Here is a 288,358-nt window from a genome sequence, read left to right on the forward strand (position 1 = left end):
TTCCTGTTCAGAATGTGGGAAATGTTTTACACATAAATCAGATTTTGTTACACACCATAGAACGCACACAGGAGAGAAGCCTTTTTCATGTTCAGAATGTGGGAAATGTTTTCACAAAAAATCACTTTTTCTTATTCACCAAAGAACTCACACAGGAGAGAAGCCTTTTTCCTGTTCAGAATGTGGGAAATGTTTTAACCAGAAATGGCATCTTCTTAGTCACCAGAGAACTCACACGGGGGAGAAGCCATTTTCCTGTTCAAAATGTGGGAAATGTTTTAACCAGAAAGGGAATCTTGATATACACCAAAGAACTCACACAGGAGAGAAGCCTTTTTCCTGTTCAAAATGTGGGAAATGTTTTGCACATAAATCACTGCTTGTTACTCACCATAGAACTCACACAGGAGAGAAGCCTTTTTCCTGTTCAGATTGTGGGAAATATTTTATCCGGAAAGAGAATCTTGTTAGACATCAGAGCAGTCACACAGGGGAGAAGCCTTTTTCCTGTTCAGAATGTGGGAAATGTTTTGCACGTAAATCACTGCTTGTTACTCACCATAGAACTCACACAGGGGAGAAGCCTTTTTCCTGTTCAGATTGTGGGAAATATTTTAACCGGAAAGGGAATCTTGTTAGACATCAGAGCAGTCACACAGAGGAGAAGCCTTTTTCATTTTCTTAATGTGGGAAATATTTTACTTGGAAATCAACTGTTAATAAACATCAGAGATGTCACATAGGGGAGAAGCCTTTTTTATGTTCATAATGTTGATATAGTTTTAACGGCGAGTACTCCGGCAGCTGTGCTCTGCTTGTGAGCAATGCATTATGTCACTGCCATGTGCTGCTTACAAGCATGAACCAGTTGCTGGTATCAGAGCAGGATTCAGCAAGGGAGCGCCGGGTAGGTAAGTGTAATGCTTTTTTTTTTTAATGTTTTGTGATGGGGCCATGGATACCAGGATGGGGGCCAATTATAAGGATTGGGCTATGCATACCAGGACTGGAATGGGGGGCCAGTCATACCCGAATAGTGATGGTGCCCTGCATACTAGGAAGAGATGGGGGCCCTGCATACCAGGATAGGGATGGGGGCCATGCATACTACGATGAGATGGGGCACTGCATACCAGGAGCGGGATGGGGCCAATCATGCCACAATAGGATGGGACCCTGCATACTAGGATAAGGATGGGGCCATGCATACTACGATGAGATGGGGCACGGCATACCATGAGTGGGATGGGGCCAATCATGCCACAATAGGATGGGACCCTGCATACTAGGATAAGGATGGGGCCATGCATACTAGGATAGGGATGAGGGATCTATGTATACCAGGGTAGGGATGAGGGGGCCATGTGTATCAGAATAGGGATGAGGGGACCATATATACCAGGATAAGGGATATTAAGTACAGAATTAACCACATTTTTTGCTTCAAATTTTTTTTTCCTAATTTCCTCTAAACCTAGGTGTGTCTTATAGTCCAAAAAACACGGTTTATATATATTTTTTTCTCAGTGAACTCATTCCTTATGTTTGGCCTCATTAAAATAAAAACACTCATACTCCGCTGGCGTGCCGGCTCCAATTCAGTGGTGTTGAGACTCACTGTCCCGGGGCTTATGTGAGGTTCTCACATCACACGAGCCCTGCACCCAATCAGCGGCAGCTTCACTGCTCCTTCCTTCAGACATATTGAACATGAACAGGAGGCCAGGGCTGCGGCTGCTCTCTGACGGCTTCATGATGCTTGATTTGTCCGAAGGTGGGGACAGTGACGTCAGCGCTGATTGGGCACACTGCTCACATCACATAACAACCTCAAGACACCCAAGAAAGCAGGTACCGAAAACCTTTTTAAACATCAAAAATCCCACACAGGGAAAAGTCATTATTATACCGAGAGTGTGAGAAATGAATTACAGGAAAATCGTATTTTGTTGACCTTCAAAAATAACTCAGACGAGGAGAACCTATATATATTATTCACAAATTTTACAAAAGCATGATGCACGTGGCGTGTGTTCAAGGATGGAATATTATATGGGAGTTTTATAAGATAAATTCAAGGTGAGAATATTATATGGGAGTTTTATAGGATAAATTCAAGGTGAGAATATTATATGGGAGTTTTATAGGATAAATTCAAGGTGAGAATATTATATGGGAGTTTTATAGAATAAACCAAATACCAACAGAAAATAAACGACCCAAAACAAACATTTATCATTAAAAATAACTCCTCTTCATTAGGTAAAGTATGAAAGAATTGCTCCATATTCCGATACCCGTCGCATCTTCATTTTTCATGATCTTGGGTTGGGTGAAGGCTTATATTTTGTGGGCCGAGCTGACGTTTTTAATGATACCATTTTGGTGCAGATATGATCTTCTGATCGCCTGTTATTGTATTTTAATGCAATAGTGTGGCGACCAAAAAACTTAATTCTGGCATTGTTTTACGTTTTTTCTCATTACGCCGTTTAGTGATCACGTTAATTCTTTTTTTATGTTGATAGATCGGGTGATTCTGAATGCAGCAATACCAAATATGTATTTTTTTATTGTTTTATTTTAAATGGGGCAAAAGGGGGAATTTGAACTTTTATATTTTTTTTTATTTTTTTAATATTTTTAAAAACTTTTTTTTTACTTTTGGCATTGTGAAGACATACAGCATTGTTCCTTAATTAACCAGACGACTATTTTTTAGCAAACGAAGAATAATAGAATGTTATCTGTATGTTGGCTTTAAATTTAAGTGTTGATTTCTAGTTGGTCAAGAAAACAGACTTTTGTTTGTGTCAGCCAGTGATATTGACTTTTATTGTGCGCTTATCCTTGATCACTAGTGATGTTTGCTGATATGCTAATTATGCGTTATGTTATGGAGCCAGTTTGTTGACTTCTAAAGCAGAGAGGGAAAAACTATGCAAATAGTTTAAATAATCAAGTAATGCTACTTGTTCTCATCTCCATTCTTACCCTTAATGTAAATACTGAATGAGGGACACTTGTTAAGTGTACAAATAGGTTACAGGCCTCTGTATAAAGAGACAGAGAGAGAAACAGCTAGAGAGATTCTGCCAAGACATCTATACATCCCAAAAGGACCAGAGACAGGACGGCAGCCATTTACATCATGGCTCCATCACGAAGGTCACGGATCTTTCATTCTATAGGAAACAACCTAGGGGTTTTCAGCCTTGGTTGGAAGAATACAGATCTGCTCCATTGACCATCGCTGAACCATGGATACGTTTGGGGAAGCCAGGTTGTGATTCTCGGATCAAGTGGCTTTGCACCTTGTATGGACTCAATGGACTGTCATCTTCCTACACTTGTTGTTACCCCATCTCTGTGTGCGTGCCACAGGTGGAGTAGTTGACAGCTGACATGTGCCGGAAAAGATGTGGGCTCAGTGATGGAGCCCACATCAAAGGAAGGGAGTCCGAAATTGGAATACATTTATGCCAAATGTCGGAAAGGGATTAAAGGGGATTGTTTTTACAGAGACAGAAGTGGTAATCAATCATGTATACATACAGATAATTACAAAAATACACAGCTTCTAATGGTAAATAGCATAGAGTTAAGACAAGAAAATATAATTTGTGTAAACCATGTGTAGCTATAAAAATGCAGGCAAATGTCAAATGTTGTAACTCCACAAATAATTAAGAGTGGTGTAAGGTATGAAAGTGTGGTGTACTTAATTATTTGTACCAACTGGGGGTCTGTATGTGGGAGAGACAGGGCAAAAACTTAGAACAAGGATGAATTCTCACAACTACACAATAAGAGAAAAAAGAATAGATCTACGTGTGACAAAACATTTTTGTAGCCCTGATCACAGCACCATGGACATGAAATTACTTGTATTAAAAAGGTAACTTCAAATCTCAGAGAAACAGAAGGATCTGGGAGTATAAACTCATGACAGCCTTTGACACTCAATGCAGGAATGAATGTGTCGCAGGGATTCATGTCTTTTTATATCAATTAAGGAATTTTCTCAGACCTAGTGGGGCATCACAACACAGAACCAGACCCCTATCAGGGGACAATAAAACTTTCACACTCCTAATCTATGAACTGTTCCAATATTTATGACCACCACTGTTTATCCCTCTCCCATAATGACAGTTCTACTTCACGTCATTTGTCTTACCTATTGCATTATGTCTGTGCTATGTGATTCTTCAGATTTTGTATTATTCTATGCCTGAAGAGACCTGAGTAGTCTGGAAAGCTTGCAATGTGTTACCATCTTTTCAGTTAGCCATTAACCCCTTTACCCCAAGGGTGGTTTGCACGTTAATGCCCGGGCCAATTTTTACAATTCTGACCACTGTCCCTTTATGAGATAATAACTCTGGAACGCTTCCATGGATCCTGGTGATTCTGACATTGTTTTCTCATGACATATTTTACTTCATGTTAGTGGTAAAATTTCTTTGACATGACTTGCATTTATTTGTAAAAAAATGGAAATTTGGTGGAAAATTGTGCAATTTTCCAATTTTGAATTTTCATGCCCATTAATCACACAGATATGTCACACAAAAGACTTAATAACATTTCCCACATGTCTACTTTACATCAACACAATTTTGGAACCAAAATTTTTTTGTTAGGAAGTTATAAAAGTTAGAAGTTGACCAGCCATTTCTCATTTCTACAACACCATTTTTTTTTTTAGGGACCACATCAAATTTGAAGTCACTTTGAGGGGTCTATATGATAGAAAATACCCAAAAGTGATACCATTTTGAAAACTGCACCCCTCAAGGTGCTCAAAACCACATGTCAGAAGTTTATTAACCCTTCTGGTGCTTCACAGGAATTTTTGGAATGTTTTAAAAAAAATGAACATTTAACTTTTTTTTCATAAAAACATTACTTCAGATCCAATTATTTTTTTCCCCAAGGGTAACAGGAGAATTTGGACTGCGAAAGTTATTGTGCAATTTGTCCTGAGTACGCTGATACCTGATATGTGGGGGGAACCACTGTTTGGGCGCATGGTAGAGCTCGGAAGGGAAGGAGCGCCGTTTGACTTTTTCATAGACTCATATCGTATGAACGTTTTCGGTCCAACAACAGACCTTCATCAGCAAGGTTTTTTTGGTTTCTTTTGGTAGAAAACTGCAAAAGATATAGATAGGGTAATAGATATGCTTAGGTGGTAGCAAAGTCTATGCTGCTGGTATAATATAGAGGCTGGAGCAGGAGTCTATCTGGTTGGAGTTAGATTAATGTGACTGGATAAAGCAGGACTACAGGAATGGGTTAACAGCGCTAGGAGTGCAGGCTCTGCAAACAGATTCTGCGCTTAGTGCCCGCAGAAGGAATCCAGGGTGCCTCCTTACACGAGGTTACCTAGTGGAACAGTTTTATAGGTTGGGTCATTATGAACGTGGCAGTATCAAATATGTGTACTTTTACTGTTTAGATTGTTTTTAATTCAAATATTTATTTAATGTTAGAATAAATATTGACTTTTATTGTTATTTTTTATTTTTTTTTAATATTTTTACTATTAGTTACATGTTTTTTTTATTTCATTCTATCTTTTACACTTTGTCCCACTATGGGACAGTCATTTTTTGCAGGCTGATCGCTTCTATGGCAGGCAGATGAAACAGCATCCCCATGCTATAGAAGCTGTCAGCGCTGCACTCAGTGCCCTGACACTGAGAGACTGCCTGACTTGCACTGCGCATGACCAGGAAGTTTCTTAGCTCTGGTCGTGACAACATCAGGTTACCGTGGCAGTGATCGCGACCTCGCGTCACGTTGTGGGGTCTCCGATCCAAAGGCAGAGGGACTGTCAGCCCTCTGCCTGCTCCTGGAATGTTGTGATTGTGTTCAATTGCAGTATTTTGGGGGTTAAAATGCCGGGAGCGGTCTGTGACTGCTCCTGGCACTTAGTGCAGGGCGTCAGCTGTGAGAATCAGCTGACACCCGGCCGCGATCGGCCGCACACCACCCGTGTGCGCGGCCGATCGCCAAGACATACTATTCCGTCAATGGTCAAATTGGCTCAGGGCACATGGATGGAATAGTACGTCTGATGTCAGAAAGGGGTTAAACACAATACCACCCCTCTTATTTATTGTATTACGCTGCATTAGAAACTAAATAATTACCGCATGATGAAAATCAGCTTAAAGTTTCATGGAGCAATGTCTACCTTTCCCTCTTACCCCCCCTTAGTTCGTATGATCCCTATTTTTTGTGCTTCATTTTTCCTTGGTTTTTCCTTTTCTCTAGGATACAAGTCATATGTGATGCCCCTATCACCGACTCTATGGTCTCTGTGCTGACTGTAGGACTTGTAGCTGTTTAACATTTAATAACAATTCATTGGTTACAATAAAAGCTGTCCGGTTGAGTTATGAAACGAGCCATGTCCTCCTGATTCTCCCCTTCTGAGTTCAGATCTGACAATGACAATTTTACTTGTCCTTTGTTTCTACGATATCTACAAGTTTTCCTTTTACCGCTACATGTTATTGATACATAAATGTTTCAGGACTCGGAAACATTATTTCTGCAAATATAAAGATGCGTGATATTTTGTTAGGCCAATTGTCTGATACTTAGAGGAAGCTTAGCAGCAATTCCAATATCTAAGACATATCTAAACACTATTACAGATTACAGTCACAGAAATTGCATTATAAGCTGTGGCCCTCATTCAGTGACAGCTCTTTTTCTTGTCTCTTGTACTCCTGCACCGGGTCATCTCTTACAATGGCCCAACGTTATCTACAAGCATTGATGGATTCCATTGTCCTTGATCTCTTGTTTCCATAGGTGCAATATCTTGGTGGAATCTCTCACCGTGCTCATCGCTCACGACTTCACAGTTTGGTTGAAAAATGTCTTGATGCGAATGTAAGAAATGAATCTTTAAGGACATGTACAGCCAAGATCCTGACACAGTGCGGAAAATAAGTATTTGATACGCTGCCGATTTTACAAGTTTTCCCTCCTACAAAGAATGGAGAAGTCTGTAATATTTATCACAGGTACAATTCAACGGTGACAGAAAATCCAAAAATAAAAAAAGCAGAAAATCACATTGTATGATTTTAAAATAATGAAATTGCATGTTATTGCATGAAATAAGTATATGATCTCCGACCAACCACCAAGAATTCAGACTCTCTCAGACCTGTTAGTTTTTCTTTAAAAAGCCCTTCTACTCTGCTCTCACCTGTATTAATTGCGACCAGTTTGAACTTATCTGCATAAAAGACACCTTTCCAGATAATCAGTCACACGCCAATCTGTCCACCATGGCCAAGACCAAAGAGCTGTCTAAGGACACCAGGGACAAAATTGCAGACCTGCACAAGGCTGGGGTGGGCTGCAGCACAATAGGCAAGCAGCTTGGTGAAAAGGCAACAATTGTTGACAAAATTATTAGAAAATGGAAGAAACACAAGTTGACTGTCAGTCTTCTTCGCTCTGGGGCTACATGCAGGATCTCGTCTCGTGGGGTAAGGAAGATTCTGAGAAAGGTCAGAAAGCCCAGAACTACATGGTAAGACTGGGTCAATGACCTGAAGAAAGCTGGGATCACAGGACCGGGCCTGCTCAGGAAGTGTGCATAGCTAATCAGCTACCTAGTGTTCACTGGTGGATACAGACTGACCTGCAGGTAGCAGCCAGGTACCACTCCTGGGCAGAACCCAGTATTGCAGCTGCAGACCCCAGGGGTCAGGTTCGCTGACACTGAATAGGGATAGGTCTCTTTTCAGACTAGTAAGTTCTGGTACCTCTACAGAATGGTTACTGACACTGATTAGGGCAAGGTTAAGACACTCTGGTCGATGATACTGGAACAGGGTTTGGCCGAACACAGACCAGATGACAATGTTCAGCCACTGGCCACTCATGGACAAGCTTCAAGCACTGGTCACTCCGGGAATGAGATTCAGGCCCTGGCCTTTCTGGATCCAGGGGACTATGGATACAGGACTTGCTACACCAGAATGAGTTTCAGACACTGGCTGCTCTGGGACCAGGGGATGACGGATTCAGGACTGGCCACACTGAGGCAAGGAATACAGGTTTAGGACACTAGCCAAACCAGGACCAGGGAACCTCATAACTCACTAGTAGTACACCTTACTGACTAATGATTCTACATGTTGCATGGTGAATCCCTAAGGGAGAGGGAGTCTTTTATATAGGATGACTCCCAGCAATTAGCTGGAAGCCATCTTCCAGGTGTAGTAATTATACTAAACATCTCTGAGCAACAAGCTAAGAGTATTTAGTATATACTTGCTCTGCCCCTTTAAGAATGGGGGAGTGCGCGCATGTGTGTACTAGGTGCATCGCTTGGAGCTGCGGCGCTCACACAGCCAGGAAGCAGGAGAACGCTGAGGATTGTGCCGAGGGTCTGAGGCAGTGAGTAAGCTGGCATCCCACCATGCAGGGGTGCCAGTAATAGAGCTACAGGCACACTATGCCATCATGGATTAAAATCTTTCCGGGCACGCAAGGTCCTGCTACTCACACCAGCATATGTCAAGGCCCATTAGAAGTTTGCCAATGGCCATCTGGATGATCCAGAGGAGGCAAGGGAGAATGTCACTTGGTCAGATAAGACCAAAATAGAAATTTTTGCTATCATCACCACCCGCCATGTTTGGAGGAAGAAGAAGGATGAGTGCAAATCCAAGAACACCGTTCCAACCATGAAGCATGGTGGGGGGAAACATCATACTTTAGGGGTGTCTTTCTGCAAAACAGACAAGATGACTTCACCGTATTTAAGGGAGGATGGATGGGTCAAGGATCGAGAGATTTTAGCCAAACACCTCCTTCCCTCAGTTGGAACATTGAAAATGGGTCGTGGCTGGGTCTTCCAGCATGGCAATGACCCAAAACACACAAGAGGAACTAAGAAGCATTTCAAGGTCCTGGAGTGGCCTAGCCAGTCTCAAATCCTGAACCCAACAGAAAATCTTTGGAGGGAGCTTAAAATCAATGTTGCCCAGCGACAGCCCTGAAACCTGAAGGATTAGGAGAAGATCTGTATGGAAGTATGGGCCAAAATCCCTGCTGCAGTGTGTGCAAACTTGGTCAAGAACTACAGGAAATGTCTGACCTCTGTAATTACAAACAAAGGTTTCTGTACCAAATATTAAAATTATCCACTACCTTAATTCGTTTAATTTTGTATTCATTAATCTTACTATTATGTGCCAGTAATGGATCCATACTCTTATTATAGGAATATATACCTTTATGAGGCAGATAGCATCACTTGGTGTCTGCCAGATGCAGCTCTGATGTTTATCAATCACTTCTTGTCCCCCGGCGTACTGCGCTCTAATACTACAAGCTCCGTTATGCGTTGCAGTGGCCTGTGAGCCAGCACTTAGCACGCCTTCTCCATTTTCCACACAAACTCCTCCCTGCCTCCTCACCATCACCATATATATACACACACTGTATATATGTATACATAGACATATGCATACACATTTCCTATTCTTTGGCATGTTTGTCACACTTACATGTATCAGATCACCAAACAAATGTAAATATTAGCCAAAGATAACACAAAATGCAGTTTTTTAATGAAGATCTTTATTATAAAGGGAAAAAGAAATCCAAACCTTCAAGGCCCTGTGTGAAAAAGTGATTGCCCCTAAACCTTATAACTGGTTGGGCCACTCTTAGCAGCAACAACTGCAATCAAGCGCTTGCAATAACTGGCAGTGAGTTTCTGGAGGAATTTTGGCTACTCATCTTAGAATTTCTGAGCATGGACCGCCTTTTTAAGACACAACAGCATCTCAATTGCATAGCTCCCAACCATCCCAGATTCAGCTGGACTGTCATGTCCCCTCTCAGCTGTTCTCCCAACCTCTATATTCCTCTCTCCGACATTTTCATTGCTCCTGTAGCTCCTCCTGCTTGGAGGGATTGGCCGCTTCTCTGCTAAGTGCATAAATTAGATTATATATTCACTTCCTCTCCCTTCAGTGATTGGTCTCCCCAGGACTATGAGTTTCCATCTCAGTCTCCACAGGCTACTGCTGCTTTACCAGTGAGCCACAGCTCACAACGCTGGAGATGGGAGAATTTGGTCATATTGACCTCTATATTGCCGGCAATGAACTCAGAAGCAGAGTATACATATCCATAGCAATACATTGTGTATAAGAATGCTTTTTATGGTGCCTGTATACTGAGGGGAAGAAAAATATATATTTTTGTTCCTATAAAAGTATTTAAAATAATAAGCAATTACAAAAATGTATTTTTCTATGTTACACTCCCAGATCCTGAACCCACAGCCTCAACATTACTGACAGGCACTGTAAGCTGCTGAGCCACAAGCTCCGGTGAAGTGACTGCAGGATTGTGTGCACTTGATCTATATTCCAGGCTCTGACTACAGGCAGATTATTCTGATAGAAATACACTGCTGTGTACAATGGATGTTTCTGAATTCTAGAGGAGAATAAGAGATTTTTTCATCCTATAAAATTACTAATAATAATGAAAAACACTTGATAATGAAAAAAATGTCATTTTTAATGTGTTTTTTTAAATAATAAGCATCACAAATCAGTAAATAACCCGGACATAGTTGTGCCAATATAACTGTAATGACCTGCAGAACACAGCGATCAGATTATTTACAGGAATCGGTAAATTACGGGAGAAACAAAATTGCGTAATGCGGAGGACGTGTTCACACGTAGCGTAAATGCTGCGTTCTTTCTTCTGTAAATGTCTGACCCAGATGACGTAGTGACAATCCTCCCTGATTATTGCGCGTTTGCTGCGTTTCTTCTTTTTTGCATTTTCCCCCATATTTGATGTTTTTTGGCAGATATGAAGCCGCGTTTAACACTTGTTTAATAGTACAGAAAAGCTTTGATTCTGCGCTTATAAGGCTGTGTGCACACGCTGCGGATTAGGTGCGGATTCATCCGCGTGGATTTTGTAAAATCCGCAGTTGAAACCGCAGGTCAAAATACCTGCGGTTTTACCTGCGGATTGCTCTGCGGTTTTGCCCTGCGGTTTTTCATCTCCTCAATGGAGGAGATGGCAAACCGCAGGGGAATCCGCAGAAAGAATTGACATGTCAATTCTTTCTGCGGATTGAAAACCGCAGATAATCCGCGCGGAAAATTCCGCACCATCTGCATTGCGGTTTTTGATTCCCATAGGGAATCATGGTACTGTACACCGCAGCAAAAACTGCTGCGGGTCCGCAGCGGCCAAAACCGCTGCGGAACCGCAGCAAAATCCGCAGCGTGTGCACACAGCCTAAATGTGATGGCGATTTTCTCTTCATACATTTTTTTTCTTAATATGTTTTTTTTCAGAAGAAGCCTATAAAGGGAAAATGCATCAAAGCCCCAGAGGTCCGCAGGGTCTTCAGACCACAGAGAGCGCAGATTTCATGAGAACTGCGGCGCTATCAGACTCCAACAATCAGTATCTTCCATGGTGTAACAGTCAGGATTCCTCTAGATTCTCGTCTCTCCGCCTGGTTACAGCTGTTCTTCCTTTCTCCCCTTTTCTTTCCTCGCCTTTCCCATTCCTTCTCTTCCCCTCCCGCCTCTTAAATGTTTTATATATAAGGTATTACATGTGTCCTGTAACCCCTTTCCCGGCCTATCCTGTGCAGACCAATCTTTTTCATTTTCTTTCTATCCCTTTCATTTTTCCCTTTTCCCCATTTTCCTTAACCCCTTCACAACTGTACTAGTACGGCGCAGGTAGCTTCTCTCCCTTTGATGTCGGCTCCGGTGGTGAGCCCGCATCTTTCCCAGCACACGTCAGTACAAGTGAGGTATTCTGCTACATACAGGTGATCTGATCATCGCCTGTATGTAGCAGAGCTGATCGAGTTATGGCAGCTTCTAGTCCCCAATATATAAAAAATATAAAAGTTCAAATCCCCCCCCCCTTTCACCCCACTCAAAATAAAACAATAGAAAAACCAAACATACACAAATTAGGTATCGCTGCCTTCAGAATCGCCCGATCTATCAATAAAAAAAGGAACAACCCGATCACTAGATGGTGTAGTGAGAAAAAAAGTAAAAATGCCAGAATTAAGGTTTTTTGGTCACCGCGACATTGAATTAAAATGCAATAACGGATGTTCAAAAGATCGTATCTGCACCAACATGGGATCAATAACAACATCAGCTCAGCGCGCAAACAATAAGCCCTCACCCAACCCAAGATCATGAAAAATGGAGATGCTACAGGCCTCAGAAAATGGCACAATATTTTTTCCCCAACAAATTTTGGATTTTTTTTCACCACTTAGATAAAAAAGAACTGAGACCTGTCTGGTGTCTATGAACCTGTAATGACCTGGAGAATCATAATGGCAGGGCAGTCTTAGCATTTGGGGAATATGGTAAAAAGAAAATCCAAAAAACGTTGTGGAGTTACACTTTGTTTGCAATTTCACCACCCTTGGAATTTTTTTTCCCATCTTTGAGTACACGATATGGTGAAACCAATGATGTCGTTCATTGTAAATACACCCCTGTCCTCTGTATCTCCCCACCTCATTGCAGATTGTAAGCTCTCACCAGCAGGGGCGGCTGATTCTGCTTTAATTATTGTATTGTTAACGTTGCTACTTATGACTTGTGTTTTGAAGCTGTTAGGCTGTGTGCACACGCTGCGGATTCTGCTGCGGTGTACAGTAACATTATTCCCTATGGGAAATGGAAACCGCAGTGCAGATGCTGCGGAATTTTCCGCGCAGATTATCTGTGGTTTCTAAACCGCAGAAAGAATTGACATGTTAATTCTTTCTGTGGATTCCGCAGCGGTTTCCTATCTCCTCCATTGTGGAGATGGTAAAACCGCAGGGCAAAACCGCAGAGCAATCCGCAGGTAAAACCGCAGGTATTTTGATCAATCCGCAGCAGATTCCGCAGAGTGTGCATGTACCCTTAAACTGTAAAGTTCTGCTGAATATGTTGGTGCTATACACAGATTATTATTATTCCAAAGCACAACTTGTCCCGCAAAAAACAAGCCCTAACATGGCCATACTGACGGAAACAAAGTTATGGCTGTGGGAAGAAGGGGGGCGAAAAACAGAAACGCAAAAACGAAAAAGGGCAAGGTCTCCAAGGGGTTAACAAACCCTATTTTTCCTTCCCCATACTCCTCCTTAACCCTTTCTCCCCTTTATTCTGCCTCTTTCATGACTTTACATTTCTCTTTTTTGCTGTTGTTTGGTTCTTGTCTGTATTTCTGGGTATTTATAATCGGTCTCTCCCCTTTTTCTTTACCCCATTTATGTAAATAAATCCTTAATAAAAACTACTTTACCATAAAAGGCGCCCGCTGTGCGCCCAAGGCACGCGGCTGATCTGTGCGGATTTGGGGCTTTTTTCTCTCTAATAAAATCGCAGGTAAAAAACTGCAGAAACTTTATTAAGTGCAGAATCAAAGCTTTTCTGTCCTCTAAAAAGCGCATTAAAACCGCGGCTTCACATCTGCACCAAGAATGCATCAAATAAGGGGGAGAAGATCGTTATTGTAGATGGTGCGGATCCTGCAGAAAACAAAAAACACCGTATTTCTGCAATGTGTGAACACGGCCTTACAGGCACAAATAAGCCGGGTGTCGTATAGTGACGCTACATAAAGAGGAGAACGTTCTGGAGGCTACGACTGTGAATGACGGCACAAAAAATAATCCCCAGGTCCCACACACGCTGGACCAGAGACCCATGAATCCACCTGCTCATCTCTAGTCCCAACTGTCCCGGATACAGCGGTCAGTCCCGGATTTGGGTCTACGCCCTGCAGTCTCAGGCGTCTGCTGAATTTCCCTCACTACCAGCGTCCCTCTGACAACTCCTCCTGCAGGGGGAGAAAGCAGTGGTAAATGGCCGTGGATTAGGGTGAGGCCAAAATTTGCTGCTATGCGCGCCACATGCTCTGTGCCTCTTTCTGTTCTTCAAAAGTTGTGAGGTGTGTACAGTTACTTGGTGTAACACTGGTGGATGTGGACCCACTGCACCATTGGCCAGGCTTACTCTAGAGAGGTGTAATTGGGTGTCCACCAGGTCTTCACTAGAGCTACTGGTGGAGAGGATAGGCTGGACAGCCGGTAGACACCAGGAACTACTCCAGGGTAGTCCCCAAGACTACCTCAGCTGATTGGTGGGTCAGAGACTCGAGTGTGAGGTACAACAGGCAAAGTGAACTGCCTAGGAACCAACATCCAACAGAGAGCGGATGGTGGAGCTGCCTATTATAGGACCTGCCGACACGGGATAGGCTGGGGAACCTAATCTGTGAAGGACACGGCAGGGTTAAATCCCTGTAGAGACTGGCCAATCCCCCAAGGTTAAATGGAAGCAAAATGCTGAGAAGCTGCAGTCACCATAGTGAGTAGGGAGGCGCTGAGAGGGCATGTGAGGGACCACCATAACACCTGGTTAGGAGACCACTCAGATGTCCCTGAGCTGAACCCCGCGCTGCACCTCGGAACACATGTAATATTATCTTCACAGCAAGTGGTAAAGAAATCAGTGACGCCTGTAAGATAAAAATGCCTATTACACCCTTAGATGACTTCCCTGATGGGTACAGGGTCTGAAATGGGGTCACTTTAGGGGTTGTATGTTGTCCACAATCATCGGGGGCTTTACAATTGGCCCCACAAGGGAGGACTGCCAAATTAGTGCTCCAAAAGCAAAACAGTGACTCTCCCCATTGGAGCCCGGCCGTGTGCAGTCATTCCTGGCCTCAGGTTTATGGAGAAATTTCTGTGTAACCTGTGGCTCCATTTTACTATGTGAAATAGAAAAATTTGATTCTAAAACATTTCACCTTGTACACATGGCTCCGCTCCGTACACCTCGTACACACACGGCTCCGCTCCATACACCTCGTACACACAGGGCTCCGCTGTGTACACCTCGTACACACACGGCTCCGCTCCGTACATCTCGTACACACGCGGCTCCGCTCCGTACACCTCGTACACACACGGCTCTGCTCCATACACCTCGTACACACAAGGCTCCGCTGTGTACACCTCGTACACACACGGCTCCGCTCCGTACATCTCGTACACACACGGCTCCGCTCCGTACACCTCGTACACACACGGCTCCGCTCCGTACACCTCGTACACACACGGCTCCGCTCCGTACACCTCGTACACACACGGCTCCGCTCCGTACACCTCGTACACACACGGCTCCGCTTCGTACACCTCGTACACAAACGGCTCCGCTCCGTACACCTCGTACACACACGGCTCCGCTCCGTACATCTCGTACACACACGGCTCCGCTCCGTACACCTCGTACACACACGGCTCCGCTCCGTACACCTCTTACACACACGGCTCCGCTCCGTACACCTCGTACACACACGGCTCCCCTCCGTACACCTCGTACACACACGGCTCCGCTCCGTACACCTCGTACACACACGGCTCCGCTCCGTACACCTCATACACACACGGCTCCCCTCCGTACACCTCGTACACACACGGCTCCGCTCCGTACACCTCGTACACACAGGGCTCCGCTCCGTACACCTCGTACACACACGGCTCCGCTCCGTACACCTCGTACACACACGGCTCCCCTCCGTACACCTCGTACACACACGGCTCCGCTCTGTACACCTCGTACACACAGGGCTCCGCTCCGTACACCTCGTACACACACGGCTCCGCTCCGTACACCTCGTACACACACGGCTCCGCTCCGTACACCTCGTACACACATGGCTCCGCTCCGTACACCTCGTACACACAGGGCTCCGCTCCGTACACCTCGTACACACACGGCTCCGCTCCGTACACCTCGTACACACGCGGCTCCGCTCCGTACACCTCGTACACACGCGGCTCCGCTCCCTACACCTCGTACACACGCGGCTCCGCTCCGTACACCTCGTACACACAGGGCTCCGCTCCGTACACCTCGTACACACGCGGCTCCGCTCCGTACACCTCGTACACACGCGGCTCCGCTCCCTACACCTCGTTAACATGCGGCTCCGCTCCCTACACCTCGTACACACGCGGCTCCGCTCCGTACACCTCGTACACACACGGCTCCGCTCCGTACACCTCGTACACACACGGCTCCGCTCCGTACACCTCGTACACACGCGGCTCCGCTCCCTACACCTCGTACACACGCGGCTCCGCTCCGTACACCTCGTACACACAGGGCTCCGCTCCGTACACCTCGTACACACACGGCTCCGCTCCGTACACCTCGTACACACACGGCTCCGCTCCGTACACCTCGTACACACACGGCTCCGCTCCGTACACCTCGTACACACGCGGCTCCGCTCCGTACACCTCGTACACACACGGCTCCGCTCCCTACACCTCGTACACACACGGCTCCGCTCCGTACACCTCGTACACACAGGGCTCCGCTCCGTACACCTCGTACACACACGGCTCCGCTCCGTACACCTCGTACACACACGGCTCCGCTCCGTACACCTCGTACACACAGGGCTCCGCTCCGTACACCTCGTACACACACGGCTCCGCTCCGTACACCTCGTACACACACGGCTCCGCTCCGTACACCTCGTACACACACGGCTCCGCTCCGTACACCTCGTACACACAGGGCTCCGCTCCGTACACCTCGTACACACGCGGCTCCGCTCCGTACACCTCGTACACACACGGCTCCGCTCCGTACACCTCGTACACACACGGCTCCGCTCCGTACACCTCGTACACACACGGCTCCGCTCCGTACACCTCGTACACACACGGCTCCGCTCCGTACACCTCGTACACACGCGGCTCCGCTCCGTACACCTCGTACACACGCGGCTCCGCTCCCTACACCTCGTACACACACGGCTCCGCTCCGTACACCTCGTACACACAGGGCTCCGCTCCGTACACCTCGTACACACACGGCTCCGCTCCGTACACCTCGTACACACACGGCTCCGCTCCGTACACCTCGTACACACAGGGCTCCGCTCCGTACACCTCGTACACACACGGCTCCGCTCCGTACACCTCGTACACACACGGCTCCGCTCCGTACACCTCGTACACACACGGCTCCGCTCCGTACACCTCGTACACACAGGGCTCCGCTCCGTACACCTCGTACACACGCGGCTCCGCTCCGTACACCTCGTACACACACGGCTCCGCTCCGTACACACACGGCTCCGCTCCGTACACCTCGTACACACATGGCTCCGCTCCGTACACCTCGTACACACACGGCTCTGCTACATCCACCCTGTAAACCCCTCCTGACCCCACACAGAAACTTCCCCTCATCCAGCACCATGACAACCAGCACAGCAGAGTCCTGCACACACTGAGGCCCCTGATCATGTGACCCCTGACTCCTCCCCTCCTGTGACCTCATCACAGGTCCTGTGCACAGAGCAGCCATATATGTGGAGTGCGGCTCTGCAGGTTAGTGATGGGCAGTCCGGCTCTTCTGGCTCCTTTCCCCACTTTTCTCCCTCCTGTCCCTTCACTATAAAGCCTGGGCCTCATTATACAGCTGTACGGGGGTCTAGTGAAGGCTTTTTAGCCCTTTCCTCAGACTGTAGCTCCTGGGTACAGGCCCTCACTCCTGTCCCTTCACTATAAAGCCTGGGCCCCATTATACAGCTGTACAGGGGTCTAGCGAAGGCTTTTTAGCCCTTTCCTCAGACTGTAGCTCCTGGGTACAGGCCCTCACTCCTGTCCCTTCACTATAAAGCCTGGGCCTCATTATACAGCTGTACAGGGGTCTAGTGAAGGCTTTTTAGCCCTTTCCTCAGACTGTAGCTCCTGGGAACAGGCCCTCACTCCAGTCCCTTCACTATAAAGCCTGGGCCTCATTATACAGCTGTACGGGGGTCTAGTGAAGGCTTTTTAGCCCTTTCCTCAGACTGTAGCTCCTGGGAACAGGCCCTCACTCTTGTCCCTTCACTATAAAGCCTGGGCCTCATTATACAGCTGTACAGGGGTCTAGTGAAGCCTTTTTAGCCCTTTCCTCAGACTGTAGCTCCTGGGAACAGGCCCTCACTCTTGTCCCTTCACTATAAAGCCTGGGCCTCATTATACAGCTGTACAGGGGTCTAGTGAAGGCTTTTTAGCCCTTTCCTCAGACTGTAGCTCCTGGGCACAGGCCCTCACTCCTGTCCCTTCACTATAAAGCCTGGGCCTCATTATACAGCTGTACAGGGGTCTAGTGAAGGCTTTTTAGCCCTTTCCTCAGACTGTAGCTCCTGGGAACAGGCCCTCACTCCTGTCCCTTCACTATAAAGCCTGGGCCTCATTATACAGCTGTACAGGGGTCTAGTGAAGGCTTTTTAGCCCTTTCCTCAGACTGTAGCTCCTGGTCACCATGTGATCTCACCATAACCCTAACAAGCTAATTAAGGTGTGAAATCTTCGTCAAAATTATCTTAGTACACAAATCTCCCAGGGTGCCCAAAGTTTTGCATCGCCCCTTTCTCCTTTTTGCAATTATGAAATTGTAAAAAAGTCTATATATATTTTTTTATTATTATTTTTGCCTAAAATACAAAGGCCATGTGTGATCTTAGAGGTTCGGCCTTTTAGAGATCATTTCATCTTCATCTTACTACTGCTCACAATAACGGTCATTTTGACCCGGGGCGCCCACACTTTTACATGCCGCTGTCAATGCTTCATCCCGCTGGTGCTCAATATTTAATAGGGTCTCACTATTAAACTTAATGAAAAGTTTGGTGAATTTCTTTGAGCTGTTATTACTAGAGATGAGCGAATATCGTCGGAGAAGTTGTTATTGGCTAATATCACTTACAGAATAGCTGCATCGGGACCCCGGATCCCTGGAGCGCTCCCGATAATCAGCTGCATGTGTCGCCCTCCATGCAGGTGCTGTGACTAGCGGAGCTAGGACCGCTCGGATCACAGAGATATGGTTATTATATATCTATGTTATAGGGCTTTCGCAGGGCAGGCTCTTAAAGGTTTACTTCTAACTCCTGATTTCAAATAAAGAGTTTTTTCCCGCACTTTTTTCCTTTCAGTTGAGGCTGAGAGAAGCCAAATGGTGTAACAGCAGGGGGCCTCCTATTCCTAGTGTGAACACAGGCTGCAAAGGAGGGGGGGTGACACTGCTCTGTGTGTGTGAAGGGAGGAGGGGTGAAGCTGCAGTGCCAGCAGCCTGGATTGTCCTATAGTGCTGGATCTTTCTGGAAAGTTACAACAGAAAACATCATATTTTTGTAGGCAAAACCCCGTACCTCACAGACATTGTATATCACAAACATATCCTACACAAGGATGACCGGTTAAAAACACTATTCAAAGACCCCCCCTTGCTATGTTACAGACAACCTCCCAATCTAAGAAACATCATTATCCGAAGTTCAATGCCCTCAGATTCACCAAGAGGAACATATCCTTGCAATGGGAGAAGATGCAAAACCTGCATTCACATAGAGACCAAAGACAAAATCCGAATTCCCAACACAGCAGGACTATAAGATCCCAGGGACATTCACATGTTCCTCTTCCAATGTGGTGTATTTAATTCTATGCAATATATGTCCTGTGGGTGGCCTCTATGTTGGAGAAACAGGACAGAGACTGAGAGCAAGGATGAGGTCTCATCCTCATACAATTACAGACAAAAAAACCCATTTACCTGTGGCTAAACATTTCTGTGGTCCAGGACACAACATAGGCAATATGAAAGTTGTCATTTTAAAAGGCAATTTTAAATCACAGAAACACAGGAGAGTGTGGGAGCAGAAATTCATTAAAATCTTTGATTCTATTCACACAGGACTCAATTTGTCAGAAGGTTTTATGGCCTATTACCATATCTGAGCTACTTGCTTCAAACAGCCCTTTGATCTCACAGAATTTTCACACCTCTGATGTAATCTTACCTAATTAAGGATTTTCCCTTCAAGCTCAGTATTTGTTTATTGAGATTGTATTGTCCATTTAAATGTCCATGTATCACACCAGCATGTGCTTTAAACTGTATATAAAAAAGGTTTCTTCAAATATTTTGTTATATCAGCCTGAGGAAGGGACGTAAGCAGTCCCGAAAGCTTGCTTTGTAACAACATTCACTATTTGTTAGCCATTTAAAGGTATCATACCCACAAGATTCCTATTTTGTTTCTCTCACTGAGAGCACTTTATACAGTCATATGTAAAAGTTTGGGCACCCCTATTAATGTTAACCTTTTTTCTTAATAGCAATTTTGGTTTTTGCAACAGCTATTTCAGTTTCATATATCTAATAACTGATGGACTCAGTTATATTTCTGGATTCAAATGAGGTTTATTGTACTAACAGAAAATGTGCAATCTGCATTTAAACAAAATTTGACCAGTGCAAAAGTATGGGCACCCTTATCATTTTCTTGATTTGAACACTCCTAACTACTTTTTACTGACTTCCTGAAGCACTAAATTGGTTTTGTAACCTCATTGAGCTTTGAACTTCATAGCCAGGTGTATCAAATCATGAGAAAAGGTATTTAAAGTGGCCACTTGCAAGTAGTTCTCCTATTTGATTCTCCTATGAAGAGTGGCATCATGGGCTCCTCAAAACAACTCTCAAATGATCTGAAAACAAAGATTATTCAACATAGCTTTTCAGGGGAAGGATACAAAAAGTTGTCTCAGAGATTTAACCTGTCAGTTTCCACTGTGAGGAACATAGTAAGGAAATGGAAGAACACAGGTACAGTTCTTGTTAAGCCCAGAAGTGGCAGGCCAAGAAAAATATCAGAAAGGCAGAGAAGAAGAATGCTGAGAACAGTCAAGGACAATCCACAGACCACCTCCAAAGACCTGCAGCATCATCTTCCTGCAGATGGTGTCACTGTGCATCGGTCAACAATACAGCGCACTTTGCACAAGGAGAAGCTGTATGGGAGAGTGATGCGAAAGAAGCCGTTTCTGCAAGCACGCCACAAACAGAGTCACCTGAGGTCTGCAAAAGCACATTAGAACAAGCCAGTTACATTTTGGAAGAAGGTCCTGTGGACTGATGAAAGAAAGATTGAGTTGTTTGGTCATACAAAAAGGCGTTATGCATGCGCTGTATTGTTGACCGATGCACAGTGACACCATCTGCAGGAAGATGATGCTGCAGGTCTTTGGAGGTGGTCTGTGGATTGTCCTTGACTGTTCTCACCATTCTTCTTCTCTGCCTTTCTGATATTTTTCTTGGCCTGCCACTTCTGGGCTTAACAAGAACTGTACCTGTGTTCTTCCATTTCCTTACTATGTTCCTCACAGTGGAAACTGACAGGTTAAATCTCTGAGACAACTTTTTGTATCCTTCCCCTGAAAAGCTATGTTGAATAATCTTTGTTTTCAGATCATTTGAGAGTTGTTTTGAGGAGCCCATGATTCCACTCTTCATAGGAGAATCAAATAGGAGAACTACTTGCAAGTGGCCACTTTAAATACCTTTTCTCATGATTTGAGACACCTGGCTATGAAGTTCAAAGCTCAATGAGGTTACAAAACCAATTTAGTGCTTCAGAAAGTCAGTAAAAAGTAGTTAGGAGTGTTCAAATCAAGAAAATGATAAGGGTGCCCATACTTTTGCACCGGTCAAATTTTGGTTAAATGCAGATTGCACATTTTCTGTTAGTACAATAAACCTCATTTGAATCCAGAAATATAACTGAGTCCATCAGTTATTAGATATATGAAACTGAAATAGCTGTTGCAAAAACCAAAATTGTTATAAAGAAAAAAGGTTAACATTAATAGGGGTGCCCAAACTTTTACATATGACTGTATATTTTTTCTACTGGCTAACATGGTACCAAACCACTTTTTTCGCTTTTCAAAATAATGTACATATTTTATTAAAATTTCATACAAAACATTATTATGCCATGGATCATCCTTGGTAGCTGAGCCTGATTGGATATACAGGTAATACTGTTCACATGCCCATACACTATATTAGCATAATAGCAATCACTTATAGATGTGGGTTGGTCTTTGTCTATTAATTATTGTTGTCCATGTTATTTGGCTCTATCCATAGCACTGAGATATTTTCTCCCCTTGTGATATAATATATACAGCATAGCTCTCATGGTTGCTTTTCCAAGGGGGTGGTGTGTCCTTTAAATCAACAGCTGCATATTTTGCACATTTCTTATCCATCATTCCCTCATGTTCTTTCCCCTGTGTCTTTTTTTTAGCATAATAATGTTTTGTATGAAATTTTAAACAATAAAATATGTGCATTATTTTGAAAAAACTCTTTGGACTAGTACACTTTTTTTCGTTTTTTCTTGCAGCCACCCCACAGAGTATAATGCAGCCCCCTCATAGAGTATGATGCAATCACCGCTCATAGAATATAAATATAATACTGTCCCCCAAAGAATATAATGTAGCCCCGAATAGAATATAATACAGCCCACCTCCCCATAGAATATAATGTAGCCCCATCAACGAGTATGATGCAATCCTCCCTCATAAAATCTAATACAGCCCCCCATAGAATATAATACAGCCCACCTCCCCATAGAATATAATGTAGCCCCATCAACGAGTATGATGCAATCCTCCCTCATAAAATCTAATACAGCCCCCATAGAATATAATACAGCCCACCTCCCCATAGAATATAATGTAGCCCCATCAACGAGTATGATGCAATCCTCCCTCATAAAATCTAATACAGCCCCCATAGAATATAATGTAGCCCCCCATAGAATATAATACAGCCCTCCTCCCCATAGTATATAATGCAGCCCCCCATAGTATAAAATATACCGCCCATAGTATATAACACAGCCTCCCTCATAGAATATAATATACCCCACAATAGTATATAACCCAGCCCACATATATAACCCAGCCCACATAGTGTATGGCACAGCCCTCATAGTATATAGCACAGTCCTAAAAGTACATAGCACCGCCCGCATAGTATATAGCACAGCCCTCATAGTATATAGCACAGCCCGCATAGTTTATATAGCACAGCCCACATCTCCCCGCAAGAATGGCCTCACAGTCAAGTATTCACTTTTATAGTAAAAAAAACCCACTATCCTCACCTCTCCTCGTGCCTGCGCTGCTCCTGGCTCCTGTCTCAGCAGCTGCCTCTGCACTGCCTGCACCCGCAGTGTCAGAGGCAGGGAATGATGGGAGAGTGAGCATCAGCTGCCGCTCTCTCCCCCATCATTGCTTTGAACTGTACCGGCAGACGCTGGTATATTTCAATGTGGCGGTGGGTCAGCGCTGGTGGGCCCCCCTGCCTCACGGGCCTCAAAGCGGCTATGTGATGTGCCGCTAGCTGGGGACCCCTGGGGGAACGGGGGCCCTAGGCAGCGGCCTGGTCTGCCTGCCCCTAACGCCGGCCCTGGTTATAAGATACGTGGGGTTCCCGATCAGTTCGAAACCGCCGACCATAGACAAATGTCGGCGCAGCACAAAGCCCTGCTAGCGCTGATGTTTATCTACCGCTGGCAGTCATGAAGCGGTTAAGTTAAGGGTACCATAGTTTCTGTCCAGGCCTATTACATGAGATTAATTTTTTTTTTCATTCTGTGGAAGCATGGCTGAAAAGCCATGTCTGACATTCATTTCTTCATTTTCATAGATTTTTTGATTTATTATTACTTTTGTCAGATTCAAGTTATTTCTGTGACCATTGTGGGTTTTTCTGTCATTAAACGAGGGGTACCAACAATTTTGACCATGTGTGTAGGAGGAGTGAATAATTTGACTCCTCAGTCTCTTTCCAGAAATTAACACGCAGTGGATGTTGGAGTGAAAATTACACATTTGCCATTTTCTTACCCAGCACATAGTGCCCAGATTGTGCTCCAGGAGACACACACCGCAAATTAAGTGGATTCTTCTCACTATAATATTGCTAAATACAGGGATCCTAAATGTTGTTTGCGCACACTGCAAGACTCCGAAGTGAGAGCGGATTTTGCTGGATTGGTTTATAGAAACCTTGTTGCTTTTCAACAGCCTTTGAGCCACTAATAGTGTGGGAACCTCTGTTTTTCCACTGACAGATGATGGACCTGAGTGGGGACTTGTTTTTGTGAGATGAGAATTGGTATTATTTTCACCTACATGACATTGATTGGTTTCTTTTTATTCGATATTTGGGAGGCAGAATGAACAAACAGTTGAACACCACACACTACTGGCTCATCCAGCAAGGTTTTCTATTAGACTGTGAACTGTCATTGTCTTGGTAAATAAAGTTTTTTACATAGCTTGCCATTTTTATGGACAGTTTAAGTAGAAATGTTCAAAAATATAAAACTCAAGGATATTTTATTAAAAAATAATTTTTTCATCTTTGCAGATGACTGTACCAGGACATCAGAGGGACAGCTGACATCTTCAGCTTCTCAATCTGATGATCTTGAGATCCTACAGGATACAACTGAAGTGATTGCTGTTACTCCAGATATAGCATCAGCCATTCACAGCAAAGATCTGTCATCTGATCCTATGAAACAGGTCCCATCTTCTGATTCATTACCGACTACTAAGGAAAATGAAAGTCACAAAAGAGGCATTAAAAAACAAACTGCTCCTAAAGGAAAGAAGTCATTTTCCTGTTCAGAATGGGGGAATTGTTATGCACATAAATCACTGCTTGTTACTCACCATAGAAATCACACAGGGGAGAAGCCTTTTTCATGTTCAGAATGTGGGAAATCTTTTAATCAGAAATGGAGTCTTGTTACACACCAGAGAATTCACTCAGGGGAGAAGCTTTTTTCCTGTTTAGAATGTGGGAAATGTTTTACCAGGAAAGCGCAACTGATTAGTCACCAGAGAATTCACACAGGGGAGAAGCTTTTTTCCTGTTTAGAATGTGGGAAATGTTTTACCCGGAAAGCGCAACTGATTAGTCACCAGAGAATTCACACAGGGGAGAAGCCTTTTTCCTGTTCAGAATGTGGGAAATGTTTTAACCAGAAAGTGAATCTGATTAGTCACCAGAGAACTCACACAGGGGAGAAGCCTTTTTCATGTTTAGAATGTGGGAAATGTTTTAACAATAAATCACATTTTCTTATCCGCCAAAGAACTCACACAGGGGAGAAGCCTTTTTCATGTTTAGAATGTGGGAAATGTTTTACCCGGAAAGCGCATCTGATTAGTCACCAGAGAACTCACACAGGGGAGAAACTTTTTTCCTTTTAATGTGGGAATATTGTAACCAGAAAGTTCTTCTTGATCGCCATCAGATGAAAAGCTTTTTCATTTTCTTAATGTGGGAAATATTTTACTTGCAAATCAACTGTTAATAAACATCAGAGACGTCACATAGGGGAGAAGCCTTTTTTATGTTCATAATGTTGGAATAATTTTAGCCAAAATTGAATCTTCTTAAATGGGTTGTCTCTTATCATTCCTCATGTTTGCTGACAAAAGGATAAAACTAAACTTTATTAATTCCAAATGTAAAACTATACCTATAATTCCCCCCCTGAAGGTTAGTCAATAGGTGACTAATAGAAAATAATATGTACCCCACAGTTCAGTATTTAGGGTGAGGTGATGTATACACACTCTCCAAGCCTCTCATTTCTATGGGTTTCATCGTCCTCACCAAAGGCGACTCATCAGGAGACTCTTTAATATTGATCTATATTCAAGCGATATTAGACAAAAAAAGCTAAAATCATGTATCATTTTATCCAAAACAGTCAGAAAACTAGCCCCATATTGGCAGATCCCAGACTTCAAACTATATACAGTACATCGTAACAAGAAACGAGGAAAGGATTCGGCACACCAACCATGTAAAAATAAAAGAAAACCTTTATTGCAGCATGTGAAACTGGTTTAAAAACATTGGAAACACTTAACACGTTACAAGAGCCCTTACTCATAGGATATGAAAAAAAGAAACTGACATAAGCATTATATACAACAGAAAAGCAATCAAAATCATGTGAATAATGGCATTAATTATGCACCAGTTGTGAATCAATGAACTTGGGAATGGAAAGACACAATACAATAGTCAATGGACCCAACACTGTTCCTGTCTTAAATAACGTGAAAAACAAAAACTGATGATATAAAAATTATTAACATGATAATTGTACAGCCATGAAAAGAAAACGTAAAATAATATGGCAGGAAAATTAATAAATATAAAACAAATCGTGTCTCAAATTCATGCCTCTGGGGTGTTTAGTGTCAAGCTTTAAGATCCAATAGGCTTCACGTATAGTCAGAAGTTTGTGTTTATTGCCTCCTCTGGTCGGATTATAAACCTTCGCAAACGCATAAAAGGTAAAATTAGAACCATCTCCTCTGTGAACATTAACAAAGTGCTTGGCAGCCCCCGAATAAGCCACATTCTTATTGGGAAGATTGGTCAAGTGCTCGGCAATACGTTTGTTTTTATTTTCCGCGTATGTAATTTATCCCAAACAATGTGCATGAAATACAATAAATTACGGATTGGGGGTCACAATTGATAAATGAGGTGATGTCGTACGATTTGCCGTCTGATGATTGAAAAACCTTTTTTCTGTCTATCGCATGCGTGCAAACATTGCACCTACTACCAGCACATTTATAGAAACCAGAAATGGACGACCAAGATTTAGGAGTAGACATTGGCTTTAAAAGAGTAGGGGAAAGAGCATTAGCTAAACTGCAACCCCGTCTGGCCATGGACCGCAGCCTGTACTGATAATATGCCGCAATTTGTCGTCCTGATATTGGTAAATATTTCTTAATTATAGATATTCAATTATATTGGGGCTGTAAGGTGCAGAAAAGGTGATAATAGAGTCGGAATGAAAATGAATAACGGATGATGTTTTAGTCGGTTCTAATGCGCTGGGTTTATTGGAAGCGTTATTAAATGCACGCTTGATGTTCAGGTTACTATAACCCCTGTGAAGTAGACGTTTACTGATAATTTCACTCTCCTTATAGAACAAACACTGATCACAGCATATACGCTCCGCTCCGTTACATTCACCGTAAGGGATCGCCTTAGTTGTATGATGGGGATGAGAAGATGAAGAAAGTGACAGAGAATTACCAGAATTCTCCTTCCTATGGATAGTGGTGTGAATACAATGGAGGGTGGGATCGCCCATAAGAAAAATGTCCAAGAGGCAGATTTGGGTATTTATATTACTGACAGTAAAAGAAAGATTCAAAATATTAGAATTCAGACACTTATGAAGGGAAGACAAATCAGATGGGAACCTCGCCGAATGAGCAGTAAATCATCCACATACCTACCAGAAAAAACAAGATTTATACAAAAAGGATTGGAATCAGAAAATAAATATAATTCCTCCCACCAAGCCATATAGAGAAAGGCTAATGTTGGGGAGAATTTTGAGCCCATTGGGACACCAAGGACCTGCAACAAAAAAAATCATTGTTAAACAGGAAAAAATTATGTTTTAACAAATATGTAAGAGAATCAATGATAAATGACTTAAGACGATCAGAATCATTGCTGTAACAATCTAAATGGTGAATAATCGCACGTACAGCCAAATTGTGGGGAACAGAAGAATATAGGATAACAACGTCACATGTAAAAAATTGAAAATCCTCTTGCCAATGAAAATGCTCAAAAACCTGCAAGACCGACAAGGTATCCTGGAAATCCCCGGAATTCTGGACACAAGAACTCAAATTCTCATGTAAAGATCCAATTCTAGAAATGATAGGACGTAAAGGTGGTGGAAAGACATTTTTATGACTCTTGGGTAGACCATGAAAACCAGGAATAATCTCATGATCTGGTAATAGCCATTTGCTGACTTTAGAATTTATGATGCCGGCACGTGTGGCTTTTCCACACTACAACCCCCTTTGTCAGATTGACGTATCACAATGTTGGAGTTGCACTGTATTTCCTCAACAGCATTAGATTAATAGACAAATTATTAACATGATTTATGTCAATTTCGGCATCCAGTGCTTTCGGTTCTTTTTCAACCAATGATTGGAAAACATCAAGAGAAGGAACCCTTGATTGTAAAGGGTAACTAGATGTGTATTTCCTGAAGGAAGTACAGATAGTGGTTTGAAATCGTACCCGGCTGCCCCTTTAAGAGAGACTTGCCTGCTGCCCCTGCAAGACTTTCAACTCAGGATCCGTTTTAACTATGAGTGCCTCTCAGGGGCCACTTTGGCCTCAGGGTCTGATTTGGTGGGTGGGGCCCCAGGATCTTATTCCTTGGCCTGGGCTCCTCAGGGCTTGAATTGTTGGCTGGGATCCCTCATGCTCCGATTTGGAGGCCGGGGTCGATCAGCCTCCGATTTGGAGGCCGGGGTGGCTCAGCCTCCGATCTGGAGGCCAGGGTCGATCAGCCTTCGATTTGGAGGCCGGGGTCGATCAGCCTCCGATTTCGAAGCCGGGGTCGATCAGCCTCCGATTTGGAGGCCGGGGTGGCCCAGTCTCCGATTTGGAGGCCGGGGTGGCTCAGTCTCCGATTTGGAGGCCGGGGTGGCTCAGTCTCCGATTTGGATGCCGGGATGACCCGGGGTCGATCAGCCTCCGATTTGGAGGCCGGGGTCGATCAGCCTCCGATTTGGAGGCTGGGGTTGATCAGCCTCCGACTTGAAGGCCGGGGTGGCTCAGCCTCCGATTTGGAGCCTGGGGTCACTCAGCTTTCGATTTGGCGTGTCGGCCCTTTAAGACTGATTTCGGTGCGCCGGCCCTTTAACAATCACTTTGGCGCGTCGGCCCTTTAAGAGCTAGTTTGGCTCACTGGGCTTCTTCTAAATAAACTCTGGCGGAAATTCTCTCTCAGGGGCATGCGTCATGTGATGAAGCTAGATTTGCATTAGAGCTGTGGGTTTCGCTTTAAGAGCTGATATTATGTGGCAGAAGCTCTGTCCTCGGGGCGTCATGTGACGTTCGTAGGCGTTGGCATAGTAACTGGGTGTGCCTGCGCATATCAATGAGCTTAACTGCCATTTCAATCGCCTCTGGGCACGTTTTGCCATTTCCCATTGAAAAGCATTGGAGACAGTGCATTCCAATGACAGGAAAAAAATTTTCAAACGCAAATTGCGCAAAAACTACAAATCTGATCGACACGAAAAATACTTAGCACACCTCTCATGGACGCTGGCTTCGAAACGACACCTCAACGGAGTCTGTGCGTGTAGCGGTTCGGGCCGCATTAATTGCGGAAATCAACTGAATAATAATAACTAGATGTGTATTTCCTGAAGGAAGTACAGATAGTGGTTTGAAATGGTGCCCGGGCTGCCCCTTTAAGAGAGACTTGCCTGCTGCCCCTGCAAGACTTTAAACTCAGGATCCATTTTAACTGTATGTGCCTCTCAGGGGCCACTTTGGCCTCAGGGTGTGATTTGGTGGGTGGGGCCCCTCAGGATCTGATTCCTTGGCCTGGGCTCCTCAGGGCTTGAATTGTTGGCCGGGATCCCTCAGGCTCCTATTTTGTGGGTGTGGCCCCTCAGGGTCCGATTTTGTGGGTGTGGCCTCTCAGGGTCCGATTTTGTGGGTGGGGCCCCTCAGGGTCCGATTTTGTGGCCGGGGCCCCGCAGGGTCCGATTTTGTGGCCGGGGCCCCTCAGGGTCTGATTTTGTGGGTGGGGCCCCTCAGGGTCCAATTTTGTGGCCGGGGCCCTCAGGGTCCAATTTTGTGGGTGGGGCCCTTCAGGGCCCGATTTTGTGGCCGGGGCTCCTCAGGGTCCGATTTTGTGGTTGGGGCCCCTCAGGTTCTGATTTTGTGGGTGGGGCCACTCTGGGTCTGATTTGGTAGGCGGGGCCCCTCAGGGTCTAATTTTCTGGCCGGGGCCACTCAGGGTCCGATTTTGTGGGCTGGGCCCCTCAGGGTCCGATTTTGTGGTTGGGAGCCCTCAGGGTCCGATTTTGTGGTTGGGGCCCATCAGGGTCTGATTTTGTGGCCGAGGCCCCTCAGGGTCCGATTTTGTGGTTGGGGCCCCTCAGGTTCCGATTTTGTGGGTCGGGCCACTCTGGGTCTGATTTGGTAGGCGGGGCCCCTCAGGGTCTGATTTTCTGGCCGGGGCCACTCAGGGTCCGATTTTGTGGGTTGGGCCACTCTGGGTCTGATTTGGTGGGCAGGTCCGCTCTGAGTCCGATTTTGTGGGTGGAGCCCCTCAGGGTCTGGTTTGGTGGGCGGGACCACTCTGGGTCTGATTTGGTGGGTAGGGCCCCTCAGGGTCCGATTTGGTGGGCGGGGCCACTCTGTGTCCGATTTGGTGGGCGGGGCCACTCTAGGTCTGATTTGGTGGGCGAGGTCACTATGGGTCTGATTTGGTGGGCGGGGCCACTCTGGGTCCGATTTGGAGACCAGGGTGGTTCAGTTTCCGTTTTGTAGGCCAGGGTCGATCAGCCTCCGATTTGTAGGCCAGGGTCAATCGATTTGGAGCCTGGGGTCACTCAGCCTTTGATTTGGCGTGCCGGCCCTTTAAGACTCATTTTGGTGCGCCGGCCCTTTAAGAATCACTTAGGCGCGTCTGCCGTTTAAGAGCCAGTTTGGCGCACTGGGCTTCTAAATTCTCTTTGCCGCACATTCTCTCTCAGGGGCATGCGTCATGTGATGAAGCTAGATTTGCATTTGTGCTCTGGGTTTCGCTTTAAGAGCTGATATTATCTGCCAGAAACTCTGCCTTGGAGGGGTCATGAAAAGTTTGTAGGCGTTGGCATAGTAACTGGATGTGCCTGCGCATATCAATGAGCTTAACTGCTATTTGAATCGCCTCACGACTGCCCCATGTTTTCCCTATGGCAAAATTTTCCATTTGAAATGCATTGAGACAGTGCATTCCAATGACAGGAAAATGTTTTTTCAAGCGCAAATTGCACAAAAACTATAAATCTGATCGACACGAAAAGTACTTAGCACACCTCTCGTGAACGCTGGCTTCGAAACGACACCTCAACGGAGTCTGTGCGTGTAGCGGTTCGGGCTGCATTAATTGCGGAAATCAACTGAATAGTAATAATAATACTAGATGTGTATTTCCTGAAGGAAGTACAGATAGTGGTTTGAAATGGTGCCCGGGTTGCCCCTTTAAGAGAGACTTGCCTGCTGCCCCTGCAAGACTTTCAACTCAGGATCCGTTTTAACTGTGAGTGCATCTCAGGCGCCACTTTGGCCTCAGGGTCCGATTTTGTGGGTGGGGCCCCTCAGGGTCCGATTTAGTGGCCAGGGCCCCTCAGGGTCCGATTTGGTGGGTGGGGCCCCTCAGGGTCTGATTTAGCGGCCGGGGCCCCTCAGGGTCTGATTTGGTGGGTGGGGACCCTCAGGGTCCGATTTTGTTGCCGGGGCCCCAGAGGTTCCAATTTGGTGGTTGGAGCCCCTCAGGGTCTGACTTTGTGACCAGGGCCCCTAAGGGTCCGATTTTGTGATTGGGGACCCTCATGGTCCGATTTTGTGGCCGGGGCCCCTCAGGGTCCAATTTGGTAGGTAGGGCCCCTCAGGGTTCGATTTTGTGGGTGCGTCCCCTCAGGGTCCGATTTGGTGGATGGGGCCCCTCTGGGTCCGATTTTGTGGCCGGGGCCCCACAGGGTCCGATTTTGTGGGTTTAGCCCCTCAGGGTCCGATTTGGTGGCTGGGGCCCCTCAGGGTCCGATTTGGTGGGCGGGGACACTCAGGGTCCGATTTGGTGGGCGGGGCCCCTAACGGTCCGATTTGGTGGGCTGGGCCCCTCAGGGTCCGATTTGGTGAGCGAGGCCCCTCAGAGTTCAATTTGGTGAGCGGGGCCCCTCGGGGTCCGATTTGGTCAGCATCGCCCCATAGGATCAGATTTGGTGGGCGGGGCCCCCCAGGGTCTGATTTTGTGGTTGGGGCCCCTCAGGGTCCGATTTTGTGGGTGGAGCCCCTTAGGGTCCGATTTTGTGTCCGGGGCCCCTCAGGGTCCGATTTTGTGTCCAGGGCCCCTCAGAGTCCGATTTTGTGGTTGAGGCCTTTCAGAATCCGATTTGGTGGGCAGGGCCCCTCAGGCTCCGATTTGGTGAGCGGGGCCCCTCAGGGTTCGATTTGGTGAGCGGGGCCTCTCAGAGTTCAATTTGGTGAGCGGGGCACCTCAGGGTCCGATTTTGTGGTTGGGGCCTTTCAGAATCCGATTTGGTGGGTGGAGCCGCTCAGGGTCCGATTTGGTGAGCGGGGCCCCTCAGAGTTCAATTTGGTGAGCGGGGCCCCTCAGGGTCCGATTTGGTGGGCGGGGCCCATCAGGGTCCGATTTGGTTTGTGGGGACCCTCAGGGTCCGATTTGGTGGGCAGGGCCCCTCAGGGTCTGATTTGCTGGGCGGGGTCCCTCAGGGTCCTATTTGGTGGGCGTGGCCCCTCAGAGTCCGATTTGGTGGGCGGGGCCACTCAGGGTCTGATTTGGTGGGCGGGGCCACTCAGGGTCCGATTTGGTGGGCGGGATCTCTCAGAGTCCGATTTGGTGGGCGGGGCCCCTCAGGGTCCGATTTGGTGGGCAGGGCCCCTCAGGGTCTGATTTGCTGGGCGGGGTCCCTCAGGGTCCTATTTGGTGGGCGTGGCCCCTCAGAGTCCGATTTGGTGGGCGGGGCCACTCAGGGTCTGATTTGGTGGGCGGGGCCACTCAGGGTCCGATTTGGTGGGCGGGATCTCTCAGAGTCCGATTTGGTGGGCGGGGCCCCTCAGGGTCCGATTTGGTGGGCGGGGCCCCTCAGGGTCCGATTTGGTGGGCGGGGCCCCTCAGGGTCCGATTTGGTGGGCGGGGCCCCTCAGGGTCCGATTTGGTGAGCGGGGCCCCTCAGAGTTCAATTTGGTGAGCGGGGCCCCTCATGGTCCGATTTGGTGAGCGGGGCCCCTCTGTGTCCGATTTGGTGGGCGGGGCCCCTCAGGGTCTGATTTGGTGGGTGGGGCCCCTCAGGGTCCGATTTGGTGGGCGGGGGCACACTTTGCCGCACATTCTCTCTCAGGGGCATGCGTCATGTGATGAAGCTAGATTTGCATTTGTGCTGTGGGTTTCGCTTTAAGAGCTGATATGTGGCAGAAGCTCTGTCCTGGGGGCGTCATGTGACGTTCGTAGGCGTTGGCATAGTAACTGGGTGTTCCTGCGCATATCAATGAGCTTAACTGCCATTTCAATCGCCTCAGGGCACGTTTTGCCATTTCCCATTCAAATGCATTGAGACAGTGCATTCCAATGACGGGAAAAAAAATTTCAAATGCAAAATTGCGCAAAAACTACAAATCCGATCGACACGAAAAATACTTAGCACACCACTCGTGGACGCTGGCTTCAAAACAACACCTCAACGGAGTCTGTGCGTATAGCGGTTAAGGCTGCATTAATTGCGGAAATCAACTGAATAGTAATAATAATACTAGATGTGTATTTCCTGAAGGAAGTACAGATAGTGGTTTGAAATGGTGCCCGGGCTGCCCCTTTAAGAGAGACTTGCCTGCTTCCCCTGCAAGACTTTCAACTCAGGATACAATTTAACTGTGGGTGCCTCTCAGGGGCCACTTTGGCCTCAGGGTCTGATTTTGTGGGTGGGGCCCCTCAGGGCCTGATTTTGTGGGTGGGGCCCCTCAGGGTCCGAATTTGTGGGTGGGGCCCCTCAGGGTCCGATTTTGTGGCCGGGGCCACTCAGGGTCCGATTTGGTGGCCGGGTCCCCTCTGGGTCCGATTTGGTGGCCGGGGCCCCTCAGGGTCTGATTTGGTGGGTGGGGCCCCTCAAGGTCCGATTTTGTGGCTGGGGCCCTTCAGGGTCCGATTTTGTGGCCGGGGCCACTCAGGATCCGACTTTTGTGGCCGGAACCCCTCAGGGTCCAATTTTGTGGGTGGGGCCCCTCAGGGTCCGATTTTGTGGCCGGGGCCCGTCAGGGTCCGATTTTGTGGGTGGGGCCCTCAGGGTCCGATTTGGTGGGTGGGGCCCCTCAGGGTCCGATTTTGTGGCCGGGGCCCGTCAGGGTCCGATTTTGTGGGTGGGGCCCTCAGGGTCCGATTTGGTGGGTGGGGCCCCTCAGGGTCCAATTTGGTGGGCGGGGCCCCTCAGAGTCCAATTTGGTGGGCAGGGCCCCTCAGGGTCAGATTTTGTGGCCGGGGCCCCTCAGGGTCCGATTTTGTGTCAGGGGCCCCTCAGGGTCCGATTTTGTGGTTGGGGCCCCTCAGGGTCCGATTTTGTGGCCGCGGCCCCTCAGGGTCTGATTTTGTGGCCGCGGCCCCTCAGGGTCTGATTTTGTGGCAGGGGCCCCTCTGGGTCCGATTTTGTGGGTGGGGCCCCTCAGGGTCTGATTTGGTGGGTGGGGCCCCTCAAGGTCCGATTTTGTGGCTGGGGCCCTTCAGGGTCCGATTTTGTGGCCGGGGCCACTCAGGATCCGACTTTTGTGGCCGGAACCCCTCAGGGTCCAATTTTGTGGGTGGGGCCCCTCAGGGTCCGATTTTGTGGCCGGGGCCCGTCAGGGTCCGATTTTGTGGGTGGGGCCCTCAGGGTCCGATTTGGTGGGTGGGGCCCCTCAGGGTCCAATTTGGTGGGCGGGGCCCCTCAGGGTCCAATTTGGTGGGCAGGGCCCCTCAGGGTCCGATTTTGTGGCCGGGGCCCCTCAGGGTCCGATTTTGTGTCAGGGGCCCCTCAGGGTCCGATTTTGTGGTTGGGGCCCCTCAGGGTCCGATTTTGTGGCCGCGGCCCCTCAGGGTCTGATTTTGTGGCCGCGGCCCCTCAGGGTCTGATTTTGTGGCAGGGGCCCCTTTGGGTCCGATTTTGTGGGTGGGGCCCCTCTGGGTCCAATTTGGTGGGCGGGACCACTCTGGGTCCAATTTGGTGGGCGGGGCCTCTCAGGGTCCGATTTTGTGGTTGGGTCCCCACAGGGTCCGATTTTGTGGTTGGGGCCTCTCAGAGTCCGATTTTGTGGCCGGGGCCTATCAGGGTCCAATTTTGTGACTGGGGCCCATCATCCGATTTTGTGGCCGCGGCCCCTCAGGGTCTGATTTTGTGGCAGGGGCCCCTCTGGGTCTGATTTTGTGGGCGGAGCCCCTCTGGGTCCAATTTGGTGGGCGGGACCACTCTGGGTCCAATTTGGTGGGCGGGACCACTCTGGGTCCAATTTAGTGGGCGGGGCCTCTCAGGGTCCGATTTGGTGGGCAGGGCCCCACAGGGTCCGATTTGGTTGGCGGGGCCCCTCAGGGTCCGATTTGGTGGGCAGGGCCTCTCTGGGTCTTATTTGGTGGGTGGGGCCACTCTGGGTAAGATTTGGAGGCTGGGGTTGCTCAGCCTCCAATTTGGAGACCGGGGTCGTTGAGCTTCCTTTTTGGAGGCCGAGGTCAAAGAGCCTCCGATTTGGAGGCCGGGGCCGATGAGCTTCCGATTTGGAGGCCGGGGTCGATGAGCCTCCGATTTGGAGGCCAGGGTGGCTCAGCCTCCGATTTGGAGGCCGGGGTGGCTCATCCTCCGATTTGGAGGCCGGGGTGGCTCAGCCTCCGATTTGGAGGCCGGGGTGGCTCAGCCTCCGATTTGGTGGCCGGGGTGGCTCAGCCTCCGATTTGGAGGCCAGGGTGGCTCAGCCTCCGATTTGGAGGCCGTGGTGGCTCAGCCTCCGATTTGGAGGCCGGGGTGGCTCAGCCTCCGATTTGGAGGCCGGGGTGGCTCTGCCTCCGATTTGGAGGCCGGGGTGGCTCAGCCTCCGATTTGGAGGCCGGGGTGGCTCAGCCTCCGATTTGGAGGCCGGGGTGGCTCAGCCTCCGATTTGGAGGCCGGGGTGGCTCAGCCTCCGATTTGGAGGCCGGGGTGGCTCAGCCTCCGATTTGGAGGCCGGGGTGGCTCAGCCTCCGATTTGGAGGCCGGGGTGGCTCAGCCTCCGATTTGGAGGCCGGGGTGGCTCAGCCTCCGATTTGGAAGCCGGGGTGGCTCAGCCTCCGATTTGGAGGCCGGGGTGGCTCAGCGTCCGATTTGGAGGCCGGGGTGGCTCAGCCTCCGATTTGGAGGCCGGGGTGGCTCAGCCTCCGATTTGGAGGCCGGGGTGGCTCAGCCTCCGATTTGGAAGCCGGGGTGGCTCAGCCTCCGATTTGGAGGCCGGGGTGGCTCAGCCTCCGATTTGGAGGCCGGGGTGCTCAGCCTCCGATTTGGAGGCCGGGGTGGCTCAGCCTCCGATTTGGAGGCCGGGGTGGCTCAGCCTCTGATTTGGAAGTCTGGGTCGATCAGCCTCCGATTTGGAGGCCGAGGTGGATCAGGCTCCGATTTGGAGGCCGGGGTGGATCAGGCTCCGATTTGGAGGCCGGGGTGGATCAGGCTCCGATTTGGAGGCCGGGGTGGATCAGCCTCCGATTTGGAGGCCGGGGTGGATCAGCCTCCGATTTGGAGGCCGGGGTGGCTCAGCCTCCGATTTGGAGGCCGGGGTGGCTCAGCGTCCGATTTGGAGGCCGGGGTGGCTCAGCCTCCGATTTGGAGGCCGGGGTGGCTCAGCCTCCGATTTGGAGGCCGGGGTGGCTCAGTCTCCGATTTGGTGTGTCGGCCCTTTAAGACTCATTTGGGTGCGCTGGCCCTTTAACAATCACTTTGGCGCGTTGGCCCTTTAAGAGCTAGTTTGGCTGACTGGGCTTCTTTTAAATCCACTTTGGCGCACACATTCTCTCTCAGGGGCATGTGTCATGTGATGAAGCTAGATTTGCATTTGTGCTGTGGGTTTCGCTTTAAGAGCTGATATTATGTGGCAGAGGCTCTGTGCTGGGGTTCAAGTGAAGTTCGTAGGCGTTGGCATAGTAACTGGGTCTGCCTGCGCATATCAATGAGCTCAACTGTCATTTCAATCGCCTCAGGGCACGTTTTGCCACTTCCTATTGAAAAGCATTGGAGACAGTGCATTCCAATGACGGGAAAAAAAAATTTCAAACGCAAATTGCGCAAAAACTACAAATCCGATCGACACGAAAAATACTTAGCACACCTCTCAAGGACGCTGGCTTCGAAACGACACCTCAACGGAGTCTGTGCGTGTAGCGGTTCGGGCCGCATTAATTGCGGAAATCAACTTAATAATAATAATAAGAAGAAGAATAAGTTAGCAGCGTTCGGATTACAATATAGTGGTTTTTTCAAACCACTATAACTAGATGTGTATTTCCTGAAGGAAGTACAGATAGTGGTTTGAAATGGTGCCCGGGCTGCCCCTTTAAGAGAGACTTGCCTGCTGCCCCTGCAAGACTTTCAACTCAGGATACGATTTAACTGTGGGTGCCTCTCAGGGGCCACTTTGGCCTCATGGTCTGATTTTGTGGGTGGGGCCCCTCAGGGCCTGATTTTGTGGGTGGGGCCCCTCAGGGTCCGATTTTTTTGGGTGGGGCCTCTCAGGGTCCGATTTTGTGGCCGGGGCCACTCAGGGTCCGATTTGGTGGCCGGGGCCCCTCAGAGTCCGATTTGGTGGCCGGGGCCCCTCAGGGTCTGATTTGGTGGGTGGGGCCCCTCAAGGTCCGATTTTGTGGCTGGGGCCCCTCAGGGTCCGATTTTGTGGCCGGGGCCAATCAGGATCCGATTTTTGTGGCCGGAACCCCTCAGGGTCCAATTTTGCAGGTGGGACCCCTCAGGGTCCGATTTTGTGGCCGGGGCCCGTCAGGGTCCGGTTTTGTGGGTGGGACCTCTCAGGGTCCGATTTGGTGGGCGGGGCCCCTCAGGGTCCAATTTGGTGTGCAGGTCCCCTCAGGGTCCGATTTTGTGGGTTGGGCCCCTCAGGGTCCGATTTTGTGGCCGGGGGCCCCTCAGGGTCCGATTTTGTGTCAGGGGCCCCTCAGGGTCCGATTTTGTGGTTGGGTCACATCAGGGTCCGATTTTGTGGCCGCGGCTCCTCAGGGTCTGATTTTGTGGCCACGGCCCCTCAGGGTCCGATTTTGTGGCAGGGGCCCCTCTGGGTCCGATTTTGTGGGTGGGGCCCCTCTGGGTCCAATTTGGTGGGCGGGACCACTCTGGGTCCAATTTGGTGGGCGGGGCCTCTCAGGGTCCGATTTTGTGGTTGGGTCCCCTCAGGGTCCGATTTTGTGGTTGGGGCCCCTCAGGGTCGGATTTTGTGGCCGGGGCCTATCAGGGTCCAATTTTGTGACTGGGGCCCATCAGGGTCGGATTTTGTGGCCGCGGCCCCTCAGGGTCTGATTTTGTGGCAGGGGCCCCTCTGGGTCTGATTTTGTGGGCGGAGCCCCTCTGGGTCCAATTTGGTGGGCGGGACCACTCTGGGTCCAATTTGGTGGGCGGGACCACTCTGGGTCCGATTTGGTGGGCGGGGCCCCACAGGGTCCGATTTGGTGGGCGGGGCCACTCTGGGTAAGATTTGGAGGCTGGGGTCGCTCAGCCTCCAATTTGGAGGCCGTGGTCGTTGAGTTTCCGATTTGGAGGCCGAGGTCAAAAAGCCTCTGATTTGGAGGCCGGGGTCGATGAGACTCCGATTTGGAGGCCGGGGTGGCTCAGCCTCCGATTTGGTGGCCGGGGTGGCTCAGCCTCCGATTTGGAGGCCGGGGTGGCTCAGCCTCCGATTTGGAGGCCGGGGTGGCTCAGCCTCCGATTTGGAGGCCGGGGTGGCTCGGCCTCCGATTTGGAGGCCGGGGTGGCTCAGCCTCCGATTTGGAGGCCGGGGTGGCTCAGCCTCCGATTTGGAGGCCGGGGTGGCTCAGCCTCCTATTTGGAGGCCGGGGTGGCTCAGCCTCCGATTTGGAGGCCGGGGTGGCTCCGCCTCCTATTTGGAGGCCGGGGTGGCTCGGCCTCCGATTTGGAGGCCGGGGTGGATCGGCCTCCGATTTGGAGGCCGGGGTGGATCGGCCTCCGATTTGGAGGCCGGGGTGGCTCGGCCTCCGATTTGGAGGCCGGGGTGGCTCGGCCTCCGATTTGGAGGCCGGGGTGGCTCGGCCTCCGATTTGGAGGCCGGGGTGGCTCAGCCTCCGATTTGGAGGCCGGGGTGGCTCAGCCTCCGATTTGGAGGCCGGGGTGGCTCAGCCTCCGATTTGGAGGCCGGGGTGGCTCAGCCTCTGATTTGGAGGCCGGGGTGGCTCAGCCTCCGATTTGGAGGCCGGGGTGGCTCAGCCTCCTATTTGGAGGCCGGGGTGGCTCAGCCTCCGATTTGGAGGCCGGGGTGGCTCCGCCTCCTATTTGGAGGCCGGGGTGGCTCAGCCTCCGAATTGGAGGCCGGGGTGGATCGGCCTCCGATTTGGAGGCCGGGGTGGATCGGCCTCCGATTTGGAGGCCGGGGTGGCTCGGCCTCCGATTTGGAGGCCGGGGTGGCTCAGCCTCCGATTTGGAGGCCGGGGTGGCTCAGCCTCCGATTTGGAGGCCGGGGTGGCTCAGCCTCGGATTTGGAGGCCGGGGTGGCTCAGCCTCGGATTTGGAGGCCGGGGTGGCTCATTGTCCGATTTGGAGGCCGGGGTGGCTCATTGTCCGATTTGGAGGCCGGGGTGGCTCAGCCTCCGATTTGGAGGCCGGGGTGGCTCAGCCTCCGATTTGGAGGCCGGGGTGGATCAGCCTCCGATTTGGAGGCCGGGGTGGCTCAGCCTCCTATTTGGAGGCCGGGGTGGCTCAGCCTCCGATTTGGAGGCCGGGGTGGCTCAGCCTCCGATTTGGAGGCCGGGGTGGATCAGCCTCCGATTTGGAGGCCGGGGTGGCTCAGCCTCCTATTTGGAGGCCGGGGTGGCTCAGCCTCCGATTTGGAGGCCGGGGTGGCTCAGCCTCCGATTTGGAGGCCGGGGTGGCTCAGCCTCCGATTTGGAGGCCGGCGTGGCTCATTGTCCGATTTGGAGGCCGGGGTGGCTCAGCCTCCGATTTGGAGGCCGGGGTGGCTCAGCCTCCGATTTGGAGGCCGGTGTGGATCAGCCTCCGATTTGGAGGCCGGGGTGGATCAGCCTCCGATTTGGAGGCCGGGGTGGCTCAGCCTCCGATTTGGAGGCCGGGGTGGATCAGCCTCCGATTTGGAGGCCGGGGTGGCTCAGCCTCCGATTTGGAGGCCGGGGTCGATCAGCCTCCGATTTGGAGGCCGGGGTGGCTCAGCCTCCTATTTGGAGGCTGGGGTGGATCAGCCTCCGATTTGGAGGCCGGGGTGGCTCAGCCTCTGATTTGGAGGCCTGGGTCGATCAGCCTCCGATTTGGAGGCCGGGGTGGATCAGGCTCCGATTTGAAGGCCGGGGTGGATCAGGCTCCGATTTGGAGGCCGGGGTGGCTCATTGTCTGATTTGGAGGCCGGGGTGGCTCAGCCTCTGATTTGGAGGCCGGGGTGGCTCAGTCTCCGATTTGGTGTGTCGGCCCTTTAAGACTCATTTGGGTGCGCTGGCCCTTTAACAATCACTTTGGCGCGTTGGCCCTTTAAGAGCTAGTTTGGCTGACTGGGCTTCTTTTAAATCCACTTTGGCGCACACATTCTCTCTCAGGGGCATGTGTCATGTGATGAAGCTAGATTTGCATTTGTGCTGTGGGTTTCGCTTTAAGAGCTGATATTATGTGGCATAGGCTCTGTGCTGGGGTTCAAGTGACGTTCGTAGGCGTTGGCATAGTAACTGGGTGTGCCTGCGCATATCAATGAGCTCAACTGCCATTTCAATCGCCTCAGGGCACGTTTTGCCATTTCCTATTGAAAAGCATTGGAGACAGTGCATTCCAATGACGGGAAAAAAAAATTTCAAACGCAAATTGCGCAAAAACTACAAATCCGATCGACACGAAAAATACTTAGCACACCTCTCATGGACGCTGGCTTCGAAACGACACCTCAACGGCGTCTGTGCGTGTAGCGGTTCGGGCCGCATTAATTGCGGAAATCAACTTAATAATAATAAGAAGAAGAAGAGTAAGTTAGCAGCGTTCGGATTACAATATAGTGGTTTTTTCAAACCACTATAACTAGATGTGTATTTCCTGAAGGAAGTACAGATAGTGGTTTGAAATGGTGCCCGGGCTGCCCCTTTAAGAGAGACTTGCCTGCTGCCCCTGCAAGACTTTCAACTCAGGATACGATTTAACTGTGGGTGCCTCTCAGGGGCCACTTTGGCCTCAGGGTCTGATTTTGTGGGTGGGGCCCCTCAGGGCCTGATTTTGTGGCCGGGGCCCGTCAGGGTCCGATTTTGTGGGTGGGGCCTCTCAGGGTCCGATTTGGTGGGCGGGGCCCCTCAGGGTCCAATTTGGTGGGCAGGGCCCCTCAGGGTCCGATTTTGTGGGTTGGGCCCCTCAGGGTCCGATTTTGTGGCCGGGGCCCCTCAGGGTCCGATTTTGTGTCAGGGGCCCCTCAGGGTCTGATTTTGTGGTTGGGTCCCCTCAGGGTCCGATTTTGTGGTTGGGGCCCCTCAGGGTCCGATTTTGTGGCCGCGGCCCCTCAGGGTCTGATTTTGTGACCACGGCCCCTCAGGGTCCGATTTTGTGGTTGGGGCCCCTCAGGGTCCGATTTTGTGGCCGCGGCCCCTCAGGGTCTGATTTTGTGGCCACGGCCCCTCAGGGTCCGATTTTGTGGCAGGGGCCCCTCTGGGTCCGATTTTGTGGGTGGGGCCCCTCTGGGTCCAATTTGGTGGGCGGGACCACTCTGGGTCCAATTTGGTGGGCGGGGCCTCTCAGGGTCCGATTTTGTGGTTGGGGCCCCTCAGGGTCCGATTTTGTGGCCGAGGCCCATCAGGGTCCAATTTTGTGACTGGGGCCCATCAGGGTCCGATTTTGTGGCCGTGGCCCCTCAGGGTCTGATTTTGTGGCAGGGGCCCCTCAGGGTCTGATTTTGTGGCAGGGGCCCCTCTGGGTCTGATTTTGTGGGCGGAGCCCCTCTGGGTCCAATTTGGTGGGCGGGACCACTCTGGGTCCAATATGGTGGGCGGGGCCTCTCAGGGTCCGATTTGGTGGGCGGGGCCCCACAGGGTCCGATATGGTGGGCGGGGCCCCTCAGGGTCCGATTTGGTGGGCAGGGCCTCTCTGGGTCTGATTTGGTGGGTGGGGCCACTCTGGGTAAGATTTGGAGGCTGGGGTCGCTCAGCCTCCAATTTGGAGGCCGGGGTCGTTGAGCTTCCGATTTGGAGGCCGAGGTCAAAGAGCCTCCGATTTGGAGACCGGGGTCGATGAGCTTCCGATTTGTAGGCCGGGGTCAATGAGCCTCCGATTTGGAGGCCGGGGTGGCTCAGCCTCCGATTTGGAGGCCGAGGTGGCTCAGCCTCCGATTTGGAGGCCGGGGTGGCTCAGCCTCCGATTTGGAGGCCGGGGTGGCTCAGCCTCCGATTTGGAGGCCGGGGTGCCTCAGCCTCTGATTTGGAGGCCGGGGTGGCTCAGCCTCCGATTTGGAGGCCGGGGTGGCTCAGCCTCCGATTTGGAGGCCGGGGTGGCTCAGCCTCCGATTTGGAGGCCGGGGTGGCTCAGCCTCCAATTTGGAGGCCAGGGTGGCTCAGCCTCTGATTTGGAGGCCGGGGTGGCTCAGCCTCCGATTTGGAGGCCGGGGTGGCTCAGCCTCCTATTTGGAGGCCGGGGTGGCTCAGCCTCTGATTTGGAGGCCGGGGTCGATCAGCCTCCGATTTGGAGGCCGGGGTCGATCAGCCTCCGATTTGGAGGCCGGGGTCGATCAGCCTCCGATTTGGAGGCCGGGGTGGATCAGCCTCCGATTTGGAGGCCGGGGTGGCTCAGTCTCTGATTTGGTGTGTCGGCCCTTTAAGACTCATTTGGGTGCGCTGGCCCTTTAACAATCACTTTGGCGTGTTGGCCCTTTAAGAGCTAGTTTGGCTCACTGGGCTTCTTTTAAATCCACTTTGGCGCACACATTCTCTCTCAGGGGCATGTGTCATGTGATGAAGCTAGATTTGCATTTGTGCTGTGAGTTTCGCTTTAAGAGCTGATATTATGTGGCAGAGGCTCTGTGCTGGGGTTCAAGTGAAGTTCGTAGGCGTTGGCATAGTAACTGGGTCTGCCTGCGCATATCAATGAGCTCAACTGTCATTTCAATCGCCTCAGGGCACGTTTTGCCATTTCCCATTGAAAAGCATTGGAGACAGTGCATTCCAATGACGGGAAAAAAAAATTTCAAACGCAAATTGCGCAAAAACTACAAATCCGATAGACACGAAAAATACTTAGCACACCTCTCGTGGACGCTGGCTTCGAAACAACACCTCAACGGCGTCTGTGCGTGTAGCGGTTCGGGCTGTATTAATTGCGGAAATCAACTTAATAATAATAAGAAGAAGAATAAGTTAGCAGCGTTCGGATTACAATATTGTGGTTTTTTCAAACCACTATAACTAGATGTGTATTTCCTGAAGGAAGTACAGATAGTGGTTTGAAATGGTGCCTGGGCTGCCCCTTTAAGAGAGACTTGCCTGCTGCCCCTGCAAGATTTTCAACTCAGGATCCGTTTTAACTGTGCGTGCTTCTCAGGGGCCACTTTGGCCTCGGGGTCTGATTTGGTGGGTGGGGCGCCTCAGGATCCGATTCGGTGGCCTGGGCTCCTCAGGATTTGAATTAGTGGCTGGGATTCCTCAGGGTCTGATTTTGTGGGTGTGGCCCCTCAGGGTCCGATTTTATGGGTGGGGCCCCTCAGGGTCCGATTTTGTGGGTGGGGCCCCTCATGGTCTGATTTTGTGGGTGGGGCCCCTCAGGGTACGATTTTGTGGCCGTGGCCCCTCAGGGTCTGATTTTGTGGGTGGGGCCCCTCAGGGTCTGATTTTGTGGCCGGGGCCCCTCAGGGTCCGATTTTGTGGCCGAGTCCCCTCAGGGTCCAATTTTGTGGCCAGGGCCCCTCAGGGTCCGATTTTGAGGGCGGGGCCCCTCAGGGTCCGATTTGGTGGGCGGGGCCCCTCAGGGTCCGATTTGATGGGCGGGGCCCCTCAGGGTCCGATTTGGTGGGCGGGGCCCCTCAGGGTCCAATTTTGTGGGTGGGGCCCCTCTGGGTTCGATTTTGTGGCCGGGGTCTCTCAGGGTCCGATTTTGAGGCCGGGGCCCCTCAGGGTCCGATTTTGTGGCCGGGGCCCCTCAGGGTCCGATTTTGTGGTTGGGGCCCCTCAGGGTCTGATTTTGTGGTTTGGGCCCCTCAGGGTCCGATTTTGTGGCCGGGGCCCCTCAGGGTCCGATTTTGTGGTTGAGGCCCCTCAGGGTCTGATTTTGTGGCCGGGGCCCCTCAGGGTCCGATTTTGTGGCCGGGGCCCCTCAGGGTCCGATTTTGTGGCCGGGGCCCCTCAGGTTCCGATTTTGTGGCCGGGTCCACTCAGGGTCCGATTTTGTGGGTGGGGCCCCTTAGGGTCTGATTTTGTGGGTGGAGCCCCCTGGGTCCATTTTGGTGGGTGGGGCCACTCTGGGTCCGATTTGGTGGGCGGGGACCCTCAGGGTCTGATTTGGTGAGCGGGGCCCCTCGGGGTCTGATTTGGTGGGCGGGGCTCCTCGGGGTCCGATTTGGTGGGCGTGGCCTCTCGGTCCGATTTAGTGGGCAGTGCCCCTCAGGGTCCGATTTGGTGGGTGGGGCCCCTCAGGGTCCGATTTGGTGGGCGGGGCCGCTCAGGGTCCGATTTGGTGGGCAGGGGCCACTCTGAGTCTGATTTGGTGGGCGGGGCCCCTCAGTGTCCGATTTGGTGGGCTGTGCCACTCTGGGTCCGTTTTTGGTGGGCGGGGCCACTCTGGGTCCGATTTGGAGGCCAGGGTGGCTCAGCCTCCGATTTGGAGGCCGGGGTGGCTCAGCCTCCGATTTGGAGCCTGGGGTCACTCAGCTTTCGATTTGGCGCGTCGGCCCTTTAAGACTCATTTCGGTGCGCCGGCCCTTTAAGAATCACTTTGGCGCTTCGGCCCTTTAAGAGCCAGTTTGGCTCACTGGGCTTCTAAATACACTTTGGTGCACATTCTCTCTCAGGGGCATGCGTCATATGATGAAGCTAGATTTGCATTTGTGCTGTGGGTTTCGCTTTAAGAGCTGATATTATGTGGCAGAAGCTGTGTCCTTGGGGCGTCATGTGACGTTCGTAGGCGTTGGCATAGTAACTGGGTCTGCCTGTGCATATCAATGAGCTCAACTGCCATTTCAATCGCCTCAGGGCACGTTTTGCCATTTCCCATTCAAATGCATTGGAGACAGTGCATTCCAATGACGGGAAAAAAAATTTTCAAACGCAAATTGCGCAAAAACTACAAATCCGATCGACACGAAAAATACTTAGCACACCTCTCGTGGACGCTGGCTTCGAAACGACACCTCAACGGAGTCTGTGCGTGTAGCGGTTCGGGCCGCATTAATTGCGGAAATCAACTGGAAAATAAGAAGAATAAGAAGAAGATGAAGAATAAGTTAGCAGCGTTCGGATTACAATATAGTGGTTTTTTCAAACCACTATAACTAGATGTGTATTTCCTGAAGGAAGTACAGATAGTGGTTTGAAATGGTGCCCGGGCTGCCCCTTTAAGAGAGACTTGCCTGCTGCCCCTGCAAGACTTTCAACTCAGGATCCATTTTAACTGTGAGTGCCTCTCAGGGGCCACTTTGGCCTCAGGGTCTGATTTGGTGGGTGGGGCCCCTCAGGATCTGATTCCTTGGACTGGGCTCCTCAGGGCTTGAATTGTTGGCCGGGATCCCTTAGGCTCCTCTTTTGAGGGTGTGGCCCCTCAGGGTCCGATTTTGAGGGTGTGGCCCCTCAGTGTCCGATTTTGTGGGTGGGGCCCCTCAGGGTCCGATTTTGTGGCCGGGGCCCCTCAGGGTCCGATTTTGTGGGCGGGGCCCTTCAGGGCCCGATTTTGTAGCCGGGGCTCATCAGGGTCCGATTTTGTGGTTGAGGCCCCTCAGGGTCCGATTTTGTGGGTGGGGCCACTCTGGGTCCGATTTGGTGGGTGGGGCCACTCTGGGTCTGTTTTGGTGGGTGGGGCTCCTCAGGGTCCGATTTGGTGGGCGGGGCCCCTCAGGGTTCAATTTGGTGGGTGGGGCCCCTCAGGGTCTGATTTGGTGGGCGGGGCCACTCTGGGTCCGATTTGGTGGGTGGGGTCACTCTGGGTCTGTTTTGGTGGGCGGGGCCCCTCAGGGTCCGATTTGGTGGGCGGGGCCCCTCAGGGTTCAATTTGGTGGGCGGGGCCCCTCAGGGTCTGATTTGGTTGGCGGGGCCCCTCAGGGTCCGATTTTTTGGCCGGGGCCCCTCAGGGTCCGATTTTGTGGGTTGGGCCCCTCAGGGTCCAATTTTGTGGCCGGGGCCCCTCAGGGTCCGATTTTGTGTCAGGGGCCCCTCAGGGTCCGATTTTGTGGTTGGGACCCCTCAGGGTCCGATTTTGTGGTTGGGGCCCCTCAGGGTCCGATTTTGTGGCCAGGGCCCATCAGGGTCCGATTTTGTGACTGAGGCCCATCAGGGTCTGATTTTGTGGCTGAGGCCCCTCAGGGTCCGATTTTATTGGGGCCCCTCAGGGTCTGATTTTGTGGCAGGGGCCCCTCAGGGTCCGATTTTGTGGGTGGGGCACCTTAGGGTCTGATTTTGTGGGCGGAGCTCCTCTGGGTCCAATTTGGTGGGCAGGACCACTCTGGGTCCGATTTGGTGGGCGGGACCACTCTCGGTCCAATTTGGTGGGCGGGGCCTCTCAGGGTCCGATTTGGTGGGCGTGGCCACTCTGGGTCCGATTTTGTGGGCGTGGCCCCACAGGGTACGATTTGGTGGGCGGGGCCCCTCAGGGTCCAGTTTGGTGGGCAGGGCCTCTCTGGCTCCGATTTGGTGGGTGGGGCCACTCTGGGTAAGATTTGGAGGCTGGGGTCGCTCAGCCTCCTATTTGGAGGCCGGGGTCGTTGAGCTTCTGATTTGGAGGCCGGGGTCGTTGAGCTTCCGATTTGGAGGCCGAGGTCAAAGAGCCTCCGATTTGGAGGCCGGGGTCGATGAGCTTCCGATTTGGAGGCCGGGGTCGATGAGCCTCCGATATAGAGGCCGGGGTCATTGAGCCTCCGATTTGGAGGCCGGGGTCGTTGAGCCTCCGATTTGGAGGACGGGGTAGTTAAGCCTCCGATTTGGAGGCCGGGATAGTTAAGCCTCCGATTTGGAGGCCGGGGTCGATGAGCCTCCGATTTGGAGGCCGGGGTCGCTCAGCCTCCGATTTGGACCCCAGGGTCGATCAGCCTCCGATTTGAAGGCTGGGGTCGCTCAGCCTCTGATTCGGAGGCTGGGGTCGCTCAGCCTCCGATTTGGAGGCCCTGGTGGCTCAGCCTCCGATTTGCAAGCCGGGGTGGCTCAGCCTCCGATTTGGAGGCTGGGTGGCTCAGCCTCCGACTTGGAGGCAGGGGTGGCTCAGCCTTCGATTTGGAGGCCGGGGTGGCTCAGCCTCCGATTTGGAGGCCGGGGTGGCTCAGCCTCCGAATTGGAGGCCGGGGTGGCTCAGCCTTTGATCTGGAGGCCGGGGTGGCTCAGCCTCCTATTTGGAGGCCGGAGTGGCTCAGCCTCCTATTTGGAGGCAGGGGTGGCTCAGCCTCCATTTTAGAGGCCGGGGTCGATCAGCCTCCGATTTGGAGGCCGGAGTGACTCAGCCTCCGATTTGGAGGCCGGGGTGGCTCAGCCTCCGATTTGGAGACCGCGGTGGCTCAGCCTCCGATTTGGAGGCCGTGGTGGATCTGCCTCCGATTTGGAGGCCGGGGTGGATCAGCCTCCGATTTGGAGGTCGGGGACGATCAGCCTCCGATTTGGAGGCCGGGGTGGCTCAGCCTCCGATTTGGAGCCTGGGGTCACTCAGCTTTCAATTTGATGTGTCGGCCCTTTAAGACTCATTTCCGTGCGCCGGCCCTTTAACAATCACATTGGCGCGTTGGCCCTTTAAGAGCTATTTTGGCTCACTGGGCTTCTTCTAAATCAACTTTGGCGCACATTCTCTCTCAGGGGCATGTGTCATGTGATGAAGCTAGATTTGCATTTGTGCTGTGGGTTTCGCTTTAAGAGCTGATATTATGTGGCAGAAGCTCTGTCCTGGGGGCGTCATGTGATGTTCGTAGGCGTTGGCATAGTAACTGGGTCTGCCTGCGCATATCAATGAAAAAATGAGGATGAGTGACCTCATGGAGATCAACATCCAACACTGCGGAGACACCATCACATGTTTCTCAATGCAAGCAATGACTAGCCAGGTCTTTCATCGGGAAGGAACAACCACGGGAAGGGCAGTCTCCAATGAAGGAAACCACCTATGCCAAAACATAGTATCCATCCACAGACAGCTGTTTCGGGGTATCGTTGGCATAGTAACTGGGTGTGCCTGCGCATATCAATGAGCTTAACTGCCATTTCAATCGCCTCAGGGCACGTTTTGCTATTTCCCATTGAAAAGCATTGGAGACAGTGCATTCCAATGACAGGAAAAAAAATTTTCAAACGCAAATTGCGCAAAAACTACAAATCCGATCAACACGAAAAATACTTAGCACACCTCACATGGACGCTGGCTTCGAAACGACACCTCAACGGAGTCTGTGCGTGTAGCGGTTCGAGCCGCATTAATTGCGGAAATCAACTGGAAAATAATAATAATAAGAAGAAGAAGTTAGCAGCGTTCGGATTACAGTATAGTGGTTTTTTCAAACCACTATAATAAGTCAAATTCTGAGTAGAAACAAAAATGTCATTGTCTTGAACAGAACATGGATTGCATTTTGGATCCTGAAGAGATGATAATGTACAAATGGCTTTCTGTTCCTCAAGTGAAAATAATGCGGTAGTCAAAGGTGATGAAGCGGGTTCAAATGTTGGTCAATTACATTGCCGATCCACAGAGAAAAAGTGTCTTTTGACGGTTAACAACCTCGTAAGTTTATTAACATCTTTGATGGTCTGGAATAAGTTGAACTTTTTGCTCGGTACAGAATTCAGTCCTTTTGATAAAACTTCCATTTGTGCTTGAGATAAAACCACAGGGGCCAGAATCAGGACATAAGAAAAACTATCAATGGCTTTTACTAAGTTGTTTTCCTGTGCCTCGTAGGATAGCGTCTCCATGGACGGTTTTCTCTGTCTCCGTCCTCCTCTCCTACGCAAATTGCGTTTTTTGTTGCAACAGTGGAAAAATTACGAGGGTCACGTGTATCCACAGCCCTCCTACGTGAGGAATGGCCAGTGTCCTAATCCGAGCTATTGTATTCAGATGAAGAAAAATAGACCGTTTTATTGTGTTTATAACCAGGTTTGGAAGCGTTCACATTATTTCTCAAGATGGATTTTTTAGAGGAACCATGAAAAGAAGATTTATTCCAACTATATACTTTGTTGTTTTTATAGTTCATAGTGTCTCTGGAAAACGTAGATTTTTTATGTCAGGATCCTGACAGCGCCGGCATGCAGCCTCCGCTGAGCAGGGACTCACCCACACTGTAGGGGGCCCGGGGTCAGGTACAGCTGGAAAGTACAGATGCACAGGACCTGTGGATGCTGAAGTTTGCAAGCATTCACAGGACCTATGGTCATGTGACTGCAAGGGGGCGGGGCTTAGCATCCTGATTTCAGAGATGGCAGGACATTATCCAAAAACTCAGAGTCAGTCAAAACGAAGGTCATACACAGTACGGGCAAGCGAGGTACAGGAGGGATATTCAGGAGGGAGGTCAGACAAAGCCAAGGGTCATACACAGCACAGGCAAAGCAGGTACAGAGTCAGCAAACCAGAGACATAAACCATAACAGAGCAGGGTCAGAATACCAGGCAGACGGACAATGATTGACAATGAGTGACGCACGGACAAAGCAGGGTCGGGCACACTCACATAGGAGTATAAGTGACAGGGGATGGCTCTCCCCTGAAGCTATAAAAACCCTCCCCAGATCCACAGAGAGGCTCTCAGAGTTAACTCCTTCACCACCTACCCAAAACACACCATGACATTTTAGTCTTGATTATATTGTCTTCCAATGAATTTATATTATCAGTGATTTTTTTCATGAAAATGTCAAATCAGGTCGTGAGTTAAATTTCTTTACCGTATATACTCGTGTATAAGCTGAGATTTTCAACCCATTTTTTAGGCTGAAAGTGCTCCTCTCAGCTTATTCTCGAGTCATTGTCTCAGGAGGTAGGCGTTGGAGGGGGAGCACAGGAGTCGGCAGCTGTCAGATCATACTCACCCCTTCCTGGCACGGTCTCTGCACTTCCCTGCTTCTCAGATGGTTTCCGGTGCCGCAGATCTTCCTGTGTTCAGCTGTCACGTGGTACAGCAAGATTAAGTGGCGCGTGGAGGTGAAACAGGGACAGGTGAATATCACAGGTGTCGGGGCCCTGAGCAAGCGGCGACACTGGCACCTGGCCCCCATAGCGTGTCAGTATCCGCACCTGCTCATGACACCGTCACCTGGCCAACAGCGGCGAGAGGTGAGTATGTCATTTTTTTTTAAATCACAGCAGCATATGGTGCATATATATATCTATGGAGCATCTTATGGGGCCATCAACATTTATGCAGCATTATATGGGGCATATATATCTATAGAGCATCTTATGGGGCCATCAACCTTTATGGAGCAGCATATGGAGCAGCATATGGGGCATAATATTCTATGGAGCATCTATTGGGGCCATCAACCTTTATGGAGCAGCATATGGGGCATATTATTCTATGGAGCATCTTATGGGGCCATCAGCCTTTATGGAGCAGCTCTCCTCAACCACGACTATAAACTCTTGGTGAGGATCCTGGCGAACTGACTGCAGATGCTGCTACATGGCCTCCTATGTGAGGCTAAGACAGGATTTAATCAGGGATGCAGCAGCGTGGCAAATATTCGCATTTCAAACCTTTCAAACCTTTGCGGGCATTAAGGTTCCCGTGTCAATTTACTAATGGCTCACTGAAATGCTTGGGAATACAGGTGACAAAACACCCAGCTAAATTATAGAAAACTAATATTGATACATATCTTAAAAACTTAGAATCTACCTTAGTGAAATGGAAAGATTTTAACTTGTCATATCTAGGCAGAGCCAACTTAATTTAGATGACGGAATTCCCACGTCTCCTCTACCTCTTCCATACTATCCCAATTAACTATCTGTATCGCTCATTCATCTGGGAGGGAAAAATGCCCCGTATAGCCTTCAAAATACTCCAATGATTGCGGTGAAACGGGGGGATAAATTTCCCTGACATTTGACACTATACCTTAGCATCCCTGTACCGGGTGGTGGTGGACTGGCTGAGAGGAATGTCTTATTATGCCCAATATGACCTGGAGCGGTCTTACCCCGGCACTGGCTCTCCCTACCCTTCTACATCTCCCTTATACGGAATTGCTGACTGAAGTATAAGGGAGGGACAGGACTGTAGTCGTGACCTGTATTCCGGTGACAGCTGTGTCCAGTCCTTTCCCTACATGAAACAATACTATTCTCGGCATACCTGCATCTCCAGATTCAGGTTCACCCAGGCACTTCCCAGGCCATAGCAGTCTCTCTTCTAGGCGACCCCCATCAATGGAGACACAGTCCGAGACAACTTTAACACTTTCTCTACTTAGAATTTTGCACGTTACATTCACAGTTGGTACATCATAACATTTTCTTGCTTCCTGATCTTTCCTTTGCTTGTTGTCACTTCTGTGCAGTAAACGCCCGGACTGGACCGTACTAGACTGCTTCCCAGTTCCTTCCAGGCCTGACCTCACTATAATGACATTTCCTTCAGCCTGTTTCACCCCAGACATGAATTCATCAATCACTATGTTTGGTGGCCCCTAGTGAAGCATCCGGCCCGTCTGTACTGATCTTGTCGAAGCTCCAACTCCTTTCATCTCCTTAGTCCAGCCAACTTATGCCCTAAAAGCATTGGCCCAGGCGGTAAAATGCCACATCTTCCTTTTCCGATTCTGACCCACTGCTTAGGCATGCAGTGGCCGTGGGTAACGTGGACAATAACGACTTAATTTTATGTGACTGCCGAGCTGTCCGGCCCTATAGCCCATGTGGACACTTGGGCACCCTGGCCCCATCTGACTAAACCACTCTTCATCACTAACCTTAACTCTCAGCAGCCCCTCCTACAAATAACCCTCTAAGAACCTCCTATCAGGCCCCACTAGTATACCCCCTCTAGTGGTCCGCAACATAATTACAACTACCTGGTCTATAGGGGAAACTATATAGTAAGAGTGTCCTTCTCTAATATCCCAAGAAGGATACACTACCTATCCCTGACTGTACATATACAAAGAACACATAATATGTAAGCATTATAATACAGGAATGCAAGTCAATATATACAGTTTTCTATACAATGGTAACACATTCAAGTGGCAATACCATAAGCAATGAGCAGTAATACATAGTTATACATGTAGCAGTATCGCAGGCAATTATCATAAAACACGTCTGTAAACATTTAGAACTGGAAGACAATCAGAGGGAAGGGGAGCATGAAAGACATCATATCTTACACTCGTGAGAGCTAACCCACTTTTAATGTCCACATGGAGGGTATGGCGGAAACTACGTTGACATTTCCAGCTCTTTGCCTGGATGTCTCTTCTTCTTCCACTTATTGGTAACCCCCACTTTCAGGACGGGCACTCTCACCCTGTCTTCTACCAGTGGTACTCCCAAGGTATAACATCTATTAAGCACTTAGTCCACCCCGAGGAACGACGGATTTACTCAATAGAGGAGTTGAAATGTAAATATCCCACTGCCATATTCCCTCCCTTCCAATACTTGCAAGGTAAAAGCTATGGAACAAAAGTATTAGCACATCTTTCTGAATATGAATGGAGACCATCCGTGCTTAGATGGCTCACGAAATATAATTCTCCATCTGTCCAAATAGCCACTAATTACAAATTCATCCATATAGCTCTGGATTATGCACAATTCCAATTTCCAGTAACAAAATGGCAGACTGAAGACCCCAGCATGTCCTGTGACACTATTCTGAAAGCTCTAGACCCAGCCTACAAATTCCTCCCCTCAGCCCGTTTCCTAGAAATGAGATTGAAAATCTGTCACGGCTCTTACCTGACTCTGCGAAAAGGTCATAGAATGGGGTTGTACACAACTTCTAAATGTTTTATATGCCATTCCCTAGAAGCCAACCTGTTTCATTGCTTGTGGGCATGCCCGGTCATTAGACTATTTTGGGAAAGAGTACGGCAATACACTGCCACACATCTGACAAACTTTGTTCCTGGTGAACCCTTATGGGCCATATTTGGATACCTAAAACCAGATAATTACACCTGTTCTCCAGGGGCCCATAAACTACTGCATTTGGTGGCGGCTGCCAGTACTAAGGCCATTTTACAGACATGGATCCACGACCATGCCCCTCCTTTCAATATCTTTCTAGAGAAGCTGTCGCTCTTGCTTCAAATGGACTGGGTTGAGGCCTCTTTACATAAAGAGGGAAGGGTGCAGGCCTTTTTCAAAACTTGGGAAAGCTTCATCTCTCTGCTCCCACAGCACATCCAGAGCGATATTAAGATCTGTTTTCAGCCAACAGTCTGGTACCAGGAGCAACTACTACTGGGGGAGACACCTGTCCATTGATGTCTCTGGGTGAACCGCTGCAGAGAGACACTTCGGGGTGTTTGGGGTGTACTTTAGTGTCAGTGGGTCCTGAACTTAAGATTAGACACATGTGCTGGGTGTCTGATGGGTAAACATTATGCTTGTTTTTGACATGCCCCCCGCTTCCTTCTCCCTTTTTTCCCATCCCCGGTTTTTCAGGTTTGTCTTGATCTATTGTTCTGTGTACCGATGCGATCTCTAATGAGGTTTCATTACATATGCCTCAAACATTATCTGCATGGATATATGTAGGAAAGATTTTTTTTCAATAAAAACAAAGTTAAAAAGACACAGCTGGATCCCAATGAAGGAGTAGAACCATCTCAAGGAGGATCACAGGGAAATGGACAGCATGAAACTTACATATGAGTGTCTGAGCAAAGGGTCTGAATACTTATGACCATGTGATAGTTCAGTTTTTCTTTTTTAATACATTAATAAAAATTTCTACATTTCAGTCAAGATGAGGTGCAGAGTGTACATTAATGAGAAAATTATGAAATTTTTTGAAATTGCCAAATGGCTGCAATGAAACAAAGAGTGAAAAATGTAAAGGGGTCTGAATACTTTCCGTACCACTATATATGTAGGGTGTATTTAGGTCATTGAGTGTAAACCGGCAGTGAGTGGGGCCGCCATATCGCAATCTTAGGGTGCCAACCTCGGCGGCAAGGCGGGCTGAGTGATAGGCCGTAATATGGCTAGATAACTTCTCCTCACTGTACCTCTGATATGATAAGCCCCCCTTTTTAAAGTATTAAAATTGTTGTAAGTAGTAGGAGGGTCTCTTTTTAGCTATTTTTTCATCTTCCCACTCTTCCATTATCATGGCTCTTATGTGTTTGTTAGCTGGAAAGACTCTGTTTCTCTGGGTTCACAGCCCCTAAACATTTCATCCTGTATTGAGTGAGCCATTTGTGCTTCCTCAGTTTTCATTGTACTCGTTCTGTATCGTCGGATGAAAAATAATCTTTATTCCTTTCCTCTGGGAGAACCTGAGGCATTTCCTCTCCACCCTCCAGATATTGGTACCGATCATAAGAACCTTCATCTTTCTCTGATGATACTTCCATTTCCCACCTTTCTCTCTTATGATGGGACATGACCTGTACTGTCTGAGGGGGAACTGGACTGGAAACTGTGCTTAGCGCGTCTTCCCTAATTATAGACCTCATGTCAGCCATGAATGAGGTCTGCTCCTTCTTTAGGATCTTTGTAATACATTCAGCACACAGCTGGTTCTTATGTGTCACAAGTAACTTAGCCAAGACACCTAACTACTTTGGCACGAAGGGTAATAAATGGTGATTTTTTCTCCTTGTCGTTAATGTATAGCTTGCCCAAATATGGAGGTGAGATTGACATTTAGCTTGAGAAATGGAAGTGTCAAGTACAACATTATCCATCACAGAACATGTGACACAGAGTTTGTCATTTACTTTGCCACTTGTCCTTGCAAGCTAATATATAGGACTCACGTGTCATGACTCTGGACAGGATGGTTCCGCCTCCATCCTGGTCAGGTCAGGGTTAATTTTAGTCTGCCTCTCTTTGGTTTTGGGGCGGCTATTTAATCTTGGCAGTTCCTGGATTTAGTGTCGGTGATACTTCTGTATACCTTGTTTGTGGTCGCTGACCCAGGTGACTCATCGTAAAGGTATGCCTTTGTCCCCTGACTTTTGCCTCTGTATTCTGCTTTGTACTTCTCTGTCTCTCCTGTTTATCTGATCCCCTTGGCTTGTCTCCGTTTACTCTTTGTCTTGTCGCTAGGTACTGCGCGCTCATCTGGCTTTTGACCCTCGGCTCTCTTTGACCAGGTTTACTGTCTTTGTCCTGTGCTCTGCATGCTCAGTTTCTTTCCCTGCACTCACGTGTGGTGTCTCTTCCCCCTGGTCACGTGATCGCTTAGTGCTGGGTCCTGTGCTTGCTGCCCTAGCCTCAGGTCCTTGTGTGCTGCATGCCTTCTGCCTGCACTCCCCGCGCTCATTCATGTGCCCCCTGATAGCGCTCCCTAGGCAGTGCCTGTGACACCTTAGAAAACCTAGAGACCGAATAAGGTCAGCTTCTTACTGCGCTAAAGCAGTCCGTTCAACGCATAGCGTTGATGGGCTGCGTTAACACTATAGCATAACGCGATCGCGTTATGCTATACCGCTAGTGCAGATGCTTCATATGCGCTAACGGTGACGGAAGCTCAGATGCTGCAGCACGTGTCCGAGGGTCCATCACAGAATAATGGCACATCGCTAGCGCATGCTGATTATGGCATGAGTTGGCGATGCGCCCAATAATGGGGGTTAATGGCAGCGTTAACAGATTGCGTTACACTGTGTTATGCCTCGGTGTAACGCAATACGTTAAACGGATTGCCATAACGCAGTGTGACCCAGCCTAAGTGAACATGTCTTGAGCATCAACAATTCTAAAAAGATTGAAGACATGACTCAAATAAAACCCTTGCCGAGACATTTCAAGACAAAACATAACTGTGATTCCAGCTTACTACGTGTCTCTGGCATCAATAGGGTCCTGGTTACCAAAAGGGGTGGCGAATGGAAAAAGATCTGGTCACTAGGGATGGGCGAACCCAAACTGTAAAGTTCTGGACCCGTACCGAACACATAGTGCTCGGTCACAAAGTTCTGAACATGGGTTTCCATGGGATACCTGTGTTACAGTTGGGGTCCAAAGCCTGTAATAGCATAAAATTAATAATAAATATTATACTTACCTGTCCTGGGTCGCATCCTCCAATCCTGCTGTCTCCTGGCCGCATCTGCTTCTGGGGCCGCGCATTAACTGGGGTGAACCCTGACGTCACCACACGAACGCCACTGACACTGGCTGAAAATTTCCGAGCAGTGGAGTGAATAAGCCGGAAGTTAATGAGCGGCCCCGGAAGTAGATGCAGCCGGGAGACAAGGCGGGAGGACGCGTCACTGGACTAGTAAGTATAATTATAATGTTTATTATTAATTTTATGCTTTTACAGCCCCCCCACCCCATATCTGTAAAGTCCAAGCTCTGGGTTTGGACGCAAGTTCGCGTCATCTCCGGCCCCGAGCTTGAACTTTACAAAAAATCTCGGGCGAACCCAGCGATCCCGATCATCGGGGGGGGGGGGGGGGGGTTCGCCCATCACTACTGGTCACAATTAGAAACTAAATGGATCTGGCAATTACCTTATATCCCAATGGTGTAAATGAAGTTCTCAGCATCTCCCCTTTCCTATAGGGGGTTTGGTAGAATTTGTTCTCTACACTCTTTTTTAAATAAAAGTTTTATCTGATTTCCATGTGTCTTATTTGTTTTTCATTTCCCTTTTATTTAAAAGGTTTCCTCATAAAACAACAGTCACAAGATAGCCTATCTGCACTTTACTCTCCTATGGTGAAGATCCTCTAGACATCCGGTGTCACGATATCACCGCTGCCACCAATATGTCACGATCCCACTGCTGACACCGATATGTCACGGACGGGGGAATGCGACGCACTGTCGACACATGGCTATCACAGGCACAGTGGGGGCTTATCTTAGTTAACCCACCACTGGCACCATGTGACAAAAATACAGCAAGCTAGTCTTGCCCTAACAATTTATCGCAGGGGGGTTATTTTGGATGCCCCAACACTGCTAACAACCTTCCAAGAACTGCGGGGATTTATGTATATCCCACTTTCTCAGTTCCACTTTGGAACTTGCAGCTCTCCGGCGCCCCCCTTATTCTCAGGTCAGTCAGGGAACTACACCTAGGATAATTAGTCGCCGGACTGGCTGCTTGTTGTGCACAGGCGATTAGACTGCTGCAGTAAGGGGATTATCAGTGCTCTGGCCTCAGTCACCCAATCAGCATATAAGACCCTTGCGTACTGCCAGCTAGCCCAACCAACCAAACACACCACGCCACCACCAGCCCCTGGTTTCTCTGCTTAAGTTATAGACTTAATAGAGGGGTTCGAAGCCAACCCAATTCGGTAGCATAATTATCTAAAGGCACGTGTTCGTTTCTTAGAGCATGAAGACAGACTGATAATTTTATGATTTATTCCCCAAAGGCGGGCAGTGATTACATAGATAAAAAGTTGTTACAAAGTTGAAACATTAGATATGTACATTGCAAATATAAAATAACAGGGATGAAAAGCAGAAATTAAAACTTACAGTTGCTCAATTATCTTTAGGCAAATCATGTGGCTGGGAGATGGGCAGGCAGCCAGCCAGACATCTCCCAACATCTGGTGGGTCCTTTCAGCATGAAAACTCCAGCTTAACTGACTGGTTTGTTTACTGGCATGCCTTATGGCGTCTGCTGTGTGACATCACAGAAGGGGTTGCTGGAGACGTTTGGCCCCCCTTTCTCTAAGTTACAATCTAACTGTAAAATTTATACTAACTATATCTCGATGAGGCAAGCTCACATAAACACGCAGATGGCATCGTTTTTCCCCATTTATCGAATACAATAAAACAAAACCAAACATGCAGTAGTTAGGACACAACATTTGGGAGTAATCCATATCTCCGTTTATGAGAGTGCTAGAACTTCGCAAGAGCCACCGTAGCGAAGCCGGGTCCGCGCAGATCACAGAAATGTCTGTTTCATTTTTCTGTTGCGACCGGAGCCTGCGCTAGGCTTATTTTAATATCTCTCATTCATAAGCTTGCCCCGTATGGTTTAAACAAAGACTTCCTTTCCTGGCTGTGCAGGGAGGGGGGAAGAGAGAGAGAGACAGCTGCTTGCAACAGGAAATGTCTGGTGTCCTATTACTAATGCAGACACAGAGCTGTAAGTGAGTAAGGGGGGTTTTCAGCTGACAGGTAGATTTTCTCATCAGTAGAGTAGCAATGGGAGATACTAGAATGTTCCGTAAAATCATATCTACTTAGCATTACATCCGGACAGTCAGGAACATTGGATACCATCTGTGTCTACCCACTATTCTAACAATGAACGGTCTCTCCACATTCATTTACTCCTCTATACGGTTATTACTGGGAATGACACTATGATGACTTTTCTTCTGGGAGACACAGATCACATGTGACTGATATTGCAGTGTGAATATAAACTTATATTTTTTCTGTATTTTTCTGACCTTACATTGTGGGTTATGAGGTGTTTTGGGCTTGTTTTTTTGTATCCTTTATTTTTAACTTTCCAGTTGGTTAATTGGGATTCCAATATAAGCCCATATATCCTGGGAAGTGTCAGGTTCTGGGATTTAATTATATTTTTTAATAACAATTTCATTCACGATTATTCACTTAACTTATTGTTCATTACATTTTCTCAAAATAACATATTTCTCTTTTTTTACACATCCTAATACTGATTTATTTATATTTCAAAGAAAACATTTCTATGAGTGTATACACTTCACAACAAACACTTTTCCATATATTTTATTATCCATCACTGTTTCTTAAGCTGCTTTTATCGTTATAACTTTACCATATCACTTTTTATTCTCTTTTCTTATCCGTTGCACTTTCACTGGCCACTTGGTGGTGTCACATTTGGCTCTTTTCACATGCATTGTTTTGTTTCCTGACACCACTCACTGTCACCCCTAGATTGTTTCCTATAGAATTATAGATCCGTGTCCCTCGTGATGTAAAAACTGTATGAAGTATATAGTTTGAAGTCTGGGATCTGCATATATGTGGCTAGTTTTGTTTCGGATAACATGATACATGATTTTAGTTTTTTTTGTCTAGTCTCGCTTGAATATAGATCAATATTAATTAGTCTCCTGATGACGCCTTTGGTGAGGACGATGAAACCCGTAGAAATGAAAGGCTTGGAGAGTGAGTGTGTATACATCACCTCACCCTATATACTGAGATGTGGGGTACATGTTTTTTCTATTAGTCACCTACTGACTAACCTTCAGGGGGTGAATTATGGGTATAGTTTTACATTTGGAATTAATAAGGTTTATATTTATCCTTTTGTCAGCAAACATGAGGAATGACAAGAGACAACCCATTTAAGAAGATTTAATTTTGGTTAAAACTATTCCAACATTATGAACATAAAAAGTCTTCTCCCCTTTGTTATGTCTCTGATGTTTATTAACAGTTGATTTCCAAGTAAAATATTTCCCACATTAAGAAAATAAAAAAGGCTTCTCATCTGTGTGACTGCTCTGATGGCGATGAAGAAGCGCTTTCTGGTTAAAATGTTTCCCACATTCTGAACATGAAAATGGCTTCTCCCCTGTGTGAGTTCTCTGGTGCTTAACAAAATTTGATTTATTGTTAAAGCATTTCCCACATTCTGAACATGAAAAAGGCTTCTCTCCTGTGTGAGTTATTTGGTGGATAACAAAATGTGATTTATGTACAAAACATTTCCCACATTCTGAACATGAATATAGTTTCTCCCCTGTGTGAGTTCTCTGGTGCTTAACACAATGTGATTTATTGTTAAAACATTTCCCACATTCTGAACATGAAAAAGCCTTCTCCCCTGTGTGAGTTCTCTTGTGGGTAACCAATTGTGATTTCTGTGCAAAAGATTTCCCACATTCTGAACAGGAAAAAGGCTTCTCCACTGTGTGAGTTCTCTGGTGCTTAACATAATCTGATTTCTTGTTAAAACATTTCCCACATTCTGAACATGAAAATGTCTTCTTTCCTTTAGGAGCAGTTTGTTTTTTAATGCCTCTTTTGTGACTTTGATTTTCCTTAATAGTCAGTAATGAATCAGAAGATGGGACCTGTTTCATAGGATCAGATGACAGATCTTTGCTGTGAATGGATGATGATATATCTGGAGTAATAGCAATCACTTCAGTTGTATCTTGTAGGATCTCAAGATCATCAGATTTAAAAATTGAAGATGTCAGCTGTCCCTCTGATCTCCTGCTACAGTCATCTGCGAAGATAAAAAAAAAAAAAAAAATTTAATAAAATATTAAGTTTTATATTTTTGAACATTTCTACTTAAACTGTACATAAAAATGGCAACCTATGTAAAAAACTTTAATTATTTACCAAGACAATGACAGTTCACAGTCTAATAGAAAACCTTGTTGGATGAACCAGCAGTGTGTGGTGTTCAACTGTTTGTTCATTCTGCCTCCCAAATATCAAATAAAAAGAAACCAATCAATGTTATGTAGGTGAAAATAATACCAATTCTCATCTCACAAAAAACAAGTCCCCACTCAGGTCCATCATCTGTAAACACTATTAGTGGCTCAAAGGCTGTTGAAAAGCAACAAGGTTTCCATAAACCAATCCAGTTATATCCGCTTTCACTTCGGAGTCTTGCAATGTGCGCAAACAACATTTAGGATTAGAGTTGAGCGAAACGGGTCGAAAAATTTCAAAAGTCGCCGACTTTGGGCAAAGTCGGGTTTCATGAAACGAAACCCGACCCTAGGATGAGGTCGGCCACGAGGTCGGCGACTTGCGTGCCAAAGTCGCGTTTCAAAAGTTTGTTTTGCGCTCTTTTTCAGCCAATCAGGATCCACGGACACTGTGGGCAACGTGATGACCTAGGCACGGGTCACCACCATCTTTCAGAAGGGCATGCAAGTGATTGGCTTGCTTTGGTGGGCGTCACAGGGGGTATAAAAGGGCGTGCACGCCGACCGCCATCTTACTTCTGCCGATCTCAGTATAGGGAGAGGTTGCTGCTGATTCTGTAGGGAGAGTGTTAGGCAGGGAAGAAAAAAAAACTGCTTCTGCTGCTAGCGATTGTGCCTGTACAACACACCAGTCACTGTGTGTGCAGTGCAAGGGGAGGCTATATTGTGGTGTATCAGTGGTGTTGGTTGTTGGGCTGCCTTCTAAGGCTTCCTGACAGCTGGCGTTGCTGTTTACCCACTGCTCTGCAAACTGCTTTTTTAAAAGCAATCCCAATTTTTTTTTTTGTCCTGCTGAGGTACTGAGCTGCAAACTGCTTTTTTAAAAGCAATCCCAATTTGTTTTTTTTTGTCCTGCTGAGGTACTGAGCGTGCATTTTTTCACACCATACAGCGGTGTACGCTCCTCACACAGTACCGTGTAACGGCTGTTATCACAGCCACAGTGAAGCTATCTGTGTCACTCTGTGAGAATAAGTCGAGGACATGTTCCGTTCTTACAGACCTGTACTCTAGGGAGATTCCTACTCTGCCCAATTCTACATACACCTTGTAGTTTGTGATACACTAGCCAATTTCTGCCTGTGACATAGCACTCAGATATTCAGTGGGCCTCACACAATCCAAAAGTGTCCAATGTCTGCAGAAATTCAAAATCTCACTTATCCTCTAGTCACTTTGGTCACAGCTGTGCCATCGAGCCTGTGACATAGCGCTCAGATATTCAGTGGGCCTCACACAATCCAAAAGTGTCCAGTGTCCACAAGTGTCTGCAGAAATTCAAAATCTCACTTATCCTCTAGTCACTTTGGTCACAGCTGTGCCATCGAGCCTGTCACATAGCGCTCAGATATTCAGTGGGCCTCACACAATCCAAAAGTGTCCAGTGTCCACAAGTGTCTGCAGAAATTCAAAATCTCACTTATCCTCTAGTCACTTTGGTCACAGCTGTGCCATCGAGCCTGTGACATAGCGCTCAGATATTCAGTGGGCCTCACACAATCCAAAAGTGTCCAGTGTCCACAAGTGTCTGCAGAAATTCAAAATCTCACTTATCCTCTAGTCACTTTGGTCACAGCTGTGCCATCGAGCCTGTCACATAGCGCTCAGATATTCAGTGGGCCTCACACAATCCAAAAGTGTCCAGTGTCCACAAGTGTCTGCAGAAATTCAAAATCTCACTTATCCTCTAGTCACTTTGGTCACAGCTGTGCCATCGAGCCTGTGACATAGCGCTCAGATATTCAGTGGGCCTCACACAATCCAAAAGTGTCCAGTGTCCACAAGTGTCTGCAGAAATTCAAAATCTCACTTATCCTCTAGTCACTTTGGTCACAGCTGTGCCATCGAGCCTGTGACATAGCACTCAGATATTCAGTGGGCCTCACACAATCCAAAAGTGTCCAGTGTCAACAAGTGTCTGCAGAAATTCAAAATCTCATTTATCCTCTGGTCATTTGGTCACAGCTGTGCCATCGAGCCTGTCACATAGCGCTCAGATATTCAGTGGGCCTCACACAATCCAAAAGTGTCCAGTGTCCACAAGTGTCTGCAGAAATTCAAAATCTCACTTATCCTCTAGTCACTTTGGTCACAGCTGTGCCATCGAGCCTGTGACATAGCGCTCAGATATTCAGTGGGCCTCACACAATCCAAAAGTGTCCAGTGTCCACAAGTGTCTGCAGAAATTCAAAATCTCACTTATCCTCTAGTCACTTTGGTCACAGCTGTGCCATCGAGCCTGTGACATAGCACTCAGATATTCAGTGGGCCTCACACAATCCAAAAGTGTCCAGTGTCAACAAGTGTCTGCAGAAATTCAAAATCTCACTTATCCTCTGGTCATTTGGTCACAGCTGTGCCATCGAGCCTGTCACATAGCGCTCAGATATTCAGTGGGCCTCACACAATCCAAAAGTGTCCAGTGTCCACAAGTGTCTGCAGAAATTCAAAATCTCACTTATCCTCTAGTCACTTTGGTTACAGCTGTGCCATCGAGCCTGTGACATAGCGCTCAGATATTCAGTGGGCCTCACACAATCCAAAAGTGTCCAGTGTCCACAAGTGTCTGCAGAAATTCAAAATCTCACTTATCCTCTAGTCACTTTGGTCACAGCTGTGCCATCGAGCCTGTCACATAGCGCTCAGATATTCAGTGGGCCTCACACAATCCAAAAGTGTCCAGTGGACCACAAGTGTCTGCAGAAATTCAAAATCTCACTTATCCTCTAGTCACTTTGGTCACAGCTGTGCCATCGAGCCTGTCACATAGGGCTCAGATATTCAGTGGGCCTCACACAATCCAAAAGTGTCCAGTGTCCACAAGTGTCTGCAGAAATTCAAAATCTCACTTATCCTCTAGTCACTTTGGTCACAGCTGTGCCATCGAGCCTGTCACATAGCGCTCAGATATTCAGTGGGCCTCACACAATCCAAAAGTGTCCAGTGTCCACAAGTGTCTGCAGAAATTCAAAATCTCACTTATCCTCTAGTCACTTTGGTCACAGCTGTGCCATCGAGCCTGTCACATAGCGCTCAGATATTCAGTGGGCCTCACACAATCCAAAAGTGTCCAGTGTCCACAAGTGTCTGCAGAAATTCAAAATCTCACTTATCCTCTAGTCACTTTGGTCACAGCTGTGCCATCGAGCCTGTCACATAGCGCTCAGATATTCAGTGGGCCTCACACAATCCAAAAGTGTCCAGTGTCCACAAGTGTCTGCAGAAATTCAAAATCTCACTTATCCTCTAGTCACTTTGGTCACAGCTGTGCCATCGAGCCTGTCACATAGCGCTCAGATATTCAGTGGGCCTCACACAATCCAAAAGTGTCCAGTGTCCACAAGTGTCTGCAGAAATTCAAAATCTCACTTATTTTCTAGTCACTTTGGTCACAGCTGTGCCATCGAGCCTGTCACATAGCGCTCAGATATTCAGTGGGCCTCACACAATCCAAAAGTGTCCAGTGTCCACAAGTGTCTGCAGAAATTCAAAATCTCACTTATCCTCTAGTCACTTTGGTCACAGCTGTGCCATCGAGCCTGTCACATAGCGCTCAGATATTCAGTGGGCCTCACACAATCCAAAAGTGTCCAGTGTCCACTAGTGTGAGCAGAAATTCAAAATCTCCCCTGTCCTATAGACACCTTGTACCTTGTTTTACATTACTATATAGTTTGTTGGATTTTGTCTACATTTTTACCAAAAATGAGGAAGGCTGGTGGAAGAGGCCGTGGAATTGGGCGGGGGTTGGCAGCTGGTAATGATGGTGTTGGTGGTGGATCTGATGGTAGTGGCAAGAGCAAAATAGGACCAAATGCAGGTGTTGAGCCTGCGTCATTGTCTGGCTCCATAAGGCTTCGAAGGCTTAGTTTTCTAGGAGTTGGCAAACCGCTTTTAAAGCCAGAGCATCAGGAAAAAGTTTTGTCTTACATTGCTGACTCAGCCTCCAGCTCTATCGCCTCCTCTTCTTCAGTTGTAAAAAGTAAAAGCACTGAGTCGTCATTGGAGGCTCATGTTCATGAAACACACCTTTCCTTGTGTCCTTCACCCCAACCAAGATTGAAGGATGACGCAGGCCATACTACTGATTACTCCATGGAGCTGTTTTCACATACCATGCCTGGATTATCAAGTCAAATGGTGAATTACCCAGGCCAAGATGAATCTGACATGGAGTGCACTGATGCACAGCCGCTGATGGATGATTCTGCTGGTACATTCACTCAGAGCACTACATTGTCCTCGCAGTGTACAGAGCCAGATTCTGACCCTGATGAGACTCAGGTGCCCCTTCCCGCACACTATACCACCATACACGGTGACACAGAGGAAGGTGCACATGACATTGAAAAGGAGGTGATAGATGACCCAGTTGTTGACCCAGATTGGCATCCATTGGGGGAAGAGGGTGCTGCTTCCAATAGCTCAGATGAGGAGCATCCACAGCAGACATCGACATCGCAACAGCTGTTATCTGGCAGGCCCGGAGCACTCCAAAGACAGGTTCCAAAAATCAAGAGTTGCTGGACAGCTTGTCCAGAGGGTCAAAAGATCACAGCGTGCTAGGCCGCAAAATGTCTGCCAAAGTAGGAAGAGTGCAGTGTGGCACTTTTTTGAACAAAATCCTCATGATCAGGCCAAGGTTATCTGTAAGAAGTGCGCAAAGACCTTTAGCCGAGGGAAAAATCTGAAAAATTTGAATACCAGTTGCATGCTTAGACATTTAACCAGCATGCACTTGCAAGCGTGGACACAACACCAAACCTCAAGTGCCACATGTGCAACTGATCACAACGAAGGTAGTCAGCAACGCTACATTGTTTCCCCCACTGTAAGCCCACCGGTTAGCACAGCAGCAAATGTTGAGGTGTCGTTGCAAGGCCACAGCAGTCAGGGAATCCCACTGTTATATCAACGAAAGACTGATTCTAGGCCATCAGAAAGAACACCAACTCCATCACCATCATCAACCCTCTCTCAGTCCGCCCTGTCCACCGCTACTTCCACCATATGCAGCTCTCAAGTCCAGCTCACCCTCCCAGACACTATGAATAGGTCAAGAAAGTACTCAGTCTCTCATCCACGTACACTGGGTTTGAACGCCCACATTGCCAAACTAATCTCGTTTGAGATGATGCCCTTTCGGTTGGTGGAAAGCGCAGCTTTCCGCGAACTCATGGCCTATGCAGTACCACGCTATGACCTACCCAGTCGCCACTTCTTCTCTCGCAAAGCCATCCCAGCCCTCCATCATGTGAAAGACCGCATTGTCCATGCACTCAGTCAGTGAGCGGAAAGGAGCACCTCACAACTGATGCATGGTCCAGTCGGCATGGCCAGGGCCGTTACGTGTCCATCACTGCGCACTGGGTTAATGTGGTGGATGCAGGGTCCACAGGGGACAGCGGTGGTGGGACAGTGCTGCCTAGCCCACGGTATAGGAAACAGTTGGCTGTAGGCGTTCGACCCTCCTCCTCCAGAAGCGAAAACTCGTCCAGAGCGCAGTCGTACGAGCACTCCATCTGCAGCTGCCACTGTTGCACACGAGGTGTCCCCCTATCGAGCAGCTAGTGGAAAGCGTCAGCAGGCTGTGTTGCAGATGATGTGTTTGGGCGACAGACACACCGCCGAGGTGCTGGCCGAGTACTTTCAGCGACAAACTGAGTCATGGCTGGGCAGTGTACATCTTGAGGCAGGCAAGGTAGTTAGTGATAACGGCCGTAATTTTGTGGCAGCCATAGCCCTTTCAAAACTCAGCCACATACCTTGCTTGGCTCACACCTTGAACCTGGTGGTGCAGTGCTTCCTCAAAAATTATCCGGAGTTAACAGCCCTGCTCCAGAAGGTGCGAAGACTGTGCGCGCACATCCGCCGGTCGCCTGTACACTCCGTTCGTATGCAGAAGCTGCAGCGATTGCTCCACCTTCCCAACCAACGCCTCATTATCGACATTGCAACAAGGTGGAACTCCACCCTGCACATGGTGGAGCGGCTGTGCGAGCAGAGGCAGGCCATAATGCATTTGTGGGAGGATACACGGCCAGGCACTTTGAGAGCAGACATGGAGTTGACAGGTGTGCAGTGGTCGAAGCTGAAAGACCTCTGTAAAGTCCTTCAGTGTTTTGAGGAATGCACACGGCTGGTAAGCGCAGACGACGCCATCCTAAGCATGAGCATCCCACTTATGCGTCTGCTCATGCAAACTTTGACGCACCTTAAGGAGCAGGCTTCTGCAGACAATGTTGATGAGGAGGAAGAGGAGGGAATCCTTGATGACATTCAGCCATTGTCTGCTCAGGGACCTCTCCTGGACGAGGTGGAGGAAGAAGAGGAGGAGGATGATGGGGATGATTACTTAGGGGAGGAGGATGCATCTCGTGGGGCAAGTGAAAATGTTGGCGTGGCAAGGTCTGGTACAGGGTTTGTGCATGACTGGAGGGATGTGGATTTGCCAGAAAGTGCTCCTCCAACCAGCACTCGCAGTGCATCATTGACACCGGGAACATTGGCCCACATGTCAGATTATGCCTTGCAGATCCTAAAAAGGGACCCCCGCATTGCCAAAATGATGAACGATGACGACTACTGGTTGGCCAGCATCCTGGATCCACGCTATAAAGGCAAATTACAAAACATCATGCCACAGGAGAACCTTGACCTAATATTGGCTAATAAACAAGCAACTCTGGTAAATCGGTTGCTTGAGGCATTCCCAGCACACAGCAGCGGTGATGGTTCTCACACGAGCCGTACGGGCCGGGGTCAGCTTGGCAGAGGTGTTCGTGGTGCACACAGCAGAAGTGGCGTTGGAGACAGGGGTTTCATGACAATGTTGTGGACTGATTTTTCAAGTACCGCTCACACAACTGGTAATACTGCATCGATGGAAAGTGACAGGAGACAGCAGTTGTCAACTATGGTTACAAACTACTTTTCCTCCCATATCGATGTTCTCCCACACAGGTCATTCCCCTTTGACTATTGGGCTGCTAAACTGGACACCTGGCCTGAATTGGCACAATATGCCTTACAGGAGCTCGCTTGCCCAGCTGCAAGTGTGCTATCGGAAAGAGTCTTCAGTGCAGCTGGATCAATCCTGACAGAAAAAAGGACCCGTCTGTCAACCCAAAATGTGGATGATCTAACCTTCATTAAAATGAACCACGCATGGGTTTCCAAGGATTTTGTCCCACCTTCCCCTGATGACACATAGGGTGACAGAAAAATGGCTTGCTTTGGTCCACCTATTCCTGGGTCTTGACCTATTTCACCTTTTGCATCAGCTGAATGTCCAACATCAACATATGCCACTTTCTAAAACTCCCTAACTGTGCTGCCTCCCCCCCATGGCCGGGGTCACCACCTAGCGCACGACACCGTGCGAGTGCCGTTGCCCTGGACAGGTGGGTAGGCCGAATCTTGGGCGCGGGCACTGGCACAGGGTCCCTCATAGTGCAATCAAGTGTCTCTGACGGTGGTGGTGCACACCCGCCGTCAGACACACCGCCGTACTATGAGGGGCCCAGTGCCAGTACCGACGCCCACGAGTGGGCCCCCCTTGCTTGGGCGGGGCCCCAGCATTTGCAATCTTTACCTCTCCCTGCTCCTCCGCTGTGTAGTCTGGGCCGTCAAATCCATACTGGGCCTGACACCGTTTGAGCCTGCCTCCTGATGTATAGACATATTTTGAATGTGTACGCTATCCATACATGTTATCTGGGGATACGGTACCCTTTCTCACCTTTGTGCAATCACGTGCAATCCATACTGGGCCTAACACCGTCTGAGCCTGCCTCATGATGTATAGACATATATTTTGAATGTGTACGCTATCCATACATGTTATCTGGGTATACGGTACCCTTTCTCACCTTTGTGCAATCAAGTGCAATCCATACTGGGCCTAACACCGTCTGAGCCTGCCTCCTAATGTATAGACATATATTTTGAATGTGTATGCTATCCATACATGTTATCTGGGGATACGGTACCCTTTCTCACCTTTGTGCAATCCATACTGGGCCTAACACCGTCTGAGCCTGCCTCATGATGTATAGACATATATTTTGAATGTGTACGCTATCCATACATGTTATCTGAGGATACGGTACCCTTTCTAACCTTTGTGCAATCACGTGCAATCCATACTGGGCCTAACACCGTCTGAGCCTGCCTCCTGATGTATAGACATATATTTTGAATGTGTACGCTATCCATATATGTTATCTGGGGATACGGTACCCTTTCTCACCTTTGTGCAATCACGTGCAATCCATACTGGGCCTAACACCGTCTGAGCCTGCCTCCTGATGTATAGACATATATTTTGAATGTGTACGCTATCCATACATGTTATCTGAGGATACGGAACCCTTTTTCACCTTTGTGCAATCACGTGCAATCCATACTGGGCCTGACACCGTCTGAGCCTGCCTCCTGATGTATAGACATATATTTTGAATGTGTATGCTATCCATACATGTTATCTGGGGATACGGTACCCTTTCTCACCTTTGTGCAATCACGTGCAATAAATACTGGGCCTAACACCGTCTGAGCCTGCCTCCTGATGTATAGACATATATTTTGAATGTGTACGCTATCCATACATGTTATCTGGGGATACAGTACCCTTTCTCACCTTTGTGCAATCACGTGCAATCCATACTGGGCCTAACACCGTCTGAGCCTGCCTCCTGATGTATATACATATATTTTGAATGTGTACGCTATCCATACATGTTATCTGGGGATACGGTACCCTTTCTCACCTTTGTGCAATCACGTGCAATCCATACTGGGCCTAACACCGTCTGAGCCTGCCTCCTGATGTATAGACATATATTTTGAATGTGTACGCTATCCATACATGTTATCCGGGGATATGGTACCCTTTCTAACCTTTGTGCAATCACATGCAATCCATACTGGGCGTGAGAACGGCTGGCGAGCTGTTAAGCAAGCTACAGCACCTGTGGTTTGCACACGTAAGTTTTTCATTTTTTCAGGAATGACGGTTAGGCCTAATTCCGGAACTGCAGTTGACCTGCACTTACTGGGAAATCATTGTTCGCGGGTAATAATTGTAATCACAGATCCCCATCACTAACGTTGTTCAGCGGGTTATCTGCACCTGTAAGCGACAAACGCTGGCCTTTTCAGTGTAGCGCACATGCAGCCACGGACATGTAAGGGCATGACACACCAGTTATTGGCCAATCTCATGTGCCAGAGCCTCACGTGTCCCTCTAGTAAGCCGGACTTGGACCGCGGGGCATGACGGAGTCTCGTTCGTTAACGGAATTAAGCTTGCAATGTGTGCATCTGTTCTGTAGCTGGCATGGTTGAGGTTTCCCAGGTGGAGTCGAATTTAACTGTAGGCTCCACTCCTGGTGGTGCCCTTCTGGACATTCCTTTAAGGTTCAGCTTTGCAACCATACTGCCCACGTAAAACAAACACTTTGCCTTCATGAACGCTGTTTGGAGGGTCATGACTCGTGGGAATAACGCCGCCCAATCAGTTAACCTGCTAGAGAGATCGTTCGTTGCTCCCAAGCATGACATCACACTCCCTAGGAAGAAGGTAATGCCACTGTGGCGACCGTACTCCTGGGGGCGACACAAGTGCACTGATGCCCAGCCACTGCTCGATGAATCTGCTGGTACATTGACCCAGACCACTACATTCCCCTCGCACGCTACACGGCCTGAATCTGACCCTGATGAAACTCAGGTTACCCTTCCCATATACAGTTCCATCTTACACGGTGACAAAGAGGAAGCTGAAGATGAAAGTGCAGGTTCGGCCCACCCGCCATCAGACACACCACCGTACTATCGGGCTCTGTGCCAGTGCCGTCGCCAACGAGTGGGCCCCCCCTGCTTGCTCAGGATCACAGCACTTGCAAAGTTGAAATACTGTGCAGTGAGATGGAAGATGGGGATGACGAGGAGTCCAGACAAGTACAGGGATTCCCTAGCGAGGAGACTTATTTGATTGTTTTCAATGTTGGGACAGCAATTTTTGGGGAGCACTATACTCTGGAGAATGATAGATGGGGCCCACCATACACTGGAACATTCCAAAGGTGGACATCAGACACTGGAGCAGCATTTACAGGGCCCATTATACACTAGAGCATTAGAAATGGGGCCCATTATGTTTGGAGCATTATTTGGGCCCATAAGACAGTGGAGCTTCATCCATGGGGACCAACATATACTGTAGCATTATGTGGAGCTCATCATATACTGTTTCAAACATTATATGGGACCAATGATTCTGTATGGAGAAATAGATGGGCCTCGTCATGAGATGTAAAAAGTGAAGTATTTTTCATTGTACTATATACCGCTATTTCTCTGCCGTATCGGAGCATGATGAGTTGTGGTATGTGTTAAAGGGGCGCTCTTTTGCCCAGGGCACATTAAAACCTGGAGCCAGCCCTCCCCCCCAACAGTTTGTAGCCAAATAACCCCCATTTTTCAGTGCATAACTTGTATTATGAAGTTAATTAAGGTTGACAAGCTTAAGTAAGAAGAATTGATGCTTTTGGCATTCAAATGGGCACTGTTGGTGTGTTTCCTGTACTCCTCTCACTGCCGACTTTTATTCCCCATTGACTTACATTGGGTTTCGTGTTTCGGGACGACCCCGACTTTTCCCTATCATCGGACGATCTTGCTCGACCCGACTTTTGGAAAAGTCGGGTTTCACGAAACGAAACGCGACCCTAAAAAACCAAAAGTCGCTCACCTCTATTTAGGATCCCTGTATTTAGTAATATTATAGTGAGAAGAATCCACTTAATTTGCGGTGTGTGTCTCCTGGAGCACAATCTGGGCACTATGTGGTGGGTAATAAAATGGAAAATGTGTAATTTTCACTCTCCAACATCCACTGCGTGTTAATTTGCAGAAAGTGGCTGTGGAGTCAAAATATTCACTCCTCCTAAGGATTATAACCCTCAGTGAATTAATTTATAAAATAGAATCACTTTATGGGGATTTCGATTGTTCTGGTTTTCTGTCATTTAGTTATGTTAGGTCTAGTGTTGAGCATTCCGATACTGCAAATATCGGGTATCGGCTGATATTCGCTTTATCGGAGTTCCGATATTTTTACACTATCGAATACCGGAATCGGAAGTTCCCATAATACATGAGCCAGTTGTGTTAGCCATGTTAACTAATGGCATGGCTGTGATTGACTGCTGAAATTATGTCATCATGATGCGCGGTTTGTGCGGGCCTGCCGGGGGTCTGTGCGGGCCTGCCGGGGGTTGTGTGTGTGTGCAGGCATCATCCGATGGGACTGCAAGTCCCATCGGGCTATGCCTGCTACAATGACAGTGATTGACACATTAGCCAATGATGAGACAGTAGTAGTCCCATCATCCGGCTAATGTGTTGAATGTAAAAAAAAAAAAAAAAACTATACATACTACATACATACAACATGCATACATACTACATTCATACATACTATATATACTACATTCATACAACATACATACTTTCTACATATATACTACATTCATACAACATACATACATACTACATATATACACAACATTCATACAACATACATACTACATTCATACAATATACTACATATATACTACATTCATACATACTACATATATACACACAACATTCATACAACATACATACATACTACATTCATACAACATACATACTACATATATACTACATTCATACAACCATACATACTACATTCATACAACATACATACTACATAATACATACTTACTACATATATACTTCATTCATACAACATACAATACATACATATAGACATACAGTACATATAACATAGAGTACATACTCACCATCACTTGTCACTTTGATCCCCGAAGCCAGTGTCATCTGTAAAAAATATTAAAATAACAAACAACCAATATACTCTGTGATCCGCAGAAATCCACTAGTGTCCCACGACGATCTCCTGCAGTGCATCACTGAGAGGTTACTATAGTTCACTAGTCTCACTTTATGGCAAAAGCTGCGTGGGAACTTTCTCACACAGCAATGCCAAAAGTGAGACTAGGGACTATTTTTTTTACAGTGGCGGAGGAATGCCTACCTCCCGTCATTGTATTCCTGGAGCCCCTAGAGGGCAGTCGCATCAGCTGATGCTGCTGCTCTCCACGGGAGATCGTCGTGGGACACTCGTGGATTTCTGCGGACCAGGGAGTATATTGGTTGTTTGTTATTTTAATATTTTTTATAGATGACACTGGCTTCGGGGATCAAAGTGACAAGTGATGGTGAGTATGTACTCTGTTATACAGTTCACTGCGCACGGTAGACACAGGAACACTCAGGTCTTTGGAGATGGACTTGTAGCCTTGAGATTGCTCATGCTTCCTCACAATTTGGTTTCTCAAGTCCTCAGACAGTTCTTTGGTCTTCTTTCTTTTCTCCATGCTCAATGTACACACAAGGACACAGGACAGAGGTTGAGTCAACTTTAATCCATGTCAACTGGCTGCAAGTGTGATTTAGTTATTGCCAACACCTGTTAGGTGCCACAGGTAAGTTACAGGTGCTGTTAATTACACAAATTAGAGAAGCATCACATGATTTTTCGAACAGTGCCAATACTTTTGTCCACCCTCTTTTTTATGTTTGGTGTGGAATTATATCCAATTTGGCTTTAGGACAATTCTTTTTGTGTTTTTTCATTTAAGACAAATTAAATGAAGATAATAATATCAAAGAATTTGTGTTTGCAATCATTTTCAGGAAGAAACTGAGTATTATCTGACAGAATTGCAGGGGTGTCAATACTTTTGGCCACAACTGTATGTACTGTATGTCTATGTGAATGTATTGTATGAATGTATTGTATGTAGTATGTATGTTGTATGTATGTAGCATGTTGTATGAATGTAGTATATATGTAGTATGTATGCTTTTTTTTTTTTTTTTTACATTCAACACATTAGCCGGATGATGGGACTACTACTGTCCCATCATTGGCTAATGTGTCAATCACTATCATTGTAGCAGGCATCACCCGATGGGACTTGTAGTCCCATCGGACGATGCCTGCACACACACACAACCGACAGGCCCACACACACAACCTACAGGCCCGCACAGACCCCCGGCCGGCCCGTACAGACCCCCGGCAGGCCTGCACAGACCCCCGGCAGGCCCGTACAGACCCCCTACAGGCCCACACAGACCCCCGGCAGGCCCGCACAGACCTCCGGCAGGCCCGCACAGACCCCGCCTGCACACACACACACACGCACAGCCTCCGCCCACACTCTTCCCCCCTCCCGAACTGGATGTGCAAGGAAAGAAAGGGTTTATTTTCATTCCGATATTTGTGCCCCATTGACTTGCATGGGTTTCCGGTATCTGAATCGGCAATACCCGATATTTTTGGGGTATCGGTACGATCCAATCCGATCCTATATTTCCCGATATCGGAAGGTATCGCTCAACACTAGTTAGGGCTTCTGCATATGGTGTGTCCAATCTCATCTGGGATCTGTTCCTGCTGTCCAGCTGGAGTAATCTGCTCCCTACTTCAGCCAATTGGAAAGTACCACACCTTACTAAAGCGCAAAGCACATGGCCGGAATCTGCCAGATACAGCGCTGTTCTCCTCTGGTTGAGTCCTCTGTGCTCAGCTTGCGGCTTGTGTATTTGTTTCCTGCTGTGACCGTGGCCCGTTTACTGACTACTCTTGTGTCTTCTGATTCTGTATTCTGTCCTTCTGGTTCTAACCCAGCTATCTGACTATTCTTCTTGCCATCTAACAGCACAGAATAGCAGGTAACACCATGGTTCAAGCCTAGGGGTCCCAGTGTAAGTCCAGATTCATGTAATGGTATTAAAGGGCGATGAGCAAGGCAATCCTTGGGATATGGAAAGCAGAGAAGATAGAGCCAAGCATGTTCATGGTGGACTTCTTTTGAGCTGCCAGGTGACCATGAACAGTGCTCCCAATACATTGTGTCTGCAAACTATTCCAGCTAGATCTTCATTCAAATAGCTAAATGGCGCTCCTTCCCTTCTGAACACTGCCATGTGCCCAGACAGTAGTGTACAATCGTATGTAGGGTATAGTGCGAAGCTGGAAAATAATTTGTAAGATCCAGTTGTTTTCTATTATCCTTTGTGAAGAATTTATCACCACATAAAGTGACACACGTCAGATATTAACCCCTTCACCCCCAAGGGTGGTTTGCACGTTCATGACCGGGCCAATTTTTACAATTCTGACCACTGTCCCTTTATGAGGTTATAACTCTGGAACGCTTCAACGGATCTAGGCGATTCTGAGATTGTTTTCTCGTGACATTGTACTTCACTTTAGTGGTAAAAAATTTTCGCTATAACTTGCGTTTATTTATGAAAAAAACAGAAATATGGCAAAAATTTTGAAAATTTTGCAATTTTCAAACTTTGAATTTGTATGCCCTTAAAACAGAGAAATATGTGACACAAAATAGTTACTAAATAACATTTCCCACATGTCTACTTTACACCAGCACAATTTGGGAAACAACATTTTTTTTTGTTAGGAAGTTATAAGGGTTAAAATTTGACAAGCGATTTCTAATTTTTACAACAAAACTTACAAAACCATTTTTTTTAGGGACCACCTCACATTTGAAGTCACTTTGAGGGGTCTATATGGCAGAAAATACCCAAAAGTGACACCATTCTAAAAACTGCACCCCTGAAGCTACTCAAAACTACATTCAAGAAGATTATTAACCCTTCAGGTGCTTCACAGGAGCAGAAGCAACGTGGAAGGAAAAAATGAACATTTAACTTTTTAGTCACAAAAATAATATTTTAGCAACAATTTTTTTATTTTCCCAAGGGTAACAGGAGAAATTGGACCCCAAAAGTTGTTGTCAAATTTATCCTGAGTACGCTGATACCCAATATATGGGGGGGAACCACTGTTTGGGCACAAGGCAGGGCTCAGAAGGGAAGGAGCCCCGTTTGACTTTTTCAACCTAAAATTGGCTGGAATTGAGATCGGACGCCATGTCGCGTTTGACGAGTGTCTGATGTGCCTAAACAGTGGAAACCCCCCACAAGTGACCCCATTTTGGAAACTAGACCCCCTAAGGAACTTATCTAGATGTGTGGTGACCACTTTGAACCCCCAAGGGCTTCACAGAAGTTTATAACACCCAGGCGTGAAAATAAAAAATCATATTTTTTCCACAAACATGATCATTTAGTCCCCAATATTTTGTTTTCCCAAGGGTAACAGGAGAAATTGGACCCCAAAAGTTGTTGTCAAATTTGTCCTGAGTACGCTGATACCCAATATATGGGGGGAACCACTGTTTGGGCACAAGGCAGGGCTCAGAAGGGAAGGAGCCCCGTTTGACTTTTTCAACCTAAAATTGGCTGGAATTGAGATCGGACGCCATGTCGCGTTTGACAAGCGTCTGATGTGCCTAAACAGTGGAAACCCCCCCACAAGTGGCCCCCTTTTGGAAACTAGACCCCCTAAGGAACTTATCTAGATGTGTGGTGACCACTTTGAACCCCCAAGGGCTTCACAGAAGTTTATAACACCCGGGCGTGAAAATAAAAAATCATATTTTTTCCACAAACATGATCATTTAGTCCCCAATATTTTGTTTTCCCAAGGGTAACAGGAGAAATTGGACCCCAAAGGTTCTTGTCAAATTTGTCCTGAGTATGCTGATACCCAATATGTGGGGGGGAACCACTGTTTAGGCACATGGCAGGGCTCACAAGGGAAGGAGCCCCGTTTGACTTTTTCAACCTAAAATTGGCTGGAATTGAGATCGGACGCCATGTCACGTTTGACGAGCATCTGATGTGCCTAAACAGTGGAAACCCCCCACAAGTGACCCCATTTTGGAAACTAGACCACCTAAGGAACTTATCTAGATGTGTGGTGAGCACTTTGAACCCCCAAGGGCTTCACAGAAGTTTATAACACCCGGGCGTGAAAATAAAAAATCATATTTTTTCCACAAACATGATCATTTAGTCCCCAATATTTTGTTTTCCCAAGGGTAACAGGAGAAATTGGACCCCAAAGGTTGTTGTCAAATTTGTCCTGAGTACGCTGATACCCAATATGTGGGGGGGAACCACTGTTTAGGCACATGGCAGGGCTCAGAAGGGAAGGAGCCCCGTTTGACTTTTTCAACCTAAAATTGGCTGGAATTGAGATCGGACGCCATGTCACGTTTGACGAGCGTTTGATGTGCCTAAACAGTGGAAACCCCCCACAAGTGACCCCATTTTGGAAACTAGACCCCCTAAGGAACTTATCTAGATGTGTGGTGAGCACTTTGAACCCCCAAGGGCTTCACAGAAGTTTATAACACCCGGGCGTGAAAATATAAAATCCTGTTTTGTTCCCACATAAATGATCATTTAGTCCCCAATTTTTAAATTTTCCCAAGAGTAACAGGAGAAATTGGACCCCAAAAGTTGTTGTCCAATTTGTCCTGAGTACCCTGATACCCCACATGTGGGAGAAAACTACTGTTTGGGCACACGTCAGGGCTCGAAAGGGAAGTAATGACGTTTTGGAAAGCAGACTTTGATGGAATGGTCTGTGGGCGTCATGTTCCATTTGCAGAGCACTTGATGTTCCTAAACAGTAGAAACCCCCAATAAGTGACCCCATTTTGGAAATTAGACCCCCTAAGGAACTTATCTAGATGTGTGGTGAGCACTTTGAACCCCCAAGTGTTTCACTAAAGATTATAATGCCCAGGCGTGAAAATATAAAATCCTGTTTTGTTCCCACATAAATGATCATTTAGTCCCCAATTTTTAATTTTCCCAAGAGTAACAGGAGAAATTGGACCCCAAAAGTTGTTGTCCAATTTATCCTGAGTACCCTGATACCCCACATGTGGGAGAAAACTACTGTTTGGGCACACGTCAGGGCTCGAAAGGGAAGTAATGACGTTTTGGAAAGCAGACTTTGATGGAATGGTCTGCGGGCGTCATGTTCCATTTGCAGAGCCCTTGATGTTCCTAAACAGTAGAAACCCCCAATAAGTGACCCCATTTTGGAAACTAGACCCCCTAAGGAACTTATCTAGATGTGTGGTGAGCACTTTGAACCCCTAAGTGTTTCACTAAAGATTATAATGCCCAGGCGTGAAAATATAAAATCCTGTTTTGTTCCCACATAAATGATCATTTAGTCCCCAATTTTTAATTTTCCCAAGAGTAACAGGAGAATTTGGACCCCAAAAGTTGTTGTCCAATTTGTCCTGAGTACCCTGATACCCCACATGTGGGAGAAAACTACTGTTTGGGCACACGTCAGGGCTCGAAAGGGAAGTAATGACGTTTTGGAAAGCAGACTTTGATGGAATGGTCTGCGGGCGTCATGTTCCATTTGCAGAGCCCTTGATGTTCCTAAACAGTAGAAACCCCCCATAAGTGACCCCATTTTGGAAACTAGACCCCCTAAGGAACTTATCTAGATGTGTGGTGAGCACTTTGAACCCCCAAGTGTTTCACTAAAGATTATAATGCCCAGGCGTGAAAATATAAAATCCTGTTTTGTTCCCACATAAATGATCATTTAGTCCCCAATTTTTAATTTTCCCAAGAGTAACAGGAGAAATTGGACCCCAAAAGTCGTTGTCCAATTTGTCCTGGGTACTCTGGTACCCCACATGTGGGAAAAAACTGTTTAGGCACACGTTGGGGCTCGAAAGGGAAGTAGTGTTGTTTTGGAATGCAGACTTTGATGGTCTGCTGGCGTCATGTTCCATTTGCAGAGTCCCTGATGTGCCTAAACAGGAAAAAACCCCACATATGACATCATTTTGGATACTAGACCCCCAATGAACAAATCTAGATGTGCCCCCAACTAATCTAATGTAAATTAGTAGTGCATGGAGGTGTGGTACAATTTGAAGCAATCCTTCATGCACAGGCCAGGTTTTTCGGGGCAGGTGTCGCACTGGTAAGTGGTGTCCCTGCGTATTCCTTTTTTGTAACACACTCGACACCTTTTTTGCGGCTTACCTTTTCTTGGGGTTGGCGGGACCACCCCCGGAAAATGCTGACCTGGGACAATACGAGCACCTTCAGTTCCTGAAGTACTGGGGCCCGCTCCTTCCTGAGCGCCAAACATCATGGCCTTAACCACTACCTCCTGGAAATGAAGGTACGCCGTATCGCTGGGGCATGCACATTGTGACAGCAGGAATGCTTTGAGCATTGCCATTTGGACGATGTGCACGGCCAGCTTTTTGTACCACACCTTGGCCTTCCTCAATGCATTGTACGGTTGGAGGAGTTGATCGGAGAGATCAACTCCCCCCATTTTTTTGTTGTACCCCACTACACATGTCGGTTTGAGGACCTGTGTAGAGGTACCCCGTACAGTGCAGAGGGTACTGCCATCACCGTGTATGGTGGTCAAGAGATGGACATCTCTCTTGTCCTTGTACTTGACCACCAGCAGGTGGTCGCTACATTGGGCTCTGCTCTCACCTTTTCGGAGCATCTGCCCAAGTAGCGTCTTCAGGAGGCCTCTCTGATTTTTGCGGACAGTACCGCAGGCTGCGGTACGTCGCTCAGAGAGGGATTTGTAGAGTGGGATGCTGGTATAAAAGTTATCAGTGTAGAGGTGATAACCTTTATCCAGCAGTGGGTGCACCAAATCCCACACAATTTTCCCACTCACTCCCAGGAAAGGAGGACACTCAGGGGGTTCAATCCGGGTGTCCTTCCCTTCGTAAACTCTAAACTTGTGGGTGTACCCTGAGGTACTCTCACACAACTTATAGAGTTTGATTCCGTACCTGGCCCTCTTACTGGGCAGGTATTGACGGAATCGCAGCCTTCCCTTGAAGTGAACCAAGGACTCATCCACGCAGATGTCCCTTTGGGGCACGTACACTTCAGCAAACTTTTTGTTGAAGTGTTCGATGACCGGCCGAACTTTGAACAGACGGTCAAAGTTGGGGTCATCTTGTGCGGGACACGCTGCATTATCAGTATAATGCAGAAACTTGTGGATGGCCTCAAAACGCGTCCGGGCCATGACCATTCGGAACACTGGAGTGTTGTATAAAATATCAACACTCCAATATTGCCGAATTTCCGGTTTCTTCAGTATCCCCATATGGAGGACCAGGCCCCAAAACTGCGTCATTTCAACTGCGTCTACAGGAGACCAGTTTGAAAATGTTGAACGCGGGTTTTGCTCCAAAAATTGACGAGCGTACAAATTAGTTTGCTCCACCATGAGGTTAACAAAATCCTCAGAGAAAAAGACTTTGAAAAAGTCAATTTCTGTGAGGCCGGTGGTGTCAAACTTGATTCCTGATTCTGCCACAAAATCAGGAATCAGTGGCTCGTAATTTTCGGGGGGCGAGGTCCATACGGGGAGCACTGGGTCAGCTGCGGGCATGGTGGGCGCTGCCTCATCTTCTGTCCTGGAGCGTCTGCGTGGCGGTTCCGCAGGACCCGAGGAGGAAGATGAGGAGGGAGAAGAGGAAGAAGAAGAGGATGAAGAATCCGAAAAATAAAGAAAAGTCGGATCGTCATCCAAATCGCTATCAGTTTCGGAGGCAAGTAAAGCATATGCCTCCTCCACTGAATAGCGCTGTTGGGATGAATTTGATGACATTTTTGTGTAAATATGGTGCTTGGGTGTACACTTTATTGAAAACTGTATGTGTACGTGAGGGGGGGGGAGTGATTGGTGTAAACTTTCTGTAAAGAAAAAGCTGTGGAAAAAAGTATAAAACAGCAGGCCCTAGCTGATAAGTGTCACTTATCAAAACTAGGCTGCTGGATGTGCGCACGGGGTGGCGCAAGGGGGGGTGGAAAAAAAAAAAAAAGGAAAACGGCAAACTCTGATAAGTGAACTGTGTCACTTATCCAAGTTTCGCAGCTGCGGGATGTGTGTACGGAGGGGCTAAGGAAAAAAAAGCGAGCTCAAGTGTTGATCGGTGAACTGCGTCACCAATCAACGCTCGGCGGCTGCGCACGGAGGTGGCGCAAAAGTGGGGTGGAGGGGGGTAAAAATAGGGGGAAGGGGGATGGGGGGATTGGGGTGGAAGAAGAGAGATTGGGCAGGGATCAACAGTTAGGGTTGTAGTTAGGTGGCACAAAGGGGGGTGAAAAAAATGAAAAGCGGCAGGCACAAGCTTGGATAAGTGACGTGTGTCACTTATCCAACTTTTGCGGCTGCGGGATGTGTGTACGGAAGTGGCGCAAAAGGGGCTAAGGAAAAAAAAACGAGCTCAAGAGTTGATCGGTGAACCTCGTCACCAATCAACGCTCGGCAGCTGCGCACGGAGGTGGCGCAAAAGTGGGGTGGAGGGGGGTAAAAATAGGGGGAAGGGGGATGGGGGGATTGGGGTGGATGAAGATAGATTGGGCAGGGATCAACAGTTAGGGTTGTAGTTAGGTGGCACAAAGGGGGGTGAAAAAAATGAAAAACGGCAGGCACAAGCTTGGATAAGTGACGTGTGTCACTTATCCAACTTTTGCGGCTGCGGAATGTGTGAACGGAAGTGGCGCAAAGGGGGCTAAGGAAAAAAAAGCGAGCGCGAGTGTTGATCGGTGAACTGCGTCACCGATCAACGCTCGCCGGCTGCGCACGGAGGTGACGCAAAAGTGGGGTGGAGGGGGGTAAAAGGGGGGTAAGAGGGGGGGTGGAGGGGGGATGGGGGGATGAAGATAGATTGGGGGGGTGAAGATAGATTGGGCAGGGGATCAGGGATCAATTAACACTTACAATTGTAGTTTTCTTTCTTCTTCTTCTTCTTTCTTCTGCAGGGATTGTGATGCTACAAGCTGTGGCACCACAATACCCAGCACAGGAGCTCTTGCTGCGTCCGACTTCTCTGCAGGAATCCTCAGCTAGAGTGAGGACCCCTGCAGACAGGTCAGACAGGTCAGAGGCAGGTCAGGGGGCAGGTCACAGAGCGGTCACATCGCTGCTGTGACCTGTCATTGGTGGGATCGAATGATTACATCGATCCCACCAATCCCTGATCTGCCTGGTGACCATGGCAACTGCCTAGAATCGGAGCTCACAGCTCCGATTACTAGGCAGGTCATGCCCAGGTCACCAGCAGGGCACAGAGCGGTCACATGGTGACCGCAGCTGTGCCCTGTGGTTGGCGCGATCGCCGATCTAATCGATCGCGCCAGCCAACTCCTGCAGGCCCTACTGGGCCTGCATCAGGCTCCAGCATGATCGGTGCTAATATAGCACCGATCCTGGCCGGTACTGGCAGGGCACAGCGGCGATATAGCGCCGCTGTGCACTGCGATTGGCGCGATCGATCAGATCGGCGATCGCGCCAATCCGGGTGCTTTTTGCCGGTGCCTGGCGTTGCCAGGCACCGGCTCTAGGATCGAGTACATCGGTACTCGATCCCCGCCTAGGACATCATTGTTTCAGCCAAGCTGATTGGCTGAAACAATGAGAAACGCTGCGATTGGCTGTTCAGAATTGAACAGCCAATCACAGCGCTCTGGATGCCGGGGGGGCGGGATCGCAGCCCGGGATGCCGACGCCATCTTTTCTAAGGTGAGATGGCGTCGGAATTTTAATGCGATCACCGCGACTTTAGTCGCGGTATCGCATTAAAGGGCCCGACGTACTATCCCGTCCCCGGTCATACGGGCCCGGGTACCGTGGACGGGATAGTACGTCGGATGGCAGGAAGGGGTTAATAATGGGGCCTGATTAGGAACTACTGAAATGATCAAACTCCACAGTCTCCATCAGTACTAAATGAGTAACTAGTGGTGAAACCTCTCTGGTGTAATTAGAGTATGGGTCTCGGAGACTTCACAATCTATACTATCCTAAGCTCCAATATTTTCTGTCAGATGAGTTTCAAGAAGAAATATTAGGCATTTAAAGAGAACTGTGTATAAGGCCGGTTTCACACGTCCTGATATTTCCGGTACCGGAGATGTCCATGTGTGTAATACTTGTGGCACATGTGTGACAACCGTGTGCCGCCCTAGTGCAGCATCAGTACCACAAGGACGGCCGACAGGGAAGAAGCGCTACAGTAAGCGCTGTTCCCCGGCAGCGGGTGCTGAAGACGCTCACATCATTCTCCCCTGCTCTGCCGGCGGGGAGAATAATGATAGTTATATTAAAGTAAGAATGATGACTATTACTCCCATCAACCTACACCTGATGCTAAGAACAATGACAGCAGGAGCAGATGATGGGAGTATTCCTCACCCGCCGCCTGCGCTATAACTAAATAAAGGAATGAAAAAACGGCGTGCGTTCCCTTTTATTTTCTATAACCAGTCCGGAAAAACTCACAACTGGGGGCTGCAACCCTCATCTGTCAGCTTTGGCAAGGCTGGTTTTCAAGAATAGAGGGGTCCAAACAGTTTTTTTAATTAATTAAATAATTTAAAAAAACGGCGTGAGTTCCCCTCCATTTTTGACAACCAGCCTTGCTAAAGCTGACAACTGGGGGCTAGTATTCTCAGGCTTGTAAGGGGCCATAGATATTGACCCCCCAGCCTAAAAATAGCAGCCTGCAGCTGCCCAGAAAAGGAAAATCTATTAAATGCGCCTATTCTGGTGCTTTGCCCGGCTCTTCCCACTTGCCCTGTAGTGATGGCAAGTGGGCTTCATATTTGTGGGGTTGTATTGTCAGGTGACATCAAGCCCACGGCTTAGTAATGGAGAGTAAGACACCTATCCATTACTAATCCTATAGATATATGGTAAATAAATCACAGCCAGAATAAAGTCTTTTATTAGAGATAAAACAAAACACAGGGTAAGTAGGAAGAGCCGGGCAAAGTGTCGGAATTTCTGGGTTTTCTGGGCAGCTGCGGGCTGGTTATTGTTTAATCTGTATTTGTAGTTTTCAGTTAATGAGATTCTTGTGCTTCGGGGTGGGATTGTGGGAGTGGCTGTGGGTTGGGCTGTGGGCGGGGCCTTATGTGGTGTTCTGCGTACATATTCATCTGTATTGGCTTATGACACTGACCCTTCAGTGACCTGCCCCCTATTTTACATAAAAAATTACATCCAGAAAAATGTCACCGGCGATGGTGGCGCCTGCGCAGTACCATCTATAAGTAAGAGATAGATGCTACTGGCCAGGCGCCGCCAGTGTCATTTGTAATTTCTTTTTTCTAAGCCTCACAATAGCCACAATATTATAGGCATAATCACCAATAATATCAACACTATTATATGCATTATGTAATAATGTGGGCAGGTCAGTGAGGGGTCAGCGACCTGTCATAAGCCAATACAGATGCATATGTAAACAGACCATCATATAAAGCTCCGCCCACAGCCCCGCCCCAGAGCACGAGAATCTCATTAACTGAAGACTACAAATACAGATTAAACATAAACCACAAGACGGATTTCATCACCAGGTATCACTGTAATCAGTATAACGACGCTGACCTGACAGTGTCTGTAGGTTACTGTGCACAATCCGGCTGACAGGATCCCTTTAAATTTAGATCTTAGGCATTTGGAAGAGGCAATGGAGAGATTTTTTTCAAGACTATCAGGGAGTTACAGACTCACATTAGGCAGGAAGGCCGATCCCACCACAATCAAACTATCATACAGAATGAACAGGTTATAAAAAAAAGACACAGAATAAAAAAATATGTTACATCCCCAACAACGTATGTACAAGGGGAGAACACTAAACGAGTTGCACTCATTTATGGTGGACCATTGCAGCCACTATGAGTCCTGACCGGAGGAGTAGAGAAAGTATTAGCGCCCCCATTTCAGGAGAGATTGTGCAGTTATCTGAATTCCTTAGGATGGAAAACATATTGGAATTCATGACGTTTAGTAAATCTATGACACCAGGGCTGGAGCCAACACATCTCCTGCAGGCGGGAATAAATGTATATTACAGCCATCAGCCACACACAGCTTAGAGATCTATCATGGCACAGGTGGAATGTTTGTCCTGGAGATTATCACAATCCTCCTTGAAATTACTGTATTTATTGGACCATAAGACGCACCTAGGTTTTAGAGAATGAAATTAGGAAAAAAAATTGAAGCAAAAAATGTGGTCAATTCTGTACTTAATATCCCCTATCCTGGTATATATGGTCCCCTCATACCCATTCTGATACACATGGCCCACTCATCTCTATCCTGGTATGCATGGCCTCATCCCAATCCTGGTATGCAGGGTCCCCATCTTGTCCTGGTATGCATGATCCCATCCCTATCCTGGTATGCAGAGCTCCCATCTTGTCCTGGTATGCATGGTCCCATCCCTATCCTTGTATGCAGGGTCCCCATCTCGTTCTAGTATGCATGGTCCCATCCCTATCCTTGTATGCAGGGTCCCCATCTCGTTCTAGTATGCATGGTCCCATCCCAATCCTGGTATGCAGGGTCCCCATCTTGTCCTAGTAGGCATGGCCCCATCTCATCCTGGTATGCAGGGCCCCATCTCATCCTAGTATGCATGGCACCTCATCGCTATCCTGGTATGCATGGCCCCATCATCCCTATCCTGGAAAGCATGGCCCCAACCTTATCCTGGTATGCATGGACCCCATCTCGTCCTGGTATTCAGTGACTTATTTCGTCCTGGTATGTAGGGCCCCATCCTTATAAGAAGCCCCCACCCCCATTCCTATCCTGGTGTGCATGGCCCATCACAAAACATTAAAAAAAAACCAAACCATTACGCTTACCTCTGGTGCCAGCATCTGCTATTTGCTTGTAAGCAGCGCTGAGAACAGTGAGCATTCATGAATATTCATTTCTCTTAAGTAGCGGCACACGTGACCGCCGGTAGCAGCAGGAAGCCGGTGGCTGACACTGCGCGCTACTGAAGAGCAATGAATACTCACTGCCCTTTGCGTGCACGTCCCTGCCATGCGCTGCTTACAAGCATATAGCAGTTGCTGGCACCGGAGCAGGACGCTGCGAGGGAGCGCGGGGTAAGTAAGTGTAATGATTTGTTTTTTAATGTTTTCTGATGGGACCATGCATACCAGGATGGGGACGGGGGTGGGGGCCAATTATAAGGATGGGGCCATGCATACCAGGACCGGGGTTAGGGGCTAATCATCTCAAGATACTATTATTAAAGAGAAATGAATATTCATTGCCCTCCAAGCCCATGGGCGTGTAATGCAGTGAATATTCATTTCTCTTTAGCAGCGGGAACAAGATTTAGCCGCAGTCACCGGCTCCAGCCTCCTGTGACCCGCTGCTCCGCTGATGCAGTTCCCTCACCTCCACACCAAAGCCAGAGCCGGTACATCCGGACTATAAGACGCAACCCCCATTTTCCTCCACATTTTTGAAGGATAAAAGTGTGTCTTATAGTCCGAAAAATACGGTAGTTTTAATACAAATTGGAAAGTCAGGATAAAGGGAAACTCTGCTGTTATTGTACAGAAATTCACACTTGGCCTCACTGCACATTTACTGTTGTGGATCATAAAAGAGATGTTTGGCCAGAAAGACTGGACCTGGTCTTGTAGGGACCATGAGACATTCAGCAGCACAGAAGGGAGAGAAGATTCATCCGATAAGATCTCAGGGATCTAGGAAGCCAACAGCATCATTACCCTCCGCTTTCTCTTACAGGCCCAGCATAAGATTTTTCTACAAGTGATTTTCTATCTTGTCAGCACATTCTACGTACGCTGTCATTTGGATTTAGTTACAGATCTGGGCAGGGAACAGTCAGCGTCTCCTAATCCCAGGGGGTAGGTGGATCTACCAGGTTGTAAGTTCTATAGAAAAGGGATTTCAATGTCCAAAATCAATGAACAGTTTTGGGTGGAGGAGAATGTTGTGGTACTAGAGGCAAAATGGTGATCATGGTAATACGGCCGGACTACACCACCGATAAAGCAACCACAGCCGGTGACTGAGAGGAATCTGTGACTTCTCTACATTCAGTGGTTACTACTCACCTGGGTAGTCATATGTGGGAATCTCCTCTTTACACCGCTCATCATCTCTTACATATGTCTCTGTAGTATTAATATGGGTCAGATCTTCACCCTGAAACAAATATTGTAAAAGTCACCGACAGATGGAGAAGTCCCATCTATGATCAGCTCTAATCCTGCCATCTCCACCGTTCTCATTACACAGGTATAAAACATATAACACTGGTGGATAAAACAAGACTGAGCACAAGACCTTCACAGCCGTCTACACATCATAGGGGAGATCTCCTGACACCTTCTCTCCATCTACCTGATGATCCTGAGGAGCACTGGGATCCTCTTGTTTACAGTCCTGTGGAAGAAGAGGACGGGGACATCTCTCTGGTGTTGTCCTCTTACTGGATAGATCTGGAGGAAACACATACAGGGACTGAATTCATTCTCTACATACAGATAATTATAGGCCGTGTGTATTTAGTCCTGTCTATTACCTGGAGATGTGAGGCGCTGGGGAACCTCCATTATGACGTTCTTGTACAGATCGCTGTGTCCTTCTAAATACTCCCACTCCTCCATGGAGAAATAGACAGCGACCTCCTGACACCTTATAGGAACCTGACACATACAATGATACCGTCATCCCCCGATCCCTTCATAGTGTTTCTGTATAATGTCCAGGCATTCCCAGCAGTGTCACCTCTCCAGTCAGCAGCTCAAACATCTTGTAGATGAGTTCTAGGATCTTCTGGTCATTGATATCCTCACGGATTAGGGGGTGAGGTGGAGGCCCCGTGATTGGGCTCAGGGGTCTTCCAGATCCCTCAGACACAGGGTCCTGACAGCGATCACTAGAGGTCTTCTTCACCACTGTGTAATCCTGGTTATGGAGAGACACATTAATAAATCTCACTACAGACATTTCCAGAGTCCTCACCTCTCCAGTTCTGTCCATATGTTATTCCCATAGATAAGAATGATAGAATGTGACGTCATCAGAATCTCTCACCTCTCCAGTGAGACGGAAGAGGATCTCTAGGGTGAGGTGTAACATTCTCTCCGCCATCTTGTCTCTGTCCATACCCATCCTTGATGGGTAAATCAAGAATATTTTCTTTTGTAGAAGATCTTCACTGAGAGGATCCGATATTGTAGAGACCTGAATGAGAAGAAGATGATGCGATGTAACACTGTGCTTGAGAGCGGGCCCACCTGGAGCTACTGTCAGGGCTGGCGTTTGTACTTCACATGTATCAGAGTGCAGGGAGTGAGTCATGTAACCACTCTTCTGCAGTTTGTGGAGGAGAGGGGGAAGGAAGGTTACCCACCCAATCCAGGATGAGCGCGCTCTCCTTCAAAGCTCCCTGCTGCAGAGAAGTCATCAGCCCCAAAAGCCTGGACGCAGCGGGGCTTGCTCTGCCTCTGACTGTGAGCTGAGCTCACTGTCTGCACTCTTCTGCTTCTGTCTGGAAGGAGCCTGACAGCCAAGGAGGCTAGGAGCAGCACTGAGGACCAGGGACACACTGGACACAGCATGAGGACTGATGAGTGTCTTGGCACATGTCATTTACTATTTGATATGTCTAATCTGTTGGTCGAATATATACATACAGATATATAAAGCAATGAAGGTTCTTAAAGGGGTTGTCCACTACTTTAAATTAACCCCCCAATGTATCCCCCTGGCGCCCCTAATGAATTTTGTAAATACCTCATGTTGCCTATACTGCCTGTGAGCGTCGCTATCGCTGGCCGCTCACAGGCAGCACATGACCCCTGGCTGCAGCCGGCTCTTGCTTCCGCTGACGTCCCGACAAGTGCTGGCAGCAGCCGGGGGTCCATCTTCCTCCTTCCGCGCTGGCTGCCAGGCTGTGGGAGCGATTATCACCCCGCTTCACACCCGGCATCCACCAAGCGCCCATTCATTGAGAAAGCGCGCAGTGGATGCTGGGTGTGACCCCGGGGGTAACCCCGCCCACAACCCAGCAGCCACTGCGGGGACCCAGCGCTGAGTCACGCCTCACTTGTGACATCAGCGCTGGGTTACGTGCTGCCTGTGAGCGGCCAGCGATAACGCCACTCACAGGCAGTATAGGCAACATGAGGTATTTACAAAATTCATTAGGGGCCTGGGGGGATACTTTGGGGGTTAATTTAATGTAGTGGACAACCCCTTTAAACTTTTATGTCTTGTTTATCCTGCAAGCTGGACAGAGACTAAGGGTATGTGCACACGTTGCTTATTCCATTGTGGATTTTTCTGCATGGATTCTGCAGAATCCGCAGGTAAGACGACCTGTGTTTTACCTGCAGGTTCCTGCGGATTTAGTGCGGATTTGCTCTGCGTTTTTACACCTGCAGATTCCTATAATGGAATAGGTAAAGGTTTTAAATACAAGAGTTAGGACTGTCCCACAAGGGTTGCCGTGACGTGGCGGGATGGCTTCTACATTATTTTGATCAAAATTATGTTAACTAAATACCCTTATTATTACTATTATTACTACCTTCATGCAATTTTTGCAATATATTTTTTTACTTTTTTATTCCAGGATATTTGTTTTGTGTTTTGCTTTTGGTTTTCTCTGTGTAAAGGTCATGTGTTCATATGCAATTACAATTTGCATGCACATTAATTTACTTTTTCTGCTCAGACCCAGTTTCTCATTTGTTTCATTGCGCATTCTGTGCATATAAGGGTGTGACCGCCCTGCTTCTGAGTTGGAAAATCCATCCTGTCTGGCCTACACTATTACTGGTGGTTCAGTCCCTCTGTCCTTGTTCACATTTACGTCACTTGACAAGTGGAAAGGTTTTAAATACAAGAGTTAGGACTGTCCCACAAGGGTTGCCGTGACGTGGCAGGATGGCTTCTACATTATTTTGATCAAAATTATGTTAACTAAATACCCTTATTATTACTATTATTACTACCTTCATGCAATTTTTGCAATATATTTTTTTACTTTTTTATTCCAGGATATTTGTTTTGTGTTTTGCTTTTGGTTTTCTCTGTGTAAAGGTCATGTGTTCATATGCAATTACAATTTGCATGCACATTAATTTACTTTTTCTGCTCAGACCCAGTTTCTCATTTGTTTCATTGCGCATTCTGTGCATATAAGGGTGTGACCGCCCTGCTTCTGAGTTGGAAAATCCATCCTGTCTGGCCTACACTATTACTGGTGGTTCAGTCCCTCTGTCCTTGTTCACATTTACGTCACTTGACAAGTGGAAAGGTTTTAAATACAAGAGTTAGGACTGTCCCACAAGGGTTGCCGTGACGTGGCGGGATGGCTTCTACATTATTTTGATCAAAATTATGTTAACTAAATACCCTTATTATTACTATTATTACTACCTTCATGCAATTTTTGCAATATATTTTTTTACTTTTTTATTCCAGGATATTTGTTTTGTGTTTTGTTTTTGGTTTTCTCTATAATGGAATAGGTGTAAAACCGCTGCGGAATCCGCACAAAGAATTGACATGCTGTGGAAAATAAACCGCTGTGTTTCCGCGCTGAATTTTCAGCATCATGTGCACAGCGGTTTTTGTTGCTCACTATGGGCCTGATTCACCGTCTCTCCTGCCTTGATTGACATGGCTGACGTCTCCTGTGTCATCCACTGTCTGTCCAGCTCTCGCACCTGCACAGGAGGGAACAGGAGCTGCGCAGCGCAACAGACTGGATGACATAGGAGGCGTCAGCCACGTCAGTAAAGGCAGGAGGATGGCAATTGTGGGGTCAGAGGAGGTGCTAAGCAGGGACCATAGACACTCATCCGACTGGACGCTGCCGATTAGCTTACGAGAAGGAGAATGATTATTTTCTTAAGTTTGCAAGCGGCTGGAATCTTACAGGATGGCTTTTTAAATGTGGCTAAAAGATGGTGGCTACAGGTCTTACAGATTAACCCCTTCACCCCCAAGGGTGGTTTGCACGTTCATGACTGGGCCAATTTTTACAATTCTGACCACTGTCCCTTTATGAGGTCATAACTCTGGAACGCTTCCATGGATCCCGGTGATTCTGACATTGTTTTCTCGTGACATATTGTACTTCATGTTAGTGGTAAAATTTCATTCAAATAACTTGCGTTTATTTGTGAGAAAAATGGAAATTTGGCAAAAATTTTGAAAACTTCGCAATTTTCCAACTTTGAGTTTTTATGCCCTTAAATCACAGAGATACGGCACACAAAAAACTTGATAACTAATATTTCCCACATGTTTACTTTACATCAGCACAATTTTGGAACCAAAATTTTTTTTTTGTTAGGAAGTTATAAGGGTTAAAAGTTGACCAGTGATTTCTCATTTTTACAACACCATTTTATTTTTAGGACCACATCACATTTGAAGCCACTTTGAGGGGTCTATATGATAGAAAATACCCAAAAGTGACACCATTCTAAAAACTGCACCCCTTAAGGTGCTCAAAACCACATTCAAGAAGTTTATTAACCCTTTAAGTGCGTCACAGGAATTTTTTTGAATATTTAAAAAAAAATGAACATCTAACTTTTTTTCACAAAAAAAAACTTCAGGTTCAATTTTTTTTATTTTACCAAGGGTAACAGGAGAAATTGGACTGTAAAAGTTATTGTGCAATTTGTCCTGAGTGCGCTGAAACCTTATATGTGGGGGGGAACGACTGTTTCGGCGCATGGCAGAGCTCAGAATGGAAGGAGTGCCGTTTGACTTTTTCAATGCAAAATTGGCTGGAATTCAGATCGGACGCCATGTCACGTTTGGAGAGTCCCTGATGTACCTAAACAGTGGAAACCTCCTACAAGTGACCCCATTTTGGAAACTAGACCCCCAAGGAACTTATCTTGATATGCGGTGAGAACTTTGAACCCACAAGGGCTTTACAGAAGTTTATAACGTACAGCGGTGCAATTAAAAAATCATATTTTTTCCACAAAAATGATCTTTTCACCCCAATTTTTATTTTCCCAAGGGTAACAGGACCCTAAAATTTATTGTGCAATTTGTCCTGAGTACGCTGATACCCCACATGTGGGGGTAAACCACTATTTGGGCGCATGGCAGAGCTCGGAAGGGAAGCAGCGCCATTTGACGTTTTTGGCTGGAATTGAGATCGGACATTATGTCGCGATTGGAAAACCCCTGATGTACCAAAACAGTGGAAACCCCCCACAAATGAAACCATTTTGGAAACTAGACCCCCTAAGGAACTTATCTAGATGTGTGGTGAGAACTTTGAACCCCCAAGGGCTTCACAGAAGTTTATAACATACAGCCGTACAATTAAAAAATCATATTTTTTCCACAAAAATGATCTTTTCACCCTCAATTCTTATTTTTCCAAGGGTAACAGGACCCTAAAAGTTATTGTGCAATTTGTCCTGAGTACGCTGATACCCCACATGTGGGGGTAAACCACTATTTGGGCGCATGGCCGAGCTCGGAAGGGAAGCAGCGCCATTTGACGTTTTTGGCTGGAATTGAGATCGGACACCATGTCGCGATTGGAAAGCCCCTGATGTACCTAAACAGTGGAAATCCCCCACAAATGACACCATTTTGGAAACTAGACCCCCTAAGGAACTTATCTAGATGTGTGGTGAGAACTTTGAACCCCCAAGGGCTTCACAGAAGTTTATAACATAAAGCCGTACAATTAAAAAATCATATTTTTTCCACAAAAATGATCTTTTCACCTTCAATTCTTATTTTTCCAAGGGTAACAGGACCCTAAAAGTTATTGTGCAATTTGTCCTGAGTACGCTGATACCCCACATGTGGGGGGAAACCACTATTTGGGCGCATGGCAGAGCTCGAAAGGGAAGCAGCGCCATTTGATGTTTTTGGCTGGAATTGAGATCGGACACCATGTCGCGATTGGAAAACCCCTGATGTACCTAAACAGTGGAAACCCCCCACAAATGACACCATTTTGTAAACTAGACCCCCCAAGGAACTTATCTAGATGTGTGGTGAGCACTTTGAACTCCCCAGTGCTTCACAGAAGTTTATAACGCCCGGGCGTGAAAATAAAAAATTCGTATTTTTTCCACAAACATGATCTTTTAGTCACCATTTTTTTATTTTCCCAACGGTACCAGGAGAAATTGGACCCCAAAAGTTGTTGTCCTATTTGTCCTGAGTATGCTGATACCCCATATGTGGGAGAAAACTACTGTATGGACACACGTCGGGGCTCGGAAGGGAAGTAGTGACGTTTTGGAATGCAGACTTTGATGGAATGGTCTGCGGGTGTCATGTTGCCTTTGGAGAGCCCCTAATGTACCTAAACAGTGGAAACCCCCCACAAATGACCCCATTTTGAAAACTAGACCCCCTAAGGAACTTATCTAGATGTGAGGTGAGCACTTTGAACCCCCAAAGGCTTCACAGAAGTTTATAATGCCAGGGCATGAAAATAAAAAAATCGTATTTTTTCCACAAACATGATCAATTAGTCCCCAATTTTTTTATTTTCCCAAGGGTAACAGGAGAAATTGAACCCCAAAAGATGTTGTCCAATTTGTCCTGAGTACGCTGACACCCCATATGTGGGAGAAAACTACTGTATGGACACACGTCGGGGCTCGGAAGGGAAGTAGTGACGTTTTGGAATGCAGACTTTGATGGAATGGTCTGCGGGTGTCATGTTGCCTTTGGAGAGCCCCTAATGTACCTAAACAGTGGAAACCCCCACAAATGACCCCATTTTGGAAACGAGACCCCCTAAGGAACTTATCTAGATGTGAGGTGAGCACTTTGAACCCCCAAAGGCTTCACAGAAGTTTATAATGCCCGGGCATGAAAATAAAAAAAATCGTATTTTTTCCACAAGCATGATCAATTAGTCCCCAATTTTTTTTATTTTCCCAAGGGTAACAGGAGAAATTGGACCCCAAAAGTTGTTGTCCAATTTGTCATGAGTACGCTGACACCCCATATGTGGGAGAAAACTACTGTATGGACACACGTCGGGGCTCGGAAGGGAAGCAGTGACATTTTGGAATGCAGACTTTGATGGAATGGTCTGCGGGTGTCATGTGCGTTTGGAGAGCCCCTGATGTACCTAAACTATTGAAACTCCCCACAAGTGTCCCCATTTTGGACACTAGGCCCCCCACGGAACTTATCTAGATGTGTGGTGAGCACTTTGAACCCCCAAGTGCTTCACAGAAGTTTATAACGCTCGGACGTGAAAATAAAAAAATCATTTTTTTCCACAAAAATGATATTTTTGCCCCCAATTTTTTATTTTCCTAAGGGTAACAGGAGAAATTGGACCCCAAAAATTGATTTGCAATTTGACCTGAGTAGGCTGATACATGTGGGGGTAAAACACTGGGCGCATGGCAGAGCTTGGAAGGGAAGGAGCACCATTTGACTTTTTTAACTCAGAATTGGCTGGAATTGAGATCAGACGCCATGTTGCATTTGGAGAGCCCCTGATGTGCCCAAACAGTGGAAACCCCCAATTATAACTCCAACCCTAACCCCAACACACCCCTAACCCTAATCTGAGCCCTAACCCTAGCACTAACCCTAGCCCTAACCCTAACGGGAAAATGGAAATAAATACATTTTTTAATTTTATTTTTCCCTAACTAAGGGGGTGATAACGGGGGGTTTGATTTACTATTTATGGCGGTTTTTATGTTTGGCAGCTGTCACACGCTAAAAGACGCTTTTTATTGTAAAAATAGTTTTTGCATCACCACATATTGAGAGCTATAATTTTTCCGTATTTTGACCCACCGAGTCATGTGAGGTCTTATTTTTTGCGGGACGAGTTGACGTTTTTATTGGTACCATTTTCGGGCACGTGACATTTTTTGATCACTTTTTATTCCGATTTTTGGGACGCAGAATGAACAAAAACCAGCGTTTCATGAATTTCTTTTGGGGGGGTGCGTTTACACCGTTCCGCGTGCGATAAAATTGATAAAGCGTTTTTATTCTTCGTGTCAGTACGGTTACAGCGATACCTTATTTAGGTCGTTTTTTTTATGTTTTGTTGGTTTTATGCAATGAAAACTATTTTATATAAAAAATAATTATTTTTGCATCGCTTTATTCTGCGAGCTATAACTTTTTTTATTTTTTTGCTGATGATGCTGTTTGGCAGCTCGTTTTTTGCGGGACAAGATGTCGTTTTCAGCGGTACCATGGATATTTATATGCGTCTTTTTGATCGCGCGTTATTACACTTTTTGTTTGGCGGTATGATAACAAATCATTATTTTTTGCTTCGTTTTTTATTTTTATTTTTTAAGGGGTTCGCTAAAGGGGTTAACTAATGGGATAGTTTTATAGGGCGGGTCGTAACGGACGCGGCGATACCTAATATGTGTACTTTTATTGTTTTTTTTTTTTTATTTCTAAAAAATGGATTTATTTGGGGGAATATTTTTTTTTTTTTCTAATTTATTTGGCAATTTTTTTTAATTTATTTTAACATTTTTTTTAATTTTTTTTTTTACTTTATTAAATAGTCCCAGGTGGGACATCACTGTCCTGTGACAGATCGCTGATCTGTCACATCACAGATCACTGTGACAGATCAGCAATCTGTCACAGGCACTGCAGAAGGCTTCCTCATGCCTGCGCTTTGCAGGCACTGAGGAAGCCAGCTTCCTGCAGGCCCCCGAAGGCCCCCGTCGCCATCTTTGATTCGGGGGCCTGCAGGAAAGGAGCCCCCCGCAGCAGCGCTGCACATTGCGCTGCCGTGGGGGGCTCAGGGAAGCACGGAGGGAGCCCCCTCCCTGCCGATGCTTCCCTTTAACCCCCGGTACACCGTGATCATGTTTGATCGCGGTGTGCAAGGGGTTAACATGTTGGGGGCGGTCCGTGACCGCCCCTGACACATTGTGCCGGGTGTCAGCTGCGATAATCAGCTGACACCCGGCCGCGATCAGCGCCGCTCACCACGTGGGCGCCGCTGATCTCGGTAGACGTACTATCCCGTCCATGGGCATAGGGGCCCGGGTCCCATGGATGGGATAGTACGTCTCATGTCAGAAAGGGGTTAAAGTTCGGCTCACGATCGCCGAAATTGCAATATTCAACAATTTAATCATCGATTAAATCACCAAATATAGCCGAACATACCCAGCACAAAAGCCGGTGTTTCCCAACCTGTGTGACATTGTGGTAAACACGGACTAAAACTACATTATCCTATAACACAGCAAGTGAAGAGCTAAGCGGCCTATACACCAAGCACTTAACCGACCCAATTTAGAAAATAGGCATAAATGGATTAAAGCTAAAGCAGAATTTGACCTTTAGCTGGACAGACTAGAAAGAATAAGGGGGAACCAAAAAACATCTGAATTTTTTAGATACGGTAATAAGGCTGGTTCATTATTGGCTCGCTTGGCAAAAAGCCGAACACCTATGAGATTTATAGGTAGATTGAATGATCACAAAGGTTCACCACAAACAGACCCAAAAATCATAAATGACATCTGGCATAAATACTATAACACATTGTATGAACAAGAACCAGTAGATGGAGAAGAGGGGAAGACATTCCTAGATAGACTATCCCTCCCAACAGTCTCAGAAGGTGAGAAAGATTCAACTCTACAATAAGAAAGGAAGAGATAGTGGACACTATTAACTCCCTGAAAAATAGCGAGGCACCCGGACCAGATGGGCTGCCAGGGGAGTTCTGCAAAATATTAGTAGAAGAGGTTTCTTCTCCACTGGTGGCCGTTTTTATCAAATCCTAAAAGAAAAGGTATACCTGCCAACAGGAAATAGGGCCAATATTAAAGTACACTACCGTGTGACTATTCTAGCTGCAAATGTCTGGTTTGTAATGCAATATCTTCATAGGTGTAAGGAGGCCCATTTCCAACAACCATCGCTACAGTGTTCTTATGGTACTTTGATAACTGTGTAAGAAGCTAATGGATGGTTAGATTACCATTGTGCAAGTATGTTAGCACAGCTGAAAACAGTTTGGCTGATTAGAGAAGCTATAAATCTGACCTTCCTTTGAGCTAGTTGAGAATCTGGAGCATTATATTTGTTGGTTCCATTAAACTCTCAAAATGGCCAGAAAAAAGGACTTTCGTGTGAAACTTGACAGTCTATTCTTGTTCTTAGAAATGAATTATTTGTGAGACATTGCCAGAAAACTGAAGAATTCCTACCACGGTGTGTACTACTCCCTTCAGAGGAGACGACAAACAGGCTCTAACCAGAGTAGAAAGTGAAGTAGGAGGCCCCACTGCACAACTGAGTAACAAGTACATTAGAGTCTGTAGTTTGAGAAATCGACGCCTCACAGGTCCTCAACTGGCAGCTTCATTAAATACACACAAAACACCAGTATCAACACCTACAGTGAAGAGGCGACTCCGGGATGCTGGCCTACAGGGCAAAGTGGAAAAGAAAAAGCCATATCTGAGACTGGCTAATAAAAGGAAAAGATTAATATGGGCAAAAGAACACAGACATTGGACAGAGGAAGATTGGAAAAAAGTGTTAAGGACAGACGAATCCAAGTTTGAGGTGTTTGGATCACACAGAAGAACATTTGTGAGACGCAGATTAACTGAAAAGATGATGAAAGAGTGCCTGACGCCATCTGTCAAGCATGGTGGAGGTAACGTGATGGTCAGGGGTTGCTTTGGTGATGGTAAAGTGTGAGATTTGTACAAGGTAAAAGGGATTTTGAATAAGGAAGGCTATCACTCCATTTTGCAACGCCATGCCATACTGTTATGGATGAGTCACCGAAGGAGGAAAAAACAAAAATAATAGCTAAGTCCAGAAAACCAGAGAAGTTGGAAGCTATCGGATTGCAGACCCCCTGAACCTATCCACAACAACTAGCAGTAGCCGTGGGGGGTTCCTACGGTGCCCTAGACCCCTCGATCACAGCCAGAGAACTAAATTAGCCTAAAGACAGAAAGGGGAAATCTAAACTGCCCCAGAGCAGCCCCCAAAGCAATAGGCAGCCCCAACATATAATGACTGTGAAGCAAGATGAAAAACACTAACACAGATAGAAAGATAGGCTGAGCAAATGATGGGGCCCAAGCTAACTAAATAAGACAGGACAGAAAAGCTGCTGTCTGCAATCCGCAAAAACCCTATCCAAAAATGTACCAACAGACTGATAGGAGAAACAGGCCCTGAAGTCGCTAGGCTTCAAAAAGACTATATCAGCACTCAGGTAAATTCTTAAGACAGAGCCAAAGATCAACAGATCAGAGACAAAAATGGAATTCAGCTCACCCCTGGCCGGGGATGGCAGAACTCCCAAAAAACAAGGCAAACAAAACCAGAACTAAAGTGTACAAAAAGCAGAGCAAAACTTAGCTTTGAGAAGCAGAAATCAGACTGGTCTCCAAGAATGCAGCAGGAAGATCACCAGCAAGGCAGCAGGGCGTCGGCTGCCTTATATCCAGTCATCAGTTCCTGTGACCCAGTCATCATCTACCTGCTCAGCTGTTTGGTAATCAGCCTCACTACCTTCCTTCGCCAGAAGAGGGAGTTCATCAGACATCACTGGTGAAGGGAAAAATGAACTCACAACACCATACCCTGTGGACAGCGCTTGAATGGAGCCAATTTCATCCTACAACAGGACAATGACCCAAATTATGAAAGAACTATTTAGGGAAGAAGCTGGCAGCTGGTATTCTATCTGTAATGGAATGGCCAGGGCAGTCACCAGATCTCAACACCATTGAGCTGTTGTGGGAGCAGCTTGACCGTATGGCACGCAAAAAGTGCCCATCAAGACAAACCAACTTGTGGGAGAGGCTTCTGGAAGCATGGGGTGAAATTTCTCCAGATTACCTCAGCAAATTAACTGCTAGAATGCCAAAGGTTTGCAATGCTGGAATTGCAGCAAAGGGAGCATTCTCTGACAAAAGCAAAATTTGAAGGAGAAAATTATTATTTCAAATAAAAATCTTTTTTTCGAACCTTGTCAATGTCTGGACGAGATTTTAACCCCTTACAGACCGCTGACGGGATAGTACATCAGCGGTCAGTATCCTCTGCTTTGATGTGGGCTCCGGCGGTGAGCCCACTTCAAAACCTCGACATGTCAGCTGTTATAAACAGGTGACATGTGCCGGCAATAGGCGCGGGCGGAATCAAGATCTGCCCGCGCCTATTAACTAGTTAAATCCCACTGTCAAACACTGACAGCGGGCATTAAACTAGTATTTCCGGCGTCCAACCGGAAATGAGCGTATCACCAACCCCCGTCACGTGATCGGGGGGTCAGCGACGCGTTGCCATGACAATCAGAGGTCTCATAGAGACCTCTATGGTTGTTGCCGTCAGATTGCTATGAGTGCCACTCTGTTGTTGGCGCTCATAGCAATGCTGTATTACTGCTACATATGAGCGATCTGCTCATCTCCCATATGTAGCAGAGCCGATCAAGTATGGCATGCTTCTACTCTCCCGTGGAGACTATTGAAGCGTGCCAAAAATAAAAAAAAAGTGTTTAAAAATTAAAGAAAATAAAAATCATAAAAATTCAAATCACCCCCCTTTCGCCCCAATCAAAATAAACAATAAAAAAAAATCAAACCTACAGATATTTGGTATCGCCGCATTCAGAATCGCCCGATCTATCAATAAAAAAAGGATTAACCCGACTGCTAAATGGCGTAGCGAGAAAAAAAATCAAAACGCCAGAATTACGGTTTTTTGGTCGCCGTGACATTGCATTAAAATGCAATAACGGGTGATCAAAAGAATGTATCTGCACAAATATGGTATCATTAAAAACATCAGCTCGGCACGCAAAAAATAAGCCCTCACCAAGCACAAGATCACGAAAAATGGAGACGCTACGGGGCTCGAAAAATTGTGCTTATTTTTTAGCAAATTTTGGAATTTTTTTCCACCACTTGGATAAAAGAGAACCTAGACATGTTTGGAGTCTATGAACTCGTAATGAGCTGGAGAATCATGATGGCAGGGCAGTTTTAGCATTTAGTGAACTTAGCAAAAAAGCCAAACAAAAAAGTGAGGGTTTGCACTTTTTTTGCAATTTTACCGCATTTAGAATTTTTTTCCCGGTTTTGAGTACAAGACATGATAAAACGAATGGTGTCGTTCAAAAGCACAACTCATCCTGCATACAGCCATACTGACGGAGAAATAAAAAAGTTATGGCTCTGGAAATAAGGGGAGCGAAAAATGAAAAAAGCTCCGTTCATTAAAGGGAGTCTGTCACCCCATTTTAGCCCTATCAGCTGCGGCCACCGCCATCAGGGGCTTATCTACAGCATTCTGTAATGCATTCTGTAATGCTGCAGATAAGCCCCTGATGTAACCTGAAAGATAAGAAAAACACGTGAGATTATACTCACCAGGGGGCGTTGCAGTCTGGTCCAGGGCCTCCCATCTTCATACGATGACGTCCTCCTCCTAACTTCTCCCTCGGCTCCCGCGCAGGTGTGCTTTATCGGTCCTGTAGAAGGCAGAGCAGAGTACTGCAGTGCGCAGGACCTCTGTGCCCTTCCCGGCCCCTCGCACTGCAGTACTTTACTCTGCCCTCTACAGGTCAGATCAGTACGCCTGCACAGGAGCCGAGGGAGAAGTTAGGAGGAGGACGTCATCGTATGAAGATGGGAGGCACCGTACGCCGGGGTGAGTATAATCTAACGTGTTTTCCTTATCTTTCGGGTTACATCGGGGCTTATCTACAGCATTACAGAATGCATTACAGAATGCTGCAGATAAGCCCCTGATGGCGGCGGCCCCAGCTTATAGTGCTAAAATGGGGTGACAGACTCCCTTTAAGTGGTTAAATTAATTTGGCAACTCAATAGATAAATAAAAGTCGGAGTTTTCATGGAAAACACAAAATTGTCTGGGTGACCCCAAACTTTGGAGCGGTCGTGTGTTACACAAGCGATTCCCCTGAGGGTTAATAATCCTCCCTGTCCCCTAGAGGTGAAGGGGGTAACATGGGGCCACTTGTGGGGTCTCTGCTGTTCTGGTGTCAGCGCTCTTCACACGTTACACGGCGTCCGCCGTCTATCCCAGTCACAATGGCGCCCCTTCCCTCCTGAGCCTGTGGGGTATCGGCACTCAGGAGACACGGCGCACTGTGCGGCCTCAGCGCTCCTGTCACCTTTAGGACAATGATACATTGGGGGGAAAGTCACATTTCTGTGAGGAAAACAGGAAAATTGTCATTTTTTCCTTCCACATTGCTGAAATTCCCGTCACACTGTCCGAATTCAGAGATTGTCCTGTCAGAAAGGAGAAGACAGGGAGCGAAAGGGTTAATAGGACTCACAGGAGGAACCGGCCCAGAAAGCAGAAGGTCCAGGAGTGTCCACCACATATATGGCTGCTCTGTGCACACAGGACCTGTAGTGACGTCATGCCCATGTGACCAGAAGGGGCGGTGCCTCCTCCTCCATAGAGCAGACGGGAGGAAGCTGTGGCCCCGCCCACACTGTCCAGCATTCACCATAGGAGAGCAGTGTGGAGAGCGCGCAGCAGAGGAGCGGAGCTTTCAGCGGGGAAGAGCGCGGAGGAGGGAGCAGCCGACACCCCGCAGAGGACAGAAAGAAGACGGTCTGTGGAGAGAGAGTGTGGGGGGGCAGAGGCTGGGCATGGGGTAACAGGCAGAGGCTGCCAATGTGGGGTGGGGAGAGGCGGAGCTGGCGCGTGGTGGACGGGAGCGGAGCCGGAGCTGGCACGTGGTGGACGGGAGCGGAGCCGGAGCTGGCGTGTGGTGGACGGGAGCAGAGCTGGCGCGTGGTGGACGGGAGCAGAGCCGGAGCTGGAGTGTGGTGGACGGGGCGGAGCTGGCGCATGGTGGACGGGGGCGGAGCTGGCGCGTGGTGGACGGGGCGGAGCCGGAGCTGGCGCGTGGTGGACGGGAGCAGAGCCGGAGCTGGAGTGTGGTGGACGGGGGCGGAGCTGGCGCGTGGTGGACGGGAGCAGAGCCGGAGCTGGCGCGTGGTGGACGGGAGCAGAGCCGGAGCTGGCGCGTGGTGGACGGGAGCAGAGCCGGAGCTGGCGCGTGGTGGACGGGAGCAGAGCCGGAGCTGGCGCGTGGTGGACGGGAGCAGAGCCGGAGCTGGCGCGTGGTGGACGGGAGCAGAGCCGGAGCCGGCGTGTGGTGGACGGGAGCGGAGCCGGAGCTGGCGTGTGGTGGACGGAAGCGGAGGCGGAGCTGGCGCGTGGTGGACGGAAGCAGAGCCGGAGCTGGCGTGTGGTGGACGGGAGCAGAGCCGGAGCTGGCGCGTGGTGGACGGGGGCAGAGCTGGCGTGTGGTGGACGGGAGCAGAGCCGGAGCTGGCGCGTGGTGGACGGGGGCGGAGCTGGTGCGTGGTGGACGGGGGCGGAGCTGGCGCGTGGTGGACGGGAGCAGAGCCGGAGCAGGCGCGTGGTGGATGGGAGCAGAGCCGGAGCTGGTGCGTGGTGGACGGGAGCAGAGCCGGAGCTGGCGGAGCTGGCGTGTGGTGGACTGGAGCGGAGCCGGAGCTGGCACGTGGTGGACGGGAGCGGAGCCGGAGCTGGCGTGTGGTGGACGGGAGCAGAGCTGGCGCGTGGTGGACGGGAGCAGAGCCGGAGCTGGAGTGTGGTGGACGGGGCGGAGCTGGCGCATGGTGGACGGGGCGGAGCTGGCGCGTGGTGGATGGGAGCAGAGCCGGAGCTGGTGTGTGGTGGACGGGAGCAGTCGGAGCTGGCGCGTGGTGGACGGGAGCAGAGCCGGAGCTGGCGCGTGGTGGATGGGAGCAGAGCCGGAGCCGGCGTGTGGTGGACGGGAGCGGAGCCGGAGCTGGCGTGTGGTGGATGGAAGCGGAGGCGGAGGTGGCGCGTGGTGGACGGGAGCGGAGGCGGAGCTGGTGTGTGGTGGACGGGAGCAGAGCCGGAGCTGGAGTGTGGTGGACGGGGCGGAGCTGGCGCATGGTGGATGGGGGCGGAGCTGGCGCGTGGTGGACGGGGCGGAGCCGGAGCTGTCGCGTGGTGGATGGGAGCAGAGCCGGAGCTGGAGTGTGATGGACGGGGCGGAGCTGGCGCGTGGTGGACGGGAGCAGAGCCGGAGCTGGCGCGTGGTGGACGGGAGCAGAGTCGGAGCTGGCGCGTGGTGGACGGGAGCAGAGCCGGAGCTGGCGCGTGGTGGACGGGAGCAGAGCCGGAGCCGGCGCGTGGTGGACGGGAGCAGAGCCGGAGCTGGCGTGTGGTGGATGGAAGCGGAGGCGGAGCTGGCGCGTGGTGGACGGGAGCGGAGGCGGAGCTGGCGCGTGGTGGACGGGAGCGGAGCCGGAGCTGGTGCGTGGTGGACGGGAGCAGAGCTGGCGCGTGGTGGACGGGAGCAGAGCTGGAGTGTGGTGGACGGGGCGGAGCTGGCGCGTGGTGGACGGGGGCGGAGCTGGCGTGTGGTGGACGGGGCGGAGCCAAAGCTGGCGCGTGGTGGACGGGAGCAGAGCCGGAGCTGGAGTGTGGTGGACGGGGGCGGAGCTGGCGCGTGGTGGACGGGAGCAGAGCCGGAGCTGGCGTGTGGTGGATGGAAGCGGAGGCGGAGCTGGCGTGTGGTGGATGGAAGCGGAGGCGGAGCTGGCGCGTGGTGGACGGGAGCGGAGGTGGAGCTGGCGTGTGGTGGACGGGAGCAGAGCCGGAGCTGGCGTGTGGTGGACGGGAGCAGAGCCGGAGCTGGCGCGTGGTGGACGGGAGCGGAGCTGGCGCGTGGTGGACGGGAGCGGAGCCGGAGCTGGCGCGTGGTGGATGGGAGCAGAGCTGGCGCATGGTGGACGGGATCAGAGCTGGAGTGTGGTGGACGGGGCGGAGCTGGCGCGTGGTGGACGGGGGCGGAGCTGGCGTGTGGTGGACGGGGGCGGAGCCAAAGCTGGCGCGTGGTGGACGGGAGCAGAGCCGGAGCTGGAGTGTGGTGGACGGGGGCGGAGCTGGCGCGTGGTGGACGGGAGCAGAGCCGGAGCTGGCGCGTGGTGGACGGGAGCAGAGCCGGAGCTGGAGTGTGGTGGACGGGAGCAGAGCCGGAGCTGGCGTGGTGGACGGGAGCAGAGCCGGAGCTGGCGCGTGGTGGACGGGAGCAGAGCCGGAGCTGGCGCGTGGTGGACGGGGACGGAGCCGGCGCGTGGTGGACCGGAGCAGAGCCGGAGCCGGCGCGTGGTGGACGGGAGCGGAGCCGGCGCGTGGTGGACGGGAGCGGAGCCGGAGCGTGGTGGACGGGAGCGGAGGCAGAGCCGGCGTGTGGTGGACGGGAGCGGAGGCGGAGCTGGCGTGTGGTGGACGGGAGCGGAGGCGGAGCTGGCGTGTGGTGGACGGGAGCGGAGGCGGAGCTGGCGCGTGGTGGACGGGAGCAGAGCTGGAGCTGGCGCGTGGTGGACGGAGGCGGAGCTGGCGTGTGGTGGACGGGAGCAGAGCCGGAGCTGGCGTGTGGTGTACGGGGGCGGAGCTGGCGCGTGGTGGACGGGAGCAGAGCTGGCGCGTGTTGGACGGGAGCAGAGCCGGAGCTGGCGCGTGGTGTACGGGGGCGGAGCTGGCGCATGGTGGACGGGAGCGGAGGCGGAGCTGGCGTGTGGTGGACGGGAGCAGAGCCGGAGCTGGCGCGTGGTGGACGGGGGTGGAGCTGGCGCATGGTGGACGGGAGCAGAGCCGGAGCCGGCGCATGGTGGACGGGAGCAGAGCCGGAGCCGGCGCGTGGTGGACGGGAGCATAGCTGTAGCCGGCGCGTGGTGGACGGGAGCAGAGCCGGCGCGTGGTGGATGGGAGCGGAGCTGGAGCCGGCGTGTGGTGGACGGGAGCGGAGGCGGAGCTGGCGTGTGGTGGACGGGAGCGGAGATGGCGCGTGGTAGGCGGAGCTGGCGCGTGGTGGACGGGGGTGGAGCTGGCGCATGGTGGACGGGAGCAGAGCCGGAGCCGGCGCGTGGTGGACGGGAGCATAGCTGGAGCCGGCGCGTGGTGGACGGGAGCAGAGCCGGAGCCGGCGCGTGGTGGATGGGAGCAGAGCCGGAGCCGGCGTGTGGTGGATGGGAGCGGAGGCGGAGCTGGCGTGTGGTGGACGGGAGCGGAGCTGGCGCGTGGTAGGCGGAGCTGGCGCATGGTGGCCGGGAGCGGAGGCGGAGCTGGTGCGTGGTGGACGGGAGCGGAGGCGGAGCTGGCGCGTGGTGGACGGAAGCGGAGGCGGAGCTGGCGCGTGGTGGATTGGAGCAGAGCTGGAGCTGGCGCGTGGACGGGGGCGGAGCTGGCGTGTGGTGGACGGGAGCAGAGCCGGAGCTGGCGCGTGGTGGACGGGAGCAGAGCCGGAGCTGGTGCGTGGTGGACGGGAGCAGAGCCGGAGCTGGCGCGTGGTGGACGGGAGCGGAGGCGGAGCCGGCGTGTGGTGGACGGGAGCGGAGGCGGAGCCGGCGTGTGGTGGACGGGAACGGAGGCGGAGCTGGCGTGTGGTGGACGGGAGCGGAGGCGGAGCTGGCATGTGGTGGACGGGAGCGGAGGCGGAGCCGGCGTGTGGTGGACGGGGGCGGAGCTGGAGCTGGCGTGTGGTGGATGGGAGCGGAGGCGGAGTCGGCGTGTGGTGGACGAGGGCGGAGCTGGAGCTGGCGTGTGGTGGACGGGAGATAAAACATAACCTTTAGTTAGATAGTAGAATAAATACAATTTTGTGTCCCCCAGAGTGAATGAATATAAATGTTTGGGTGAAGTCACAAATAAAGGGGCGTGAGGAGCACAGCCCGATCAGGAGGAATGATTCCCACTTGAAATGGCTGAACTGCAATCAGCAAGTCCCAGAATCTCACCTTGTGGATCTGGGAGAATCCCACAGAACCCCGCAAATAACGACTGACAGATTCTGGCTGCATATAACAGGAATGACTGGAATCTGGATGACAGTTATAGAGTTACCACCCGAAATATGCCAGAGCAATAAGGAAGGAAAGGCACAAGCTCAGCAATTCATGAAGCCGGTGCGGGAGGAAAAGGAGATCCTGGGTCCAGGATGATCCATACAGGAAAAGGGGAAGAAAATGCCCTACAAGACCCCAAAGGGCTAACAGTAGTCTATCCCCAAGACTCCCCCCCCCGACCGTCCACAGCTCCCCCTGTGCTAAACAAGCCCTGCATTCCCCCATGGAAGGGCCCAACGCGTTTCTTCCAAGCTGAGTCATCAGGGGACTTCTGCTTGTGATAGGAGGTGAGGTGCCATAGTGCTGAGCTAGAGAGGAATGGATCCCTCCACTCCTTGTCTGAAGCTGTGAGGAACGGCAGGACAAAAAGGGTTAACTTTACATAGATGAGGAGAAATTAATTACCACTTCCCATTAGGAATTCCCACAGGTGTTAACACTGAACATATGGTGTGCATGCCATTATGTCTCCAATCACTAGGACGTCTTACAGACGCGTGTTACCCCAGAGAAAGGCAGGGGGAGAACATACCATGGTACTTCTGGTGGTTGAAACGCACGCCAGTGTGCTATAAAGGCGCGTGAGCCGCAAGGAAAAAATCCACCACACTCAAATGAAGGCGGGCTACTAATTGTGTCCAATGAGGTAGAGGCGTGCGCTCCACAACCTAGTGTTTCCGGTACGTGGAACACACGCCAAAATAACTTCCGGTTTCTTGAACCGCATAGAAGTAGAATATGAAACCAAGTTGGCTTGATGGCGCACGGTCCACAGCCTTGTATCTCCGGCAAGTGGAACGCACGCCAATGCCACATCCGGCAAGTGGAACGCGCGCCAATGCCACATCCGGCAAGTGGAACGCACGCCAACGCCACATCCGGCAAGTGGAACGCGCGCCAAGAATTGTTGGAGCCAATTTTCTGTAGAAACATTTTAATATCGGCTTTTTCTGGAGTTTTTCTTGTAATATAGGAAAGCCTAAGGCCAGAAATAAACCCCATAAATCACTGTACATGGAGACTTTGGGATCAGATCATTTCTGTCCGTTGTGATTGTGGAACCTAAAAATCTTTTCTAAAAGCCTCAAACTTCTGTGTGTGACTCAGAGCTGAGATCTAACGTGAGAGAAGATTCCAGTATGGGGAAGACGGGAAACCTTCATATAGACGGCCGGTGGGGATGGAGTCAGTGACCGACTCTGGCCAAATCTGTTTCTAGAGCCGCAGTAGAAGATGAAGATGTTGTCCTCATCATGAAGGAGTTATTTCTCATGTCGCGTGTAATGAATATCTCCTGCAGTATTGCTAATGCCGATTCCAGTGTCGGTAATGAGACGAGAATTAGCGTTATGGAAGATGAGTCTATGAGGAACGTGTTCAACTGCCGACTCCGAGGAGGAAACTGCTTGTTGTCTGTGGCCTAAATATATAGGTTTTATTAGTAGATGTCAGGGAAGAAAACTAAACCCTGTAAGATAATAAATCTCCTCATATGTTTCCCTTATTATCTCCAGTAATTGTATTATTACACAGGATTCTTATGGTGTTACATCGGATCATCTTCTTCTCATTCAGGTCTCTACAATATCGGATCCTCTCAGTGAAGATCTTCTACAAAAGAGAATTTTCCTGATTTACCCACCAAGGATGGATATGGACAGAGACAAGATGGCGGAGAGGATACTACACCTCACCCTAGAGATCCTCTTCCGTCTCACTGGAGAGGTGAGAGATGCTGATGACGTCACATTACATCATTCTTATCTATGGGAATAACAGATGGACAGAACTGGAGAGGTGAGGACTCTGGAAATGTCTGGAGTGAGATTTATTAATGTGTCTCTCCATAACCAGGATTACACAGTGGTGAAGAAGACCTCTAGTGATCGCTGTCAGGACCCTGTGTCTGAGGGATGTGAAAGACCCCTGAGCCCAATCACGGGGCCTCCACCTCTCCCCCTGATCCATGTGGACATCAATGACCAGAAGATCCTAGAACTCACCTACAAGATGATGGAGCTGCTGACTGGAGAGGTGACACTGCTGGGAATGCAGGGACATTATACAGTAACACTATGAAGGGATCGGGGGATGACGGTATCATTGTATGTGTCAGGTTCCTATAAGGTGTCAGGATGTCGCTGTCTATTTCTCCATGGAGGAGTGGGAGTATTTAGCAGGACACAGAGATCTGTACAAGGACGTCATAATGGAGGTTCCCCAGCCCCTCACATCTCCAGGTAATAGACAGGACTAAATACACACGGCCTATAATTATCTGTATGTAGAGAATGAATTCAGTCCCTGTATGTGTTTCCTCCAGATCTATCTAGTAAGAGGACAACACCAGAGAGATGTCCCCATCCTCTTCTTCCACAGGACTGTAACCAAGAAGATCCCAGTGCTCCTCAGGATCATCAGGTAGATGGAGAGAAGGTGTCAGGAGATCTCCCCTATGATGTGTAGACGGCTGTGAAGGTCTTATGCTCAGTCTTGTTTTATCCACCAGTATTATATGTTTTATACTTGTGTGATGAGAACGGTGGAGATGGCAGGATTAGAGCTGATCATAGATGGGACTTCTCCATCTGTCGGTGACTTTTACAATATTTGTTTCAGGGTGAAGATCTGACCCATATTAATACTACAGAGACATATGTGAGGGGTGATGAATGGTGAGTAGTAACCACTGAATCCAGAGAAGTCACAGATTCCTCTCAGTCACTGGCTTTGGCTGCTTCATCGGTGGTGTAGTCCGGCCGTATTACCATGATCACCATTTTGCCTCTAGACCACAACATTCTCCTCCACCCAAAACTGTTCAAATGACTTTGGGCATTGAAAGCCCTTTTCTATAGAACTTACAACCAATTACATTGTTTTTGATCCTAAGGAATTCAGATTACTGCACAATCTCTCCTGAAATGGGGAGCAAAACTATCTCTAATCTTCTGCTCAGGATTCATAGTAGCTCCAATGAGCCACCATAAATGAATGCAACTCTGGTTTACTGTTGTGTAATCTGTATTTGTAGTTTTCAGTTAATGAGATTCTCATGCTCTGGGCGGGGCTTTATGTGGTGCTCTGATTACATTTTTTTTTATTATTTATATAGCACCATTGATTCCATGGTGCTGTACATGAGAGGGGGTTACATACAAATTGCAGATGTCACAGTAAACAAGCTAACAATCACAGATTGATAGAGGGGAGAGAGCACCCTGCCCTTTAGGGCTTACATGCTACAGGATGGTGGGTAAGGAGACAGTAGGTTGGTGGGTCGTAGCAGTTCCGGTGTTGGTTGAGGTGATATCCCCGGTAGTGGTGAGAGAGAAGGAGGTAGCGGGGTCATTGCAGGCTGTAGGCTTTCTTGAAGAGGTGGGTTTTCAGGTTCCGTCTGAAGGATCCAAATGTGGTTGATATTTGGACTTGTTGGGGCAAAGAATTCTAGAGAATTGGGGCAGTTCGGGAGAAGTCTTGGAGGCAGTTGGGTGAGGAGCGAATAATTGTGGAGGTGAGGAGGTCTTGGGAGGACCAGAGATTACGTGAGGGAAGGTATCGGGAGATTAGTTCAGAGGCATATGGGGGAGACAGGTTATAGATGGCCTTGTAGGTCAGTATTAGTAATTTGAACTGGATACGCTGAGGGAGTGGGAGCCAGTGAAGAGATTTGCAGAGGGGAGAAGTGGAGGAGTAGCGAGGAGAGAGATTAATTAGTCGGGCAGCAGAGTTAAGGATGGACTGGAGAGGTGCGAGGGTGTTAGCAGGGAGACCACAGAAAAGAATTCTGCCGTAGTCGAGGCGGGAGATGAGGTCATGCACAAGTATTTTAGTAGGTTGAGGAAAGGACGGGTTCTTGAAATATTTTTGAGCTGGAGGCAAGAGGAGGTAGAAAGAGCTTGGATGTGAGGTTTGAAGCACAGGGCAGAGTCAAAGGTTACTCCGAGGCAGCAGACTTCTGTTACTGGGGAAAGCGTGATGTCATTAATCGTGATAGGTCAGGTAAGGAAGATCTGTGAGATGGAGGAAAGAAGACTTCAGATTTGTCCACATTGAGCTTGAGGAAGCGAGAGGAGATGGAGGAGGATATGGCTGATAGACACTCCGGGATTCTGTACAGCAGAGAGGTGACATCTGGGCCAAAATGTTGTACCCAAAATGTACCCACTCAGAGAGGTAGATCTGAGTGTCATCGGCATAAAGGTGGTACTGGAATCTGTGGGACTTTGAGTTGCCCCAGGCCAAGTGTATAGATTAAGAAGAGTAGGGGTCCTAGAACAGAGGCTTGGGGGACTCCAACAGAGAGAGAGGGTGGGATGAGGAAGGTAGTGTGGGAGTGGGAGACGCTGAATGTGCGGTTGGAAAGGTATGAGGAGATCCAGGATAGGGCGATATCTTTGATGCCAAAGGAGGAGAGGATATGTAGTAGGAGGCAGTGGTCAACTGTGTCGAATGCAGAAGACAGGTCTAGAAGCAGGAGTAGAGAGTATTGTCCATTTAATTTTGCTGTAATTAGGTTGTTAGTAATTTTGGTCAGGGCTGTCTCAGTGGAGTGATGGGGGCATAAATAAAGATTGTAGATTGTCAAAGAGCAAGTTAGATGATAGATGGGAAGAAAGTTCAGCGTGGACGTGCTGCTCCTGGAGTTTGGAAGCAAATGGGAGCAGTGATATTGGACGATAGCTGGACATTGCGGTTGGGTCGAGGGTTGGCTTTTAAAGGATAGGCGTGATTGTGGCATGTTTGAAAGCAGAAGGGAAGGTACCAGACGTTAGTGATAGGTTGAAGAGGTGGGTTAGGGATGAGATAAGTGTGGTGTTGAAGTTGGGGAGGGGATGGGATGTGGTCGAGTGCACAGGTTGTGAGGTGCGATTTGGAGAAGAGACAATTAAGCTCCCCTTCAGCGATGTTGGAGAGGGAGGTTATGGGGTTTGGGCAGTGGTCTGGTATACAAAGGGGTTGTGTTGGTTGAATGATGAAGACTTGGCTTGTTTGGTAGATCTTATTTTTGAAGTGTGTGCCAAATTCCTCGGCAGAGATAAGGGAGGTTGGAGGGGACAGTGGTGTGACCTTTGACCGCACACGGCTATCACATGTGCAGGGGGGCTTATCTTAGTTATCCCACTGCTGTCAACAATGTGATGAAAGCAGCAAGCTTGTCTTGCCCCAACAATTTACCGCAGGGGTTTATTGTAGATATCCCACTGCTGCCACAATATGTCACGAACTGCCGAGATTTATGTATATCCCACTTTCCAGTTCCACTTTGGAGCTCGCAGGCGCCCCCCCCCCCCTTACCTTCAGGTCAGTCAGAAAACTGCACCTAGGAAGTTGCCGGACGGGCTACTTGTTGTGCAATGGCTATTAGGTCCACTTGCAGTGAGGGAATTATAAATGCTTTGGCCGCAGCTACACAATCTGCCTATAAAACCCGCTCAGTCACTACCAGCTCTACCCACCTAGCCAAAACACACCGCTGCCACCAACTTCTGATTCTCTATATTAATATTTAAAATTAATGCAGGGGTTCCGAAGCCAACCCAAATAGTAGCGTAATTAGCTTATAGGCACGTGAATTCGTCACAGAACAAGGAGACGGAACTAATAAATTTTATATTTACTCCAAAAAGTAGGCACTGTTTACAGAGATATAAAAAGATCTTACAATGGGAGACAATTAAAATATGTACATGCCTATAATATTGTGGCTATTGTTGGGCTTATAAAAAAAATTACATCCAGCAAAATGTCACCGGCGATGGCGGCGCCTGCACAGTAGCATCTATATCAACTATATATATATATATATATATATATATATATATATCAGCACAATTTTGGAAACAAATTTTTTTTCCTTAGGAAGTTATAAGGGTTAAAAGCTAAACAGCGATTTCTCATTTTTACAACAAAATTTACAAAACCATTTTTTTTAGGGACCACCTCACCTTTGAAGTGAGTTTGGGGGGGTCAGTATGACAGGAAATACCCAAAAGTGACACCATTGTAAAAACTGCACCCCTAAAGGTACTCAAAATCACATTCAAGAAGTTTCTTAACCCTTCAGGTGCTTCACAGGAATGATTGGAATGTGTAAGGAAAAAATAAACATTTACTTTTCTTTCACAAAAATTTTCATGTAGACCTAATTTTTTTTTTACTTTTGCAAGGGTAACAGGAGAAAATGGATGATACGTTTTGTTTTGAAATTTCTCCTGAGCATGCTGATACCCCATATTTGGGGGAAATCTACTGTGTGTGCGCACGGCAGAGCTCAGAAGGGAAAGCGCACCATTTGACTTTTTGAATGTAAACTTTGCTGGAATAATTAGCGGTTGCCATGTCGCGTTTGGAGAGTCTGAATTCAGCTTACTGGGAGGGATCAGCAAAGGTGCATGAGTGGTCACAGACGTTCGGTGGTCAAGGCTGGTGCGGCGGCAGCGCTCTGTGCTGGTGCGGCGGCAATGCTCTGTGCTGGGGCGGCAGTGCTCTGTGCTGCGAGGGGCCTCCGCCACCATTTTGTCAAAGCCGGAGTCCCCACAGCTCCATTGCTGCGATGCGCCGCAGCATTTGTAAGTATATTCCGACTCTAAAAAATTTTTGGGAAAAAGTGCGTCTTATAGTCCGAAAAATATGGTACATTTTTACCGCTAAAATGTTGTTTTAAGCCCAGATTTTACATTGGAAAATAGGTAGATAAGTATATGGTCAACATAGGTAAAACTATGGGTGTACATAGATGTGTTGTGAACTCTCTTAATCTTACTTTTGAGGCAGGGCTCCCTCTGGTGGATACTGCTGGTAGTGGAGCTGGTCAATTTGATGTTAATCCAACAGCTGCAGAGGATGATTGGAGAAGTGGGGGTAGAGACTGGGAGTACATAAGCGAGCAGACTTCTCTCAGTGGCTGCCGGGGATACTCCTGTCTGTGCATAGTGAGGATATCTGTCTCCTGCCTGATCCTGCATTTTCCAGCTAAGTGTCATTTGCTAAATCCTTTGCATCTGATTTTGCCTTGCTGTCAGGAGTCAGCTGGCTCCCCCTGGGGCTTCTGGCTCCTGCCCTGTATTTTTGTATCTTGTGTTTGTTTGCTCAGTCACCTGCTGTATTAGCCTGTTGCTAGCCTCCATTTCACACCTGAGTGCTGATTTAGTGGGGGCGAGGTTGTGCTAACCTCAGTATTTTTGTGCTTCAGTCATGTTGGAATTTGTAGGGTTTTTGCGTGATTGCAGACAGTGCCTTTTCTGTCCTATCCTATCTAGTCAGTGTGGGCCCCATCATTTGATCAGTCTATTTTCTGTCTGTGTCTCATCTTGTCTCCCCGACAATATATGTTTGGGGGCTGTCTATTCCTTTGGGGATCTGCTCTGGGGCAGTTTAGATTTCACCTTTCTGTCTTTAGGCTTAGTTAGTCCTCCGGCTGTGACGAGGCGTCTAGGGCATCGTAGGAACGCTCCACGGCTACTGCTAGTTGTGTTGTTAAGATCAGGGGTCTGCAATCCGCTGAGTGACCAACCTTTCTGGTGTTCTGGTGGCATAGCCTTTTGCGCTTTCCTCCTCGGTGACCCATTCATAACATAGATAAATTCGAGGAAGGGTGTCATTTCCAATTCCCAGAGGGGTGTCATTTCCAAAATGGGGTCACTTCAGGGGGGATTCTGCTGTTGTTGCCCTTTGGAGAGCCTCTAAGTGCCAGAACACCAGAATTTCCCCTGAAGTGATCCTTTTTGGAAATGACACCCCTCTGGGAATTCATCTATGGATATAGTGACCATTTTCACTACATGGATGATTTCCAGAAACTCTTAGAAGAAGTTTCAGAGCAAAAATTGCAAAAATGTCATTGTAGTGCCCAATATATTGTGCCCAATTTGTGTCTCTGGAGACCTACCCCCGGAAAATGTTAAAAGGAACCTGTCACCCCTCTCAGGCATTTTTAAGTAAAAGAGCCACCTCCTGTATTTTGTCAAGCAGTGCATGGAAGTCCATAAATTAGTTCCATAAGAATTGATATATCAGCGGTCACTTGTTTGACCTTTTAGATGTGCAGCAGCTGACTACTAATCATACATGCCTGATCTCTCCTGCAATAGGTGAGTGGATTTCTTTTATATTTATTATTAACCCAGATAAGACCCTATTTGTGCTTTTTTGTTCCTATAGTGTACTATATTGAAAGCTGTCATGGAGGCATAAGGCTGGCAATGATGGGCATTGTGGGTAATAGCAAGTATCATGCCTCATTCGTCTCTTGGAACATACACAACATCTTCTCTGGGTGTTCTTTCTTGTTTCAGTTACTGAGATGAGTGCAATAAAATGTCGCTCAGTGAGTCTTCTGACATCAGATTCTAAAGGATTGGCAGGGACAACATTTTCAAAAACAAGGTTTTCAGTGATCTTTTCCTGGTAATCAAAACCATTTTTCCAGATGTCCCCAGATAAGTAGGGCATCCTGGTGGGTTTAGTTGGCTGTCTTTCCCCTCATAAATGTGAAATGCTGATGTGTATCCGGTTGAACTCTCGCACATTTTATAGAGCTTTATTCCGAACCTTGCCCTCTTAGAAGGAATAAATTGCTTGAGGTGCAGTCTTCCTTTGAATTTTACAAGGGACTCATCAATGGAAATGTTTTCTGTTGGGGTGTAGAGCTATAAGAACTTTTCTGTCAAGTATTCGATGATGGGTCTGATTTTGAATAGTCTGTCATGTTCTGGGACATCTCTGGGCAGGCATTGACTATTGACGTTAAAATGCCAAAATCTCATGAGCATTTCATAACGGGTCCTAGGAAGAATGGCAGAAAACATAGGGGTGGCTTGAACAGGGCGGTTGGACAAATAGGACTGAATGATCGTTTTTTAACAAGCCCCATAGCGAATGTAAGTCCTAAAAATGTTTTAATTTCTAGGATATTAGTTGGTACCATAAATTTGACCTAGCATAATAGGATCGTGGATTCTGGCTGATGAATTTGGACGCATATAAATTTGTAGGACAATATGCTCTTGCAAGCTATCTGTCATAAACAAATTAAAAAAATTAATTGGTCCAAAATTTTCCACCTCCACATTTATACCAGGAGTGGCATTAAAATTAGGGATGAATGGAGTAGCCGAATCCGAAGCCTCCCTTCTGAGAAATGCTACATCAAGAGGCAAAGCCCCTTGGACATTGGTGTGCGCCAATTCGCGAGCACTAGGGACAACGCTAGTACTGGGCATTGTTCCCTGAGTTGGTGACATTTCTCCAGAAGCGCTATTTGTCCTTCTTGTTGTACTGGTCCTTGTGTGTGAGGATGGACCAGAATCACTGCTCATTTCTGAGCTATCACTGTGGCTGCTAATAAAGCCCTCGCCATCCTCATCGCCATCTGACACTGCACTTTCTTCACTGTCAGAACATAAAAGTGCATAAGCCTCCTCTGCACTATAAAACTGACGGGCCATTTTATTCGTTTTTATTTTTTTTCCCGTAAGTAGAAAACTACGACGTGACTGATGTGACCTAATTATTGGGGAGACAATTGAGAAAAGCCTAATTCTTTAGCCTACCTGTTATGAACAGGTCACCGAGGAGGATGGCAGGAATAGGCTAGGCCACCAGAAAACCAGAAAGGTTGGTCACTTAGCGGATTGCAGATCCCTAGTCCTAACAACACAACTAACAGCAGCCGTGGAGCGTACCTATGATACCCTTGATGCCTTGGCACAGCCGGAGAGCTAGCAAAGCCTAAAGCAAGAAAGGTGAAATCTAAACTGCCCTGGAGTAGACCCCAAAGGAATAGATAGCCCCCAAACATATATCGTCGGTGAGACAAGATAAAACACAAACGCAGGCAGAAAATAGACTGAGCAAATAATGGGGCCCAAGCTGGCTAGAAAGGATACGAAAGGAAAGACACTGTCTGCAATCACGCAAAAAACCCTGAAAAATCCAACATGTCTGATGTACAAAAAAACACTGAGGTCTCACGACCTCGCCCCCACTATATCAGCTTTCTGATATGAACTGGAAGCAAAGCAAAAGAGACTAATATAACAGGGGATTGAACAAACTGACACAAGCTGTAACATATGGAGCGGTGGTCTCTTACAGCCCCCAGCAGGGAGCAAGCTGAACCCTCACAACAAGCAGAAAGAGACAAAACCAGATCAGATGCAAAGGATTAGCACATGAACAACTTAGCTGAACATTGCAGGATCAGGGCAGGAGACATCAGACCTCAGAATGCACAGGAAAGCAATCATCACCCGGGATTGAAGGAAGTCTGCTGACTTAAATACTCTAATCAGTAACCCCAGATCTCCAATCGTCATCATCATCAGGTGGCAGACCTCTGTCAATCCGGCCAGCTCCACTACCTCCAGTAACCACCAGAGGGAGCCCTGACCCAGAAGTAAGAGAATTCACAATACCTACCCCTAACTTTAGAATAAACCCTAACTTTAGCCCAACAGTAACCCTAACTTTAACCCTAACTATCCTATAAAGAGAGCACGGCACTCAGGAATAGTTTGGTTGTTGGTGCTCAAGTCGGATATCCAACCCATCAATCAAAAATGACAAAAATCTTGGCACTCAATATGTGAAATATTCAGACACTTTTATTTTGTGCATCCAGACAGAAAGGTTTAAACGTTTTCAGTCTTACACACAGGGCAGCCAGACCACGGACCAGGGCTTCACCAGTGCAATTCAATTCTAGAGGTTGTATAACCACTGCTATCAGTGCTGTCTTCACTCCTTATTTTAGTGACCCTAGAGGTCCTTTTTCTGAAGCCCTACGCTGTACAGCTGCCTGTTCTAATTTTGGACGGCTCAGTCCACATACGCTTTCCAGACGCCAGCCATTTAACATTTCCACTGGCCATCCAGGCGCTCTACTTTGTCCTTCTTTTGGCTACCATTGGAAGGATTTATTTATTTCAGTAAACGAGATTTTTCTGATGAAGGTCCTATGCTGGACTGAAAACGTTTAAACCTTTCTGTCTGGATGCACAAAATAAAAGTGTCTGAATATTTCACATATTGAGTGCCAAGATTTTTGTCATTTTTAACCCTAACTATAGCACTAACCCTAACCTGCCTTAGTTGTTTTTTTACTTTATAGCACAATCGCTGACTGACACAGCTGGTGCCAGCAGCACTTGTAACACTGTTTCTCCTCTAATCTCTCACTGACAGGAGATCTGAGGAGAAACAGTGTTTTTATGATGCAGATTGCCCGGGAAAGTTCGCTGCTACAACAAACTTTCCTAGTGATTTGTCTCGTTGCCTGGTGTGATGCTGACATCATAAGGACCTGAACCAACCAGGTCTCAATGAGGTCGAGGGTCACAGGATACGTTGTGCGCTGGAATCCCCTCGTTATAAGGTACATGGGGGCCTGATGAGCACAAAACCGCCGACCGTAGATAAAAGTCAGTGCTGCACAAAGCCCTGCTAGCGCCGACATTTATGTACTATTGGTGGTCACAAAGCGGTTAAGTTAAAGGCACCATAATTTCTGTCCAGGCCTAATTCATGAGTTTTATTTTTTTTAAAGTACTGTGGAAGCATGGTTGAAAAGCAATATCTGACTTTCATTTGCTTCAAGTTATTTCTGTGACCATTGTGGGTTTATCTGTCAGTAAACGAGGGGTTCCAACAATTTTGACCACGTGTGTAGGAGGAGTGAATATTTTGACTCCACAGCCTCTTTCTGGAAATTAACACGCAGTGGATGTTGGAGAGTGAAAATTACACATTTGCCATTTTCTTACCCAGCACATAGTGCCCAGATTGTGCTCCAGGAGACACACACCAAAAATTAAGTGGGTTCTTCTCACTATAATATTACTGAATACAGGGATCCTAAATGTTGTTGGCGCACACTGCAAGACTCCGAAGTGAGAGCGGATTTTGCTGGATTGGTTTATAGAAACCTTGTTGCTTTTCAACAGCCTTTGGGCCACTAATAGTGTGGGAACCTCTGTTTTTCCACTGACAGATGATGGACCTGAGTGGGGACTTGTTTTTGTGAGATGAGAATTGGTATTATTTTCGCCTACATAACATTGATTGGTTTCTTTTTATTTGATATTTGGGAGGCAGAATGAACAAACAGTTGAACACCGCACACTACTGGTTCATCCAACAAGGTTTTCTATTAGACTGTGAACTGTCATTGTCTTGGTAAATAATTAAAGTTTTTACATAGCTTGCCATTTTTATGGACAGTTTAAGTAGAAATGTTCAAAAATATAAAACTCAAGGATATTTTATTAATAAGTAATAATTGTTTTTATCTTAGCAGATGACTGTACCAGGAGATCAGAGGGACAGCTGACATATTCAACTTTTAAATCAGATGATCTTGAGATCCTACAAGCTACAACTGAAGTGATTGCTATTACTCCAGATATATCATCATCCATTCACAGCAAAGATCTGTCATCTGATCCTATGAAACAGGTCCCATCTTCTGATTCATTACTGACTACTAAGGAAAATCAAAGTAAAAAAAGAGGCAATAAAAAACAAACTGCTCCTAAAGCAAAGAAGTCATTTTCCTGTTCAGAATGTGCGAAATGTTTTGCACATAAATCACTGCTTGTTACTCACCATAGAACTCACACAGGAGAGAAGCCTTTTTCCTGTTCAGAATGTGGGAAATGTTTTAACCAGAAAGGGAATCTTGATGATCACCAAAGAACCCACACAGGAGAGAAGCCTTTTTCATGTACAGAATGTGGGAAACGTTTTAACCGGAAATCAGATTTGGTTAATCACCATAGAACTCACACAGGGGAGAAGCCTTTTTCCTGCTCAGAATGTGGGAAATGTTTTAACCATAAAGGGAATCTTGTTAAACACCAAAGAATTCACACAGGCGAAAAGCCTTTTTCATGTTCAGAATGTGGGAAATGTTTTGCACGTAAATCACATTTTGTTAGCCACCAGAGAGCTCACACAGGAGAGAAGCCATATTCATGTTCAGAATGTGGGAAATGTTCTAAACGGAAAGCTCTTCTTGTTAGACATCGGAGCAGTCACACAGAGTAGAAGCCTTTTTCATTTTCTTAATGTGGGAAATATTTTACTTGGAAATCAACTGTTAATAAATATCAGAGACGTCACATAGGGGAGAAGCCTTTTTTATGTTCATAGCAGGGTGTTATGAATGAGTCACCGTAGGAGGCAAAAACAGAAATACTAGCTAAGTCCAGAAAACCAGAGAAGTTGGCAGCTATCGGATTGCAGACCCCTGAACCTATCAACAACAACTAGCAGTAGCTGTGGGGGGTTCCTACGGTGCCCTAGACCCCTCGATCACAGCCGGAGAACTAAATAACCTAAAGACAGAAAGGGAAATCTAAACTGCCCCAGAGCAGACCCCAAAGCAATAGGCAGCCCCCAACATATAATGACGGTGAAGCAAGATGAAAAAACACTCACACAGATAGAAAGATAGGCTGAGCAAATGATGGGGCCCAAGCTAACTAAATAGGACAGGATAGAAAAGCTGCTGTCTGCAATCCACCAAAACCCTATCAAAACAAGAGCCAACAGACTGATAGGGAAAAAAGCCCTGAAGACGCTAGGCTTCAAAAGACTATATCAGTACTCAGGTATTTTCTGAAGACAGAGCAAAAAGGAATTCAGCTCACCCCAGCAGGGAATGGCAGAATTCCAGAAAAACAAGGCAAAACAAAACCAAAACACAAATGCAAAAAGCAGAGCAGAAAACTTAACTTTTGAGGAGCAGGAATCAGACTGGTCTCCTAGAATCCCTCTGAGAAATCACTAGCAAGGCAGAAGGACGTCGGCTGCCTTATATCCAGTCAGCAATTCCAGTCACCATCATCCTGCTCAGGTGCTTGGTAATCAGCCTCACTACCTTCCTTCACAGAAGAGGGAGTTCATCAGACCTCAATGGTGAAGAGGAAAATTAACTCACAACAGCAGGGCTGTTGAGTCGGTAAGCCAAACCTGCGACTCCGACTCCTCAATTTCCCTTACACCGACTCCAACTCCCACATATATTGCTTATATTTAAGTGAAAAATTTATTGTTGTACAATGTGAACAACAGACATTTAATCATTTCTATGATCCAATAATCAAGATATGTAGATAGAACATAATATCTATTTATTGGAATACAACTTTATAACACAAAAAACTAATAAATTGTAAATATGTAATACACTGTATACATGTATACGGTACAGACCAAAGTTTGGACACCTCCTCATTCAAAGAGTTTTCTTTATTTTCATGACTATGAAAATTGTAGATTCATTCTGAAGGCATCAAAACAATGAATTAACACATGTGGAATTATATAATTAAAGTGTGAAACAACAGAAAATATGTCATATTCTAGATTCTTCAAAGTAGACACTTTTTGCTTTGATTATTGCTTTGCACACTCTTGGCATTCTCTTGATGAGCTTCAAGTGGTAGTCACCAGAAATGGTCTTCCAACAGTCTTGAAGGAGTTCCCAGAGATGCTTAGCACTTGTTGGCCCTTTGGCCTTCACTCTGTGGTCCAGCTCACCCCAAACTATCTCGATTGGGTTCAGGTCTGGTGACTGTGGAGGCCAGGTCATCTGGCGTAGCACCCCATCACTCTCCTTCTTGGTCAAATAGCCCTTACACAGCCTGGAGGTGCGTTTGAGGCCATTGTCCTGTTGAAAAATAAATGATGGTCCAACTAAACACAAACCGGATGGTATAGCATGCCGCTGCAAGATGCTGTGGTAGCCATGCTGGTTCAGTATGCCTTCAATTTTGAATAAATCCCCAACAGTGTCACCAGCAAAGCACCCCCACACCATCACACCTCCTCCATGCTTCACGGTAGGAACCAGGCATGTAGAGTCCATCCGTTCACCTTTTCTGCGTCGTACAAAGACACGGTGGTTGGAACCAAAGATCTCAAATTTGGACTCATCAGACCAAAGCACAGATTTCCACTGGTCTAATGTCCATTCCTTGTGTTCTTAGCCCAAACAAGTCTCTTCTGCTTGTTGCCTGTCCTTAGCAGTGGTTTCCTAGCAGCTATTTTACCATGAAGGCCTGCTGCACAAAGTCTCCTCTTAACAGTTGTAGAGATGTGTCTGCTGCTAGAACTCTGTGTGGCATTGACCTGGTCTCTAATCTGAGCTGCTGTTAACCTGCGATTTCTGAGGCTGGTGACTCGGATGAACTTATCCTCCGCAGCAGAGGTGACTCTTGGTCTTCCTTTCCTGGGGCGGTCCTCATGTGAGCCAGTTTCTTTGTAGCGCTTGATGGTTTTTGCCAATGCACTTGGGGACACTTTCAAAGTTTTCCCAATTTTTCAGACTGACTAACCTTCATTTCTTAAAGGAATGATGGCCACTCGTTTTTCTTTACTGCTTTTTTCTTGCCATAATACAAATTCTAACAGTCTATTCAGTAGGACTATCAGCTGTGTATCCACCAGACTTCTGCACAACTGATGGTCCCAACCCCATTTATAAGGCAAGAAATCCCACTTATTAAACCTGACAGGCCACACCTGTGAAGTGAAAACCATTTCCGGTGACTACCTCTTGAAGCTCATCAAGAGTGTGCAAAGCAGTAATCAAAGCAAAAGGTGGCTACTTTGAAGAACCTAGAATATAAGACATATTTTCAGTTGTTTTATAAAAGGGGGGTTAAGAGAAGAAATAATACTCGCATGCATCTGTATTGGCTTATGACAGGTCGCTGATCCCTCACTGACCTGCCCCCATTATTACATAATGCATATAATAGCATTGATATTATTGGTGATAATTTATTGGTGATAATGCCTATAATATTGTGGTCATTGTGAGGCTTAGAAAAAAAATTACATCCAGCACAATGTCACCGGCGATGGCGGCGCCTGCACAGTAGTATCTATATCAACTATATATATATCAGCACAATTTTGGAAACAAAATTTTTTTCCTTAGGAAGTTATAAGGGTTAAAAGCTAAAGATAGGGTGCGCAGATCGCAAGCATCCATGTGCGATAGTAGGCGGTGATGACCGGATGGGGCGGGCAGGGAGTCGGCAGGGGGCGGGGCTTAGCGGCGCCGTGCGCTGCGTCGAATAAACTCTAGTGTGAAACTAGCCTTAGCCTGTTGCTAGCCGCCATTTCACACCTGAGTGCTGATTTAGTGGGGGCGAGGTTGTGCTAACCTCAGTATTTTTGTGCTTCAGTCGTGTTGGAATTTTTAGGGTTTTTGCGTGATTGCAGACAGTGCCTTTTCTGTCCTGTCCTATCTAGTCAGTGTGGGCCCCATCATTTGATCAGTCTATTTTCTGTCTGTGTCTCATCTTGTCTCCCCGACAATATATGTTTGGGGGCTGTCTATTCCTTTGGGGATCTGCTCTGGGGCAGTTTAGATTTCACCTTTCTGTCTTTAGGCTTAGTTAGTCCTCCGGCTGTGACGAAGCGTCTAGGGCATCGTAGGAACGCTCCACGGCTACTGCTAGTTGTGTTAAGATCAGGGGTCTGCAATCCGCTGAGTGACCAACCTCTCTGGTGTTCTGGTGGCATAGCCTTTTGCGCTTTCCTCCTCGGTGACCCATTCATAACATAGATGAATTCGAAGAAGGGTGTCATTTCCAATTCCCACAGGGGAGTCATTTCCAAAATGGGGTCACTTCAGGGGGGATTCTGCTGTTGTTGCACTTTGGAGAGCCGCTAAGTTCCAGAACACCAGAATTTCCCCTGAAGTGACCCTTTTTGGAAATGACACCCCTCTGGGAATTCATCTATGGATATAGTGACCATTTTCACTACATGATTTCCAGAAACTCATAGAAGTTTCAGAGCAAAAATTGCAAAAATGTCATTGTAGTGCCCAATATATTGTGCCCAATTTGTGTCTCTGGAGACCTACCCCGGAAATTGTTAAAAGGAACCTGTCACCCCCTTCAGGCGTTTTTAAGTAAAAGAGCCACCTCCTGTATTTTGTCAAGCAGTGCATGGAAGTCCATAAATTAGTTCCATAAGAATTGATATATCAGCGGTCACTTGTTTGACCTTTGGACGTGCAGCAGCTGACTACTAATCGTACGTGCCTGATCTCTCCTGCAATAGGTGAGTGGATTTCTTTTATATTTATTATTAACCCAGATAAGACCCTATTTGTGCTTTTTTGTTCCTATAGTGTACTATTTTGAAAGCTGTCATGGAGGCATAAGGCTGGCAATGATGGGCATTGTGGGTAATAATAGCGGGTATCATGCCTCATTCCTCTCTTGGAACATACACGACATCTTCTCTGGGGGTTCTTTCTTGTTTCAGTTACTGAGATGAGTGCAATAAAATGTCGCTCAGTGAGTCTTCTGACATCAGATTCTAAAGGATTGGCGGGGACAACATTTTCAAAAACAAGATTTTCAGTGATCTTTTCCTGGTAATCAAAACCATTTTTCCAGATGTCCCCAGATAAGTAGGGCATCCTGGTGGGTTTAGTTGGCTATCTTTCCCCTCATAAATGTGAAAAGCTGATGTGTATCCGGTTGAACTCTCGCACATTTTATAGAGCTTTATTCCGAACCTTGCCCTCTTAGAAGGAATAAATTGCTTGAGGTGCAGTCTTCCTTTGAATTTTACAAGGGACTCATCAATGGAAATGTTTTCTGTTGGGGTGTAGAGCTATAAGAACTTTTCTGTCAAGTCTTCGATGATGGGTCTGATTTTGAATAGTCTGTCATGTTCTGGGACATCTCTGGGCAGGCATTGACTATTGACGTTAAAATGCCAAAATCTCATGAGCATTTCATAACGGGTCCTAGGAAGAATGGCAGAAAACATAGGGGTGGCTTGAACAGGGCGGTTGGACAAATAGGACTGAATGATCGTTTTTTAACAAGCCACATAGCGAATATAAGTCCTAAAAATGCTTTCATTTCTAGGACATTAGTTGGTTCCATAAATTTGACCTAGCATAATAGGATCGTGGATTCTGGCTGATGAATTTGGACGCATATAAATTTGTAGGACAATATGCTCTTGCAAGCTGTCATAAACAAATTCAAAAAATTAATTGGTCCAAAATTTTCCACCTCCACATTTATACCAGGAGTGGCATTAAAATTAGGGATGAATGGAGTAGCCGAATCCGAAGCCTCCCTTCTGAGAAATGCTACATCAAGAGGCAAAGCCCCTTGGACATTGGTGTGCGCCAATTCGCGAGCACTAGGGACAACGCTAGTACTGAGCATTGTTCCCTGAGTTGGAGACATTTCTCCAGAAGCGCTATTTGTCCTTCTTGTTGTACTGGTCCTTGTGTGTGAGGATGGACCAGAATCACTGCTCATTTCTGAGCTATCACTGTGGCTGCTAATAAAGCCCTCGCCATCCTCATCGCCATCTGACACTGCACTTTCTTCACTGTCAGAACATAAAAGTGCATAAGCCTCCTCTGCACTATAATACTGGCGGGCCATTTTATTCGTTTTTATTTTTTTTCCGTAAATAGAAAACTACGACGTGACTGACGTGACCTAATTATTGGGGAGACAATTGAGAAAAGCCTAATTCTTTAGCCTACCTGTTATAAACAGGTCACCGAGGAGGATGGCAGGAATAGGCTAGGCCACCAGAAAACCAGAAAGGTTGGTCACTTAGCGGATTGCAGACCGCTAGTCCTAACAACACAACTAACAGCAGCCGTGGAGCGTACCTACAATACCCTTGATGCCTTGGCACAGCCGGAGAGCTAGCTAAGCCTAAAGCAAGAAACGTGAAATCTAAACTGCTCTGGAGTAGACCCCAAAGGAATAGATAGCCCCCAAACATATATTGTCGGTGAGACAAGATGAAACACAAACACAGGCAGAAAATAGACTGAGCAAATGATGGGGCCCAAGCTGACTAGATAGGATAGGAAAGGAAAGACACTGCAATCACGCAAAACCCTGAAAAATCCAACTTGTCTGATGTACAAAAAAACACTGAGGTCTCACGACCTCGCCCCAACTATATCAGCATTCTGGTATGAACTGGAAGCAAAGCAAAAGAGACTAATATAACAGGGGACTGAACAAACTGACACAAGCTGTAACATATGGAGCGGTGGTCTCTTACAGCCCCCAGCAGGGAGCAAGCTGAACCCTCACAACAAGCAGAAAGAGACAAAACCAGATCAGATGCAAAGGATTAGCATATGAACAACTTAGCTGAACATTGTAGGATCAGGGCAGGAGACGTCAGACCTCAGAATGCACAGGAAAGCAATCATCACCAGGGATTGAAGGAAGTCTGCTGACTTAAATACTCCAATCAGTAACCCCAGATCTCCAATCGTCATCATCATCAGGTGGCAGACCTCTGTCAATCCGGCCAGCTCCACTACCTCCAGTAACCACCAGAGGGAGCCCTGACCCAGAAGTAAGAGAATTCACAACACCTACCCCTAACTTTAGAATAAACCCTAACTTTAGCCCAACAGTAACCCTAACTTTAACCCTAACTATAGCACTAACCCTAACCTGCCTTAGTTGTTTTTTTACTTTATAGCACAATCGCTGACTGACACAGCTGGTGCCAGCAGCACTTGTAACACTGTTTCTCCTCTAATCTCTCACTGACAGGAGATCTGAGGAGAAACAGTGTTTTTATGATGCAGATTGCCCGGGAAAGTTCGCTGCTACAACAAACTTTCCTAGTGATTTGTCTCGTTGCCTGGTGTGATGCTGACGTCATAAGGACCTGAACCAACCAGGTCTCAATGAGGTCGAGGGTCACAGGATACGTTGTGCGCTGGAATCCCCTCGTTATAAGGTACATGGGGGCCTGATGAGCACAAAACCGCCGACCGTAGATAAACGTCAGTGCTGCACAAAGCCCTGCTAGCGCCGACATTTATGTACTATTGGTGGTCACAAAGCGGTTAAGTTAACCCCTTCACTACCAAGGGTGGCTTGCACGTTAACTCCCGGGCCAATTTTTACAATTCTGACCACTGTCCTTTTATGAGGTCATAACTCTGGAACGCTTTCATGGATCCCGGTGATTCTGACATTGTTTTCTCGTGACATATTGTACTTCATGGTAGTGGTAAAATTGCATTCAAATAACTTGCATTTATTTGTGAAAAAAACGGAAATTTGGCGAAAATTTTGAAAATTTCACAATTTTCCAACTTTGAATTTTTATGCCCTTAAATCACAGCGATACGGCACACAAAAAACTTAATACATAACATTTCCCACATGTTTACTTTACATCAGCACAATTTTGGAACCCAAATTTTTTTTTGTTAGGAAGTTATAAGGGTTAAAAATTGACCAGCGATTTCTCATTTTTGCAACACCATTTTATTTTTAGGGACCACTTCACATTTGAAGCCACTTTGAGGGGTCTATATGATAGAAAATACCCAAAAGTGACACCATTCTAAAAACTGCACCCCTTAAGGTGCTTAAAACCACATTCAAGAAGTTTATTAACTCTTTAGGTGCGTCACAGGAATTTTTTGAATATTAAAAAAAAAATGAACATTTAACTTTTTTTCACAAAAAAAATACTTCAGGTTCAATTTTCTTTATTTTACCAAGGGTAACAGGAGAAATTGGACTGCAAAAGTTATTGTGCAATTTGTCCTGAGTACGCTGATACCTGATATGTGGGGGGGAACCACTGTTTCGGCGCATGGCAGACCTCAGTAGGGAAGGAGCGCTGTTTGACTTTTTCAATGCAAAATTGGCTGGAATTCAGATCGGACGCCATGTCGCGTTTGGAGAGCCCCTGATGTACCTAAACAGTGGAAACCCCCCAAGTGACCCCATTTTGGAAACTAGACCCCCCAAGGAACTTATCTAGATATGTGGTGAGAACTTTGAACCCACAAGGGCTTCACAGAAGTTTATAACGTACAGCGGTACAATTAAAAAAATCATATTTTTTCCACAAAAATGATCTTTTCACCCCCAATTTTTATTTTTCCAAGGGTAACAGGACCCTAAAAGTTATTGTGCAATTTGTCCTGAGTACGCTGATACCCCATATGTGGGTGTAAATGACTATTTGGGCGCATAGCAGAGCTCGGAAGGGAAGCAGCGCCATTTGACGTTTTTGGCTAGAATTGAGATCGGACGCCATGTCGCGATTGGAAAACCCCTGATGTACCAAAACAGTGGCAACCCCCCACAAATGACACCATTTTGGAATCTAGACCCCCCAAGGAACTTATCTAGATGTGTGGTGAGAACTTTGAACCCCCAAGGGCTTCACAGAAGTTTATAACGTACAGCAGTACAATTAAAAAATCATATTTTTTCCACAAAAATGATCTTTTCACCCTCAATTCTTATTTTTCCAAAAGTAACAGGACCCTAAAAGATATTGTGCAATTTATCCTGAGTACGCTGATACCCCACATGTGGGTATAAACCACTATTTGGGCGCATGGCAGAGCTCGGAAGGGAAGCAGCGCCATTTGACGTTTTTGGCTGGAATTGAGATCAGACACCATGTCGCGTTAGGAAAGCCCCTGATGTACCAAAACAGTAGAAACCCCCCACAAATGACACCATTTTGGAAACTAGACCCCCCAAGGAACTTATCTAGATGTGTGGTGAGCACTTTGAACCCCCCAGTGCTTCACTGAAGTTTATAACGTCCGGGCGTGAAAATAAAAAAATCGTATTTTTTCCACAAACATGATCTTTTAGTCCCCATTTTTTTATTTTCCCAAGGGTAACAGGAGAAATTGGACCCCAAAAGTTGTTGTCCAATTTGTCCTGAGTACGCTGATACCTCATATGTGGGAGAAAACTACTGTATGGGCACACGTCGGGGCTCGGAAGGGAAGTAGTGACGTTTTGGAATGCAGACTTTGATGGATTGGTATGCGGGTGTCATGTGCGTTTGGAGAGCCCCTGATGTACCTAAACTATTGAAACTCCCCACAAGTGACCCCATTTTGGAAACTAGACCCCCCACGGAGCTTATCTAGATGTGTGGAGAGCACTTTGAACCCCCAAGTGCTTCACAGAAGTTTATAACGCCTGGGCGTGAAAATAAAAAAAACTTTTTTCCGCAAAATTATATTTTTGCCCCCAATTTTTTATTTTCCTAAGGGTAACAGGAGAAATTGGACCCCAAAAGTTGTTTTGTAATTTGTCCTGAGTAGGCTGATACCCTACATGTGGGGGTAAAACACTGTTTGTGCACATGGCAGAGCTTGGAAGGGAAGGAGCACCATTTGACTTTTTCAACGCAGAATTGGCTGGAATTGAGATCAGACGCCATGTTGCCTTTGGAGAGCACCTGATGTGCCCAAACAGTGGAAACCCCCAATTATAACTCCAACCCTAACCTCAACACACCCCTAACCCTAATCTGAGCCCTAGCCCTAACCCTAACCCTAGCCCTAACCCTAACCCTAGCCCTAACCCTAGCCCTAACCCTAACCCTACCCTAACCCTAGCGGGAAAATGGAAATAAATACATTTTCTTTTAGTTTTATTATTTTTCCCTAACTAAGGGGGTGATAACGGGGGGTTTGATTTACGATTTATGGCGGTTTTTATGTTTGGCGGCTGTCGCACGCTAAAAGACGCTTTTTATTGTAAAAATAGTTTTTGCATCACCACATATTGTGAGCTATAATTTTTCCGTATTTTGACCTACCGAGTCATGTGAGGTCTTATTTTTTGCGGGACAAGTTGACGTTTTTATTGGTACCATTTTCGGGCACGTGACATTTTTTGATCGCTTTTTAATCCGATTTTTGGGGCGCAGAATGAACAAAAACCAGCGTTTCATGAATTTCTTTTGGGGGGGTGCGTTTACACCGTTCCGCGTGCGGTAAAATTGATAACGCATTTTTATTCTCCGGGTCGGTACGGTTACAGCGATACCTCATTTAGGTCTTTTTTTATGTTTTGTCGGTTTTTTGCAATGAAAACTATTTTATATAAAAAATAATTATTTTTGTATCGCTTTATTCTGCGAGCTATAACTTTTTTATTTTTTTGTGGATGATGCTGTATGGTGGCTCGTTTTTTGCGGGACAAGATGACGTTTTCAGCGGTACCATGCATATTTATATCTGCCTTTTTGATCGCGCGTTATTGCACTTTTTGTTCAGTGGTATGATAATAAATCATTTTTTGCTTCGTTTTTTATTTTTATTTTTTAAGGGGTTCGCTAAAGGGGTTAACTAATGGGACAGTTTTATAGGGCAGGTCATTACGGACGCGGCGATACCAAATATGTGTACTTTTATTGTTTTTGTTTTTTTTTATTTTGAAAAAATGGATTTATTGGGGAATATTTTTTTTTTTTTTACTAATTTATTTAGCGATTTTTTTTTTAATTATTTTTAACACTTTTTTTTTACTTTATTACCTTGTCCCAGGTGGGACATCACTGTCCTGTGACAGATCGCTGATCTGTCACATCACAGATCACTGTGACAGATCAGCGATCTGACACAGGCACTGCTGAAGGCTTCCTCATGCCTGCGCTTTGCAGGCACTGAGGAAGCCAGCTTCCTCAGGCCCCTGAAGGCCCCCGTCGCCATCTTGGATTCGGGGGCCTGGAGGAAAGGAGCCCCCCGCAGCAGCGCTGCACATTCCGCTGCCGTGGGGGGCTCAGGGAAGCACGGAGGGAGCCCCCTCTCTGCCGATGCTTCCCTTTAACCCCCGGTACACCGCGATCGCGTTTGATCGCGGTGTGCAAGGGGTTAACGTGTCGGGGGCGGTCCGTGACCGCCCCTGACACATTGTGCCGGGTGTCAGCTATGATAATTAGCTGATACTCGGCCACGATCAGCGGCGCTCACCACGTGGGCGCCGCTGATCGCGATGACGTAATATTCCGTCCATGGTAATTAGGTCCATGGTCACATGGACGGAATATTACGTCAATTGTAGGTAAGGGGTTAAAGGCACCCTAATTTCTGTCCAGGCCTAATTCATGAGTTTTATTTTTTTAAAAGTACTGTGGAAGCATGGTTGAAAAGCAATATCTGACTTTCATTTGCTTCAAGTTATTTCTGTGACCATTGTGGGTTTATCTGTCAGTAAACGAGGGGTTCCAACAATTTTGACCACGTGTGTAGGAGGAGTGAATATTTTGACTCCACAGCCTCTTTCCGGAAATTAACACGCAGTGGATGTTGGAGAGTGAAAATTACACATTTGCCATTTTCTTACCCAGCACATAGTGCCCAGATTGTGCTCCAGGAGAGACACACCGCAAATTAAGTGGGTTCTTCTTCCTATAATATTGCAAAATACAGAGATCCTAAATGTTGTTTGCGCACACTGCAAGACTCCGACATGAGAGCGGATTTTGCTGGATTGGTTTATAGAAACTCTGTTGCTTTTCAACAGCCTTTGAGCCACTAATAGTGTGGGAACCTCTGTTTTTCCACTGACAGATGATGGACCTGAGTGAGGACTTGTTTTTTGTGAGATGAGAATTGGTATTATTTTCGCCTACATAACATTGATTGTTCATTCTGCCTCCCAAATATCAAATATAAAGAAACCAAACAGTTGAACACCACACACTACTCGTTTATCCTTCAAGGTTTTATGTTAGACTGTGAACTGTCATTGTCTTGGTAAATAATTATAGTTTTTTTTACATAGCTTGCCATTTTTATAGACAGTTTAAATAGAAATGTTCAAAAATATAAAACTCAAGGATATTTTATTAAAAAAATAATTGTTTTTATCTAAGCAGATGACTGTACCAGGAAAGCAGAGGGACAGCTGACATCTTCAGATTTTAAATCTGATGATCTTGAGATCTTACAAGATACAACTAAAGTGAATGCCATTACTCCAGATATATCATCATCCATTCACAGCAAAGATCTGTCATATAAGCCTATGAAACAGGTCCCATCTCCTGATTCATTACTGACTACTAAGGAAAATCAAAGTAAAAAAAGATTCATTAAAAAACAAACTGCTCCTAAAGCAAAGAAGCCTTTTTCCTGTTCAGAATGTGGGAAACGTTTTAACCGGAAATCAGATTTGGTTAATCACCATAGAACTCACACAGGGGAGAAGCCTTTTTCCTGCTCAGAATGTGAGAAATGTTTCAACCATAAAGGGAATCTTGTTAAACACCAAAGAACTCACACAGGGGAGAAGCCTTTTTCTTGTTCAGAATGTGGAAAATGTTTTGCATGTAAATCACATTTTGTTAGCCACCAGAGAGCTCACACAGGAGGGAAGCCATATTCATGTTCAGAATGTGGGAAATGTTCTAAACGGAAAGCTCTTCTTGTTAGACATCAGAGCAGTCACACAGAGGAGAAGCCTTTTTCATTTTCTTAATATGGGAAATATTTTACTTGGAAATCAACTGTTAATAAATATCAGAGACGTCACATAGGGGAGAAGCCTTTTTTATGTTCATAGTGTTGAAATAGTTTTAACGGAAATTGGATCTTCTTAAATGGGTTGTCTCTTGTCATTCCTCATGTTTGCTGACAAAACTAAACTTTATTAATTCCAAATCTAAAATTGTACCCATAATTCACCCCCTGCAGGTTAGTCAGTAACATAGTAACATAGCTATTAAGGTTGAAGGAAGACTTTAAGTCCATTTAGTTCAACCCATATCCTAACCTAGCATGTGTGTGTGTGGGGATCAAGCAGAGAGTAGAGTGTGTGTGGGGGGTCAGGCAGAGAGTAGAGTGCGTGTGGGGATCAAGCAGAGAGTAGAGTGTGTGTGGGGGCTAGGCAGGAAGTGTCTGAGGTCTGGTTTTTAATTTTTTCCTAATTTTTTTTCCTGACTTTTTGGAGCTGAAACTAAAGTTTTTGAATTTTTTTTGTTCAATTTTTTCTTCAAAAACTCCTTGAGATACTCATCTTAAAGAAGTGGTGAAATCTTGCTCTTATTCTTCATGGCAGATTTCCATAAATTGGTAATACTGGAAGGGCATCTGTGTATGATTTGGGAGAAAGTTTAAAAAAAATAAAGAGACATGTAAAATAAAACAGCTTGATCTCTGCTTGTTGGTGTGAACAGCTCAGATGCAGCCCTATGGTAACAGACTAGAAACAAATCTGTGTAGTCAGAGTCTTCAGGCCACATTGGTTGAGAAATTACATCTTCCAGAAATCTTTAGATGCGTGGGCTGAGCAGTTCATTACATACTTGTAGATTGTGAGCCCTCGCGGGCAGGGTCCTCTCTCCTCCTGTACCAGTTATGACTTGTATTGTTTAAGATTATGTACTTTTATTATGTATACCCCTCCTTACATGTAAAGCGCCATGGAATAAATGGCGCTATAACAATAAATAATAATAATAATAATAATAGTGGAATGTGTTGATAACAATAAAACATAATGATCAATGTAAATTACAGTATCCCACGGAGAGCTGGATTTGGAATGATGCTCAAAATCAAGGAGAAAAATCTAATTACAGGCTGGTCCAACTTCAGTGGAAAGTCCTCTAGAAAAAGAAATGATGCTCAGGAATGTGTGTGGCCTCCATCTGCCTGTATGACCACCCTACAATGCCTGGGCATTCTCCTGATGAGGCGAATGTTCTCCTCAGGGATCTCATCCCTGACCAGGATTAATGTATCAGTTAACTCCTGGACAGTCTGTGGTGCAACGTGGTGGATGGAACGAGATACAAAGTCACAGATATGCTTGATTGGATTCAGGTCTGGGGAATGGGCACGTCAGTCAATAGCATCAGTGCCTTCATCATGCAGGAACTGATGACATTTCAGCCACATGAGGCCTAGCATTGTCATGCAGCAGAAGGAACTCCGGACCCACTGCACGGGCCCATGATCTCACAATGGGTCTGAGGGTCTCATCCCGGTACTTAATGGCAGTCAGAGTACCTCTGGCTAGCACATAAAGGGATGTGTGGCCCTCCAAAATAATGCCTTCCCATATCATTACTGACCCACTGCCAAACCGGTCATGATGGAGGATGTTGCAGGCAGCAGAACTTTCTCCACAGTGTCTCCAGACTCACGTCTGTAACATGCTCAGGGTGAACCTGCTGTCATTCATGAAGAGCACAAGGCACCAATGTTGAATCTGCCAATCTTGGTGTTCTCTGGCAAATGCCAATCACCGTGCACAGTGTTGGGCTGTAAGCACAACACCCACTTGTGGACATTGGGCCCTCAAACCATCTTTATGGAGTCTGTTTCTGACAGTCTGAGCTAATTATGCAAATTGTCTCATCAGTGAGGAAGAGGACTAGAACTCTAGTGCCACCTATTGGAAGTAGCAATCCTAAAAGTCAATGTCGACCCTTTAACGAGCCTTGTTACATGACTTAGGATAAAAGCCAAGCCAGACAGTCTGAGCAGACACATGGATGTTAGTGGACTGCTGGAGGTCGTTTTGCAGGTCTCTGGCACTGCTCCTCATATTCCTCCTTGCACAAAGGAGGAGGTAGCAGTCCTGCTGCTGGATTGTGGCCCTCCTATGGCCCCCTCCATGTCTCCTGGTGTACTGGCCTGCTTCCTGGTATCTGCTCCATGCTCTGGACACTGCTGACAAACACAGCTACCGTTCTCGGCACAGCTCGCACTGATGTGCCATCCTGGAAGAGCTGCACTACCTGAGCAACTTCTATGGGTTGTAGATACTGCCTCATGCTACTGTACACGCTCTAGAGATGACAGCAATGACAAAACGCAAAAGTGACCAAAACAACAGCCAAGAAGGATGAGATCAGAGAAATGGTCTGTTGTCACCCCCTGCAGAATCCTCCTTTATAGGGTTGTCATGCTAATTGCCGATCATTTCTACCTGTTGTTTGTTCCATTTGCACAACAGCAGGAGGAACTGATTCACAATCAGTGTTGTATCATCACTGGACAGGTTATCTTACAGAAGTGATTGACTTTGAGTTACATCGTGTTGTATAAGTGTTCCCTTTATTTTTTTTGCGCAATATATTATAATATCTACTTAATAAACAGTGCCCTCATCGATATTCTACATCATAACGTATCCTTTCAATATCACATTCATTTGTTTGTCATAAATTACATTTATGTATATTCTGATTAGTGATGAGCGAACGTGCTTGCTATTCCTCGTTACTCGCCTGAGTATCACTGTACTCGGCGAGCACAGTGCATATCCGGGACTACTCGGCGGGAAATGCTCCACCCAGCATTTTTGGCGGTCTTTAGAGACCCAATCACCATGCAGGGATTGTCTGCCAGGCACTGTAATGCCGCAGCCATCTTTGTTATGGTCGTGCAGTTATTGGCTGGCCACACAGCATCATCAAGGGTATAAGAGACCGGACACCACCCTGATCGGTGCATTCAACTCTGGATTGAGATAGTGTAGGGAGAGCTGCTGCAGAGATAGGGTCAGATTTGGGGAGTTATTAGTCAGTGTGGGGTCTACCATCCTAAATACTCACATCCAGCTAAACCAACAGTCCTTCTAAGGACTAATTCCGGAGTATATAGGTTGCAGTGTTATGTGGACAGGGGAGTGTACGTCGCTCTATACATATTAGTGCAAGGCCGGCAAACACTCTATGTGTGTATATACATATCATATGCATACAAATTGTGGCAATTCTGGCCAATATTCCACTGTATTTGCTGTCAGATACCCTAGTCCTCTACACTATTTTGGGGTAAAAATACAGGCCACATATTGAACAGTGTGATATCTCGGTAAAAATACTTCTGTTTCAAGTCATTATGGCTGCTTCATGACTGTCTTAAATACTCCAACTACTACCACCATCATCTTTTGCCTAGAGGCATTCATTGCGCAGATAGAAAGTCTGAGGAGCAGAGGGTTAACGCTTGGGCGGTGTTGTACTCTGTCTCTGAATTTAAAGGCAAAATCTTCTAGATTAAATCATGACTGAAAGAGCCAGAGCAAGATCACGCGGAAGAGCAGGACTCGCAACTACTGAAGGCTGCTGTTCCTGGGCCGCAATCTGAAAATCCATTACCTACTAATACTGAACTGGTTGGATGATGACGTAAAAAAGGAGCCCCTGCACTTTCTGTAACGGAGATTTTGACATTTCGGCTGCATTTCAAGAGGTGTCAATTGGAGAGCGTGGTGGTCATAGATGTGACTTCTACACCACCACATGAGCTGCTGCCTCTCCACCAGCTGAGGCACCGCACCCTCGACCTTCTGTCTCATCCCCATTATCCTGTAGAATGTTAGTCCACAAGGACAAGGTCCTCTACTCTCTGTACCAGTCTGTCATTGTAAATTTGTTTACTGTAAACGATATCTATTACTTTGTATGTAACCTCTTCTCATGTACAGAACCATGGAATTAATGGCGCTATATAAATAAATAATTATAATAATACTATATGGGTGTTTCCACTAGACAAACCATCCAACATGTTATTGAATCAAAATCGTTTTTCTGACAACTCTGTTCAGCTGTGCACAAACTGTCAAATTGGTAGCTAGATCCCAGTGGGTCTTGGCACAGTGTCATGTTGACTACAGTCCACAGATGTTATCTAGATCACTAATCTCACCTCTACTTTACCAGCACAATGAATTAATAGGAAAAGCACGTGGTATTGATGGTGCTGTTGTTTTCTTGCCAAAGAAACTCAATAAGATCAATGAGGTGGTTAGCCGCACACGGAATGGAGAAATAGTAAAGATGACAATTCGTTTCACATTTGAGTTAAAACACACTTCACCAACTTGCTTTCACTTTTACATTAGATTCCGAAGCCTTTAAGAAAAAGATGAATATATTGTGAAGCAAATAGGTATGAATAATTATTATCACCCAAATGATGTTACATATGTCAGAACATACCCAGCCTATCAGTGGGGAAATGATTTACCACCGAAATTTTGAAGTATGAGACTAGTGTCATCTTGTGGATTGATATGAGCCACAAAGTCCTTCAAAGTGAAAGTGTTCTGGATGTAATGTACAATTTTCTCTTGAAAATTGGAAGAACATGCCTTCTATGATTTTTGCATTAAAGAACTGATTGGCCAGATATGTACGCAGTCAGGATGACCGTGCTGCGGGTACCTGTGCTGTGCCGGGTTCGGAACTGTCAAGGCTGCGTTTCCCGAGGGAAGTAATAGGGGAATGGACAGGCTCCATTACCCAGGAAGAGGGGGCATGTATAGACAGGGAACGTGGTCGGAAGCTGAGGGAAAAAAAACACAAAGCAGGAGTGAGTCCCCAGCTGTGAGCGTGTGAGCAGCAAGGGGGGTAGTGCACAATGCACTCGAAGTGCCGACGCTGCAGCGAACTGCAGCAGACAGACCCTGTGACCTAGAGGCAGGGGGCCAGCTTAAGAGAAAGGGCACGACAGCAGAGATTTTTGGTGTGGACAAGCAGCGCAGAGGAGGCTGAGCGGCGTGCTCTGTCCTTAGAGCACAGGCACCGCAAAGGACTTCCCGTCAGCTCCTGCCAATACAGTTGTGGCCAAAAGTATTGACACCCCTGCAATTCTGTCAGATAATACTCGGTTTCTTCCTGAAAATGATTGCAATCACAAATTCTTTGGTATTATCTTCATTTAATTTGTCCTAAATGAAAAAACACAAAAGAGAATGAAGCAAAAAGGAAAACATTGATCATTTCACACAAAACTCCAAAAATGGGCCAGACAAAAGTATTGGCACCCTCAGCCTAATACTTGGTTAGACAACCTTTAGCGAAAATAACTGCGACCAACCGCTTCCAGTAATCATCAATGAGTTTCTTACAATGCTCTGCTGGAATTTTAGACCATTCTTCTTTGGCAAACTGCTCCAGGTCCCTGATATTTGAAGGGTGCCTTCTCCAAACTGCCATTTTTAGATCTCTCCACAGGTGTTCCATGGGATTCAGGTCTGGACTCATTGCTGGCCACCTTAGAAGTCTCCAGTGCTTTCTCAAACCATTTTCTAGTGCTTTTTGAAGTGTGTTTTGGGTCATTGTCCTGCTGGAAGACCCATGACCTCTGAGGGAGACCCAGCTTTCTCACACTGGGCCCTACATTATGCTGTAAAATTTGTTGGTAGTCTTCAGACTTCATAATGCCATGCACACGGTCAAGCAGTACAGTGCCAGAGGCAGCAAAGCAACCCCAAAACATCAGAGAACCTTCGCCATGTTTGACTGTAGGGACCGTGTTCTTTTCTTTGAATGCCTCTTTTTTCTCCTGTAAACTCTATGTTGATGCCTTTGCCCAAAAAGCTCTACTTTTGTCTCATCTGACCAGAGAACATTCTTCCAAAACGATTTAGGCTTTTTCAGGTAAGTTTTGGCAAACTCGTCTCGGGGTAAGAAGTGGGGTCTTCCTGGGTCTCCTACCATACAGTCCCTTTTCATTCAGACGCCGATGGATAGTACGGGTTGACACTGTTGTACCCTCGGACTGCAGGGCAGCTTGAACTTGTTTGGATGTTAGTCGGGGTTCTTTATCCAACATCCGCACAATCTTGGGTTGAAATCTCTTGTCTATTTTTCTTTTCCGTCCACATCTAGGGAGGTTAGCCACAGTGCCATGGGCTTTAAACTTCTTGATGACACTGCGCACGGTAGACACAGGAACATTCAGGTCTTTAGAGATGGACTTGTAGCCTTGAGATTGCTCATGCTTACTCACAATTTGGTTTCTCAAGTCCTCAGACAGTTCTTTGGTCTTCTTTCTTTTCTCCATGCTCAATGTGGTACACACAAGGACACAGGACAGAGGTTGAGCCAACTTTAATCCATGTCAACTGGCTGCAAGTGTGATTTAGTTATTGCCAACACCTGTTAGGTGCCACAGGTAAGTTACAGGTGCTGTTAATTACACAAATTAGAGAAGCATCACATGATTTTTCGAACAGTGCCAATACTTTCGTCCACCCTCTTTTTTATGTTTGGTGTGGAATTATATCCAATTTGGCTTTAGGACAATTCTTTTTGTGTTTTTTCATTTAAGACAAATTAAATGAAGATAATAATAACAAAGAATTTGTGTTTGCAATCATTTTCAGGAAGAAACTGAGTATTTGACAGAATTGCAGGGGTGTCAATACTTTTGGCCACAACTGTAAAAGTGGTACTGCCATTTAGCGAGGTGCCGTGTGCCCAGTGACCGCCAGAGAGCGAGTCACCGTGCACTCCTTGACCATGAGTACAGCACACATGCGCAGTAGAGAGAGCCAGTTCATGCCACATGTTCAGTGTGTCTGTCTTCTAAAGCTAAGTTTTGCTCTGTTATTGTTCTATGAGATTTTGTCTGATTTGCTTAGTTTTGTGTTCAGGCAGCCCCGACTGGGGCTTTGCTGAATTTCCATTTTTGTCCCTGATCGGTTAAATCTCTTTTGCTCTGTCTTCAGAATATATCGGAGTGCTGATATAGGGATTTTGAAGTCTAGTGACTTCAGGGCCGTTTTTCCTATCAGACGTGTTGGGACATTTTTTGGTAGGGTTTTTGTGGATTGCAGCCAGCATCTTTTCTGTCCTTTCCTATCTAGTTAGTTGGGCCCCATCGTTTGCTCTGCCTTTCTTTCTGTCTGTGTTTGTGTTTTCACCGACAATACATGTTGGGGGCTGTCTATTGCTTTGGGGTCTGCTCTGGGGCAGTTTAGATTTCCCCTTTCTTTCTTTAGGCTTATTTAGTTCTTCGGCTGTGAAGAGGCGTCTAGGACCACCGTAGGAACGCTCCACGGCTACTGTTAGTTGTGAATAGGATCAGGGGTCTGCAATCCGCTAGCTACCAACCTCTCCAGTTTTCTGGACATAGCTTGCATTTTTGTTTTTTCCTCCGGTGACTCATTCATAACACATAAGTATCCATACAACCTCGGAGACCGGGCCCCGGCCTTGCGCTGAGAACCTATAGGCAGGGTTCCTCTTCCAACCCACAACTCCTCTCTGTTCTCTACTCCTTCGTTCCGTACTGTTCTTTCTCTCTCTAATGGAAGCTTAGGTTGCAGTTCTACATCTTTCTCCTTGTTCCTTTCCCATGCCAGCTGTCTCAGATCACTAAGGCAGCTGCAGCACTCCTTCTTCCTTCCCTCTTGGACCCATCCTCAGACTCTCCTGACTGACTGTCCTTCTTTTGCCTGACCTCCCGCCAGACTGACCTGTAATCCTACACTTTCCCACTCTTTTATGTATCTCAACTCCACCCACCTCCCAGCACATCTCGTGTTATAAAGCCAGGAACCACGAAAGGTGCTCTGCTACCCTCTAAGCATGAAGCCGCAATGTGGTCCTGCTGAACTATCCTGTGTGTGGGATGCAGATGTTGGAGTGAGGAAAGGAGTTCCCAACTTACCTAGGCGGTGGGGCACTACACCTTAGGAGAAGGTGCAGTACCTCTGTGGCAACAGCCTCAGGGGCGCCACACTTGCGTTCCATGGACTGGGGTGTGGACAACTGAACGCTGCGGTGGGACAAGGATGTGGACGTGCTTGTTAATGGTGCTAGTTGAGTTTTTGTGCAACTACAGATGCAGTGAAATTTAGAATTAGCCTGCACACTGTGAGAATTAAAGTGAGGGGCTGGGGTAATGGACCATATAGGCCCTAGACCAGGATAAGGCCGGGGACACACATGCAAGAAACTCATGATTCTCGTGCGAGTCTCTCGCATGAACACCGGGCACTGCCGCCGACACTCGGACCAGAGTGTGCAGTATGTATTTCTATGCAGCCGCAAGCTCTGGTCCGAATGCCAGCGGCAGTGCCGGGTGTTCATGCATAAATAGAAAAGATTTATTGGGGTTTTCACAAGGGAGCGATAATTTACAATGTGAGGAAGCAACTACAGTTGTTGATGTTTTCACCCCGCCGGGGTCTTAATCATAATGTTGCTCCATCATAATTAATTATTATTTTTATCATTCTATTTTATGTTTTGATTATTTTTTGTTTTTTTTGTATATAGCATTGCAATTTACCCCTTGGGGCTGTGGTACTACCTTATATACACCGACCCGTGTATAAGCCGACCCCCCTAATTTTGTCACAAAAAAACTTATTGACTCGCGTATAAGCCGAGGGTGCACAGTGAGTGGCCCCAGATAATGCTGCACAGTGAGTGGCCCTAGTTATGCTGCACAGTGAGTGGCCCCAGATAATGCTGCACAGTGAGTGGCCCCAGATAATGCTGCACAGTGACTGGCCCCAATTATGCTGCACAGTGAGTGGCCCCAGATAATGCTACACAGTGAGTGGCCCCAGATAATGCTGCACAGTGAGTGGCCCCAGATAATGCTGCACAGTGAGTGGCCCCAGATAATGCTACACAGTGAGCGGTCCCAGATAATGCTGCACAGTGTGTGGCCCCAGATAATGCTGCACAGTGAGTGGCCCCATATAATGCTGCACAGTGAGTGGCCCCAGTTATGCTGCATAGTGAGTGGCCCCAGATAATGCTGCACAGTGAGTGGCCCCAGATAATGCTGCACAGTGAGTGGCCCCAGATAATGATACACAGTGAGTGGCCCCAGATAATGCTGCACAGTGAGTGGACCCAGATAATGCTGCACAGTGAGAGGCCCATATAATGCTGCACAGTGAGTGGCCCCAGATAATGAGGACAGCGAGTGGCCCCAGATATTGCTACACAGTGAGTGGCCACAGATAATGCTGCACAGTGAGTGGCCCCAGATATTGCTACACAGTGAGTGGCCACAGATAATGCTGCACAGTGAGTGGCCCCAGATAATGCTGCACAGTGAGTGGCCCCAGATAATGCTGCACAGTGAGGGCCCCAGTTATGCTGCACAGTGAGTGGCCCCAGATAATGCTGAACAGTGAGTGGCCCCAGATAATGCTACACAGTGAGTGGCCCCAGATAATGCTGCACAATGAGTGGCCCCAGTTATGCTGCACAGTGAGTGACCACAGATAATGCTGCACAGTGAGTGGCCCCAGTTATCTGCACAGTGAGTGGCCCCAGTTATGCTGCACAGTGAGTGGCCCCAGATAATGCTGCACAGTGAGTGGCCCCAGATAATGCTGTACAGTGACTGGCCCCAGATAATGCTGTACAGTGACTGGCCCCAGATAATGCTGCACAGTGACTGGCCCCAGATAATGCTGCACAGTGACTGGCCCCAGAAAATGCTGCACAGTGACTGGCCCCAGATAATGCTGCACAGTGGGTGGCCCCAGATAATGCTGCACAGTGAGTGGCCACAGTTATGTTGCACAGTGAGTGGCCCCAGCTTTGCTGCACAGTGAGTGGCCCCAGTTATCTGCACAGTTAGTGGCCCCAACATGTTGCTGCTGCCGCTGCCTCCGAGACAAGAAAAAAAAACTGTATAGTCACCTACATAGTTACTACAGCCTGAGCCAAGTACTGCTGACTATCCAACAAGTTTGGGCATGTCAACTGAATGCAGGGAAAAAGAAACTAAACCAAAACTGAAACCAAGCTAGAAGTGTGGAATTAAAGGGGCAGTATGAACAAAATGTGGAGGCTATTAATAGTTTATACAATTAAGACATGCTGCTTTTAAACACCTACCTATTGCCATATAGTAAAACAAAAAAGATTTTTACTTACTTTGGGGTCCCCCCCTCACCCTGGCGTTAGATCGTTGCCCCTACTTTCGTCCGTGTAACTATGGGCGCACATGCACACTGCTCTCACTTCTCATTTTAATCGTGATTTATATTAAAAAAAAACCTTTTGATTTAAATCAGTGATTTAAATCATGATTAAAATCATGATTTAAATCGATCCGATTTAAATAGAAAAAAATCTTTTGATTTAAATCGTGATTTAAATCATGATTTAAATCGGCGTGATTTAAATCAATCCACCCTGAGCAGCACCCTTGTTCGTTGGGTGAATTGACCTTTTAAGGGAGCCCGACGTACTCACTAAATTGTCCCTATCCCTAAGTTTTTTTGGATGCAGATTGCTCTCACACGAGTGTTTTTTTGATTTGGAAAAGAAAGAAATGAGGATGGAGAATCAAAACTTTAAGGCTAAAAAATATACTCACACATATATACACCAACTGTATAGACACACATATAAATATTTATGGTGTATACATTAGGCTATAAGACCTGGAGACTGTTATTACACATGCTGCCACTAGGTTTATTTTCTTTTCTTTAAAAAAAAAACAAAAAAAAAAACTGTCGCTGTCAGGAGTGGGATTCGAACCCACGCCTCCACGTGGTGACTGCAGACGCTGAACACGCTCCCTGGTGCACAACAGCTTGCACCTCCAGGGACCAGTACTGCTGCTGTCAAGGAGTGGGATTTGAACCCACGCCTCCACATGTGGTGACTGCAGACGCTTAACACGCTCCCTGGTGCACAACAGCTTGCACCTCCAGGGACCAGTACTGCTGCTGTCAGGAGTGGGATTCGAACCCACGCCTCCACGGGAGACTGCAACCTGAACACAGTGCCTTAGACCACTAGGCCATCCTGACTGCTGACATTGACATGCTCCCTGGTGACACAAGAGTTTGCACCACCAGGGACTTCAGTACAGATCTGCTGTCCAAATCAGACATTGGGGCCCCTGGTGGGACTTCTGGCAAAGCCAGAGGGGACATTGGGATGTCATTTGAAAGCTAATTACCAGACTGAGGTGAGGGAGCAGTTCTTGGGGCTGTGTGGTGCTCTGTTGGGCATTTGTGCACCCTCAAGCCTGCACCACAAGGACCACTTTTATCCATGGACAGCCAGGCTCTGACCCCCTGAATTCAAATTCCATTTGGAGCAGGGGGACAAGTGATGTTGCTGTATGTAGGTGGCCTCCTGGATGATGTTCCTGCCAAGCTTGATTTGCCTGACCCCTTCTGCAGAGTAGTTAAGGGGATTGAGAACCCCCAAGACTGCCCCAGACTGAAAATGTCTTTTCAAATCTGCTGTCCAAATCAGACATTGGGGCCTCTGGTAAAGCCAGAGGGGACATTGGGATGTCATTTGAAAGCTAATTACCAGCTTCTTTTTCATTACTTTAGTTCTGCAGACAGATGGTAAACGCCATTGTCTGTAAAGACCCCGTTACACACTGCGATATCGCTAGCAATATTTTTGAACCCCTCTCCATAATCTTTGAAAATTCTTGGAGAACAGGAGAAGTGCCAGAAGACTGGAGAAGAGCAAATGTTGTTCCTATCTTCAAAAAGGGGAAGAAGGTGGACCCAGGCAACTATAGGCCGGTGAGTCTGACTTCTATACCAGGAAAGATCTTTGAACAAATTATTAAACAACATGTATGTCAATACCTGGATAAGAATGAAGTGATTAAACAGAGTCAGCATGGGTTTCTAACTAATAAGTCATGTCAGACTAACTTAATTTCCTTCTATGACGGTATCACTGATTGGGTGGATCAAGGAAATGCTGTAGATATAGTATATCTTGACTTCAGCAAAGCATTTGACAAAGTCTCTCATACAATCCTTATTGAAAAAATGACTAAGTATGGAATGGACAAGGCAACTGTTAGGTGGATTCATAACTGGCTTAGTGATCGGACCCAAAGAGTGGTCGTAAATGGCTGCACATCCAGTTGGAAGAATGTCTCAAGTGGGGTACCACAGGGCTCTGTCCTGGGCCCTGTATTGTTCAACATCTTTATCAACGATTTAGATGAAGGAATTGAGGGTAAACTGATTAAATTTGCTGATGACACAAAGCTAGGAGGGATAGCTAATACTAGAGAAGAGAGAGAGAGGATTCAAAAAGATTTAAATAAACTGGAGAAGTGGGCAGCAACTAACAGAATGGTTTTTAACAGGGAGAAATGCAAAGTACTACATCTGGGCAATAAAAATGAAAAAAGCATATATAGAATGGGAGGAATAGGGCTAAGTGACAGCACATGTGAAAAAGACTTGGGTATACTAATAGATCACAGACTGAATATGAGTCAACAGTGTGATGCAGCAGCAAAAAAGGCAAATGCAATTCTAGGATGTATTAACAGAAGCATACAGTCTAGATCACGTGAAGTCATTATTTCCCTCTACTCCTCTTTGGTCAGACCTCATCTGGAATATTGTGTCCAGTTTTGGGCACCACATTTTAAAAAAGACATCAACAAACTGGAGCAAGTTCAGAAAAGAGCGACCAGAATGGTGACCGGTCTGCAAACCCTGTCTTATGAGGAAAGGTTGCAGGATTTGGGAATGTTTAGTTTGCAAAAGAGAAGACTGAGAGGAGACTTAATAGCTGTCTACAAATATCTAAAGGGCTGTCACATTGTAGAAGGATCAACTTTATTCTCATTTGCACAAGGAAAGACTAGAAGCAATGGGATGAAACTGAATGGGAAGAGACACAGATTAGATATTAGAAAAAACTTTTTGACAGTTAGAGTGATCAATGAGTGGAACAGGCTGCCACGAGAAGTGGTGAGTTCTCCTTCAATGGAAGTCTTCAAACAGAGGCTGGACAGACATCTGACTGGGATGATTTAGCGAATCCTGCTTTGAGCAGGGGGTTGGACCAGATGGCCCAGGAGGTCCCTTCCAACTCTACGATTCTATGATTCTATATTGCTGTAAAGTCACCGATTTTGTGACGTTGCAGCGATATTGCTAGCGATATCCCTGCATGTGATACTTACCTCCGACCGGCTCCCCCGCTGGTTATCACTGATCGCGCGAGAAGCTCCTGGTCCATTCCTCGTCGGCCACTTCCTGCTGGGCTTCCTGTGGCGCCCAGGGCGGGAGGACGCAGGATCGCCGCGTCTGACAGGTAAGTAGCGATCCCCGTCCCCAGCAATGTCGCTGGTGAGATCTGCCTGTGTAGCAGCTCACTAGCGACCACCTAGCGATGCACCAGCGATCCTGACCGCGTCATATCGCTAGTCGGGATCGCTGGTGCATCGCTAGGTGTAACGGTACCCTAAGTGTTACAATGAGTCACTTCTAACTGGCTAGATAGAAAAGTTGCAGACTCTGTAATCTCAGGATAAATTACCGTATTTTTCGGACTATAAGATGCAACGGACCATAAGAACACCCCAATTTTCAGTAGGAAAATAGGGGGAAAAAAAATAATGTGTCAAATGGGGGTCCGTCTTACAGTCCGAATTCAGCTTACCTGGGAAGGGATCTGGCACAGGTGAAGTAGTCACAGGGGTCATTCAGTGGTCCAGGCTCGTGCGGTGGCGGCTCTGTGCTAGGGCAGGTTGGTTGTGCTGGGGCAGCTGCGCTGGGGGAGAGGCAGCTGCGCTGAGGCAGGGGCAGCAGCAGCGCTGGGGCAGGGGCAGCAGCAGCGCTGAGGCAGGGGCAGCAGCAGCGCTGAGGCAGGGGCAGCAGCAGCGCTGAGGCAGGGGCAGCAGCAGCGCTGAGGCAGGGGCAGCAGCAGCGCTGAGGCAGGGGCAGCAGCAGCGCTGAGGCAGGGGCAGCAGCAGCGCTGAGGCAGGGGCAGCTGCGCTGGGGTAGGGGCAGCTGTGCTGGGGCAGGGGCAGCTGTGCTGGGGCAGGGGCAGCTGTGCTGGGGCAGGTGGGCTCTGTGGTGGTGGCAGCGGGCGGCGCTCTGCGGTGCGGTGGTGGCAGCGGGCTGTGCTCCGGTACAGGGACGGCGGCTCCGCCGCGATTTCTTCGCAGCCCGGAGGCCCCCGCACTTCCCTTGCTGGCCGCCGCCATGTTGCAGTGGCCTCCGGGAGCATGGACGCCGGAAAGAATCTGCCGCAGACCTCAAAATTTGAAATCTCATTTTCAAAAGTGAGAGCCGGCTAATGGTGCCAAAAATGAGAGCAATAGCTTTAACAACCGGTTCCACCGAACCGGGGAGAACCCGCTGAATCCCACCCCTGGCTGCGCCCCGAGGGCTCATAGTGCTGCGCTGTGTGGAGTGGGATTCGAACCCACGCCTCCACGTGGTGACTGCAGACGCTGAACACGCTCCCTGGTGCACAACAGCTTGCACCTCCAGGGACCAGTACTGCTGCTGTCAGGAGTGGGATTCGAACCCACGCCTCTACGGGAGACTGCCCCGAGGGCTCATAGTGCTGCGCTGTGTGGTGCGGGGTGGGCAGGGTCAGCGCTGCGCCCCCAGGGCTCATAGTGCTCCGCTGTGTGGTGCGGGGTGGGTGGGGTCAGCGCTGCGCCCCCAGGGCTTATAGCGCTGCGCTGTGTGGTGCGGCGTGGGCGGGGTCAGCGCTGCACCCCCAGGGCTCATAGTGCTCCGCTGTGTGGTGCGGGGTCATCTCCCATCTCCTCCCTGGCTCTGTGCTGCTGTGTAAGATCGCTTAGTGGTGGGGGAGGGGCGGCAGTGACTGGCCGGTGGGCAGGGTCACTGTGCTATGGGAACCAAGATCCGGCCTGCATAGAAGGTGGAAGAGGGAGGAGTCGTGTGACACGCCGAGCTGCCTGTGACTCATCCCCTGGCTCGGGGGGCGGAGTCAGCGCCGTGCAGCACACAAACAGTCTCTCCCTGGCTTGCAGTACAGTGAGGCTGGGGGATGGGCGGCCGGGCTCTGTGTCACGTGGCTCCGAGCCCACCCCCTGCTTTCTCGGTCTAACTGCAGCAACAATGACGTCACCTGAGCGCCAGATTTGAACCTTGGAGCTGCCGGCCGGTAACTGTATGCCTGTATGGGGTCAGCTGTGGGGGGAGGCAGGGGGTCCCTGCAGAGTGTATGGGGTCAGCTGTGGGGGGCACTGCGGGTAGACAGGGGGTCCCTGCAGAGTGTATGGGGTCAGCTGTGGGGGGCACTGCGGGTAGACAGGGGGTCCCTGCAGAGTGTATGGGGTCAGCTGTGGGGGGCACTACGGGGGAGACAGGGGGTCCCTGCAGAGTGTATGGGGTCAGCTGTGGGGGGCACTGCGTGGGAGACAGGGGGTCCCTGCAGAGTGTTTGGGGTCAGCTGTGGGGGGCACTGCGTGGGAGACAGGTGGTCCCTGCAGGGGGAGGTGAGGACAGTGTATGGGCACAGCTGTGGTGGGCATGGCGGGGTACAGGCGTTCCCTGTGGGGTAGGGGAGGGTTAGGGGGGCTGTGTTGTCACTCTGCTGTGAACACTAATTATGAATGCAATATTTCCCTTATTAATTATTGTTTTTTTATTTCTCTGTCTCTCAGTAGGTAACACTTGGGGCAGTCGCCCGCTCTCTGTGTGTCTGCTGGCAATATACGCTCGTAGAAAAAGGGGTTAATGTACCAGTACAATTCATAGGACTTAATTTTTATTCTATGTCAAAATTCAATAATTTCCTTTTCCCTTTTTTTTCCAATAGGTAACAAGGCATCGTGGACACTAAACTGGCTCAAGAACTGGCGGGACAAGGACACCAAGTTTGCCTAATGGACGACATCGCTATGGAGGAACACAGCTCTCCGGCCACCATCATCATGTGGAGCAGCTAAGCCTCTTCATCCTCGGTTTGGGTAAGTGACAATCCATGTATGTATGGTCTAAGGAGCGGTCATGGCACATGTACATACATGTATGTGTAAACATGTATATACAGTCAGCTGTCATGGCACTCGGGAAGTCACACCAGGGGGCTGTGTGGCCCTGTAGGCCTCTACACCACCACACAGCCTCCCGCAACCCGCTCTACAGCACCACACAGCCTCCCGCAGCCCCGTCTACACCACCACACTTCCTCCTCCAGCCTCTGTCTCCCCCCTCCAGTCCCTGACGCCCCCCCCTCCAGCCTCCTTCCTAATTTAGAGCTTTTGGTTTTTTTTATCAGCATAAATTGTCATTTAAGAAACGATTGTCCATTCAAGAAGAGATTTGTGTTGGCAGATTATCCTAGGAAAGCGTGTTAGATGATAATAATCGTGCTGCCCATCTCACCCGACGAGCAAGCAGCACCAGGGTGGATAAAAATCTTGAATTTTTTAAAAAAATCAAAAAAATCAGATTTTTTTGATTTAAATCAGATTTTTTTGATTTAAATCATTTGATTGCAGTTTTCATAATGTGATTTCAAACGGCAAACAAGTCCTTGGATATCCTTTTGACAGTATTTGCACTTTGCTCTTGCACCTTTCTTTCCAAGATCTGCTGCTGGCATCTCAACAAAATGAACCCAAATAGGGTCTCTCTTACGACCTGCTGCCATGGCTCACACAGATCACTTATGAAGTTTGATTGTTACTACAGCCTGAGCCAAGCACTGCTGATGTTACTACAGCCTGAGCCAAGTACTGCTGACTATCCAACAAGTTTGGGCATGTCAACTGAATGCAGGGAAAAAGAAACTAAACCAAAACTGAAACCAAGCTAGAAGTGTGGAATTAAAGGGGCAGTATGAACAAAATGTGGAGGCTATTAATAGTTTATACAATTAAGACATGCTGCTTTTAAACACCTACCTATTGCCATATAGTAAAACAAAAAAGATTTTTACTTACTTTGGGGTCCCCCCCTCACCCTGGCGTTAGATCGTTGCCCCTACTTTCGTCCGTGTAACTATGGGCGCACATGCACACTGCTCTCACTTCTCATTTTAATCGTGATTTATATTAAAAAAAAACCTTTTGATTTAAATCAGTGATTTAAATCATGATTAAAATCATGATTTAAATCGATCCGATTTAAATAGAAAAAAATCTTTTGATTTAAATCGTGATTTAAATCATGATTTAAATCGGCGTGATTTAAATCAATCCACCCTGAGCAGCACCCTTGTTCGTTGGGTGAATTGACCTTTTAAGGGAGCCCGACGTACTCACTAAATTGTCCCTATCCCTAAGTTTTTTTGGATGCAGATTGCTCTCACACGAGTGTTTTTTTGATTTGGAAAAGAAAGAAATGAGGATGGAGAATCAAAACTTTAAGGCTAAAAAATATACTCACACATATATACACCAACTGTATAGACACACATATAAATATTTATGGTGTATACATTAGGCTATAAGACCTGGAGACTGTTATTACACATGCTGCCACTAGGTTTATTTTCTTTTCTTTAAAAAAAAACAAAAAAAAAAACTGTCGCTGTCAGGAGTGGGATTCGAACCCACGCCTCCACGTGGTGACTGCAGACGCTGAACACGCTCCCTGGTGCACAACAGCTTGCACCTCCAGGGACCAGTACTGCTGCTGTCAAGGAGTGGGATTTGAACCCACGCCTCCACATGTGGTGACTGCAGACGGTTAACACGCTCCCTGGTGCGCAACAGCTTGCACCTCCAGGGACCAGTACTGCTGCTGTCAGGAGTGGGATTCGAACCCACGCCTCCACGGGAGACTGTTATTACACATGCTGCCACTAGGTTTATTTTCTTTTCTTTAAAAAAAAACTGTCGCTGTCAGGAGTTGGATTCGAACCCACGCCTCCACGTGGTGACTGCAGACGCTGAACACGCTCCCTGGTGCACAACAGCTTGCACCTCCAGGGACCAGTACTGCTGCTGTCAAGGAGTGGGATTTGAACCCACGCCTCCACATGTGGTGACTGCAGACGCTTAACACGCTCCCTGGTGCACAACAGCTTGCACCTCCAGGGACCAGTACTGCTGCTGTCAGGAGTGGGATTCGAACCCACGCCTCCACGGGAGACTGCAACCTGAACACAGTGCCTTAGACCACTAGGCCATCCTGACTGCTGACATTGACATGCTCCCTGGTGACACAAGAGTTTGCACCACCAGGGACTTCAGTACAGATCTGCTGTCCAAATCAGACATTGGGGCCCCTGGTGGGACTTCTGGCAAAGCCAGAGGGGACATTGGGATGTCATTTGAAAGCTAATTACCAGACTGAGGTGAGGGAGCAGTTCTTGGGGCTGTGTGGTGCTCTGTTGGGCATTTGTGCACCCTCAAGCCTGCACCACAAGGACCACTTTTATCCATGGACAGCCAGGCTCTGACCCCCTGAATTCAAATTCCATTTGGAGCAGGGGGACAAGTGATGTTGCTGTATGTAGGTGGCCTCCTGGATGATGTTCCTGCCAAGCTTGATTTGCCTGACCCCTTCTGCAGAGTAGTTAAGGGGATTGAGAACCCCCAAGACTGCCCCAGACTGAAAATGTCTTTTCAAATCTGCTGTCCAAATCAGACATTGGGGCCTCTGGTAAAGCCAGAGGGGACATTGGGATGTCATTTGAAAGCTAATTACCAGCTTCTTTTTCATTACTTTAGTTCTGCAGACAGATGGTAAACGCCATTGTCTGTAAAGACCCCGTTACACACTGCGATATCGCTAGCAATATTTTTGAACCCCTCTCCATAATCTTTGAAAATTCTTGGAGAACAGGAGAAGTGCCAGAAGACTGGAGAAGAGCAAATGTTGTTCCTATCTTCAAAAAGGGGAAGAAGGTGGACCCAGGCAACTATAGGCCGGTGAGTCTGACTTCTATACCAGGAAAGATCTTTGAACAAATTATTAAACAACATGTATGTCAATACCTGGATAAGAATGAAGTGATTAAACAGAGTCAGCATGGGTTTCTAACTAATAAGTCATGTCAGACTAACTTAATTTCCTTCTATGACGGTATCACTGATTGGGTGGATCAAGGAAATGCTGTAGATATAGTATATCTTGACTTCAGCAAAGCATTTGACAAAGTCTCTCATACAATCCTTATTGAAAAAATGACTAAGTATGGAATGGACAAGGCAACTGTTAGGTGGATTCATAACTGGCTTAGTGATCGGACCCAAAGAGTGGTCGTAAATGGCTGCACATCCAGTTGGAAGAATGTCTCAAGTGGGGTACCACAGGGCTCTGTCCTGGGCCCTGTATTGTTCAACATCTTTATCAATGATTTAGATGAAGGAATTGAGGGTAAACTGATTAAATTTGCTGATGACACAAAGCTAGGAGGGATAGCTAATACTAGAGAAGAGAGAGAGAGGATTCAAAAAGATTTAAATAAACTGGAGAAGTGGGCAGCAACTAACAGAATGGTTTTTAACAGGGAGAAATGCAAAGTACTACATCTGGGCAATAAAAATGAAAAAAGCATATATAGAATGGGAGGAATAGGGCTAAGTGACAGCACATGTGAAAAAGACTTGGGTATACTAATAGATCACAGACTGAATATGAGTCAACAGTGTGATGCAGCAGCAAAAAAGGCAAATGCAATTCTAGGATGTATTAACAGAAGCATACAGTCTAGATCACGTGAAGTCATTATTTCCCTCTACTCCTCTTTGGTCAGACCTCATCTGGAATATTGTGTCCAGTTTTGGGCACCACATTTTAAAAAAGACATCAACAAACTGGAGCAAGTTCAGAAAAGAGCGACCAGAATGGTGACCGGTCTGCAAACCCTGTCTTATGAGGAAAGGTTGCAGGATTTGGGAATGTTTAGTTTGCAAAAGAGAAGACTGAGAGGAGACTTAATAGCTGTCTACAAATATCTAAAGGGCTGTCACATTGTAGAAGGATCAACTTTATTCTCATTTGCACAAGGAAAGACTAGAAGCAATGGGATGAAACTGAATGGGAAGAGACACAGATTAGATATTAGAAAAAACTTTTTGACAGTTAGAGTGATCAATGAGTGGAACAGGCTGCCACGAGAAGTGGTGAGTTCTCCTTCAATGGAAGTCTTCAAACAGAGGCTGGACAGACATCTGACTGGGATGATTTAGCGAATCCTGCTTTGAGCAGGGGGTTGGACCAGATGGCCCAGGAGGTCCCTTCCAACTCTACGATTCTATATTGCTGTAAAGTCACCGATTTTGTGACGTTGCAGCGATATTGCTAGCGATATCCCTGCATGTGATACTTACCTCCGACCGGCTCCCCCGCTGGTTATCACTGATCGCGCGAGAAGCTCCTGGTCCATTCCTCGTCGGCCACTTCCTGCTGGGCTTCCTGTGGCGCCCAGGGCGGGAGGACGCAGGATCGCCGCGTCTGACAGGTAAGTAGCGATCCCCGTCCCCAGCAATGTCGCTGGTGAGATCTGCCTGTGTAGCAGCTCACTAGCGACCACCTAGCGATGCACCAGCGATCCTGACCGCGTCATATCGCTAGTCGGGATCGCTGGTGCATCGCTAGGTGTAACGGTACCCTAAGTGTTACAATGAGTCACTTCTAACTGGCTAGATAGAAAAGTTGCAGACTCTGTAATCTCAGGATAAATTACCGTATTTTTCGGACTATAAGATGCAACGGACCATAAGAACACCCCAATTTTCAGTAGGAAAATAGGGGGAAAAAAAATAATGTGTCAAATGGGGGTCCGTCTTACAGTCCGAATTCAGCTTACCTGGGAAGGGATCTGGCACAGGTGAAGTAGTCACAGGGGTCATTCAGTGGTCCAGGCTCGTGCGGTGGCGGCTCTGTGCTAGGGCAGGTTGGTTGTGCTGGGGCAGCTGCGCTGGGGGAGAGGCAGCTGCGCTGAGGCAGGGGCAGCAGCAGCGCTGGGGCAGGGGCAGCAGCAGCGCTGGGGCAGGGGCAGCAGCAGCGCTGAGGCAGGGGCAGCAGCAGCGCTGAGGCAGGGGCAGCAGCAGCGCTGAGGCAGGGGCAGCAGCAGCGCTGAGGCAGGGGCAGCAGCAGCGCTGAGGCAGGGGCAGCAGCAGCGCTGAGGCAGGGGCAGCAGCAGCGCTGAGGCAGGGGCAGCAGCAGCGCTGAGGCAGGGGCAGCTGTGCTGGGGCAGGGGCAGCTGTGCTGGGGCAGGTGGGCTCTGTGGTGGTGGCAGCGGGCGGCGCTCTGCGGTGCGGTGGTGGCAGCGGGCTGTGCTCCGGTACAGGGACGGCGGCTCCGCCGCGATTTCTTCGCAGCCCGGAGGCCCCCGCACTTCCCTTGCTGGCCGCCGCCATGTTGCAGTGGCCTCCGGGAGCATGGACGCCGGAAAGAATCTGCCGCAGACCTCAAAATTTGAAATCTCATTTTCAAAAGTGAGAGCCGGCTAATGGTGCCAAAAATGAGAGCAATAGCTTTAACAACCGGTTCCACCGAACCGGGGAGAACCCGCTGAATCCCACCCCTGGCTGCGCCCCGAGGGCTCATAGTGCTGCGCTGTGTGGAGTGGGATTCGAACCCACGCCTCCACGTGGTGACTGCAGACGCTGAACACGCTCCCTGGTGCACAACAGCTTGCACCTCCAGGGACCAGTACTGCTGCTGTCAGGAGTGGGATTCGAACCCACGCCTCTACGGGAGACTGCCCCGAGGGCTCATAGTGCTGCGCTGTGTGGTGCGGGGTGGGCAGGGTCAGCGCTGCGCCCCCAGGGCTCATAGTGCTCCGCTGTGTGGTGCGGGGTGGGTGGGGTCAGCGCTGCGCCCCCAGGGCTTATAGCGCTGCGCTGTGTGGTGCGGCGTGGGCGGGGTCAGCGCTGCACCCCCAGGGCTCATAGTGCTCCGCTGTGTGGTGCGGGGTCATCTCCCATCTCCTCCCTGGCTCTGTGCTGCTGTGTAAGATCGCTTAGTGGTGGGGGAGGGGCGGCAGTGACTGGCCGGTGGGCAGGGTCACTGTGCTATGGGAACCAAGATCCGGCCTGCATAGAAGGTGGAAGAGGGAGGAGTCGTGTGACACGCCGAGCTGCCTGTGACTCATCCCCTGGCTCGGGGGGCGGAGTCAGCGCCGTGCAGCACACAAACAGTCTCTCCCTGGCTTGCAGTACAGTGAGGCTGGGGGATGGGCGGCCGGGCTCTGTGTCACGTGGCTCCGAGCCCACCCCCTGCTTTCTCGGTCTAACTGCAGCAACAATGACGTCACCTGAGCGCCAGATTTGAACCTTGGAGCTGCCGGCCGGTAACTGTATGCCTGTATGGGGTCAGCTGTGGGGGGAGGCAGGGGGTCCCTGCAGAGTGTATGGGGTCAGCTGTGGGGGGCACTGCGGGTAGACAGGGGGTCCCTGCAGAGTGTATGGGGTCAGCTGTGGGGGGCACTGCGGGTAGACAGGGGGTCCCTGCAGAGTGTATGGGGTCAGCTGTGGGGGGCACTACGGGGGAGACAGGGGGTCCCTGCAGAGTGTATGGGGTCAGCTGTGGGGGGCACTGCGTGGGAGACAGGGGGTCCCTGCAGAGTGTTTGGGGTCAGCTGTGGGGGGCACTGCGTGGGAGACAGGTGGTCCCTGCAGGGGGAGGTGAGGACAGTGTATGGGCACAGCTGTGGTGGGCATGGCGGGGTACAGGCGTTCCCTGTGGGGTAGGGGAGGGTTAGGGGGGCTGTGTTGTCACTCTGCTGTGAACACTAATTATGAATGCAATATTTCCCTTATTAATTATTGTTTTTTTATTTCTCTGTCTCTCAGTAGGTAACACTTGGGGCAGTCGCCCGCTCTCTGTGTGTCTGCTGGCAATATACGCTCGTAGAAAAAGGGGTTAATGTACCAGTACAATTCATAGGACTTAATTTTTATTCTATGTCAAAATTCAATAATTTCCTTTTCCCTTTTTTTTCCAATAGGTAACAAGGCATCGTGGACACTAAACTGGCTCAAGAACTGGCGGGACAAGGACACCAAGTTTGCCTAATGGACGACATCGCTATGGAGGAACACAGCTCTCCGGCCACCATCATCATGTGGAGCAGCTAAGCCTCTTCATCCTCGGTTTGGGTAAGTGACAATCCATGTATGTATGGTCTAAGGAGCGGTCATGGCACATGTACATACATGTATGTGTAAACATGTATATACAGTCAGCTGTCATGGCACTCGGGAAGTCACACCAGGGGGCTGTGTGGCCCTGTAGGCCTCTACACCACCACACAGCCTCCCGCAACCCGCTCTACAGCACCACACAGCCTCCCGCAGCCCCGTCTACACCACCACACTTCCTCCTCCAGCCTCTGTCTCCCCCCTCCAGTCCCTGACGCCCCCCCCTCCAGCCTCCTTCCTAATTTAGAGCTTTTGGTTTTTTTTATCAGCATAAATTGTCATTTAAGAAACGATTGTCCATTCAAGAAGAGATTTGTGTTGGCAGATTATCCTAGGAAAGCGTGTTAGATGATAATAATCGTGCTGCCCATCTCACCCGACGAGCAAGCAGCACCAGGGTGGATAAAAATCTTGAATTTTTTAAAAAAATCAAAAAAATCAGATTTTTTTGATTTAAATCAGATTTTTTTGATTTAAATCATTTGATTGCAGTTTTCATAATGTGATTTCAAACGGCAAACAAGTCCTTGGATATCCTTTTGACAGTATTTGCACTTTGCTCTTGCACCTTTCTTTCCAAGATCTGCTGCTGGCATCTCAACAAAATGAACCCAAATAGGGTCTCTCTTACGACCTGCTGCCATGGCTCACACAGATCACTTATGAAGTTTGATTGTTACTACAGCCTGAGCCAAGCACTGCTGATGTTACTACAGCCTGAGCCAAGTACTGCTGACTATCCAACAAGTTTGGGCATGTCAACTGAATGCAGGGAAAAAGAAACTAAACCAAAACTGAAACCAAGCTAGAAGTGTGGAATTAAAGGGGCAGTATGAACAAAATGTGGAGGCTATTAATAGTTTATACAATTAAGACATGCTGCTTTTAAACACCTACCTATTGCCATATAGTAAAACAAAAAAGATTTTTACTTACTTTGGGGTCCCCCCCTCACCCTGGCGTTAGATCGTTGCCCCTACTTTCGTCCGTGTAACTATGGGCGCACATGCACACTGCTCTCACTTCTCATTTTAATCGTGATTTATATTAAAAAAAAACCTTTTGATTTAAATCAGTGATTTAAATCATGATTAAAATCATGATTTAAATCGATCCGATTTAAATAGAAAAAAATCTTTTGATTTAAATCGTGATTTAAATCATGATTTAAATCGGCGTGATTTAAATCAATCCACCCTGAGCAGCACCCTTGTTCGTTGGGTGAATTGACCTTTTAAGGGAGCCCGACGTACTCACTAAATTGTCCCTATCCCTAAGTTTTTTTGGATGCAGATTGCTCTCACACGAGTGTTTTTTTGATTTGGAAAAGAAAGAAATGAGCATGGAGAATCAAAACTTTAAGGCTAAAAAATATACTCACACATATATACACCAACTGTATAGACACACATATAAATATTTATGGTGTATACATTAGGCTATAAGACCTGGAGACTGTTATTACACATGCTGCCACTAGGTTTATTTTCTTTTCTTTAAAAAAAAACAAAAAAAAAAACTGTCGCTGTCAGGAGTGGGATTCGAACCCACGCCTCCACGTGGTGACTGCAGACGCTGAACACGCTCCCTGGTGCACAACAGCTTGCACCTCCAGGGACCAGTACTGCTGCTGTCAAGGAGTGGGATTTGAACCCACGCCTCCACATGTGGTGACTGCAGACGGTTAACACGCTCCCTGGTGCGCAACAGCTTGCACCTCCAGGGACCAGTACTGCTGCTGTCAGGAGTGGGATTCGAACCCACGCCTCCACGGGAGACTGTTATTACACATGCTGCCACTAGGTTTATTTTCTTTTCTTTAAAAAAAAACTGTCGCTGTCAGGAGTTGGATTCGAACCCACGCCTCCACGTGGTGACTGCAGACGCTGAACACGCTCCCTGGTGCACAACAGCTTGCACCTCCAGGGACCAGTACTGCTGCTGTCAAGGAGTGGGATTTGAACCCACGCCTCCACATGTGGTGACTGCAGACGCTTAACACGCTCCCTGGTGCACAACAGCTTGCACCTCCAGGGACCAGTACTGCTGCTGTCAGGAGTGGGATTCGAACCCACGCCTCCACGGGAGACTGCAACCTGAACACAGTGCCTTAGACCACTAGGCCATCCTGACTGCTGACATTGACATGCTCCCTGGTGACACAAGAGTTTGCACCACCAGGGACTTCAGTACAGATCTGCTGTCCAAATCAGACATTGGGGCCCCTGGTGGGACTTCTGGCAAAGCCAGAGGGGACATTGGGATGTCATTTGAAAGCTAATTACCAGACTGAGGTGAGGGAGCAGTTCTTGGGGCTGTGTGGTGCTCTGTTGGGCATTTGTGCACCCTCAAGCCTGCACCACAAGGACCACTTTTATCCATGGACAGCCAGGCTCTGACCCCCTGAATTCAAATTCCATTTGGAGCAGGGGGACAAGTGATGTTGCTGTATGTAGGTGGCCTCCTGGATGATGTTCCTGCCAAGCTTGATTTGCCTGACCCCTTCTGCAGAGTAGTTAAGGGGATTGAGAACCCCCAAGACTGCCCCAGACTGAAAATGTCTTTTCAAATCTGCTGTCCAAATCAGACATTGGGGCCTCTGGTAAAGCCAGAGGGGACATTGGGATGTCATTTGAAAGCTAATTACCAGCTTCTTTTTCATTACTTTAGTTCTGCAGACAGATGGTAAACGCCATTGTCTGTAAAGACCCCGTTACACACTGCGATATCGCTAGCAATATTTTTGAACCCCTCTCCATAATCTTTGAAAATTCTTGGAGAACAGGAGAAGTGCCAGAAGACTGGAGAAGAGCAAATGTTGTTCCTATCTTCAAAAAGGGGAAGAAGGTGGACCCAGGCAACTATAGGCCGGTGAGTCTGACTTCTATACCAGGAAAGATCTTTGAACAAATTATTAAACAACATGTATGTCAATACCTGGATAAGAATGAAGTGATTAAACAGAGTCAGCATGGGTTTCTAACTAATAAGTCATGTCAGACTAACTTAATTTCCTTCTATGACGGTATCACTGATTGGGTGGATCAAGGAAATGCTGTAGATATAGTATATCTTGACTTCAGCAAAGCATTTGACAAAGTCTCTCATACAATCCTTATTGAAAAAATGACTAAGTATGGAATGGACAAGGCAACTGTTAGGTGGATTCATAACTGGCTTAGTGATCGGACCCAAAGAGTGGTCGTAAATGGCTGCACATCCAGTTGGAAGAATGTCTCAAGTGGGGTACCACAGGGCTCTGTCCTGGGCCCTGTATTGTTCAACATCTTTATCAATGATTTAGATGAAGGAATTGAGGGTAAACTGATTAAATTTGCTGATGACACAAAGCTAGGAGGGATAGCTAATACTAGAGAAGAGAGAGAGAGGATTCAAAAAGATTTAAATAAACTGGAGAAGTGGGCAGCAACTAACAGAATGGTTTTTAACAGGGAGAAATGCAAAGTACTACATCTGGGCAATAAAAATGAAAAAAGCATATATAGAATGGGAGGAATAGGGCTAAGTGACAGCACATGTGAAAAAGACTTGGGTATACTAATAGATCACAGACTGAATATGAGTCAACAGTGTGATGCAGCAGCAAAAAAGGCAAATGCAATTCTAGGATGTATTAACAGAAGCATACAGTCTAGATCACGTGAAGTCATTATTTCCCTCTACTCCTCTTTGGTCAGACCTCATCTGGAATATTGTGTCCAGTTTTGGGCACCACATTTTAAAAAAGACATCAACAAACTGGAGCAAGTTCAGAAAAGAGCGACCAGAATGGTGACCGGTCTGCAAACCCTGTCTTATGAGGAAAGGTTGCAGGATTTGGGAATGTTTAGTTTGCAAAAGAGAAGACTGAGAGGAGACTTAATAGCTGTCTACAAATATCTAAAGGGCTGTCACATTGTAGAAGGATCAACTTTATTCTCATTTGCACAAGGAAAGACTAGAAGCAATGGGATGAAACTGAATGGGAAGAGACACAGATTAGATATTAGAAAAAACTTTTTGACAGTTAGAGTGATCAATGAGTGGAACAGGCTGCCACGAGAAGTGGTGAGTTCTCCTTCAATGGAAGTCTTCAAACAGAGGCTGGACAGACATCTGACTGGGATGATTTAGCGAATCCTGCTTTGAGCAGGGGGTTGGACCAGATGGCCCAGGAGGTCCCTTCCAACTCTACGATTCTATGATTCTATATTGCTGTAAAGTCACCGATTTTGTGACGTTGCAGCGATATTGCTAGCGATATCCCTGCATGTGATACTTACCTCCGACCGGCTCCCCCGCTGGTTATCACTGATCGCGCGAGAAGCTCCTGGTCCATTCCTCGTCGGCCACTTCCTGCTGGGCTTCCTGTGGCGCCCAGGGCGGGAGGACGCAGGATCGCCGCGTCTGACAGGTAAGTAGCGATCCCCGTCCCCAGCAATGTCGCTGGTGAGATCTGCCTGTGTAGCAGCTCACTAGCGACCACCTAGCGATGCACCAGCGATCCTGACCGCGTCATATCGCTAGTCGGGATCGCTGGTGCATCGCTAGGTGTAACGGTACCCTAAGTGTTACAATGAGTCACTTCTAACTGGCTAGATAGAAAAGTTGCAGACTCTGTAATCTCAGGATAAATTACCGTATTTTTCGGACTATAAGATGCAACGGACCATAAGAACACCCCAATTTTCAGTAGGAAAATAGGGGGAAAAAAAATAATGTGTCAAATGGGGGTCCGTCTTACAGTCCGAATTCAGCTTACCTGGGAAGGGATCTGGCACAGGTGAAGTAGTCACAGGGGTCATTCAGTGGTCCAGGCTCGTGCGGTGGCGGCTCTGTGCTAGGGCAGGTTGGTTGTGCTGGGGCAGCTGCGCTGGGGGAGAGGCAGCTGCGCTGAGGCAGGGGCAGCAGCAGCGCTGGGGCAGGGGCAGCAGCAGCGCTGGGGCAGGGGCAGCAGCAGCGCTGAGGCAGGGGCAGCAGCAGCGCTGAGGCAGGGGCAGCAGCAGCGCTGAGGCAGGGGCAGCAGCAGCGCTGAGGCAGGGGCAGCAGCAGCGCTGAGGCAGGGGCAGCAGCAGCGCTGAGGCAGGGGCAGCAGCAGCGCTGAGGCAGGGGCAGCAGCAGCGCTGAGGCAGGGGCAGCAGCAGCGCTGAGGCAGGGGCAGCAGCAGCGCTGAGGCAGGGGCAGCAGCAGCGCTGAGGCAGGGGCAGCTGTGCTGGTGGCAGCGGGCGGCGCTCTGCGGTGCGGTGGTGGCAGCGGGCTGTGCTCCGGTACAGGGACGGCGGCTCCGCCGCGATTTCTTCGCAGCCCGGAGGCCCCCGCACTTCCCTTGCTGGCCGCCGCCATGTTGCAGTGGCCTCCGGGAGCATGGACGCCGGAAAGAATCTGCCGCAGACCTCAAAATTTGAAATCTCATTTTCAAAAGTGAGAGCCGGCTAATGGTGCCAAAAATGAGAGCAATAGCTTTAACAACCGGTTCCACCGAACCGGGGAGAACCCGCTGAATCCCACCCCTGGCTGCGCCCCGAGGGCTCATAGTGCTGCGCTGTGTGGAGTGGGATTCGAACCCACGCCTCCACGTGGTGACTGCAGACGCTGAACACGCTCCCTGGTGCACAACAGCTTGCACCTCCAGGGACCAGTACTGCTGCTGTCAGGAGTGGGATTCGAACCCACGCCTCTACGGGAGACTGCCCCGAGGGCTCATAGTGCTGCGCTGTGTGGTGCGGGGTGGGCAGGGTCAGCGCTGCGCCCCCAGGGCTCATAGTGCTCCGCTGTGTGGTGCGGGGTGGGTGGGGTCAGCGCTGCGCCCCCAGGGCTTATAGCGCTGCGCTGTGTGGTGCGGCGTGGGCGGGGTCAGCGCTGCACCCCCAGGGCTCATAGTGCTCCGCTGTGTGGTGCGGGGTCATCTCCCATCTCCTCCCTGGCTCTGTGCTGCTGTGTAAGATCGCTTAGTGGTGGGGGAGGGGCGGCAGTGACTGGCCGGTGGGCAGGGTCACTGTGCTATGGGAACCAAGATCCGGCCTGCATAGAAGGTGGAAGAGGGAGGAGTCGTGTGACACGCCGAGCTGCCTGTGACTCATCCCCTGGCTCGGGGGGCGGAGTCAGCGCCGTGCAGCACACAAACAGTCTCTCCCTGGCTTGCAGTACAGTGAGGCTGGGGGATGGGCGGCCGGGCTCTGTGTCACGTGGCTCCGAGCCCACCCCCTGCTTTCTCGGTCTAACTGCAGCAACAATGACGTCACCTGAGCGCCAGATTTGAACCTTGGAGCTGCCGGCGGGTAACTGTATGCCTGTATGGGGTCAGCTGTGGGGGGAGGCAGGGGGTCCCTGCAGAGTGTATGGGGTCAGCTGTGGTGGGCACTGCGGGTAGACAGGGGGTCCCTGCAGAGTGTATGGGGTCAGCTGTGGGGGGCACTGCGGGTAGACAGGGGGTCCCTGCAGAGTGTATGGGGTCAGCTGTGGGGGGCACTGCGTGGGAGACAGGGGGTCCCTGCAGAGTGTTTGGGGTCAGCTGTGGGGGGCACTGCGTGGGAGACAGGTGGTCCCTGCAGGGGGAGGTGAGGACAGTGTATGGGCACAGCTGTGGGGGGCATGGCGGGGTACAGGCGTTCCCTGTGGGGTAGGGGAGGGTTAGGGGGGCTGTGTTGTCACTCTGCTGTGAACACTAATTATGAATGCAATATTTCCCTTATTAATTATTGTTTTTTTATTTCTCTGTCTCTCAGTAGGTAACACTTGGGGCAGTCGCCCGCTCTCTGTGTGTCTGCTGGCAATATACGCTCGTAGAAAAAGGGGTTAATGTACCAGTACAATTCATAGGACTTAATTTTTATTCTATGTCAAAATTCAATAATTTCCTTTTCCCTTTTTTTTCCAATAGGTAACAAGGCATCGTGGACACTAAACTGGCTCAAGAACTGGCGGGACAAGGACACCAAGTTTGCCTAATGGACGACATCGCTATGGAGGAACACAGCTCTCCGGCCACCATCATCATGTGGAGCAGCTAAGCCTCTTCATCCTCGGTTTGGGTAAGTGACAATCCATGTATGTATGGTCTAAGGAGCGGTCATGGCACATGTACATACATGTATGTGTAAACATGTATATACAGTCAGCTGTCATGGCACTCGGGAAGTCACACCAGGGGGCTGTGTGGCCCTGTAGGCCTCTACACCACCACACAGCCTCCCGCAACCCGCTCTACAGCACCACACAGCCTCCCGCAGCCCCATCTACACCACCACACTTCCTCCTCCAGCCTCTGTCTCCCCCCTCCAGTCCCTGACGCCCCCCCCTCCAGCCTCCTTCCTAATTTAGAGCTTTTGGTTTTTTTTATCAGCATAAATTGTCATTTAAGAAACGATTGTCCATTCAAGAAGAGATTTGTGTTGGCAGATTATCCTAGGAAAGCGTGTTAGATGATAATAATCGTGCTGCCCATCTCACCCGACGAGCAAGCAGCAGTGCAGCACCCTTGTTCGTTGGGTGAATTGACCTTTTAAGGGAGCCCGACGTACTCACTAAATTGTCCCTATCCCTAAGTTTTTTTGGATGCAGATTGCTCTCACACGAGTGTTTTTTTGATTTGGAAAAGAAAGAAATGAGGATGGAGAATCAAAACTTTAAGGCTAAAAAATATACTCACACATATATACACCAACTGTATAGACACACATATAAATATTTATGGTGTATACATTAGGCTATAAGACCTGGAGACTGTTATTACACATGCTGCCACTAGGTTTATTTTCTTTTCTTTAAAAAAAAACAAAAAAAAAAAACTGTCGCTGTCAGGAGTGGGATTCGAACCCACGCCTCCACGTGGTGACTGCAGACGCTGAACACGCTCCCTGGTGCACAACAGCTTGCACCTCCAGGGACCAGTACTGCTGCTGTCAAGGAGTGGGATTTGAACCCACGCCTCCACATGTGGTGACTGCAGACGGTTAACACGCTCCCTGGTGCGCAACAGCTTGCACCTCCAGGGACCAGTACTGCTGCTGTCAGGAGTGGGATTCGAACCCACGCCTCCACGGGAGACTGTTATTACACATGCTGCCACTAGGTTTATTTTCTTTTCTTTAAAAAAAAACAAAAAAAAAAACTGTCGCTGTCAGGAGTGGGATTCGAACCCACGCCTCCACGTGGTGACTGCAGACGCTGAACACGCTCCCTGGTGCGCAACAGCTTGCACCTCCAGGGACCAGTACTGCTGCTGTCAGGAGTGGGATTCGAACCCACGCCTCCACGGGAGACTGTTATTACACATGCTGCCACTAGGTTTATTTTCTTTTCTTTAAAAAAAAACAAAAAAAAAAACTGTCGCTGTCAGGAGTGGGATTCGAACCCACGCCTCCACGTGGTGACTGCAGACGCTGAACACGCTCCCTGGTGCACAACAGCTTGCACCTCCAGGGACCAGTACTGCTGCTGTCAAGGAGTGGGATTTGAACCCACGCCTCCACATGTGGTGACTGCAGACGGTTAACACGCTCCCTGGTGCGCAACAGCTTGCACCTCCAGGGACCAGTACTGCTGCTGTCAGGAGTGGGATTCGAACCCACGCCTCCACGGGAGACTGTTATTACACATGCTGCCACTAGGTTTATTTTCTTTTCTTTAAAAAAAAAAAAAAAAAAAAAAAAAAAAAAAAAAACTGTCGCTGTCAGGAGTGGGATTCGAACCCACGCCTCCACGTGGTGACTGCAGACGCTGAACACGCTCCCTGGTGCACAACAGCTTGCACCTCCAGGGACCAGTACTGCTGCTGTCAAGGAGTGGGATTTGAACCCACGCCTCCACATGTGGTGACTGCAGACGCTTAACACGCTCCCTGGTGCACAACAGCTTGCACCTCCAGGGACCAGTACTGCTGCTGTCAGGAGTGGGATTCGAACCCACGCCTCCACGGGAGACTGCAACCTGAACACAGTGCCTTAGACCACTAGGCCATCCTGACTGCTGACATTGACATGCTCCCTGGTGACACAAGAGTTTGCACCACCAGGGACTTCAGTACAGATCTGCTGTCCAAATCAGACATTGGGGCCCCTGGTGGGACTTCTGGCAAAGCCAGAGGGGACATTGGGATGTCATTTGAAAGCTAATTACCAGACTGAGGTGAGGGAGCAGTTCTTGGGGCTGTGTGGTGCTCTGTTGGGCATTTGTGCACCCTCAAGCCTGCACCACAAGGACCACTTTTATCCATGGACAGCCAGGCTCTGACCCCCTGAATTCAAATTCCATTTGGAGCAGGGGGACAAGTGATGTTGCTGTATGTAGGTGGCCTCCTGGATGATGTTCCTGCCAAGCTTGATTTGCCTGACCCCTTCTGCAGAGTAGTTAAGGGGATTGAGAACCCCCAAGACTGCCCCAGACTGAAAATGTCTTTTCAAATCTGCTGTCCAAATCAGACATTGGGGCCTCTGGTAAAGCCAGAGGGGACATTGGGATGTCATTTGAAAGCTAATTACCAGCTTCTTTTTCATTACTTTAGTTCTGCAGACAGATGGTAAACGCCATTGTCTGTAAAGACCCCGTTACACACTGCGATTTCGCTAGCAATATTTTTGAACCCCTCTCCATAATCTTTGAAAATTCTTGGAGAACAGGAGAAGTGCCAGAAGACTGGAGAAGAGCAAATGTTGTTCCTATCTTCAAAAAGGGGAAGAAGGTGGACCCAGGCAACTATAGGCCAACTATAGGCCGGTGAGTCTGACTTCTATACCAGGAAAGATCTTTGAACAAATTATTAAACAACATGTATGTCAATACCTGGATAAGAATGAAGTGATTAAACAGAGTCAGCATGGGTTTCTAACTAATAAGTCATGTCAGACTAACTTAATTTCCTTCTATGACAGTATCACTGATTGGGTGGATCAAGGAAATGCTGTAGATATAGTATATCTTGACTTCAGCAAAGCATTTGACAAAGTCTCTCATACAATCCTTATTGAAAAAATGACTAAGTATGGAATGGACAAGGCAACTGTTAGGTGGATTCATAACTGGCTTAGTGATCGGACCCAAAGAGTGGTCGTAAATGGCTGCACATCCAGTTGGAAGAATGTCTCAAGTGGGGTACCACAGGGCTCTGTCCTGGGCCCTGTATTGTTCAACATCTTTATCAACGATTTAGATGAAGGAATTGAGGGTAAACTGATTAAATTTGCTGATGACACAAAGCTAGGAGGGATAGCTAATACTAGAGAAGAGAGAGAGAGGATTCAAAAAGATTTAAATAAACTGGAGAAGTGGGCAGCAACTAACAGAATGGTTTTTAACAGGGAGAAATGCAAAGTACTACATCTGGGCAATAAAAATGAAAAAAGCATATATAGAATGGGAGGAATAGGGCTAAGTGACAGCACATGTGAAAAAGACTTGGGTATACTAATAGATCACAGACTGAATATGAGTCAACAGTGTGATGCAGCAGCAAAAAAGGCAAATGCAATTCTAGGATGTATTAACAGAAGCATACAGTCTAGATCACGTGAAGTCATTATTTCCCTCTACTCCTCTTTGGTCAGACCTCATCTGGAATATTGTGTCCAGTTTTGGGCACCACATTTTAAAAAAGACATCAACAAACTGGAGCAAGTTCAGAAAAGAGCGACCAGAATGGTGACCGGTCTGCAAACCCTGTCTTATGAGGAAAGGTTGCAGGATTTGGGAATGTTTAGTTTGCAAAAGAGAAGACTGAGAGGAGACTTAATAGCTGTCTACAAATATCTAAAGGGCTGTCACATTGTAGAAGGATCAACTTTATTCTCATTTGCACAAGGAAAGACTAGAAGCAATGGGATGAAACTGAATGGGAAGAGACACAGATTAGATATTAGAAAAAACTTTTTGACAGTTAGAGTGATCAATGAGTGGAACAGGCTGCCACGAGAAGTGGTGAGTTCTCCTTCAATGGAAGTCTTCAAACAGAGGCTGGACAGACATCTGACTGGGATGATTTAGCGAATCCTGCTTTGAGCAGGGGGTTGGACCAGATGGCCCAGGAGGTCCCTTCCAACTCTACGATTCTATGATTCTATATTGCTGTAAAGTCACCGATTTTGTGACGTTGCAGCGATATTGCTAGCGATATCCCTGCATGTGATACTTACCTCCGACCGGCTCCCCCGCTGGTTATCACTGATCGCGCGAGAAGCTCCTGGTCCATTCCTCGTCGGCCACTTCCTGCTGGGCTTCCTGTGGCGCCCAGGGCGGGAGGACGCAGGATCGCCGCGTCTGACAGGTAAGTAGCGATCCCCGTCCCCAGCAATGTCGCTGGTGAGATCTGCCTGTGTAGCAGCTCACTAGCGACCACCTAGCGATGCACCAGCGATCCTGACCGCGTCATTTCGCTAGTCGGGATCGCTGGTGCATCGCTAGGTGTAACGGTACCCTAAGTGTTACAATGAGTCACTTCTAACTGGCTAGATAGAAAAGTTGCAGACTCTGTAATCTCAGGATAAATTACCGTATTTTTCGGACTATAAGATGCAACGGACCATAAGAACACCCCAATTTTCAGTAGGAAAATAGGGGGAAAAAAAATAATGTGTCAAATGGGGGTCCGTCTTACAGTCCGAATTCAGCTTACCTGGGAAGGGATCTGGCACAGGTGAAGTAGTCACAGGGGTCATTCAGTGGTCCAGGCTCGTGCGGTGGCGGCTCTGTGCTAGGGCAGGTTGGTTGTGCTGGGGCAGCTGCGCTGAGGCAGGGGGGGCAGCAGCTGCGCTGAGGCAGGGGGGGCAGCAGCAGCGCTGAGGCAGGGGGGGCAGCAGCAGCAGCGCTGAGGCAGGGGGGGCAGCAGCAGCAGCGCTGAGGCAGGGGGGGCAGCAGCAGCAGCGCTGAGGCAGGGGGGGCAGCAGCAGCAGCGCTGAGGCAGGGGGGGCAGCAGCAGCAGCGCTGAGGCAGGGGGGGCAGCAGCAGCAGCGCTGAGGCAGGGGGGGCAGCAGCAGCAGCGCTGAGGCAGGGGGGGCAGCAGCAGCAGCGCTGAGGCAGGGGGGGCAGCAGCGCTGAGGCAGGGGGGGCAGCAGCAGCAGCGCTGAGGCAGGGGGGGCAGCAGCGCTGAGGCAGGGGGGGCAGCAGCAGCAGCGCTGAGGCAGGGGGGGCAGCAGCGCTGAGGCAGGGGGGGCAGCAGCAGCAGCGCTGAGGCAGGGGGGGCAGCAGCAGCGCTGAGGCAGGGGGGGCAGCAGCAGCGCTGAGGCAGGGGGGGCAGCAGCAGCGCTGAGGCAGGGGGGGCAGCAGCAGCGCTGAGGCAGGGGGGGCAGCAGCAGCGCTGAGGCAGGGGGGGCAGCAGCAGCGCTGAGGCAGGGGGGGCAGCAGCAGCGCTGAGGCAGGGGGGGCAGCAGCAGCGCTGAGGCAGGGGGGGCAGCAGCAGCGCTGAGGCAGGGGGGGCAGCAGCAGCGCTGAGGCAGGGGGGGCAGCAGCAGCGCTGAGGCAGGGGGGGCAGCAGCAGCGCTGAGGCAGGGGCAGCTGTGCTGGGGCAGGGGGCGGCGCTCTGCGGTGCGGTGGTGGCAGCGGGCTGTGCTCCGGTACAGGGACGGCGGCTCCGCCGCGATTTCTTCGCAGCCCGGAGGCCCCCGCACTTCCCTTGCTGGCCGCCGCCATGTTGCAGTGGCCTCTGGGAGCATGGACGCCGGAAAGAATCTGCCGCAGACCTCAAAATTTGAAATCTCATTTTCAAAAGTGAGAGCCGGCTAATGGTGCCAAAAATGAGAGCAATAGCTTTAACAACCGGTTCCACCGAACCGGGGAGAACCCGCTGAATCCCACCCCTGGCTGCGCCCCGAGGGCTCATAGTGCTGCGCTGTGTGGAGTGGGATTCGAACCCACGCCTCCACGTGGTGACTGCAGACGCTGAACACGCTCCCTGGTGCACAACAGCTTGCACCTCCAGGGACCAGTACTGCTGCTGTCAGGAGTGGGATTCGAACCCACGCCTCTACGGGAGACTGCCCCGAGGGCTCATAGTGCTGCGCTGTGTGGTGCGGGGTGGGCAGGGTCAGCGCTGCGCCCCCAGGGCTCATAGTGCTCCGCTGTGTGGTGCGGGGTGGGTGGGGTCAGCGCTGCGCCCCCAGGGCTTATAGCGCTGCGCTGTGTGGTGCGGCGTGGGCGGGGTCAGCGCTGCACCCCCAGGGCTCATAGTGCTCCGCTGTGTGGTGCGGGGTCATCTCCCATCTCCTCCCCGACTCTGTGCTGCTGTGTAAGATCGCTTAGTGGTGGGGGAGGGGCGGCAGTGACTGGCCGGTGGGCAGGGTCACTGTGCTATGGGAACCAAGATCCGGCCTGCATAGAAGGTGGAAGAGGGAGGAGTCGTGTGACACGCCGAGCTGCCTGTGACTCATCCCCTGGCTCGGGGGGGCGGAGTCAGCGCCGTGCAGCACACAAACAGTCTCTCCCTGGCTTGCAGTACAGTGAGGCTGGGGGATGGGCGGCCGGGCTCTGTGTCACGTGGCTCCGAGCCCACCCCGCTTTCTCGGTCTAACTGCAGCAACAATGACGTCACCTGAGCGCCAGATTTGAACCTTGGAGCTGCCGGCCGGTAACTGTATGCCTGTATGGGGTCAGCTGTGGGGGGAGGCAGGGGGTCCCTGCAGAGTGTATGGGGTCAGCTGTGGGGGGCACTGCGGGTAGACAGGGGGTCCCTGCAGAGTGTATGGGGTCAGCTGTGGGGGGCACTACGGGGGAGACAGGGGGTCCCTGCAGAGTGTATGGGGTCAGCTGTGGGGGGCACTGCGTGGGAGACAGGGGGTCCCTGCAGAGTGTTTGGGGTCAGCTGTGGGGGGCACTGCGTGGGAGACAGGTGGTCCCTGCAGGGGGAGGTGAGGACAGTGTATGGGCACAGCTGTGGGGGGCTGTGTTGTCACTCTGCTGTGAACACTAATTATGAATGCAATATTTCCCTTATTAATTATTGTTTTTTTATTTCTCTGTCTCTCAGTAGGTAACACTTGGGGCAGTCGCCCGCTCTCTGTGTGTCTGCTGGCAATATACGCTCGTAGAAAAAGGGGTTAATGTACCAGTACAATTCATAGGACTTAATTTTTATTCTATGTCAAAATTCAATAATTTCCTTTTCCCTTTTTTTTCCCAATAGGTAACAAGGCATCGTGGACACTAAACTGGCTCAAGAACTGGCGGGACAAGGACACCAAGTTTGCCTAATGGACGACATCGCTATGGAGGAACACAGCTCTCCGGCCACCATCATCATGTGGAGCAGCTAAGCCTCTTCATCCTCGGTTTGGGTAAGTGACAATCCATGTATGTATGGTCTAAGGAGCGGTCATGGCACATGTACATACATGTATGTGTAAACATGTATATACAGTCAGCTGTCATGGCACTCGGGAAGTCACACCAGGGGGCTGTGTGGCCCTGTAGGCCTCTACACCACCACACAGCCTCCCGCAACCCGCTCTACAGCACCACACAGCCTCCCGCAGCCCCGTCTACACCACCACACTTCCTCCTCCAGCCTCTGTCTCCCCCCTCCAGTCCCTGACGCCCCCCCCTCCAGCCTCCTTCCTAATTTAGAGCTTTTGGTTTTTTTTATCAGCATAAATTGTCATTTAAGAAACGATTGTCCATTCAAGAAGAGATTTGTGTTGGCAGATTATCCTAGGAAAGCGTGTTAGATGATAATAATCGTGCTGCCCATCTCACCCGACGAGCAAGCAGCACCAGGGTGGATAAAAATCTTGAATTTTTTAAAAAAATCAAAAAAATCAGATTTTTTTGATTTAAATCAGATTTTTTTGATTTAAATCATTTGATTGCCGTTTTCATAATGTGATTTCAAACGGCAAACAAGTCCTTGGATATCCTTTTGACAGTATTTGCACTTTGCTCTTGCACCTTTCTTTCCAAGATCTGCTGCTGGCATCTCAACAAAATGAACCCAAATAGGGTCTCTCTTACGACCTGCTGCCATGGCTCACACAGATCACTTATGAAGTTTGATTGTTACTACAGCCTGAGCCAAGCACTGCTGATGTTACTACAGCCTGAGCCAAGTACTGCTGACTATCCAACAAGTTTGGGCATGTCAACTGAATGCAGGGAAAAAGAAACTAAACCAAATCTGAAACCAAGCTAGAAGTGTGGAATTAAAGGGGCAGTATGAACAAAATGTGGAGGCTATTAATAGTTTATACAATTAAGACATGCTGCTTTTAAACACCTACCTATTGCCATATAGTAAAACAAAAATGATTTTTACTTACTTTGGGGTCCCCCCCTCACCCTGGCGTTAGATCGTTGCCCCTAGTTTCGTCCGTGTAACTATGGGCGCACATGCACACTGCTCTCACTTCTCATTTTAATCGTGATTTATATTAAAAAAAAACCTTTTGATTTAAATCAGTGATTTAAATCATGATTAAAATCATGATTTAAATCGATCCGATTTAAATAGAAAAAAATCTTTTGATTTAAATCGTGATTTAAATCATGATTTAAATCGGCGTGATTTAAATCAATCCACCCTGAGCAGCACCCTTGTTCGTTGGGTGAATTGACCTTTTAAGGGAGCCCGACGTACTCACTAAATTGTCCCTATCCCTAAGTTTTTTTGGATGCAGATTGCTCTCACACGAGTGTTTTTTTGATTTGGAAAAGAAAGAAATGAGGATGGAGAATCAAAACTTTAAGGCTAAAAAATATACTCACACATATATACACCAACTGTATAGACACACATATAAATATTTATGGTGTATACATTAGGCTATAAGACCTGGAGACTGTTATTACACATGCTGCCACTAGGTTTATTTTCTTTTCTTTAAAAAAAAACAAAAAAAAAAAAACTGTCGCTGTCAGGAGTGGGATTCGAACCCACGCCTCCACGTGGTGACTGCAGACGCTGAACACGCTCCCTGGTGCACAACAGCTTGCACCTCCAGGGACCAGTACTGCTGCTGTCAAGGAGTGGGATTTGAACCCACGCCTCCACATGTGGTGACTGCAGACGGTTAACACGCTCCCTGGTGCGCAACAGCTTGCACCTCCAGGGACCAGTACTGCTGCTGTCAGGAGTGGGATTTGAACCCACGCCTCCACATGTGGTGACTGCAGACGCTGAACACGCTCCCTGGTGCACAACAGCTTGCACCTCCAGGGACCAGTACTGCTGCTGTCAAGGAGTGGGATTTGAACCCACGCCTCCACATGTGGTGACTGCAGACGCTTAACACGCTCCCTGGTGCACAACAGCTTGCACCTCCAGGGACCAGTACTGCTGCTGTCAGGAGTGGGATTCGAACCCACGCCTCCACGGGAGACTGCAACCTGAACACAGTGCCTTAGACCACTAGGCCATCCTGACTGCTGTCATTGACATGCTCCCTGGTGACACAAGAGTTTGCACCACCAGGGACTTCAGTACAGATCTGCTGTCCAAATCAGACATTGGGGCCCCTGGTGGGACTTCTGGCAAAGCCAGAGGGGACATTGGGATGTCATTTGAAAGCTAATTACCAGACTGAGGTGAGGGAGCAGTTCTTGGGGCTGTGTGGTGCTCTGTTGGGCATTTGTGCACCCTCAAGCCTGCACCACAAGGACCACTTTTATCCATGGACAGCCAGGCTCTGACCCCCTGAATTCAAATTCCATTTGAATTCAAATACAACACAAAAAACACAAAAAGTTGTGCATACAACTTATACCACAATGAACAGATTACTAATAAAACAATCCACCAGGAGTTAACAGTGGACATGTGGAGCTTTCATGTAGCCTCACTGTGCCCAGTAACATTGGCTGGTCACCCTACATGAGAAAAAATTGTAATATTCCAATATTCAAAACTCTGTCCATGTCTAATTTCTTTGTAACAAGACATCAGATGATCGTAGATAAAGGCATTTTATTCAACTTTTCACAAAGTTAACAGAGAGGCTGTAAAAACATCAAGAGACATTTTTTGGCTTAAAAAAAAAAAAAAAAATGTAAACTGATGAATCAGCTGGTAAGTGTTTTTGGATGTACAGTGGTCAGATGGATTTGAGAAGGACGTTCTCTCGGCAGACGGGTGCCTGTTATACCCTATAGAATATATTCAGTGTACACGTCCTGGTGTGAAAAGAACCTAATATATATATTTTTTTTTTTTACTCCAAAAACAGAAAAAAAAACAGAGTGAAGGCCATCAGTTTCCACCAGACACAAACAAACCTAAGTTTGCTTCGGCCAGAAATCACTCGAAATAAAAGGGCTTCCAGGACCTTCAGGCCCCTGAAGCTTAAAACTAGTGAAGAGACTGGGGGGGGTGAAAACTAAATTATATATATATATACACACCACCTGCCCAGACTGGACTGATGACGACCCGACCCCATGTGAGGCCTAGTCGGCCCCGGTAACTGAAAAGGCGACTACTGTTATGCTTTTAATCCTTTCCCAGTCATATAAAAGAATTTTTAAAAAAATGGCCGGAGAGTTGCTATATGGCGCAAGTTCCCCCCCAAAAAAAGTTTCTAACACATTCAGTTACAAATGTGTAATTTTCCTACATCTGAGGGGGAAAAGGCCACCATGGAGGTGTGTGTAAGGTATGGCCGCTCCCAGGGTCCTCCATCACAGACAGAGGCCTAGAGACATCACCGGCCTCACACGGCCCCGAACTACGCGCACAGACTGAAGAAGAAGGGGCTCCGCCATTACCTGAGGAGATTGTGCGCCTCCATGCTGCGGTTCTGGAGCACACCACGGCCACACGGAGCGGGGTGGACGGCATTATGGTATCAGGCCGCCGAGATCTCCCCCTCACGAAAACCTCCTGACTCGGCGGAGACACGGTGAGGAGGACCGCAGCCGCTGCTACAGATGGCGGCACTTCCGCCTGTGCTCCGCCACCACAGGAACTAAAATGGCGGCCGGGCGGGGAAGTGACGTGTGGTGAGGAGACGTGGGAGGCCGGACTGAGTCATGGAGGAGGCGACGGTGGTGTCGTAATGTTTGCTGTGGAGAGAGCGCAGCAGAGGAGCGGAGCTGTCAGCGGGGAAGAGCGCGGCACAACACAAAGCCCGGAGGAGGGAGCGGCGACACCCCGCAGAGGACAGAAGGGAGACGGTGTGTGGGGGGAGAGAGTGGGGGGAGCAGAGGCTGAGCATGGGGGGGAGCAGAGGCTGAGCATGGGGGGGGGAGCAGAGGCTGAGCATGGGGGGGGGGGGGAGCAGAGGCTGAGCATGGGGGGAGCAGAGGATGGTGCTTGGGGGGCGGAGCCGGAGCTGGAGTGTGGTGGACGGGAGATAAAACACAACCTTAGTATGTAGGGCTGTGGAGTCGGAGTCGGAGCTCATTTTGGTGGAGTCGGAGTTGGTATAAAATGGACCGATTCCGACTCCTAAAATATATAATAAATTGGGTACAGTAGTTCAATGCAGAATGTGCTGAATATTTTTTCATAGGAATTTGGGAAAGTTATGAAATGTCCTATAAATGGCTGTTCTATTCCTGATCTAAGGCTACATTCACACACAGCGTTTTTCCTGTGTTTTTTGAGGATACGTTTTTCAGTTGCAAAAGCAGATCAGCTTTTTAAAAACTGCATCACCTGAAAGGTTTTTGAGCTCATAGATAATGTTTTCAATATCAGAGCAGAGTTCTAATCTGCTTTTATTTATATATCTGTCTATCCATATCATATCTGTACCAAAAAGAATGAAAGCCGGATAGCACACAGACTAACACTCCTTTTTTTTAGCACCAGTCAGGTCCACCTCATAGCTGCCCAAAAGGACGCCCAGGACAGGCATTGCTCGTCTTCAGTAACATCAACTGATAGTTGGAATAAATATACTGCATTCACCACCACATCTTCTTAAGGTGCAGGCTTTATTTTCAAGTGTAGGGGTGTGCAGTATGAGGTTCTGCCCCCCCCCAGGTTTGATCCCGGCTACGCCCATGATGTGGATGTAGCCTGAGGATCTAGGCTTTGTCTTAGCCGAGATAAGTCATAGTGTGTGTGTGTGTATGTGTGTGTGTATATATGTGTATATATATATATATACACACACACACACACACACACACACACACTACAGACCAAAGGTTTGGACACACCTCAATCAAAGCGTATTCTTTATTTTCATGACTATGGTTTAATAAGTGGGATTTCTTGCCTTATAAATGGGGTTGGGACCATCAGTTGTGCAGAAGTCTGGTGGATACACAGCTGATAGTCCTACTGAATAGACTATTAGAATTTGTATTATGGTAAGAAAAAAGCAGCTGAGTAAAGAAAAACGAGTGGCCATTATTACTTTAAGAAATGAAGGTCAGTCAGTCCGAAAAATTGGGAAAACTTTGAAAGTGTCCCCACGTGCAGTGGCAAAAACCATCAAGCGCTACAAAGAAACTGGCTCACATGAGGACCGCTCCAGGAAAGGAAGACCAAGAGTCACCTCTGCTGCGGAGGATAAGTTCATCCGAGTCACCAGCCTCAGAAATCGCAGGTTAACAGCAGCTCAGATCAGAGACCAGGTCAATGCCACACAGAGTTCTAGCAGCAGACACATCTCTACAACAACTGCTAAGAGGAGACTTTGTGCAGCAGGCCTTCATGGTAAAATAGCTGCTAGGAAACCACTGCTAAGGACAGGCAACAAGCAGAAGAGACTTGTTTGGGCTAAAGAACTCAAGGAATGGACATTAGACCAGTGGAAATCTGTGCTTTGGTCTGATGAGTCCAAATTTGAGATCTTTGGTTCCAACCACCTTGTCTTTGTGCGACGCAGAAAAGGTGAACGGATGGACTCTACATACCTGGTTCCCACCGTGAAGCATGGAGGAGGAGGTGTGATGGTGTGGGGGTGCTTTACTGGTGACACTGTTGGGGATTTATTCAAAATTGAAGGCATACTGAACCAGCATGGCCACCACAGCATCTTGCAGCGGCATGCTATTCCATCCGGTTTGTGTTTAGCTGGACCATCATTTATTTTTCAACAGGACAATGACCTCAAACACACCTCCAGGCTGTGTAAGGGCTATTTGACCAAGAAGGAGAGTGATCGGGTGCTACGCCAGATGACCTGGCCTCCACAGTCACCAGACCTGAACCCAATCGAGATGGTTTGGGGTGAGCTGGACCGCAGAGTGAAGGCCAAAGGGCCAACAAGTGCTAAGCATCTCTGGGAACTCCTTCAAGACTGTTGGAAGTCCATTTCCAGTGACTACCTCTTGAAGCTCATCAATAGAATGCCAAGAGTGTGCAAAGCAGTAATCAAAGCAAAAGGTGGCTACTTTGAAGAACCTAGAATATAAGACACATTTTCAGTTGTTTCACACTTTTTTGTTAATTATATAATTCCACATGTGTTAATTCATAGCTTTGATGCCTTCAGAGTGAATCTACAATTTTCATAGTCATGAAAATAAAGCAAACTCTTTGAATGAGAAGGTGTGTCCAAACTTTGGTCTGTACAGCCATGGCTAAAAATTTTGAGAATGACACAAATAATAATTTTTACAAAGTCTACTGCTTCATTTTTTCTAATGGCAATTTGCATATACTCCAGAATGTTATAAAGAGTGATCAGCTTAACAGCAATTACTTGCAAAGTCAATATTTGCCTAGAAAATTAACTTTATCCCCCAAAATACATTTCAACGTCATTGCAGCCCTGCCTTAAAAGGACCAGCTAACATCGTTTCAGTGATTGCTCCATTAACACAGGTGTGGGTGTTGATGAGGACAGGGCTGGAGATCAATCTGTCATGATTAAGTAAGAATGACACCACTGGACACTTTAAAAGGAGGCTGGTGCTTGGCATCATTGTTTCTCTTCTGTTAACCATGGTTATCTCTAAAGAAACACGTGCAGTCATCATTGCACTGCACAAAAATGGCCTAACAGGGAAGAGTATCGCAGCTAGAAAGAATGCACCTCAGTCAACAATCTATCGCATCATCAAGAACTTCAAGGAGAGAGGTTCCCTTGTTGCCAAAAAGGCTCCAGGGCGCCCAAGAAAGACCAGCAAGCGCCAGGACCGTCTCTTAAAAGTGCTTCAGCTGTGGGATCGGACTACCAGCAGTGCAGAGCTTGCTCAGGAATGGCAGCAGGCAGGTGTGAGTGCTTCTGCACACGCTGTGAGGCGGAGACTCTTGGAGCAAGGCCTGGTCTCAAGGAGGACAGCAAAGAAGCCACTTCTCTCCAGAAAAAACATCATGGACAGACTGATATTCTGCAAGAGGTACAGGGAGTGGACTGCTGAGGACTGGGGTAAAGTCATTTTCTCTGATGAATCCCCTTTTCGATTGTTTGGGACATCTGGAAAACGGCTTATTCGGAGAAGACCAGGTGAGCGCTACCACCAGTCTTGTCTCATGCCAACTGTCAAGCATCCTGAAACCAGGGCCGCCATCAGGGCATGACAGGCCTTACATGTGTATGGGGCCCGGTGATTAGGGGGGCCCGACCATGCTGGCAGCCCGATCCGCGCTGGGGCCCCCCTACATTTTATACAGGCTTCTGCAGCTATATTTTAAATTCAGACTCAGCGCCTGCCGGGCCCCTCGGGCAGGCCCCCCCCCCCCGCACCATGGTCCAGCCAGCGCCGAAATCCCCCCCTGCACAATGGTCCAGCCACAGCTCCGCCCTCACCTGACGTCACACACTGCTCTGCTCCTCCACTTCCTCATTCAGTCAGTGTGCCACGTGGGAGAGGGAGGGAGCCTCGCCGCTGGAGCACAGCCAGATAACAAGGTAAGAAGAATTTTTTTTTTTTTTTTATTTTTTTTTTTTTTTTGAGAGCGGCTATCCAGGGAGCCTGGGGCAGAATGCTGGACATGGGGCATAATGCTGGACACTGGGGGCAGAATGGACATGGGGCAGAATGCTGGACGCTGGGGACAGAATGCTGGACGCTGGTGGCAGAATGCTGGATATGAGGGCAGACTGTGAGACGGGGCAGAATGCTGGACATGGGGCAGAAGAATGCTGGACGCTGGGGCAGAATTCTGGACATGGGGCAGAATGCTCGAAGCTGGGGCAGAAGAATGCTGGACGCTGGGGCAGAATTCTGGACATGGGGCAGAATGCTCGAAGCTGGGGCAGAATGCTGGAGACTGAGGCAGAATGCTGGACATGGGGGCAGGCTGTGAGCTGGGGCAGAATGTTGGATACAGATACTGCACAGTACCACTCATCCTGTATATATATACACTGCACAGTACCACTCCTGTATATGTATATACTGCACAGTACCACTCATCCTGTATATATATACACTGCACAGTACCACTCCTGTATATGTATATACTGCACAGTACCACTCCTCCTGTATATATACACTGCACAGTACCACTCCTGTATATGTATATACTGCACAGTACCACTCCTATATATACACTGCACAGTACCCCTCCTCCTGTATATATACACTGCACAGTACCCCTCCTCCTATATATACACTGCACAGTATTACTCCTCCTGTATATATACACTGCACAGTACCCCTCCTGTATATATACCCTGCACAGCACCACTCCTATATATACACTGCACAGTACCCCTCCTCCTGCATATATGCACTGCACAGTACTACTGTCCTGTATATATACACTGCACAGTACCACTCCTGTTCTGCATATATGCACTGCACAGTACCACTCCTGTCCTGTCTATATACACTGCACAGTCCCACTCCTGTCTATATACACTGCACAGTCCCACTCCTGTATATATACACTGCACAGTACCACTCCTGTATATGTATATACACAGCACAGTACCACTCCTGTCTATATACACTGCACAGTCCCACTCCTGTATATATACACTGCACAGTACCACTCCTGTCCTGCATATACACACTGCACAGTACCACTCCTGTACATATACACTGCACAGTACCACTCCTGTATATACACTGCACAGTACCACTCCTGTCCTGTATATATACACTGCACAGCAACACTCCTCCTGTCCTGTATATATACACTGCACAGTACCACTCCTGCATATACACACTGCACAGTACCACTCCTCCTGTATATATACACTGCACAGTACCACTCCTGTCCTGTATATATACACTGCACAGCACCACTCCTCCTCTCCTGTATATATGCACTGCACAGCACCACTCCTGTCCTGTATATATACATTGCACAGCACCACTCCTCCTGTCCTGTATATATACACTGCACAGCACCACTCCTCCTGTCCTGTATATATACACTGCACAGTACCACTCCTATATATACACTGCACAGTAACCCTCCTCCTGCATATATGCACTGCACAGTACCACTCCTGTCCTGTATATATACACTGCACAGTACCACTCCTCCTTTCCTGTATATATAAACTGCACAGTACCACTCCTCCTGTCCTGTATATATACCCTGCACAGCACCACTCCTGTCCTGTATATATACACTGCACAGTACCACTCCTCCTGCATATATGCACTGCACAGTACCACTCCTGTCCTGTATATATACACTGCACAGTACCACTCCTGTCCTGTATATATACACACTGCACAGTACCACTCCTGTCCTGTATATATACACACTGCACAGTACCACTCCTGTCTATATACACTGCACAGTTCCACTCCTGTATATATACAATGCACAGTACCACTCCTGTCCTGCATATACACACTGCACAGTACCACTCCTCCTGTATATATACACTGCACAGTACCACTCCTGTATATACACTGCACAGTACCACTCCTGTCCTGTATATATACACTCCACAGCACCACTCCTCCTGTCCTGTATACATACACTGCACAGCACCACTCCTCCTGTCCTGTATATATACACTGCACAGTACCACTCCTGTCCTGTATATATACACTGCACAGCACCACTCCTCCTGTCCTGTATATATGCACTGCACAGTACCACTCCTGTATATATACACTGCACAGTACCACTCCTGTCCTGCATATACACACAGCACAGTACCACTCCTCCTGTATATATACACTGCAAAGTACCACTCCTCCTGTCCTGTATATATGCACTGCACAGTACCACTCCTCCTGTATATATACACTGCACAGTACCACTCCTGTCCTGCATATACACAGCACAGTACCACTCCTCCTGTATATATACACTGCACAGTACCACTCCTCCTGTCCTGTATATATGCACTGCACAGTACCACTCCTCCTGTATATATACACTGCACAGTACCACTCCTGTCTATACACACTGCACAGTCCCACTCCTGTATATATACACTGCACAGTACCACTCCTGTCCTGTATATATACACTGCACAGTACCACTCCTGTCCTGTATATATACACTGCACAGTACCACTCCTCCTGTATATATACACTGCACAGTACCACTCCTCCTGTATATATACACTGCACAGCACCACTCCTCCTATATATACACTGCACAGTACCCCATCCTCCTGTATATATACACTGCACAGTACCACTCGTGTCCTGTATATATACACTGCACAGCGCCACTCCTCCTGTCCTGCATATATGCACTGCACTGTACCACTCATGCCCTGTATATATATACACTGCACAGTACCACTCCTGTCTATATACACTGCACAGTCCCACTCCTGTATATATACACTGCACAGTCCCACTCCTGTCCTGCATATGCACACTGCACAGTACCACTCCTGCATATATACATTGCACAGCACCACTCCTGTATATACACTGCACAGTACCACTCCTGTCCTGTATATATACACTGCACAGTACCACTCCTGTCCTGTATATATACACTGCACAGCACCATTCCTCCTGTCCTGCATATATGCACTGCACAGTACCACTCATGTCCTGTATATATACACTGCACAGTACCACTCCTGTCTATATACACTGCACAGTACCACTCCTGTATATATACACTGCACAGTACCACTCCTGTTCTGCATATATACACTGCACAGCACCACTCCTCCTGTGATGTATATATACACTGCACAGCACCACTCCTGTCCTGTATATATACACTCCACAGTACCACTCCTCCTGTATATATACACTGCACAGTACCACTCCTGTATATATACACTGCACAGTACCACTACTCCTGTCCTGTGTATATACGCTGCACAGTACCAATCCTGTATATATACACTGCACAGTACCACTCCTGTATATATACACTCCACAGTACCACTCCAGTCCTGTATATATGCACTGCACAGTACCAATCCTGTATATATACACTGCACGACATCACTCCTCCTTTCCTGTATATATACACTGCACAGTACCACTCCTATATATACACTGCACAGTACCACTCCTGTATATATACACTCCACAGTACCACTCCAGTCCTGTATATATACACTGCACAGTACCAATCCTGTATATATACACTGCACGACATCACTCCTCCTTTCCTGTATATATACACTGCACAGTACCACTCCTATATATACACTGCACAGTACCCCTCCTCCTGCATATATGCACTGCACAGTACCCCTCCTGTCCTGTATATATACACTGCACAGTACCCCTCCTGTCCTGTATATATACACTGCACAGTACCACTCCTGTCCTGCATATATGCACTGCACAGTACCACTCCTGTCCTGTATATATACACTGCACAGTACCACTCCTGTCTATATACACGGCACAGTCCCACTCCTGTATATATACACTGCACAGCACCACTCCTCCTGTCCTGTATATATACACTGCACAGTACCACTCGTGTCCTGTATATACACACTGCATAGTACCACTCCTATCCTGCATATACACACTGCACAGTACAACTCCTGTGTATATATACACTGCACAGTACCACTCCTCCTGTCCTGTATATATGCACTGCACAGTACCACTCCTCCTGTATATATACACTGCACAGTACCACTCCTCCAGTCCTGTATATATACACTGCACAGCACCACTCCTCCTGGCCTGTATATATGCACTGCACAGTACCACTCCTGTCCTGTATATTTACACTGCACAGCACCACTCCTGTCCTGTATATATACAATGCACAGTACCACTCCTGTCCTGCATATACACACTGCACAGTACCACTCCTCCTGTCCTGTATATATATGCACTGCACAGTACCACTCCTCCTGTATATATATACACTGCACAGTACCACTCCTGTATTTACACTGCACAGTACCACTCCTGTCCTGTATATATACACTCCACAGCACCACTCCTCCTGTCCTGTATATATACACTGCACAGTACCACTCCTGTCCTGTATATATACACTGCACAGCACCACTCCTCCTGTCCTGTATATATACACTGCACAGCACCACTCCTGTCCTGTATATACACACTGCACAGTACCACTCCTGTCCTGCATATACACACAGCATAGTACCACTCCTCCTGTATATATACACTGCACAGTACCACTCCTCCTGTCCTGTATATATGCACTGCACAGTACCACTCCTCCTGTATATATACACTGCACAGTACCACTCCTGTCTATACACACTGCACAGTCCCACTCCTGTATATATACACTGCACAGTACCACTCCTGTCCTGTATATATACACTGCACAGTACCACTCCTGTCCTGTATATATACACTGCACAGTACCACTCCTCCTGTATATATACACTGCACAGTACCACTCCTCCTGTATATATACACTGCACAGCACCACTCCTACTATATATACACTGCACAGTACCCCATCCTCCTGTATATATACACTGCACAGTACCACTCGTGTCCTGTATATATACACTGCACAGCGCCACTCCTCCTGTCCTGCATATATGCACTGCACTGTACCACTCATGCCCTGTATATATATACACTGCACAGTACCACTCCTTTCTATATACACTGCACAGTCCCACTCCTGTATATATACACTGCACAGTCCCACTCCTGTCCTGCATATGCACACTGCACAGTACCACTCCTGCATATATACATTGCACAGCACCACTCCTGTATATACACTGCACAGTACCACTCCTGTCCTGTATATATACACTGCACAGTACCACTCCTGTCCTGTATATATACACTGCACAGCACCATTCCTCCTGTCCTGCATATATGCACTGCACAGTACCACTCATGTCCTGTATATATACACTGCACAGTACCACTCCTGTCTATATACACTGCACAGTACCACTCCTGTATATATACACTGCACAGTACCACTCCTGTCCTGCATATATACACTGCACAGCACCACTCCTCCTGTGATGTATATATACACTGCACAGCACCACTCCTGTCCTGTATATATACACTCCACAGTACCACTCCTCCTGTATATATACACTGCACAGTACCACTCCTGTATATATACACTGCACAGCACCACTCCTGTCCTGTATATATGCACTGCACAATACCACTCCTGTCCTGTATATATACACTGCACAGTACCACTCCTGTCCTGCATATGTACACTGCACAGTACCACTCCTCCTTTATCTATACACTGCACAGCGCCACTCCTGTATATATACACTGCACAGTACCACTCCTGTCCTGTATATATGCACTGCACAGTACCTCTCCTCCTGTCCCGTATATATGCACTGCACAGTACCACTCCTATATATATACACTGCACAGTACCACTACTCCTGTCCTGTGTATATACGCTGCACAGTACCAATCCTGTATATATACACTGCACAGTACCACTCCTGTATATATACACTCCACAGTACCACTCCAGTCCTGTATATATGCACTGCACAGTACCAATCCTGTATATATACACTGCACGACATCACTCCTCCTTTCCTGTGTATATACACTGCACAGTACCACTCCTATATATACACTGCACAGTACCACTCCTGTATATATACACTGCACGACATCACTCCTCCTTTCCTGTGTATATACACTCCACAGTACCAGTCCTGTATATATACACTGCACAGTACCAATCCTGTATATATACACTGCACGACATCACTCCTCCTTTCCTGTATATATACACTGCACAGTACCACTCCTATATATACACTGCACAGTACCCCTCCTCCTGTATATATATATATACACTGCACAGTACCACTCCTCCTGTATATATATACACTGCACAGTACCACTCCTGTATATATACACTGCACAGTACCACTCCTCCTGTATATATACACTGCACAGTACCACTCCTGTATATATACACTGCACATTACCGCTCCTCCTGTATATATACACTGCACAGTACCACTCCTCCTGTATATATACTCTGCACAGTACCACTCCTGTATATACGTGTATACATTGCACAGTACCACTACTCCTGTCCTGTATATATACGCTGCACAGTACCACTCCTCCTGTCCTGTATATATACGCTGCACAGTACCACTCCAGTCCTGTATATATTCACTGCACAGTACCACTCCTCCTGTATATACACACTGCACAGTACCACTCCTCCTGTATATATATATATATATATACACTTCACAGTACCACTCCTCCTGTCCTGTATATATACACTGCACAGTTCCACTCCAGTCCTGTATATATTCACTGCACAGTACCACTCCTGTATATACACACTGCACAGTACCACTCCTCCTGTGTATATACACTGCACAGTACCACTCCTGTATATGTATATACTGCACAGTACCACTCCTCCTGTATATATACACACTGCACAGTTCCACTCCTGTATATGTATATACTGCACAGTACCACTCCTCCTGTATATATACACTGCACAGTACCACTCCTATATATGTATATACTGCACAGTACCACTCATCCTGTATATATATACACTGCACAGTACCACTCCTGTATATGTATATACTGCACAGTACCACTCCTCCTGTATATATACACTGCACAGTACCACTCCTATATATGTATATACTGCACAGTACCACTCATCCTGTATATATATATATACACTGCACAGTACCACTCCTGTATATGTATATACTGCACAGTACCACTCCTCCTGTATATATATACACTGCACAGTACCACTCCTGTATATGTATATACTGCACAGTACCTCTCCTCCTGTATGACTGTGTTGACATAGGGCTAAACAACCCCTTGGCGCATTTCCTCAGCCCCACTTAACCATACAAATCAAAACTCAGAGACCAAGTGATGGGTGAAGGTCAGTCACAGCTTTATTAAATGTTTTCTTACCAACCATTTGAAAAGGCACTTAGCTTTCTTAAAAACGTGCTCGCTGCCTAATGCCCTACTCCATATTCGCAGGCAAGTCAGCCAGCAAGCCGTAACTTATGTGCCATTACTTCTCCACCGCCACGGAGGATCCTGTTTCTCAAACAGGACTCCGACCCCCACCCATCAGTAGCAATGCCTGCTCTATGCCATCTTGGAGACCGGATAAGATATCGAGCCCGATATTGTTCAAGTGCACCCCGTCAGGTCTCAATAAAGCAGCATTATCCCCTTCCAGTTGTCTGTGTCTAACAACCAAACCTCTCACGCACCATCTTAGAAATACAGGCGTGTATGGTCCTCCTAGTGCGCTCAACGGCAATACCATCCCTAGCTCCTTGCCACACCGCCCTCGGGACAATCTCAGACCAGACTAGCACCAATTCCTGAAAAAAAAACCATGGAAACGTTCCATATCAGCCCGCATCATTGTGAGAAGCTCTGCCACCTTGTACGATCATAGATCATTCCCCCCCGCGTGCAGAATCCAAAATTATAGGACCCCTGGCTCCTCTTGCAATCGATACCACTTCCGGTAGAACTTGCGGCCATTGCAAGCCCCTGATGCCTCTCCACATGAAGGCCACGTCACGGAAACCTAGATGCCTCCCCCCAGGGCGGCACTCAGCTCGCTGTGCTGCTCAAAATATGTAGGAGTGTCCTAGTAACCAGACAGTCGGTCTAACGGCATCATAGGCTTGCCACGTAGACGAAGTCACCGACGAACGAACCAGCGACATCAAATGCTCGCGATCATCTCCTACAGATGCACCCGGGTCCGCTGATGGAGGAGGGACTCCATCCCCAGCATATTTATCGGGCAACGGGAGGCGGGTAACTGTCGGCGCAAGGGTGGACATGGACATACGCCCTACCGCGTCCGTAAGTGCCTGGACGGCAGCATCTGTGGCCTGCGCAGCTGCGAGAGACCTCTCAAGGGTAGCAAGACGAGCCTCGAGCTGACGCACAAGCTGTAACAGCTGCTTCTGATCTGCCATCTCTAGCCAGACCCTGGCGCTAGTATTATGTTACGGCGGCGGTACACACTTAAAAAAATATAAATAAACGTGTTCGCCGCCCGGGGTCCACCGTGCGCCAGGTGATATAACCGCTGCTAGAGAGGCAGAGCACTATGGCGGTAATGTGCACGGGGTTAACTGCACTCTAAGTGCACAGAAGAGAGCTCTGTTATGCTCACAGAGCTGCAGGGAAAAGAATAAAGTGACACGCTACGTCTGTTCGGGGACACAGAATAACAGCGAAACTGTCACGGTAAAAATAGTCACAGAAGTAGCCTTAGGCAGCAGGACTACTCCCTCTAGACCTACCGTGAAATCAGACAGGAGGCGTCGCAACTGCACAGTACCACTCCTGTCCTGTATATATACACTGCACAGTACCACTCCTGTCCTGCATATATGCACTGCACAGCACCACTCCTGTTCTGCATATATGCACTGCACAGTACCACTCCTGACGTAGTATGCAACCATCCGCCCCAAGTCAGTCCCCAATAAAACATCAGTGGGCAGGTTTTCAGACACTCCCACCTCCCTCAACCCGCTCCCAGCACCCCAATCGAGATAAACTCGTGCCACTGGCAAAGGACAACGGGTGCCTCCAATCCCGGTGACAGTCAGGGTTTTCCCCTCAACAAACTCTTCAGGGGCCGCCAGTCCAGGACGGATGAGGGTTCGTTCAGCCCCGGTGTCCTTGAGGCCTGTAGCAAGACGGGCCCCCACCTGAACAGGTTGAACGTTGTCGTCAGCCCTCCCAACCACACCTCCCACCAAAAGAACAGAGGCGTTGGGCCCGGGGGCCTTGGCTGGGGGGTTCTTCGGCCTGTTCGGACAGGCGTAAAAGAAGTGACCAGGCCGCTGGCAGTGGTGACACAGGCGACTGTCAGTAGCCAGCCTGTTGTTGGCAACAGGGACAGGGCCTCCGGAGGGACGGCTAGCTGGGGCATTGGGGTTGGTTGCTGGCTTACCCCCTTTCCAGCTGGTGGCGACTGGCCTCCGCGTCTCGGGCTTCCGGTTGGCCTCGTGGTTGTCGGCGATCTGCGCCGCTTTGTCCGCGTTCGTTGGTTCGCGGTCCAGGATGAACTGTCGGACCTCAGCTGGGCAGAGATGCAGGAACTGGTCTTTGATCATCAGGTCCCGTAGCTGCTCAAAGGTTTCAACGGACAGTCCATGGATCCACTGGTCAAAGTGGGTCCTGAGTCCTTGCACCACATCACTGTAGCTATCATGTGGGCCACGTTGGAGGTGTCGGAACTTCTTTCGGTATACCTCAGGTGTCAGCCGATATTTGGCGATCAGCGCCTCTTTTATGGCGCGATAGTCATCATCATGCACTTGCGGAAGAGAAGCAAACGCCTCCAGAGCTTTGCCTTTTAGCCCTGGGGTCAAGTACCTGGCCCATTGGTCTTCGGGCAGTCGGTACTGTCTGCATTCTTTCTCAAAGGCTCGCAGAAACGTGTCCAAGTCCCCGTCCTTTTCCATCACGGGAAAATGCTCTGTCCGGGGTTTAGGAGTCTGGACGCTGCTGGGCTCACTGGTTCGGGCATTCCACCCCCGCTGGAGCATCTCCAGCTCATGGGCCCTCTGAGCTTCTGCATGGCGCTCAGCTCTCTCAGCCTGGGATTGACGCTCACGTTCGGCTCTCTCAGCCTGGGCTTGACGCTCGGCCTGGGCCTCCTGCCGATATTGCCGGATCAGTGTCAGACGACCCTCACTGTCTTCGGCAGGGAGTTCGTCCAAGGCCATTTGCAGATAGGGGTCCACCCCGTTATGGTTGAATGTGGGGCCAGCGCTCATGAGTGGAGCCTCTGCTGCAGCCCCATTGTTACTTGAGCCCGCTTCTGCGTTCGCTGGGCTCTGGTCGTTTTCCCGTTGCACCAGAGCCGCGATCATTTGGGCTTTGTTTTTTGTTCGTGGTGTCGATCCGCCACACCCCGCAGAGGGCAATAAGAGATGCCTTGTTATGCTGCTTATACCACTCTGCTCCCATCGTAGCCATGGTTGCCAAATAAAAGACAGAAAAGAAAAACTGAGAAAAAGGGAGGGAATACTTGCAAGTACACACTAATGTCTCAGGACTAGTAACCACTGAGTCTGTTCTCCAAAACCTATGATGCAGGATTCCCGCAGGAACCGTGCAGGTCTTTAGTGAGAGGAATGATTGCTCAAACCAAATCACTAATGCTCTAGGATTATCCCACCGCTCTGCCACCAATATGTGACGAACAGCCCACCGCCGTTCATCCACTTACGGGCGACACTAATGGGGGTCCCGCTGCCACCAAAACGCGACGGACAGCGGACCCTGTGTCACCACTATGTCACAATCCCACCACTGACACCGGTGTATCAGCGGACGGAGGGGAGTGACACAATGCCGGCACACGGCTATCACAGGCGCAGTGGGGCTTATCTTAGTTATCCCAACACTGGCACCATGTGACCAAAAATATCCAGCAAGCTAATCTCGCTCTACAATTTGCCGCAGGGGGAGTTTAATTTGGATGCCCCACCACTGCTATCAATCTTCCAAGTACTGCGGGGATTTATGTATATCCCACTTTCTCAGTTCCACTTTTGAACTTGCAGCTCTCCGGCGCCCCCCTTACCCTCAGGTCAGTCAGGGAACTGCACCTAGGATAATTGGTCGCCGGACGGGCTGCCTGTTGTGAACCGGCAATTAGGCTTCTGCAGTAAGGGAATTATGAATGCTGGTGCCGCAGACCCTTATTCAGCTCTATAAGACCCTTCTAGACTGCCAGCAAGCCGCAATAGCCGTGCACAACGCGCTGCCACCAGTCACGGTTACTTAATTCACAGTGTTAAATTAAGAGGGTCCGTGGCAAACCCCTTGAATTAGTAGCCATTATCTATCAAAGGCGTATAGTTCGAGTCTTAGAGCATAGAGACAGATCTAAATAATTATTTCATTTATTTTCCGAAAGAGGACAGTGATTACAGATAAAAGTTGCTATAAAATTGAGACATAAAATATGTACAGTACAGGTATAAAATAAAAGTGGAGAAAACAAAGAGATTATACTCACGGTTCCATATTGTTGTTAGGCAGACCATGCGGCTAAGGTGGGTGGAGGCGGAGCTGCACTTCTCCGCTCATCTGGGTCTTTCTAGCACGACGACTTGAGCTGTTCTGCTCTGGTTTTGTCCAGGAAATGCTTTAAAGACTTGCTATGTGACATCACGGAGAGATGCATGCTGGGTTAATCCCACCTCTCTCTTTTGGATGTAGAATTACACTAGAAAACTTATACTAATCATAACTCCGTGGGGGCAGCCCGCACAGACACATATAGGGCATCATTGGTTGTGATTTGTTGAGTACAACAATTCAAGACCAAATATGCAGTAGTTCTGATACACCGTTTAGCTGGAACACATATCTCAGGTTCTGAAAGGATTACGCTTCGCCAGAACCACGGCAGCGACGCTGTGACCGCCCGGATTACAAAAATGTGATTTTCATATCTCTAGGGTATTTGGTTCTTATGGTATAGTCTCTCATAGTTTTATTCGTTTCAAACAAAGAAGTTTTTCCCGCTCTGAAGAGGAGAGAAGGAAACAAATGGTTGTAACAGCAGGGGGGTCTCCTATTCCTAGTGCGAACACAGGCTGTAGAGGAGGGGGGTTGGCACTGCTCTGTGTGTGTGTGAAGGGAGGAGGGATGAAGCTGCAGAGCTAGCAGCCTGGATTGTCATATCTGCCGGATCTTTCTGGAAAGTTACAACAGAAAACATCATATTTTGTGGACAAAACCCCATACCTCACAGACATTGTACATCACAAGTACCACTCCTGTCCTGTATATATACACTGCACAGCACCACGCCTCCTGTCCTGTATATATGCACTGCACAGTACCACTCCTGTCCTGTATATATGCACTGCACAGCAACACTCCTGTCCTGTATATATACATTGCACAGCACCACTCCTCCTGTCCTGTATATATACACTGCACAGCACCACTCCTCCTGTCCTGTATATATACACTGCACAGCACCACTCCTGTCCTGTACATATACACTGCACAGTAACACTCCTCCTGTCCTGTATATATATGCACTGCACAGTACCACTCCTCCTGTGTATATATACACTCCACAGTACCACTCCTGTCCTGTATATATACACTCCACAGTACCACTCCTCCTGTATATATACACTGCACAGTACCACTCCTGTATATATACACTGCACAGTACCACTCCTCCTGTCCTGTATATATAAACTGCACAGTACCACTCCTCCTGTATATATACACTGCACAGTACCACTCCTGTATATATACTGCACAGTACCACTCCTCCTGTCCTGTATATATACACTGCACAGTACCACTCCTCCTGTCCTGTATATATACACTGCACAGTACCACTCCTGTCCTGTATATATACACTGCACAGTACCACTCCTCCTGTCCTGTATATATACACTGCACAGTACCACTCCTGTCCTGAATATATGCACTGCACAGTACCACTCCTGTCCTGTATATATGCACTGCACAGTACCACTCCTGTCCTGTATATATACACTGCACAGTACCACTCCTGTCCTGTATATATACACTGCACAGTACCGATCCTCCTGTATATATGCACTGCACAGTACCACTCCTGTCCTGTATATATACACACTGCACAGTACCACTCCTGTCCTGTATATATACACTGCACAGTACCACTCCTGTCCTGCATATGTACACTGCACAGTACCACTCCTCCTTTATCAATACACTGCACAGCGCCACTCCTATATATACACACTGCACAGTACCACTCCTGTCCTGTATATATGCACTGCACAGTACCTCTCCTCCTGTCCCGTATATATTCACCGCACAGTACCACTCCTATATATATACACTGCACAGTACCACTACTCCTATCCTGTGTATATACGCTGCACAGTACCAATCCTGTATATATACACTGCACAGTACCACTCCTGTATATATATACACTGCACAGTACCACTCCAGTCCTGTATATATGCACTGCACAGTACCACTCCTGTATATAAACACTGCGCAATTCCAATCCTGTATATATACACTGCACGACATCACTCCTCCTTTCCTGTATATATACACTGCACAGTACCACTCCTGTCCTGTATATATACACTGCACAGTACCACTCCTATATATACACTGCACAGTACCCCTACTCCTGCATATATGAACTGCACAGTACCACTCCTGTCCTGTATATATACACTGCACAGTACCACTCCTGTCCTGCATATGTACACTGCACAGTACCACTCCTCCTTTATCAATACACTGCACAGCGCCACTCCTATATATACACACTGCACAGTACCACTCCTGTCCTGTATATATGCACTGCACAGTACCTCTCCTCCTGTCCCGTATATATTCACCACACAGTACCACTCCTATATATATACACTGCACAGTACCACTACTCCTATCCTGTGTATATACGCTGCACAGTACCAATCCTGTATATATACACTGCACAGTACCACTCCTGTATATATACACTGCACAGTACCACTCCAGTCCTGTATATATGCACTGCACAGTACCACTCCTGTATATAAACACTGCGCAATACCAATCCTGTATATATACACTGCACGACATCACTCCTCCTTTCCTGTATGTATACACTGCACAGTACCACTCCTGTCCTGTATATATACACTGCACAGTACCACTCCTATATATACACTGCACAGTACCCCTACTCCTGCATATATGAACTGCACAGTACCACTCCTGTCCTGTATATATACACTGCACAGTACCACTCCTCCTTTCCTGTATATATACACTGCACAGTACCACTCCTCCTGTCCTGTATATATACCCTGCACAGCACCACTCCTGTCCTGTATATATACACTGCACAGTACCACTCCTATATATGCACTGCACAGTACCACTCCTGTCCTGTATATATACACTGCACAGCACCACTCCTCCTGTGATGTATATATACACTGCACAGCACCACTCCTGTCCTGTATATATACACTCCACAGTACCACTCCTGTCCTGCATATATGCACTGCACAGTACCACTCCTGTCCTGCATATATGCACTGCACAGTACCACTCCTGTCCTGTATATATACACTGCACAGTACCACTCCTGTCCTGCATATATGCACTGCACAGTACCACTCCTGTCCTGTATATATACACACTGCACAATACCACTCCTGTCTATATACACTGCACAGTTCCACTCCTGTATATATACACTGCACAGTACCACTCCTGTCCTGCATATACACACTGCACAGTACCACTCCTCCTGTATATATACACTGCACAGTACCACTCCTGTCCTGTATATATACACTGCACAGCACCACTCATCCTGTCCTGTATACATACACTGCACAGCACCACTCCTCCTGTCCTGTATATATACACTGCACAGTACCACTCCTGTCCTGTATATATACACTGCACAGCACCACTCCTCCTGTCCTGTATATATACACTGCACAGCACCACTCCTGTCCTGTATATACACACTGCACAGTACCACTCCTGTCCTGCATATACACACTGCACAGTACAACTCCTCCTGTATATACACACTGCACAGTACCACTCCTCCTGTCCTGTATATATGCACTGCACAGTACCACTCCTCCTGTATATATACACTGCACAGTACCACTCCTGTCTATACACACTGCACAGTCCCACTCCTGTATATATACACTGCACAGTACCACTCCTGTCCTGTATATATACACTGCACAGTACCGCTCCTGTATATATACACTGCACAGCACCACTCCTCCTATATATACACTGCACAGTACCCCTCCTCCTGTATATATACACTGCACAGCACCACTCCTCCTGTCCTGCATATATGCACTGCACAGTACCACTCATGCCCTGTATATATACACTGCACAGTACCACTCCTGTCTATAAACACTGCACAGTCCCACTCCTGTATATATACACTGCACAGTCCCACTCCTGTCCTGCATATACACACTGCACAGTACCACTCCTGTGTATATACACTGCACAGTACCACTCCTGTCCTGTATATATACACTGCACAGCACCACTCCTGTCCTGTATATATACACTGCACAGTACCACTCCTGTATATATACACTGCACAGCACCACTCCTCCTATATATACACTGCACAGTACCACTCGTGTCTTGTATATATACACTGCACAGTACCACTCGTGTCCTGTATATATACACTGCACAGCACCACTCCTCCTGTCCTGCATATATGCACTGCACAGTACCACTCCTGTATATATACACTGCACAGTACCACTCATGTCCTGCATATATACACTGCACAGCACCACTCCTCCTGTGATGTATATATACACTGCACAGCACCACTCCTGTCCTGTATATATACACTGCACAGTACCACTCCTGTCCTGCATATACACACTGCACAGTACCACGCCTCCTGTCCTGTATATATATGCACTGCACAGTACCACTCCTCCTGTATATATACACTGCACAGTACCAAACCTGTGTATATACACTGCACAGTACCACTCCTGTCCTGTATATATACACTCCACAGTACCGCTCCTCCTGTATATATACACTGCACAGTACCACTCCTGTATATATACACTCCAAAGCACCACTCCTGTCCTGTATATATGCACTGCACAGTACCACTCCTGTCCTGTATATATACACTGCACAGTACCACTCCTGTCCTGCATATGTACACTGCACAGTACCACTCCTCCTTTATCTATACACTGCACAGCGTCACTCCTGTATATATACACTGCACAGTACCACTCCTGTCCTGTATATATGCACTGCACAGTACCTCTCCTCCTGTCCCGTATATATGCACCGCACAGTACCACTCCTATATATATACACTACACAGTACCACTACTCCTGTCCTGTGTATATACGCTGCACAGTACCAATCCTGTATATATACACTGCACAATACCACTCCTGTATATATACACTGCACAGTACCACTCCAGTCCTGTATATATGCACTGCACAGTACCAATCCTGTATATATACACTGCACGATATCACGCCTCCTTTCCTGTATATATACACTGCACAGTACCACTCCTATATATACACTGCACAGTACCCCTCCTCCTGCATATATGCACTGCACAATACCACTCCTGTCCTGTATATATGCACTGCACAGTACCACTCCTGTCCTGCATATATGCACTGCACAGTATCACTCCTGTCCTGCATATATGCACTGCACAGTACCACTCCTGTCCTGCATATATATACACTGCACAGTACCACTCCTGTCTATATACACTGCAAGTCCCACTCCTGTATATATACACTGCACAGTACCACTCCTCCTGTAAATATATACTGCACAGTACCACTCCTGTGTATATACACTGCACAGTACCACTCCTGTCCTGTATATATACATTGCACAGCACCACTCCTCCTGTCCTGTATATATACACTGCACAGCACCACTCCTCCTGTCCTGTATATATACACTGCACAGTACCACTTGTGTCCTGTATATACACACTGCATAGTACCACTCCTATCCTGCATATACACACTGCACAGTACCACTCCTCCTGTATATATACACTGCACAGTACCACTCCTCCTGTCCTGTATATATGCACTGCACAGTACCACTCCTACTGTATATATACTGCTCAGTACCACTCCTGTCCTGTATATATACACTGCACAGTACCACTCCTGTATATATACACTGCACAGTACCACTCCTCCTGTCCTGTATATATACACTCCACAGTACCACTCCTCCTGTCCTGTATATATACACTGCACAGCACCACTCCTCCTGGCCTGTATATATGCACTGCACAGTACCACTCCTGTCCTGCATATATGCACTGCACAGTACCACTCCTGTCCTGCATATATGCACTGCACAGTACCACTCCTGTCCTGCATATGTACACTGCACAGTACCACTCCTCCTTTATCTATACACTGCACAGCACCACTCCTGTATATATACACTGCACAGTACCACTCCTGTCCTGTATATATGCACTGCACAGTACCTCTCCTCCTGTCCCGTATATATGCACCGCACAGTACCACTCCTATATATACACTGCACAGTACCACTACTCCTGTCCTGTGTATATACGCTGCACAGTACCAATCCTGTATATATACACTGCACAGTACCACTCCTGTATATATACACTGCACAGTACCACTCCAGTCCTGTATATATGCACTGCACAGTACCACTCCTCCTGTATGTATACACTGCGCAATACCAATCCTGTATATATACACTGCACAACATCACTCCTCCTTTCCTGTATATATACACAGCACAGTACCACTCCTGTCCTGTATATATACACTGCACAGTACCACTCCTCCTGTATATATACACTGCACAGTACCACTCCTCCTGTCCTGTATATATACGCTGCACAGTACCACTCCTGTATTTATACACTGCACAATACCACTCCTGTATATATACACTGCACAGTACCACTCCTCCTGTATATACACACTGCACAGTACCACTCCTGTATATATACACTGCACAGTACCACTACTCCTGTCCTGTATATATACGCTGCACAGTACCACTCCTCCTGTCCTGTATATATACACTGCACAGTACCACTCCAGTCCTGTATATATTCACTGCACAGTACCACTCCTCCTGTATATATACACTGCACAGTACCACTCCTTCTGTCCTGTATATATACACTGCACAGTACAACTCCTCCTTTCCTGTATATATACTGCACAGTACCACTCCTGTATATGTATATACTGCACAGTACCACTCCTCCTTTATATAAACTCTGCACAGTACCACTCCTCCTGTATATATACACTGCACAGTACCATTCCTGTATATGTATATACTGCACAGTACCACTCCTCCTGTATATATACACACTGCACAGTACCACTCCTGTATATGTATATACTGCACAGTACCACTCCTCCTGTATATATACACTGCACAGTACCACTCCTATATATGTATATACTGCACAGTACCACTCATCCTGTATATATATATATACACTGCACAGTACCACTCCTGTATATGTATATACTGCACAGTACCACTCCTCCTGTATATATAGACTGCACAGTACCACTCCTGTATATGTATATACTGCACATTACCACTCCTGTATAAATACACTGCACAGTACCACTCCTATATATGTATATACTGCACAGTACCACTCATCCTGTGTATATATATATACACTGCATAGTACCACTCCTGTATATGTATATACTGCACAGTACCACTCCTCCTGTATATATACACTGCACAGTACCACTCCTCCTGTATATATATACTGCACAGTACCACTCCTGTATATGTATATACTGCACAGTACCACTCATCCTGTATATATATATACACTGCACAGTACCACTCCGGTATATGTATATACTGCACAGTACCTCTCCTCCTGTATGAATGTGTTGACATAGGGCTAAACAACCCCTTGGCGCATTTCCTCAGCCCCACTTAACCATACAAATCAAAACTCAGAGACCAAGTGATGGGGGAAGGTCGGTCACAGCTTTATTAAATGTTTTCTTACCAACCATTTGAAAAGGCACTTAGCTTTCTTAAAAACGCGCTCGCTGCCTAATGCCCTACTCCATATTCGCAGGCAAGTCAGCCAGCAAGCCGTAACTTATGTGCCATTACTTCTCCACCGCCACGGAGGATCCTGTTTCTCAAACAGGACTCCGACCCCCACCCATCAGTAGCAATGCCTGCTCTATGCCATCTTGGAGACCGGATAAGCTATCGAGCCCGATATCGTTCAAGTGCACCCCGTCAGGTCTCAATAAAGCAGCATTATCCCCTTCTAGTTGTCTGTGTCTAACAACCAAACCTCTCACGCACCATCTTAGAAATACAGGCGTGTATGGTCCTCCTAGTGCGCTCAACGGCAATACCATCCCTAGCTCCTTGCCACACCGCCCTCGGGACAATCTCAGACCAGACTTGCACCAATTCCTGAAAAAAAAACCATGGAAACGTTCCATATCAGCCCGCATCAGTGTGAGAAGCTCTGCCACCTTGTATGAACATAGAACATTCCCCCCCCCGCGTGCAGAATCCAAAATCATAGGACCCCTGGCTCCTCTTGCAATCGATACCACTTCCGGTAGAACTTGCGGCCATTGCAAGCCCCTGATGCCTCTCCACATGAAGGCCACGTCACGGAAACCTAGATGCCTCCCGCCAGGGCGGCACTCAGCTCGCTGCGCTGCCCAAAATATGTAGGAGTGTCCTAGTAACCAGACAGTCGGTCTAACGGCATCATAGGCTTGCCACGTAGACGAAGTCACCGACGAACGAACCAGCGACATCAACTGCTCGCGACCATCTCCTACAGATGCACCCGGGTCCGCTGATGGAGGAGGGACTCCATCCCCAGCATATTTATCGGGCAACGGGAGGCGGGTAACTGTCGGCGCAAGGGCGGACATGGACATACGCCCTACCGCGTCCATAAGTGCCTGGACGGCAGCATCTAGACCCTGGCGCTAGTATTATGTTACGGCGGCGGTACACGCTTAAAAAAATATAAATAAACGTGTTCGCCGCCCGGGGTCTACCGTGCGGCAGGTGATATAACCGCTGCTAGAGAGGCAGAGCACTATGGCGGTAATGTGCACGGGGTTAACTGCACCCTAAGTGCACAGAAGAGAGCTCTGTTATGCTCACAGAGCTGCAGGGAAAAGAATAAAGTGACACGCTACGTCTGTTCGGGGACACAGAATAACAGCGAAACTGTCACGGTAAAAATAGTCACAGAAGTAGCGTTAGGCAGCAGGACTACTCCCTCTAGACCTACCGTGAAATCAGACAGGAGGCGTCGCAACTGCAGACGCGGAAAACTGCAATCGCAGCGCGTGTGAATGGAGCCACAGAGAAGACACCGCAATCTAGCTGGCGCGATGCAGGACGCTAGCTGCTGAAAACGTATAGCTGGAGCGCGCTGGCGCTAGCGCTGCTACTGGCAGCTGCCCAATCACTCACACAATCGTAATATCAGAGGGAAGGGGTTTCAGAATAAGTCAGTCACCAGTCCAAGCATCCATCACCATACATACAGCAGCAGTATGAAAATACTAGCGCATGGCATAGCGGCCATGCGCACTTTTTATAGCGTACGGGACCTGCCAGAAATCTCCAGAGCCCTGAGCTAAGCCAATGGAATCAGGAGCAGGACCTGAGCACCTGACTCCTGAACTCCAATGGGAGGTCATTCCAGGAGCATGCTCAGAAGCTGGCTGAAAGGACTTAGCCTCTGGAGACAAATGTGAGGATCTGGATCTCTGCATAAGTATGGTAGGACACAGATTCCTAACAAAGTCCCCCTCTCGACTTATATTCGAGTCATATACAACAGGGGGTCAGAGGGAAGGGGGGGCGGGGGTGTCAGGTCATACTTGCCTGTCCTGGCACGGTCTCTGCAGCCCCCAGCTTCTCCGCGATCTCCCTTCCTTCCTTCAGCGGTCACGTGGTACCGCTCATTACACTCATGAATATGAGCATATTTATGAGTGTAATGAGCGGTACCATGTGACTGCTGAAGGCAGGAAGGGAGACCGTGGGAGAACGAGGCTGCAGAGACCGCGCCAGGATGGGTAAGTATAGCAATATTCACCTGTCCCCGTTCCATCGCTGCTTGCTGCTGTCTGAAATAAAAACACACATGTGACATGCACAATGTGAACAAGTCTGCTGGACCATGTTCACACCACATGTGTGTTTTTAATCCAGTTTTTTTCATGCTTATGCATGATTTGAGAGACCCCACCCCTCTCTTGTGTGACATGCACATAAGGAGCTGTCTTGCATCACATGCCCATACCAGAAAGCGCCTGTCTTAATCCTGCTCATTTAGACACTGTTCATATGTTCAGGTATTAAATACATTAGATAGGGACTGCTTCAATACGGGTTACCTTGACGCTGGTGAGGCAGCTTGGTATACATTTTTTTGCAAAAAAACGTATCGACTAAATACCCTGTGTTTGTTATTACCTTTTATCAGCACTTGCTGACTGTTATATGTCTTATTGCAAGGTATTTTTGCACATTTGTCATTCTGTGCTTTTTTGTTTGTGTCGCTGCTGTCTGGCACGTCATGTCAGTGATGTTCAGACAGCAGAGGGCACGGTGAAGTGGTTAGTGCGCGCCGCGCCCCCTGCAGTCTGAACGTCACTGACAGATGACGTGCCAAACAGCAGCAATCAGCGAAGGACCCTGGACAGGTGAATATCTCAGGTGACAGCAGTGACACCAGCACCTGGCCCCCAGCGACAGAGAGGTGAGTATGTCATTTTTTTTTATTTTTAAATGCAGCAGCGACAGCACATGGGGGCATAATCTATGGAGCATCTTATGGGGGCAGCATATGGGGGTAAAATCTATGGAGCATCTTATGGGGCAGCATATGGGGGTAAAATCTATGGAGCATCTTATGGGGGCAGCATATGGGGGTAAAATCTATGGAGCATCTTATGGGGGCAGCATATGGGGGTAAAATCTATGGAGCATCTTATGGGGCAGCATATGGGGGTAAAATCTATGGAGCATCTTATGGGGGCAGCATATGGGGGTAAAATCTATGGAGCATCTTATGGGGGCAGCATATGGGGGTAAAATCTATGGAGCATCTTATGGGGGCAGCATATGGGGGTAAAATCTATGGAGCATCTTATGGGGGCAGCATATGGGGGTAAAATCTATGGAGCATCTTATGGGGGCAGTATATGGGGTAAAATCTATGGAGCATCTTATGAGGGCAGCATATGGGGGTAAAATCTATGAAGCATCTTATGGGGGCAGCATATGGGGGTAAAATCTATAGAGCATCTTATGGGGGGCAGCATATGGGGGTAAAATCTATGGAGCATCTGGTGAGGATCCAGCGGTCATGGTGCACATTGGCACAATTGACAAAGTTAGAGGTAGGTGGAAGGTCCTTAAAGATGATTTCAGGGAATTAGGCTGTAAGCTTAAAGCAAGGACCTCCAAGGTGGTATTTTCGGAAATACTTCCTGTACCACGTGCCACGCCAGAGAGGCAACGGGAGATTAGGGAGGTTAATAAGTGGCTCAGGAGTTGGTAAAGGAAGGAGGGGTTTGGGTTCCTGCAGAACTGGGTACAGGTTCTACGCTAGGGACGGGCTGCACCTCAATGGGGAGGGTGCAGCTGTGCTGGGGGAGAAAATGGCTAGAAGGTTGGAGGAGTGTTTAAACTAGGGATGGGGGGAGGGTATTCCTTTTATAGGAGGGGAAGACAGTGCAGATAGAGACCTGGGCACAAATAATGAAATTGGGGTGGGGGTGGCATGGGGGGTGGGGTTAGAACAGTTAATAATTTAAGAAAGAATAGAGGTACAGAGAGATACATAAAGTGCATGTATACTAATGCCAGAAGCCTCACCAACAACATGGAGGAATTGGAGTTAATGTTGTTGGAACATGATTCTGACATGGTGGGGATATCTGAGACATGGCTGGACGAGAGCCGTGACCGGGGGATAATTTACAGGGCTATAGTCTGTTCAGAAATGACCGAACAAATAAGCGAGGGGGAGGCGTGTGTTTATATGTAAAATCATCCTTAAAACCCATCCTTCGTGATAATATATATGAATCTAATGAAAATGTAGAGTCCCTGTGGGTAGAGATAAGGGGAGGGGGAAAAATAATAAATTACTGATAGGGGTTTGTTATAAGTCTCCAAAAATAATGGAAGCAACAGAGAATATCCTCATAAAGCAAATAGATGAAGATGCGACTCAAGGAGAAGTCATTATTATGGGGGACTTCAACTACCCTGAAATACATTGGGGAACCGAAACCTGCAGTTCCAGCAAAGGTGATAGGTGTCTGACAACTATGAGAGACAATTACCTTTCACAACTGGTTCAGGACCCAACAAGAGGGGGGCACTGCTAGACCTAATATTACCCCACAGGCCAGACCGCAGATCAGATATAAGGGTTGGGGGTCACTGGGGGAATAGTCATAGAATCATAGAATCGCAGAGTTGGAAGGGACCTCCTGGGCCATCTGGTCCAACCCCCTGCTCAAAGCAGGATTCGCTAAATCATCCCAGTCAGATGTCTGTCCAGCCTCTGTTTGAAGACTTCCATTGAAGGAGAACTCACCACTTCTCGTGGCAGCTTGTTCCACTCATTGATCACTCTACCTGTCAAAAAGTTTTTTCTAATATCTAATCTGTGTCTCCTCCCATTCAGTTTCATCCCATTGCTTCTAGTCTTTCCTTGTGCAAATGAGAATAAAGTTGATCCTTCTACAATGTGACAGCCCTTTAGATATTTGTAGACAGCTATTAAGTCTCCTCTCAGTCTTCTCTTTTGCAAACTAAACATATCCAAATCCTGCAACCTTTCCTCATAAGACAGGGTTTGCAGACCGGTCACCATTCTGGTCGCTCTTTTCTGAACTTGCTCCAGTCTGTTGATGTCTTTTTTAAAATGTGGTGCCCAAAACTGGACACAATATTCCAGATGAGTTTTCATGTATCCTTTAATAAGATGTGTAGTAGAGGGGTTACAAGGACACTAAACTTCAGGAAAGCAAATTTCCAACGGAGAAGAGATGATCTTGGTGCAATTAACTGGGACGATGTCCTAAGACATAAAAATACACAAAGAAAATGGGAGACGTTTATTAGTATCCTGAATAGGACCTGTGCACAATATATACCGTATGGGAATAAACATGCGAGAAATAGGAGGAAACCACTATGGCTAAATAGAGCTGTAAGGGGCGCAATAAGAGATAAAAATGAAGCATTTAAAGAATTAAAGCAAGTAGGTAGTGATGAGGCATTAAATAAATACAGAAAATTAAATAAATTCTGTAAAGCAAATCAAGGCAGCAAAGATTGAGACAGAGAGACTCATTGCCAGAGAAAGTAATAATAATCCCAAAATATTCTTTAACTACATAAATAGTAAGAAACTAAAAAATGACAGTGTTGGTCCCCTTAAAAATAGTCTGGGTGGATGAGGATGAGGAAAAAGCCAATATGCTAAATGACTTTTTTCCAACAGTATTTACACAAGAAAATCCCATGACGGATAACATGATCAGGGATAGAAATTCTCCATTAAATGTCACCTGCTTAACCCAGCAGGAAGTACGGCGGCGTCTAAAAATCACTAAAATTGACAAATCCCCGGGCCCGGTTGGGATACACCCCCGAGTACTGCAGGAATTAAGCACAGTCATAGACCACTATTTTTAATCTTTAAAGATTCCATAATAACAGGGTCTGTACCACAGGACTGGCGTATAGCAAATGTGGTGCCAATATTCAAAAAGGGGACAAAAACTGAACTTGGAAATTATAGGCCAGTAAGTTTAACCTCGACTGTGGGTAAAATCCTGGAGGGTTTTCTAAGAGATACTATACTGGAGTATCTGGAGAAGAATAACCTCATGACCCAATATCAACATGGGTTTACAAGGGACCGTTCCTGTCAGACTAATCTGATAAGCTTTTATGAAGAGGTAAGTTCCGGACTGGACCAAGGGAATGCAGTGGACGTGGTGTATATGGACTTTTCAAAAGCTTTTGATACGGTGCCACACAAAAGGTTGATACATAAAATGAGAACAATGGGGATAGGGGAAAATATGTGTAAGTGGGTTAAGAGCTGGCTCAGGGATAGGAAACAAAGGGTGGTTATTAATGGAGCACACTCGGACTGGGTCACGGTTAGCAGTGGGGTAACATATTTATTAATGACCTTGTAGGGGGCATAGAGAGTAGAATTTCAATATTTGCAGATGACACTAAACTCTGCAGGGTAATCAATACAGAGGAGGACAATTTTATATTACAGGCGTAAACTAGAAGCTTGGGCTGATAAATGGCAAATGAGCTTTAATGGGGATAAATGTAAGGTCATGCACTTGGGTAGAACGAACAAGATGTATAATTATGTGCTTAATTGTAAAACACTGGGCAAAACAGTCACTGAAAAAGACCTGGGTGTATGGGTGAACGACAAACTCACATTTAGTGGCCAGTGTCAGGCAGCTGCTGCAAAGGCAAATAAAATAATGGGATGTATTAGATGGCCTGAGTATGTCCCTGAACTGGTAACATAGTTATTAAGGTTGAAGGGAGAGTTTAAGTCCATCTAGTTCATCCCATATCCTGTCCTAACTCGCCCTAACATGTAATAGATGCTCATGTGGAGAACATAATTTTACCTCTATATAAGTCACTAGTGCGACCACACTTAGAATACTGTGTACAGTTCTGGTCTCCGGTGTATAAGAAAGACATAGCTGAACTGGAGCGGGTGCAGAGAAGAGCGACCAAGGTTATTAGGGAACTAGGGGGTCTGCAATACCAAGACAGGTTATTACACTTGGGGTTATTTAGTTTGGAAAATCGAAGGCTTCGGGATGCTCTTATTACAATGTTTAAATAAATGCGGGGACAATACCAAGAGCTTTCTAATGATCTTTTTACTCTTAGACCTGTGAAGGGGACAAGGGGGCATCCTCTACGTCTGGAGGAAAGAAGGTTTAAGCATACTCACAGACGCGGATTCTTTACTGTAAGAGCAGTGAGACTATGGAACTCTCTGCCATATGATGTTGTAATGAGTGATTCCCTACTAAAATTTAAGAAGGGACTGGATGCCTTTCTTGAAAAGTATAATATTACAGGGTATATACACTAGTTTCCTTAATATGGCGTTGATCCAGGGAGCTAGTCTGATTGCCGTATGTGGAGTCGGGAAGGAATTTTTTCCCCAATGTGAAGCTTACTGTTTGCCACATGGGTTTGTTTTGCCTTCCTCTGGATCAACATGTTAGGGCGAGTTAGGACAGGATATGGGATGAACTAGATGGACTTAAAGTCTCCCTTCAACCTTAATAACTATGTTACCAGTTCAGGGACATACTCAGGCCAGCGGGCCTTTCGGTCGCTTCCAGGGTACGCAGAATTTGAATTAGTGTCCGATTAAATCGTTCGCGGGATCCGTTCCCCTGCGGGTGATATGGTGTAGTCCGAGACTTATCGATACCGTAGAGATGATGCAGTTCTTCCATGACTCTTCCTAGGAAGCACGTTCCCTGATCCCAATGTATTTGTTGCGGGCAGCCGTACACTTGGATGAAGTTTTTACAAATCGCATAGGCGGCCGACTCTGCAGTTTGGTCTCGGGAAAATAAGATAAAAATACTCTGGAGGTTTCAGTTAATTTTATCTCCACCTTCTCATCCAAAATAAAGAGATTAAGGATATCATTCATAAACATTGGGGGATCTTGCTAAATGACCCCATATGCAAGAAATGTTTACCCCTGACCCCATTGGCGACATTCAAGAGAGCACCTTCCTTAAAAAGTATATTGGCCCCCAGTAGACTTAGGAAAAAGAAATCGGCTATAAAGGGATTTAATACCTTCTCTAGGATAATGTCTGTGGGTTTGTATAGGTGCAATAAAAAAAACTGTTTGTAGATTAATCATAAAGCGTCCACCTTTTTTTCCCATAATGATAAAGGGACAATTTTTAACATCATGTACAGGCTAGATTGCCAGTCAAGTTTTGTACTCTACCTTGTAGAGTGTATATGCGGTAAACAGTATATAGGTAGAACTATCTAACCCCTACACAAAAGGATTAATGACACAACATTAAAATAAGTTTTTTAAAACATGGGTAATCGAGGCATGTTAGTGCTATGTATAGGGGTCATGTCGAATTGAAGGTTACCCCTATAGACCATATTCCCATTGATACTCCGAACAGGGTTCAAGCCTTGAATAAACGTGAAATTTTTTTGGATTTATAAATTAGGCACGATAAATCCTGGAGGGCTAAATGAGATTTCTGACTTGTTTTAATAAATAATTTTTTGTTTTTTCTTAATTCAACTAAATTCTTTTCTACCTCCTTGGTCCCGCCCCCCCTGGGTGGTCACCCTGGGAATAGGTCTTGGTGTGACCTTTTGGCCCTTGAACCTTGGTGTCTGTTTTGGGGTTTTCCCGCCTGTGTCGTCCCCTTTCCCTGTCACTTGCAGGTGTGTTTAGTTCGTCATCATCATGTTCTTTCAATTTCACATTTAAAAGTTTTTTTGGTTCTCCTCGTTTTCTAGGTAGGTGCCCTCTTCTTCGAACTGATCCCTTCCGTTGTTATCTTTACCTTTTTCCCCTTTTCTTTATCCTTTTCGCCGTTGGTCCTATTACTCCCTGCGCCGGTCCAGCTGGTAATGAAATTTTTCTTCATCATATGGGGGTTCTAATAGATATCACTTTTTTGGTGGTGTCAAATCAGAAGAAGTTCTGGTGGAGCCACAGGTTAGCGGTGTCATCAGTGTAGATTGGAGTGTGGGCTATCTTATATAAGTTCAACCCCCCCAATGTTCTTTAACCTAGATGATGTAATCATGGTGCTGAAGCTTTAAAGTAACCTGATAGCACACTACCAGCAGGGCAAGCGAGCTCCTGTAAGGCCCAGTAGTCAAAGGGGAATGACCTGTGAGGGAGAACATCGGTAGGGGAAGAAAGGTAATTTTGAACCATAGTTGACAACTGCTGTCTCCTGTCTGTTGCAATCGATTCAGTATTACCAGTCGTGTGAGCGGTCCTCGAGAAATCAGTCCACAACATGGTCATGAAACCCCTGTCTCCAACGCCAGATCGGCTGTGTGCACCACGAACACCTTTTCCATTTGGCCCAGTATGGCTCGTGGTAGAACCTGCACCGCTGCTGTGTGCTGGGAATGCCTCTAACAAACGGTTTACCAGAGTTGCTTGTTTGTTCGCCAATATTAGCTCTAGGTTCTCCTGTGGCATGATGTTCTGTCATTTGCCTTTATAGCGTGGATCGAGGATGCTGTCCAACCAGTAGTCGTCATCTTTCATAATTTTGGCAATGCGGGGGTCACTTTTTAGGATCTGCAATACATAATCACACATGTGGGCCAATGTTCCAGGTGTCAATGATACACTGCCAGTGGTGGGTGGAGGAGCACTTTCTGCCAAATCCACATCCCTCCAGTCACGCACAAACCCTGTACCTGACCTTGGCAAGTCAACATTTTCCTCCTCCCCAAAATAATCCTTCCCCTAATCCTCTCCTCCTCCTATTCCTCCACCTCATCCAGGACAGTTCCCTGGGCAGACAATGGCTGACTGTCATCAAGGCTTCCCTCCTCCTCCTCCTCTTTGTCCTCCGCTGCAGATGCCTGATCCTTAATGTGTGTCAAAGTTTGCATGAGCAGACACATAAGTGGGATGCTCATGCTTATGATGGCGTCGTCTGCGCTTACCAGCCGTGTGCATTCCTCAAAACACTGAAGGACTTTACAGAGGTCTTTCAGCTTGCACACCCGACAACTCCATGTCTGCCCTCAAACTGCCTGCCCGTGTATCCTCCCACAAATGCATTACAGCCTGCCTCTGTTCGCACAGCCTCTCAACCATGTGCATATCTATAACTCTCTCCCAGTATGTATTTGACCGTAATCCAAGCAGCAAATATATGGTACTGTATCAGAAACGTACAGCTGAATATGGTGTAGGGGAAAATGTAAATCTCTGTATATGTATTTCTGGAATCACACACACATGCTGTCTTAGTATGGATTTGACCGTAATCCAAACAGCAGATATACGGTACTGTATCAGAAGCAGACAGCTCTATACGGTGTATGTATGGAAAAATGTAAATCTCCGTCTATTTTTTTCCAGAGTCACACACACATAGCATGTATTTGTCCGTGATACCAGCTGGTACACAGTAGTGTGTGAGGAGCGTACACCTCTATACGGTGTGGGAAAAAATAAATGCTCGGTAACTGTGCAGAAAAAAAGAATAAAAGTAGGAGTGCTGTGTAAAAAGCAGTCTGCACAGCATTGTGCACACAGTAATGCAGCTATCAGGTAGCCTAATAAGGCAGCCTAATAACCAGCACTGCTGCACACACAAAAATCCTCTCCTGTCACTGCACACTAACTGTACAGGACAATTGCTATCAGCACAAGCACAGAATGTTTTTTCTTCCCTGCCTATCTGTTTGCTTTCCTGCCTAACACTCTCCCTATTGAGAAACAGCGGCAGCAACCTCTCCCTATGCTAAGATCGGCAGAAGTCTAATGGCGGTCTGCGGTCAGGGCTTTTATAGGCACTGTGACGCCACACAAAGCAAGCTAATCACTGCAATGCCCTTCTCTAAGATGGTGGTGGCCGCTGCCCATGTCATCGCGTTGCCCACAGTGTGCGTCCTTGCTCATTGGCAGAGAAAAGGCACCTGAAAGCATTATGGGAAACGCAACTTTGGCGTTTGGGTCGGCGACTGCATGGCCGACCTCACGCTATGGTTGGGTTTCGCTCGGCAAAACCCGACTTTGTCGAAAGTGGGCGACTTTTGAATTTGACCAACCCATTTCACTCAACTCTACTGGGGAGGTTTTTCTTCAGCAGGGGCAGGGAAACTGGTCAGAGATGATGGTAAGATGGATGGAGCTAAATACAGGACAATCCTGGTGGAAAACCTGTTACAGGCTGCAGAAGACTTGAGACTGGGGCATAGATTCACCTTCCGACAGGACAATGACCCTAAACATCCTGTCAAAGCTACAATGGATGGTTTAGATCAAAGAATATTTCAGCATCATCGGCCCAGTCACCGTCCAGACCCAAATCCCAGTGAGCATTCATGACAAGATATGAAAATTGTTCTCAGGCATCTCCATGCAATCTCACTAAGCAAGTGTGCAAAGAAGAAAAGGCACAACTGTCACATCTAGATGAGCAAAGCCATGTGTAGACACCGACCCCAAAAGACCTGCAGCAGTAATTACAATGAAATGTGGCCCTAAAAAGTATTGACTCAGGGGCTGAACACAATTGCACGCTACAATTTACAGTGGGGAAAAAAAGTATTTAGTCAGTCAGCAATAGTGCAAGTTCCACCACTTAAAAAGATGAGAGGCGTCTGTAATTTACATCATAGGTAGACCTCAACTATGGGAGACAAACTGAGAAAAAAAATCCAGAAAATCACATTGTCTGTTTTTTTTTCATTTTATTTGCATATTATGGTGGAAAATAAGTATTTGGTCATAAACAAAATTTCATCTCAATACTTTGTGATATATCCTTTGTTGGCAATGACAGAGGTCAAACATTTTCTGTAAGTCTTCACAAGGTTGCCACACACTGTTGTTGGTATGTTGGCCCATTCCTCCATGTAGATCTCCTCTAGAGCAGTGATGTTTTTGGCTTTTCGCTTGGCAACACGGACTTTCAACTCCCTCCAAAGGTTTTCTATAGGGTTGAGATCTGGAGACTGGCTAGGCCACTCCAGGACCTTGAAATGCTTCTTACGAAGCCACTCCTTCGTTGCCCTGGCGGTGTGCTTTGGATCATTGTCATGTTGAAAGACCCAGCCACGTTTCATCTTCAATGCCCTTGCTGATGGAAGGAGGTTTGCACTCAAAATCTCACGATACATGGCCCAATTCATTCTTTCATGTACCCGGATCAGTCGTCCTGGCCCCTTTGCAGAGAAACAGCCCCAAAGCATGATGTTTCCACCACCATGCTTTACAGTAGGTATGGTGTTTGATGGATGCAACTCAGTATTCTTTTTCCTCCAAACACGACAAGTTGTGTTTCTACCAAACAGTTCCAGTTTGGTTTCATCAGACCATAGGACATTCTCCCAAAACTCCTCTGGATCATCCAAATGCTCTCTAGCAAACTTCAGATGGGCCCGGACATGTACAGGCTTAAGCAGTGGGACACGTCTGGCACTGCAGGATCTGAGTCCATGGTGGCGTAGTGTGTTACTTATGGTAGGCCTTGTTACATTGGTCCCAGCTCTCTGCAGTTCATTCACTAGGTCCCCCCACGTGGTTCTGGGATTTTTGCTCACCATTCTTGTGATCATTCTGACCCCACGGGGTGGGATTTTGCGTGGAGCACCAGATCGAGGGAGATTATCAGTGGTCTTGTATGTCTTCCATTTTCTAATTATTGCTCCCACAGTTGATTTCTTCACTCCAAGCTGGTTGGCTATTGCAGATTCAGTCTTCCCAGCCTGGTGCAGGGCTACAATTTTGTTTCTGGTGTCCTTTGACAGCTCTTTGGTCTTCACCATAGTGGAGTTTGGAGTCAGACTGTTTGAGGATGTGCACAGGTGTCTTTTTATACTGAGAACAAGTTTAAACAGGTGCCATTACTACAGGTAATGAGTGGAGGAAAGAGGAGACTCTTAAAGAAGAAGTTACAGGTCTGTGAGAGCCAGAAATTTTGATTGCTTGTTTCTGACCAAATACTTATTTTCCACCATAATATGCAAATAAAATGAAAAAAAAACAGACAATGTGATTTTCTGGATTTTTTTTTTCTCAATTTGTCTCCCATAGTTGAGGTCTACCTATGATGTAAATTACAGACGCCTCTCATCTTTTTAAGTGGTGGAACTTGCACTATTGCTGACTGACTAAATACTTTTTTTCCCCACTGTATATATTTTATGATATTTAGAAAACCATGTATCATTTCCTTTTACATGTCACAAACTTGCTACTGTGTTGATTTATCACTGAAAATCCCATTAAAGAAACATTTATGTTTGTGGGTGTAATGTAAAAAAGTTTTGAGGGTATGAAGATTTTATCCAGGCGTTGTATATTACAAAGTAAACACTCCTTGATATTAAAATTGCCATTTTGGGTATCAAATTAGGCAGAAAACCGGAGTCAGGCTATAATTTAAATCCACCCTCCCTCGTTTTATCTTAACCCCGTCACCCCTGGACAATTTTCCGATTTTGCCTTTGTTCCACAACTTTTTTATTTTTCCATCAGTATGGCTTTTTTTCTTTTAAATTCGTTTATTGAACCAAAGGCAGGGTATACAGTATGCAAACTGACAGCAATGAAAATATCATGTAACACACATACATATCACAGAGCATCAATGTCAAACAGCGTGTGTACACCAACTGTGCACTGAATAAAACATACTGTCAATTGCCTTACATTAGTCTGTATTATTATTCAAATAATAAAGCCTGCCTACTTCTAAAACATTACTACTACTACAAAACAACTATTTGCAGCCTATGTCTATATGTTTAGCTCTTTATCATGCGATATCTCCGTCCTACAACCTGAGGTGAGAGGAGTTCCACCTCTCCCATATCTTCTCAAATTTACCCGGGCACCCTCTGTTTTGGTAAAGCGTACGCTCATATGGGATAATCCAGTTCACCAATTCTTTCCTGGCCCTAAGGGAGGAATCCGAACCCCCCATCCACCGCAGTGCCAACACCTTCCGTGCCATGAACAATGTCTCCCGTAAGAAAATCCCCGTATAGTGTCCCCATGTCTCATCATCCCACACCCCAAACAGACAAACCAATGGCTCAAGGGGAACAGGAATCTGTGCCAGGGAGGTTAATAATAACGTCACCTCTTTCCAGTAGTGTACTATAATCGGACATTGCCAAATCATGTGCACAAAATCTGCATCGGATGCATGGCATCTAAGACACTCCGAAGATTGGAAACGGCCCATCTTAAAAAGTCGAGTCGGATTCAAACATGATTGGTTTATGATATAAAGTTGTATCATTCTATTGTTAATTGACGGAGACTCCTTAGTTGGTGACTCCAGAATTTCCTCCCACTCCTCTCCCTGAGTATCAGGGATGAGCCTTTCCCATTTCCCCCTAACCAAGCATACGGCAGATTCCGTCCCCACCGATAGCATGTGCGTGTACAGAGAGGAGATGAGACCCTGGGGACCCTGTGATTTGAGAATGCCTATCAAGGGTAGAGACGAAATAGCATTATTCATACTGACATGTCTCATGTGCGATTGAAAGGCTGATCTTATTTGCAAATATCGGAAGAATTGTGACCTCAGGACATTGCACTTAGCTTGTAATTGTTCAAAAGATAATAGTGTACCGCATTCATATAAGTATGGCTTTTATTTGGTGGGGACGAGTTATACTTTTGAATGACACCATTCCATGTGTGGTGAAATTGCAAAAATTTGCAATTCCACTTTTTTCTACTAATAGCAAAGAGACAACTGATGCCAATATGTATTTATCAGACTAATAGAAAACACACAGCGTCTTATAGCACAGTACTAGCACAGATATGACTTATAGAGTACACACAATGGCTTTTAGCACAGTATTAGCACAGATATGGCTTACAGAGTACACACAGCAGCTTTTAGCACAGTACTAGCACAGATATGACTTACAGAGTACACACAGCAACTTATAGCACAGTACTAGCACAGATATGGCTTACAGAGTACACACAGCAGCTTTTAGCACAGTACTAGCACAGATATGACTTACAGAGTACACACAGCAACTTATAGCACAGTACTAGCACAGATATGGCTTACAGAGTACACACAGCAGCTTTTAGCACAGTACTAGCACAGATATGACTTACAGAGTACACACAGCAACTTATAGCACAGTACTAGCACAGATATGGCTTACAGAGTACACACAGCTTTGTGTTTGTAGAGTGCGCAGTTACAATCTGTCCCTCATTCCAGATGCGTCCTATCCCTACACTAACGAGAACATAATGCCGGTTATCGAAAACAGTGAGGACCCCTTGTCTTTTTTTCATATGGTGCTGTGATGGGGCTGGAAGTGCTCAGACAGAAAAAGCTTGTTGACTGGCTGCACTCCCAGACCCAAACAGTAACATGGACTTCCTTGAGAAGTCCTTGTTCGGGGTCCATGCCCACACTCTAGATGTCTGGTATGGATCCCGAACTTTAGCGTTCGGATTCGGCCATCTCTATGTACAACCCCTTCTATGCTGCTTTCTCTACCAATGAGAGAAAGGAGGCTGACAGCAGAGAAAGCCATCAGTGCTGAGTAGGATTTCTGACGGACTATAATTGTTGCAGATCAGTCAGCCAGATGAAGGGCTTACAGACAGAAGCAAAATGGTAGAATATTTCTAATGAAAAAACAGTTTAAAAAGTTGCTTCACTTTGCATTTAGCAAGAAAATAATCTATAACCTTTAAGTTTTGCATCCACTAATTGTAAGATTTTTCAGCAAGAGTGATTAAACCCACCATAGAGCTTTCTGTCGAGTGTTCTTGGAAGGTTTGTTGTGCAACAATTGCATCTAACCTCTCACCAATCTGGTCATATTTATAATAATGACCCATGATGCTAAAATGCCATTGATGTAGGCTCACAAAATAGCTTTACAGTTTTGAGTTTCTTATAATTGCCACATAAAGCCCTAAGATTTCTACCCCTTCTAATACACCCCTATGCTGCTGCCAGACCCCTTCTTAAAGGGAACCAGTCCTCTTACTCATGCTGCCCAGTCCGCAGGCAGCATGGATCATAGTAAAATCAAAAAAGGCTATGTAAGAGCCAAGGAGAGCACTAGGAATAATCTACTCTCATCCCACAAAAAGATATGTGGTGATAAGTAGATACGGTATATATCCATGTACAATCATCAATGGGATGCTAGGAGCAGGATTTTTCAGAAACACTGGCCAGTGCTCAGGACTAAGGCCACATTATCCAAACATCTCTCTCAATCGCCATTAATGACAGCCAGGGCTGCCACTAGGAATTTCGGGGCCCCATACAGGCAAAATTTTCGGGGCCCCCTTGAGACTCCACCCAGGCTCCACCCCTCAAACTGTCCACAGTCCCACTGCTCTCTCTTGGAAAAACTCGACTTCTCACCAATCACACATTAACAGTTCCCATCTCCAGATCACACACACAGCCAGCAGCTCTTGTTTTGGCTAAAAGATTTTTTTAAATTTACCACCACAACAAGGTGGACTCTTTTGGCCTGGCCCTACTGTACTCTAACCTATTAAATATTTGTTAAAATATTCAAATACAATTTTGGTATATTTATTTTTCAGTTTTTAAAATGACCAATAATATCATATCCAAACTGACAAATACCACCACACCATGTCCAGACTACATATTACCATCACACAGTGACCTATAATACCACAAACAAGGAACAAATACAGCCACACCATGACCAGACCACATATTACCACCACAGTGACAGAATAATAGCACATACAAGGGACAACTACCACCGCACCATGCCCAAACCACATATTACCACCACATGTTGACTGAATACTACAATATTGATCATTAATAAAAAAAAAATACTATCACCATAAGTGTCATTATGCACAGGAGATCTGTACTTAGTATGCAGTGTCTGTGTACAGGTAATACAGTGATCACCAGTAACATTACACACAGGAGCTTTTTATATAGTGCCAGTGTACAGGTAATACAGTGATCACCGGTGACCTTATGCACAGGACCTCTGTATATAGTGCCAGTGTACAGGTAATACAGTGATCACTGGTGACATTGTTCACAGGAACTCTGTATATAGTGTATAGTGTCAATGCACAGATAATACAGTGATCACTGGTGACATTGTACAAAGGCACTCTGTATATAGTGTATAGTGTCAGTGTACAGGTAACACACTGACTCACCAGTGATGTCTCTAGGTTAAGTCTTTCATCCAGCACAGACCGCCATCATGTCTTCCAGCCAGGACTTGTCTCTGCAGGAAATAACACAGTTATCTAGAGCTCCACTTGCAGAACACATTACTTAATTTTTTTCCCAACTTTTACACTACACCAGATCAAGAAAAAAAGGCAACATAGTGTTGCTCTGCACAGTAACAGGACCTTCCCCCATTTAAAACAGTGTCCTCAAAAAAATAAAATACATCACTGCAGTAATAATATCCCTTAATTATGCCCTATGGTAATAATATCCCCCATCCTGTCCCCCGTGTGTCTCATTCCTGGCTCCAGCGATATTTTCTCTCATCCTGCCCTCATGAGTATCCATTCTACCCCCATATGATCTCCCCATTCTGTCCCATCTGTCTACATTGTATCCATCCTGCCCCATGATCTTGCACCATGTGTCTCCCTTCATGCCATGTGTCTCGCATCCTGCCCCTTTCTGTGTCTCACATTCTGCCCCCTCCTAGAATCATAGAATCGTAGAGTTGGAAGGGACCTCCTGGGCCATCTGGTCCAACCCCCTGCTCAAAGCAGGATTCGCTAAATCATCCCAGTCAGATGTCTGTCCAGCCTCTGTTTGAAGACTTCCATTGAATGAGAACTCACCACTTCTCGTGGCAGCCTGTTCCACTCATTGATCACTCTAACTGTTAAAAAGTTTTTTCTAATATCTAATCTGTGTCTCCTCCCATTCAGTTTCATCCCATTGCTTCTAGTCTTTCCTTGTGCAAATGAGAATAAAGTTGATCCTTCTACAGTGTGACAGCCCTTTAGATATTTATAGACAGCTATTAAGTCTCCTCTCAGTCTTCTCTTTTGCAAACTAAACATTCCCAAATCCTGCAACCTTTCCTCATAAGACAGGGTTTGCAGACCGGTCACCATTCTGGTCGCTCTTTTCTGAACTTGCTCCAGTTTGTTGATGTCTTTTTTAAAATGTGGTGCCCAAAACTGGACATAATATTCCAGATGAGGTCTGACCAAAGAGGAGTAGAGGGAAATAATGACTTCACGTGATCTAGACTGTATGCTTCTGTTAATACATCCTAGAATTGCATTTGCCTTTTTTGCTGCTGCATCACACTGTTGACTCATATTCAGTCTGTGATCTATTAGTATACCCAAGTCTTTTTCACATGTGCTGTCACTTAGCCCTATTCCTCCCATTCTGTATATGCTTTTTTCATTTTTATTGCCCAGATGTAGTACTTTGCATTTCTCCCTGTTAAAAACCATTCTGTTAGTTGCTGCCCACTTCTCCAGTTTATTTATATCTTTTTGAATCCTCTCTCTTCTCTAGTGTTAGCTATCCCTCCTAGCTTTGTGTCATCAGCAAATTTAATCAGTTTACCCTCAATTCCTTCATCTAAATCGTTGATAAAGATGTTGAACAATACAGGGCCCAGGACAGAGCCCTGTGGTACCCCACTTGAGACATTCTTCCAACTGGATGTGCAGCCATTTACGACCACTCTTTGGGTCCGATCACTAAGCCAGTTATGAATCCACCTAACAGTTGCCTTGTCCATTCCATACTTAGTCATTTTTTCAATAAGGATTGTATGAGAGACTTTGTCAAATGCTTTGCTGAAGTCAATATATACTATATCTACAGCATTTCCTTGATCCACCCAATCAGTGATTCCGTCATAGAAGGAAATTAAGTTAGTCTGACATGACTTATTAGTTACAAACCCATGCTGACTCTGTTTAATCACCACATTCTTATCCAGGTACTGACATACTGTACATGTTGTTTAATAATTTGTTCAAAGATCTTTCCTGGTATAGAAGTCAGACTCACCGGCCTATAGTTGCCTGTGTCCACCTTCTTCCCCTTTTTGAAGATAGGAGCAACATTTGCTCTTCTCCAGTCTTCTGGCACTTCTCCTGTTCTCCAAGAATTTTCAAAGATTATGGAGAGGGGTTCAAAAATTTCTTCTGCTATCCCCTTCAGTACTCTGGGGTGTAATTCATCTGGACCTGGAGACTTGAATTCATTTAGGTTAGCTAAGTGTTTCCTCACTATCTTTCTGCTTATAGATATCCTGGATTCTTCTGGATTCCTGTGTCTCAATGTCACATTCTGCCTCATGCCTCACATTCTGCCCCCTCCTGTGTCTCACTGTCACATTCTGCCCCCTTGTCCATTCTGCCCCCTCCTGTGTCTCACTGTCACATTCTACCCCCTTCTGTGTCTTACTGTCACATTCTGCCCCTGTGCCTCATATTCTGCCCCCTCCTGTGTCCCACTGTCACATTCTGCCCCATGTCCATTCTGCCCCATCCTGTGTCTCACAGTCACATTCTTCCCCCGCGTCCATTCTGCCTCCTCCTTTGTCTCACTGTCACATTCTGCCCCGTATCCATTCTGCCCCCTCCTGTGTCTCACTGTCACATTCTGCCCCATGTCTCACATTCTGCCCCCATGTCTCACATTCTGCCCCCTCCTGTGTCTCACTGTCACATTCTTCCCCATGTCCATTCTGCCCCTCCTTTGTTTCAATGTCACATTCTGCCCCGTATCCATTCTGCCCCCCTCCTGTGTCTCACTGTCATAATCTGCCCCCATGTCTCACATTCTGCCCCGTGTCCATTCTGCCCCCATGTCTCACATTCTGCCCCATGTCCATTCTGCCCCCATGTCTTGCATTCTGCCCCCATGTCTCACATACTGCCCTCTTGTCTCGAATTCTGTCCCGCGTCTCACATTCTGCCCCATGTCCATTCTGCCCCTGTATCTCGCATTCTGCCCCATGTCTCACACTCTGCCCCATGTCTTGCATTCTGCCCCCATGTCTCACATTCTGCCCCATGTCTTGCATTCTGCCCCCATGTCTCACATTCTGCCCCATGTCCATTCTGCTTCCATGTCTTGCATTCTGCCCCATGTCTTGCATTCTGCCCCCGTGTCTCACATTCTGCCCCCATGTCTTGCATTCTGCCCCCATGTCTCGCATTCTGCCCCCGTGTCTCACAGTCTGCCCCGGGCCCCCCCAGATTGCCGCTTTCAATTAAAAAATAAAAAGTCCTTCTTACCTGCCCGCACTCCTGCAGCAAAGCCCCCTCCACGCAGCTGAAGCAGGCACTCACCATGCGCGCTGCGGCTGACGTCAGCTGCCAGCGTCCAATTGGCTGGCGACTGTGAACTATTGACGTGCGGGCCTGGTTTAGCCTGCCAGTAAGGCCCGGTGAACAGATGAGACGGGGCCCGATGTGGGCACCCTCTGCCTACCGGGCCCCATACGCCAGTCAGGGCAGTAATGCCCTGATGGCGGCCCTGATGACAGCTAGAAGAAATAAAACCCTGAAAGATTTTCTAGTTAATATCCATTGTGTGCTGAAATCCCATGAACTTTTTAAGGCGGGGAGAAAAAAATGTGGAGGTAACCCTTGCGGTGACTGCGACGCCTGTAAGAACGTACTGCGCGCCTCATCCTTTACACCATCAGATGGCCTTAGAGAGTACAAAATATTAATATTATTATTATTTATATAGCACCATTGATTCCACAGTGCTGTATATGAGAAGGGGTTACAGATAAAAGATTATATCACATGTCACACAACGCATGTAGTATATCATGTAAGATGGTCTATATTGGATTCACATCTCACGAACTGCGTGTCAGGACTCGAGAACATGTGAGGGACATCATGTCCACGCAAAATGCCGAGGATACAGGTACTCTAAACAATCCTCATGCACTTCAAATTGTACCATAAATGTACAATGAAGGTCAAGGGTATTGACAGAGTTTATACCAGAATAAGGGGTGGAGATATCAGTCACCAGTTGGCGCAAAGGGAATGTAGGTGGATTACAGTCCTTCAAAGGAAATGTAGGGGGATTACAGACCTTCAAAGGGAATGTAGGGGGATTACAGTCCTTCAAAGGGAATGTAGGTGGCTTACAGTCCTTCAAAGGGAACGTAGGTGGATTACAGTCTTTCATAGAATTGTAGAGTTGGAAGGGATTTCCTGAGCCATCTGGTCCAACCCCCTGCTCAAAGCAGGATTCGCTAAATCATCCCAGACAGATGTCTGTCCAGCCTCTGTTTGAAGACTTCTATTGAAGGAGAACTCACCACCTCTCGTGGCAGTCTGTTCCACTCATTGATCACTCTAACTGTCAAAAAGTTTTTTATAATATCTAATCTGTGTCTCCTCCCATTCAGTTTCATCCCATTGCTTCAAAGGGAATGTAGGTGGATTACAGTCTTACAAAGGGAATGTAGGTGGATTACAGTCCTTCAAAGGGAATGTAGGTGGATTACAGTCCTTCAAAAGGATTGTGGTTGGATTACAGTCCTTCAAAGTCCTTCATAGGGAATGTAGGTGGATTTCAGTCCTTCAAAGGGAATATAGGTGGATTTCAGTCCTTCAAAGGGAATGTAGGTGGATTACAGTCCTTCATAGGGAATGTAGGTGGATTTCAGTCCTTCAAAGGGAATATAGGTGAATTACAGTCCTTCAAAGGGAATATAGGTGGATTACAGTCCATCATAGGGAATGTAGGTGGATTACAGTCTATCAAAGAATCATAGAATCGTAGAGTTGGAAGGGATCTCCTAGGCCATCTGGTCCAACCCCCTGCTCAAAGCAGGATTCGCTAAATCATCCCAGATAGATGTCTGTCCAGCCTCTGTTTGAAGACTTTTATTGAAAGAGAACTCACCACCTCTCGTGGCAGTCTGTTCCACTCATTGATCACTCTAACTGTCAAAAAGTTTTTTCTAATATCTAATCTGTGTCTCCTCCCATTCAATTTCATCCCATTGCTTCAAAGGGAATGTAGAAGGATTATAGTCCTTAAAAAAGAACGTAGGTGGATTACAGTCCTTTAAAGGGAATGTAGGTGGATTACAGTCATACAAAGGGAATGTAGGTGGATTGCAGTCCTTCAAAGTCCTTCATAGGGAATGTAGATGGATTACAGTCCTTCATAGGGAACGTAGGTGGATTACAGTCCTTCATAGGGAATGTAGGTGGATTTCAGTCCTTCAAAGGGAAAGTAGGTGGATTACTGTCCTTCAAAGGGAATGTAGGTGAATTACAGTCCTTCATAGGGAATGTAGGTGGATTACAGTCCTTCATAGGGAATGTAGATGGATTTCAGTCCTTCAATGGGAATGTAGGTGGATTACTGTCCTTCAAAGGGAATATAGATGGATTACTGTCCTTCAAAGGGAATATAGGTGGATTACAGTCCTTCAAAGGGAATGTAGGTGGATTACAGTCCTTCAAAGGGAATGTAGGTGGATTACAGTCCTTCAAAGGGAATATAGGTGGTTTACAGTCCTTCAAATGTGGATTACAGTCCTTCAAAGGGAATGTAGGTGGATTACAGTCCTTCAAAGGGAATATAGGTGGTTTACAGTCCTTCATAGGGAATGTAGGTGGATTTCAGTCCTTCAAAGGGAATATAGGTGGATTGCAGTCCTTCAAAGGGAATATAGGTGGATTACAGTCCTTCAAAGGCAATGTAGGTGGATTACAGTCCTTCAAAGAGAATGTAGGTGGATTACAGTCCTTCAAAGGGAATATAGGTGGATTACAGTCCTTCAAATGGAATGTAGGTGGATTACAGTCCTTCAAAGGGAATATAGGTGGTCTACAGTCCTTCAAAGGGAATATAGGTGGATTACAGTCCTTCAAAGGGAATATAGGTGGATTACAGTCCATCATAGGGAATGTAGGTGGATTACAGTCTTTCAAAGAATCATAGAATCATAGCATTGGAAGGGATCTCCTGGGCCATCTGGTCCACCCCAATGCTCAAAGCAGGATTCGCTAAATCATCCCAGACAGATGTCTGTCCAGCCTCTGTTTGAAGACTTTTATTGAAAGAGAACTCACCACCTCTCGTGGCAGTCTGTTCCACTCATTGATCACTCTGTCAAAAAGTTTTTTCTAATATCTAATCTGTTCCTCCTCCCATTCAATTTCATCCCATTGTTTCAAAGGGAATGCAGGGGGATTATAGTCCTTCAAAAAGAGCGTAGGTGGATTACAGTCCTTTAAAGGGAATGTAGGTGGATTACAGTCATACAAAGGGAATGTAGGTGGATTACAGTCCTTCAAAGTCCTTCATAGGGAATGTAGGTGGATTACAGTCCTTCATAGGGAACGTAGGTGGATTACAGTCCTTCATAGGGAATGTAGGTGGATTTCAGTCCTTCAAAGGGAATGTAGGTGGATTACAGTCCTTCAAAGGGAACGTAGGTGGATTACAGTCCTTCATAGGGAATGTAGGTGGATTACAGTCCTTCAAAGGGAATATAGGTGGATTACTGTCCTTCAAAGGGAATATAGGTGGATTATAGTCCTTCAAAGGGAATGTAGGTGGATTACAGTCTTTCAAAGGGAATATAGGTGGATTACAGTCCTTCAAAGGGAATATAGGTGGATTACTGTCCTTCAAAGGGAATATAGGTGGCTTACAGTCCTTTAAAGGGAATGTAGGTGGATTACAGTCTTACAAAGGAATATAGGTGGATTATAGTCCTTCAAAGGGAATGTAGGTGGATTACAGTCTTACAAAGGAATGTAGGTGGATTACAGTCCTTCAAAGGGAATGTAGGTGGGTTACAGTCCTTCAAAAGGATTGTGGATGGATTACAGTCCTTCAAAGTCCTTCATAGGGAATGTAGGTGTATTTCAGTCCTTCAAAGGGAATATAGGTGGATTTCAGTCCTTCAAAGGGAATGTAGGTGGATTACAGTCCTTCATAGGGAATGTAGGTGGATTTCAGTCCTTCAAAGGGAATATAGGTGGATTACAGTCCTTCAGAGGGAATATAGGTGGATTACAGTCCATCATAGGGAATGTAGGTGGATTACAGTCTTTCAAAGAATCATAGAATCGCAGAGTTGGAAGGGATCTCCTGGGCCCTCTGGTCCAACCCCCTGCTCAAAGCAGGATTCGCTAAATCATCCCAGACAGATGTCTGTCCAGCCTCTGTTTGAAGACTTATATTGAAAGAGAACTGACCACCTCTCGTGGCAGTCTGTTCCACTCATTGATCACTCTAACTGTCAAAAAGTTTTTTCTAATATCTAATCTGTGTCTCCTCCCATTCAATTTCATCCCATTGATTCAAAGGGAATGCAGGGGGATTATAGTCCTTCAAAAAGAACGTAGGTGGATTACAGTCCTTTAAAGGGAATGTAGGTGGATTACAGTCATACAAAGAGAATGTAGGTGGATTACAGTCCTTCAAAGTCCTTCATAGGGAATGTAGGTGGATTACAGTCCTTCATAGGGAACGTAGGTGGATTACAGTCCTTCATAGGGAATGTAGGTGGATTACTGTCCTTCAAAGGGAACGTAGGTGGATTACAGTCCTTCATAGGGAATGTAGATGGATTTCAGTCCTTCAATGGGAATGTAGGTGGATTACTGTCCTTCAAAGGGATTGTAGGTGGATTACAGTCCTTCAAAGGGAATATAGGTGGTTTACAGTCCTTCAAAGGGAATATAGGTGGATTACAGTCCTTCAAAGGGAATGTAGGTGGATTACAGTCCTTCAAAGGGAATATAGGTGGTTTACAGTCCTTCATAGGGAATGTAGGTGGATTTCTGTCCTTCAAAGGGAATGTAGGTGGATTGCAGTCCTTCAAAGGGAATATAGGTGCATTACAGTCCTTCAAAGGGAATGTAGGTGGATTACAGTCCTTCAAAGGGAATGTAGGTGGATTACAGACCTTCAAAGGTAATATAGGTGGTTTACAGTCCATCAAAGGGAACGTAGGTGGATTACAGTCCTTCAAAGGGAATATAGGTGGTTTACAGTCCTTCAAAGGGAATATAGGTGGATTACAGTCCTTCAAAGGGAATGTAGGTGGATTACGTTTCTTCAAAAGGATTGTGGATGGATTACAGTCCTTCAAAGTCCTTCATAGGGAATGTAGGTGGATTTCAGTCCTTCAAATAGTAATGTAGGTGGATTGTAGTCCTTCAAAGGGAATGTAGATGGATTACAGTCCTTCAAAGGAAATGTACTGTAGGTAGATTACAGTCCTTCCAAGATAATGTACATGGATTACAGTCCTTTAAAGGGAATGTACTGCAGGTGGATTACAGTCCTTCCAACGGAACGTAGGTGGAATACAGTCCTTCAAAGGGAACGTAGGTGGATTACAGTCCTTCAGAGGGAATGTAGGTGGATTACAGTCCTTCAAAGGGAATTTAGGTGGATTAGAGTCCTTCAAAGGGAATGCAATGTAGGCGAGTTACAGTCCTTCCAAAGGAATGTAGGTGGAATACAGTCATTCAAAGGTAATGTAGGTGGACTACAGTCCTTCATAGGGTACGTAGGTGGATTACAGTCCTTCATATGGAATATAGGTGGATTACAGTCCTTCATAGAGAATATAGGTGGATTACAGTCCTTCATAGGGAATGCAGGTGGATTACAGTCCTTCAAAGGGAATGTAAGTGAATCACAGTCCATCAAAGGTAATGTAGGTGGACTACAGTCCTTCATAGGGTACGTAGGTGAATTACAGTCCTTTATATGGAATATAGGTGGATTACAGTCCTTCATAGGGAATGTAGGTGGATTACAGTCCTTCAAAGGGAATGTAGGTGGATTACAGTCCTTCATAGGGAATGTAAGTGAATCACAGTCCATCAAAGAGAATGTAGGTGGATTACAGTGCTTCATAGGGAATTTAGGTGGATTGCAGTCCTTGAAACCATGCAGAAAAGGATTTCCAGTTTGTCAAGGAGCGCTTCCAGCTGATTCATTAATTACTCCGAATATTTCAAGGAATATCCAGTTTATTGTTAGACATACAACGCGTTTCGGCTATACATAAATTTAGCCTTCACCACCCTCTCACCCTTGTCTCGTAGACTCCATTGTCTTCAAAGACGATATTGATTTAGTCCTTGATACCATGACACCATCAGGTTTAAATGAACATTTGAGTTTTGTCCCATATTTCTAAATATGTTGTCTCTTATTTAGATTTTAATTTGTGTGTTTATTTCCATTAAATGCTATTTGTTTCTAACCCCTGATGATTCCTGAATCCCTTGGTGATATATTACATCATATATGGCATCATTATATCAATGATCGCATCAGAAAATGATCCTTTTGGTGGATAGGATCCTCCATCCACAACCTTGTGCTACCGAGATGACAATCTATAGTTGGTATTTGCAATACAATTTTCTTCTTGGACTTACTTTTCAAATGTGGGAATGAACTATGAAGCATTTGCTTGTTGTGGGGTAGCGTTCCCTTTACCCGCACATTATGATCTTATTAGTCACTATATTTGATCATAACAATAAAAAATGTTTTCCACTTGTAGACTCAGTGCATTAGGATTGAAACGGAACTCTGTCACTACTGATTAGCACTTTTAGGGGCAGCTATTAATTCACATTTACTTATTATATCTAGACATTATCGGGTTTATCTCTCATCTAGTTCCTTTTTCATGTTTTTATTGAATTGATAAATAGGTACACTGTCACTTTAACTTGCACATAGCACTTTATACAGGTTCCGCTTCAGAATTCATATTTAATCATTCTTATTTATGCAATATAGGTCTTATTGGCTGCTATGTATAGCAGTATTTGGTGACTGTATTCCTGCCCTTTCATTAGCCCACAATAAACATGGTAACAGGTTAGTGCGCATGCCTGATGTGCAGTGAGACTAGAAACATTGCTGACGGCATCATTCATATGATACGGTGAGGTTATGTGACGTCACAGGGGATTTCCTCTTACATGTTGAAGCCTCAAAGATGCACCATGACAGCTCTCATCATGAAAGCCTATGAGCTTGATCAAGACAAATCCTGGGCTCCTCACATCTGTTGATCTTACAGGTTGGATGAGAGGTTCTCATAAGTCAGTGCCAGGAACAGAAGGATCACGTGACTGTTACTTCTGTCTAACCAATGTCCCAGGTTTTCCTACAAAAGAACAAGAAGTCCATGGAATATCCTAATCTGCCTTCAGCTATGAGACCAGTGCCACATGATGACCCTCGTCCAGTAGCAAAGCCTCCAGAGACAAGGAGCCTAGAGGAGGCATCCAATGAAGATGTTGCTGTCCATGGGTCAGCGATGGGGAACAATGCTGATTCAGACATTGAGCCATGTATGTCTGGTGAGCCTCATCTTATATCACAGCCAGAACTTAATGACTTGTTCCAGAACTTATGTTTGCCAAAACCAAATGCAGTTACTGGCTTCAAGACTTCAAGGATGGCATTTGCTGTCACCCGCTACAAAAGTTTCTGTCTTTCGAAGCCGCTAAGATGTCATAACACAGTTTTTAGAACTGGTTGACAACCTGAGCTTTTGCACCGACATTGGTGGGTTGTTTGCAGCTTTGGATTGCTCGCATGAGTCGAGACAGTGGTGTCTCCTAATTGACTCATCAGTGTAAAGACTCCAGGCTGTCTTGTTACACAATGGTAATGTTCACCGTCCAATACCAATACTAATCAATAATTCAATATTCAAATGTTCCCAAGAATAACCGACGCTGAGATTAAGGAAGGCATTTTTGTTGGTCCACAAATCTGACACATCATGAATGACAAGCAATTCAAGGAGCTGCTGGCGGGGAATGAGAAAATTGCTTGGAAATCATTCAAGGATGATTCCCAGAATTTTTTTCGCAACAACCCAACCCCAAATTACATCAAACTGTCATCAACCTTCTGGAAGCTTACAAAGCGATGAAGTGCAACATGTCATTGAACATTCATTTCTTGCATTCACATTTGGAATTCTTCCCTGTAAATCTTGGTGCCATTAGTAATGACCATGGCGAATGGTTTCCCAAAGATATTGCTACTATGAAAAAGCGTTATCAAGTGTCCTGGACTCCATCAATGCTGGCTGACTATTGCCGGACACTAATACGGGACGCACCAGACGGTGACTACAAATGACCTAATGCTTCATAATCCGTAAAACGTCATCTCATGTTTCACAACGTTTCTAAGTAACATAGTAACATAGTTTTGAAGGCTGAAGGAAGACCTTATGTCCATCTAGTTCAGCCTATTTTTAGTGCAGCTGTTCTGCATTGTTGATCCAGGGGAAGGCAAAAAACCCACAGAGGAGAAGCCAATTTTCTCCATAGGGAAAAAAATTCCTTCCCCTAAGCTGGGTCAACCATCTACCTATAATATTCTTTATTCGTAACCTTCTATACTGTTACTCACAAGAAAAGCCTCCATTCCTTTCTTAAATTCATTCAGTGAGTTGGCCATCACCACTTCCTCAGGAAGAGAATTCCAGAGCCTCACTGCTGTTACCGTGAAGAACCCTCTTCTATGCTGGTGCAGAAATTGTCTTTCCTCCAAGCGAAGAGAATGCCCCCTTGTTCTTGTCACAGTCCTTGGTACAAACAGTTCATTGGAGAGATCGCTGTATTGCCCTCTGATATACTTGTACATATATATTAGGTCTCCCCTAAGTCTTCTCTTTTCTAGAGTAAATAGACCTAATTTTGATAACCTTTCTGGGTATTGTAGTGAACCAACTCCATTTATCATTTTAGTAGCCCGCCTTTGAACCCTTTCAAGTTCAGTAAAGTGATGCAGACGATCTGAAATTATATTTCTGCTGGGCTCTAATGGGTTTATTATAATCACGTCACATTTTCAAGGAAGCAAAACTTTGGAAAAAATGTGTTGCCCAGTGTAACATGGAGATTTGTCATTTCCTAATGATATCATTGCATTACATATTTAGGATTGGTACAATCTAATATATTATATTTATTCAGATTTTTTTATTCAGATTTTAGGAACAAATGTGCTGGCAAATCCTGATAATGGAAAATCGTAGCCCCCGGAGATCCATGAGTCTGTCAGTGTGAGTATCACAGATGGAGATGTCTGTGTGTAATGACTCTATAGAATAGGTGACTCTCACTTTTTGTATTGAAGAACTGAAATCAATTCCCTTTTGATGATCTTCTAATGATGTGAGAGGCTCCTGTATAGAGACTCTCCTTTTTTCCATGATCGGGGCTCTTGTTTAGGAATCTAATGTACGGAGTGTGACCTGGTCAATTTCTTATGGACTAATATGTAGACTCATTTTATAGTACTGACCTAGAAAACAAGGATTCTGAAATCTCAGCGTTTTTTTAAATCAGTGGTTTGTCAAGTGTTTCAGGAGTTTTGCAGCAAATTTTACTTATTCAAGTGAATTAAAAAATGCATGTAAAAGCACAGCAAATACTTGTATTCAGCATGGGAAAAAACCAGACAGAGCCAGAAAACAGTCACATGCCATACGGACCATCAGAGTGACAGAGTGATGCTAGCCCATTGTGACATCACTGGCGATGCTAGCCCATTGTGACATCACTGGTGATGCTAGCCCATTGTGACATCACTGGTGATGCTAGCCAATTATGACATCACTGGTGATGCTAGCCCATTATGATATCACTGGTGATGCTAGCCCATTATGATATCACTGGTGATGCTAGCCCATTATGACATCACTGGTGATGCTAGCCCATTATGACATCACTGGTGATGCTAGCCCATTATGACATCACTGGTGATGCTAGCCCATTATGACATCACTGGTGATGCTAGCCCATTATGACATCACTGGTGATGCTAGCCCATTATGACATCACTGGTGATGCTAGCCCATTATGACATCACAGGTGATTCTTGGCCATTGTGACATCACAGCTCAGTCCCTACTTATAGAATGTTCACAGGGTCACCGGTGCCATTTATGGTTCTATAGTGACTGAGAGCGTTTGCAATTTTTCACTATGTCTGGATTATGTCTGAGCGATTTTCAGGTAGATGCTCTGTTGGAGACTTACCAACAATCTCCCTAACACTGAGCTTCTACCACCCGATGGCGTCCTCTGTTTCACTCACCGGCTGGTGGTGGAGCTAGTCAATGACTGCCTGACCAAAAACAATGAAGATAAACTAACATCAGAGTATCTGACGGATTTACGTCACAACATCAGAACATTACTACAGCAGGTAAGTGGCGGACACTCGGCACAAATCTTCTCCATAGTCATAGATAATAATTGTGGGAGAGAAGCTTCTTCTTTCCTTCCATATAAAACACAACGAGTCCCTAGATATGCAGAGAGGAGCAGAGGACACATACAATGGCCGCCTCCATTGTTTCCTTTCTTATCTCTGAATTTTTCTTTTTGTGTCTTTTCTTCTTTATAGGCTGAAAATAGATCTCAATATGGAGATTTGGCTTTTGTTAAGGAACTGGCCGAAGAAGTCCTGCATGTATTAGAAGGTCCGGCCTGCTCGCCGGAACGCCCGGTAAGGAGCCATCATCTTCTCTATCACACGTCCTTGTTTTCTGATCTTCTCCAGATCACCAATCAGATATCAGAAGATCTGGTGTCACATAATCCACATAAGTGAGAGACTTTTCTAAGAAAAGCTCTCATGATGGCGCGTGATTTGTAGAGTTACAGTTGGTGCATCAGTAAATGTTGGTTTACTCCTTCCTGATTCATGTATTTGGTGATTTAGTGAAATCTTCCACATATTAATTAACTGTATTATATCTATCAGGAAACACCAGAAGGCGACGACGAATATGGGGCGACTGTGACCCCGGAAACCCCTGACTCTAATAGGAGTCAGCCGGAGCTGAGCAGCGATCTGATCACAGGTGAACCGATCACATAACCTCCTACAAGGAATCTCCAGATATTACACAGCAGGGAATAATGGCAGATCACTCTCTACTCCATGGAATGGGACCTGTCAGCACATGTTACATATAGGAGTGGTGGGATGACGGTGTAGGACGTTCCCCTATTATATCCAGATATTACACAGCAGGGAATAATGGTAGATCACTCTCTACTCCATGTAATGGACCTGTCAGCACATGTTACATATAGGAGTGGTGGGATGACGGTGTAGGACGCTCCCCTATTATATCCAGATATTACACAGCAGGGAATAATGGCAGATCACTCTCTACTCCATGGAATGGGACCTGTCAGCACATGTTACATATAGGAGTGGTGGGATGACGGTGTAGGACGTCCCCCTATTATATACAGATATTACACAGCAGGGAATAATGGTAAATCACTCTCTACTCCATGTAATGGGACCTGTCAGCACATGTTACATATAGGAGTGGTGGGATGACGGTGTAGGACGCTCCCCTATTATATACAGATATTACACAGCAGGGAATAATGGCAGATCACTCTCTACTCCATGGAATGGGACCTGTCAGCACATGTTACATATAGGAGGGGTGGGATGACGGTGTAGGACGTCCCCCTATTATATACAGATATTACACAGCAGGGAATAATGGTAGATCACTCTCTACTCCATGTAATGGGACCTGTCAGCACATGTTACATATAGGAGTGGTGGGATGACGGTGTAGGACGTTCCCCTATTATATCCAGATATTACACAGCAGGGAATAATGGCAGATCACTCTCTACTCCATGGAATGGGACCTGTCAGCACATGTTACATATAGGAGTGGTGGGATGACTGTGTAGGACGTCCCCCTATTATATACAGATATTACACAGCAGGGAATAATGGTAGATCACTCTCTACTCCATGTAATGGGACCTGTCAGCACATGTTACATATAGGAGTGGTGGGATGACGGTGTAGGACGCTCCCCTATTATATACAGATATTACACAGCAGGGAATAATGGCAGATCACTCTCTACTCCATGTAATGGGACCTGTCAGCACATGTTACATATAGGAGTGGTGGGATGACGGTGTAGGACGTTCCCCTATTATATCCAGATATTACACAGCAGGGAATAATGGCAGATCACTCTCTACTCCATGTAATGGGACCTGTCAGCACATGTTACATATAGGAGTGGTGGGATGACGGTGTAGGACATTCCCCCTATTATATCCAGATATTACACAGCAGGGAATAATGGCAGATCACTCTCTACTCCATGTAATGGACCTGTCAGCACATATTACATATAGGAGTGGTGGGATGACGGTGTAGGACGTTCCCCTATTATATCCAGATATTACACAGCAGGGAATAATGGCAGATCACTCTCTACTCCATGGAATGGGACCTGTCAGCACATGTTACATATAGGAGTGGTGGGATGACGGTGTAGGACGTTCCCCTATTATATACAGATATTACACAGCAGGGAATAATGGTAGATCACTCCCTACTCCATGTAATGGACCTGTCAGCACATGTTACATATAGGAGTGGTGGGATGACGGTGTAGGACGTTCCCCTATTATATCCAGATATTACACAGCAGGGAATAATGGCAGATCACTCTCTACTCCATGTAATGGGACCTGTCAGCACATGTTACATATAGGAGTGGTGGGATGACGGTGTAGGACGTTCCCCTATTATATACAGATATTACACAGCAGGGAATAATGGCAGATCACTCTCTACTCCATGTAATGGGACCTGTCAGCACATGTTACATATAGGAGTGGTGGGATGACGGTGTAGGATGTTCCCCTATTATATCCAGATATTACACAGCAGGGAATAATGACAGATCACTCTCTACTCCATGTAATGGGACCTGTCAGCACATGTTACATATAGGAGTGGTGGGATGACGGTGTAGGACGTTCCCCTATTATATACAGATATTACACAGCAGGGAATAATGGCAGATCACTCTCTACTCCATGGAATGGGACCTGTCAGCACATGTTACATATAGGAGTGGTGGGATGACGGTGTAGGACGTTCCCCTATTATATCCAGATATTACACAGCAGGGAATAATGGCAGATCACTCTCTACTCCATGTAATGGGACCTGTCAGCACATGTTACATATAGGAGTGGTGGGATGACGGTGTAGGACGTTCCCCTATTATATACAGATATTACACAGCAGGGAATAATGGTAGATCACTCTCTACTCCATGTAATGGGACCTGTCAGCACATGTTACATATAGGAGTGGTGGGATGACGGTGTAGGACGTTCCCCTATTATATCCAGATATTACACAGCAGGGAATAATGGCAGATCACTCTCTACTCCATGTAATGGGACCTGTCAGCACATGTTACATATAGGAGTGGTGGGATGACGGTGTAGGACGTTCCCCCTATTATATCCAGATATTACACAGCAGGGAATAATGGCAGATCACTCTCTATTCCATGTAATGGACCTGTCAGCACATATTACATATAGGAGTGGTGGGATGACGGTGTAGGACGTTCCCCTATTATATCCAGATATTACACAGCAGGGAATAATGGCAGATCACTCTCTACTCCATGGAATGGGACCTGTCAGCACATGTTACATATAGGAGTGGTGGGATGACGGTGTAGGACGTTCCCCTATTATATACAGATATTACACAGCAGGGAATAATGGCAGATCACTCTCTACTCCATGGAATGGGACCTGTCAGCACATGTTACATATAGGAGTGGTGGGATGACGGTGTAGGACGTTCCCCTATTATACACAGATATTACACAGCAGGGAATAATGGCAGATCACTCTCTACTCCTTGGAATGGGACCTGTCAGCACATGTTACATATAGGAGTGGTGGGATGACGGTGTAGGACGTTCCCCTATTATATACAGATATTACACAGCAGGGAATAATGGTAGATCACTCTCTACTCCATGTAATGGGACCTGTCAGCACATGTTACATATAGGAGTGGTGGGATGACGGTGTAGGACGTTCCCCTATTATATCCAGATATTACACAGCAGGGAATAATGGCAGATCACACTCTACTCCATGTAATGGGACCTGTCAGCACATGTTACATATAGGAGTGGTGGGATGACGGTGTAGGACGTTCCCCCTATTATATCCAGATATTATACAGCAGGGAATAATGGCAGATCACTCTCTACTCCATGTAATGGAACCTGTCAGCACATATTACATATAGGAGTGGTGGGATGACGGTGTAGGACATTCCCCTATTATATCCAGATATTACACAGCAGGGAATAATGGCAGATCACTCCCTACTCCATGTAATGGGACCTGTCAGCACATGTTACATATAGGAGTGGTGGGATGACGGTGTAGGACGTTCCCCTATTATATACAGATATTACACAGCAGGGAATAATGGCAGATCACTCTCTACTCCATGGAATGGGACCTGTCAGCACATGTTACATATAGAAGTGGTGGGATGATGGTGTAGGACGTTCCCCTATTATATACAGATATTACACAGCAGGGAATAATGACAGATCACTCCCTACTCCATGTAATGGACCTGTCAGCACATGTTACATATAGGAGTGGTGGGATGACGGTGTAGGACGTTCCCCTATTATATCCAGATATTACACAGCAGGGAATAATGGCAGATCACTCTCTACTCCATGTAATGGGACCTGTCAGCACATGTTACATATAGGAGTGGTGGGATGACGGTGTAGGACGTTCCCCCTATTATATCCAGATATTACACAGCAGGGAATAATGGCAGATCACTCTCTACTCCATGTAATGGACCTGTCAGCACATATTACATATAGGAGTGGTGGGATGACGGTGTAGGACGTTCCCCTATTATATCCAGATATTACACAGCAGGGAATAATGGCAGATCACTCTCTACTCCATGGAATGGGACCTGTCAGCACATGTTACATATAGGAGTGGTGGGATGACGGTGTAGGATGCTCCCCTATTATATACAGATATTACACAGCAGGGAATAATGGCAGATCACTCTCTACTCCATGTAATGGGACCTGTCAGCACATGTTACATATAGGAGTGGTGGGATGACGGTGTAGGACGCTCCCCTATTATATACAGATATTACACAGCAGGGAATAATGACAGATCACTCCCTACTCCATGTAATGGGACCTGTCAGCACATGTTACATATAGGAGTGGTGGGATGACGGTGTAGGACGTTCCCCTATTATATCAAGATATTACACAGCAGGGAATAATGGCAGATCACTCTCTACTCCATGTAATGTAACCTGTCAGCACATGTTACATATAGGAGTGGTGGGATGACGGTGTAGGACATTCCCCTATTATATACAGATGTTACACAGCAGGGAATAATGGCAGATCACTCTCTACTCCATGTAATGGGACCTGTCAGCACATGTTACATATAGGAGTGGTGGGATGACGGTGTAGGACGTTCCCCTATTATATCCAGATATTACACAGCAGGGAATAATGGCAGATCACTCTCTACTCCATGTAATGTAACCTGTCAGCACATGTTACATATAGGAGTGGTGGGATGACGGTGTAGGACATTCCCCTATTATATACAGATGTTACACAGCAGGGAATAATGGCAGATCACTCTCTACTCCATGTAATGGACCTGTCAGCACATGTTACATATAGGAGTGGTGGGATGACGGTGTAGGACGTTCCCCTATTATATACAGATATTACACAGCAGGGAATAATGGTAGATCACTCTCTACTCCATGTAATGGAACCTGTCAGCACATGTTACATATAGGAGTGGTGGGATGACGGTGTAGGACGTTCCCCTATTATATCCAGATATTACACAGCAGGGAATAATGGCAGATCACTCCCTACTCCATGTAATGGACCTGTCAGCACATATTACATATAGGAGTGGTGGGATGACGGTGTAGGACGTTCCCCTATTATATCCAGATATTACACAGCAGGGAATAATGGCAGATCACTCTCTACTCCATGTAATGGAACCTGTCAGCACATGTTACATATAGGAGTGGTGGGATGACGGTGTAGGACGTTCCCCTATTATATACAGATATTACACAGCAGGGAATAATGGTAGATCACTCTCTACTCCATGTAATGGAACCTGTCAGCACATGTTACATATAGGAGTGGTGGGATGACGGTGTAGGACGTTCCCCTATTATATCCAGATATTACACAGCAGGGAATAATGGCAGATCACTCCCTACTCCATGTAATGGACCTGTCAGCACATATTACATATAGGAGTGGTGGGATGACGGTGTAGGACGTTCCCCTATTATATCCAGATATTACACAGCAGGGAATAATGGCAGATCACTCTCTACTCCATGTAATGGAACCTGTCAGCACATATTACATATAGGAGTGGTGGGATGACGGTGTAGGACGTTCCCTTATTATATCCAGATATTACACAGCAGGGAATAATGGCAGATCACTCTCTACTCCATGTAATGGACCTGTCAGCACATGTTACATATAGGAGTGGTGGGATGATGGTGTAGGACATTCCCCTATTATATACAGATGTTACACAGCAGGGAATAATGGCAGATCACTCTCTACTCCATGGAATGGGACCTGTCAGCACATGTTACATATAGGAGTGGTGGGATGACGGTGTAGGACGTTCCCTTATTATATCCAGATATTACACAGCAGGGAATAATGGCAGATCACTCTCTACTCCATGTAATGGACCTGTCAGCACATGTTACATATAGGAGTGGTGGGATGATGGTGTAGGACATTCCCCTATTATATACAGATGTTACACAGCAGGGAATAATGGCAGATCACTCTCTACTCCATGGAATGGGACCTGTCAGCACATGTTACATATAGGAGTGGTGGGATGACGGTGTAGGACGTTCCCCCTATTATATACAGATATTACACAGCAGGGAATAATGGCAGATCACTCTCTACTCCATGGAATGGGACCTGTCAGCACATGTTACATATAGGAGTGTGCAGCGAGGGTGGGGGTCCTCATTCATGTGATGATTGGGGGTCCGCCACCACTTACCTTACATTAATCTATGGATGCACCATACGTCCGTATTATTCCCGTTTACAGACGTCTTGTTATTTCTCCCTTATGTTGCGGTATTATGTATGTAGGATTGATATCGACTAATATATTTTATTTCTTCATCACTTTATCACTATTTTAGTACCATCAGCGCTGGCGAATCCCAACAGTGGAATCTGTGGGATCCCGGAGATCCAAGAATCTGCCGGTGTAAGTATTATAGAGCCATAGGGGTGTCTGTGTATCACCAGATCATGGGGTGTGAGTGACCCGTCCAGTATTATCCCCATATAACCATGGGACGGCTCTGTTATAAGCGTAGATGACTCTATGGTGTTAGAGAATAGTATTTATAGTAAATGGAATCTGTCACCAGGTTTATGCTGCTGACAGATTCATCCTGAGATGTTTTCCTGCAGCTTCTAGATCTTAGTATTATTTCTAATTCTTTTTTAGGACTTGATGAAATCATTGATCCCGGCAGGAGAACCGCGTATGAGCGACTATGAAACATCTAAACTGATCGGCAGAGGAGGTTTTGGGTGAGATTTCTGTTCCCATAATCCCCATTTCTCAGGGTTCCCTATGACAATGCTTCGGCCTCTGTGCTCTGCCAGTCAGTGTTGTCATAGGGAAACGATTGGAGTCCACATCTCCAGGTCACTATTCAGCTCAGTTATCTACAGCTGAGCGAACTGTTCTGTAACCAATCAGTCTGTAAGGAAAGGGATGATATAATAGACGACACTCCCCGGTCCTAGACCTCCTCTGCTCTTCTGCTTCCGCCTACACCAGTTTCCCTGTCCTCCGCATCGATCTTAGGTTTTTTGGGGCCCCATTATGGAGCTGATAAGAGTAATTGGTTGCACACGGTCACGTGAGGGGTGACACGATACTGACGGTAATGACATCTGCACCCCCACCCTCCACCATAACCATGTGAGTCCGATCACCGGCCCCAGCAGCAGAAGGAAGAACAGCCAAAGACCGGCACAGAGGATGGAGCACTGCAATGATGGATGGGCAGGGACGAGGACAAGTGGGTCTAATGTGTTTAATTAAATTTTAACCTCTTCCTGCCCCTCCATTTATTCTGCCACGGGCTGTGGAGAAAGCCAAAAACCAACTTCTTACGACTATTGGAGCATTTTCAATTTTATCCAATTTTTATTTTTACTGAATCCTATCTATTGGTGGGTTATAGGGAATCTGCCCAAGATGAATTTCGGTAGATTCTCTCATCTACAATGTGACCTGGTGAGGGCAGACGTGGCGTGGTGCAGACCTCCCATCATCTATGGAGTGTTATTTCATGGGTTCTAGATGTGGATTTCTAGCTGCTATTATACATTAGTATAAAAGATCATGGAATGACTTGTGTATATAGACTGTTAATAAGGATTTATTATAAACCATGGATTCTCCTTCTCTTCAGGGCCGTCTACCTAGTGCGCCACAAAGAATCACAACAGACCTTTGCCATGAAGAAAGTGACCAAGAGGAGCCTGAAAACTCCTATTAGAGTGGACATGGCCTTTCTGGAGCGGGACATCCTAACATTCGCAGATTGTCCCTTTGTGGCCTCCATGCTCTGCTCTTTCCCTACGAGATCTGACCTGTGTATGGTCATGGAGTATGTAGGAGGTAGGACCCACACCTTGTGTTATATTCAGCCCATGTCTGCTGACATCTTATCACCTCTCACATCATTAAGACTTATCCCCATGGATGGTTACATCCCCACAGAGCATTTACTATAGGTTATCTCTTACCATGGTGCCCGGAAAGTCATTGATGTGTGGGATCTCCCTGTCGGTCCGCACTGAGCACGTCAATATCTCCAGCTGTAGACGAGATGTGACATCACTTTATGTCATTAGTTACTTGGACAACAATTTCATCATGACCTCAGACTAATATTCTGTACATTCTGTGCTTATATATTTTCTCCTGCCCCAATGTTTCTGCTCACTTCTCTTTATAGATCATGGTGTTCTGCTGTATAAACCCCTCACCGGTCATATTTCCTTTCTTCTATAGGTGGAGACTGTCGGACCCTTCTAAACATGATGGGTCATTTCCCTGTCCCGTTGGCCCGCTTGTACTTTGCAGAAGCGGTCCTTGGTGTGGAATACCTGCATAGTTACGGTGTGGTGCACAGAGACCTGAAGCCGGAGAAGTAAGTGCATACCTGTAGTATAACAAAGGGGGGAAGTTATCCCTTATCATCTCATGGACAATAAAGCTAAAATCATCTTCTCTTTCACAGCTTCCTGATAACATCTGCTGGACATATTAAAATTAGCGACTTTGGACTTTCAAAAGTTGGTGTCATGATACCACACACCAACATCTACAAGCAATCAGCAGAGGACATCTCCAGAGAGTTCCAGGATGAGGAGGTCAGCATTACACACAGGAACTTAGCTTGTTCTGTACAAATCTCATAACTCTATTTTCTCTTCCCCACATTCTTCATTTTTAGACAGCTTTTCCACTGATATTTTATCTTCTCTAATTCTGTTATTATGTCAAGAACTTGTCATAATAATCGTTTCATCGATTCTCATCTCTATCTTCTGTTGGTTTCCAGGTGTGTGGCACCCCGTGGTACACAGCCCCTGAGGTCATCCTGAAGAAAGGCTACGGAAGACCTATTGACTGGTGGTCAATGGGCATCATATTATATGAATTTGTCCATGGCTATACACCATTTGATGGGGATTTCCAAACTGGGCTGAATAAAAATATTGTCGGTGGTAAGTAGAATAATCCCATCATTGCTTTGCCTGGTTACATGGCTTTAGTTATTTCCTTTGCTTTACCTTATAGTCCAATACAGAGGATTTATTTTCTGTAACTTTCTATATAACAGGAGATATAATTTGGGATACTTATCAAGCTACTCTATCTGATGATCAGGACCCCATCACTCAGCTGCAGGACCTCATCACTCAGCTGCTCAGTATAAATCCTGTGGATAGCCTTCTGCAGGACCTCATCAGTCAGCTGCTCAGAGCAAATCCTGTGGATAGACTTGGGACAGGTAACAGATACAATAATATCAATATTCCCTTGTTACACCGATGACGTATCACTCATGTCCATGAGGATCATTACTTCTCTATCAGCTTCATCATTTATAGTTCTCCCTACTAAGATTTTCATTCTATTTCCTACATGTCTGCTCAGTTGTGTAATTAGTTCTAATTAAGATAAACTGTTCAGATATGAAGCTGTCTCTGACAATGTCCGAATCACTTTTGTTTTCCTTTATCCAGGAGGAGCTTTTGAGATCAGGGGTCATCCATTTCTTGTTGACTTAGACTTTGATTCCCTTCTAAGTCAAAAGCTAGTGTACGTTCCTCAGCTTGTGGACACCAGCTTATTTACCAGTAAGTAGAAGGAGCCATCATCTAGACTAAGTGTCTATTTGTCTCGTCTTCCTTATTTTGTGACAATTGGTTCCCATTAATAAATGGTGACTCTATTATACTGACAATCTCTAATAACACTTCATTACCTATGTCTTGCAGACCTTTGGGATATGAAGAAACATCTCGTCTCAGAGGATGAGAAGGCCACAAGTGAGGACAATGAGAGCCTTGACTTTAAAAATTTTACATCATCTTCTGAAAGGCTTTTTAAAGTATGTGATTAATAAATCAAAAATATGTATAAAAAGACCTATGAAGGTAGACATACAATTATTTCATATCTTATTGCTTCCGCATGTAGCTCCTTACCACCGCTAACAGAATGAAGATTAATGAGAATCCCAAGTCTTCTCCAGATTGTACCCTAGAATCCAGCACAAATATCTCAGAAATGTGAGTAGATTATGGGGCTATTACTGGGATCTCGAGGCTGATTATGTGCACACCAAATATGGGACATAAATATCATAATATCAAATGCAACATCCACCATCCCATGGTTAGCAGTCAATGTGCTTTTGGCCTTAGTAATTGCTGGTAATAACAGCCTATACTCGAGGCCAGTCATGCATTTTTAGAACTGCCCACTCTGAAGGAGCGATGTATTATTATATGCCAGATATTCATGGTAGTTGTTTTCCACTCCACTCGATAAAAGTTAGTTTTGAGCAGAAGACCTTCCCCGCTATGGCAGTCATATGTCCTATTAGGCCTTATTGTCGGTGTTCTTATAGTGAGACAACCCCTTTTATAATGCGTTTACTTGTGATTTACATGTTTTTCTTCTTCCAAACAGGCAGAAAGAATCTGTTCCCTTATCTGATAGCGACAACGCTATTTGTTTCTTGCCATTATTGTTCCAACTGTCAGGTATGTCCATGTCTACAGCACCTACAATGGGAATGTTGACTTCAAGGCTCCAATATTTCCACATGGTTTTTCTGTAATAGGTCTCTTAAGTTTTCCATGTTTCATGTATAAATGGTGACCATGTTATACTGACAACTTCTAATAACACTTCATTACCTATGTCTTCTAGATCATTCTGAGATGAAGAAACATCTGGACTCAGAGGATGAGGAGGATCCCGAGTCCCCTCCAGAGTGTGCACCAAAATCTAGCACAAATGTCTCAGAAAAGTAAGTAGCTTATGGGGTCATTACTGGGAGCTCACCACCAAATATAGGATATAAATACCATAATATCACATGCAGCATCCACCATCCCATGATTAGCGGTCATTGTGCATTTGGTCTTAGTAACTTCTTCTGATAACAGCCCATAATTGTGGATGGTTATGCATTTTTAGTGCTGCCCCCAACACTGTAGGAGAGATGTCAAATAATAAGCCAGATATTCTTGGTACTTGTTTTCTGCTCCACTCCATAAAAGTTAGTTTTGAGCAGAAGACCTTCCCCACTATGGCAGTCATATGTCCTATTAGGCCTTATAGTCGGTGTTCTTATAGTGAGACAACCCCTTTTATAATGCGTTTACTTGTGATTTACTTGTTTTTCTTCTTCCATACAGGCAGAAAGAATCTGTCCTCATATTTGATAGTGATGATTCTACTTTTCTCTTGCCATCCTTGTCCCATCTATCAGGTATGTCCATGTCTACAGCACCAACAATGTGAATGTTGACTTCAAGGCTCAAATATCCATACATGGTTTTTATGTTTTCCATGTTTCATGTATAAATGGTGACTACGTTATACTGACAACCTCTAATAACACTTCATTACCTATGTCTTGTAGATCATTCTGAGATAAAGAAACATCTGGACTCAGAGGATGAGGAGGATCCCGAGTCCCCTCCAGAGTGTGCACCAAAATCCAGCACAAACGTTTCAGAAAAGTAAGTAGATTATGGGGTCATTACTGGGAGCTCATCACCAAATATAGGCCATAAATACCATAATATCACATGCAGCATCCACTATCCCTTGGTTAGCGGTCATTGTGCATTTGGCATTAGTAACTTCTGGTGATAACAGCCCATAATTGTGGATGGTTATGCATTTTTAGTGCTGCCCCCCAACACTATAGGAGAGATGTCATATAATATGCCAGATATTCATGGTAGTTGTTTTCTGCTCTGCTCTATAAAGGTTAGTTTTGAGCAGAAGACCTTCCCCACTATGGCAGTCATATGTCCTATTAGGCCTTATAGTCGGTGTTCTTATAGTGAGACAACCCCTTTTATAATGCGTTTACTTGTGATTTACTTGTTTTTCTTCTTCCATACAGGCAGAAAGAATCTGTCCTCATATTTGATAGTGATGATTCTGCTTTTCTCTTGCCATCCTTGTCCCAACTTTCAGGTATGTCTATGTCTACAGCACCAACAATGTGAATGTTGACTTCAAGGCTCAAATATCCATACATGGTTTTTATGTTTTCCATGTTTCATGTATAAATGGTGACTATGTTATACTGACAACCTCTAATAACACTTCATTACCTATGTCTTGTAGATCATTCTGAGATAAAGAAACATCTGGACTCAGAGGATGAGGAGGATCCCGAGTCCCCTCCAGAGTGTGCACCAAAATCCAGCACAAACGTTTCAGAAAAGTAAGTAGATTATGGGGTCATTACTGGGAGCTCATCACCAAATATAGGCCATAAATACCATAATATCACATGCAGCATCCACCATCCCTTGGTTAGCGGTCATTGTGCATTTGGCATTAGTAACTTCTGGTGATAACAGCCCATAATTGTGGATGGTTATGCATTTTTAGTGCTGCCCCCCAACACTATAGGAGAGATGTCATATAATATGCCAGATATTCATGGTAGTTGTTTTCTGCTCTGCTCTATAAAGGTTAGTTTTGAGCAGAAGACCTTCCCCACTATGGCAGTCATATGTCCTATTAGGCCTTATAGTCGGTGTTCTTATAGTGAGACAACCCCTTTTATAATGCGTTTACTTGTGATTTACTTGTTTTTCTTCTTCCATACAGGCAGAAAGAATCTGTCCTCATATTTGATAGTGATGATTCTGCTTTTCTCTTGCCATCCTTGTCCCAACTTTCAGGTATGTCTATGTCTACAGCACCAACAATGTGAATGTTGACTTCAAGGCTCAAATATCTCCACATGGTTTTTATGTTTTCCATGTTTCATGTATAAATGGTGACTACGTTATACTGACAACCTCTAATAACACTTCATTACCTATGTCTTGTAGATCATTCTGAGATAAAGAAACATCTGGACTCAGAGGATGAGGAGGATCCCGAGTCCCCTCCAGAGTGTGCACCAAAATCCAACACAAACGTTTCAGAAAAGTAAGTAGATTATGGGGTCATTACTGGGAGCTCATCACCAAATATAGGCCATAAATACCAGAATATCACATGCAGCACCCACCATCCCATGGTTAGCGGTCTTTGTGCATTTGGCTTCAGAAACCATTGGTGATAACAGCCAATATCTGCCGCCGGTCGTGCATTTTTCGTGCTGCCGACACTGTAGGAGAGATGTAGTATTACATGCCACACATTCTTAGTAGAAGGTAGCGTTGAGCAGAAGACCTTCCCTACTATGGCAGTCATATCTCCCATTAGGCCTTATAGTTGGTGTTCTTATAGACAACCCCTTTTATAATGCGTTTACTTGTGATTTATGAGTTTTTTTCTTCCTAACAGGCAGAAAGGATCTGTCCCCGTATCTGATGGAGACGACGACGCTATTACCATCTTACCATCCTCGTCCCCACTATCAGGTATGTCCATGTCTACAGCAAAAACAATGTGAATGTTGACTTCAAGGCTCCAATATCTCCACATGGTTTTTCTGTAATAGGTCTCCTTTGTTATTTATGTTGCCCATGGGCCCATACTGCATCTCTATTTCACTAATTTTGCACAGGAGCTTTTTCATGGATTCTGTGAGATGCGTTGTGGGATCCAATAACCTACATCATCATAAGGCGACATTGTCTCCTATAGTAGAATATCGCTCATCAGTGATGCACCACATGGCGGCACACAGGGCGCTTACTGCTCTATATCAGTGACACATCTAATGCCCCTCAGATGGGATTATGTACATTATATAGGACTTATTCTGCCCTATTATGATATAATACCAGATTATCAGGACTATAGGAGACAGGACTAGAACAATCCTACTATATACAGGAGACAAAGCAGATCCCATTAGGATATGGCGTTACTGAGGTTTTGTTTTTTACTTTCTGATCAGATTTTCCAGCTCAGACAGAAAGAATATCTGCAACAAATCTGAGTAAAGAAGAAAAATCAGAAAAAGGAAAAAAGGGGAAAAAGAGACGAGGTAAGTGTGAGAATCGGCCCCATGTTGTGTGATGTTAGTGAGAATCATTCATGTGGAGCAGATGTCATCTGTCAGTGATGGGATTATCACATGTATGATGGCTGACAATGACCCCTGACCTCTGTGTGATAATATTCCTCTGCCGTCCGGCCACAGTGACCGCACAGTAGTATCATGTCCGATGGCGTCCCATCACTTACATTATATTCACTTCTCTTCTCATAGGCTCCATCTTCCGCCGGATCTTATCATCCTGCCGGCGTGGATTATCCAGGGCTGCTCGAGTATTTGCTTGTTGTCACTGTTGCCCTAGAACATCTGAAAGACAGGAAACATAAGCATCCAGCGCCCTGAAGCCCAGCAGATCAATCATCACTGCTGGGCACAAAAGCGGGACTAACTCCTAGCCGCGGTCTACGGACCAAACATTGGGCATGGGCAGGGCCTTGGGGGCAGATCCCAAGTGCGCTCAACCATGTGAAATTGGAATCATGGAAAAGTTGACAGTGATTTCTCATCTTTACAACAAAATTTACAAAACCATTTTTTTTTAGCGACCACCTGTCCCTCTGATTTCCCTTTGAGGGGTTTCTATGGCAGAAAATACCCAAAAGTGACACCATTCTAAAAACTGCACCCCTCAAGGTGCTCTAAACTACATTCAAGAAGATTATTAACCCTTCAGGTGCTTCACAGGAACTAAAGCAACGTGGAAGGAAAAATGGACACTTTAATTTTTCCAACAAAAATGTTCTTTTAGCATCAATTTTTTCATTTTCACATGGGCAACAGGATAAAATGGTTCGCAAAATTTGTTGAGCAATTTCTCCTGAGTAAACCGATACCTCATATGTGGTCATAAACCACTGTTTGGGCGCACGGCAGGGCTCGGAAGGGAAGGAGCGCTATTTGACTTTTTGAATGGAAAATATGCTGGAATATTTAGCGGTTGCCATGTCGCGTTTGGAGAGCCCCTGTGTACCTAAACATTGGAGCTCCCCCTCAAGTGACCCCATTTTGGAAACTAGACCCCCAAGGAACTTATCTAGATGCATATGAGCACTTTGAACCCCCGGGTGCTTCACAAATTGATCCATAAAAATGAAAAAGTACTTTTTTTTCACAAAAATTTTCTGTCAGAGACACCGCAGTGAACTTGCTCACTGAGCCAGTGCGCGTGTCCTGAGTAAAGCGAACAGTGCTCAAAGATACCTGTGGAGCGGGCAGCAACCGAGTAGATGTGTACTTCACACCCGCAGGACCTGAAGCACGTGACTGCTAGGGGCGTGGCCTAAACTCCACAGAGCTAGGAGCTGCAAGACAATTCCTAGCAGAGTAACTGCGAGACAAAGTTACCAAGGGGCATAGACAGTGAGAATAGTCAGGACGTAGCCAATGAGTCACACACAGATATAGCTGCAAGGTACCAGAGGGGCGAGCAGAGAGTAGTCAGGTCACAGGCAATGAGTCATACACAGATAGTTGCAAGGTACAAGAGGGGCGAGCAGAGAGTAGTCAAGTCACAGGCAATGAGTCATACACAGATAATAACGCAGTACAAAATCAACAGGCAAACTCACAACGGGAAACAGAATTGGGTCAGAACCATATAAACAAGCTATAGCAACAAACAGGCACACGGGGGTCAGCACACTAGGCCAAAGGCAAAAGTATAACTGGCAGGGATTGAAGCTACCCAGGGGTTTATGAAGCTCTCCCAGAACCAGAAAGAGGCCACAATCATTAACCCCAAGTGTGCAGGTCAAAACCTGCACAGAGCTCCAGACATTAACCCCCCGGTGTGCAGCTCAAAAACCTGCACTGGGATCATGACAGTACCCCCCTCTCAACGGGGGGCCTCTGGACCCCCAGGCTTCCCCGGGTACTTGGCATGGAACGCCTGAACCAGGCGATCTGCATGTACCGAGCGAGCAGGGACCCATGAGCGCTCTTCTGGTCCATATCCCTTCCAGTGGACCAGGTACTGCAAAGAGCGGCGCACCCGCCGAGAGTCCACAATATGTCCGACCTCATACTCCAATTGACCCTCCACCAGCACTGGAGGAACAACAGTCTCAGAGTTCTCTTTGACAGATCCTGCTGGTTTCAACAGAGACTTATGGAACACATTAGATATTTTTAAGGAGGCGGGGAGACGCAACCTATATGCCACAGGGTTGACTATCTCCATAATATCGTACGGACCAATGAACTTTGGTCCCAACTTAACTGATGGTACCTTTAAGTTGATGTTACGCGTGGAGAGCCAAACCTTCTCTCCCACCTGAAACATGTCTCCCGAGGCTCTCTTTTTGTCCGCAAAATATTTGTATCTCCCCTGGGCTCGAGAGATATTACGCCGGACTTCAGCCCAGAGGTTTTTTAACCGTTGAACGGACCCCTCTGCTCCTGGACAACCGGAATCCACCCGAGAAAACTCCCCAAAATGCGGATTAAAGCCATAGTTAATCAGGAATGGGGACATGTTGGTGGACTGACTCACCCGGTTGTTAAAAGCGAATTCAGCCAACGGTAACGCATCACACCAATCCTCCTGTCTGGCGGAGGTCAGACACCTGAGAATTTGTTCCAGGGATTGATTGGTGCGTTCTGTCTGACCATTACTCTCCGGGTGATATGCCGACGAGAAGGAGAGTGAGATGCCCAATTTCATACAGAACGCCCTCCAAAATTTGGCCACAAACTGCACACCTCTGTCAGACACAACATTCAGGGGTACCCCATGCAATCGGACCACATGCTGCACAAACAATCTTGACAACGTTTCTGCTGAAGGTAATGCTGCCAAGGGAATGAAATGGGCCTGTTTAGAAAACCTATCCACCACCACCCAGATCACGGTATTGCCCCTGGAAGGTGGAAGGCCGGTAATAAAATCCATGGAAAGATGAGTCCATGGCCTATCAGGAACCGGTAAAGGTATGAGTTCCCCAGCCGGTCGGTTATGCGAGCTTTTGGAACGGGCACATATGTCACAAGCAGAAACAAATTCCTTGACATCGGTCCTTGATACCTGGATGAGCACTCAGCCTAGAATCATCAAACTCCTGCAGAAGTCTAGGCCGCAATGAATCTGGAACAAACAGTTTATCGCTTGGCCTGGTTGCCGGAGCTAGGGCTTGAGCCCTTAGGATTTTTTGTTCCAACTCAGTTGAGACCCCCGCCACTACCACCCCTGGGGGAAGAATGGAGGACGGCGGCTCAGGGGGAGACACTGGATCAAAACTTCTGGACAGGGCATCCGCTTTAACATTTTTGGACCCCGGTCGAAAAGTAATTGAGAACTGAAATCGTGAAAAAAAAGTGACCAACGGGCCTGTCTAGGAGTAAGCCTCTTAGCAGATTCAAGGTATGCCAAATTTTTGTGATCCGTGACAACCGTGATAGGGTGAGCCGCCCCTTCCAAAAAGTGCCTCCATTCCTCAAACGCCAGCTTGATCGCAAGAAGTTCTCTATTGCCTACATCATAGTTTTTCTCAGCTGAAGAGAACTTCTTGGAGAAGAAGGCACAGGGTTTGAGATTGGTAAGGGTGGCCGGACCCTGGGACAGCACAGCCCCCACCCCCACTTCAGAAGCATCCACCTCCACAATGAATGGTTTGGACGGGTCAGGTTGCACCAACACCGGGGCAGACATGAAACATTTCTTAATCGCTGAGAAGGATTCCTTAGCGAGTACAGACCAATTTTTTACATCAGCTCCCTTCTGGGTAAGATCTGTGAGTGGTTTCACCACTTGTGAGAAACCTTTAATGAATCTCCGATAATAGTTCGCAAATCCTAAGAAGCGCTGGAGCCCCTTGAGATCTCGAGGCTGAACCCAGTCAGCGATCGCCAGCACCTTCTTAGGATCCATATGAAACCCCTCAGAGGACACAATCAACCCCAAAAAAGACAGCTCCTGTACAAAAAACAAACATTTTTCCAATTTGGCGAACAATTGGTTCTCCCTGAGTCTCTGGAGAACTGTCTTTAGATGTTGCAAGTGAGATTGACTGTCCGGGGAATACACCAAAATATCATCCAAATAAATAATAACAAAACGGCCTATCAGATCAGAAAACACAACGTTGATGAAATTTTGGAAAATAGCGGGTGCATTAGTTAACCCAAATGGCATTACCAGGTTCTCAAAGAGTCCTTCTGATGTGAGGAATTCCGTTTTCCACTCGTCCCCTTCCCGAACCCTTATCAGATTGTAGGCCCCCCGCAGATCTAACTTGGAGAACCATTGGGCCCCAGCTAACTCGTTACATAAGTCTGGGATGAGGGGAAGCGGGTAAGAGTTCCTAACCGTTATCTTGTTCAGTTCCCGAAAGTCGAGGCACGGCCGCAAACCACCATCTTTTTTCTTCACAAAGAAGAACCCTGCTGCCACAGGTGACACAGAAGGCCTGATATGCCCTTTGCGGAGACTCTCAGCTATGTACTCCTTCATGGCTTGGCGCTCTGGCCCAGACAAATTGAACAATCGAGCCTTAGGTAACTTGGCTCCGGGTACTAAATCAATGGCACAATCATAGGGTCTATGTGGTGGCAGCGCCTCAGCCTCACTTTCGGAAAAAACGTCTTTGAAATCTTTCAGGTACTCCGGAATACCTTCCAGATCGACAGACGACACAGACATGGATTTAACAGCGTTAACAAGATGTCCCCGGTTACCACATTTATTATTGCATCCCCATTGAGTGATTTCCCCTGTAACCCAATCAATGGTAGGATTATGGCGTTGAAGCCAAGGCATCCCCAGTACCAGTCCTGCAGGCAAGTTATCTAGCACCAGACAACTTAGTTTCTCCACATGAGTGGAACCCACTTTTAGAGAAAAAAGTTCAGACCTGCAACAGATACCATCTTGGGTAAGAGGAGATGAGTAAATTGCCACAAGTTTAACAGGATCATGAAGCCTGACTGTCCCTATCTTATTAAGTGTCATAACCTTGGTATCAATCAGGTTCACAGCCGATCCGCAGTCAATAAAAGCAGTAGTCTGAACAGGACCATAACCAAGTTCCAGTTCCACCTGCAGCACCATCTTTGCACATGAGGAAAATTGTACCTGAAGGTCTGGGTAGCCTCCTCGATTACTACCCAGACCTAGTCGTTTCCCGCCATCTTGGAGGATGACGGACAGGAGGGGCAGTCCTTCTTCCAATGTCCAGATTTCCCATAATAGAAGCACAACTGCTTTTCCCGGCGGCGTCTTCTTTCCTTTCCCTCACAGGTGACAGTGCTCACCTCCATAGCCATAGGAAGAGCCTGGGTCTCATCTCCACTGAAGAATAAGGGTGTTTTCCGTTGCATAATGCCTCTAGCCCGCAGCCTGCGATCCATGCGAACCGCTTGGACCATGGCATCCTCCAGGGAGTCAGGCGGAGGATGGAGTGCCAAAGCATCCTTCAGACGTTCACACAGGCCTCTGTGGAACAGCCCCCGAAGGGCGGCATCACTCCAGGAAATCTCCGCTGCCCAACGTCTGAATTCAGTACAGAACCATTCGGCCGAGTGCTCCCCCTGACAGACACTCATTACTTTGTCCTCAGCCAACCGCACTCTATCAGGCTCATCATAAATAAGCCCTAAGGCTTCAAAAAATGCATCCACAGACATTCTCTCAGGGGCAGAAGAGGAAAGTGAGAATGCCCAGGCTTGTGGTGACCCCCTAAGCAGGGACATCACCACCCCCACCCTCTGTTTCTCATCCCCAGAGGAGCGGGGTCTCAAAGAAAAAAAAAGAGCTTACAGCCCTCCTTAAATGCCCTGAACTCATCCTTGTTACCAGAAAACATATCTGGCAATTTAACCGGGGATTCAGGTGGGACTAAAATGACATCTCTATTCCCCACCTGCTGGAAGCCTGCGGAAAGTACCCCCTGAACTGAGTCCTCAACCCGCCGTTGGGACTGGGCCAGAGCTTGGTGTTCCAAACTAAGCTTCTGCAGTGACTGAGTCAAGCTTTTCACCTGCTCAGATAAAGCACATATTGGGTCCATGCTGCAGAAGTGAGGAGAGAAAAAAAAATTGTAGGCCAGTTATAATGTCAGAGACACCGCACTGAACTTGCTCACTGAGCCAGTGCACGTGTCCTGAGTAAAGCGAAACAGTGCTCAAAGATACCTGTGGAGCGGGCAGCAACCGAGTAGATGTGTACTTCACACCCGCAGGAACTGAAGCACGTGACTGCTAGGGGCGTGGCCTAAACTCCACAGAGCTAGGAGCTGCAAGACAATTCCTAGCAGAGTAACTGCGAGACAAAGTTACCAAGGGGCATAGACAGAGAGAATAGTCAGGACGTAGCCAATGAGTCACACACAGATATAGCTGCAAGGTACCAGAGGAGCGAGCAGAGAGTAGTCAGGTCACAGGCAATGAGTCATACACAGATAGTTGCAAGGTACAAGAGGGGCGAGCAGAGAGTAGTCAGGTCACAGGCAATGAGTCATACACAGATAATAACGCAGTACAAAATCAACAGGCAAATTCACAACGGGAAACAGAATCGGGTCAGAACCATATAAACAAGCTATAGCAACAAACAGGCACACGGGGGTCAGCACACTAGGCCAAAGGCAAAAGTATAACTGGCAGGGATTGAAGCTACCCAGGGGTTTATGAAGCTCTCCCAGAACCAGAAAGAGGCCACAATCATTAACCCCAAGTGTGCAGGTCAAAACCTGCACAGAGCTCCAGACATTAACCCCTGGTGTGCAGCTCAAAAACCTGCACTGGGATCATGACATTTTCTTTTAGCATCAATTTTTTCATTTTCACATGGGTAACAGGATAAAATGGATCCTAAAATTTGTTGGGCAATTTCTCATGAGTACACCGATACCTCATGTCATGTTTGCAGAGCCCTTGATGTGCCTAAACAGTGGAACCCCCCCACAAGTGACACCATTTTGGAAACTAGACCCTCCAAGGAACTTATCTAGATGTGTGGTGAGAACTTTGAACCCCTAAGTGCTTCACAGAAGTTTATAACGTAGAGTCATTGTTACAGAACCCCCCCAGCACACCGAATAGGAGATGTGTGCCCTTAATGCAGCAACCGACCTGCTGCCACCCCCTGGGCAGAAGTAAGCAAGATATGCCACTTCTGACCTCCCCCCACCTTTGTAAATCCCACGGCTATTGTAATGTACGTCTGGCGTCTTAATTGGAGCCTGTTATCTACTGGCCTGACTAGAGTTGAGCGAAACGGGTCGAAAAAATTGAAAAGTCGCCGACTTTTGGCAAAGTCGGGTTTCATGAAACGAAACCCGACCCTAGGATGAGGTCGGACACGAGGTCGGCGACTTACGCGCCAAAGTCGCGTTTCAAAAGTTTGTTTTGCGCTCTTTTTCAGCCAATCAGGATCCATGGACACTGTGGGCAACGTGATGACCTAGGCACGGGTCACCACCATCTTTCAGAAGGGCATGCAAGTGATTGGCTTGCTTTGGTGGGCGTCACAGGGGGTATAAAAGGGCGTGCACGCCGACCGCCATCTTACTTCTGCCGATCTTAGTATAGGGAGAGGTTGCTGCTGATTCTGTAGGGAGAGCGTTAGGCAGGGAAGAAGACAAAAAAACTGCTTCTGCTGCTAGCGATTTGGCCTGCACAAGACACAAGTCACTGTGTGTGCAGTGCAAGTGGAGGCTATATTGTGGTGTATCAGTGGTGTTGGTTGTTGGGCTGCCTTTTAAGGCTTCCTGACACGCTGGCATTGCTATTTTCCCACTGCTCCGCAAACTGCTTTTTTAAAAGCAATCCAATCTCCCTTATCCTCTAGTCACTTTTGTCACAGCTGTGCCATCGAGCCTGTCACATAGCGCTCAGATATCAGTGGGCCTCACACAATCCACAAGTGTCCAGTGTCCAAAAGTGTGCGCAGAGATTCAAAATCTCCATTATCCTCTCATCACTTTGGTCACAGGCAGCTGTGCCATCGAGCGTGTCACATAGCGCTCAGATATCAGTGGGCCTCACACAATCCACAAGTGTCCAGTGTCCAAAAGTGTGCGCAGAGATTCAAAATCTCCATTATCCTCTCGTCACTTTGGTCACAGGCAGCTGTGCCATCGAGCGTGTCACATAGCGCTCAGATATCAGTGGGCCTCACACAATCCACAAGTGTCCAGTGTCCAAAAGTGTGCGCAGAGATTCAAAATCTCCATTATCCTCTCGTCACTTTGGTCACAGCTGTGCCATCGAGCCTGTCACATAGCGCTCAGATATCAGTGGGCCTCACACAATCCACAAGTGTCCAGTGTCCAAAAGTGTGCGCAGAGATTCAAAATCTCCATTATCCTCTCGTCACTTTTGTCACAGGCAGCTGTGCCATCGAGCCTGTCACATAGCGCTCAGATATCAGTGGGCCTCACACAATCCACAAGTGTCCAGTGTCCAAAAGTGTGCGCAGAGATTCAAAATCTCCATTATCCTCTCGTCACTTTGGTCACAGGCAGCTGTGCCATCGAGCGTGTCACATAGCGCTCAGATATCAGTGGGCCTCACACAATCCACAAGTGTCCAGTGTCCAAAAGTGTGCGCAGAGATTCAAAATCTCCATTATCCTCTCGTCACTTTGGTCACAGGCAGCTGTGCCATCGAGCCTGTCACATAGCGCTCAGATATCAGTGGGCCTCACACAATCCACAAGTGTCCAGTGTCCAAAAGTGTGCGCAGAGATTCAAAATCTCCATTATCCTCTCGTCACTTTGGTCACAGGCAGCTGTGCCATCGAGCGTGTCACATAGCGCTCAGATATCAGTGGGCCTCACACAATCCACAAGTGTCCAGTGTCCAAAAGTGTGCGCAGAGATTCAAAATCTCCATTATCCTCTCGTCACTTTGGTCACAGGCAGCTGTGCCATCGAGCGTGTCACATAGCGCTCAGATATCAGTGGGCCTCACACAATCCACAAGTGTCCAGTGTCCAAAAGTGTGCGCAGAGATTCAAAATCTCCATTATCCTCTCGTCACTTTGGTCACAGGCAGCTGTGCCATCGAGCCTGTCACATAGCGCTCAGATATCAGTGGGCCTCACACAATCCACAAGTGTCCAGTGTCCAAAAGTGTGCGCAGAGATTCAAAATCTCCATTATCCTCTCGTCACTTTGGTCACAGGCAGCTGTGCCATCGAGCCTGTCACATAGCGCTCAGATATCAGTGGGCCTCACACAATCCAAAAGTGTCCACTGTCCACAAGTGTGTGCAGAAATTCTAAATCTCCCCTGTCCTATAGACACCTTGTACCTTGTTTTACATTACATTACAGAATCTATGATTCTATGATTCTACTATATAGTTTGTTGGATTTTGTCTACATTTCTACCAAAAATGAGGAAGGCTGGTGGAAGAGGCCGTGGAATTGGGCGGGGGGTTGGCAGCTGGTAATGATGGTGTTGGTGGTGGATCTGATGGTAGTGGCAAGAGCAAAATAGGACCGAATGCAGGAGGTGCTGACCCTGCGTCATCGTCTGGCTACATAAGGCCTCGAACGCTTAGTTTTCTAGGAGTTGGCAAACCGCTTTTAAAGGCAGAGCATCAGGAAAAAGTTTTGTCTTACATTGCTGACTCAGCCTCCAGCTCTATCGCCTCCTCTTCTTCAGTTGTAAAAAGTAAAAGCACTGAGTCGTCATTGGAGGCTCATGTTCATGAACCACACCTTTCCTTGTGTCCTTCACCCCAACCAAGATTGAAGGATGACGCAGGCCATACTACTGATTACTCCATGGAGCTGTTTTCACATACCATGCCTGGATTATCAAGTCAAATGGTGAATTACCCAGGCCAAGATGAATCTGACATGGAGTGCACTGATGCACAGCCGCTGATGGATGATTCTGCTGGTACATTCACTCAGAGCACTACATTGTCCTCGCAGTGTACAGAGCCAGATTTTGACCCTGATGAGACTCAGGTGCCCCTTCCCGCACACTATACCACCATACACGGTGACACAGAGAAAGGTGCACATGACATAGAAGAGGAGGTGATGGATGACCCAGTTGTTGACCCAGATTGGCATCCATTGGGGGAAGAGGGTGCTGCTCCCAATAGCTCAGATGAGGAGCATCCACAGCAGACATCGACATCGCAACAGCTGTTATCTGGCAGGCCCGGAGCACTCCAAAGACAGGTTCCAAACATCAAAAGAGTTGCTGGACAGCTTGTCCAGAGGGTCAAAAGATCACAGCGTGCTAGGCCGCAAAATGTCTGCCAAAGTAGGAAGAGTGCAGTGTGGCACTTTTTTGAACAAAATCCTCATGATCAGGCCAAGGTTATCTGTAAGAAGTGCGCAAAGACCTTTAGCCGAGGGAAAAATCTGAAAAATTTGAATACCAGTTGCATGCTTAGACATTTAACCAGCATGCACTTGCAAGCGTGGACACAACACCAAACCTCAAGTGCCACATGTGCAACTGATCACAACGAAGGTAGTCAGCAACGCTACATTGTTTCCCCCACTGTAAGCCCACCGGTTAGCACAGCAGCAAATGTTGAGGTGTCGTTGCAAGACCACAGCAGTCAGGGAATCCCACTGTTATATCAATGAAAGTCTGATTCTAGGCCATCAGAAAGAACACCAACTCCATCACCATCATCAACCCTCTCTCAGTCCGCCCTGTCCACCGCTACTTCCACCATATGCAGCTTTCAAGTCCAGCTCACCCTCCCAGACACTATGAGTAGGTCAAGAAAGTACTCAGTCTCTCATCCGCGTACACTGGGTTTGAACGCCCACATTGCCAAACTAATCTCGTTTGAGATGATGCCCTTTCGGTTGGTGGAAAGCACAGCTTTCCGCGAACTCATGGCCTATGCAGTACCACGCTATGACCTACCCAGTCGCCACTTCTTCTCTCGCAAAGCCATCCCAGCCCTCCACCATCATGTGAAAGACCGCATTGTCCATGCACTCAAGCAGTCAGTGAGCGGAAAGGTGCACCTCACAACTGATGCATGGTCCAGTCAGCATGGCCAGGGCCGTTACGTGTCCATCACTGCGCACTGGGTTAATGTGGTGGATGCAGGGTCCACAGGGGACAGCGGTGGTGGGACAGTGCTGCCTAGCCCACGGTATAGGAAACAGTTGGCTGTAGGCGTTCGACCCTCCTCCTCCTCCTCCAGAAGCGAAAGCTCGTCCACAGAGCGCAGTCGTACGAGCACTCCATCTGCAGCTGCCACTGTTGCACACGATGTGTCCCCCTATCGAGCAGCTAGTGGAAAGCGTCAGCAGGCTGTGTTGCAGATGATGTGTTTGGGCGACAGACACACCGCCGAGGTGCTGGCCGAGTACTTGAAGCGACAAACTGAGTCATGGCTGGGCAGTGTACATCTTGAGGCAGGCAAGGTAGTTAGTGATAACGGCCGTAATTTTGTGGCAGCCATAGCCCTTTCAAAACTCAGCCACATACCTTGCTTGGCTCACACCTTGAACCTGGTGGTGCAGTGCTTCCTCAAAAATTATCCGGAGTTAACAGCCCTGCTCCAGAAGGTGCGAAGACTGTGCGCGCACATCCGCCGGTCGCCTGTACACTCCGTTCGTATGCAGAAGCTGCAGCGATTGCTCCACCTTCCCAACCACCGCCTCATTATCGACATTGCAACAAGGTGGAACTCCACCCTGCACATGGTGGAGCGGCTGTGCGAGCAGGCAGGCCATAATGCATTTGTGGGAGGATACACGGCCAGGCACTTTGAGAGCAGACATGGAGTTGACAGGCGTGCAGTGGTCTAAGCTGAAAGACCTTTGTAAAGTCCTTCAGTGTTTTGAGGAATGCACACGGCTGGTAAGCGCAGACGACGCCATCCTAAGCATGAGCATCCCACTTATGCGTCTGCTCATGCAAACTTTGACGCACCTTAAGGAGCAGGCGTCTGCAGCCAATGTTGATGAGGAGGAAGAGGAGGAGGGAATCCTTGATGACATTCAGCCATTGTCTGCTCAGGGACCTCTCCTGGACGAGGTGGAGGAAGAAGAGGAGGAGGAGGAGGATGATGGGGATGATTACTTAGGGGAGGAGGATGCATCTCGTGGGGCAAGTGAAAATGTTGGCGTGGCAAGGTCTGGTACAGGGTTTGTGCGTGACTGGAGGGATGTGGATTTGCCAGAAAGTGCTCCTCCACCCAGCACTCGCAGTGCATCATTGACACCGGGAACATTGGCCCACATGTCAGATTATGCCTTGCGGATCCTAAAAAGGGACCCCCGCATTGCCAAAATGATGAACGATGACGACTACTGGTTGGCCAGCATCCTGGATCCACGCTATAAAGGCAAATTACAAAACATCATGCCACAGGAGAACCTTGACCTAATATTGGCTAATAAACAAGCAACTCTGGTAAATCGGTTGCTTGAGGCATTCCCAGCACACAGCAGCGGTGATGGTTCTCACACGAGCCGTACGGGCCGGGGGCAGCTTGGCAGAGGTGTTCGTGGTGCACACAGCAGAAGTGGCGTTGGAGACAGGGGTTTCATGACAATGTTGTGGACTGATTTTTCAAATACCGCTCACACAACTGGTAATACTGCATCGATGGAAAGTGACAGGAGACAGCAGTTGTCAACTATGGTTACAAACTACTTTTCCTCCCATATCGATGTTCTCCCACACAGGTCATTCCCCTTTGACTATTGGGCCGCTAAACTGGACACCTGGCCTGAATTGGCCCAATATGCCTTACAGGAGCTCGCTTGCCCAGCTGCAAGTGTGCTATCGGAAAGAGTCTTCAGTGCAGCTGGATCAATCCTGACAGAAAAAAGGACCCGTCTGTCAACCCAAAATGTGGATGATCTAACCTTCATTAAAATGGACCACGCATGGGTTTCCAAGGATTTTGTCCTACCTTCCCCTGATGACACATAGGGTGACAAAAAAATGGCTTGCTTTGGTCCACCTCTTCCTGGTACTTCACCTATTTCGCCTTTTGCATCAGCTGAATGTCCAACATCAACATATGCCACTTTCTAAAACTCCCTAACTGTGCTAACTCCCCCCCCATGGCCGGGGTCACCACCTACCGCACGACACCGTGCGAGTGCCGTTGCCCTGGACAGGTGGGTAGGCCGACTCTTGGGCGCGGGCACTGGCACAGGGTCCCTCATAGTGCAATCAAGTGTCTCTGATGGTGGTGGTGCACACCCGCCGTCAGACACACCGCTGTACTATGAGGGGCCCAGTGCCAGTACCGACGCCCACGAGTGGGCCCCCCTTGCTTGGGCAGGGCCCCAGCATTTGCAATCTTTACCTCTCCCTGCTCCTCCGCTGTGTAATCTGGGCCGTCAAATCCATACTGTGCCTGACACCGTCTGAGCCTGCCTCCTGAGACATATATTTTGAATGTGTACGCTATCCATACATGTTATCCGGGGATACGGTACCCTTTCTAACCTTTGTGCAATCACGTGCAATCCATACTGGGCCTAACACCGTCTGAGCCTGCCTCCTGAGACATATATTTTGAATGTGTACACTATCCATACATGTTATCCGGGGATACGGTACCCTTTCTAACCTTTGTGCAATCACGTGCAATCCATACTGTGCCTGACACCGTCTGAGCCTGCCTCCTGAGACATAAATTTTGAATGTGTACGCTATCCATACATGTTATCCAGGGATACGGTACCCTTTCTAACCTTTGTGCAATCACGTGCAATCCATACTGGGCCTGACACCGTCTGAGCCTGCCTCCTGAGACATATATTTTGAATGTGTACGCTATCCATACATGTTATCCAGGGATACGGTACCCTTTCTAACCTTTGTGCAATCACGTGCAATCCATACTGGGCCTAACACCGTCTGAGCCTGCCTCCTGAGACATATATTTTGAATGTGTACGCTATCCATACATGTTATCCGGGGATACGGTACCCTTTCTAACCTTTGTGCAATCACGTGCAATCCATACTGGGCCTGACACCGTCTGAGCCTGCCTCCTGAGACATATATTTTGAATGTGTACGCTATCCATACATGTTATCCAGGGATACGGTACCCTTTCTAACCTTTGTGCAATCACGTGCAATCCATACTGGGCCTGACACCGTCTGAGCCTGCCTCCTGAGACATATATTTTGAATGTGTACGCTATCCATACATGTTATCCAGGGATACGGTACCCTTTCTAACCTTTGTGCAATCACGTGCAATCCATACTGGGCCTAACACCGTCTGAGCCTGCCTCCTGAGACATATATTTTGAATGTGTACGCTATCCATACATGTTATCCGGGGATACGGTACCCTTTCTAACCTTTGTGCAATCACGTGCAATCCATACTGGGCCTAACACCGTCTGAGCCTGCCTCCTGATACATATATTTTGAATGTGTACGCTATCCATACATGTTATCCGGGGATACGGTACCCTTTCTAACCTTTGTGCAATCACGTGCAATCCATACTGGGCCTAACACCGTCTGAGCCTGCCTCCTGAGACATATATTTTGAATGTGTACGCTATCCATACATGTTATCCAGGGATACGGTACCCTTTCTAACCTTTGTGCAATCACGTGCAATCCATACTGTGCCTGACACCGTCTGAGCCTGCCTCCTGAGACATATATTTTGAATGTGTACGCTATCCATACATGTTATCCAGGGATACAGTACCCTTTCTAACCTTTGTGCAATCACGTGCAATCCATACTGGGCGTGAGAACGGCTGGCGAGCTGTTAAGCAAGCTACAGCACCTGTCCAGACAAGTACAGGGATTCCCTAGCGAGGAGACTTATTTGATTGTTTTCAATGTTGGGACAGCAATTTTTGGGGAGCACTATACTCTGGAGAATGATAGATTGGGCCCACCATACACTGGAACATTCCAAAGGTGGACATCAGACACTGGAGCAGCATTTACAGGGCCCATTATACACTAGAGCATTAGAAATGGGGCCCATTATGTTTGGAGCATTATTTGGGCCCATAAGACAGTGGAGCTTCATCCATGGGGACCAACATATACTGTAGCATTATGTGGAGCTCATCATATACTGTTTCAAACATTATATGGGACCAATGATTCTGTATGGAGAAATAGATGGGCCTCGTCATGAGATGTAAAAAGTGAGGTATTTTTCATTGTACTATACCGCTATTTATCTGCCGTATCGGAGCATGATGAGTTGTGGTATGTGTTAAAGGGGCGCTCTTTCGCCCAGGGCACATGAAAACCTGGAGCCAGCCCTCCCCCCCACAACTTTAGCCAAATAACCCCCATTTTTCAGTGCGTAACTTGTATTATGAAGTTAATTAAGGTTGACAAGCTTAAGTAAGAAGAATTGATGCTTTTGGCATTCAAATGGTCACTGTAGGTGTGTTTCCTGTCCTCCTCTCACTGCCGACTTTTATTCCCCATTGACTTACATTGGGTTTCGTGTTTCGGGACGACCCCGACTTTTCCCTATAATCGGACGATCTTGCTCGACCTGACTTTTGGAAAAGTCGGGTTTCACGAAACGAAACGCGACCCTAAAAAACCAAAAATCGCTCAACTCTAGGCCTGACACACATTCATTGTCCTGCCCTCTGTATGTATATATATTCTGAGACCGATGAGTAAAATGTGTCACACTGGAAATACATGGAGTAGCAGTGATCTTTTATTGTATATGTTCCCATGTTACAAAGCCATTCGAACCAGCGTCCTTCATTCGGCAGTGAGGAAAACCAGAGTGGACCTCCTGAGAAACGGGGTGGTAATGTAAGAGGTATTACAGCACAGAAGACCCCTTTACACTGGTGGCAGCAGCGGAATATGATATCCCGTCTATAGGAGTAAAGGACTGAATGGAAAACAAATACCAGAAGTTAAAGAGGAATACATTAAAAGACCTGGTGGAAGCTCGAGGGTTAATCGCCAGCAACAAAACAAGAGCGGATTTGATAGCAGCCATCATGGAACACAACAGTGCAGCGCCCCCCAATGTGAACGTGGAAGAGACTGAATTCCAGAGGGAGGTAAAGAACAGACTGGCGTTCTATGGCCCAAACCCTGCAGTAGAGATCGTACGAGAGGTGATGGCTGATGTGCGTACTGATCTGAAGGAAAAGATGGCAGAGCGGACCAGGATAGAGCTAGCCAAGATGGAGATGGCAGAGTGGACCAAAGTAGAGCTAGCCAAGACAGAGCTAGCCAAGATGGAGATGGCAGAGCGGAGAGAGGAGAGTCAGTGAGCAGGGGGAGCTCTGGCCTCCGCCCAGGTACCATCAGCAGTAAGCCACAAAAAAATCCAGTATAATGCCTTCCGACAGTTGGAGAGGCAGAGGAAAACATTGATGGCTTTCTGCAGGACTTTGAGCGGCAGTGTGCCCTTCATCAAGTGAAGCCGGAGGATTGGGTTCAGGTTCTGGCTAGCAAGCTGACAGGCCAGGCAGCGGACGCCTATCGCACGGTACCTGATGAGAACTGTATGGACTATGAAAGGGTCAAAGAAGTGATCTTGGCCCGGTATGCGCTGACAACAGAGGCATACCGCCAAAAGTTATAAAACAGGTAACAGATACCCACGCTGAATGGGTCTGTAAACTACTGCGGTCACTGCTACAGTGGGTACAAGGGAGCCAAGCAACCACTAAGGCTACTTTCACATGTCCGTCGGTGGCATTCCGGCTCTGTGCGGCAAAAAGATGGAGTGCCGGATCCAGCAGTGAATTGAGGGACCGGAAGTATATGCGGCGCATCTTACGGCGCCTGACACGGCTATGTTGCGGAGTCGCCGGGGGAGAAAAGGATCCACGAGCCAGTGAACAGGGTATGAAAGAGAGAGAATGGGGTATGAAAGAGAGAGAGAACGGGGTATGAAAGAGAGAGAGAACGGGGTATGAAAGAGAGAGAGAGAACGGGGTATGAAAGAGAGAGAGAACGGGGTATGAAAGAGAGAGAAAGAGCGGGGTATGAAAGAGAGAGAGAGAGAACGGGCATGCGCACAGGGTAAAACCGTGCATGCGGTGGCCGGATCAGATAGAAGTCTGATCCGGCGGCCGGAATGTACCATTGAGAAACATTGTCCCGCAGAGCCGGAAGGGCCGCATACGTCCATGTCCGGCTTTTTTCGCCGGACAAAAAAACGCTGCAGCACCTGTCCTGTCCGGCCGCCGGACAGAGGAATTCAGCCGGATCCGGTAAAAACCGGAACAAACGGAAGCACATGCGGCGCGATCCGGCGCATGTGCTTCTCAATGACAAAAAACGCATCCGGCGGTAAAAAAAAACGGATCCGTTTTTTTACACACATGCCGGATTGTGCCTGACGGCACAAACCGGATGTGTGAAAGAGGCCTTAGGAGGTCGTCCTCCAGCTCTTCTTGTTAGAGTGATTCTTTACTGGACTGAACTCAGAGACACAAGAATCACTTCGGGACAGACGGCCAATGACTCTTGAGGAGGCCGCTCATCTGGCCGATGAACATCATGATGCCAGGAGGTCTCAGTTCAAAGGATCAAAGACTGTCACTAGGGGCCCTCCCATGAGTCTGGAGGCCCCTAAACCACAGAAGATCGTCGGGGACCAGCTAAAACCCCGGCTTACCAGAGTCCCCCTGGGCCACCTGCAAAGACAATGTCCCAATCGGACTCAGCGTACCAAGTGTCCAAAGGCGGGAATGGCTACTGTCAACCGGGCCACTGTACACAACTACCAGGGCGAAGCTAACCCGGCATTGGGGGCTATGACTAATCCGGGGATGGAAGAGTTGGAGGAAGTGCTGCATGAAGTAGACCCCGTGCAGGCAGCCCAGGCAGATAATCGACAACAGCATCGACAGACGGTGTGGGTTAATGGGTAATGTATGCAGGGACCAAGAGATTCCGGAGCAACTTTGACCCTTGTGAAGCCTCATTTCGTCCGGGACCAAGAGAAGACAAACCGGACAGTGGCCGTCCGTGTAGCAGGGGGAGCCATACATCAACTGCCCACTGCCAGGATTCACCTGAACTGGGGAGTCGGGGATGGCCTTGTTGAGGTCGGCCTGATGAAGGATTTGCCTGCAGTCGTCTTACTGGGAAATGACTTGGGGCCCATGTTGTCTGCATTCTCGGTCATCCCTCTGGCTGAGACCTATCCTGTGACCATCCAGAGACAAGCTCAAGCTGCGGAGGTGGAATCACACTCAGAGGAGGCCCAGGTAAGACACCCCAGCCCTACACGTATCCCCATAGCCAGACACATTTCTTGGGCCACCCCAGCTGAGTTTAAAAAGGAGGTACTTGAGGATCCCTCATTACAGGGGTATCGTGGGAAGGCACAGGAGGGGAGAGGAGTACTGGAAGTGAAACAGTTTATATGGCATCGGGGACTCCTCTACCGGGTTACAGAGCAGTGCCACACAGGGACGAGCCCCACTATAAAACGACAGCTGGTAGTTCCCAAGAAGTATAGGCAGGAGCTACTGCGAATCTCTCATGACATACCCTTGGCCGGGAACCTCGGCGTTAGTCACACCAGGCATCGTCTGACACAAAACTTCTTGTGGCCGTGGGTAACCTATGATGTTCGTCAGTACTGCCAGACCTGTGACAGTTGCCAGCGCATTGGCAAAAGGGGAGATCACTGCAAGGCCAAACTACACCCCCTCCCCATTGTGGAGGAGCCATTTTTGCTGAGTAGCGGTCGATCTGATAGGGCCATTAGCCAAACCCAGTCTGTCAGGGAAAAAGTATATATTGACAGTGGTAGATTATGCCACACGGTATCCAGAAGCGGTTGCATTACCTAACATACTGGCAGAGACAGTGGCGGCTGCCCTGCTCCAGGTTTTCTCACGGGTTGGATTTCCCCGGGAGGTTATCTCGGACCAGGGTACCCAGTTTACAGCAGAGGTGACCAACCAACTATGGAAGCTGTGCGGCGTAAAGTCCATTAGAAGCGTATCACCCGCAAACCAATGGGTTGTGTGAACGTTTTAACGGAAGATTAAAACAACTCATTGGGACTTTTACCAGGACCTACAGGGACTGGGAGAAATTCTTGCCACACCTCCTGTTTGCCTATCGGGGGGTGCCCCAAGAATCTATGGGGTTCTCCCCATTCGAACTGTTATACAGGAGGCGGGTAAGGGGACCCCTAGACTTAGTGCGAGAACACTGGGAAGGGGAGGGAACCATAGAAGGGATACCTATCGTTCCCTATGTGCTGGAATTCCAGGACCGCCTAAAGAAGCTGACTCAGGCTGAACGTGGGAACATGCAGGCGGCCCAACAGCGCCAGCGTGTATGGTACGATCGGAGGGCCAGAGAACGCACCTTTGAGATAGGACAGAAGGTCCTGGTGTTAGAACCAACAAGGCAGAACAAGTTCAAAGCTGCATGGCAGGGGCCCTACCAGGTAGTGGGGAAAATAGCCGACACCACCTACAATGTCGCCGATTGTGACGACCCCAGGGTTATCCGCATATTCCACGTGAATATGCTGAAATCCTACCGGGAGCGCCCTGAAGAGGTAGTGGCCATCTCTGCATCCGAAGCAGAGGATTTAGCAGGACTCCCCTTGACTGATGTCTTAGGGGAGAAGACTCAGTCTAAAACATGGGTCCAGGTACACTTGGGAGAAAACCTAGGGCCCCGGGAGAGACAGCAGGCAGAGGCATTGTTGAGGCAGCAACAGAGGATGTTTTCAGAGAGACCGGGGTACACCCGCCTGGCACAACACAAGGTTGAGACCCAGGATCAGACCCCCCTGAGACAACCCCCCTTCAGCGTCCGAGTCTGTACGAGAAGGGATGCAACAAGAGATACAAGAGATGTTGCGTTTAGGGGTCATTGAAGAGTCAGATAGTCCCTGGGCATAACCCGTAGTGTTAGTGCCCAAGAAGGATGGGACTACCCGGTTTTGTGTAGACTATCGCAAGCTAAATGAGAAAACGGTGACGGATGCGTATCCCATGCCGCGTGTGGATGAGTTGTTAGACCGGCTGGCAGGGGCAAAGTATATCACTAACGCCACGCTTCTAGTACTGCACACGGGGCGGGTCACTAACGCCACGCTTCTAGTACTGCACACGGGGCGGGTCACTAACGCCACGCTTCTAGTACTGCACACGGGGCGGGTCACCAACGCCACGCTTCTATTACTGCACGCGGGGCGGGTCACCAATGCCACGCTTCTAGTACTGCACGCGGGGCGGGTCACCAACGCCACGCTTCTAGTACTGCACGCGGGGCGGGTCACCAACGCCACGCTTCTAGTACTGCACGCGGGGTGGGTCACCAACGCCACGCTTCTAGTACTGCACGCGGGGCGGGTCACCAACGCCACGCTTCTAGTACTGCACGCGGGGCGGGTCACCAACGTCACGCTTCTAGTACTGCACGCGGGGCGGGTCACTAACGTCACGCTTCTAGAACTGCACGCGGGGGGGTCAGTAACATGACGCTTCTAGTACTGCACACGGGGGGGTCAGTAACGCCACGCTTCTATTACTGCACAGGGTGGGGTGGGGGGTCAGTAACGTCACGTTTCTAGTACTGCACACGGGGGGGTCAGTAACGTCACGCTTCTAGTACTGCACAGGGTGGGGTGGGGGGTCTGTAACGTGACGCTTATAGTACTGCAGCGATGACAGTGCACTCCATCAACTGTCCACTAGGGGGAGCTGAACAATCCTGGACCTAAACTGTTTCCTTTTTATTCCCAGGACTATTGAAGGGATGTTCCGCAAACTGAACAACCTGTCGGAGCGGCTGCACCAGTCCTACTTCTACCTGCTTCCTTCCCTCTCCGGATCCTTCATATGATGCATGAGACGTTTTACTGACGACTAGACTTTTTTTTCCCTGTATGGGAATAAGTTTCAAACTTTCTACTTTCAGGAACATGGCTCCCAAGTGACGTGGTGCAATGATGACAACGCTGCGGATGGATAACAGTTCTTCAGGAGCAGCAGGTTTTACCACAAGAGTGAAACTCGGACAACTCCTAATAAATGGGACATCATAATAAAAAGATTAAAAAAACTCTTTACTTTTATTCAAGAGTTGTAATGTTATGTACAAAGACTGTTAACTACTCGCTTCACTAATCATACAAAACCTACAAAAGACAAAATGAAAAAAACCCTGCTGGAATTAAAGAAGTAAAAAGCAAAAGTGCGTGTAAATGCTGCAGAGTTCTTAGTAATACTGTATTTGATCTAACACGGCATAAAAGCCTAGTTCGCCCCAGTCCAAGAGGTGGGGATTTTCTATAACAGATGTCTAGAATTGAATCCAGAAGGATTTTTCCTCTGGACAGTATGGCCCCCAAGGGCCTAAACTATGAAATTGAACTTTATGCCTTTGACACTATTCTCTATTAGATATTTCTAATTAAGGACAAATTCAATTTTAATCTGGTGAAAATGGTAGAATTGGTGCAGGGAATGCATAGGGGTCCTCTATTTACCCTACTATTAGTCACTACTTAATAAAATCCCCGTTTTTAAAGAGAGCTTCTCCAATATTGCCTTTTATATCTCCTAACAAACACCTATTTTATTGCTTACTAGGTGTTTCATTTTATACTTACATTTATACTCAGTTTTTTAATTATTTCCCTTTGAACACAATTGTAATAAAGTATACATATAGTTTTAGATTATTTTTTATTTTCATATCCGCTCAGTCTTCCCAATATGTGGTATGCACACGATATTCAATCCTATTTTCTCCATGACATTCATGTTGTATCCTTGAGGTCCTGTAATTGCCTCCATAGAGTAGGCGTGTCATTACGTGAATGGTGTGGGCGGATCCAAACCGGGAGGCAGGGGGTTATAAGGACGGATTAGGGCCAATGCCTGTGACCTTGAAGAAGAGGGACCGCGTCGCTCGAAACGCGTCGTTCAGCACTGACCCGTGCCACTATCCGTCCAGCATAGCAGCCAGCTACGTAACGCCCCCAGCTTCCTGCAGTTTGCTAGCGGCAGTGCTTCGGCCGGAGCCCGCCGTAAACTTCTGCTTTTCTACGCCCTTGCACCTTACTCCCCGCATACTAAACTGCCGTCAGCAATCAGCGGTACGGGGGAGCGCACTCCTTGGTGTTATATGTTGGACCATTGTCCGGTAACTGAATGCGGTATTTTATTCAGCATCTACATACAAGTAAGTGCCCAGCATACCGCTATCCATCATTAGCGGTGAGAGACCAGTATTAGTGCATCACCACGGTACAATTATTTTCGCACTGTTTTCAGGTTTTTAGAGTATAAGCGCAGTGAATTTTCATCCAGTATTTGTTTAATAGCATAAAAGCCGTCCCACCATCGACAAGGTGACTGTGCAAGCTGGGGTGTGGCCTCCCTCTCCTGAGCTGGAAATTGGATTTAAAGGCTTCCCCTGACTGGTGTCCAGTGGTTGGCACCTGGTCCTTGTCTGCCCTTATTCACACAGACGTCAACTTTGACACGATAAGGTTGTTAATATTAGTCATTGTAGGACCGCCCCGACCACAGAGTCACCTTGTCGATGGTGGGACGGCTTTCATGCTGTGTAAGATCAAATACAGTATTACTAAGAACTCTGTAGGATTTACATGCACTTTTGCTTTTTACTTATTTAATTACAGCAGGGTTTTTTCATTTTGTCTTTTGTAGGTTTTGTATGCTTTTGGGCCATGTGAACATTCATTTATATGCTGCATGTGTACCAACTCAAACCAAGCTCAATTTTTGTGTTTTTAGCTTCACTAAGCAGCCAAACTGTTTTCAGCTGTGCTAATATACTTGCACAAAGTACCATAAGAACACTGGAGTGATGGTTGTTGGAAATGGGCCTCTATACATCTATGAAGATATTGTATTAAACACCAGATGTGCAGCTAGAATAGTCATTTACCGCATTATCAATGTATAGAGAGTATTTCTGAATCATTTCATGTTAGCTTCATTGGAAAAAAATGTGCTTTTCTATCAAAAATAAGGAAACTTCTAAGTCACACTAAATTTTGACAGGGTAGTGTATATACACCGCACAGTACCACTCCTCCAATATATATACACTGCACAGTACCACTCCTCCTGTATATATACACTGCACAGTACCACTCCTCCTGTATATATACACTGCACAGTACCACTCCACCAATATATATACACTGCACAGTACCACTCCTCCTGTATATACATTGCACAGTACCACTCCTGTATATATACACTGCACAGTACCACTCCTCCTGTCCTGTATATATACACTGCACAGTACCACTCCTCCTGTATATATACACTGCACAGTACCACTCCTGTATATATACACTGCACAGTACCACTCCTGTATATATACACTGCACAGTACCACTCCTCCTGTCCTGTATATATACACTGCACAGTACCACTCCTCCTGTATATATACACTGCACAGCACTCCTCCTGTCCTGTATATATACACTGCACAGCACCACTCCTGTCCTGTATATATACACTGCACAGTACCACTCCTCCTGTATATATACACTGCACAGTACCACTCCTCCTGTCCTGCATATACACACTGCACAGTACCACTCCTGTATATATACACTGCACAGCACCACTCCTCCTGTCCTGTATATATGCACTGCACAGTACCACTCCTGTCCTGCATATACACACTGCACAGTACCACTCCTCCTGTATATACACTGCACAGCACCACTCCTCCTGTCCTGTATATATACACTGCACAGTACCACTCCTGTCCTGTATATATACACTGCACAGTACCACTCCTCCTGTCCTGTATATATACACTGCACAGTACCACTCCTCCTGTATATATACACTGCACAGTACCACTCCTGTATATATACACTGCACAGTACCACTTCTCCTGTATATATACACTGCACAGTACCACTCCTCCTGTCCTGTATATATACACTGCACAGTACCTCTCCTCCTGTCCTGTATATATGCACTGCACAGTACCACTCCTGTCCTGTATATATACACTGCACAGTACCACTCCTCCTGTCCTGTATATATGCACTGCACAGTACCACTCCTGTCCTGTATATATACACTGCACAGTACCACTCCTGTCCTGCATATGTACACTGCACAGTACCACTCCTCCTTTATCTATACACTGCACAGCGCCACTCCTGTATATATACACTGCACAGTACCACTCCTGTCCTGTATATATGCACTGCACAGTACCTCTCCTCCTGTCCCATATATATGCACTGCACAGTACCACTCCTCCTATATATATATATATAAATATATACACTGCACAGTACCACTACTCCTGTCTTGTGTATATACGCTGCACAGTACCACTCCTGTATATATACACTGCACAGTACCACTCCTGTATATATACACTGCACAGTACCACTCCTCCTGTATATATGCACTGCACAGTACCACTCCTGTATATATACACTGCACAGTACCACTCCTGTATATATACACTGCACAGTACCACTCCAGTCCTGTATATATGCACTGCACAGTACCACTCTTGTATATATACACTGCGCAATACCAATCCTGTATATATACACTGCACGACATCACTCCTCCTTTCCTGTATATATACACTGCACAGTACCACTCCTGTCCTGTATATATACACTGCACAGTACTACTACTCCTTTCCTGTGTATATACACTGCACAGTACCACTCCTGTATACGTATATACTGCACAATACCACTCCTGTCCTGTATATATACACTGCACAGTACCACTCCTGTCCTGCATATGTACACTGCACAGTACCACTCCTCCTTTATCTATACACTGCACAGCGCCACTCCTGTATATATACACTGCACAGTACCACTCCTGTCCTGCATATGTACACTGCACAGTACCACTCCTGTCCTGTATATATGCACTGCACAGTACCTCTCCTCCTGTCCCGTATATATGCACCGCACAGTACCACTCCCCCTATATATATATGCACTGCACAGTACCACTACTCCTGTCCTGTGTATATACGCTGCACAGTACCACTCCTGTCCTGTATATATACACTGCACAGTACCACTCCAGTCCTGTATATATGCACTGCACAGTACCACTCCTGTATATATACACTGCGCAATACCAATCCTGTATATAAACACTGCACGACATCACTCCTCCTTTCCTGTATATATACACTGCACAGTACCACTCCTGTCCTGTATATATACACTGCACAGTACCACTCCTCCTGTCCTGTATATATATGCTGCACAGTACCACTTCTGTATATATACACTGCACAGTACCACTCCAGTCCTGTATATATGCACTGCACAGTACCACTCCTCCTGTATATATACACTGCACAGTACCACTCCTCCTGTATATACACACTGCACAGTACCACTATTCCTGTCCTGTATATATACGCTGCACAGTACCACTCCTCCTGTCCTGTATATATACACTGCACAGTACCACTCCAGTCCTGTATATATACACTGCACAGTACCACTCCTCCTGTATATACACACTGCACAGTACCATTCCTCCTGTATATACACACTGTACAGTACCACTCCTTCTGTATATATACACTGCACAGTACCACTCCTCCTGTCCTGTATATATACACTGCACAGTACCACTCCTCCTGTCCTGTATATATACACTGCACAGTACCACTCCAGTCCTGTATATATGCACTGCACAGTACCACTCCTCCTGTATATACACACTGCACAGTACCACTCCTCCTGTATATACACACTGCACAGTACCACTCCTTTTGTATATATACACTGCACAGTACCACTCCTCCTGTCCTGCATATATGCACTGCACAGTACCACTCCTCCTGTATATATACTCTGCACAGTACCACTCCTGTATATGTATATACTGTACAGTACCACTCCTGTATATATACACTGCACAGTACCACTCCTGTATATGTATATACTGCACAGTACCACTCCTCCTGTATATATACACTGCACAGTACCACTCCTGTATATGTATATACTGCACAGTACCACTCCTGTATATATACACTGCACAGTACCACTCCTCCTGTATATATTCACTGCACAGTACCACTCCTGTATATGTATATACTGCACAGTACCACTCATCCTGTATATATATACACTGCACAGTACCACTCCTGTATATACTGCACAGTACCACTCCTCCTGTATATATTCACTGCACAGTACCACTCCTGTATATGTATATACTGCACAGTACCACTCATCCTGTATATATATATATATATATATATACACTGCACAGTACCACTCCTGTATATGTATATACTGCACAGTACCTCTCCTCCTGTATGAATGTGTTGACATAGGGCTAAACAACCCCTTGGCGCATTTCCTCAGCCCCACTTATCCATACAAATCAAAACTCAGAGACCAAGTGATGGGTGAAGGTCGGTCACAGCTTTATTAAATGTTTTCTTACCAACCATTTGAAAAGGCACTTAGCTTTCTTAAAAACGTGCTCGCTGCCTAATGCCCTACTCCATATTCGCAGGCAAGTCAGCCAGCAAGCCGTAACTTATGTGCCATTACTTCTCCACCGCCACGGAGGATCCTGTTTCTCAAACAGGACTCCGACCCCCACCCATCAGTAGCAATGCCTGCTCTATGCCATCTTGGAGACCGGATAAGCTATCGAGCCCGATATCGTTCAAGTGCACCCCGTCAGGTCTCAATAAAGCAGCATTATCCCCTTCTAGTTGTCTGTGTCTAACAACCAAACCTCTCACGCACCATCTTAGAAATACAGGCGTGTATGGTCCTCCTAGTGCGCTCAACGGCAATACCATCCCTAGCTCCTTGCCACACCGCCCTCGGGACAATCTCAGACCAGACTAGCACCAATTCCTGAAAAAAAAAACATGGAAACGTTCCATATCAGCCCGCATCATTGTGAGAAGCTCTGCCACCTTGTACGAACATAGAACATTCCCCCCCCGTGTGCAGAATCCAAAATCATAGGACCCCTGGCTCCTCTTGCAATCGATACCACTTCCGGTAGAACTTGTGGCCATTGCAAGCCCCTGATGCCTCTCCACATGAAGGCCACATCACGGAAACCTAGATGCCTCCCGCCAGGGCGGCACTCAGCTCGCTGTGCTGCTCAAAATATGTAGGAGAGTCCTAGTAACCAGACAGTCGGTCTAACGGCATCATAGGCTTGCCACGTAGACGAAGTCACCGACGAACGAACCAGCGACATCAAATGCTCGCGACCATCTCCTACAGATGCACCCGGGTCCGCTGATGGAGGAGGGACTCCATCCCCAGCATATTTATCGGGCAACGGGAGGCGGGTAACTGTCGGCGCAAGGGTGGACATGGACATACGCCCTACCGCGTCCGTAAGTGCCTGGACGGCAGCATCTGTGGCCTGCGCAGCTGCGAGAGACCTCTCAAGGGTAGCAAGACGAGCCTCGAGCTGACGCACAAGCTGTAACAGCTGCTTCTGATCTGCCATCTCTAGCCAGACCCTGGCGCTAGTATTATGTTACGGCGGCGGTACACGCTTATAAAAATATAAATAAACGTGTTCGCCGCCCGGGGTCCACCGTGCGCCAGGTGATATAACCGCTGCTAGAGAGGCAGAGCACTATGGCGGTAATGTGCACGGGGTTAACTGCACCCTAAGTGCACAGAAGAGAGCTCTGTTATGCTCACAGAGCTGCAGGGAAAAGAATAAAGTGACACGCTACGTCTGTTCGGGGACACAGACTAACAGCGAAACTGTCACGGTAAAAATAGTCACAGAAGTAGCCTTAGGCAGCAGGACTACTCCCTCTAGACCTACCGTGAAATCAGACAGGAGGCGTCGCAACTGCAGACGTGGAAAAACTGCAATCGCAGCGCGGTGTGAACGGAGCCACAGAGAAGACACCGCAATCTCGCTGGCGCGATGCAGGACGCTAGCTGCTGAAAACATATAGCTGGAGCGCGCTGGCGCTAGCGCTGCTACTGGCAGCTGCCCAATCACTCACACAATCATAATATCAGAGGGAAGGGGTTTCAGAATAAGTCAGTCACCAGTCCAAGCATCCATCACCATACATACAGCAGCAGTATGAAAATACTAGCGCATGGCATAGCCGCCATGCGCACTTTTTATAGTGTACGGGACCTGCCAGAAATCTCCAGAGCCCTGAGCTAAGCCAATGGAATCAGGAGCAGGACCTGAGCACCTGACTCCTGAACTCCAATGGGAGCTCATTCCAGGAGCATGCTCAGAAGCTGGCTGAAAGGACTTAGCCTCTGGAGACAAATGTGAGGATCTGGATCTCTGCATAAGTATGGTAGGACACAGATTCCTAACAAAGTCCCCCTCTCGACTTATATTCGAGTCATATACAACAGGGGGTCAGAGGGAAGGGGGGGCGGGGGTGTCAGGTCATACTTGCCTGTCCTGGCACGATCTCTGCAGCCCCCAGCTTCTCCGCGATCTCCCTTCCTTCAGCGGTCACGTGGTACCGCTCATTACACTCATGAATATGAGCATATTTATGAGTGTAATGAGCGGTACCATGTGACTGCTGAAGGCAGGAAGGGAGACCGCGGGAGAACGAGGCTGCAGAGATCGCGCCAGGATGGGTAAGTATAGCAATATTCACCTGTCCCCGTTCCATCGCTGCTTGCTGCTGTCTGAAATAAAAACACATGTGACATGCACAATGTGAACAAGTCTGTTGGACCATGTTCACACCACATGTGTTTTTAATCCAGTTTTTTTCGTGCTTATGCATGATTTGAGAGACCCCACCCCTCTCTTGTGTGACATGCACATAAGGAGCTGTCTTGCATCACATGCCCATACCAGAAAGCGCCTGTCTTAATCCTGCTCATTTAGACACTGTTCATATATTCAGGTATTAAATACATTAGATAGGGACTGCTTCAATACGGGTTACCTTGACGTTGGTGAGGCAGCTTGGTATACATTTTTTTGCAAAAAAACGTATCGACTAAATACCCTGTGTTTGTTATTACCTTTTATCAGCACTTGCTGACTGTTATATGTCTTATTGCAAGGTATTTTTGCACATTTGTCATTCTGTGCTTTTTTGTTTGTGTTGCTGCTGTCTGGCACGTCATGTCAGTGATGTTCAGACAGCAGAGGGCACGGTGAAGTGGTTAGTGCGCGCCGTGCCCCCTGCAGTCTGAACGTCACTGACAGATGACGTGCCAAACAGCAGCAATCAGCGATGGACCCTGGACAGGTGAATATCTCAGGTGCCAGCAGTGACACCAGCACCTGGCCCCCAGCGACAGAGAGGTGAGTATGTCATTTTTTTTTATTTTTAAATGCAGCAGCGACAGCACATGGGGGCATAATCTATGGAGCATCTTATGGGGGCAGCATATGGGGGTAAAATCTATGGAGCATCTTATGGGGGCAGCATATGGGGGTAAAATCTATGGAGCATCTTATGGGGGCAGCATATGGGGGTAAAATCTATGGAGCATCTTATGGGGCAGCATATGGGGGTAAAATATATGGAGCATCTTATGGGGGCAGCATATGGGGGTAAAATCTATAGAGCATCTTATGGGGGCAGCATATGGGGTAAAATCTATAGAGCATCTTATGGGGGGCAGCATATGGGGTAAAATCTATAGAGCATCTTATGGGGGGCAGCATATGGGGTAAAATCTATAGAGCATCTTATGGGGGCAGCATATGGGGGTAAAATCTATAGAGCATCTTATGGGGGCAGCATATGGGGTAAAATCTATAGAGTATCTTATGGGGGGCAGCATATGGGGTAAAATCTATAGAGCATCTTATGGGGGGCAGCATATGGGGGTAAAATCTATAGAGCATCTTATGGGGGGCAGCATATGGGGGTAAAATCTATAGAGCATCTGGTGAGGATCCAGCGGTCATGGTGCACATTGGCACAATTGACGAAGTTAGAGGTTGGTGGAAGGTCCTTAAAGATGATTTCAGGGAATTAGGCTGTAAGCTTAAAGCAAGGACCTCCAAGGTGGTATTTTCGGAAATAGTTCCTGTACCACGTGCCACGCCAGAGAGGCAACGGGAGATTAGGGAGGTTAACCCCTTCACTACCAAGGGTGGTTTGCACGTTCATGACCGGGCCAATTTTTACAATTCTGACCACTGTCCCTTTATGAGGTAATAACTCTGAAACGCTTCCATGGATCCCAGTGATTCTGACATTGTTTTCTCGTGACATATTGTACTTCATGTTAGTGGTAAAATTTCATTCAAATAATTTGTGTTTATTTGTGAGAAAAATGGAAATTTGGCGAAAATTTTGAAAATTTCGCAATTTTCCAACTTTGAATTTTTATGCCCTTAAATCACAGAGATACGGCACACAAAAAACTTGATAACTAACATTTCCCACATGTTTACTTTACATCAGCACAATTTTGGAACCAAATTTTTTTTTTGTTAGGAAGTTATAAGGGTTAAAAGTTGACCAGCGATTTCTCATTTTTACAACACCATTTTATTTTTAGGACCACATCACATTTGAAGCCACTTTGAGGGGTCTATATGATAGAAAATACCCAAAAGTGACACCATTCGAAAAACTGCACCCCTTAAGGTGCTCAAAACCACATTCAAGAAGTTTATTAACCCTTTAGGTGCGTCACAGGAATTTTTTTGAATATTTAAAAAAAAATGAACATCTAACTTTTTTTCACCAAAAAAATACTTCAGGTTCAATTTTTTTTATTTTACCAAGAGTAACAGGAGAAATTGGACTGCAAAAGTTATTGTGCAATTTGTCCTGAGTACGCTGATACCTGATATGTGGGGGGGGAACGACTGTTTCGGCGCATGGCACAGCTCAGAATGGAAGGAGCGCCGTTTGACTTTTTCAATGCAAAATTGTCTGGAATTCAGATCGGACGCCATGTCACGTTTGGAGAGTCCCTGATGTACCTAAACAGTGGAAACCCCCTACAAGTGACCCCATTTTGGAAACTAGACCCCCCAAGGAACTTATCTAGATATGTGGTGAGAACTTTGAACCCACAAGGGCTTCACAGAAGTTTATAACGTACAGCGGTACAATTAAAAAATCATATTTTTTCCACAAAAATGATCTTTTCACCCCAATTTTTATTTTCCCAATGGTAACAGGACCCTAAAAGTTATTGTGCAATTTGTCCTGAGTACGCTGATACCCCACATGTGGGGGTAAACCACTATTTGGGCGCATGGCAGAGCTCGGAAGAGAAGCAGCGCCATTTGACGTTTTTGGCTGGAATTGAGATCGGACATCATGTCGCGATTGGAAAACCCCTGATGTACCAAAACAGTGGAAACCCCCCACAAATGACACCATTTTGGAAACTAGACCCCCTAAGGAACTTATCTAGATGTGTGGTGGGCACTTTGAACCCCCAAGTGCTTCACAGAAGTTTATAACGCCCAGGCGTGAAAATAAAAAAATATTTTTTTTCCACAAAAATGATATTTTTGCCCCAAAATTTTTATTTTCTTAAGGGCAACAGGAGAAATAGGACCCCAAAAGTTGTTCTGCAAATTGTCCTGAGTAGGCTGATACCCAACATGAGGGGGTAAAACACTGTTTGGGTGCATGGCAGAGCTTGGAAGGGAAGGAGCACCATTTGACTTTTTCAATGCAAAATTGTCTGGAATTCAGATCGGACGCCATGTCACGTTTGGAGAGTCCCTGATGTACCTAAACAGTGGAAACCCCCTACAAGTGACCCCATTTTGGAAACTAGACCCCCCAAGGAACTTATCTAGATATGTGGTGAGAACTTTGAACCCACAAGGGCTTCACAGAAGTTTATAACGTACAGCGGTACAATTAAAAAATCATATTTTTTCCACAAAAATGATCTTTTCACCCCAATTTTTATTTTCCCAAGGGTAACAGGACCCTAAAATTTATTGTGCAATTTGTCCTGAGTACGCTGATACCCCACATGTGGGGGTAAACCACTATTTGGGCGCATGGCAGAGCTCGGAAGGGAAGCAGCGCCATTTGACGTTTTTGGCTGGAATTGAGATCGGACATCATGTCGCGATTGGAAAACCCCTGATGTACCAAAACAGTGGAAACCCCCCACAAATGACACCATTTTGGAAACTAGACCCCCTAAGGAACTTATCTAGATGTGTGGTGGGCACTTTGAACCCCCAAGTGCTTCACAGAAGTTTATAACGCCCAGGCGTGAAAATAAAAAAATATTTTTTTTCCACAAAAATGATATTTTTGCCCCCAAATTTTTATTTTCTTAAGGGCAACAGGAGAAATAGGACCCCAAAAGTTGTTTTGCAAATTGTCCTGAGTAGGCTGATACCCAACATGAGGGGGTAAAACACTGTTTGGGTGCATGGCAGAGCTTGGAAGGGAAGGAGCACCATTTGACTTTTTCAACGCAGAATTGGCTGGAATTGAGATCAGACGCCATGTTGCGTTTGGAGAGCACCTGATGTGCGCAAATAGTGGAAACCCCCAATTCTAACCCTAACCCTAGCCCTAACCCTAGCCCTAACCCTAACCCTAGCCATAACCCTAATGGGAAAATGGAAATAAATACATTTTCTTTTAATTTTATTATTTTTCCCTAACTAAGGGGGTGATAACGGGGGGTTTGATTTACTATTTATGGCGGTTTTTATGTTTGGCGGCTGTCGCACGCTAAAAGACGCTTTTTATTGTAAAAATAGTTTTTGCATCACCACATATTGAGAGCTATAATTTTTCCATATTTTGACCCACCGAGTCATGTGAGGTCTTATTTTTTGTGGGACGAGTTGACGCTTTTATTGGTATCATGTTCAGGCACTTTTTGATCGCTTTTTATTTCGTTTATTGGGACGCAGAATTTACAAAAACCAGCGTTTCATGAATTTCTTTTGGGTGGTGCGTTTACGCCGTTCTGGGTGCGGTAAAATTTATAAGGCGGTTTTATTCTTTGGGTCAGTACGGTTACAGTGATACCTCATTTAGGTAGTTTTTTTTATGTTTTGGCGCTTTTATGCAATGAAAACAATTTTATATAAAAAATAATTATTTTTGCAGCGCTTTATTCTGTGAGCTATAACTTTTTATATTTTTTCGCTGATGATGCTGTATGGCGGCTCGTTTTTTGCGGGACAAGATGACGTTTTCAGCGGTACCATGGATATTTATATGTGTCTTTTTGATCGCGCGTTATTGCACTTTTTGTTCGGCGGTATGATAATAAATCATTATTTTTTGCTTCGTTTTTTATTTTTATTTTTTAAGGGGTTCGCTTAAGGGGTTAACTATTGGGACAGTTTTATAGGGCGGGTCGTTATGGATGCAGCGATACCAAATATGTGTACTTTTATTGTGGTTTTTTCTTTTATTTCCAAAAAATGAATTTATTCGGGAATATTTTTTTTTTTTTTTTAATTTATTTAGCGATTTTTTTTTAATTATTTTTACACTTTTTTTTTTTTTACTTTATTACAATGTCCCAGGGGGGACATAACTGTCCTGTGACAGATCGCTGATCTGTCACATCACAGATCACTGATCTGTCACATCACAGATCACTGTGACAGATCAGCGATCTGTCACAGGCACTGCACAGGCTTCCTCAAGCCTGCGCTTTGCAGGCACTGAGGAAGCCAGCTTACTGCAGGCCCCCGGAGGTCCCCGTCGCCATATTGGATCCGGGGACCTGCAGGAAAGGAGTCCCCCGCAGCAGCGCTGCACATTGCGCTGCCGTGGGGGGCTCAGGGAAGCACGGAGGGAGCCCCCTCCCTGCCGATACTTCCCTTTAACCCCCGGTACACCACGATCGTGTTTGATCGCGGTGTGCAAGGGGTTAACGTGCCGGGGGCGGTCCGTGACCGCCCCTGACACATTGTGCCGGGTGTCAGCTATGATAATTAGCTGACACTCGGCCACGATCAGCGGCGCTCACCACGTGGGCGCCGCTGATCGCGGTGACGTAATATTCCGTCCATGGTAATTAGGTCCAGGGTCACATTATTATTATTATTATTTATTGTTATAGCACCATTTATTCCATGGCGCTTTACATGTGAGGAGGGGTATACATAAAAACAAGTACAATAATCTTAAACAATACAAGTCATAACTGGTACAGGAGGAGAGAGGACCCTGCCCGCGAGGGCTCACAATCTTCAAGGGATGGGTGATAATACAGTAGGCGAGGGTAGAGCTGGTCGTGCAGCGGTTTGGTCGATCGGTGGTTACTGCAGGTTATAGGCTTGTCGGAAGAGGTGGGTCTTCAGGCTCTTTTTGAAGGTTTCGATGGTAGGTGAGAGTCTGATATGTTGTGGTAGAGAGTTCCAGAGTAGGGGTGATGCGCGAGAGAAATCTTGTATGCGATTGTGGGAAGAGGAGATAAGAGGGGAGTAAAGAAGGAGATCTTGTGAGGATCGGAGGTTGCGTGCAGGAAAGTACCGGGAGACGAGGTCACAGATGTATGGACGGAATATTACCTCAATTGTAGGTAAGGGGTTAATAAGTGGCTCAGGAGTTGGTGAAGGAAGGAGGGGTTTGGGTTCCTGCAGAACTGGGTACAGGTTCTACGCTAGGGACGGGCTGCACCTCAATGGGGAGGGTGCAGCTGTGCTGGGGGAGAAAATGGCTAGAAGGTTGGAGGAGTGTTTAAACTAGGGATGGGGGGAGGGTATTCCTTTTATAGGAGGGGAAGACAGTGCAGAGACCTGGGCACAAATAATGACATTGGGGGTGGCATGGGGGGTGGGGTTAGAACAGGTAATAATTTCAGAAAGAATAGAGGTACAGAGAGATACATAAAGTTCATGTATACTAATGCCAGAAGCCTCACCAACAACATGGAGGAATTGGAGTAAATGTTGTTGGAACATAATTCTGCCATGGTGGGGATATCTGAGACATGGCTGGACGAGAGCCATGACCGGGGGATAATTTACAGGGCTATAGTCTGTTCAGAAATGACCGTACAAATAAGCGAGGTGGAGGCGTGTGTTTATATGTAAAATCATCCTTAAAACCCATCCTTCGTGATAATATATATGAATCTAATGAAAATGTAGTCTCTGTGGGTGGAGATAAGGGGAGGGGGGAAAAATAATAAATTACTGATAGGGGTTTGTTATAAGTCTCCAAAAATAATGGAAGCAACAGAGAATATCCTCATAAAACAAATAGATGAAGCTGCGACTCAAGGAGAAGTCATTATTATGGGGGACTTCAACTACCCTGAAATACATTGGGGAACCGAAACCTGCAGTTCCAGCAAAGGTAATAGGGTTCTGACAACTATGAGAGACAATTACCTTTCACCACTGGTTCAGGACCCAACAAGAGGGGGGCACTGCTAGACCTAATATTACCCCACAGGCCAGACCGCATATCAAATGTAAGGGTTGAGGGTCACTGGGGTAATAGTGATCACAAATTAATAAGTTTTCATGTATCCTTTAATAAGATGTGTAGTAGAGGGGTTACAAGGACACTAAACTTCAGGAAGGCAAATTTCCAACGGATGAGAGATGATCTTGGTGCAATTAACTGGGACGATATCCTGAGACATAAAAATACACAAACAAAATGGGAGACGTTTATTAGTATCCTGAATAGGACCTGTGCACAATATATACCGTATGGGAATAAACATGCGAGAAATAGGAGGAAACCACTATGGCTAAATAGAGCTGTAAGGGGCGCAATAAGAGATAAAAATAAAGCATTTAGAGAATTAAAGCAAGTAGGTAGTGATGAGGCATTAACTAAATACAGAAGATTAAATAAATTCTGTAAAAAGCAAATCAAGACAGCAAAGATTGAGATAGAGAGACTCATTGCCAGAGAAAGTAAAAATAATCCCAAAATATACTTTAACTACATAAACATTAAGAAGCTAAAAAATGATAGTGTTGGCCCCCTTAAAAATAGTCTGGGTGAAATGGTGGATGAGGATGAGGAAAATCCAATATGCTAAATGACTTTTTTTCAACAGTATTGGCGGCGTCTAAAAATCACTAAAATTGACAAGTCCCCAGGCCCGGATGGGATACACCCCCGATTACTGCAGGAATTAAGCACAGTCATAGATAGACCATTATTTTTAATCTTTAAAGATTCCATGATAACAGGGACTGTACCACAAGACTGGCGTATAGCAAATGTGGTGCCAATATTCAAAAAGGGGACAAAAACTGAACTCGGATATTATAGGCCAGTGAGTTTAACCTCAACTGTGGGTAAAATCCTGGAGGGTTTTCTAAGAGATACTATACTGGAGTATCTGGAGAAGAATAACCTCATGACCCAATTTCAACATGGGTTTACAAGGGACCGTTCCTGTCAGACTAATCTGATAATATGAAGAGGTAAGTTCCGGTCTGGACCAAGGGAATGCAGTGGATGTGGTGTACATGGACTTTTCAAAAGCTTTTGATACGGTGCCATACAAAAGGTTGATACATAAAATGAGAACAATGGGGATAGGGGAAAATATGTGTAGATGGGTTAAGAGCTGGCTCAGGGATAGGAAACAAAGGGTGGTTATTAATGGAGCACACTCGGACTGGGTCACGGTTAGCGGTGGGGTACCACAAGGGTCAGTTTTGGGCCCGCTTCTTTTTAACATATTTATTAATGACCTTGTAGGGGGACATAGAGAGTGGAATTTCAATATTTGCAGATGACACTAAACTCTGCAGGGTAATCAATACACAGGAGGACAATTTTACATTACAGGAGGATTTATGTAAACTAGAAGCTTGGGCTGATAAATGGCAAATGAGCTTTATTGGGGATAAATGTAAGGTCATGCACTTGGGTAGAACGAACAAGATGTATAATTATGTGCTTAATTGTAAAACACTGGGCAAAACAGTCACTGGAAAAGACCTGGGTGTATGGGTGGACGACAAACTCACATTTAGAGGCCAGTGTCAGGCAGCTGATGCAAAGGCAAATAAAATAATGGGATGCATTAAAAGAGGCATAAATGCTCATGAGGAGAACATAATTTTACCTCTATATAAGTCACTAGTGCGACCACACTTAGAATACTGTGTACAGTTCTGGTCTCCGGTGTATAAGATATACATAGCTGAACTGGAGCGGGTGCAGAGATTAGCGACCAAGGTTATTAGGGAACTAGGGGGTCTGCAATACCAAGACAGGTTATTACACTTGGGGTTATTTAGTTTGGAGAATCAAAAGCTTAGGGGTGATCTTATTACAATGTATAAATATATGCAGGGACAATACAAAGAGCTTTCTAATGATCTTTTTACTCTTAGACCTGTGACGGTGACAAGGGGGCATCCTCTACGTCTGGAGGAAAGAAGGTTTAAGCATACTCACAAGTTATAGAAAAAAATGACGGCACATCTAGAACTAGTCTGAATAGGTGCATACCAAAAGGCAACTTACATATTAAATTATAAAATGGTAGCACACTAAATATGAAATAGGAATAGCAAAATGGCTTTAGTAATACACTTCACAATGGCCTTCATAAGGTATATCAAATATGAAATAAGTGAAATATGAATAGCATAATGGCTTTTGTAATCTAGAAAAACATATGAGATACTTAGCACAAAATTTGGCCAAAAGATGTGAGCCCATTCACCAGCGACAAGGTGATCTCAGATTGAATGGGTCCCTATACTGACTGCCTGGTGTGAAAAAAGAAAATTTTTTCAGCTCATCCCAAAGAAGACAGCTATAAGTCCGATCGGTGCACGGAATGTGGAAACAGGATCCCTCTGCAGCAAAGCGTAATATGGAAAAAATTCCAGTATCCAGATCAGTAATTAGATAAAAAAAATTTTTATTCCTTTATTCCAAAATTTAAAAAAATCATAAGATTCTCCATCATGATAAGAGACGCATCAGAACATGTAGTTGGACGCGTTTCGGACAAAAAACCAGTCCTTATTCTAAGACAACACATAATACATCTGAACACATGCTTATAAAGGGAAACATAGAAAGTCAAGGAACAATCAAGACTAAACATAGCCAGCTGATTAATGGGAGGTAGTAAGTCACAATCACACTTACAAAACACTCAAAATCTCACTCCTAATATTCATACCCGTTGGAACTCTGCTTTGTAACAATAACATCCATTTTGCCTCTCGGCGTAATAATAAATCATTTAAATTTCCACCTACCCTTTTTGTCTGCACCTTCTCTATGGCATTAACCCTAAAGTTGCTGAGATCTCCTTTGTGTATATGCAAAAAATGTCGAGAAGCAGCAGACAAACTGCGCGTGGTAGTGTGACCTACGTCATAAACGTGCTCGGAAATACGACGTCTCAAGGTGCGTGAAGTATTTCCCACATACTGAATATTACAATCCACGCATGTTATGACATAGATCACACCAGTAGAACCACAGTTCAAAAAAGATTTTATTTTAAATTCCTTTCCATTAACAGAAGATACTATTTTTTCTGTGTTGCACATAAACCTACATAGCCCACAGTTTTTCTGAGCACATTTAAAAGATCCACAAGTGGGTAACCAATTAGTTATACTTGCTGAACTGTCTGAAAAATATTTGTTAGCATGTCTATTGACACTAGTATGATCACTTGGAGATACCTTATTAGCAATAGTTTTATTCCTCCTTGAAACAAATCTGATCCCATCCTTCAGTATATTCTTCAATGTATCATCAACATACAAAATAGGGAGGAATTTTTTAATAATATGAACAATCCTGTAGTAGTCAGTACTAAAATTAGTTGAAAAAACAATAGGTGACCGACCCTCCACAGAATTTGGTGTTTTTCTGCTTTCCTTCTGCAAATAATCCTCTCTACTTTTTTCATCCGTTCTATGCTTAGCTTTCTGAATGTCTACCTTAGTATAACCCCTCTTTATAAAACGTTTACCAAAGATCTCACATTGTTTATCGTATAGATTAGGCGTGGTACATGTTCTTTTTGCTCTTACAACCTCCCCTGTAGGTATATTGGCTATAACATGACATGGATGGCAGCTAGATGCGTGTAACAGTGAATTACCTGCCGTAGGTTTTCTAAAAATATCACAATCAATCTTTCTTTCCTCCAAATTTGCCGACAAAAAAATATCCAAAAACGAAATAATCCTGGCATCAAATTGATATGTGAAACGTATATTGCATGGATTATTATTAATATAGAACATGAAATTCTCAATATTAAATACATCACCATCCCACACAATTATAACATCATCAATGAATCTCAGAAAAAGAAAAATATCAGAAGAAAAAGGATTTTTTTCAGAAAAAATGTACTCCTCCTCCCACCAGGCCATAAAGATGTCAGCAAGAGACGGTGAAAACTTGGAACCCATGGAACAGCCTTGCACCTGTAAATAAAGATCATCCGAAAAAGAAAAAAAATTGTTTTTTAACAAAAAATAAGTCACTTCAATCAAATACATCTGTAAATCTTCTGAAAAATTACTGTATTTCTGTAAATAAGTAGTAAGAGCCAAAATGGCCAAATCGTGTGGGATGGAAGTGTACAAACTTTGTACATCACAAGTGAGCCAACAAAAGGAACTTCGCCATTCCACCTGAGAAAAAATGCTAAGAACATGCTTGGAATCCCGCACATAGCTAGGTGAAATAGTGGCTAGAGGTTTTAGGCCTCTTTCACACATCAGGTTTTCACCGTCAGGCGCGATCCGGCGCTTTTGACAGAAACCGGATCCGGCGAAATGCAATGCCGGATCCGGTTTCCCCATTGACTTGCATTTGCGCCGGATCTCGCCAGATGGCCATGCGTTTCATCCGGTTTTCGCCGGATCCGGCAATGTGTCGCGATCCGGCGTCTGGAAAAAACGGCTACTGTAACGTTTTTTGTCTCCGGCGAAAAAGCCGGACACGCCGGATCCGGCACGTCCGGCTTTTTCACACAATGAAAGCCTATGAGCGCCGCAATGCGCCGGATCCGGTTTTTTGGTCTGAGCATGCTCAGTAGCTCTGCCCACAGGAGATATATAAAAGCAAGACAATGGGACCCTCAGCCACACCCAACATGCCACCCAAGCCAAGAACCAGGAGCAGGAGAAGGCAGCAGACATCTGCAGCAGCAGCACCATCAGCACCACCCCAAATGGAGCAGCAAATGGAACATGCTGAGGAGGGGAGTCCAGCAGCAGATGAGAGACGATAATTATCAAATCCCCCATTCCTCCAAACTAGGGCCATGGAATATCAAGATATTCATTGGCCCTTTGTTTCTCTTTATTCAACAGCCGCCTAAGAGATGCAGCAGCAGCAGCAGAAATGGCATCACTGGCAGCAGCAACAGCAGCAGCAATACCCACAGCCATGGAGTCTGGCCATCAACAGGACAGCACATCTTCTTCTGGGAGCCCTCCCTCGCATCGTCAGCGTTTGACGGTAAGTTTTTATTTCCAAAATCCATCATCTCTGTAATATATGTCTATTCATTGCCTTTTATTTCAAAACAGGAATCACAAGATGAAGAGGAGCTCCCAGAAGAAGAAGGAAGGGGTGGACAGACACCTGGAGTGGGCTCACAATTGGTAAGTTTTTTGCATCAAACGCAGAAACACAACATCACACTACACACAACACATAGAAAACAATGTTCTGCAGACCACACACAGCAAACAAATGCCTACATCCAAACACATAACATTTTTTGTTTTCTTCTCTAGTCTTCCCAATCTGGTGCTCGGCCAAGAGGTCCTCGCAGTGCCTCCCAGGGTCGTCGGCGACAGCAACGCGGCGGTCACCAGCGTGTAAGTATAAATATTTTTGCTTTGTTTTTTTGCACTTTTTATTTCATTTCTTTTGTGGAGGCTAATTATGTTATTTTTGTCTTTTTCTTTAACAGCCTTCACAGCGTGCTCCCGACTCTGACGGTGAGGATGGAGGGATTGATGTGGACCGCCTCATCGATCTCGTCAGAGAAAGGGAGCCGCTCTGGAATATGGCTGACCGCCGCCACGCTGACCTTATCGTTACCCGACGACTCTGGGAGGAAATCTGTTCGCTCCTTGTGGGCCGCTGGGAGGACCTCGATGTTCGGGCCCAGATTAAAGAGCGTAAGTATATACAGTACCGGTTGCTTGATGTAAACCAGTGTTTCCCGAACTCCAGTCCTCGTGGTCCCCACGGATCATGTGTTCAGGATTTCTATTTACTATGGAAATCCTGAAAACATGACCCCTGGGGACCATGAGGACTGGAGTTTGGGAAACACTGATGTTGTATACTAACCACTCCTTTCTCGTTTCAGGGAACAGAATTGTGAATCGGTGGCGGTCTGTGAGGGATCGTTTCAAGAAGGAGTTCAATAAAGAGATGCGGGCCCCGAGTGGATCTGGAGGACGCAGGAGCAAGTACAAGTACGCACGAGCCCTGTCGTTCCTCCGGGAAACAATGGTCACCAGAAGGTAAATATTACACACCACATGTGAAAAAAATGTTAGATGTAACTTTTTTTTTCAGCCAGGGCCATACCATGTCAGTATTTTAATTGTTTTTTTTTCTCTTTATTCCACAGCACGGTGAGCAGCACTCGGGAGCCTGCACGATTGGACCCTTCTGAGGCGATCCCTGAGGAGACCGGCACCGAGGGACACTTCGACCGCCCAGTACATCTGCACCTTCCCAGCCTTCCCACACATTCGACCCATCTGTCCCATCCACCAGCACAGGAGCATCGTGGCCGCCTACATTACATGAAGCTGCTGGTGAGGAGATCGCTTTCCCTTTACCCCACCCTTCTGCCCCTGCCGCCTCTAGTACACCTGCGGGTACTGGGCGGCAGCGGCAGAGGGGTCAGGAAAAGAGTTATGCGCAAGAGTTCTTGCATCTGAATGCATCTTTCCAGAACTGTCTAAAAGTCTTGTCAGAGCAAATCTCCGCAGGCTTTCAGCAGATCAACTCCAGCATTCTGGAGGTGAAGACACTTCTGCAAACCATGCATTCAGAAGCAAGATCTTCGCCAAACCACACCTTTTTCAGGTCTGTTGTGGAGCGCATGGCAACACTATCTCCTACCCAGCAGATGCATGTAATGCATTCGTGCCACGGTGCTCTACAGCAGGTTACCTCCCAACCTCCACCTCCCACCACTGTAGTTCCTCCACCTGCACCCCCTCCAGCCACTTTCCATCCTCCCCCTCCTATTACATCTGCACCCCCTCCAGCCACTTTCCATCCTCCCCCTCCTATTACATCTGCACCCCCTCCAGCCACTTTCCATCCTCCCCCTCCTATTACATACCAGCAACCTCACCAGTACCAGCAACCTCCCCAGTACCAGACATCTCCCCACTTCCAGCAACCTGCCCCGTACCAAACTCCTTCCCCGTACCAAACTCCTTCCCCGTACCAAGCTCCTTCCCCATACAACTTTCCATCAACATCATCTGCTCCTACAGTCCCTGCCCAACCCTCCACTCCACCGCCCACCACCTCTTCTGCCTCCCACATGTCCACCCATTCTGTAGCTTTTTCCACACCTTCACCTCTAACTGTTCCTTCCCCACCACGATCCCAGTCCTCTCTCCACACACCCAGTGTCGAAGTGTCCCGCAGCCCCTCCAGCAGTATTTCCACCCCACAGTACACAGATTTGTAATGTGTGTTTTTTGTAATAAAAATGTCCATTGGGTTTAAAACCTTTATTAAAAAAGTTTTTTGCACTTTAAAAACATTTTACAAAAAAAAAAAATTTTAAATAAAAGTTAAATTATCGTTTCACAATGGTTGTCTGTCATTTCTTTCTGCGGCGAACTATGTTTAAAAAAAAGGTTAAATACAGGGTATTTCAAAGGTAAAAAGGTATTCAAAACCAGGTATATAACTGTGGGTAAATTTTAGCGTTTTGCCACAGTTGTGTTCCTGGTTGTGTTTGAAGCAAAGTATTTCACCTAAAAAGTTGTGTTTATTGTTGGTGATTTCCTACCAATGTACACAACTTTTGTTAAAAGGTGAAATACTTTGCATAAAACACAACCAGGTACACACCTGTGGCCTAAAGCTAAAAATAGTAAGACCATGACAAGATAGCCAACTTTGGTTGGCAAAGGTATATACTGTTGGTCCAGAAGGTACACAAGTTTAGGGCACAAATCTTTCACACTCTGTCATCCTGCCAGTGTACTCTGCCTTGAGGTGACATAAAGTATAGTGGAAAATTGTCCCTCATTACTGAAACCGTCACAGAACTTCTAGTGGTAATATTTCCAATGACAACATCCATCTTCGCCAGTAACTTGCTCTTCTCTCCAACCTGCACTTTCTTCTCTACAACCTGTCAAAGAAGGGCTGTAGGAACATGCTATATCTAGTTTTCCAGTAGCCAATCCCGTTCGGAAGGCCACAAGGGTCAATTTTAAAAACCGGATCCGGCGTAATCCGTCGAAAAACGGATAGAAAAACGGATGAACCGGATGAGACGGATCCGGTTTTGTCTGTCAAGAACAAGACGGATCCGGCAGAAAACCGGATCCGGCACATCAGGTTTTACAAAACATTTGCCGGATCCGGCATTCCGGCACGACGCCGGATCGCGCCTGACGCCGAAAACCTGATGTGTGAAAGTAGCCTAAATCTTGCGTCCAACCATTCTGACAAATTTTCATTAAGAGATCCGATGCCCGATATGATAGGACGAAACAAAGGTGGAAAAACCTCCTTATGAACTTTTGGAAGTGCATGTAACAAAGGAACTCTGGGATATAAAGGACAGAAAAATTCACATTGTTTTTGATTAATAATTCCCAAACTAAAACCCCTATGTAACAATTCCTGTAATTCCATTCTGATGTTATCTGTAGGGTTATAATTAATTCCCTTGTATACCTCACTATTAAAAAGCATAGTCCTCACCTCTCTTTCATACAGCCCAGTATCTAATATGGTCACAGATCCCCCCTTGTCAGAATTTCTTACCACGATATTGACATTAGCAGATAACAAATCAAGTGCCTGTTTCTCAGTACGAGAAATGTTAGAACGACCATTCTGATTAGCATTATAGATTTTCATAAGTTCATCCTCAACAAGAAATTGAAAATCATCCATAACTTGCAATTTTGACTGCTCAGGATAATATCTAGGATTAGGGACTCTAGAGGAAAAATTAACATCAGTTAAATACATTAACTTAGAACCAGAATCAGACAAGTCCCTCAAATTCTTTAGGGTAACTTGCTCCTGGAAAGAAGTAGGCATAAATTCCTCAGGAACTTTATCAACATATTCATCATTAATATTGGAAATTTTTTCATGTTCCACATCCTCCGCAAAAAAATGTCTCCTAAGAGTCAATCTTCTCATAAAGTGATTAACATCAAGCATAGTGTTGAATAAGTCCATTTTCACTGTAGGCACAAAATTAAGACCCCTTTCAAGGATATTAATTTGATCATTCGATAAAATCGATGCAGAAAGGTTCAGGACTGTAAAATTATCAGTTGTATCTAAGCATGCTTGTTCCGCGCTGATCTCCTGAATTCTCTTATGATGGGAGTGTTTCCTCCTTGATCTCCTTTGACGTTTTTTCTTTTTCCTGAACCAGTTTTTGGAAAACTACTGCTTTGTGGAATCCGCTGCCCCACATCCCGTGCATACGTGGAACTGTTAGATGGTAAATTCTCAGTATCAGAAGTGTCAGTATTAACATCCGTATTATCCATATCCGTTGAGGAAAAGCTTACCCTATTATCTCTGCGTTTGAGAATAGAAGGGTGAATGTTATTACGTTTTCTTCTATAATCATGCCAGTCATAAATATGATTATTCTGGTAATCAGTTTTATCTTTTCCTTTATCACTGTAATAGAGTCCTCCATTTTACTCAGATTGTCATTAATTTTATCTCTAGCCATTATAAAAGAAGAAGAATCTTTATATTTCACCAAATCACTTTCAATCATTTTAATAGATTCCTCCAAAGTTGACATCTTGGCTTCCTCTCTCTTCACAATCAAATTCATCAGCTTAGTAGAACAGTCACTAAGAATATTGTCCCATTCTTTTACAAATTCAGGGTCATATTCCGTAGTAGGGCGCTTCTTGATGCGCAAACCTCTTGGAATCATATTGCTGTTCATATAAGCTTGTAAGGTTTTGTGCGGAACAAGCATGCTTAGATACAACTGACGATTTTACAGTCCTGAACCTTTCTGCATCGATTTTATCGAATGATCAAATTAATATCCTTGAAAGGGGTCTTAATTTTGTGCCTACAGTGAAAATGGACTTATTCAACACTATGCTTGATGTTAATCACTTTATGAGAAGATTGACTCTTAGGAGACATTTTTTTGCGGAGGATGTGGAACATGAAAAAATTTCCAATATTAATGATGAATATGTTGATAAAGTTCCTGAGGAATTTATGCCTACTTCTTTCCAGGAGCAAGTTACCCTAAAGAATTTGAGGGACTTGTCTGAATCTGGTTCTAAATTAATGTATTTAACTGATGTTAATTTTTCCTCTAGAGTCCCTAATCCTAGATATTATCCTGAGCAGTCAAAATTACAAGTTATGGATGATTTTCAATTTCTTGTTGAGGATGAACTTATGAAAATCTATAATGCTAATCAGAAGGGTCGTTCTAACATTTCTCGTACTGAGAAACAGGCACTTGATTTGTTATCTGCCAATGTCAATATCGTGGTAAGAAATTCTGACAAGGGGGGATCTGTGACCATATTAGATACTGGGCTGTATGAAAGAGAGGTGAGGGCTATGCTTTTTAATAGTGAGGTATACAAGGGAATTAATTATAACCCTACAGATAACATCAGAATGGAATTACAGGAATTGTTACATAGGGGTTTTAGTTTGGGAATTATTAATCAAAAACAATGTGAATTTTTCTGTCCTTTATATCCCAGAGTTCCTTTGTTACATGCACCTCCAAAAGTTCATAAGGAGGTTTTTCCACCTTTGTTCCGTCCTATCATATCGGGCATCGGATCTCTTAATGAAAACTTATCGGAATGGTTGGATGCAAGATTAAAACCTCTAGCCACTATTTCACCTAGCTATGTGCGGGATTCCAAGCATGTTCTCAGTATTTTTTCTCAGGTGGAATGGCGAAGTTCCTTTTGTTGGCTCACTTGTGATGTACAAAGTTTGTACACTTCCATCCCACACGATTTGGCCATTTTGGCTCTTACTACTTATTTACAGAAATACAGTAATTTTTCAGAAGATTTACAGATGTATTTGATTGAAGTGACCTATTTTTTGTTAAAAAACAATTTTTTTTCTTTTTTGGATGATCTTTATTTACAGGTGCAAGGCTGTTCCATGGGTTCCAAGTTTTCACCGTCTCTTGCTAATATTTTTATGGCCTGGTGGGAGGAGGAGTATATTTTTTCTGAAAAAAATCCTTTTTCTTCTGATACTTTTCTTTTTCTGAGATTCATTGATGATGTTATAATTGTGTGGGATGGTGATGTATTTAATATTGAGAATTTCATGTTCTATATTAATAATAATCCATGCAATATACGTTTCACACATCAATTTGATGCCAGGATTATTTCGTTTTTGGATATTCTTTTGTCGGCAAATTTGGAAGAAAGAAAGATTGATTGTGATATTTTTAGAAAACCTACGGCAGGTAATTCACTGTTACACGCATCTAGCTGCCATCCACGGCATGTTATAGCCAATATACCTACAGGGGAGGTTGTAAGAGCAAAAAGAACATGTACCACGCCTAATCTATACGATAAACAATGTCAGATCATTGGTAAACGTTTTATAAAGAGGGGTTATACTAAGGTAGACATTCAGAAAGCTAAGCATAGAACGGATGAAAAAAGTAGAGAGGATTATTTGCAGAAGGAAAGCAGAAAAACACCAAATTCTGTGGAGGGTCGGTCACCTATTGTTTTTCAACTAATTTTAGTACTGACTACTACAGGATTGTTCATATTATTAAAAAATTCCTCCCTATTTTGTATGTTGATGATACATTGAAGAATATACTGAAGGATGGGATCAGATTTGTTTCAAGGAGGAATAAAACTATTGCTAATAAGGTATCTCCAAGTGACCATACTAGTGTCAATAGACATGCTAACAAATATTTTTCAGACAGTTCAGCAAGTATAACTAATTGGTTACCCACTTGTGGATCTTTTAAGTGTGCTCAGAAAAACTGTGGGCTATGTAGGTTTATGTGGAACACAGAAAAAGTAGTATCTTCTGTTAATGGAAAGGAATTTAAAATAAAATCTTTTTTGAACTGTGGTTCTACTGGTGTGATCTATGTCATAACATGCGTGGATTGTAATATTCAGTATGTGGGAAATACTTCACGCACCTTGAGACGTCGTATTTCCGAGCACGTTTATGACGTAGGTCACACTACCACACGCAGTTTGTCTGCTGCTTCTCGACATTTTTTGCATATACATAAAGGAGATCTTAGCAACTTTAGGGTTAATGCCATAGAGAAGGTGCAGACAAAAAGGGTAGGTGGAAATTTAAATGATTTATTATTACGCGGAGAGGCAAAATGGATGTTATTGTTACAAAGCAGAGTTCCAACGGGTATGAACATTAGGAGTGAGATTTTGAGTGTTTTGTAAGTGTGATTGTGACTTACTACCTCCTATTAATCAGCTGGCTATGTTTAGTCTTGATTGTTCCTTGACTTCCTTTGTTTCCCTTTATAAGCATGTGTTCAGATGTATTATGTGTTGTCTTAGAATAAGGACTGGTTTTTTGTCCGAAACGCGTCCAACTACACGTCCTGATGCGTCTCTTATCATGATGGAGAATCTTATGATTTTTTTAAATTTTGGAATAAAGGAATAAAAAATTTTTTAATCTAATTGCTGATCTGGATGCTGGAATTTTTTTCCATATTACGCTTTGCTGCAGAGGGATCCTGTTTCCACATTCCGTGCACCGATTGGACTTATAGCTGTCTTCTTTGGGGTGAGCTGAAAAAATTTTCTTTTTTTACGTTACTGTTTGGATTCCCTATTTTTCGTGCTCCCCTTAATTTGATTGTGACATATCCATTATTATTCATAAATATGAATTTGGAGATAGCTACCAATATTTCTGATGGTATTATTAGTGATGATTTTTTCAATGTGAACAGTCGGCAACGACTAGACAAGGCTGCCAACATTTTTTCTACTATCCATGCCTTTACACCTGAGGATGGAAAGGATTTGAAACCACTTATGTGGGAACTTGAAAAACTTATGTCATCACGACTCAGGGTGTGGTGGGACCACAAAACCTTACAGGCTTATATAAGCAGCAATATGATTCCAAGAGGTTTGCGCATCAAGAAGCGCCCTACTACGGAATATGACCCTGAATTTGTAAAAGAATGGGACAATATTCTGAGTGACTGTTCTACTAAGCTGATGAATTTGATTGTGAAGAGAGAGGAAGCCAAGATGTTAACTTTGGAGGAATCTATTAAAATGATTGAAAGTGATTTGGTGAAATATAAAGATTCTTCTTCTTTTATAATGGCTAGAGATAAAATTAATGACAATCTGAGCAAAATGGAGGACTCTATTACAGTGATAAAGGAAAAGATAAAACTGATTACCATAATAATCATATTTATGACTGGCATGATTATAGAAGAAAACGTAACAACATTCACCCTTCTATTCTCAAAAGCAGAGATAATAGGGTAAGCTTTTCCTCAACGGATATGGATAATACGGATGTTAATACTGACACTTCTGATACTGAGAATTTACCATCTAACAGTTCCACGTATGCACGGGATGTGGGGCAGCGGATTCCACAAAGCAGTAGTTTTCCAAAAAACGGTTCAGGAAAAAGAAACGTCAAAGGAGATCAGGGAGGAAACACTCCCATCATAAGAGAATTCAGGAGATCAGCGCGGAACAAGCATGCTTAGATACAACTGATAATTTTACAGTCCTGAACCTTTCTGCATCGATTTTATCGAATGATCAAATTAATATCCTTGAAAGGGGTCTTAATTTTGTGCCTACAGCGAAAATTGACTTATTTAATACTATGCTTGATGTTAATCATTTCATGAGAAGATTGACTCTTAGGAGACATTTTTTTGCAGAGGATGTGGAACGTGAAAAAATTTCCAATATTAATGATGAATATGTTGATAAAGTTCCTGAGGAATTTATGCCTACTTCTTTCCAGGAGCAAGTTACCCTAAAGAATTTGAGGGACTTGTCTGAATCTGGTTCTAAGTTAATGTACTTAACTGATGTTAATTTTTCCTCTAGAGTTCCTAATCCTAGATATTATCCTGAGCAGTCAAAATTACGAGTTATGGATGATTTTCAATTTCTTGTTGAGGATGAACTTATGAAAATCTATAATGCTAATCAGAAGGG

At 46.8% G+C, this 288,358-nt stretch overlaps 3 protein-coding genes, 2 long non-coding RNA genes and 5 other non-coding genes across 13 annotated transcripts; 4 read left to right on the top strand and 6 right to left on the bottom strand.

Annotated features, from left to right (window-relative positions):
* Positions 1-59,418: 59,418 nt before the first annotated feature.
* Positions 59,419-171,836, bottom strand: LOC141082268 (oocyte zinc finger protein XlCOF8.4-like). Of its 2 annotated transcripts, none has more exons than XM_073566209.1 (7): positions 171,407-171,836; positions 87,464-87,613; positions 87,155-87,334; positions 86,949-87,072; positions 86,768-86,865; positions 86,479-86,569; positions 59,419-60,314 (listed from the first exon to the last, which is right to left on the bottom strand). In XM_073566209.1, exons 2-7 carry the CDS (start codon positions 87,539-87,541, stop codon positions 59,545-59,547), a joined length of 1,341 nt encoding a protein of 446 aa, XP_073422310.1. In that variant the 5' UTR covers positions 87,542-87,613; positions 171,407-171,836; the 3' UTR covers positions 59,419-59,544. The 2 variants fall into 2 exon arrangements, with proteins under 2 accessions (XP_073422310.1, XP_073422309.1); XM_073566208.1 differs by lacking the exon at positions 171,407-171,836 and adding an exon at positions 87,783-88,087.
* LOC141082265 (uncharacterized) lies at positions 102,378-107,011 on the top strand. 3 transcript variants are annotated; one of them, XR_012230481.1, is made up of 3 exons: positions 102,378-104,264; positions 105,086-105,605; positions 106,894-107,009. XR_012230481.1 is itself a non-coding variant. In XM_073566204.1 (2 exons), the coding sequence occupies exons 1-2, from the start codon at positions 102,451-102,453 to the stop codon at positions 106,949-106,951; spliced, it is 1,872 nt and encodes a 623-aa protein (XP_073422305.1). In that variant the 5' UTR covers positions 102,378-102,450; the 3' UTR covers positions 106,952-107,011. The 3 variants fall into 3 exon arrangements, 2 of the variants coding, with proteins under 2 accessions (XP_073422305.1, XP_073422306.1); XM_073566204.1 differs by lacking the exon at positions 105,086-105,605 and having other exon boundaries at positions 106,894-107,011; XM_073566205.1 differs by lacking the exon at positions 106,894-107,009 and having other exon boundaries at positions 105,086-106,887.
* On the top strand, positions 107,177-107,710 carry LOC141082218 (uncharacterized). The gene is made up of 3 exons (XR_012230466.1): positions 107,177-107,352; positions 107,435-107,558; positions 107,642-107,710. It is a non-coding gene; the product is annotated as an uncharacterized lncRNA (long non-coding RNA).
* TRNAL-CAG (transfer RNA leucine (anticodon CAG)) lies at positions 141,595-141,677 on the bottom strand. The gene has a single exon. It is a non-coding gene; the product is annotated as a tRNA-Leu (tRNA).
* Positions 148,689-148,771, bottom strand: TRNAL-CAG (transfer RNA leucine (anticodon CAG)). The gene has a single exon. It is a non-coding gene; the product is annotated as a tRNA-Leu (tRNA).
* On the bottom strand, positions 155,781-155,863 carry TRNAL-CAG (transfer RNA leucine (anticodon CAG)). The gene has a single exon. It is a non-coding gene; the product is annotated as a tRNA-Leu (tRNA).
* Positions 162,613-162,695, bottom strand: TRNAL-CAG (transfer RNA leucine (anticodon CAG)). Its single transcript has one exon. It is a non-coding gene; the product is annotated as a tRNA-Leu (tRNA).
* Positions 169,987-170,069, bottom strand: TRNAL-CAG (transfer RNA leucine (anticodon CAG)). The gene has a single exon. It is a non-coding gene; the product is annotated as a tRNA-Leu (tRNA).
* A 52,582-nt stretch (positions 171,837-224,418) lies between the features above and the next one.
* LOC141082418 (microtubule-associated serine/threonine-protein kinase 3-like) lies at positions 224,419-237,780 on the top strand. The gene is made up of 17 exons (XM_073566359.1): positions 224,419-224,884; positions 225,143-225,242; positions 231,491-231,558; positions 231,805-231,890; positions 232,784-232,992; positions 233,389-233,527; positions 233,618-233,750; positions 233,942-234,107; positions 234,224-234,394; positions 234,630-234,743; positions 234,885-234,997; positions 235,087-235,178; positions 235,582-235,655; positions 235,825-235,924; positions 236,316-236,389; positions 237,035-237,108; positions 237,754-237,780. Exons 4-17 carry the CDS (start codon positions 231,811-231,813, stop codon positions 237,778-237,780), a joined length of 1,566 nt encoding a protein of 521 aa, XP_073422460.1. The 5' UTR covers positions 224,419-224,884; positions 225,143-225,242; positions 231,491-231,558; positions 231,805-231,810.
* A 142-nt stretch (positions 237,781-237,922) lies between these two features.
* Positions 237,923-239,900, top strand: LOC141082219 (uncharacterized). The gene is made up of 4 exons (XR_012230467.1): positions 237,923-238,080; positions 238,441-238,517; positions 239,000-239,089; positions 239,315-239,900. It is a non-coding gene; the product is annotated as an uncharacterized lncRNA (long non-coding RNA).
* The last annotated feature ends 48,458 nt before the right edge of the window (positions 239,901-288,358 follow it).

Source organism: Dendrobates tinctorius, unplaced genomic scaffold, assembly GCF_039654945.1.
Source record: "Dendrobates tinctorius isolate UK_male_01 unplaced genomic scaffold, ASM3965494v1 ptg000017l, whole genome shotgun sequence".
Taxonomy (NCBI): Eukaryota; Metazoa; Chordata; class Amphibia; order Anura; family Dendrobatidae; genus Dendrobates; species Dendrobates tinctorius.

What these genes read in the sequence shown, in the direction of transcription:
- LOC141082268 (XM_073566208.1), bottom strand. Translation starts at nt 87,836, where the DNA reads ATGACTTCTCTGCAGCAGGGAGCTTTGAAGGAGAGCGCGCTCATCCTG. An exon ending in CCAGCGCCTCACATCTCCAG is followed by an intron (nt 86,866 to 86,948) that starts GTAATAGACAGG and finishes TGTTTCCTCCAG; the next exon opens with ATCTATCCAGTAAGAGGACA. An exon ending in GTGCTCCTCAGGATCATCAG is followed by an intron (nt 86,570 to 86,767) that starts GTAGATGGAGAG and finishes TATTTGTTTCAG; the next exon opens with GGTGAAGATCTGACCCATAT.
- LOC141082265 (XM_073566204.1), top strand. Translation starts at nt 102,451, where the DNA reads ATGGACGGGGCGGAGCTGGCGCGTGGTGGACGGGAGCAGAGCCGGAGC. An exon ending in GGGAGCGGAGATGGCGCGTG is followed by an intron (nt 104,265 to 106,893) that starts GTAGGCGGAGCT and finishes CTTCTCATTCAG; the next exon opens with GTCTCTACAATATCGGATCC.
- LOC141082418 (XM_073566359.1), top strand. Translation starts at nt 231,811, where the DNA reads ATGAAATCATTGATCCCGGCAGGAGAACCGCGTATGAGCGACTATGAA. An exon ending in ATTATTGTTCCAACTGTCAG is followed by an intron (nt 235,656 to 235,824) that starts GTATGTCCATGT and finishes TATGTCTTCTAG; the next exon opens with ATCATTCTGAGATGAAGAAA. An exon ending in ATCCTTGTCCCAACTTTCAG is followed by an intron (nt 237,109 to 237,753) that starts GTATGTCTATGT and finishes TCTTCCATACAG; the next exon opens with GCAGAAAGAATCTGTCCTCA.